The sequence below is a fragment of the Heterodontus francisci genome, chromosome 1 (genome assembly GCF_036365525.1).
Source record: "Heterodontus francisci isolate sHetFra1 chromosome 1, sHetFra1.hap1, whole genome shotgun sequence".
Lineage (NCBI taxonomy): Eukaryota > Metazoa > Chordata > Chondrichthyes > Heterodontiformes > Heterodontidae > Heterodontus > Heterodontus francisci.
In genome coordinates, this window is record NC_090371.1 from 256,650,267 (window position 1) to 256,895,511 (window position 245,245).

The following is a 245,245-nucleotide window of genomic DNA, read 5'->3' on the forward strand; positions in this document are numbered from 1 at the left end:
TAGCAAGTAACACCTGAGAGAGGCACACACAGGGAATAACACCTGAGAGAGGCACACACAGGGAGTAACACCTGGGAGAGGCACACATAGCGAGTAACACCTGAGAGAGGCACACACAGGGAATAACACCTGGGAGAGGCACACACAGGGAATAACACCTGGGAGAGGCACACATAGTGACAGACCTGCACCCACCAGGACTGTACCCCAGTGTTATACAGCTGAGAGAGACACACACAGTGAGTAACACCTGAGGAAGGCACATATGGGGAACAACACCTGAGAGAGGCACACGAAGGGAGTAACACCTGGGAGAGGCATATTCAGTGTGCAACAGGCAGTACAGTGGCGCAGTGGTTAGCACCGCAGCCTCACAGCTCCAGCGACCCGTGTTCAATTCTGGGTACTGCTTGTGTGGAGTTTGCAAGTTCTCCCTGTGTCTGCGTGGGTTTCCTCCGGGTGCTCCGGTTTCCTCCCACATGCCAAAGACTTGCAGGTTGATAGGTAAATTGGCCATTATAAATTGCCCCTAGTATAGGTAGGTGGTAGGGAATATAGGGACAGGTGGGGATTGTGGTAGAAATATGGGATTAGTGTAGGATCAGTATAAATGGGTGGTTGATGGTCGGCACAGACTCGGTGGGCCGAAGGGCCTGTTTCAGTGCTGTATCTCTAAACTAAACTAAACTAAGCAACACCTGGGAGAGGCACACACAGGGAGTAACACCTGAGGGAGGCACCCATAGGGAGTAACACCTGAGGAAGGCACACACAGGGGGTAACATCGGAGAGAGGCACACACAGGGAGTAACAGCTGAGACCCAAACACATAGGGAACAAAACCTCAGAGACAGTGGAAGTAACACCTGAGAAAGCCACAAACAGGGAGTAAAACCTGGGATAGCCACACAGGGAGTAACACCTGAGGGGAGGCACACACAGGGAGTAACACCTGAGGGCGGCATAAACAGGGAGTAACTCCTGAGAGAGGCACTCACAGGGAGTAACACCTCAGAGAGGCACACACAAGGAGTAAAACCTGAGAGAGAAGCACACACAGGGAGTAACAACTGAGAGAGGTACCCACAAGGATTAACACCTGGGAGAGTCACACACAGTGAGCAACACCTGAGGGAGGCACACACAGGGAGTAACAACTGAGGGAAGCACACACAGGGAATAACACCTGAGGGAAGTACTCAAAGTGAGCAACACCTGAGAGAGGCAGAAACAGGGAGTAACACCTGCGGGAGGCACACATAGGGAGTAACACCTGCGGGAGGCACACATTGGGAACAACACCTAACAGAGGCACACACAGGGAGTAACACTTGAGAGAGGCGCACACAGGGAGTAACACCTGAGAAAGGCACACACCGAGAATAACACCTGAGAGAGGCATGCACAGTGTGCAACACCTGACAGAGGCACACACAGGGAGTGACACCTGATAGAGGCACACACAGGGAGTGACACCTGAGAGAGGCACAAACAGGGAGTAACACCTGAGAGAGGCACACATAGGTAGTAACAGCTGAGACCCAAACACATAGAGAACAACACCTGAGAGCCACACACTGGAAGTAACGCCTGAGAGAGATGTGCAAACAGGGAGTACAATCTGAGAGAGGCACACGGAGGGAGTAAAACCTGAGGGAGGCACTCACAGGGAGTAACACCTGAGGAAGGCACACACAGTGAGTAACACCTGAGAGAGGCACAAACAGGGCGTAACACCTGAGAGAGATACACACAGTGAGTAACACCTGAGAGAGATACACACAGGGAGTAACATCTGAGTGAGGTACACACAGTGAGTAACACCTGAGAGAGATACACACAGTGAGTAACGCCTAAGAGAGATACACACGGGGAGTAACACCTGAGAGAGGCACACACAGTGAGCAACACCTGAGAGAGTCACTCACAGGGAGTAACACATGGGCGAGACACACACAGGTAGTAACAGCTGAGACCCAAACACACAATGAACAACCCCTGAGATTCACAGAGGGAGCAATTGCCAATAAATGAGACATAGTGAAAGGAACTCTGCGTGTGTGTGCGCGAGAGAGAAGTTGGTTCCGTGCGAACCACTCAAGAGGAAGGAAGGAAACGGCGGTGAGGGCGGAGACTGATGGGGTTGACAAAAGAGACTTGTGAAACCATGACAATCGTCTAAGCGGAGACGAATCTGGCAGGCAGCGAGCGATCCCGGTGCGCACAACTGAACTGACCAGAAACTAGAGCTGCCGCGGCAGAATGCGATGGAGAAATGGTCAGGAAAATCTAAGAAGAAGTAGAGTGGAAATGAATTAAAAGGGTAAAACTAGGAGAAAATAATTTAAAAAAAGAACTGGGACAGAAGAGACTGCATTGCTGAGAGAGGAAATAGAATAAATGAAGAAGGTGGAATACTGTCTCTATTTGATACTGGAACAGCGGACAGTATTTGAAGAGTGAGGGTAAAAGCCGAGCTATTGCCAAGTGAAAGACAGTGCTTACCTGGATCAGTCCCACAAAGCCTGCTCACTCACACTAGACGATACCCAGCACCAGCTTTGTATGGTTCTGAGATGACATGAAATGAGGGTCAGGAATGGAAGTGTTTTAACAGTGCTCGTCCTGGGTGGATTCCTTTCAATGTCCTGGTTCGCTTCCTGGCTGAATTTGAAAGGTATGTGAGGCAATTCTGCCTGAGCTCTGGAGGTGGTTGAAACTGTATACCACTCCCATCGGTTTTGGAGACTAGTTGATATTCCATGTTTTGGATCTAAGTACAAGCTACTATATTCTGCACGTTTGCTTTGTGCTTTACTGCACGTTTACACTGTAATGGCCAGTCCAATGCAATTCATTGCGCTCGTAGTAAGCCGAAAGACACTGCAAATGCTGGACTTAACTACAAACACAATTGGAATTCCATTCCAAGGGAGAGGGTTTTGACAGTGTTGTTTCTAGGTTGCATTTATATTGCACTCTTTGGGAACTCAAAATGATGAAAAACTGAATGTCGCACATCTCAGAAATGCCTGTCTCCTGGTCTTCAGCGTCATACTGCCATGCTTGTGTTGACTTGACTGAATACATCAGCAATGAGGCAATAAAGTCGCCAAAGATTTGGGTAGATCAGATTGCACAAAGGTTCTGGATGTAACTATTTCTCTCTCTCTCTCTTTCTCTCCTGGCGGGTACTTCCAACATTTTCTGCCTAGCAATTGCAGTTTTTCTTGTTTGTGACTTTCCGTTTATCAGGAGCAGCCACAGTGAACACAGTTAATGATCTCAGTAATTGAGAGAGTGTTACGCCTCAACTTTTTCATGCAAAACTGCTTTTGCATTGGACGCAAATGTGGCAATATGAACACAGCCCAGGAGTGAGGTTAGGAAACTAAGAGTAGTTGAAATTTGAAACTGTCTTCCACAAATGGCAGGTGGTGCTGGGTCAATGTTTAACTTTAAATCTGAGTTTGTTAGCTTGTTAACCAAAAGTGCTAAAGGGAAATGGGGACAAGGCGAGTATTCAGATGGCAGATCAGCCAGATCTCATTGAATGGTAGAACAGACTCGAGGGGCTAAATGATCACTTCCGTCTCTATGTTCCTATGTGAGATTATGTTTAGAACTTGTAACATTTCAAGATTTATTGGGACCACTTTTTTCACAGAAAGTATTTGCAAAAGGAGTTAATTTTAAATGTTGAGTATTAAACAGACGTGTATTCACAAATGTTTAGGTCAAAACAAAAGCACGAAAAATGGTTTATATGCTCATTGTATTTGTTTCTCCCAAAGCCTGTCATCAATAACGACTGTTCTGGTAATCAATAAGCACCTCAAAGCCATTGCATCGGGAAGTCTCTGACCCTGAAGGCTGGGCCGGAATGGTTTGGCAGGTCGGTGTGGTTTTAGGAAAGGAACATAAGAAAACATGAGACAGAAACGCAGGCAGACCGGTTCAGCAAAAGAAGTCAGTTTTTAAACAGAAGCTGCAAGGAGAAGCTATTGCAAATTCCTAAGAATGCGGGAGGGTAGTTATTGTATTTAAGTCAAGCAAGATGACGCACTGATCTTGAGAAATGTAGTGAGTTTGTTATTTTTGTACTATGTAAAACAAATTATATTCATTGAATTAAGTGAGTCCAATAATAAAAGCATAATACTGCGGATGCTGGAAATCTGAAATAAAAACAAAAAATGAACCACTCAGCAGGTCTGGCAGCATCTGTGGAAAGAGAAGCAGAGTTGACGTTTCAGGTCAGTGACCCTTCTTCAGAACTAGCAAATATTAGAAATGTCAAAGGTTATAAGCAAGTGAGCCGGGGGTTGGGCAAGAGATAACAAAGGAGAAGGTGTAGATTGGACAAGGTCACATAGCTGACCAAGAGGTCATGGAGCAAAGGCAAACAATATGTTAATGGTGTGTTGAAAGACAAAGCATTAGTACAGATAGGGTGTTAACGAACTGAAGATTGAGCAGCAGCAAGTACAGACATGAAAAAAAAAACAGTGGGTAAGCAAACTGAACAAACTACAATGAAATGAAATAACCAAAAGAAAAAAAATTGTAAAAAATGTAAAAAAGAAAAAAGAAAATTGTTCCTTTTGATGGGGCAAACGGTCGTGGGTCGCCTTTCTCCAGAGGACACAGATTACTTGTCCCCGGGGGCAACCTCTCCTTCTTCGAAACTGCCGAGCCCATCCTTCTTTCTGCTTCTCATACCTTTTCAAAACTTCGTGACACTCGCTTAGTGTTTCTTTCTATGAGGCAAGTGGCATTAACACAAAAGACAAACAACACGCAACAACGGAACGAATAGACACAGTTAATGTTAAATTCTCAAAGTCAGCTAACCGGCTCACCCCTGTGACTCAGGTCAACGCTCTTTCGTCCTCCCTCCGTTTCACAGCCTCTCTCTTTAGGGCCAGATCCCGGCTCGTGCACTCAGGAGCAACGGTCATGTGCCTGTCGGGTCAATTGGTATTAATTAGTTATTGCCCTAGGCTTTAACGTCCCAGACGGTTGTCCTAACTCCTTTTGTCCCACAGCCTCTTGACTCCACCCGGTGGAGGAACAGCTCGTGCAGACTCAAGTTACGACTACTGCTACACCAAATTAGCCAAATTTTACTGGATTTCGTCTAAAATTCTCTAGACCATTCCTGATCAGATTTCAGCCAATTCCTCCTTGACCCCTAGTCCCCCTCTCCCAGATAACCCTGGCCTTCACGTGGGGCCCAATCGCCCTCTTAATTTCGGCTCAGGCTGGGTGATTGAGACATTAGAGTCGCAGAAAAATTGACTTACCCCTGATCCGGTCGATTAGGTTCTTTTGGATCCCGTGAACTCAGGGATCCTGCTGACTATGCCAACTGTTGGAGAAAATCCAGTTAAAACCCAATGATTCAACAAATTCTCCAGACTCAGACTTTGAGAATAAACAGACTTTATTCATGATATCATGGAGAGCACACCTTACCTAAAAGCGGTCCAGTGTTACTCTCTAGAACAAAGGAAATCCACAACGGATATACAGTTACTCAGCCCATCCCGGCTGGACACAATCCAATCAGAATGGTTATTGATTACATACATTACACATAGTACCAATTAAATCACTGATTCGGCATCATATGGCGACTTGATCAGCTTATGCCGGCCCTGATCATCAATTGATGAGCTCAGGTCCCATCCATTGTCCTGAAGTCTCCCAATTGTCACTTTAAATGGGCCTGCATTCCTGAAGGTGCTGGGCAGTCTGCAGATTCACTGATAAGAGGGGCCCCCCTCTCGTTATCTGTGTTATGCTGTACCAAGCTCCAACTGTGAGCTCACTAAATCTGTCCCACAGTGCCTCGGGCTAAAACTCCATTTTGTATCAATATGTGGCTATACTTTCAACTCATATAAGAGAGAATATGTGTATACGTTCTCACTAGGATTATATTAATCTACTTACAAAATAATAGGTATAGAAGCAAAACTCAGCAAAATTGCTCCCACAAAAATATAACTAAAAATAAAAGTAAAATGGGGGGCTCGTCATGCTCTGAAATTATTGAACTCAATGTTCAGTCCGGCAGGCTGTAATGTGCCTAATCGGAAAATGAGATGCTGTTCCTCGAGCTTGCGTTAATGTTCAGTGGAACACTCCATTCCATTCTCCCAGTTTCTCCGTCTCCGACGCATCTGCTCTGATGATGCCACCTTCCATGACAGTGCTTCTGATATGACCTCCTTTTTCCTCAACCGAGGATTCCCCCCCCCACTGTTGTTGACAGGGCCCTCAACCGTGTCCAGCCCATTTCCCGCACCTCTACCCTCACCCCTTCCCCTCCCTCCCAGAACCGTGACAGGGTTCCCCTTGTTCTCACTTTCCACCCCATCAGCCTCCATATCCAAAGGATCATCCTCCGTCATTTCCGCCACCTCCAGCGTGATGCCACTACCAAACACATCTTCCCCTCCCTTCCCCTGTCAGCATTCCGAAGGGATTGTTCCCTTCGCGACACCCTGGTCCACTCCTCCATTACCCCCACCACCTCATCCCCTTCCCATGGCACCTTCCCCTGCAATCGCAGGAGGTGTAATACCTGCCCATTTACCTCCTCTCTCCTCACTATCCCAGGCCCCAAACACTCCTTTCAGGTGAAGCAGCGATTTACTTGCACTTCTTTCAATGCAGTATACTGTATTCGCTGCTCACAATGTGGTATCCTCTACATTGGGGAGATCAAACACAGACTGGGTGACCGCTTTGTGGAACACCTCCGCTCAGTCCGCAAGCAGGACCCTGAGCATCGGGTTGCTTGCCATTTCAACACTCCCCCCTGTTCTCATGCTCACATCTCTATCCTGGGCTTGCTGCAGTGTTCCACTGAACATCAACGCAAGCTCGAGGAACAGCATCTCATTTTCCGATTAGGCACACCACAGCCTGCCGGACTGAATATTGAGTTCAATAAATACAGAGCATGACGGGCCCCCCATTTTACTTTTATTTTTAGTTCTTTTTTCATTTGACAATTTTTTTTCTTTTGGTTATTTCATTTCATTGTAGTTTGTTCAGTTTGCTTACCCACTGTTTTTTTTTCATGTCTGTACTTGCTGCTGCTCAATCTTCAGTTCGTTAACATCCTATCTGTACTAATGCTTTGTCTTTCAACACACCATTAACATATTGCTTGCCTTTGCTCCATGACCTCTTGGTCAGCTATGTGACCTTGTCCAATCTACACCTTCTCCTTTGTTATCTCTTGCCCCACCCCTGGCTCACTTGCTTATAACCTTTGACATTTCTAATATTTGCTAGTTCCGAAGAAGGGTCACTAACCCGAAACGTTAACTCTGCTTCTCTTTCCACAGATGCTGCCAGACCTGCTGAGTGGTTCCAGCATTTTTTGTTTTTATTTGAGTCCAATAATAACTTGTTCTGTATGTTCAAATGCTGGGAAGTAAAGCAGCTTAACAATTCATATCCAGCTTCATTTCAGTATGCCTTTGAAAACACTGAAGAAATACATATGTGAAATACATGAAAATTTAGTTCACCTCATATGGTGATATTATTATACCTATTGGCTACACTATTGTGTACTTAAATATTGGACAGTCGGAATGCACCCATAACCATAAGACACTTGGACTACTTATGGCATTTACTAGCCCTACTGTACCTAGGAGACTATCAAGGAAAGACCCTAAAATTGTAATAGTGCTTTTGGAGGTGCATTGGACAGCACAGAAATGCACTGAGTTGATGAAGGTGCAAATAAAGTTTTGATTTACTGTGGGTTGGCAGTCTGTCATTATATGAAAATGTAGTGACATTTACAATCACTCTGTGCTACAAGATTGAAAGAGTGCATTTACTGTTTTGTTACGTAGCCCACAGAGAAAACCTACACCTAGATTTTTAGGGGGAATGTTTATCTATACTGTTTACCTATGTGATGTTATTATTAAACGTCTAATTACAAAGTCACAATAGCTTTATTTTTAAGTGCCATATGGTCAGGTATAATTCAGGATTTCGTGCACACAGCATTGCTTAAATGCAGGTAACTTTCAGCTTAACTATAAAATACTTCCCCCCCCGTCCAATAAGAAACATATCAGGCAGATATTCCTCTATTCCACCTGAGTGGTATTCTGGCAGGGCAGAGCACACATCTTTAACAGAACCTGCCTGATTTTCATTCAGTTCATTTCATTGCAATGAAAATCAGGCAGGTTCCATTGCCTGTCAGTGAAGATGAAAATCTACCCCTACGTGTTGAAGTAAAAGTATAGCTTTTTTTAGTTATCAGAGCAATGAACACATCTTGTCCTTACAGCAGATGTTGACCTTTAAAAAGAAAAGTATAATAAAATGTGCAACTTGTGAAGGAAAACAGGCAATCTATGAGGCTCTTGATAATGCTAATTGAAGGCCTGTGAAAAGCACAGAGAAGGGAAATAGTTCAACTTTAGAACAACAATGTCGATATTATTCAAGGCGATATATCCACACACTCAGCTAAGCAAATCTGTGATGGCTTCCTTGATTTAACACAAGTGCAACTCATTCAGGTCACATGTAACTTGGGAACTGAACCTGCAGCAACTAATTATTTGCTTTACTGTTAGGGACGACAACGGGGGGATGGTGCGATGACAAGAGGTGGCAGTTTGGCATTGCATTTTCTCCTGAGTTGAACTGGTAGCAAGGATTGTGTTAAAAGCAAGCCTGTATTTATTTATTTGTGGGAATTTTCTCATTTTTTCTTCTCCTGGGTGCTGTTGCTCCAAGCTAAATTATACCTCCATGAATGTCAGGAGCTGATTGGCCATCCTTCGTGTGTGCTCCCAGCCATTGAGGGTAGTTTTATGAAATTGTGCTCCTGGCATGGAATCTAGCATATTGTGAGCTCACATTGGTAATTTGGGCATGCAGCATCACCACACCCCTCCACCCGTCCCCTCAATAAAATTAAGGGCATGGTCTGTCTTTTAACTGCAAAATGGAATCTTTAATACAAAATAGAATCTAAGTATAATTGGACTTAGTGTAGATGCTCTAGCAGTTCCCTCCCTTGTGAATCTGGGGAAATGCCCACAGTCTCACATACATCACATACTAATTTGTATCCACCTGTCCCAGCAGCCTTCACTTCATTCTTTTAATATTACATATCATGATACTGAAAGTTAGTGTGACATGTTCTGCAACAAGCAAAGTTTTAAAGCCAGTTATACCCCAAATATTACCATACACTAAGAAATCCTCTCCAGGACATCAAAGATCCTCCAGCTCCTCCCTACTCTCTTCCATATGGTGAATAGCTTTAATCAAATGTACCCGTGACACTCACAAGCTGAGTACTTGAGTAATGGTAGTTTGCAGTCAGGAAGCTTAGGCCTGCCGATTTTACTTCTGAATGAGGACTGATGAAACAGTCACCTCGCTGGCAGCCACCTTGAGACAAATGGGTAAAGATGGGTCAGGGCTTCTCAGTGCCAGGTTTAAAAAGTTCTACTAGGAATACTGGAACAGAAGAAGGCCATTCAGCCCTTTGAACCTGTACTGCAATTTAATTTGATCATAGCGGCTCTCTATCTGTATCTTAACTCCAATTACCCACTTTCATTTCATATCTCTGAACACGCTTGCGTAACAAAAATCTATCAATCTCAGTTTTGACATTTTCAATTGTCATGAACTGCCTCAGATTTCTCTATTGGGGCAGCAGATCATTCTACTCTTCAATGGAATTGTGCCTGCTGGTATTCTCTAGTGCTGACCCTGCCAGAGAATGCAGGGTCAGCATCGATTGATGCCTGCACTGGTAAGGCTGTATTTCAGGCATCTGTCTGCCCCAGGAGGTTGCAACAAATAGTGTTTCAGATGGGAGGGAGGGAGTGACGTTGTGCTTAATCCAAAATCCTTGGGAGTGTGAGTAATATCTGGGCTGGCATTTTCCTTAAATGGCTCTCCTTTGCTCCTGCTCCTCCTCCTTCTCTGTGATAATGGCACACAAGGATATGCCTATAGGGAATGTCATACCTGCTTCTGAGAAGTTGGTGAGGGTTGGTAGAGGGGTGAAAATTTCCCAGTGGTCTCTTACTCTGACAAGCAGTGAGATGCAAATTCAGGTCTGCGTTATGAACAAAGAAAAACACTGCAAAAAGTGATCCCAAGCTGATTAAATATCCTGTGATACTTTCCACAATCTTCAGTATCACAAACTGCCAATAGGCGAGCCTTATAATTCTCAGTCCTACGTACTCCGAGTGCTTCGCGAGTTCAAAAGCAGGAAGCTCGAAACTGCAGTGCCTTTGGCCTTTCTTAATACATGCAAACGAGCTCACTTGGGACTTGGCAGGTGCAACACAGGAAGGACCAGAAAACACAAGTGAATTTTGAAGGATCAATTTTGCGACGGAAAAGCAGCATAAATAGCTCCTGTCTCATTTTGCTTTACCCCAATTATACACTGAAATTACGCCAAATTTCTAAGCTATCCTTAACATGCAGGCATTCTCCTTGCAAAAGAAGACATCCTGCTATCTATTTGTGTAAGCATCCATCTTTTGAATCTCGTCATACTTACCTGGCAGGGGAGAGACCATGATCAGTGGGCTTTGATCCTGCAGGTGCTGTTTTTGTGTTTTTTTGAGTTTTTTTGGGGAGGTTTCAGCACAGCTTTGATGTCATTTTGCCCTTTGGGTTTGGAGATTTACTGCAGTTGTTGTTTTCCTGTTGGTTGGGGTTTTAGCACCTGTCCCAGGAAAGCTTGAAGCAAAAAATGGCTGCAACCAACACCAGAGCTCCAGGCCAGGGGGTGCGTAATGCTGTTAGAGTGGCACTGAAAGATAGCGAAGGTGCTGCACCCGTTGACCGTGCCTTCTTCATTAAGAAAATCCTGATTGAATGCTGTGGATTCCAAGCTGCAGACATCTTTTGTCTGCAGGACTTCCCCAGGAGTGCATATTTCAATGTAACGTTCAAGAATATGGCATCCTCATTGGCTACAGGTGAGGTCCCAGAGGACTGGAGAATAGCCAATGTTGTTCCTTTGTTTAAGAAGGGTGGTAAGGATAATCCAGGAAATTATAGGCCGGTGAGCCTTACGTCAGTGGTAGGGAAACTATTAGAGAGGATTCTTCGGGACAGGATTTACTCCCATTTGGAAACAAACAAACTTATTAGCGAGAGACAGCATGGTTTTGTGAAGGGGAGGTCGTGTCTTACTAATTTGATTGAGTTTTTTGAGGAAGTGACGAAGATGATTGATGAGGGAAGGGCGGTGGATGTTGTCTATATGGACTTTAGTAAAGCCTTTGACAAGGTTCCTCATGGCAGACTGGTGCAAAAGGTGAAGTCACACGGGATCAGAGTTGAGCTGGCAAGATGGATACAGAACTGGCTCAGTCACAGAAGACAGAGGGTAACAGTGGATGGGTGTTTTTCTGAATGGAGGGATGTGACTAGTGGTGTTCCGCAGGGATCAGTGCTGGGACCTTTGCTGTTTGTAGTATATATAAATGATTTGCAGGAAAATGTAGCTGGTCTGATTAGTAAGTTTGCGGACGACACAAAGGTTGGTGGAGTTGCGGATAGTGATGAAGATTGTCAGAGGATACAGCAGGATATAGATCGGTTGGAGACTTGGGTGGAGAAATGGCAGATGGAGTTTAATCCGGACAAATGTGAGGTAATGTATTTTGGAAGGTCTAATGCAGGTGGGAAGTATACAGTAAATGGCAGAACCCTTAGGAGTATTGACAGGCAGAGAGATCTGGGCGTACAGGTCCACAGGTCACTGAAAGTGGCAACGCAGGTGGATAAGGTAGTCAAGAAGGCATACGGCATGCTTGCCTTCATCGGTCGGGGCATAGAGTATAAATTGGCAAGTCATGTTGCAGCTGTACAGAACCTTAGTTAGGCCACACTTAGAATATTGCATGCAATTCTGGTCGCCACACTAGCAGAAGGACATGGAGGCTTTGGAGAGGCTACAGAGGAGGTTTACCAGGATGTTGCCTGGTCTGGAGGGCATTAGCTATGAGGAGAGGTTGGAAAAACTCGGATTGTTTTCACTGGAACGACGGAGGTGGAGGGGCGACATGATAGAGGTTTACAAAGTTATGAGCGGCATGGACAGAGTGGATAGTCAGAAGCTTTTTCCCAGGGTGGAAGAGTCAGTTACTAGGGGACATAGGTTTAAGGTGCGAGGGGCAAAGTTTAGAGGGGATGTGTGAGGCAAGTTTTTTACACAGAGGGTGGTGAGTGCCTGGAACTTGCTGCCAGGGGAAGTGGTGGAAGCAGATACGCTAGCGACTTTTAAGAGACATCTTGACAAATATATGAATAGGAAGGGAATAGAGGGATACGGTCCCTGGAAGTGCAGAAGGTGTTAGTTTCGGCAGGCATCAAGATTGGCGCAGGCTTGAAGGGCTGAATGGCCTGTTCCTGTGCTGTACTGTTCTTTGTTCTTTGTTGGGATGCATCAAGTTCCTGAAAGTGTTCGAGAAGGGAAACCAGGTGCCACTGTCAATCTTCATGGCGGAGCCCCTCTTCACACAGCTGTCACAACGCAACCAGGTGGTAAAAATCCACCTCTACTACCCCCATGTTTCTGTCATCGATGTACTCACTTTCCTTGCCAGGTATGTTGAGGTGGCCGACAGCAGCACTGAGGTCAAGGACCCCCTTGGGATTTGGACCAGCAAGTGGCAGGTCAACGTCACCTTGAAGGTCAACGCCAAAGGAGCCATCATCCATCCTCCCTCCAGCTTCGCTATCGGGGGATGTTGAGGCTTCTTGGTCTACATGGGGCAGCCCAGACTTTGTCGGACCTGTGGCAAATCTGGCCATGTGGCGGCCAACTGCAGCACAGTCGTCTGCAAGAACTGCAAGCAGGGAGGCCATCACACAAAAGGACTGTAAGCAGAGTAAGTGCTACAACCTGTGTGGTGGGGCAGGCCACCTCTATAAGACCTGCTCCAAGCGCTGCATCAGTTACGAACAGGCAGCAAGGCCCAAGGAAAGGCTGGAGGAAGGAACGGTGAACGTGCCTCGTGCTGTGAAGGAGACCAGCAACCCTCCCCGCAGTGAGGAAAATACGTCTGAGAAGGAGAGGAAAGGGGAGGCAGCTGCAACCAGTGACTCAACAGCTACCCTGTGCCTGGAAACTCCTCCTCAACACACAGAATCTAATGGAGGAGGAGGGAGCAGTGGGACAATTGGATGAGTGGCAAGTAGTCAAAAGGAAAACCACAAAGAAGAAGCACCAAAAAAAGGAACAGGTCACCACCCAAACCAGTGGCAAGAGGAGGCTACTGTCTGAGTGAAATCCCTCTTATCAGAAGCTGCCTCTATACTCTAAGATGAGGCAAGCCTTTCACATGTCCGAGGCATGCCTATTAACTTCTTTTAACCTTTTAGGAAGATGAACCCTGCTTTTAATTTTTTAATCCATAATTCATAGGAAAATAACATTTTAACCTTATAATCCCTTATTATGGCCAGATTTCTTCATGCCCTTGCTCTTGCTGGGGACACTGTGAAGCATCCATGAGGCAGAGAGTATCGTGGATAGCACGTATAGAGAGGTGGCCACACCACAGTCTCAAACCCCACAGGCAAGAGGGGAATGGATGACCACCAGGCAGAGCAAGAGGACAAGGCAGGCAGTTCAGGAGTCTCCTGTGACTATTCCCCTGCAAAACAGGTATTATGCTTTGGATACTGTTGGGGGGAATGGCCTCTCAGGGGAAAGCAGCAACAGCCCAATTTGTTGCACCACAGTTGGCTCTGCTGCACAGGGGAGGAGTAAAAAGTGTGGGAATGCAATAGTTATAAGGGATTCAATTGTAAGGGGAATATATAGGCGTTTCTGTGGCTGCAAAAGAGACTCCAGGATGGTATGTTGCCTCTGTGGTGTTAGGGTCAAGGATGTCTCAGAGCGGTTACAGGACATTCTGAAGGGGGAGGGTGAACAGCCAGTGGTTGTGGTACACATTGGTACAAACGACATAAGTAAAAAAAAGGATGAGGTCCTAAAAGCAGAATATAGGGAGCTAGGAAGTAAGTTGAAAAGTAGGACCTCAAAGGTAGTGATCTCAGGATTACTACCAGTGCCACGTGCTAGTCTGAGTAGAAATAGCAGGATATATCGGATGAATACGTGGCTGAAGAGATGGTGTGAGGGGGAGGGTTTTAGATTCCTGGGGCATTGGGACCAATTCTGGGCAAGGTGGGACCAGTACAAACTGGTCGGGTTACACCTGGGCAGGACCGGAACTGATGTCCTCGGGGGAATATTTGCTAGAGTGGTTGGGGAGGGTTTAAACTAAAATGGCAGGGGGATGGGAACCTTTGCAAGGAGTCAAATGGTCCTAAAGACAAGAACAGAAGACAGTAAGGGGAATAAGAAAAGTGATAGGCAGAGAAATCAAGGGCCAGAATCAAACAGGGCCACAGAGAAAAATAGTGGGAAGAGGACAAGTAATGTTAAAAAGACAAGCCTTGAGGCTTTGTACCTTAATGCTTGGAGCATTCGCAATAAAGTGGATGAATTAATCACGCAAATAGATGTAAACGGGTATGATATAGTCGGGATTACGGAGACATGACTGCAAGGTGACCAGGGATGGGATATTCAGTATTTAGGAAGGACAGACAAAAAGCAAAAGGCCGTGGAGTTGCATTGCTGGTTAAAGAGGAAAATAACGCAATAGCGAGGAAAGATATTAGCTCTGACGATGGGGAATCTGTATGGGTAGAGCTGAGAAACACTAAGGGACAAGAAACTTTAATGGGGGTTGTATATAGACCCCCAAACTGTAGCGGTGATGTTGGGAAGGGCATTAAACAGGAAATTAGAGATGCATGCGATAAAGGAACATCTGTATTTATGGATGACTTTAATCTGCATATAGATTGGGCAAATCAAATTAGTCACAATACTGTAGAAGAGGAATTTTTGCAGTGTATAAGGGATGGTTTTCTGAACCAATACGTTGAGGAGCCAACGAGAGAACAGGCCATCCTGGACTGGGTATTGTGTAATGAGAGAGGAATAATTGACAATCTAATGGTGCGAGACCCCCTGGGGACGAGTGACCATAATATGATAGAATTCTTCATCAAGGTGGAGAGGCACGTAGTTGATTCTGAGACAAGGGTCCTGAATCTTAGTAAAGGAAACTACGAAAGTATGAGGCGCAAGTTGGCCATGATGGATTGGGAAACGTTACTTAAAGGGATGACGGTGGATAGACAATGGCAAACATTTAAGGAGCGCATGGATGAACTGCAACAATTGTTTATCCCTGTCTGGCGCAAAGGTAAAACGGGAAAGGTAGCCATACCATGGCTTACAAGGGAAATTAGAGATAGCATTAGATCCAAGGAAGAGGCATATAAATTTGTCAGGATAAACAACAGACCTGAGGATTGGCAGCAGTTTAGAATTCAGCAAAGGAGGACCAAGGGATTGATTAAGAAGGGGAAAATAGAGTACGAGAGCAAGCATACGGGGAACATAAAAACTGACTGTAAAAGTTTCTATAGGTATGTGAAGAGAAAAAGATTGGTGAAGACAAATGTAGGTCCCATACAGTAAGAAACAGGGGAATTTATTGTGGGGAATAAAGAAATGGCTGACCAACTAAATGCATACTTTGGTTCTGTCTTCACAAAGGAGGACACAAATATCATACTAGAAATGTTGGGGAACACAGGGCTTAGTGAGAGAGAGGAACTGAAAGAAATCAGTAATAGTAGAGAAATTGTGTTGGAGAAGTTGATGGGATTGAAGGCCGATAAAATCTCAGGGCCTTATGGTATGCATCCCAGAGTACTTAAGGAAGTGGCCCTAGAAATATTGGATGCATTGGTGGTCATCTTCTAAGATTCTATAGACTCTAGAACAGTTCCTACAGATTGGAGGGCAGCTAATGTAACCCCACTATTTAAAAGGGAGGTGGAGAGAAAGCAGGGAATTAGAGACCAGTCAGCCTGACGTCGGTAGTGGGGAAAATTCCAGAGTCCATTATCAAAGATTTTATAGCAGAGCACTTAGAGAACAGTGGTAGAATCGGGCAGAGTCAGCATGGATTTACGAAAGGGAAATCATGCTTGACTAATCTGCTAGAATTCTTCGAGAATGTAACCAGTAGAGTTGATGAGGGAGAGCCAGTGGATGTGGTTTATTTGGACTTTCAGAAGACTTTCGACAAAGTCCCACATAAGAGATTAGCGTGTAAAATTAAACCGCATGGGATTGGGAGTGATGTATTGCGATGGATAGAAAATTGGTTGGCAGACAGGAAACAAAGAGTAGGGATAAATGGGTCTTTTTCCGAATGGCAGGCAGTGACTAGTGGGGTACCGCAAGGATCAGTGCTAGGACCCCAGCTATTCACAATATATATTCATGATTTAGATGAGGGAACTAAATGTAATATCTCCAAATTTGCAGATGACACAAAACTGGGTGGGAGGGTGAGTTGTGAGGAGGATGCAGAGAGGCTTCAGGGTGATTTGGACAAGTTGAGTGAGTGGGCTAATGCATGGCAGATGCAGTATAATGTGGATAAATGTGAGATTATCCACTTTGGTTGCAAAAACAGGAAGGCAGATTATTAGCTGAACGGCTATAAACTGAGAGAGGGGAATATGCAGCGAGACCTGGGTGTTCTCGTACACCGTTTGCTGAAGGTAAGCATGCAGGTGCAACAGGCGGTAAAAAAGGCAAATGGTATGTTGGCCTTCATAGCGAGAGGATTCGAGTACAGGAGCAGGGATGCCTTGCTGCGATTATACAGGGCCTTGGTGAGGCCACACCTGGAATATTGTGTGCAGTTTTGGTCTCCTTATCTGAGAAAGGATGTTCTTGCTATAGAGGGAGTGCAGCGAAGGTTTACCAGACTGATTCCTGGGATGGTGGGACTGATGTACGAGGAGAGATTGAGTCGGTTAGGATTATATTCTCTGGAGTTCAGAAGAGTGAGGGGGGGATCTCATAGAAATCTATAAAATTCTAACAGGACTTGACAGGGTAGATGCAGGAAGGATGTTCCCGATGGTGGGTGAGTCCAGAACCAGAGGTCATAGTCTAAGGATACTGAGTAAACCTTTCAGGACTGAGATGAGGAGAAATTTCTTCACCCAGAGAGTGGTGAGCCTGTGGAATTCGCTAGCACAGAAAGCAGTTGAGGCCAAAATATTGTATATTTTCAAGGAGGAGTTAGATATAGCTCTTGGGTCTAAAGGGATCAAAGGGTATGGGGCGAAAGCCGGAACAGGCTACTGAGTTGGATGATCAGCCATGATCACAATGAATGGCGGAGCAGGCTCATAGGGCCAAATGGCCTACTCCTGCTCCTATTTTCTATGTTCCTATGTTTCTATAATCGGGTGTAGATAGGAGTGTGGAACTCGAGACAGAAACAGATCAGCCTTGATCTTATTAAATGGCGGAGCAGGCTCGACGGGCTGAATGGCCTATTTCTGCTCCTAATTTGTATGGTCATATGGTTAAATTTTGTCAGATTACTTTCCTGTGAAGCATCTTGGGATGTATTACTACTTCGAAGGTGCTATGCAAATGCAAGTTGTTATTGCTGATTTGTTCAGGAAGTTCTCAATCATGGAACATTGCTGGAGCAAGGGAAATGAAATGAAATGGCTGTTGAGGTATAATTTGGCGCAATGGATTTAATGGAGACAAAGGCCACGGTATTATTGACAAACCATTGGATGTTCCAATAAGGGGATTTTAGAGCCATTCTGGATGAATAAACCTAAATGGGCCAAGTGGCCTTTCTTATCTGTAATCACGTGGTCTTGTGAGCTGTAATTAGCTAAGTCAGCACAGACTGGGATTTCAACCTTTGACCGTCCTGATCTGTTCGTCTCAGTACCACACCTTTGCGGAAGCTTCAAAGCAAGTGGCTGTTCAGTTAATCTATATTGTAAACCACATTTGTTCTGGACCACATGCATGTGTGCAGTTTTACCCATTGATCCCAAGCATGTGCTCTGCTGAGATTGGACTGAGGGAAACCAGCAATGTGTAGAGCAGATTTTAAACACAGATTTTCCAATAGTTTCCAACATTCCTGTAGGGAGGAAAACTCAGGTACTAATCACTGCCAAATGAGCCCTGCTGCAAATGGCACAACTGCAGATGCCAAGTGAATGATGGTTGGATTAGGTTTGGTTGCAAGAATGAGGCTCATATATGCTGAACGGTTATTTTGGGAATGTACAGTTTTGTTGCATTTTTGAAACCATACCCCAACACTAATCACTATCTTCAGTAACAGATAGCTAAAGGGAGAGTATTGGAGGGAGGAAAATAAAAATGATTAACCTTTACAATGTTACAATTCATTTAACAATACTGTGGTGATAGTAACTGAACCAATTCAGTTGTTGTGATGCATTAAGACTGACAGTAACAGAGCTTAGAAAATTGCCAATTTTCAAATTGTTTGTCTACAAGTTCACATTTCAATGGAGCACATTGCCAGGAAATGCTGTATCACTTGCATGTGATAATATAGTAATGAAAATAGTGCACAATTGTACTGATTTTTCTCCCCTCGCTAAAAGTAAATAGATTTACAATTACTTATTTTCACTGAGACAGCATCCCTTTAATATATGATTGGACTGTATAAGGTGGGTTTGTCATTGACCTGTACCAGCATGGTGTTAAAAAAGATATGATATAAATCATATGCAGATTTTAGGATTTAGCACTTGTGATACACAGCTTTTCATGATGGGAATGCATATCAGGTATTTCAAATCACGGCTTGCAGGACTTGCCTTCCTATCGTTTGTAATGGGCATAAATTGTCTGAGCTAAGAGTCAGAGCTCTGTGCCCAAACTCCAAAATGTCTCCAGTTGCATACAGCCCTACCTTAGGAATGCTAGATTATAAAATATACCCCATAATGTAAAAGGCAAGGAATGTTCGATGTTTGGGATTTGAGGGGAAAATTGCACAGAGAGATAAAGGGCAGAAAGTATAAAGGGGACCCACTGACACGGGCTGTACTGTACAGGTTGGCCCTAGTGCAATATTATTTTAAATCTATCATCTGTTTCTTAACATTTATATTCTAACCCACTTCCTTTGCAGTTCCAACAGATAATTGCATCATTCGGAACATTCTGACCTACACTTGTCTACAGATATAAACATTACAACTAGATGCCTGATTCAGAGACCCACATTAAATAGAGCTACTGTACTTTAATATTTTGGTTGATTATCAACGGTTTGATATTTACAGATGAGTGATTATAATGTCAAAGCAGACTTTGTACCTGCAGAGCCCACATATGCGGTCATTGTTTTCATACATTTCCTGTGTGGGGAAAGTTTAGTTTCTTCCAAGAATGAAAACCACGATATTCTTAATGCAGGCACAATTGTCATTTGTCTGTGTGCAGTCTGGTTGCTTAATATCAGTTTTTTCTCTGCACAGCAGTTGCATGGAACCAGCAGCCTTCCTACGTATTGTGCAATCCCCATTCTTCATGTGAGTCTAAACAGTAAGTGCTCATGCTGCCCTACAGATCTCCGTGAACTCTACATCCCATTCACCCATTACCCCTATGCTCACTGACCTACCTTGGCTCGTGGCCCACCAATGCCTTAATTTTAAAATTCTCATCCTAGTATTCAAATCCCTCCACGGCCTCACCACTCCTTATCTCTCTAACTTTCTCTATCCCTACAGCCTTCAGAAATTTGCATTCCTCCAACTCTGGTCTCTTTTGCATCCCATATTCCCTTCGCCCACAATTGGCAGTCATGCCTTCAGTCAACTAAGTCCTAGCTCTGGAAATTTCTCCTGAAGCTTCTATGCCTGTCCACCTCGCTCTCCTCCTGAAAGGTGTTCCTTACAATCTACCTCTGTGGTCAAAATGTTAGTCATAGCTTCTCATACCTCATCCTTTAACTCGGTGTCCATTTGCCTGATTATGTTCCTGTAAGTGTCTTGGGACATTTTACTACATTAAAGATACTGGGCTGCATTTTACATTGTTGCCGCCAATGTAAACAATGGCAGTCTGCCCATGTGGACGGTATGTTGGGGAGCCACCACGATATTAAATGCGGCAGTTCATTTAAATGGCTGGGACAGACCCCCTCCCCCGATGATGTGAAGGGGGCGGGTGGTCATAGAGTCATAGAGTTATACAGCACAGAAACAGGCCCTTTGGCCCATTGTGCCTGTGCCTGTGCCGGCCATCAAGCACCTAACTATTCTAATCCCATTTTCCAGCACTTGGCCCGTAATCTTGTATGCTATGACGTTTCGAGTGCTCATCTAAATACTTCTTAAATGTTGTGAGGATTCCTGCCTCTACCACCTCTTCAGGCAGGGCATTCCATATTCCAACCACCCTCTGGGTAAAAATTTTTTCCTCAAATCCCCTCTAAACCTCCTGCCCCTTACCTTAAATCTATGCCCCGATTACTGACCCCTCCACTAAGGGAAAACGTTTCTTCCTATCTAACATATCAATGCCCCTCATAATTTTGTATACCTCAATCATGTCCCCCCTCAGCCTTCTCTGCTTTAAGAAAAATAACACTAGCCTATCCAGTCTCTCTTCATAGCTGAAATGCTGCAGCCCAGGCAACATCCTGGTGAATCTCTTCTGCACCCCCCTCCAGTGCATCACGTCCTTCCTATAGTGTGGTGCCCAAAACTGTACACAGTACTCCAGCTGTGGCCTAACTAGCATTTTATATAGCTCCATCATAACCTTCCTGCTCTTATATTCTGTGCCTCGGCTAATAAAGGCAAGTATCCCATATGCCTTCCTAACCTCCTTATCTACCTGTGCTGCTGCCTTCAGCGATCTATGGACAAGTACACCAAGGTCCCTCTGACCCTCTACTTCCTAGGGTCCTACCATCCATTGTATATTCCCTTGCTTTGTTAGTCCTCCCAAAATGCATCACCTCACACTTCTCAGGATTAAATTCCATTTGCCACTGCTCTGTCCATCTTACCAGCCCATCTATATCGCCCTGTAATCTAAGGCTTTCCTCCTCGCTATTCACGACACCACCAATTTTCATGTCATCTGCGAACTTACTGATCATACCTCCTATATTCACATCTAAATCATTAATGTACACTACAAACAGCACCAATACCTGTGGTACACCACTGGTCACAGGCTTCCACTTGCAAAAACAACCCTCGACCATTACCCTCTGCCTCCTGTCACTAAGCCAATTTTGGATCCAATTTGCCAAATTACCCTGGATCCCATGGGCTCTTACCTTCTTGACCAATCTCCCTTCAGGACCTTATCAAAAGCCTTACTGAGGTCCATGTAGACTACATCAACTGCTTTACCCTCATCTATACATCTAGTCACCGCCTTGAAAAATTCAATCAAGTTAATTAGACATGATCTCCCCCTGACAAAGCCATGCTGACTATCCCTGATTAATCCCTGCCTCTCCAAGTGGAGATTAATCCTGTCCCTCAGAATATTTTCCAATAGTTTCCCAACCACTGATGTTAGACTCACTGGCCTGTGATTACCTGGTTTATCCCTGCTACCCTTCTTGAATAATGGTACCCCATTTTCTATCCTCCAGTCCTCTGGTACCTCTCCTGTGGCCAGAGAGGATTTGAAAATTTGTGTCAGAGCCCCTGCTATCTCCTCCCTTGCCTCACATAACAGCCTGGAATACATCTCATCTGGACTGGGAGATTTATCCACTTTTAAGTCCACTAAAACAGCTAATATTTCCTCCCTTTCAAGGCTAATATGTTCAAGTATATCACAATTCCCCTCCCTGATCTCTACACCTACATTGTCCTTCTCCATAGTGAACACAGATGAAAAGTATGCATTTAAAACCTCACCTATGTTCTCTGGCTCCACACACAGATTGCCACTTTGGTCCCTAATGGGCCCTACTCTTTCCTTGGTTATCATCTTGCCCTTAGTATACTTAAAAAATGCCTTAGGATTTTCCTTTATCTTGCCCGCCAGTGTTTTTTCATGCCCCCCCCTTCACTCTCCTAATTACTTTTTAAGTACCCCCCTACACTTTCTATACTCCTCTAGTGCCTCTACTGTTTTCAGTGCTCTGAATCTGCCATAAGCCTTTTTTTTCCCTTATCCAATCTTCTATATCCCTTGCCATCCAGGGTTCCCTGGACTTGTTGGTCCTACCCTTCACCTCAACGTCCGTCCCCAGCTAACACTGCCTTTGCGCAGGTGCTGATACCATTTTTAAAGGGCTTTGAGTCCTATCATGAGATTTACATATCTAAAGAAAAAGCATTTTAAAAAAGTTTAATTAATTGTTCTTGCCCCCTCCTACCCCCCACAACAGCCATAGATTTAATTCCTTGCCCTCTTCCCCCCAAAATACCTTGTGCACCTGACCTTTCCCCCCCCCAAAGTTCATAAACGTTATTCTTTACCCTTTCCCACCATCCCCTACACCAATGAAATGGCTCTTACACTGCTCTCACCTTCCCACCAGTGTTCTGCCTCGGATCCACGGCTAGGATCCAAAGGCGTGGGAGTGTCGGTCACCAGTACCAATATCGCTCCGGAACAGACGGTGGGAATGAGTCGATAATTTATTCCTTCATTTACAATATTTTACATATGTAAATTTGCTTCCCGTTGCCAAGTGGTACGGGAGCTGCCACTCAGCCTTACCGCTGCCAGCAATATCGGGCTGGGCCTTCCCAGCATCAAAGCCCGTGACGGGCCTCTGCTGGAGGCATTTTCCGCACCCCCCCACCACCGCGCCACGACCCCCAATGTTGGAGGAGGGGGGAGGGGTCTGTAAAAGCCAGGCCACTATATAAATACAAGTTGCTGTTGTTTCTGCTGTCAACCTCACCCAACAGCATCGCATTTTGCCTTCCAGATTGGACAGTGATCGGACTGATGTTTCTCTCTTTAGGCCAGGAGAAGCTGAAACCAAATACTGCACTCCCGTGTCACTTCAGCCAAGGACAGCTCACCCAGCACAGACCTGGAATCAAAGCAGACTTTGCTGCTCTTCATAGCTCTGCTTTGGGCCACATTGACTCAGTGAGCAATTGCGGGCCAGAGTTCCCAAATGTATCCATTTAATTTCGTGATGTAGAGGATGTAAACAACCTTCACCTAAAGAGCCTGGCTGCCTTAAGGGATTAGTCAGTATGGTTTTAGAACCAACAGGTATGCTCAAGATGCTGCTGTAAATCTCGGAGGAGATAACTAAATTAGCCCAGTGGATGCAATATTGCAGAAGATATTTGATAAGTTTTCAAATCTGAGATTTAAAAACAATGAAAGGAAGGACCAGCAGAATAGAGGCAGGTATGGTTGTGTCACTAGCACTTTTTTTAAAAAAAAGAAAAGTACATTAAAAAAAAATCAAGTGTAAGTTTATTTCATGCAACTAGTGGCTGCATAGCCACACTGAGCAGTAGCATCTGGCTGGGCCTGCCAACTGGATAAAACCATTATTTGTAATAATTGGATAGCTCTTTCAAAGAGCTGACACAGGTATGATGGGCTGAATGTCCTATTTCTCTGCCTTATGATTCAATGGCACATGTTTGAGAAATTCTCCAGCGATTCCATCTAATCTTCCACTTCAATTAGTGTTATTTCAGGTTATTAGTCTTTGTGCAAAGCCGATTGTCCAGATTTATATGTACATGTTCTTTATATATCGCAGTGGAGATGGATTTTCAACAGCTAATCACAACAATTAATTCCTTTTACAACAAAAACAAGAAATGCTGGAATCACTCAGCAGGTCTGGCAGCATCTGTGGAAAGAGAAGCAGAGTTAACGTTTCGGGTCAGCGACCCTTCTTCGGAATTAATTCCTTTTGATCTGTCTGGGCTTCTTAGGGGAAGTAGATTTGATGGGGAGCTTTTTCCTGTAAATCCTAAATCCTGTAAAATTTTAGAGGTTTTGGTCAAGATAGATATCTCACATGAAGTATTTCTTTCTGAAAATTCCTCATTATTCACAAGTATGCAGCTACGGATCAGAAACATTGCATATTATGGCCTGATAATTCTGTGGAGATTGTCATAATTCCTTGCTGCAACCCCAGTGGGAGATTGGCGGAAAATGCAGTAACCCCCTGGTCCCCGCAGAGAGAAAGGGTAAAAAGGGCTACTTTCTGCAGGAGATAAGGACAACCCCTGGTCAACATTCGTCCCTCAACCAACATCACAAAAAAAACCACATTATCGGGTCATTTATATCATTGCTGTTTGTGGGACCTTCTTGTGTGCAGGTTGACTGTCATGCTTGGCTTCAAAAACTAGTGACCAGACTAAAAATAATTGGCTATCGGGCATTTCATAGTGTCCTGAGGAGCTGAAAGGCGTTATACAAATGCAAGTTCTTCCTTTTTGCTTTGCATGTTATACTAGTAATCTTATAAAGCTCTTTCAGGTTATAGCAACACAAGATGCTTTGATTTGACCAGTGTGAATAAAAACAGATAAACCATTCTCGGACTGGTCATCCTTGTTGCCTCTGGTTGAGCTATTTGTGAGTAACTTCATTAAGTTACTCATGTAATAGACTAGTTGAAAAACTTAAAAGCAAAATTTTATAATTAAATTGTACAGTGTTACAGCCACATGGTGAGGGATTTGGATAGTTGCCACTGTTCAACTCCCACCTGACCACAGCAAGTATTTTTTGTTATTAGGGTTTAATCCCTTTGTATTTTATTTGTCAAATAAACAGACAGTGACAGTTTTTCTTGTAGATTTAAAACAGAAAATCAATTATTTATTAATCAATACACTTTAACCCAAAATGGTCGCAACCACATCCACTCACACATTCACTCGTGCGCACACACACATACACAAGAGACAAGTAGTGAGGAAAAGGAGTAAGCAGTTGTAAATGTGGGTTGATTGCAGGCCTGAGGTGTTTGTAGGTTTCTCTCTTGGTTGAAAGTTCAGTTGAAGACAGTGGATCACTTCTAATTCACTGCTGTTCAACTATAGATGTAGAATTCTACAGCAGGGAGCATCCCTTCTGCTTGCTGGATTTCTCCCAGCGCCTTAGATGGAAAAGCTGTTTGGTGATGCTTCTTTCCGAGTGTCTCTCTCTATGGCTGCCTTTTAAAAGGTAAAAGCTTGCTACATCTCACCTCTGCTGAGATACAAGGATTTCCCTCCCTATGGTGACCCACAATGGCCCAAGATGTGACTAGTTCACACCTTCTTTGTTTCAGAAGAACCCATTAAATTCAGGAATGTTTCAGGATGGGTTTAGGATTGGTGCAGTTGACACCTTTTAGCTTTGAAGGTACTCCAAGCAGATAGTTTGAATATACAAAAGCCAGGTTTTTTTTTAAACCTTCGGTGGCCATTTTGGAGCACATTGATCACTTTTTAAAAGAAAGGCCCATTTTCTAAAAAGACAACGTCAATTTTTATGACTTATCTTTTTTGGTTTTCTTTCATTGCATTTCTCAAAGTATGACAGTCTTAAAAAAGTGAGAAAATAACATGCTGAAATATGCTGACCACAAGATCTTCGGGCACTCCCCGTGGTTTAGCTGTTAAGTCTGTGAAGAGCGGAGCCATATAGACTTTGGGAGATGACCTCAGAGACATTGAGAGACAAGGAGAAAATCAGCCACAGTTCCCCAAACTAATCACTGGCCAGGGACCTCTCAGACGTGTAAATGTGCGGGCATTTGGTTTGGACAGGATTTAGCTCATCTGCAATGTCCCATTTGGTTGAATAACCCAATAATGTGCACAACATGTTGACTGGCTACTTTGGTAAAGTAGCAAAAGGTCACTGACCCCAGGGAACAAGGAGTTACAGTTTCAAGTGAGGGGCAGAAGAGAAATTGATGGAAAAAGCAAGGAGATTTGCTTCTGTCTGTTGATTTGAAAAACAAATCAAAAGCTGCATCCAATATTTAGTAATAATTGATATACTGTTACGACCAGGTGAGAAAGGGGTCTAGGGGTTCCCTCTCAGCCTTTTCCTGGTTTGACCGTTTAATTTTTAAACCACCGTGTTTTAGCTTCCCCTCAGTGAATCCTTGTTCACTGCTGTCCAATTGTAATGGCAAAGAAATCAACCAGACAGGTTTTCTTAGATTTAAACAGGAAAGGTATAAGTTTATTAACCTTAAAACTCTAATTCGGTTAAAACTACTAAAAATACGTGACATAACCATGCTAGCATGCATACGTGATAAACACACAGATAGAGACAGAAAAGGAGAAAGTTTTGAAGCAATAGCTGGAGTTCATTTACTGTCTTTTGAGTTTAATGTAAAGTCTTTGATTGCCGTTCAATCTTACCGTCACGTTGGGACCCTGTACACTTTCAAAATTATTTCGATGGTTTTCTGTCTTCTTGAAATCCAGTTGCAGTTTCTTCCTTTCATGAGAGAGAGCACGAGAGAGGGGATGCTGTCTTCCTTCAAGTTCAGTTGCAGTCTGACCCAAACTGTTCTGTGAACACAATTCAAACCAAACCTGGGCCAGCAGGCTAGTCACATGACTAGCTCCCCACCTGGATTATTTGTGGATTCTTTCAATCTCAGTAGACATCCACAGTAGGGGGTCTGGAATGCTAGCTTTCCACACCCTCAACGTCTTCCGGTCAAAATCTGTCTGGTTAATTGAACCAGGAAGCAGTTCCATTGTCTTCTCCAGGCAACTATTTCCCAGAATGCAAATGACAGTATGTTTTCAACCACTGCTATGATCTCGTTAAACAAGTCATCTTTTCAGTCCAGCAACAGTTTAAAATTAATGTTCCGAAAGACGAAATTAATATGCCTCATTCTTGGCAGGTGTGGTTTTCCTCACAGTATGGCAAATCACTCATAAAGATATTGTTTTGATAATTCCTAAAATAATTAAAGGACTTATTCACTAATTAAACTATGCATGTGTCCTTGCCACCATCTCCCCCTTCCCCTCCCCTCAAGCAGAGAGACTGTGAGATGATCATTTGCAGCCTGAAAGATGGCACCAGAAGACTGCTGTGCAAACGTACACAATGGCAACTCCAGTGCCCTCTATATCACTTGTAATTAAAATTGCAAATTTTAAAGCCTAGCAGATCTACAGTCCAGAGTCTGAAGTACCATCGGGAAATGTAGCTGCTTATTTAACCCGTCCCATTAAGGTCACTGACCACATGATCCCTGTGGGAATACAGATAACTGGACCTGCATATAGATTGGCTGAAGTTAGTTGGAGGCTGGTAAATTACTCGTAAATTTCAGTCTGCTGCGCAATCACTGCTTTTCATTCTGTTTTGGTGCTTTGAAATTTGATGTTGGAAATGTAGGGCTGAATTTTATGAGGCCTGCGGTGTCAGGGGGCGTGACGGGGTTGGGAGGGGGGGCGGCCTGGAAAATTCTTCCAGGAGAGGCCCACCACGACCTCCAACGCCAAGAAGGCCCCGCCGCATTTTACTGATGGCAGTGAGGCCTTCACTTAAATACTAAAATTAATGAAAAAACATCAAATCAACTTATCTTGACCCGGCAGCTGGGAGGGGCGAGCAGTGAAATCTTCAGGTCAGGAGGGGTATGAGAACAGGGATAACCGCTTCGATTGATTGGGGGGATGGTGGGAAGGGGTTGAGGGTCAAATGGCCTGAAGCTGGGGGAGGGGGGTGGTTAAAGGTCGTTATTTGAAAAATTGGTTTTCCCGGGGTATATGTCCTTTTATTTACTGAGAACTCATGGGCGGGGGGGTGGGGGGTGGTTGGGAGAGGGGATGCAAAGTTTGAATAAAATTTTATTTCAAATATAAGTGCGGTGACACTAAACATTTAAATTTATGTGAAAGGTTGGAAGCATTTAAAAATGACGCTGGCGCCTGCGTGGTGGCGCTGGACGCTGTTGCCGGAGATGCACAGTTGCCCCCTCTACGTCATCGAGGCCACTCTGCCCCCTCCATTTAAATGAGCCCCTGTGTTATTTTGCGATGGTTCATCCGAATCGCTGAAATGAGAGCGCGCCGCCGCAATTTGCAGCGCACTCAAAATTTCGGCCATAATGTTTGGAGTGTTAAGGCTGGTTGCAAGATTTATATAGGATACTAGCAGATCCTCTATTGTGTAACTAATTATGGGTCTGATTCTGTCAACACTTTGCCATCTTCATTCTGGTGGCCGGCAATGCCACGCCTTCGAATCCCCGTTCGGGGAAATGAGATGCGACACCTGTGGGGAGAAGGGGGGACCGTGAATTTCTCTGTGCAGGAGGGGGGAGCAGGGTTACAACACTTCGGATTGGTTGGGGGTTGATGGGAAAGGGGAAAGGACAAAGGTTCTGAACTTTGGAAGGGGAAAGGTCAAATTTTCAGGGTAGATATTCCGGGGGGGAAGTGCTGAATGATGTGTAATGCCTTTGAGAGAGTGCATGGAAAGGTTACTTTATTCATTTTTATAATCTTTAACATAACTGTCTGTTGGAGAAAATCCAGATTGTGCCCAATTGTTGAACAAATTCTCCGGACTCAGACGTTGAGAATCAAACACTTTATTGCATGATATCATGGGGGGGGCACACCTTACCTAAAGGCGGTCCAGTGCTGCTCCCAAAAAGCTACAGATCGCCGTGGACTTATATAGTATAAAAGAGGCAGAGCTAACAGTTTCACAATTAGATAAGCACCCACAAGACTGCCTACGTAACGGTGCACCATGCAGGGTCCGAGGTCAGCAAAACATCAGTTTCAACAATAACAAGCTAGTTCCTTAATTCAATGCCCACTCCAGACACCATATCTGGCCGTAATGTCTGATTGTGGTTAGCTGCTCTGTCTACAATTTATGACCGTTGGTTGTGGTTAGATTAGCTACAAGCTGTGTCCTGCTTTTCTGCTTCTACAAAGTTAAGTAATAATTAGCAAAGCTAAGAAAATTTCTCCAACACTGTCCCTTTAAAATTTAAATGTTCAGTTAGAGCTTTAAGCCCTTTAAAAATAGCACCAGCGACTGCACACCTGCTCCCTCCATGTCATCGGGGGGTGGGGGCGGCTGCCCTGGCCGTGCTAATGAGTCACCACGTTTGGAATTGCAGTGGCTCCACAACGTGGGCTCCATATGTGCGTGCTACAGATTTTTGAGCCCGACACCTATTTCGGCATCGGGCTCTTAAAATGCAGCCCATTGAGTTTTCCACATATGACTATAAATCAATGCCTGCCCCATGATAAAAATCCGAACTACTCCATTCTAAAAAGCCACATCTCTGGAGGTGAAAAATCCAGGCCATCCAGGTGACTGATGGAAGTATTTGCTCCGGCAAAAGTGACATCACTTTCACAATGCATATCCAGAAGTGACAGGACAGGCCTGTAGGATTCACACACATTGCAGACTTGTCCCAAATCCAGGAAATTGTTTATGACATGCATATCACCCTGCAGGCTACTTCAGACAACCCCATTGCTTTCATGAATTGAAAGGGCTTCCATTGTGTGTGCACTAGCGATGCATCATGCAGGTCAGTGCCGGCATTCATAGAAGCTGCTATGGCACTTTTATATTGTGACAATCCTCCACCCGCTTCCTCCAACCCCCTCTACTCTATGCCACGGACTGAATTTCGCTTTGGGGGTGGGAAACAGAAGCTGGGATTGTTTCTGGTTCCCGAACCCCCCCCCCCCCCCGGGGAACAGTCACTCATTGGGACTTTGACTGGGGCGTCACCTTAATTGGCATGGAGAGTGGTTCTCAAAGCAGAAGCCGCCTGCGGTAAGGGGTTCATAACTGAGAGGGTGCTTCAACATGAAGGCGCCCTCTCAGCAACCTTTTTAAAAATTTAATTAAAAAAAAATAGAAAAAGTAGCCAGGCCACCACTGTGGGGTGGGGAGGGGTGGTGGGGGGTGGTGGGTGGCCATCTACAAGGTGACCTTTAGCTGCATCTGCTCCCAGGCAGGAAGGGAGGGCCTGTACGCCTGCCTGGACCGCTGGCCCCCTGGCCTGCTGCTGGGTTCCTCCTCCAGACAGTTCAACTGCTCAATGTTGCATCAGGAAACTGGGATTTTCCAGACGGCCTCTTTTACTTACCATTAACAAGGCTCTTAATGAGTCTAATTGGCTGCCTGCCTCATGGGGGCAGTGAGCCTTGCCAGGCCCCAAACCCATCCCCCCCCAAAATGGCCAGCACTGGAAATGGTGTCAGGAAGCTGGCATGCCGGCTGGCACTAGTATTTCTGGGCCTGGTCCGCCTCCGTTCCTGACCTCGGCGGGGCCCGATAATCCTGCCCCAAGTGAGAGTCTGCTGCTTTGGGCTAAAGGCTATACCCTACAAACTTGGGTACCCATGCCTGAGGAGCCAAACTACACTACAATCAGATCCATGGGACAACTGGAGCCCTCATCAAACAGGTCAGGTTCATTCCTACAATATATCCAGCAATGATTGATCCATTTAATAGTGATGTGCTATATATAGCATAAATTTGCATTGCAACTGCTATAAAACATGGAGCCACCACTGGACAAAGATCAAGAGCATGATGAGGGAGAGGACAGTGAAGACAGAGAATGGAGAGGAAGTGGAAGGGCTCCAACATCAGCTGCAGCCGGAGCTGGTCAACAGCAGCTCACTGTAGAGCACTTTGGCTTAACAGCCCCTGTTTCCCTGCATTTAGTTATACCCAACATTTCTCCCACACTTTCTAACCTCCAATAAGTGACATCTGTCCAATGATCAAAATTGATATTCATGTCAACTAACATTATGGGGGCTCCAGCTACTACAGAACATGGTCAGCACACAAATATTTCAAACTGGATTATAATTTTCATGCCTTATAAAAATGACTTACACAAATTCTCACTATGGTGTGAGCCCCAGCTTAAGTGTCATTTTGCCTGCTTTAGTGCTCCTACAAAGTGCTGTTCCAGTGGCTGCAGCATGGGAGTCAGAAAGCTGCAATGGCACAATCTAGGGTTCTTGAGTTATTTGCGGTGGGTGACCTTTAGGAGCTTGGGTCTAAGATGGCCCAGCAGCAGATTGCAGAGACTCTCTGCTCGGACAATCTAGATTTCTGGTATCAGGGCAAGCATTCATTTATGGGCTGGAGAGGTTGGAGACTTGCTGACATTCTGGGAGAAGGTGACTTTTTCTCTTCCCATTGAGCAAATGCTGCCATCAAGTTGTGGCTCAGCACTCCCATCATTTTGTAGGAAAGCAGATCAATGATCTCACTCTTGAAAATGTCATTTGACTCAGCATCCATAGACTTTTAGGGGAGAAAATTCAAGATTTTTACTAATTTTTGTGTGAAAATGTATTTCCTAATTTTACTCCTAAATGGCCAAAGCATTAATTTTAAAATTATTTCTCCATGCTCTTAATTCCCCTACCAGAGCAACTAGTTTCTCTTTACTAACCCTAATGAATCCCTTATTCATTTTAAAGGGAATCTTACCTTGGAGGTCCTGGCAAGATCATTAAATTTATCTTGCACTGTAGCTAGGTCTTGGGAATAATGTTGGTGGCATTGACATGCACTGTGTTCCTCTCCACTGCTGCTGATCCACTGTCTGAATACTTATTACCCATTGGAGAGGAAGAGGATTTACTTCCTCCTGCTGACCTGCTCTATGTGCACTCTGTGGTTGCTTTGAGAAAATGAAGGTCTTGGATGAAATCATGCTGCCAGCTACCTCAGAATATAACACTAGCCACCACTGAAAAGTGCACCTGCCCATTAAAAGACTGCAGACTGCTTTAAATAGCATCTGTCCTGTTGGATTTCCCACCTGCCCAATTGCTAAGCTGCCAATAAGGAGTGTAATTAGCATTGGCAGCTTGATGATTACATGTTAATGAAACCCAACCACAAAAATGCCTCAAACCTCCCACAGACACCCTTGCTCACTGTCCACCCAATATATGCTTTACACAAAAATTGACCCCTTATATCTCTCTTTACCCTTCTCTGCCTCTGAGCTAGACTCTATCTCTGATTAAGTGTCAAACCTTTGATAATTTAAATCTGAAATTTTTCCTGAAGAAAGCTGTGAAAACGCATTTACCAGTTTATTTTCAAATCATTTGGGAAAAAATATAGGATTTATAAATCCAGGTTGAGGAAATGAATGCTTTTGCTGAGAAATCAGACTGACATACATTGGGAAATTCTACACACTGCAGACATTCTGACTGTCACATCCTGGGAATTGAAAGTGCAAATATTATTGTTTCAGCTGTTCCCTCAGCTGATAAGTGATAACTGTGAGACAACTGGTAACTGCAAACCCAAGTTTTGCGGAAAGGCTGAAGTCTCCAAATAAAAACACCAATAAAGGAAGTAAAAGATAAAAAGAAAACATTATTGTATGTTTAATCATGTTATTGCAAAATACGTAATCCTTAATGTTTTTATTTTAGAAGACATTCAAATCTAATATATTTGACTTTGTGCCAAAAGGGAAACAGCACACAAAAGATTTTGAAAAACCTGGTTAAGTTACTTTTTTCTGATTGTTTCAGATTGCTAAATCATTGTGGTCAAAAATATTTTTTGAGTGGTCTGGCTGGTTCAGTCACTTTTTTGAGTTGATTGAATTTCTTTATTCATAATAGTTACACAGTTCTGCTTTGTTCTTCTTTATAAATTTGAAATTTAAGCCAATCAGCACGTAAGTGTTCTATATAACTGTGCAAATGAGATTGTGAAATAGCTTGCATTGTTGCATAACTAAATATTTATGTAAACAATTATTTGGAGTTCAAATTACAGATAGTACACTATAAATGCTAATAATTATCAGACAAGTCGAGAATTGCTTCAATGCGAAAAAATTTTGTTCAGAAAAGACTTCTTAAATTCATTTTTCAGCTTGTTTCAAATCACTTGGAAAACAACAAACACAAATATTCTTAGAAAGCAAGGCAAGACATGTTTCAAATCTGTCCTGAGGAAGATATATATAAAAGCCCAAACCTTGCTGAAGCAGGGCACCTCATGGCGTCTGCCGTTAGCTAGATTTTTTCCTGCACCCTTCAGCTCAAAAATATTTTTCCCTATAAGTTGCTGGAATTGCAAGCTGATAATGACGTGGCAAGGGCAACAGGGCATCTGGGACCTTAGTGAACAGCAGGACCAACAGTCTATCTCCTTAACCAATGAGATTTAAGACTATAGAAAAAACAGGAATGACGGTGAAGGAGGGTGAATTAGAGTCAAATCAGGTAGAGAGAAAGAAATAAGGTGGCTGTCGCTGGGTTAAAATCATGAAACTCCCTTCCTAACATCACAGTGGGTGTCCCTACCTCACATGGACTGCAGTGGTTCAAGAAGGCAGCTCACCACCACCTTCTCAAGGGCAATTAGGGATGGGCAATAAATGCTGGCCTAGCCAGGAACGCCCACATCCCATAAATGAATTTAAAAAAAGAGGGAAAGAAAGTCTGCATTAAGAGAAAAAAAAAGACAAAGTAAGAACAAAATGTAAATTGTAATTTCTTTAGATCTCTAAGAAGAATTTACTACATGAAGGAATGAGATTTAACAGTTTAAATAGTTCCCTTTCTGAATCAGAGCGATTGATTGATATTACATTAACAATGATCAAATTGATAGAAAGATACTTAGTGTTAAGTACAAACCCTCATTTTCTACAGTGAGTTTAATTCAAGGTTAATGTGCAAATCCAGCATCTTCTTAAAACTAATGGGGAGGTTAATAGTGCGAAGTTAATGGCTATTTGCAGCTCACGGCATATCTTCTTCACCTGAACTTGCAGACTGATTTGTGTATTGGTAACAGATTGTGAACCCGCCACTATTTTTTCAGCAAGATTTGGGCCATTGTCTGTAACTAATAATTATTCATTTCTCAGTGTAAATGAAAGTGAGCATAACTCATCCCTATCACTCACGTCACTCTATCTCTTTCTCTGAGCTAGGCTTTCTTGCTGAGTAAAAAATATGCATTTGATAATTGTTTAAATCTGAAGCTTTACCTGTAAAAAAATACTTTCAAAATTTATGTTCCAGCTTGTTTTCAAATCAAAGCACTGAGGATCATGCCGTTGCATTTTGATAGGTTTCTCACACTGCTTGTACTTGGATTATAGTATTCTGAGAATTGTTGGCACAAATGCATTTGGTAATTCTCTTTAGCTGAGCAATAACTCTTGGAAAATTGCAAATATGACCTCTGAGAGGTTGAGGTCCCCATTGAAGCAGAAATGAAGTCACTCAAAGACATTTATATAGTTACATTTAATCACGCTATTATTTTCATTTTATAAGAAGCCCTACTTTGAACCCATAGTTGGTAAGCAGAAGGAAGACGTAATGGCCAAGAAAATATTCAATAAGTATTTTGACTGATTGAATTGGTTTGCCTCTTCCTATCTTTTCTTAGACCCTCCTGACCGGTCATTCATGGTTGGTTGTTTCCCTCTGAGCAGTTTCTCTGCTATTTTTCTAGCCATTTTGCTCACTTTTGATTCATGCGTTCCCTATCTCCCCAATTCTGATTTGTTGATGTTTTAATTTGAGCCAATGAAGTGTGATGCCAGATTGTGACAGATGGAAGAGTATGCAGAATGATAGGTAAATAGTTTTGCAGCAGTGGGGATTCTATTTCCAGCAATGTTAAATGGAGGCATACATCTCCTTTGTCTTCAACAAAAGTGTGGCAAATCCTTTTTTATTTACAAGCATGCAAATATATGACACAGTGAAATTATCTGTGATAAAATGCATCTTGCAACATTAATGATTTGTGACTCCATCTCCCAAACAAAATCAAAGAGGTGCACAGCACTTATCTTTTATGAAGCCAGTACTGTTTTTGTATTGTTGCAGATCAGTTTACAATGACGACTGTGGGAAGGATTGGGGAAACTTGAGTGATGCTCTTGTCCTTTGTTGGACTGAACAGAAGCAGCTGCTCATTAGATGAGGTCATGGAATGTAGAAAAAAGGCACAGTTTATATGGATTGTGTGATCTACTTAAGGTGCTTTGAATATAGTATAAGTGATTCACCTGCACATTATGCACTGTAAACAACATGTTGCACAATTAATTGTATACTAATCACAAGAAAAACTTGCAGGGAGAAAATATAGTAGATCCCATTGCAGAATACTGAATTGGCTTAGATTACAGAGGTGACGCAACAAGAAAATGTTGGCCATTTTGGTGTGGCGTGGGATGTTCCCACTGTTTAACTCCCTACCTGACCGCAGCAAGGGTATTTGTATTAGAGTTTAGCCCCTTGGTATTTTATTTTTCAAATAACCAGACAACAAGAGGTTTTCTTATAGGTTTTAAAAATAGAAAGTCAATTGTTTATTAATCAATACGTCTTATCCCAAAATTGTCACAACCGCATCGACTCATGCATTCACTCGCACACACATACAAGAAGAAACAGGTAGAGAAGGGAAAGAGGAAGGTGGTTTTTATTGGGGGAGAAAGATTACGATAAACATGTTGAATTCTCTTGAGACTCAGTTCTAGATGGTTGCAGGCCTGAAATGATGGTAAATTTCGCTCTTGATTGAAGGTTCTGTTGAAGATGGTGGGTCACTTCCAGCTCTCTCTGCTATACAATGTAGATGTTGGAATTTTCAGCAGAACCTGTGCTGTCTGGCTTGCTGGAATGCCAACTGTTACAAGTAGTTTCACCTTCAGGGTCAGTCTCTCGCTCTGGCTGTTTTTTAAAGGTAAAACTGTGCCACCTCTCACCTCCTATTAGAAGACAGTCTGGTTTCTTCCCCATGATGGCCCAGGTCATGGCTACTTCACACCTTTGTTTTAGAAGAAGACATTTAATTCTGGAATATTTTTAGGATGGGTGTAAGATGGGTTTCATTAACACCTTTTGGCTTTGAAGATTTGTCCTTTGTCTTTGTCAGATGGTTTGAAGGTTAATCCCCTTTTTCCTTTTGTGCCCATTTTGCGCCATTGTTCACTTTTTAAAATAAAGGTTCATTTTTTTAAAGACAAAGTCTATTTTTCATAACACCTCCCAAAAGGGAAAAAATGAAATTCCTTGTATTTCATTTTTTTGGGATTTAGAAAGAGGGAAAACTGAAACAGTAACACAGTTTAAGGTCACACCCCTTTACACATGCATTTCATTCACTCCTCAGGCTTCCAGCCTATGTTTTTTTCCATCATCCTTCCTTTGGATGAGGTACAGTCAAAATATTGCATTTCTTTTGGTTACGTGTTGTCAAATGGGGTTGTAGTTTCTCTCACACCAGTTTGTACTACTTTAGAAATATTAATCTCTAGGACCATGTGATTGTTGTTGAAGGTTTCTGTTATTGCTTGTAGTATGATTCTGTTTGCACAAGCTTTAAACCCTTGACTAGTGCTTCCACACGGCATTAACCATTCAAGTTTTGAGTTAGTCCATGAATGTTCTATCATTGCACTTCCGATATGCGTGACAATGTCCACAGCTAAAGAACAGGCTATTCGGAATCTGTGTATCATTTCTTTTCAAACCTTTTATTTTTTTCATGACATTAATACAAAAATTATACTTAAATAGAATAATATGATGACAATTAGGCCACAGAAGTGGGGAACACAGTGCTGAATGTTTTATTTCAAACTAACCGAAAATGAAGCTGTATATTATAAATGATATAAGTGAGCAGTGAGGTGTTGTTATGGAATAGCATAAGGGCCTGAAACACTGATTTCTTTAAAGTCAACATAATGTCAGTCATGTAAGTTGGAGAAATATCTGTCAGTAATGGGTTATGTTTGTTTTCATAGATAGTGTTGTACTGTAGTCAATCAAATAATTTCAAGCAAATGCAAAATTATAGATCAGTATTGATATTGTGATGTATAAAAAAATGTCAGTGGCTTCATTGTTAGTGAATGTGGGCAGCTGAGCCATACATATCAACGCCCTGGATAGTAATCAGAAAATGCTGCAAATATTCAGGTCAAACAGCAGCCATGGAGAGAGAAATAGAGTTAACAGTTGAATTTCCCCAGCCCTGTGGAGATGGGGTTGGAGGTGGGGGAGTCGGGAAAATAGGGATGAGCTGTGTCAGGATGGCTCCCTGACGCATTCCCACCTCCAGGGGAATTTCCCAGGAGTAGGCTGGAACAGGGTCGCCTGCTCACTCCACGGAGTCAATTAGGGCAATTAAGGCACAATTTACGGGCCATTTTGTGACAGGGCTCTTAGTTTCCCACCATCGGATTGATCCCCTGCCACGTGCAGAGGCCGGTAATTCATTGGAGGCTGCCTCCCGGCAGCAGGCAAGGGTGACAACAGAACTGGAGGCTCCATGCCGCAATGACAGGACTATGGGGGTAAAAGGCCGCAACCACGTCTGAAACCAATCCTGCAGAAGGGTTTCCCCTCCACCCTGATGGCCCTATCGGCTTTGGACCTCTTTATTTGCTTACATCCTTGCAGGCAACTGAGAGCACCTCCATATTGAGGCCTTTCTGCTTCAGCAGTGCCCAACACTCCCAATGGGGCTGCCGGTTGTCCTGTGCTGCGGGTCCTCTGATTGGGCCTCTAGCCTAGGGAACCTGCTTGCCATCCGAAATAGGATGGCGAGCATGGAGGCAGCCTCCTGGAAGGTTGTGCCAGTAGGCACCCTGGCGACATGGACAGGCTGCAGGCCCCCAACTGGGCGTGATGTTGGAGTCCCAACATCAGCCAAAAAATTCAGCCCAATGTTTCAGGTCGATAACCTTTCATTAGAACTGGAAAATGCTTTTAATCAAGTACAAAGCAAAAGAAAAGGGAACCCTAGCCTTGTAAGATGCTACCTGACCCGCTGAGTGGTTTCCAGCATTTACTGTTTTTATTTCAGATTTCTGGCATCTGCAGTATTTTGCTTTTTCCCCCAGATATAAATCCTGGTTTGTGTTATGTTAGATAGCCTCAGCTAGGTTGGCAGTAAAGGTGCTGCATTTGGCTTCAACAGTCTGGGTTTGAGATGAGAAGTGAATCTATGTGAGAACTGAATCAGGCTTGGCGGTGATGACTAACACACTCATGGGCTGGGATTTTATCTGGGTGACGGAGTCTCAACTACTGGCAAAAGAACCAGCGAGGGTCCCACGTCGCCTCCTCTGGGGAAGGCCCGCCGGATCAAGTGCCAATCAAGCACTTAAGTAGACAGTGGAAGGCCTTCCTTGGGATCAAGGCCCTTGGCGGTGGAAGTCCCGCCTGCTGAGAGCTGCTAGCCTGAGAGGCTGGCAGCTATTTAACTGAGCAGTGCCACTGCAGGGGCAGGAACCAGGCCACAGGTGAGTTAGTGTGGGAGGGGCAACCTGCACAGGTTTGCTTGCTGTGTTCCCTGTTTGGCAACAGGCCCACCCGCCGCTGGGCTAATTCTGGTGGGGGTAGGATGAGTCCCTTAATTGGGCATTAATTGCCCACTTAAGGACCTCAATTGGTGGCGGGGTGGGAAGGCCTGAAATTTGGGTGGAGATGAGAAGGTGGCGGGCCACTCCCCTACCACCATCTCACCCGATTATATGCTCTCCCATCTCCAAACCCTATGCGGGGGACGGCATAAAATTCCCCCCTAGTCCACTGGCACTCACTGTCAAAATACACAAACAGAGGGTAGACGTTCAGAGTCCTGAGGCTGTTTGGAGAGGGAATGGAAGGTTGGAGGGGGCTGGAGAATTGCGTCAATGATTTAGTCAGCGGTGGGAAAACACCAAGATGGCATTGCTGCCCTGACACAACGGCAGTGCAATTTAAATTGTAGTGCAGTTAGTTTTAATACATTAGCATGTAATTGATTGCAATTCTTTGTGGGGCCTTGGAATTAAGTGGACGATGGGCGGCCCTCACGTGCCTTCATATCCCTGGCCATGGAAAGCTGGTAGCACCGTGGTGAGGCCTCAGTGCCACGATGATAGGGAGCCATGACCAGAACTGCACAGGGGAAGTGGGGGGAGGCGGGGCCATTGTCGGTCTACAGTGCTGTGTGCTCAGCAAAGGGTGGTTCTTGGGTGGTCGGCATGGTGGGGGGAGGGGTCTTGGTCTCGGGTGAGAGTGTTAGACGGCCATACTGCTGGGTGAGAGGCTTGGGTGACCATACTATCGGGTGAGAGGGGCTTGGCTATGACTGAGGGCCATTAGCAACACAGCAGAGAGGATTAGCAAAATGAAAGCTGCCAAGGCAAGTTCATCTCTGCTTTGAGTGCTCTGTAGGCCCACTGATCACCTGGCATGGGTCTCATACACACTGTATTTTTGGATCCCTGTGGCATGATCTAACGCCTCAGAGGGAGGGAGGGCCAGGAGGCAGCTGCGTCTGCCTGTGAAGCTCCACAACGAGAGCAATAGCAGCCAACATACCAAGGATTGTCCACCTGCACCAAAGAATGTACCGGACTCGAATCAGATGCCTCCAAATGTCTGAGTGCCACTGTCGGCAACGACTGAGGTTCTGCAGGGAGGCTATCACTGACTTATGTGCCATGCTGCAGGACGAGTTGCGATCTACGGGATTCGGTGGTCATCTATGCTCGTGGGCTTGAAGATCACTGTGGCACTAAAGTTTTATGCGTCTGGATCATTCCAAGGATCCTCTGGGGACATATGCTGCATCTCCCAGGCAGCAGCCCACCATTGCATCAAGGAGGTGGCCAATGCTCTGTGCAAGAGGACCAGCAACTATGTGCGCTACACAACCAACCCTGACAGTCGGGCGGAGCGGGCTCTCAGATTTGTAGCCACCACTGGATTCCCTGGGTGCAAGGTGTGATAGATTGCACCCATGTGGCCATCAAGGCTCTAACAGATCAACCAGCTACCTCCATCAACACGAAGGGCTTCCATTCCATCAAAGTCCAATTGGTCTGTAACCACTGAAAGCGTTTCCTGTAGGTATGTGCCCACTTTCCCAGGAAGCAGCCATGACACCTGCATACTTTGACACTCCATGGTGCCTCAGTTTTTCAGCCTCCCCTGCTCGTATTCGGGGATGGATTCCTGGGCACAAGAGCTAACCATTGAAGACATGGCTACTCACATCTATGAGGAACCCTCGCACTGCAGGAGAGGAGAGGTACAACAATTGCCATGGCTCCACTTGGGCAACCATCAAGCAGGCCATTGTGCTGTTGAAGATGAGATTTCATTGCCTAGATTGATCCAGGGGAGACCTGCAGTATGCCCCAGCAAGGGTTTCGTGTATCGTGGTGGTCTGCTGTGCTGTACACAATTGAGCATTGCAAAGGGAGGGAGGCCTTGCCTGAAAAGGACATGATTGATCGTCACTCCTCAACCGAAAAGGAGGACATGGAGGAGGCTAATGAGCAGACAGAGCAGGATATTGAACCCTTTGAACCCAAGGCCTGGCACAATGAGCGACGGGCCATGGAGCAAGAGACAGTCTCATATTTTCCCACTTCCAGCCACACTGTTGGTCCCTCAGTGCGAAATCAATAAATACTCACCTTAATGTATTCAGTCTGTCCCCTCCTTTCTGCTTATCGTCTGTGTCTAGTCCCCAGCCTAATCACACGTTGTGGCCCATGTGCGATGCTAACTAAAGGTGGGCTGTGCCTTCATTGGCAGCCACTAAGGGGGAAGGGTGAGGTTAACATCTCACAATTAAGGCATGATAGAATGAACACTTTCCACAATGAAAGTTAACTTCCATAATGAAAAAACTTAATAAGACAAAATCAAATGTCAAATGTCAAACACCAGTGAAACCCCAAGTATAGCTAGGTGGTTTCCTTCATACATTTTTGAGTGCTTCTGTGAGGTGTGACCCCTGCACTATCAGCTGGGCGGGAGGCAGGCTGCCTATCAGGCCATCCCTTGGCCTGTGATGACTTCGGCAGCTGTCCTCTGGCTGCCTGAGGCCTGGAGGACCCCGGCTGCCTAAGGGTTTCCTGCACAGATGCAGGACTCTCCTCAGGCATCGCGGCTACTGGAACTGGGCTTACTGGTGGAGGGGCTGAGGAGCTGATGTCCACAATCAGAGCGCCCTGAGTGCTAATGCCAGACCCTCATCCCCTTCTGGGGTTTCCTGTATAGCTGAACCTCCAGTCAGCTCTCGGGGGAGTTAATGGGTGGGCGGCAGGTGGTGGTGAGCTGTGAAAGAAGGTGGCCGACATGCAGCCATGCATCTCTTAGGATGAGGTGATGCATAATCCCCTTTACCAGTGTCTTTGTGATGCCTCCCTCCCCAAGGCCCACTTCCTCCTGTGTAGTCACATGCAATCCCTAAAAAGGTGAGAGGTATGGAGCCTTGGCAAAATGAAAGAGGTCATTGACCCTCTTGAGGCACTGTATCCATGTTTGCGGGGTCACCCCACGGTTGCTGCCCTCTTCTACGATCTCCATCTAGGCTTGTTGGTCAGGCAGGACGACCTCTTCTTGCCATCGCAGGGGAAGAGGACCTCCCGCCTTTCCCTTGCAGCCTGGAGGGGAATCTTGAGTGAGGCATTGCTTAACAGAGAGGCTACTGCAGCATCCTTCGCCAGGGGATGGGGGGTCCAGGAGTTACCCCCAACTACGGCTTCAGCAGAGATCATGAAACAGCAAATAAGTATAAGTCAGCAATGAAAGCACGGCTGGCAGGGCTTTAAATATGGCAGCAGCACCTGCTCCAATCATCTGACGCCGCATTCGACACCTCAAATTAAAGGCCTGCTACCCAACCCGAACCCGACAGGACCCGACGACATGTGTCAGGTTCGGGTCGGGTCGGGCCCCTCTTCCGGATCTGGCTTTCGGGCTTGGGTGGGGCCGGGCCGAGTCTGGGTCGTGCCAGACACACACAGTAAATGCTCTACAGGTAAGTATTAAAAATAAAAAACTTACCTGAGCTGGGAGTCCGGGATGAAATTGAGTCTGCGCAGTGAGCGAGTGACATCACTATGACGTCATCACGCATGCGCTGCAGCTTCGTGGAACTTCCCAGTCGGAAGGTAAGTGAAGGGATGGTCGGGTCGGGATGAGTCGGGGTCGGGCTCAGGTCCGGTCAGGCACGCGGCAAAATTGAAGGGACTCGGGCCGGATCAGGCTCGGGTCCTTTGTGGATCGGTCGGGTTGGATTCTTTTTCCCGCCCTGAGCACGCCTTTACCTCGAATCCCACTCCCGCCTTGTGATTGGATGGGCCCCACGCCTCCATTATTGTAGTTGGCCACTAGCTGCGTGATTGCAGTGCAACAGCCACACGTATGACTAACTGGGACAATGCCCACTTCCGGGTCTGCTGACGGGACACGCAACGGGCTCACTAAATTTAACCTCTTGAATGCAGTGAAGTACTTCAGAGGTAGCAAGCATTCAGCCGAAAATCATGGGCCCATTAGGCTTGCCAACCCTCCAGGAATTAAGAATTAACCTCCTGGACATTGACTTTTCTCCTAGATTGCTCACAGCAAAGAGACATTTAAAATAAAATGGTGTTTTTTTATTCATTTTCTGTGAGCAATTTTGTTTATTAGTTATAGAAGTATTGAAGATGAAAGAAAGAAAAATTACATCTGTATAGCACCTTTCACGACCTCAGGAGTTCCCAAAACACTTTATAGCCAATGAAGTACTGTTGAGGTGTCGTCACTGTTGTAATGTAGAAATGACTGTTTGACTGCGAGTCAAGAATTATTTGATCAGCTAATGAAGAGTTTGTTTCCTTTACAATCGGCTTAGGAAGGCAGTGCGCAGTAAGGATGGGCAAGTTGCTCCAAATAAATATGTGAACAGACTTTCAGGGGAGGCAGTGGCGTAGTGGTAATGTCACTGAGCTAGGTGCTTCAGAGGCCCAGGCTAATGTCCTGGGACATGGGTTCAAATCCCACCATAGCATAATAAGTTCAATTAATTAATAAAAATCTGGAATTAAACACTTGTCTCAGTAATGGTGCCATGAAACTATCATTGATTGTTGTAAGAACCCATCTAGTTCACTAATGTCCTTTAGGAAAGGAAATCTGCTGTCCTTACCTGGTCTGCCTTACATGTGATTCCAGACTGACAACTCTTAACTGCCCTCTGAGATAGCTTAGCAAGCCATTCAGTTGTTAAGGGCAATCAGGGATCCACAACAAGTGTTTCCCATAAAATAATTTTTTAAAAAGCTGTGGCTCAGTTGGTAGCACTCTTGAATCTGAATTCAAGTCCCACTCAGAAGTATGAGTAGATACTCCAGTGCTGCAGTTGTGGAGGTGCTGTATTTCAGCAATGATGCTAAGTTGTCTTCCCTTTGAAGTGGACATAAAAGATCTCATTGCACTATTCTGAAGAAGAGCAGGAGAGTTATTCCTGGCTAATATTTATCCCTTAATCAATATTACAAAAACAGATTATCTGGTCATTATCACATTGCTGTTTGTGGGAGCTTGCTGTACTCAAGTTGGCTGCTGTGTTTCCTACATTACAACAGTAACTGCACTTTAAAGGTACTTTATTGGTACTGCAAGAACTTTGGGATATCCTATTATCGTGAAAGGCGCTATATAAATGCAAGTCTTTTTTTTATATTGCTGGAATTTAAATAAGGCTCAATTGGGAAAATGGTTGTGCTTCCATCGTGCTGATGGTAGTCTCTCCCCACCCGCCTCAGCCTGATGGAAGCTGTCACTTCAAAACCGAGCCCATAAAGTTCCTCACTACAGATTAACAGGTGGACTATTTTTCTGAATTTTTACAACTTCAGCCCTCCAACACAAAAATACTCCTCTCCAAAAATCATAATGGAGAACTGATAAAGAAAAATGAATGTAATTTATTTGAAATGTAGAGTTAGAATATCAACCTTTCTTATTTTTGCAGAAGGTGAGGATGAAGTAACTGCATTCCAACAAGAACTTCTGGAACTCAGTAACAGACTTCGCAAGACTGAGAAAGAAAATTTAAAACACTCCAAGGAACTGCAAATTGTCTTGGATGAGATTAAGCATGTGGTACTTGTGGAGAAAAAGGCAGTGAATAATACATCTAAGAATCTTTCCAACTTTTCAGCTACAACTCCTGGTAAGCAAACATGTGTATTTTCCTTATCCATTTAAATGGTAAATGACATTGATCTGATTCTTCTAAAATTTCTGCACTGCTTGGGAACAGGGTGGAAGAATGATTGTTATTAGGAATGACATAAATTAAACGGAGGGAACTTGTTCTCCAAAAGATTTAAAGGCTTGTGGAATAAATAACCAACTAGGCCACAGATGCAAAGAGTGCAGGTGGCAGTTAAAACAAAAGCAAAATACTGCAGATGCTAGAAATCTGAAATGAAAACAGAATATGATGGTAACACTCAGAAAATCAAACAGCATCAGTTAACTCTGTTTCTCTCTCTCCACAGTGGCTATCTGATCTACTAAGTGTTTTCACCATTTTCTGTTTTTATTTCAAGAGGCAATTTGATTTGCTCCTGGAAAGAAAAGGGAATGACAGATATGGTCAGATGGTTGGGAGGTGATGCTGAAATCTATCAAAAACAGATGGGTTTTTTGACCTAATGGGCTTTTCTAGTCTCTAAAAATAGTTATGCTGTGATGTTTTTGAGAGTGAGATTCATTATTAAAAAGAGAGACTGAGTTTGAGCAGATTTATTGATATACCACCACCTTAAGTAAAATAGCTAAATAACATTAAAGTAAATCTCACTTTTAGCCAAATGTTCTGTCATTCTGTGGTGCTCCCTTGAAAAATTTGTGCTTTTTACCCCAAACAGCAGGAAGGTCCCAAGTTCTATCCCCGGTGTGTGCTAAGTTAACTAATCTAAGCTAGAGCAATAGCAAGGTTATATAGGATATACAGCACAGAAATGGGCCATAATCTGTAGCTCGTGTCCCAATGTGCACCAAGTCCCATTCACCCATTACCCAATGGTTAAGCAATTTCCCAATGTTAAAATGCTCATCCTTGTTTACAAATCCCTCCATGGCCTCGCCCATCCCTATGTCTGTAATCACCTCCAGCCCAACAACCCTTCTCCAATTCCCGCATCTCGTTCATCTCCAATTTTAATTGCTCCACCATAGGTGGCCATGCCCTCAGCTGCCAAGGCCCTAAGTTCTGGAATTTCCTTCCTAAAACCTCTCCACCTCTCTAGTTCTTTGATCCTTTAAGATGCTGTTTAAAACCTACCGCTTTATCAAGCTTTTGGTCATCTGTCCCAATATCCCCTTATGGGGTTCAGTGTCAAATTTTGGTTGATAACGCTCCTGTGAAGCACCTTGGGACATTCTTTTTTGGCCTCCTTGTCTCGAGAGACAATGGGTAAGCGCCTGGAGGTGGTCAGTGGTGTGTGGAGCAGCGCCTGGAGTGGCTATAAAGGCCAATTCTAGAGTGACAGGTTCTTCCACAGGTGCTGCAGAAAAATTTGTTTGTTGGGGCGGTTACAGAGTTGGCTCTCTCCTTGCGCCTCTGTCTTTTTTCCTGCCAACTGCTAAGTCTCTTCGACTCGCCACACTTTAGCCCCGCCTTTATGGCCTTGGGACATATACCACAGGAAAGGCCGTATATAAAAATGTTACCACTTCCTGTGGTAATGAGTTCTACACTCTAACCTTTCTCTGAGTAAAGGTCATTACAGTTGGCATTTCCATTCTAGCTGAAGGAAAATTGTCGACCGAGCTCTTTGCTTCTGTTTGTTATCCAGTGAATCCTGCAGGAAATTGCTTATGTATGAGCATTGGGGAAGGGCAGAATCGGACTTGGCAGTGAAGATTGCTGAATACATCCTGCCTCCTGATACTCAACCCCTAAGCTAACATAAGAATGGTCAGTTAGGCAAAGTACCAAAGACCTCATCACTGCTGGAGACCTATGTCCAACAACAGTCTGTACCCTCAGGAAAATGAGAGAAGTAACATTTATATGGTACCTTTCACAATCTCAGCATGTCCCAAAATGTTTCATAGCTGATTAAGTGTAGTCACAGCCTTAATAGCAGGAATAATATGTGGGGAGATGGTGGTGTAGTGGTAATGTCACTAGACTAGTAACCCAGAGCCCCAGTGCCCTGGGGACATGGGTTCAAATCCCATCATGGCAGATGGAATCTGGAATTAAAAAGCTAGTGATCATGAATCCCTTGTTATAAAAATCCATCTGGTTCGCTAATGCACTTTAGGGAAAGAAATCTTCTGGCCTATATGTCACTATATGTGGTTGACTCTTAAATGGCCTAGCAAGCCATGCAGTTGCATCAAACTGCTGCAAAGCCTAAGAAAAGGAATGAAACCAACAGGACCACGTGGCACTGGAAATGACAGCTGCAAACCCAGCCCTGTCGACTCTGCAAAGTCTTCCTTACTAACGTCTGGGGTCTTGTGCCAAAATTGGGAGAGCTGTTCCACAGACTAATCAGGCAACAGCCTGACATAGTCATACTCACAGAATCATACCTTACAGACAATGTCTCTGACATCACCATCCCTGCCGATGGGACAGGACATACCAACCAGAGGTGGCAACACAGTGGTATGTAGTAGGGAGGCAGTTGCCCTGGGAGTCCTCAACATTGACTCTGGACCCCATAAAGTCTCATGGCATCAGGTCAAACATGGGCAAGGAAACCTCCTGCTGACTACCACCTACCACTATCCTGCCTGCCCTCAGCTGATGAATCAGTGCTTCTCCATGTTGAATGTCACTTGGAGGAAGCAGTGAGGGTAGCAAAGACCACAAAATGTACTCTGTGTTGTGGACTTCAATGTCCATCACCAAGAGTGGCTTGGTAGCACCATTACTGACCGAGCTGGTCAAGTCCTAAAGGACATAGCTGCTAGACTGGATCTGTGGCAGGTGGTGACCTCGTCCTCACCAATCTGCCTGCCGCAGATGCATCTCTCCATGACAGTACTGATAGGAGTGACCACTGCACAGTGTTTGTGGAGATGAAGTCCTGTCTTCACACTAAAGGTACCCACCATTGTATTGTGTGGCACTACCACCGTTATTTCGACAGATCTAGCAACTCGAAACTGGGCATCCATGAGGTGCTGTGGGCCATCAGCAGCAGCAGAATTATATTCAACCACAATCTGTAACCTCATGGCCTGCAATATCCCCCATTCTACCATTACCATCAAGCTGGGGCACCAACCCTGGTTCAATGAAGAGTGCAGGAGGACATGCCTAAAAATGTGGTGTCAGCCTGGTGAAGCTACAACACAGGACAACTTGCACGCCAAGCAGCATGCACTAGACATGGCTAAGCAATCCCACAACCAACGGCTCAGATCTAAACTCTGCAGTCCTGCCACATCCAGTCGTGAATGGTGGTCGACAATTAAACAACTGACAGGAGGAGGACGCTCCACAAACACCCCCATCCTCAACAATGGGGAGCCCAGCACATCAGTGCAAAAGACGAGGATAAAGCATTTGCATCCGTCTTCAGCACAAGTGCTGAATGGATGATCCATCTTGGCCTCCTTCTGAGGTCCCCAGTATCACAGATGCCAGTCTTCAGCCAATCTAATTCACTTCACGTGATATCAAGAAACAGCTGCAGTTACTGGATAATGCAAAGGTTATGAGCCACCTACAAGTCTGCCTCCAAGAAAAGCCTGAGCCAATTGGGCCAACCACAAAGTGCACTTTGACCAGCCAGAGAATTCAAGAATACAACTTCATCCAGAAGACCATAGAATTATCCAACCTCTCAGACTGTATTTTTAAAAATTTATTCTGGATTATTCTAATCCAACCACAAATCTACTTCTCACTCTGTAATCTATTTGTATGTGTGTGTGATTCTCATGTGAGTGTGTGTGTAAATGTGTAGCATATGTTTTTATTATTTTATTTAGATCTGGTTTAGATTGTTAAGTATAATAAACTCACCTCTTTCTTGTTTAAACCCAAGAAAACCTGTGCGATTGGTTCTTTCACAATCACAATAGAGGTAAAAGGTAAAATATTCACTGAGGTGGTAAGCACATCCACTGTTTAAAAAGGAATAAATCCTGTTGCAGTCAAATAAGAGGAAGGACAAGAGGGAAGCCTGTGACCCCCTCCTCATCTGGCCATAACATAAATTTTATAAACATTTTATAAACCATGTTTTAAACTTGGTGTGATGATAACTTTAGGAGTCCGACAGAAACCAGTAATAATAACTTCCATAGTTTTGTTTTGAAAACTTCTACCTGATTATAAAACTCAAATCAGCTTCCATTCGAGTGGATAGGAATGTCGACACACCTATGTTAAACAAATTACCGTAGCTGAGGAATCCCTCAAATTTTGGGGAGGTGGGAGAATTAAGGAAAAGGGGGAAAAAAGTCTTTGAATCAGCCTAATTATCCTGCAGATGTACAAGATTGGGATTTAATTTTCAATTTCATCACTTTAATTGCATTATTAGAATATCGAACCATGGCCTACTGACTTCTACAGATTGGTATAAGGTTTTTTTTAAGAAAAAACTTTTCTCTGAAATTCTCTTCATTTCTGAAGGCACTGATTCTTTTTAGTAGAGTACAGTTCCATGGGAAATGGCTACTCTTCAGTATATGATTCATGAATACAACATTCATAAAATTACCACCTTCTGCATCGTTTAGCATCCACTGAAGGGAGTTCAATACCTGCTGAGTGTGTAGTTGCAGGACTTCCATGCGTGCACCTGTACTGAGAAGAATTAACTGAGCAATTATAGCAAGTGGCATAGTCAAGGGGCACTGCTCACAAGATAAACAACACTCTTTTTATCTGCTCTCCCTGACCTCTCTCTCCCTCTTCCCTGCAGCAGCCATTTCCATTCACTCGCTCACTCTCTGAACCACCCAAAAACAGCAGGGGCAGCTGATCCTTGCGCGCCTGGGCCACGAACCACCTATCAGCGCTCACCCCACCCGGGCAGCCCGCTGTCATAGAAGATTGGTGGGCCACAGGCGTATGTTGGACAACCCTGGCCTAGCCTTATTCCCCAATGATCCCAACCCTTTCTTAATTTTGCTCCAGGTAATTTTAAATGTCTTGCTCCAAGCCTTTATACTTGTGTTTTTAATAACTTATGCTCTAGATTATTTTAAAATACAAGTTTTTGTTTATTGCTACTGTTTTCTGTCTGTTAACCAATCTTCAATCCGTACTCACAGGGCCGCATTTTTAAAGCCTGCTGGGGATGGGAGATGGTGCGAGTGCGATTTGAAGATCGCATTCTTGGAGGTCACCACAGGATCCCACCCAGGCGTCGGCAACATGATTGTACACGGACACTGGTGTTCACGGTAAAAGATTTTGAGGTCCATGATAATTTTAAATGTCTTTCTCCAAGCCTTGAAACTTGTATTTTAAAATAATCTAGAGCATAAGTTATTAAAAACACAAGTATAAAGGCTTGGAGAAAGACATTTAAAATTATCATGGACCTCAAAATCTTTTACCGTGAACACCAGTGTCCGTGTACAATCATGTTGCCGACGCCTGGGTGGGATCCTGTGGTGACCTCCAAGAATGCGATCTTCAAATCGCACTCGCACCATCTCCCATCCCCAGCAGGCTTTAAAAATGCGGCCCTGTGAGTACGGATTGAAGATTGGTTAACAGACAGAAAACAGTAGCAATAAACAAATCATTTTCCTGCTGTCAGGCTATAACTAGTGGTGTACCACAAGGATCAGTGTTTGAGCCTCAGCTATTTACAATTTAAATCAGTGTAAGGCTCTGGAGGAGACTCAGTGTAATATATTCAAGCTTTCTGATGATACAAAGCTAGTTGGAAATGTATGCTGTGAGGACACAAATAGGATGCAAAGGGATATAGACAGGATGTGAACAAGAATGTGACAGCTGGAATATAATGCAGAAAAATATGCAGTTATCCACTTCGGTACGAAAAGTAGAAAAGCAGAATATTTTTTTTAAATTGAGAGACTGGGAAGTGTTAGTATTCAGAGGGAACTGTGTGTTCTTGTACACGATTCACAAAGTTAGCATGCAGGTACCTTGAGGAATCAGGAAAGTAAATAGTATTATTACAAAGAGATTTGGGTATAGAAGTAAAGATGGCTTGCTGCAATTGTACAAGGCTTTGGTGAGGTCACACCTGAAGTACTGTGGTATAGTTATGATGTCCTTACCTAAGGAAGGATATACTTGCCTTTGAGATAATGCAACAAAGGTTCGATAGACTGAGTCCTGGGATAAGAGGATTGTCCTAAGAGGAGAGATTGAGTAGACTCGGCCAGTATTCCTTAAAGTTTGGAAGAATGGGAGAAGATCTCATTGGAACACGTACAATTTGATTAGGGCTGAACAGGATAGATGCTGGGAGGACGTTTCGCCTAGTTCGGGACTCTAGGGGCTGGATTTTCAAAGGGCCTTGGGGTCAGGAACCAGTGTGAGTGCGATTTCAAACTCACATTACCAGAGATTAACTCGAAATCCCAATACCTCTGAGACAGATTGTAATTTTGAAAGGGTTCGCGGAGGGGGAGGGAACGGGAAACCCACTCACCACCAATTAACAGCCCCTTAAACTCCTTAAGAAGCCTATCATGGGCCTGTCCACCGCAGAATTAAATTTTTAATCTTTATGCCAACAAACCCCAACAGTCTGGTGCAGGTTAGTGCACAGCTGTTGGGTTTGCCGCAGGGCCAGATAAAGTTTCCACGCTTCTGATATGTCTTCCTTTTTCCTCAACTGAGGATTCCCCCCCCCACTGTGGTTGACAGGGCCCTGAACCATGTCCAGCCCATTTCCTGAACTTCTACCCTCACCCCTTCCTCCCAGAACCGTGACAGGGTTCCCCTTGTCCTCACTTTCCACCCCATCAGCCTCCATATCCAAAGGATCATCCTCCGCCATTTCCGCCACCGCCAGTGTGATGCCACTACCAAACGCATCTTCCCCTCCCTTCCCCTGTCAGCATTCCAAAGGGATCGTTCCTTCTGCGACACCCTGCTGCACTCCACCATTACCCCCACCACCTCATCCCCTTCCCATGGCACCTTCCCTTGCAATCGCAGCAGGTGTAATACCTGCCCATTTACCTCCTCTCTCCTCACTATCCCAGGCCCCAAACACTCCTTTCAGGTGAAGCAGCGATTTACTTGTACTTCTTTCAATGTAGTATACTGTATTCGCTGCTCACAGTGTGGTCTCCTCTACATTGGGGAGGCCAAACGCTTTGCAGAACACCTCTGCTCAGTCCGAAAGCATGACCCCGAGCCTCCGGTTGCTTGCCATTTTAATACTCCCCTCTGCTCTCATGCTCACATCTCTGTCCTGGGATTGCTGCAGTGTTCCAGTGAACATCAACGCAAGCTCCAGGAACAGCATCTCATTTACCGATTAGGCACACTGCAGCCTGCCGGACTGAACATTGAGTTCAATAATTTCAGAGCATGGCGGGTCCCCCATTTTACTTTTATTTTTAGTTATTTTTAATTTTTTCTTTTTTCTTTTTTTTGTGTTTATTTTATTTTATCTTAGTTTGTTCAGTTTACCTACCCACTGTTTTTTTTATGTTTGTACTTGCGACTGTTCAGTTTTCAGTCCATTAACACCCTATCTGTACTAATGCTTTGTCTTTCAACACACCATTAACATATTGTTTGCCTTTGCTCCATGACCTTCTGGTCGGTTATTCTCTGTGACTTTGTCCTATCTACACCTCCTTTGTTATCTCTTGCCCCACCCCCGCTTTACTTGCTTACTCTTTCACATTTCTAATATTTGCCAGTTCTGAAGAAGGGTCACTGACCTGAAATGTTAACTCTTCTCTATCCACAGATGCTGCCAGACCTGCTGAGTATTTCCAGCATTTCTTGTTTTGACTTGAGACTGTTTTCCAGTGTATCGTCTTGCACCGGTGTTAGCACTGAACCTTTATTTTTCCCTCTGGGCCACTTCCATCCCAGTAAAGAGCCTGGTAAAGAGCTGACTGCTCTCTTCGGCAAGGCAACGACAGCCCCCAACATGGCTCCTGCCTGCCTTTGCCGCTGGTGCCAGACAGGCAGCTCATGCCTCTCCCGCTTCTTGGAGGTGCTCAGCACCATTAATTGGGAGCCCAGGCTGCCTCCTGCCCAATTAGGGTATTTACATTTAAAGATGGTGTTACAAGAACAAAGCAGCTGAGGCATGGGGTCGAGCCCCAGAATTCATCCGGGCATCAGATTCCCAAACCCAATTTGAAAATCCAGCCCCAGAAGTCTCACAGTGGCAGAATAAGGGGTCGGTCATTTATTACTGAGCTGAGAAATTTCTTCAAACAGTTGTGAAACTTTGAAATTCTTTACCCCAGAGGGCTGTGGATGCTCAGTTGTTGAGTCTATTCAAAACAGATTGATACATTTTTGGATACTACTGGATTCAAGGGATCTGGGGATAGTACAGGAAGGTGATGTTGAGGTAGAAGATCAGTCATAATCTTACTTACTGGAAGAGCAGGCTTGAAGGGCTGAATGGCCTACTCCTGTTCCTACTTTTTATACTCTTATAAGGATCTGCACAAGCTACTGAGTGAATTAATTAACTCTTGCTAATTAAGAGGAAGTCAGATAACAAAGTTGTGTACTAAGAATTGCCTATTAATCAATGTCAGTCAGATACACCTCTATGCTGATGATGCTGTGCTAGTCGCTCACATGGAAACTCAGCTTCAAAGACTCATGGACTGTCTCTCCCATGCTTGTAATTCGTTCTCCTTGACTATAAGTGTCAAGAAAATTGTGGTCATGGAACAAGGTGTTGCTTCTCCGCCCCTGATCACACTAAATAGCACCCCACTAGACTTGGGTCCACGGTGACAGACAATCTGTCCCTTGAGGCAGAGCTTGATACACACATAGGGAAAGCAGTTACCACCTTTGGCCAACTTGCGAAATGCGCAAGGGATAATGCTAAGCTGACCCTTAGGACGAAGCTGATGGTTTATAAGGCCTGCGTTCTCAGCACCTTGCTGTATGGCTGTGAAACATGGTTGACTTACAGCTACCAGGAAAAGAAGCTCAATAATTTCCATCTTCACTGTCTGCAACGCATTATGGGTATATCCTGGCAGAACAAAATCACAAATGTGGCAGCCCAAGTGTGTTGGCACTAATTCAGAGGCGGCTTCGGTGGATTGAACACGTCCGCAGGATGGAAGACGGTCGCATACCCAAGGAGCTTCTGCATGGTGACGTAACCGGGGCCAGACAACCAGTGGGACATCCAAAACTCCGCTTCAAGGATGCTCGCCGCGTGACATGAAGGTCCTAAATGTTGACTATTGCACCTGTGAGTCACTAGCTGGTGAAAGAGGGAAATGGCGACACATCCTGTGAACTGGTGTGCACTAGCATGACAACCAGTTGCTACAGCAGCTTGGTAACAGGCGCCAACATCAAAAACAACAACTCACAGCATCACTTGGCAGCTTCACGTGCGGCACTTGTGACAAAACCTGCTCTCAAGGATTGACCTTCACAGCCATCAGCAAAGGCGCACCAAAAGAAGAAACCTGATCTAAATGGATTGTTTGCTGTGTGTCCATCAACTTTCATAGATGGAAGGATGCCAACTCAACCAGTCAACCAATCTTAGTCAGCAGCTCTTAAACTTAAACATTGTAATACAAATAATTAGAAGATTGGATTAATGGCAAAATAAAGGGCTGAATCTTTGGGCCCAACTGACATCAAGAACAGAAGCAGATGAGGCCTGAAAATTGAGGCCGGCCAGTGTGCTGGCTTCCTGATCCCGTTCCTGACTTCAAGATTTTCTGGTTGGCCTCCAGTTTCTGGATGCGACAGGGGGCAGATCAAATGCCTGGAGGCTGGCACCCAGCTGCAGGATAGGGTGCCAACACTCCTGTCAGGCCTGCAGGCCTTCCCTGCCTGCCTGGATGGTGGCACAGCCAAAGGCCGCCTTGTAGAGGGATTCCGTTCCCCGCAGTGGTGACCGAGCTGCTTTTTGGGGTTTTTAATTAAAGTTTTTAATAAGTGGCTGAGAGAGCATCTTCTTGTTGAGGTGCCCTCCTAATTACTTACCTTGTACTGCAGCCAGGTCCATCTCTGAAGCTAAAAGGCCTCTGATTGGCCCTTCAGCTTCAAGAGCCCGCCCACCACCATTAATTGGACAGGGAACCTGTCTCCATGCCAATCAAGGGCTCACCCACGTGAAAATCTTGACTTTAGTCAGTTTCCCAGCAGAAGTGGGTTCGGGACCTGAAAACAAGTCCTGGCTCCTGTTTCCTACCTCGTTGGGGAAAATTCAGTCCAAAGAGTTTGAAAATCAATTTAGTTATGTCACAATAGTTTCAGCACTAACTGATTCTAAATTTACAGTTGAGCCAATATCTGAAATTGCTGCGATTAATAAGGTTAGATTCTTTGGATAGATGGCAAATTAACAAACAGCCAGTCTACTGAATAGATTAAAGTCTATAGGGTCAAAATGAGTTTTGGCAACAAAAGCAAGAGGTTGAGGATGGATAGAAATTTGTCCTCGGGGCTCATTTGTAGAATTGGTGAGGCTGATCACATCTCTACAGGCAGCTTGAGTGACAGGAAACATTGATTTCCTCCTGGCTTCATAAGAAGGTGTTCCTTAAAAATAAATTAAGATATTTAGCTTTGGCTGCTAGCCGTGGGGGTCACTGAAGGATTCTAAGTGGGTCAGGAAGAATCTCATAGGCTGATTTTAACCCTATCTACCTAACCGAAGCTGGGTGGGTGGGCAGTTAAAACAAGCAGGTTGCTTGCATGCTCAGAGCTCCATTCATTTCCGCCATCTCCGATATTAGCCCTGGGTTCCAAAAATAGATGAAGCACTCGCCTAAAGCAGCCCTTATGAATTTCTGCAAATCAGTGTCTTTCACATCAATAGTACCTCAACGGCAATTTAACTGGGAACTGTGTGGGGAAGCTAGTGACTATCTGGTCAGGCTGAAACAAGTTGGCAGCTGGTGGGAGGACAGAAAGGGCTTTCCAGGTAAGTCGAAAAACTTCCTTGTGAGGCCAGAAGAAGCAAAGGGTGGTCGAGGTTTGGAACTCTCTCCCACAAACAGCAGTTGAAGCTAGAACAGTTGTTAATTTTAAATCTGAGATAGATAGATTTTTGTTAAGCAAAGATATTAAGGGATATGGGCCAAAGGCAGGTATATGGAGTTAGGCCGCGGATCAGCCATGATCTCATTGAATGGCGGGACAGGTTCGAGGGGTCCAATGGCCTACTCCTGTTCCTATCTTCCTATGTTCCTATGTCCCTATAAAGAAAGACATGGCCTTCTTTGTCCTGGACTCCATCGTGCCCCCACCTCTATTTTCTTCTCAGTAGACCCACCCAAAACCTATTTACCTCCATTTATCTGGAAGATGGAGGATCTGATCTTCCACAGCCGGCAGCACTGTGCACCCGTTCTGGGCAGGCAGTGGACTGGTGGCATTTTAAAAAGGCCAGAAGTTAAAATCCGCATGGCTTCCTGCTGCCCCTGGCATGCAGAAAATTAACTCCACCCTGAATCTATTGGAATATAAGAATAAGGATTAAAAAGCAGTTGACTGTAAACTGTAAACAAATGTGGGTTATATATACCGAAGGGCCTGTTTCAGTGCTGTATTGCTCTATGACTCCATATAAGACCTGAGTTTGCAATCACAATAAAGTTGGGATGCGCACAGCATAGACAGAAGAGTTTGTAGCGCAGTGGTGGGATGCATTGATTTTTGTGATATAGGGTCCACTCCCTACTTTGAATGGCTACAAGCTTCCCCAAGTAGATTTGTTTGTAGTATATTTGGCTGGGCAGCACAAGTTGCAGTGAAGCAGCAACTCTTAAAGGGCTTCAGCTCACCATTAAAGGGCAAGTTGTGGTGGTAAAAGAAAAGCAGTGGATTTGTACCAACTTGCTCATTTGTACTCAATTGTTGCCAATTTATGGTTAATTTCTTCAAATCTTGGGGAATTTATGACTCAGGAAAGTCGTATGAGCTTCTGTGATCCTAAGTCTATATTTTCCACCACATTGGCTCTGCATCAATTAGACAATAAAACATTATCAGGTAAGCAAAGTCAAAGTACTCAAGTTTCTAGGCAGATAGATAAACACAAGATTCAGGTCAGGCAGGGAGAGTAACACAACTCAGGACAGGTAGAAAGAGTAACTCAACTCAGAACAGGAAGAGAGAGTAACACAACTCAGGACAGGCAGAAAGAGTAACTCAACTCACAACAGAAGGGAGAGTAACCCATCTCAGAACAGGCAGGGAGAGTAACACAATTCAGGACAGGCAGAGAGAGTAACTCAACTCAGGACAAGGGGAAAGAGTAAGACAACTCAGGAGAAGGGGAGCGAGTAACACAACTCAGGACAGGGTGAGAGAGTAGCACAACTCAGGACGGGGGAGAGAGTAACACAACGCAGGACAAGGAGAGAGAGTAACTCAACTCAGAAGACGGGGAGAGAGTAACCCAACTCAAGAAAGAGGCAGAGAGTAACCCAATTCAGGACAGGTAGAGAGAGTAACCGAACTCAGGACAGGCAATTAGTGATGTGATTCATTTAAATGGGCTTCTTTTCAGCTTGTGCATTTTTTAGTGTCTTACGGACTTATCATCTTTAAGTCCAGTTTGGAGTTAGCAGTGATGCAATAGGGATTCACCAAATTCAAGACCAGACACATGGGGTAGAATTTTCACAGGAATTCCCTGAACTCCATTTGTAATTTTGGTAGAAGATCAGCAGCAACCCCGAGAGAAAGTGTAAACAGCTGGAAGATTTACAGACCACCGCCGACTCATGGAAAATTACTGAATAATAACATTAATGCCATGGCTATCTGAAATCTGCAGAAATGTGAGCCAAAATCTTCAGAGATTTTGTCCTAACATCTGCAGGAATCCTTAGAATTGCAGTGGTATTGGGTGTCAAATGAAGCGTGCAAGATTTTTATTCTAATTATCGTCTAAAAAAATTAAGTTCATGTGCTTGGTAAAGCTCAGTATCAGAAGCAGCCTCACGCTGTCCTAAGAGTGTGGCATTTATTGTACAGCAAATCGGTGCAGACTGAGATTGTCCTTTCAACATCAATACCTGTCACTCGGAGCCTAGCCCATTTTTTGCCAGTCTAGAGAGTTACAAGTTCTTCGGCCTATACATATTAATATCAGACTCTTCTGGTACAGACTCTGCAATCTGTCTCTTTCTTTGTCTGGGTATTACATTCAAATACTTTTCCATCTCTCTTTTCATTCTCGATTTGCTTGGGTTGCACACACAGATATCTCAAAGTTTTTATAGCAGTATCCTGCTGAAGGATCTTATCCAGCTGTCACCTTTCAAGATTTTCCTATTTAGCCTTGGAGGAATACTAGGTTAATCTGTATGAAGATGTTGCTGCCAAGTTAAATTTAATCTACAGCTGGTTAACTCCCCCCACACACAAGCCTTTGAGAATCTTGATTTCAGACGAAGTAACTAACAGATTGTGTTTTTTACATACCATATCAATTTGAGACAATGGGGTTTGTTAGTAAATTTTAGTAACATTCTCACATACAGTGTTGGAATGGCCTCATTTATCTGAGCCCAGCAGGTCAGGAGGAAGCTTTCTAACTTGAGTTAGTAGTTTTGATGGGCAGCACAATAAGCCAATCCCCAGCACAGAGAACTGAGAAAGTGGTCAGAGGTTAGGTCTTTGGTCCTCTCTGTAGTATATGGTAAGAGCTAATCATATTGTAATACTGCCCTCTCTGTTGGGAGGAGTGATAAATAAAGGAGGGAGACAACATGACCGATTAACTAAAGTGTCAGGGTGAGTTATTTCCAGTCCAAACATCACAGAAAGATGGCAGCGAGGAAGCGATGGATTTTCTTTTTACATTTCATTTGAATAATCAAGGACTAGAGAATATTGTGACATTTTTTGGAATTCCTGAAGTTGTGGATGTTTGAGCAATTTAGAAAGATTGCTCCATGTGCACATGTAGTGTTCCTGCACAGCTCAGTAAGTCAGCGTACGGTACATAAGGTGGAGGCTAACTCATTTTTTTTTGCACCACAGTAGATATGAACTGTGAGCAGATGCAAATTTAAACTGAGTGGTGTATGTAGTTGCATGGAAAAAAATGACACGAAAAGCTTATTTAGGGTCAATGGGGAAATTCTACTCTGACAAAGAGGACAGGAATAATTATGAACAAAGGCTTAACATTTGGATGAAAGCAAATAAAATAGGCAATGAGGATAAAGTTAATGTCTTCCTCACCATGATGGGGCCAGATGCCTTTGATGTAGTGTCTAACCAGTTTTGGCCAAAATAAATGAGATTCAGGACTCCTATCATGGCACGACTAAGAATGAAATCGCACTGACAATTGCATTCCATCAAGGGAAACAGTTGTCAAGTGAGTCTGTAGCAGATTACATTCTTGAGTTAAAGAAACTCTCCCACCACTGTGGGCATGATGCAAACTTGGATTTCCTAGGAGGCCTGAAGAATAATAAAATCCAGGCCAAGCTATTGAGTAAAGAAAATAAGCTGACACAGAGGGAAACCTGTGATGAGGACACGGGCATGGAAATGGTGGAAGGAAATAGTTGCAAATTGTAAGGGAGTTCTTTTCCCAAGCTAGCAGGTGAGGTCCACTGGATTTCAGCAGGATCCAGGCCATGGCAGCCAAGTCAACTGTCTCAGTCTGTAGTTCAGATGTTACCATTGCCATGGTAGCCACAAACCATCTCAATGTCTCCATTTATAGGCAAAGTGCTATGCCTGTGGGAAAGTCGGTCATATCCAGACGGCATGCAGGAATAGAGGAAACAGTAATGCTCCAGGCAGTGGTCAAGCTCCAGGTCACTGGAGCTTGTATCAAGTATCAAGTCACGGTCAAGCACTAGGTCGAGGCCAAGCATTGGTTTGTGCGGTCAAGCACCAGGTTGAGGTCAGTGTCAATCAAAAGCTAGTTCAGGAGCCTGGAAGTCCTCGAATGCCCATATGATAGATACGGAGACAGAAGTTGATGTTATCGGGCAGGGAGATTAAGAGTTGTACGTTGTCAGAGAGAAACAAAAATGGAAGAGAGAGGAATAGGGCTGAAGATATAATTCCATTGTCCACAGTAGAAATGAAAGTCGAAGATTCACAACTTACTTTTATCATTGTTACAGCTGCAGCAGTGTCGACTATCTCGGAAGGAGAGTACAAGAAATCTCTAAGTCACATTTCCTTACACAAAATTGGTATGAAACTGACTAGTTGTTCCTAATATGGTATCCTAGTGGTAGGTCACATTAGCGCTAAGGTGGAATACAATAATGTGTCCTATTACTTGTTATTGGTAGCAGTTGGAGGGAACAAAGTCTCCCCCTTGGGAAGGAATTGGCTTCAGGAGATATGGTTAAACTGTGCTGAGTTGTTTATAGTAGGGATCAGTAAGAGTGCACGTGACATTGAGTAAAAGCTAAGAGAGCACAAAGAGGTTTTGAGCAAGGAGGACCAAATGATAAAATTAGGCATTGCATTGTGTAAGGCGAGGCCAGTGCCTCACAACCAGTTAGAAGCAGTAAGTGAAGAGTTAAAGAGATTAGAAAGATCAGGGGCAATGAAGCTGGTGAAGAACAGTGAATGAGCTGCATCCATTGTGGTAGTTAAAAAAGCAGACGGGTCCGTTTGGATTTGTGGAGATTACAAACAAACAGTAAATAAGGTGATCGAAAATGATACTTACCCATTGCTACCAGTGAAGATTTGTTTTCGAATTTAGCCAAGGGGAAGGTGTTCAGTAAGTTAAATCTGTCAAATGCATACTTGCAATTAGAATTAACTGACAAGAGGAAGGAATTGCTTACCTTCATACAGGCAAAGGGTTGTACCAATTCGAAAGGTTACAATTTGGGGTGTCTACTGCTTCTGCAGTTTTCCAGAGCATCATGGGTCAGGTACTAAGTGGGATGAGGGGAGTGTTGATTCTTAGATGACATCTTAATTAATAGTAAGACAGAGGAATAGCACATTGTAAGATTTTATTTTATTTTTATTTTATTTAGAGATACAGCACTGAAACAGGCCCTTCAGCCCACCGAGTCTGTGCTGACCATCAACCACCCATTGATACTAATCCTACATTAATCCCATCTTCCCCTACCACCTACCTATACTAGGGGCAATTTATAATGGCCAATTTACCTATCAACCTGCAAGTCTTTGGCTGTGGGAGGAAACCGGAGCACCCGGCGAAAACCCACGCGGTCACAGGGAGAACTAGATTGAGCGAAGTCCTAGATCAAATTCAAGAATATGGCCTCAAAGCAAAAAAGCACATGTGCTTCTTCGTGGTGTCAAGAGTAACATACCTGGGTCATCAAATAGATGGTGACGGTATCCACCCATCACATGAGAAGGTTGAGGGGATTTTGAAAGCAAAGAGGCCAAAGAACAAAGATGTACTTGGAACCTTTATTGGGATTGATGTGTATTATTCTAAGTTCATCCCCGACTTAGCTAACACATTCACCCTACTGTATAAAGTGCTGAAAAATGAAATCTCTTGGGAGTGGTCTGTAGAGTGCCAGAAAGAATCTGAAGAAGTGAAGCAATAGACTGCCCTGCCGCAACCCATTCAATCTCCATGACCTCCTCCTCCATCAGTGTCACCACAGTGATGAATGGCACTCCACCACCAGTTCATTTATGTTCCCTGGCGTTCTGAGTGCACTTTTCCTGCAAGCATAGATATATGCAGTGTCACCCATGTCTCATGGCGCATCTGTGCTGGTCACTCTGAAGCACTGTAAATGTGCAGCACTGAGCTGCTGGGATGGCATGGTGAGGCAACCATTCAGCCTCTAAAATGTAGTATTCACCCATCACTGAGCATGTGGTTCAGGTGAGCATGAACTGTGCACCTCAATGTGGATATTTGTGCCTGGTGTTGCCCCATGTATGGCTCTACCACCTGGTCTCACATTTCATGAGCACCTTTTAATTCATGTTGGGCTTCCAGTTTGTAAATCTAAATGCTCCTTACCTTTTCAAACTGCAGCAGGTCATTAAGTCTCTTCTTGCACTGGATCCAGGTTCTTGCAACTACCCCTAAGCTATTTACTATGTCTGTCACCTCCAGTCATGCCTTTTTGGTGAGGTTTGCGGGCCTTCTCCTCCCATTTGCTGGAAACAGGATATCTTACCTTTCTGTGACTGCAGGAGCTCCTCCAGGGAGGTGTTGCTGAATCGTGGAGTGACCCTTTGTTGTTCTGACACCATTGCTTTGCTACTTTTTTTTGCAGTTGACCCCTTCCTTCTTGCCTTTGTCTTCAACCTGCCTGACTGCCACACATGTGCCTTTAAAATGGCAGCTGTGTGTGAGCTTCTGGGACTAGGACCCACCTGCCACCGTTAATTGATCTTCATCCCTGACTGCAGGCCCTTAATTAGCTGTTGCTGGTAAAATCCAGTAGGAAGTCCAGCTGCCCTTCCATGCATGCCGCTGACCCAATATCGAGCCGTCTGCCTGATTGGTAACATTCAGGCCAACGTGAGCGTAAAATACATTTCGCTGAGAAATAGTAAGAGTGGTAGCAAGCTCTTTCTGGAGTTAGTCCTGGTTAACTGCTAGTCTGTAGTTAATTTCACAAATAAGAGGGGTAAAGTGATATGCTTTGTTATTTTTCATGTTACAAGGAACAATATGAAATCAATTGATTTTCACTCAGAACTAAATTCCATTTACATGCTTCTTGTGTCAACCAAACCAGTCCCCAGCTGACCTTGTCTCACTAAAGTCTTTATCAGTCCATCCTTCCTGAAGATAGGAAGAAATGCATGTGAGACACATGCAAGATTGCAAATATTCAGTTACAGCATGTGCACTGGATCCAAAAAACCAAAACTTTTTGGGGGAAATGAATTCAGATAGGATACTTTTCTCAATGGAAGGATATTTTGGGTTGAAGAGAGGCTTGGGCAACTCACACAGGTGGAGCATGAGATCTCTGTGGCTACAGGCAGGTGGATACCAGCAATGCACCTGTAATGGCCCTTTCAGCCATCTCCCATACTAATGAGATGTCCTCCCACTGAGGTCAGTGCTGGAGGGCAACATTGGGTACAATCCAGGCTTAACTGCCAGAATCTGCAGTGGTTGGGGGTTTGTGGCGGGGGGGTGGGGGGGGGTGGGGGGGGGGGCGTGGGGACGGTGGTGGAATTTCTTTACCACATTGCTCAGATCATCTAAAATGTTGGGTGACACTTCCTGTTGTGATGCACGAGTGACATGGCTGGCATTTACTAGCATGACTACCAGTGTGGTGTTAGAGGACGTAAAAAGGGAGCATTGATGAAGAAACCACAAACAGTGGGGGGAATTTTGTGCTCTCCTCATGAGGGGGGCTTGGAGACAGGGAGAGCATAAAAGTGGGTGGGATGGTGGCAGGGGGTTCCTGCCACCATCCCACCTCCGCCAAAATTTAGTCCGGGGCAGGAAGACGTGATCAGCCTTCCCACCCCACCTCCAAATGAGGCCCTTAACAAGGCCATTAATCCCCAATTAAGGGCCTCATCCCGCCACAGCCACAATTAGCCGTACAGCGGGTGGCCCTGTCGCCGCACGGGAAGCATGTCCCAAAAAACAGTGGGGGTGCTTCCTGGCTCCAGGTGGGGTGGGGAGGGTCCCATTAAAAGGCACTTAGGCCTGAATGAGGGACATGGCATCAGAAAGGGAGGAGCCCACTGTGAGCCACCACTCTGCCATTTCTAGCGACCCCCCCCCCCCCACACCCTCCTTCCCTGCAATCCACCCTGACCTACCTGTGGCCTGGGTCCAGCGCTGCTCAGTGGAAGAGTTGCTGGCCTTTAATTGGCCGGCAACTCTCCAAGAGCAGGACCTCCAGCGATGGGGTCCTTGATCCTGTGGAAGGCCTGCTGCTGTCCACTTAAGTGCCTGATTGGCACTAGATTCGGCAGGCCTTCCAGAAGCAACAGGAGATTCTCAGCGTCACTTTTTCCGACATTGAGTCCCCCATCGCCAGTATAAGATTCCAGCTAGTAGGTCTAAATGAGCTTTTTTGCTCATTCAAAATACTGAGAAGAATCTTTGAAACTATGTTATAGTTTAAGAGGACCATAGACTCTGGTCTTACTAGGAATCGTTGCTATCTAAACCCTGCAGAAAAATAGCCAGCACACAACATCTAAATGTATCTGCAGTCTCATCAAGAAATAAGACTTCTTGGATTCCAGTCAGCCCACAAACAGTTGTTTTGGGTTGTGGACAAAGTTCCAGCAAGTAAATTTGGTGTTGTAGTATAAGCGTCTGAAAGGGTTAATGTTGAGATAGTGTAAGGACTACCTCCCACAATGATGATGTAAGAGATCACATGTGAGAATCTTGGAGGGTGATGCAGCCCATGGTTTCAGAGGAGTCACACAAACCTATGTAACGCTGCATATAGTGAGAATGTAATAAAAGAGTTAAATGGTCAAATTACTGAAGACACAGTAATCTCTCTTAACTAGACTAACCAATTATACTAAGGTGGCAGCAGGCTAACCAAACATACAATATAGTAAACAGCAGTGGTTCATACCATGAAACCTCTAGAAGAATTTGAAGAAATACTTTGACGAAGGCTGACCTGAACAAAGTGCCAAAACTGCCGAACTCGAGATGAGGCTGTGATAAAGCTCCAGAACTGCTCCATGGATGAAGGAGGCATGGCGAGTTGGAGAATTACCATGTACAGGCATTCAGGCTGCACCACAGAGGTGGGTAATCTGTGAGAAAAAAAATTCCGGTCCAGCAATTGTAGGCTTCGAGTCGGAGAACCAAGGATCTGGCGAGCAACCCTTAAAGAGGATAAAAAAATTGTTCCAAATGACATTAGGCAGGGCAGCACCAGGAAACTCAAAAGTCGTTAGCGACAGCAGATCCATTACACATGGTGACTGCGAATGAAAAAAAAAGAGGCTGCAAATATTCAATACTCTAAGTGAAGGGAGTAAAAAGAGTATAGCAAAAATGCTACAAAACTGCATTTAAAGAAAGAAGGAAATAAATATAGAGTCCAGTGGCGAGATTTCACGGGGAGAAACAGTAACCATAGCTGGAGTCAGCGTGAGGCTGAAAAACGCAGGAAACTTCTGATACTGGAGGGAAAATTTTAAAAGAGAAAGTAGACCAAATAGAAAGCCATGGATCTTAAATTCACAATACCAGAGAGGTTTGGACACATGGAAGGACCAAATCAAACTCAAAATTGGTCAATCTGGCAAAAAAGATTTTTGAGATACACAATTTCTTCCAAATTAGACAGCCAGTTTGAAGCAAAGCAAGTTAACACATTGCTGTATTCCAGTGGAGCAGTAGCAGATCATGTTATTGCAAGACAGGCATTAATGATACATGAGACAAATTTGATGAAGTTTTAAAAGCTTTGGATAGCTATTTCAACCTGAAGAGCATTAAGATTTTGGAAAGGGCAAGATTTAACAGGAGGGTCCAGAAATCAGGTGAAACAGTTGATTCTTTTATAAATTACCTTTACAGACTAGCTGAAGGATGTGAATATGGAGACCTAAAAGCATAATCAATATGAGTCCACATTGTTGTAGGTATTGCTGATGATCCCTATCAGATTTATTGCTGTCTAAGGAAAACCTCACCCTAGACAAAGCACTTCAGCCGGTGAGACAAGCAGAGGTCCAGAAGAACAGAGCAATCCTGGGAGGTGAAGAAGACCTTGGTTCAGGAAACCTCCAGCGACCATACAATTCCTTAATCAGAGGCTGTAAAAGAAGCACCAGAAAAGAAGGTACACTGGTGGGGTGGGGGGGTGTGCAAGATACCAAGAAACCCTGCCAGCACTGGGCGCCAAAATGACCCACAGGCGTGAACAGTGTCCTGCAAACAAAACAGAATGCTTCCAATGTAAGAAATCAGGCCATTTTGGGAAGATGTGCCTAAGTAGAATCTCTACTCCCACAAGTTCGAAAGAAAATGTCTTCAAGCGTAGAGTTGTAATAAAATTGAACAATCTCCATCAGGAGAGAAATCAGAAAATTCCTTGGTGAGATCAGTGATCCTAATCAGGCATTTTGGCCTGCAGATATATATATATATATGTATATTAATGGACATATCATCAATTTTAAACTAGACCCTGAAGCAAATATAAAGGTCTTATCAGACAACGAACCATGGTTATCAACAGGCGTGGTTAGATTGCATTAGAGCTGGGCAACCACTTTCCTGCTTGCTATATTTACAAAGGAAGTCACTGAAGTACTTTGCTTTTTTGTGTTGGAATTTTTGCACTCGATAAGGATAAGTAACTTCAGTTCCATTATTGACTTTGTTGATTCCTTCAAACAAAATGTAAGACTGCAGGCTCCCTCAGATTTATTTTTCAAAACTGATTCTTTTCACTGAGTTTTCAAGGCTGATATGCTCTTCCATAACTACCTTTCAAATGAGATGAATGCTATGACAGCAGAAAACAACATCATAATATTCCTCCCCCTACTATACTTTTCAACTTATTTCAAAGGATTTGCAATCCTTTCAGAAACAGTACTTTCCACCTTCTATAGATAAGGAGTTTCATTTTACAGTTCCTTTAATGGTTCAGTGTTGGCTTGCTTTAGTGCACTTACTGTAATAAAGCCATTAAGTAGTCAGGACATAAGTTTGGAAAAACAAATCTGGGAAACTATCTCACTGAGATAGCGTTTGGGAAGAATTCTTGCAAAATAATCTCAGAAAGGAGGCAAGTATTTCTGAAGGACTTTAATAAATTAAAACAATTTTTTCGAAACAACAAATGGCCCACAGTTCCTATCCTCTCTACTTGTGTCCATTTTGCTTCACATTTGATAGCAAAGATGGAGTCTTGGAGAGAAATCACACCATCCTGACTTGGAAATATATCACGGTTCCTTCATTGTCACTAGGCCAAACTCCTGGAACAGCATTCTGGGTGTACCTTCACCACGTTGACTGCAGCAGTTCAAGAAGGCAGCTCACCATCACCTTCTCAAGGGAAATTAGGGATGGGCAACAAATTCTCGCCTTGCAAGTGATGCCCACATCCCAAGAGTGAACTTTTAAAAATCAGCAGCAGTGCACTCAACGACAATATGCTTGGTGAAACTACACTGGCAGCAGAAGCTGTGCAACAATTGACTTGACAATAGGTCATGTGGCAGCAGTACATTCTATTTCAGTAGATTTGGTGGCTGAAGAGTGGGAGGAGTACACTGGGCAGTAACACACTCTGCAATGCTAAACTAAACAATAATGTACCTAGCAGCAGTACTTTTGACAGCAGCAGGCTAAGTAGTACAGTCAGTAATAGTACATGTGTCAGTCGTACTGGACACTGGATGTGCTAAAAATTGATAAAGAGGAGGTGCTAGATAGGCTGGCTGTACTTAAAGTTGATAAGTCACTGTTACATATTTGGTTCTTTATGCTGCCAATGTATAGAGTCTAGCTAGAACCTAGCCAGAGTATCTTCTGTTATAATTATGGGTTTGTTTGTTTGTTTCAATACAACTTTTCTTTGTCTTGTCATCTGATAATCCTTGCTTTGCAATCCTGGAAGTAATTTCTTGGGTAGAATTGGAAGTTGTGTTCGAAGTTGTCTTCCCATTAAGAGTTCTGATGGCGCTAATCCGCACAATATTGGAGTAGTTCTTTATGTCAGTAGTGCTAATTGAAAATCTTGATTTTTCATTAACATAGTTTTAATGGTTCTAACTGCTCGCTCAGCTTCTCCATTTGATTGTGGATACTTAGGAGAGCTTGTTAGGTAAGCAAATCCACATTCTTCTGCAAAGTGTGTGAAATAATCGTTTGCAAATTGTGGTCCATTATCAGATACTATCTGATCAGGTAAATGAAAGGCATGCGAAAATTTCTTGTAAAACTCTGATGACTGCTTCAGTTGTTGTGTACATCTGCCTAGCTTCAATCCATCTTGAGAAATAATCAACTATAATTAGATAGAATCTGCCCTCAAAGAAGAATAAATCCATTGCCAACTGTTCCACGGTCTAGTTGGGAATTGGATCAAAATTAGTGGTTCTCTCTGATTTTGTCTGTGTCCCTGACAATTTTGTTGGACTTGCTTCTTCTCAAGTTCTCTGTCCATGTAGCACTCCTGTAGGAACTTGCTGTATTTCTCTTTCTCTCTCTGGTTATCTTTGAGCAGCATGGCAGGCTATGCTGTGTTGTGCAGGTTCTCTCTGCATTGTGTGGGCTCTCTGGTGGAATCCGGACTCTCTGCAGTACTCAGATCGGAGGTGGCGGGGGGTGGGGGGGGGGGGGTGGTGGGTGGTGGTGAACTCTCCCTCTGTCCTGGCTCCTGGACCTTGTTGTTCAACTTCTTCAACTTTCTTTAAAATATGAAGGTCAACACAAACTCTTCTACGTAAGAGTGAGAACTCCTGATTTCTTAGGACATACAGTGTTTCTAATATCTGCTTTCTCTTATATTGAAGCATTGCTTGTAACTTACCCTTTACTTCAAGTACAACATCTTCTGGGCCATGTAACTGGGTTTCTATTGGTTGCAGAAAGTATGTGGATAGCCACGGCTCTTTATCTGACAGGACCGTCACACTTGCTCCGGTGTTGAGTTTGAAATTAGTGATATGTCCATTGACATGTATGTCTGCTGACCAAAACGCTTGTTTCGGATTGATCTCGCCCAGAAAATATTTTGATTGGTCTGCTGCAGGAGGTTATGTAACTTCATTTACCTCTCTATTCTTAACGACTTTTCCTTTGGAGGTTGAGGTAGTCAAAATTTTATTTTGGCACATCTTGCTGAAATGCTGTATTTTCTGCAATAAAAGCATTCTGCTCTATTGGCGGGACATTGTTCACGCCTGTGAGAAGTTTTGGCACCACATCATTCGCAGGGTTTAAAGGCGTCTTTCGCTTCCCCCCCCTCACCCCCCACCACCACCCCCACCCTCCCACCTTCCTCAGTGAACCTTTTTTCCTGGTGCTTCTTGTTCAGCCCTCTGGTGAAGGAACTGAACTGTTACAAGAGGTTTCCTGTACCACCTCGTTTCCTCACCTCGTAGAATTGGTGCGCCAATTGAAGTAGAAATCACAAGTTTTTAAGATTTCATCAAATGTGGCTGATTTTTCATCAATATGTTGTTTTACTATTATATCATCAGCTGCAGCACCAATTAAATATAATAATGTATTCGCTTGCTCTGTTTTGGACCTGCTATCCAATTTTGATGCAATTCTATATCTGAGGAACCTTTTCCTCCATAGTTCCCAGTTTTGGATCTGATTGGATCCCTCGTGACCTTTGAAGCTCTCTGGCACTCCGAAATTTTGTTCTTTTTTTTTACTTTATAGACTTTTTAGAGTGTTCCCCTTCAAGAAATTCTTTTTTTCCCTGGCGAGCTTACTTTAATGAAGTGAAGCAGGTGCTTGAAAGTGTTCTCTGTTTTATGGGTTCTCTAGGGGTTTTCCTTTGCTTAAGCAGTTCACTGAAATGTTTACACGGCTGCCTATTGGAATTGACAGAGCTATTTGATAGACAGTTCCAGTTGCTTTTTGAGAGTTACAGTTTATTTACTTTCTTCAAGCTTGACCGTTTTAATCATTTTTTTTCAGCTTGGCTGCATTAATGGAAACTGTTTGGGGGTTTTTGTGCTTTGTTCACTATTGGACTTTTTTTCAGTTTGTGTGCTTTTCAGGGTTTTCCCGCTCTCTGCATTAAAATTCAGCCCAAGTGAGGGATTGGGTTTTCTCCTTTTTTTCTCTCTCGCTCACACAGAGCCTTTCGAAAATTAATTTTTAAAGTTCTTCAAAGGCTTTTTTAACCAGGATTTCTCGATCATCGGCATAATGACTCACCCGATCGCTTGCTTTTCAGCCATGCTTCCGTTCTATGGAGCTTTTCTCTGCCTTATAAAGTATGTAGTTTGTTTTTTCTCTTCAGATACTTGTTTTAAAGTTTCTTCTCTTCTGGCTGAAGGATGATTGTTGCTTCAAATTTTCTCTTCTGGGTACAGGACTTTGAACACAGTGCTGCTCACCGTATTATATATTTGGTTCTTTATGCTGCCACTATATAGAGTCTAGCCAGAGAGGTTCTTACACTGTAGTATTTAAACATTAATCTTTATTGTATAATAACTATATACACTCCCACACAAGCCTGTGTGTCTCCTTCAAAAGCCACGCTGTAACTGTTTAGTTTAGTTTAGTTTAGAGATACAGCACTGAAACAGGCCCTTCGGCCCACCGAGTCTGTGCCGACCATCAACCACCCATTTATACTAATCCTACACTAGTCCCATATTCCTACCACATCCCCACCTGTCCCTATATTTCCCTACCACCTACCTATACTAGGGGCAATTTATAATGGCCAATTTACCTACCAACCTGCAAGTCTTTTGGCTTGTGGGAGGAAACCGGAGCACCCGGAGAAAACCCACGCAGACACAGGGAGAACTTGCAAACTCCACACAAGCAGTACCCAGAATTGAACCTGGGTCGCTGGAGCTGTGAGGCTGCAGTGCTAACCACTGCGCCACTGTGCCGCCCAGTGTTCTTGAGTCTCTCCCATATGATCGCTTACCTCATCCTGATGAGCGATAATCTTTACAGTCTCTCAAGATTAACCCTTTGATAGCTGATACTACAGTCACCAGGACCATATGAAATGCATCCAAGATACAGAGAGAAGCAAGGGTGGAAGTTGTGGAGGCACTGGCCATACTCTTCCAAGCCTCTTTGGATACAGGGGTGGTGCCAGTGGACTGGAGAATTGCAAATGTTACACCCTTGTTCAAAAAGGGTGTAATGACAAACCCAGGAACCTCAGACCAGTCAATCTAACCTCGGTAGTGGGAAAGTCTTTAAAAACAATAATTTGGGACAAGGGGAGGCGGTGGTGTAGTGGTATTATCACTGGACTAGTAACCCAGAGACCCAGGGTATTTCTCTGGGGACATGGGCTCGAGTCCCACCACAGCAGAAGGTGAATTTGAATTCAATTAATAAATCTGGAATTAAAAGCTAGTCTAATGGCCATGAAACCATTGTTGATTGTTGTAAAAACCCAACTGGTTCATTAATGGCCTTTAGGGAAGGAAAAAGGAAGGAAATCTGCTGTCCTTACCTGGTCTGGCCTACATGTGACTTCAGACCCAAAGCAATGTGGTTGACTCTTAAATGCCCTCTGAAATGGCCGAGCAAGCCACTCTGTTGTAGCTAACCACTACGAAGTCAATAAAACAGAATGAAAGCAGACAGATCACCCAGCATCAACCTAGGCACCGGGAAAGACAATGGCAAACCCAGCCCTGTCGACCCTGCAAAGTCCTCCTTACTAACATTTGGGGGCTTGTGCCAAAGTTGGGAGAGCTGTCCCACAGACTAGTCAAGCAATAGCCTGATATAGTCATACTCACAGAATCATACCTGAAAGACAATATCCCAGACACTGCCATCACCATCCCCAGGTACGTCCTGTCCCACCGGCAGGACAGACCCAACAGTGGTGGCGAACAGTGGTCTACAGTTGGGAGGGAGTTGCTCTGGGAGCCCTCAACATCACCTCCGGACCCCATGAAGTCTCATGGCATCAGGTCAAACATGGGCAAGGAAACCTCCTGTTGACTAGCACCTTCCGCCCTCCCTCAGCTGATGATTCAATACTCCTCCATGTTGATCACCACTTGGAGGAAGCACTGAGGGTGGTAACGATGCAGAATGTACACTGGATGGGTGAGTTACTTCAATGTTCATCACCAAGAGTGGCTCGGTAACAACACTGCTGGCCGAGTCCTAAAGGACATAGCTGCTAGACTGGGTACGCGGCAGGTGTTGAGGGAACCAACAAGAGGGAAAAACATACTTGATCTCATCCTCACCAATCTGCCTGCGACAGATGCATCTGCCCATGACAGTATTGGTAGGAGTGACCACCGCGCAGTGCATGTGGAGACGAAGTTTCGCCTTCACATTGAGGATACCCTCCATCGTGTTGTGTGGCACGACCATCGTGCTAAATGGGATAGATTTTGAACAGATCTAGCAATGCAAAACTGGGCATCCATGAGGCTCTGTGAACCATCAGCAGCAGCAGAACTGTACTCAACCACAATCTGCAACCTCATGGTCTGGCATATTCCCCACTCTACCGTTACCATCAAGCCGGGAGACCAACCCTGGTTCAATGAAGAGTGCAGGAGGGCAAGCCAGGAGCAGCACCAGGCATACCTAAAAATGAAGTGTCAACCTGGTGAAGCTACAACACAGGACTACTTGAATTCCAAACAGCGTAAGCAGCATGCGATAGACAGAGCTAAGCAATCCCATAACCAACGGATCAGATCTAAGCTCTGCAGTCCTGCCACATCCAGCTGTGAATGGTGATGGACAATTAAGCAACTAATTGGAGGAGGTGGCTCCACAAATATCCCCATCTTCAATGATTAGGGAGCCGAGCACATCAGTGCGAAAGATAAGGCTGAAGCATTTGCAACAATCTTCAGCCAGAAGTGCCGAGTTGATGATCCAGCTCGGCCTCCTCCTGAAGTCCCCAGCATCGCCGATACCAGACTCCAGCCAATTCGATTCACTCCACGTGATAACAAGAAATGACTGAAGGCATTGGATACTGCAAAGGCTATGGGCCCTGACAAAAAATATTCCAACAATAGTACTGAAGACCTGTGCTCCAGAACTTGCCACGCCCCTAGCCAAGCTGTTCCACTGCAGCTACAACACTGGGATCTACCTGGCAAATTGTGGAAAATTGCCCAGGTATGTCCTGTACACAAAAAGCAGGACAAGTCCAACCCAACCAATTACCACCCCATCAGTCTATTCTCAATCATCAGTAAAGTGATGGAAGGTGTCATCGGCAGTGCTATCAAGTGGCACTTGCTTAGCAATAACCTGCTCAGTGATGTTCAGTTTGGATTCCACCTGGGCCACTCAGCTCCTGACCTCATTACAGCCTTGGTTCAAACATGGACAAAAGAGCTGAACTCAAGAGGTGAGGTGAGAGTGACTGCCCTTGACATCAAGGCAGCATTTGACCGAGTATGGCATCAAGGAGCCCTAGCAAAACTGAGGTTATTGGGAATCAGGGGAACAACACTCTGCTGGTTGGAGTCATACCTAGCACAAAGGAAGATGGTTGTGGTTGTTGTAGGTCAATCATCTGAGCTCCAGGACATCACTGCAGGAGTTCTTCAGGGTAGTGTCCTAGGCCCAACCATCTTCAGCTGCTTCATCAATGACCTTCCTTCAATCATAAGGTCAGAAGTCGGGATGTTTGCTGATGATTGCACAATGTTCAGAACCATTCGTGACTCCTCAGATACTGAAGCAGTCCGTGTAGAAATGCAGCAAGACCTGGACAATATCCAGGCTTGGGCTGATAAGTGGCAAGTAACATTCGCGCCACACAGGTGCCAGGCAATGACCATTGGGGGGTGGGGGGGTGGTTGGTGGTGGAATGGAATGCTGGTTTATTCTACATTCAATGTCTGGTGTTCAAAATCTATTTAGGTTAATTGGATCAGGGAGCAGTTTTATTGTCTCTCCAGGCAACTGTCTCTTCGTATGCAAAAATGTTTCCAGCCTCTGCTGTGATTTCTTGAAACAAGTTATCGTATCAGTCCATAAACAGTTTAAAAATTAATGACAAAATTAATATGCCTCATTCTTGGCAGGTGGGGTCTTCATGACAGCTTGAAAAGCCTGCAATTTCCAAGAAAAATCTATGCACCTTGATTTCTTATGTCCTACCCATGGTGGCTCCTATCATCCTGTTAGTTGAGCAATGGTGAAAGGATGAACATCACCCGTGTCAGTTAACGGATCAGTGTCATGCCAAGCTGAATAATGCTATACCGGTCTGGGTGATACCAGGTCACATGCTGATCTATCAAGACAAGTTCACACACACAGCAAACATTTCACTGATTTACACATTTAATTAGAGAATAACAAATCATTGGCCATAACCTTGTCCATCTGACAGGCAGAGCAACTATTTCCTTCACATAATCTATTATCATCGAAATTACTGTCAGTGATATCAGTGGAATACTGCGTAATGGAGTAAATTTTCTGAGCAGTGCATATTTGAAAATCATAGGCACCCATTGCCTGTGGCTAACCATCCATTGATTTCAATGAATGGAAAATTGCCAGCAGCATTTTCCAATACATACCAGCAGTTGGGAGGTACCTCACGGCTGGCCTGACCTTGGAAAATTTAGGCGAAACATCCATAGGACATTCCTCTGTCCCTATTTTAGCACAGGCATTTTCCCAGCCATAATAGTGAACAGAGGAATGTCACATGAGTATTTTTCATGTATGTGTACTAATATAGCCAGCAGAAATTGTTGCATTATCCTTAATCAGAAATTGCTGTATCCGTATTCAAAAATTGCTGTATTAGAAGAGACAACAAAACTTATGACATAAATACATTTATTGTGTTCTTGGCACAAATTAAATACCTGCATGTTGTGATAAAAGCAAAATACTGCGGATGCTGGAAAACTGAAATAAAAACAGCAAGTGCAGGAAATACTCAGCCAGTCTGGCAGCATCTGTGGAGAGAGAAGCAGTTAACATTTCGAGTTGGATATGACTCTCCTTCAGAACTGAAGGAAGGTCGACATTTCTACCTTCGGTCCTGAAGAAAAGTCATATCCGATTCAAAACATTAACTCTGTTTCTCTCTCCACAGAGCGGCTGAGTATTTACAACACTTTCTGTTTTTATATCTATATACTGTGAGTATTTTATGGCCTTTTCCTTTGCAAAGCACGTACTTCTCACACTATGGGTATTTGCTTGTTCTCCCCTTTTGGTAGCCGCAACAATAGAGGAAAGCAGTGGATCAGTGTTGGCCCTAGTCAGGACACTGATGTTGGGCATGTCTTTCTGATGACAGAACTATCTGCACTTACAAGGTTAGAAAAAACATTCTTTATGGTGAAAAGTATTCTTTCCCCAAAACTATGCCTAATTTTAAGTTTTCTTATGTTTGACATGCGGTCCACTGTATATCAGAAGTAAAATCTTTGTGGAACAATGACTTTTAATGTTGCTCAGTTCTTCCAGTATACTATATGTAGATGTGAGAGATGGTGATGTGGTCAGAAAATGGACCTGGACGTGCTAATGCTGGGTTCTAACCAGCCATAGTTTCTGCATAGTTTTGCAGGGGTGAAGCATCCACCTGCCCCTTATAACGTTGGCCTCTGAAGGTTGCAGCTGCTGTGCCTACAGCCTACTCAGGGACCCAGCATATGTTTAGCATTGAGACCACATGTATTGGCTGACCAACTGGCCCACAAGGAGGACCAGATCAGCTTCTCAGTCCCCTTTGTATGGGAACTGTGGAGCCAACTAAATTTTTCTTCTGAGGGGGACCCTACACTTGCCCAGCCTGGAACTCTTCCCTGGACATTCCAGCCTCTTTGGTAGGAGTGCCACAGATGGACTCCTAGTCTATCAAAGCCATGTACATTATGAACTAGTGAACTTTTACAGAGTCAGCAATGGAGGTCAAGGGCAGATATATCTCGGCGCTTATACCAAATGTGCTGTCCCACTGACTTTTGTGAACACGGTGTTCCCAAATCTATGGAATTTCCATATTTTTATTAAAAGCCTAATTTGTATACAACCAGAAGAGGTAATATTAAGAAAGTTAGTGCTGTGTGGGACTAGATCCATAAAAGATTCAAGTGAAATCATTGCATCAGTGTTGGTAATCTGAGTGACAGAGTTAATAAGCTAAGTTGTAGTTTACTTTGGCAAGAGCAAAAAACATGTTAAGTAAGTAAGGTTAATTAAACATAAATTTAAATTCAGTAGAAAATATTTTAAATGAGAAATGCTTCAAGTTGTGTAAAGGATATTTAAAGTTTTTTGAGGATACTTTAAAGTTGACCAGAGCTTTATTTACACAGGAAATGGAAGGTGAATGGGAGGAATGTTTTCCATTTGCTCTAATATTTCATAACAGCTGAGGAATTCACAGAGTTATTGCAAACACTGTTTGCTAATTTAAAAAACTGTAGGAGAAGATAGTGGAATTTGCAAGTTGTGTTCATGTCCTCATGGAAATTGGTGAATTTGGAAGATTCACAGATGCTACTTGGCTGCTATGGGAACTAATAGGAAAGCCAGTTGCACATGATTCCAGAGGAGTATAACAGGAAAGCAACAGTGGAGGAAGAGGCTGACAGAGGAATAGACTATAATTCAGAAAAGTAGGAAGAAAACCCTAGAAAATAACAAAGTCAAATTGGGTTCAAGCACTGGATAACGGAGTACTGTTTATCACTGACACTTCTGGTAGTGGTAGAAAAATGGTAGAGCAACACAATCCCATAGATCTGTCCTAGAGTCCAAGAAGTCATTGACTGCAGCCATGTTGACGTCCAGGCTGGAGTACACAATGCTGTGCCCTTCATGAACTGAAAGATATTTTATTCAATCAATGCCTGGAGAGCTTTATGGCCACCAGCACAGAATCAATTAGTCCAATACCCACATTTAAGGAGCTTGAACAATACTTTTCTTCTAATGCAATCATCAGTGCCATCATTTTTCAAAACAGACAGTGAAGTAGAAGCATGATTCTTGAGACCAAGGCTGTTCTATGTTCTAGCTAATTATATCTTTGCTCCAACTAGGAGCAGAGTTCAGGTGCAATGAAGCTCATGGTACAATAGACTGATTATTAATCATAGCATTGGCATCTTAAAGCACCACCTCACCCAATTACTGTATAACTGCATACTCCATGACTTCATTCTATCATTCAGCCTCACCATGTTGGTGAAGAAACCACATTTGAATGACAGAGGAGGCTCGAGGGGCTAAATGGCCAATTCCTGTTCCTAATATTCCTAGAAGGAAGTCAATGGACACTGGGGAGGTAATCAATTGGAAACAAGCTAATGTGAGGCCCATATTCATAAAAAGTAACAAAATAAACACAGGCAGACATAGAGCTATTAGTTTTCTATATAAAATAATAGAATCAATTATCAGAAGTAAACCTGAGGATCATTTCTATATAAATATCCTAGTTAACGCAGTCTACTTGGATTCAGAATGGAAGGATTCAGCCTGAGCAACCTCCTCAACTTCTTTGAGGAAGTCACAACCCAAATGTAATATGATATACCTTGAATTGTGTTGAAATAGCTAAGGACAAAGCTAGAAGAGATTGTGGGGCCTTAATAGTTAAGGAAAAGAAATTTCACCCAGAGGGTGATTGGGGGTGTGGAACTCACTACCTGAAAAGGTGGCAGAGGCAGAAAATGTCATCAGATTTAAACAATACTTGGATATGCACTTTAAATGCTGTAACCTACAGGGATATGGACCAAGAGCTGGAAAGTGAGACAAGGCTGGATAGCTCTTGTTGGCCTCTTTCAGTGCCATTAATTTTCTATGTTTTCTATGTTAAGGGACCTAACACTTGTTTTAGGGGTCACCAGGGATGCCTGAAAAATGGGCAAATTTCAGTTTGGATATTTTTCATATATTCATGGAGTTCATAGAATCATCGAAACATAGAATCATAGACATTTACAGAATGGATGGAAATCATTCAGTCCATCATGTCCATGCTGTCCAACAAGCAGCCATCCAGCCGATTCCCACTTTCCAGCACCTGGTCTGTAACCTTGTAGGTTATGGCACTTCACGTGCATATCCAACTACTTTTAAAATGTGATAAGGGTTTCTGCCTGAACCCTTTTTCAGGCAGGGAGTTCCAGACCCCCACCCACCTCTGGGTGAAAGATTTCCCCTCAAATCCCCTCTAAACCTTCTACATCTTACCCTAGACTTATGTCCCCGGTAATGGACCGCTCAACCAAGGGGAATAGGGCCTTCCTATCTACTCTATCTAAATCCCTCATAATTTTATACACTTCAATTAGGTTTCCCCCACCCCCCAGCCAAAGAAAACAATCCTCGCCTATCCAATCTTTCCTCATAACTAAAATTCTCCAGTCCAAGCAACATCTTTTTAAAACTCCTCTGTACTCTCTAGTGCAATCACATCTTTCCTGTAATGTTGTGACCAGAACTGTATGCAGTACTCTAGTTGCAGTGTAACTAGTGTTTTATATGGTTCTAGCATTACCTCCCTGCTCTTGTACTCGCTGCCTCAGCCAATACAGGTAGGTATCCCATATGCCATCTTAACCATGTTATCTACTTCTTCTGTTAGCTTCAGGGATCTGTGCATATGGTCTCCAAGGTCCTCTGTTTCCCTACACTTCCCAGTAAGTTATCTTGCCTAATTTCCTTTTTCTAATTTCACCCCTGCACTTTCTATACTCCTCTAGGCTTTCTTGAGCTCTTGGCATTGGACATATGCTCCCTTTTCTGCCTTATCCTACTTGGTATGCTCTTTGACATCTAGAGTGGCTTCAATTTGGGAGTCGCACCTCTTTTTCTTTGTGGAAACGTATTTGTTCGGAATCCTTGCTATCTCTTCTTTGAGTACCTCCCACTGCTCTGGCAGTGATTTATCTTCAAGCCACTTTTGCCAATTCACATCTCAGCTTAGCAAAATTGGCTTGTCCCGAATTTAAAATGTTTTCTCTTGGTCTATCTTTATCCTTTTCCATGACTACCCTAAATCTAATTCAGTGATGATCATGACTATGAAAATATTCTCATACTGATTCCCCTTCCCCCTGCCCAGCTTCATCCCTAAAACTATATCCAGAACTGTCCCTTCTCACATTGGGCTTGTGACAGACTGGCTAAAAAGTTCTCGTGAACACATTTTAAGAATTCTACGCTCTCTTATACCTTTTACACTGATTTTATCCTGGTTAATATTAAGATAGTTGAAATTCCCTACTATTACTGCGCTATTATTTCTGTACTTCTGAGCAATTTGCCTACATATTGACTCTTCCATCTCTCTCTGACTTTTTGGGGGTCTATAGTATACTTCCAGAAGTGTTAAACCATTAACATTTCAGCCTACTTTACTGCAGTCAATTCATTTCACATCCCTTCAAATTTTGCCTCACTAAAATTTGAAAACCCTGGATTGTAACTGTTCCTTCTCCCTCTCAAACCTAATACCAACTTTGATCACATTGTGGTATTATGGTTAATATTGCAAAGAGGTTCTCGCTCGTTATCCGTCACTGAATCTGGTATGGCCTGTTCCTCTGATGATCCTAAAACATATGTTCAGAGAATACTACCCTAAATGCATTACTGAAATTCATTGCACTTTACTACTTGAGCTGTTCTCCCAGTCAGTGAAAATTAAACATCCTAATATGCCAACATTGTTTTTCCCAAATCTCTGTATTTATATAGCCTTCATTATATCACAACTGTCAGAAGTTCTATAGACAACTCCTACCAGTCTTGCATTCTTTGATATTCCTTAATTCCACTGTCAGTTTACTCTTACTGTAAGCCATTCTTTCTACTGCCGTAATTGTGTTTTCTAATTTCCAAGTCCTTCCTACAGTCTGGAATATTTAGCTGTCAATCATGCCTAGTTTGTAGTCAGGTCTCTGTGATTGCTATTACATCATACCCCAAAAACTGAATCTGTGCTTCTGATTCACTTATATAAGTCCACTCCTCCATTACCCCGACACCTTGTCCCCTTCCCATAGCACCTTCCCATGCAATCGCAAGAGGTCCTTTTACCTCCTCTCTCCTCACCATTCAAGGTCCCAAACACTGCTTCCAGGTGAAGCAGTGACTTACTTGTACTTCTTTCAATTTAGTATATGTTATTCTTGCTCACAATGTGGTATCCTCCACATTGGGGAAACTAAACGTAGATTGGGTGATCACTTTACGGAACACCTCCGTTCGGTCTGCAAGCATGACCCCAAGCTTCTTGTTGCTTGCCATTTTAATTCACGACATTGCTCTCATGCCCACATTTTGTCCTTGGCCTGCTGCAGTGTTCCAGTGAAGGTCAACACAAACTCGAGGAACAGCACCTCATCTTCTGATTAGGCACTTTACAGCCCTCTGGACTCAACATTGAGTTGAACGATTTCAAACCATGACTGCCTTTTTAAAATTTTTATATACTTATTTTTAAAAATTTTATTGAACTCTATTTTTTAACCATGTGCCGGTCTTTTTGTTTTTCATGTTTTTGCTTTTGGACAGAGCTGTTCATTATTCTGCCTTTTACACTCTCTCTGGACTAATTGTCTTTTACTACAACTATTAGCACTCCCTTTGCCTTTGTGACATCCCTGTCATTTAATCTCTCCTGCCCTCCACCTTATTATATGCCTTCCCTTTTGTTCTTCTTCCCTCCCTCCGCCTTTTCACTTTCTCAAAGCCTATTACAATTCTAACTTTTGCCAGTTCTGATGAAAGGTCACAGATCTGAAACATTAACTTTGTTTCTCTCTCCAAAGAGGCTGCCAGATCTGCTGAGTATTTCCAGTACTTACTGTTTTCATTTCAGATTTCTAGCATCTGTGGTATTTTGCTTTTATTTTTCTAACTCACTTGTTTTATTTCTATGTTACATGTCCTACAAGAGAAGGGGCGTTACTGGACCTGATCCTAGGGAATGAAGCCGGACAAGTGGTAGAAGTGTCAGTGGGGTAGCATTTTGGGGATAGTGACCATAACTCTGTAAGATTTAAGGGAGTTACAGAAAAGGACAAAGATGGACTGGAAATAAAGGTAATGAATTGGGGGAAGGCCGATTTCAATATGATAAAGCATGATCTGGCCAAAGTGAACTGGGAGCAGCTACTTGTAGGAAAGTCTACATCAGACCAACGGGAGTCATTCAAAGAGGAAATAGTGAGAGTTCAGGGCCAACATGTTCCCGTTAAGTTGAAGGGTAGGACCAACAAGTCCAGGCAACCCTGGACGTCAAGGGATATAGAGGATTGAATAAGGAAAAAAAAGGAGGCTTATGGCAGATTCAGAGAGCTGAAAACAGTGGAGGCATGAGAGGAGTATAGAAAGTGTAGTGGGGTGCTTGAAAAAGTCATTAGGAGAGCGAAGAGGGGACAAGAGAAAACACTGGCGGGCAAGATAAAGGAAAATCCCAAGGCGTTTTATAAGTATATTAAGGGCAAGAGGATAACCAGGGAAAGAGTAGGGCTCATTAGGGACCAAAGTGGCAATCTGTGTGTGGAGCCGAAGGACATAGGTCAGGTTTTAAATGATCACTTTTCATCTGTGTTCACTATGGAGAAGGCGTAGAGATCAGGGAGGGGGTTTATGATATACTTAGTAGCATTGAAAGGGAGGAAGTATTAGCTGTTTTAGCGGGCTTAAGAGTGAATAAATCCCCAAGCCCAGATGAGATGTATCCCAGGCTGTTATGTGAGGCAAGGGAGGAGATAGCAGGGGCTCTGACATAAATTTTCAATTCCTCTCTGGCCACAGGAGATGTACCAGAGGACTGGAGGACAGCAAATGTGGCACCATTATTCAAGAAAAGTAGCAGGGATAAACCAGGTAATTACAGGCCAGTGAGTCTAACATCAGTGGTAGGAAAACTATTGGAAAATATTCTGAGGGACAAGGTTAATCTCCACTTGATTAATCAGAGATAGTCAGCATGGCTTTGTCAGGGGGAGATCATGTCCAATCATAACTCGATTGAATTTTTCGAGGCGGTGACCAGATATGTAGATGAGGACAAAGCAGTTGATGTAGTCTACATTGACTTTAGTAAGGCTTTTGAAAAGGTCCTGCATGGGAGATTGGTTAAGAAGGTAAGAGCCCATGGGATCCAGGGCAATTTAGCAAATTGGATGCAAAATTGGCTTAATGGCAGGAGGCAGACAGTGATGGTCAAGGGTTTTTTTTGTGAGTGGAAGCCTGTGAACAGTGGTGTATCGCAGGGAAGGATGCTGGGACCCTTGCTGTTTGTCGTGTACTTTAATGATTTAGATGTGAATATAGGAGGTATGATCAGTAAGTTCGCAGATTACATGAAAATTGGTGGTGTCATAAATAGTGAAGAGGAAAGCCTTAGATTACAGGATGATATAGATGGGCGGAGCAGTGGCAAATGGAATTTAATCCTGAGAAGTGTGAGGTGATGCATTTTGGGAGGACTAACAAGCAAGGGAATATAGAATGGAAGGTAGGACCCGAGGAAGTACAGAGAGTCAGAGGGACCTTGGTGTACTTGTCCTTAGATCACTGAAGGCAGCAGCACAGGTAGATAAGGTGGTTAGGAAGGCATATGGGATACTTGCCTTTATTAGCCGAGGCATAGAATATAAGAGCAGGGAGGTTATGATGGAGCTGTATAAAACGCTAGTTAGGCCACAGCTGGAGTACTGTGTACAGTTATGGTTGCCACACTATAGGAAGGATGTGATTGCACTGGAGAGAGTGCAGAGGAGATTCACCAAGTGTTGCCTGGGCTGGAGCGTTTCAGCTATGAAGAGAGACTGGAAAGGCTAGGGTTGTTTTCCTTAGAGCAAAGAAAGCTGAGGGGGAACCCGATTGTGGTATACAAAATTATGAGGGACATTGATAGGTTAAATGGGAAGAAACTTTTTCCCTTAGTGGAGGGGTCAATAACCAGGGGGCATAGATTTAAGGTCGGGACAGGACGTTTAGAGGGGATTTGAGGAAATGTTTTATCACCTAGAGGGTGGTTGGAATCTGGAACACACTGCCTGAAGGGGTGGTAGAGGCAAGAACCCTTACAACATTTAAGAAGTATTTAGATGAGCACTTGAAATGCCATAGCATACAAGGCTACGGGCCAAGTGCTGGAAAATGGGATTAGAATAGTTAGGTGCTTGATGACCAGCACAGACTCGATGGGCCAAAGGGCCTGTTTCTGTGCTGTATAACTCTATGACTCTATTTATGCTCGGAAGTTTTATAGATGTAACCACTCTAACTTGCCCAAATTTTCTGGTCTTTATTTTACACTTCCTGAATTACAGTATAGATTTTCCCTTCCCACTCTTAATTTGTTTAAATCATCCACCCCCACCATCCCTCCAGCAGTGCCTGAATTTTCCTTTCACCATAGACATAGGGTTCTCTCTAGTTTAAATGGAGCCTATCCTCTTTGTCTAGCTTTCCCTGACCCCAAATGTGGTCCCAGTGTTCTGGGGACCTAAAACCCTCCCTGATGTATCACCTACCATTCTGGGCTCTGGATCACATTAACAAAGGAAGCTATCCAGCTCTTAACTATAGAATCGCCCACAATCATCCTTTTCCTATACTTACTACCTGAACTGTTTTCCACAAGGATAGCCACTTACTACACAGCACCTTAGTTGCTATGGTCAGCCTCCTCAATGTCACCCTTTTTGTCCATATCACTGGTACTACAGGTATGCCACAGAAACATATCCAGCTCCACAGATAACCCCATTTCTACCACAACTTTACTTTCCTGTCCTGTCTGCCAATGGTTACCAAGGCTCCTCTACTGGCATCTCTACTCCTCGCAACCAGTTGTGTGAGCACCCTCGGAAACACCAGCTCCTGGAAACTTTCTCCCTTCTGAATTATGCTGAGTGTATCCAGCTGTCTCTCGAGGTGTGCAACCTCCTGCTAGAGGAGTGCAGCCTTGGGACACTTCATGCATGTATTCATCCTGGATGGCAAGAGAATCCAGGTCAGATCATATCATGCATAGGGCACATCTCATTCTAAACTCTAAATCCTGCCATAACTTTTCATAAATTTAACCCAGAAGATATTTTAAAGTTATTGTCCATTGAATTCTATTACTTATCCTAATGTATTATCTTTACCTACTGTATGAGCTATTTTATGGCAAAAACGATAAATTAGATCTCAGCTGAATCATTACTTAAACAATATCTAACTTTTTCTGACTGCCACCCCTCCTCACTTGCTGCTGTTCTGAATCTCCCACTCTACTTTTAAACTGTTCCCTCTTCCTCATCTGGCTTCCACCACTCTGGCTCTCAGCTCCAGTCTCTCTCTCACACTTGGGCTCCAATCTCAAATTGGGCACCTCAAACTCCATGAGGCCAGTTCTCTCCCTCTCTGGGGTTGGTCTGCACAGGCCCTGGTCTCTCACTCAGACTTAGTTCCTGCTTCTCAACACTAATGTGTTTTATTTAAAAAGTTCCCATTTAAAAAGCTGCTTTGTTGGTTTGGACTTTTTTATGGAGCCCACTTGTATCCTTCTGGAGGCTAGTACACCTCAGCTGACTTACAATACCAGCCTTTAGTCTTACACCAGGTCTCATATAGGCTGCACTCCTGTCATAACGAAGCCCCAGCCCTCGCTTTTCCCTCTTTGACATGGTTGGTTAGAGGCTACACCCATTGCAAGGCAAAGCACAGTAAGGTTGCCACCTGGTGTATCCAAGTCCTAGTCTTTTTTCAAGCTGTTCTGCCAATATCCAGAGGCATATGGCAAGAGTCTAATAGAATGGTTGAAGAAATACACATTCATTGTTTTTGTTAAGCCAATTTTTTGATTCAATTTGCATAAGTGATTGTACAAAAGACAATTAGTGCATTGTCTAAAATAAAAACAGAAAATGCTGGAAATACTCAGCAGGACAGGCAGCTTCTGTGACCTTTCATCAGAACTGGGAAAAGTTTGAAATGTAATCAGTTTTGAGCAAGTAAAAGTGGGGGGGGGGGGGGGGGGATGGGGAAGAATAAAAGGGAAGGTCTGTGATAGGGTGGAGGGCTGGAGATATTAAATGACATAAGGTTCCCGCTGTTATACCATTCAAACCTCATCCAGACGCATCTTTTGTTTCTTTACTTGCCCCATTATCACTCCCTTTTGCTCTGGACCATGAAACCCTTTGTCATTTAATCTTTCCTGCCCTCCACCCTATCACAGATCTTACCTTTTGTTCTTCTTCCCCCTTTTCATTTGCTCAAAATCCATTACATTTTTAACTTTTCAGTTTTGGTGAAAGGTCACAGACCTGAAATGTAACTCTGTTTTCTCTCCATAGATGCTGCCTGACCTGCTGAGTATTTCCAGCGTTTTCTGTTTTTATTTCAGATTTCCAGCATCCGCAGTGTTTTACTTTTGTAGTACATGGTCTATTTTGCTTCTGCTTTAGCCTTTTCACTGCTGGAATCCAATCGGTAACATTAACAGATCTAACCCGCAGACTGTAATCAAGACACCAAAAGTCTATTTTTTCATTATTTTGTCTTATTAAGTACAGCCTTTCAATAAATTTTAACTCACACCAAAGAAAACATCAGAACCCAAGCCATAGGCCAGCATTTTAGGAGTGCCGCGGCGTTCCTAATGGCGGGACCGGAAGTTGAAACAACTTGTGCTTCCACCGCATTTCCTTGTTTCACATGTGATTTTATATGGAAATGAGCCATGCAGCGATGTGCACAGGAGACATGAGGTATCATGTGGTGGGGGCAGCCTTTTGTTGGTGGAACCTGCATCACTGGCCCAAGCACCATGATTGCCACAGATATAAAATATTCTGTGCTTGCAGCCTCAAGGATTATCAGCCTTCCTTTCATGTAAGCATTTTCAGATTAACCTAAATTGAAGCTTTTACTTAATTCAAAATATTTTCTTCCCTTATTTTGTGAAAGTCGCCACCAACTTCATGTCATTTATTTTCCCTGCAGCAAAGGTGAGTCAGATGTCAGCCAGTACTCTCAATTTGTCCCATAACTCCCCGACATCGACAGCACTCATCCATCCTTTCAGGCCCTTGCTAAGTATCTTAACATTATAATGCTATAATCCATCCACCACCCCTACCGTCAAAAACATGCAGCTTCAGCATCAACAGCAACTATTTGGATGCACGACTCCACCCACCCCTGCTCCTCAAATGCACCCGATCAATCCCACCCTTCCTTCGCTGAGTCTTCTTCTTCTTTGGCCTCCTTGTCTCGAGAGACAATCGGTAAGTGCCTGGAGGTGGTCAGTGGTTTGTGAAGCGAAGCAGCGCCCAGAGTGTCTATAAACTCCAATTCTAGAGTGACAGGCTCTTCCACAGGCGCTGCAGATAAAATTGGTTGTTGGGGCTGTTACACAGTAGGCTCTCGCCTTGCGCTTCTGTCTTTTTTCCTGCCAACTGCTAAGTCTCTTCGACTCGCCACATTTTAGCCCCGCTTTTATGGCTGTCCGCCAGCTCTGGCGATCACTGGCAACTGACTCCCACGACTTGTGATCAATGTCACAGGACTTTATGTCGCATTTGCAGACATCTTTAAAGCGGAGACGTGGACGGCCGGTGGGTCTGATACCAGTGACGAGCTCGCTGTACAATGTGTCTTTAGGGATCCTGCCATCTGCCATGCGGCTCACATGGCCAAGCCATCTCAAGCGCCGCTGACTCAGTAGGGTGTATATGCTGGGGATGTTGGCCGCCTAGAGGACCTCTGTGTTGGAGATATGGTCCTGCCACCTGATGCCAAGGATTCTCCGGAGGCAGCTAAGATGGAATGAATTGAGACGTCGCTCTTGGCTGACATACGTTGTCCAGACCTCACTGCCGTAGAGCAAGATACTGAGGACACAGGCTTGATACATTTGGACTTTTGTGTTCTGTGTCATTGTGCCATTTTCCCACACCCTCTTGGCCAGTCTGGACATAGCAGCGGATGCCTTTCCCATGCGCTTGTTGATTTCTGCATCGAGAGACAGGTGATAGCTGAGCCTAAGTAGGTGAACCCTTGAACCACTTCCAGAGCGTGGTCGCCAATCTTGATGGATGGAGCATTTCTGACATCCTGTCCCATGATGTTCATTTTCTTGAGGCTGATGGTTAGGCCAAATTCGTTGCAGGCAGCCGCAATCCTGTCGATGAGTCTCTGCAGACACTCTTCTGTGTGGGATGTTAATGCAGCATCATCAGCAAAGAGGAGTTCCCTGATGAGGACTTTCTGTACTTTGGTCTTCGCTCTAAGACGGGCAAAGTTGAACAACCTGCCATCTGATCTTGTGTGGAGGAAAATTCCTTCTTCTGAAGACTTGAACGCATGTGAGAGCAGCAGGGAGAAGAAGATCCCAAACAGTGTAGGTGCGAGAACACAGCCCTGTTTCACGCCACTCAGGATAGGAAAGAGGTCTGATGAGGCGCCGCTATGTTGAATTGTGCCTTTCATATTGTCATGGAATGAGGTGATGATACTTAGTAGCTTTGGTGGACATCCAATCTTTTCTAGTAGTCTGAAGAGACCACGTCTGCTGACGAGGTCAAAGGCTTTGGTGAGATCAATGAAAGCAACGTAGAGGGGCATCTGTTGTTCTCGGAATTTCTCCTGTAGCTGGCGAAGGGAGAACAGCATGTCAATGGTGGATCTCTCTGCTCGAAAGCCACACTGTGCCTCAGGGTAGACACGCTCAGCCAGCTTCTGGAGCCTGTTTAAAGCGACTCGAGTGAAGACTTTCCCCACTATGCTGAGCAGGGAGATTCCACGGTAGTTGTTGCAGTCACCACGGTCACCCTTGTTCTTATAGAGGGTGATCAATCCCACCCTTCCCTCCCTGAGTACCCTGACCGAATCCACCATGTAGCCCCCGCCCCCCCACCCCATGCCTTCGCTGCCATCCCCTGAGAAAATTCACCCTTGCTGGTGCCAAGACTGGAGGTAAACATCCAATCCAATGCTGGCTCGTAGGCAAACATCCATTCTAATGCTGGCATTAGGTTTGTGGTCGAGTTAAAGAGAGAACAGCACAGACCTGAGACTCAACTGCACAAATCCGACTGCTGCACGTCACGGTAAAACAATCGTGATCTGGGTGGCACGGGAATAGCATTCGCCATTCACTTAATCTGGCAGGTAGGACTGAATTGTAACTATGCATAGGGTAATGAGTGTTCATGTTATTTAAATGAATGCAAAGCTGCAATCTGCCACTCGCTGCCGACTTAATTTCTCTCAAATATACCATCACCGAGAATCCGTAAAAAACACCTCCCACCTAATTATATCACCCTGCATGCCACCAAATCCGCTCTTGCACAGTCCATAAAATTCCACTCATCATCTCACTTCTTGTCACCACCCCTATTCTTTCCCTGTTTAACTTTGGACTTTTCAAAAGGCAGCCACCCAGATTATATATTACAAATCTTCCTGTGTTTGGCACAGTACTAGAGATTGGACAGTCTAAGTTCCCCTTTGATGTGAGAAATTTATGTTATATTCAGTCTTTGTAATAGCCTCTTGTCTCTGAGTATCAATTATAAAAGAAGCTAATACAAGAAGTACAGAAGTTAACACACAAAGGTGATACTCATAGTAAAGTAAGACAGATGTAACCTGTTAACATCTACAAAGTTTTGAAGTGATCGATCTCGAAGGGCTTGTGGTAATGCGCGAGTGGTCCAGCTCCCCTCCGAGAACATTCTAACATTCTAGTTATACATCTCCCTCATATACATTAAATCACTCCTTACATTATAGAAATTTGAGTCTGCTTTTGTACCACCAAACAGCCTCCTGACACCTCCTACACATTTCAAAATAGGCAGAAACAGTCAACCAACAGTTCCCGTGCAATGATCCAATAAACACAAGATAACCACATTAGATAAAATGTCTTCAAGGACAGTTACACAAACTGCTCACAGTAACAACTTTGAATCTAAAGGGCCTAATCAACCGAAAGGCCTGCAGAAATCGTATTTTTTATTTATTTAGAGATACAGCACTGAAACAGGCCCTTCGGCCCACCGAGTCGGTGCCGACCAACAACCACCCATTTATACTAACCCTACAGTAATCCCATATTCCCTACCACCTACCTACACTAGGGTCAATTTATAATGGCCAATTTACCTATCAACCTGCAAGTCTTTGGCTGTGGGAGGAAACTGGAGCACCCGGCGAAAACCCACGTGGTCACGGGGAGAACTTGCAAACTCCGCACAGGCAGTACCCAGAATCGAACCCAGGTCCCTGGAGTTGTGAGGCTGCGGTGTTAACCACGGCGCCACTTTCTCACAGTTGACACGTTTCATTGCAGCCATGCCAGCTTTAGAGATGCTTTGACTGAGTTGACTTTTCATAAAAAACTTGGGAAAATGCGAGTGTTCATCTATCTGAAGCCATAGACTCAGACCGCTCATCATTGCCAGCTGTAGCGACTCTCTGTTTCTCCAATACTGGATAGGTATGCTTTTGTGTTTGTGATGCTTGGTTTTGAATATGAGCTGTCAGAGTGCCATGGTGCAGCTGCCTGGACAGTTCTGAAGGAGCTTTGCAGTACCCCACTGAGTGGGTTTCCAGACTTGTGCCTGCTTGTCATGGATTTGCACAAAACTATTATTTAACATAACAGAATTCTAGTGTTTGTTACCATTTCAGCGCTACAGATGTTCAATTATTTTGCATTTTTTACCTTTACATTCTGCTAAGTTTCTCAGGAATTGCTATGGAGAAGCCTGCAGTTTTACGTGAACTGCAGTTCCAAGTAGAGAATTATTTGTAGGAATTTGTGTGCTCTGTGTTGCACTAAATGGGAAATTGCAGCAGCAACAAACTATGAAAGAAAGAACTTGTCTTTATATCAAATCTTTCACATCCTCAGGATATGCCAAAGCCCGCCACAGCCAATTATTTTTTTTTAAATTATAGTCACTTATTTCACACAGCAAGATTGCACATACAGGATGTGAGATGAATGGCCAATGTCTATCCAAAATACAGCAACTCAACCAAATAAGCATTCCCTCAGTACTGCATTGAAGTCTCATCTTAGATTATATGCTGATGTTCTGAAGCAGGCTTGAACCCACAAGTTGCTACTAACTGCAGCAAGCTGATACAACTCCTGCAAACTGTTAGAGATCTCAATTTGGAAAATAAGAATGGTTGCATGCAGCACATTCCCTTAACATTGGTTTCTTTGATTTCAGATGCACTGAAGATGAAAGCTTTGAACCTTACCAGAAAGCATAATGTCCAACCACCAAATATCTTCTATTACCTTCCACATCTGATATCTAATGAGGACAGCCTTCAACCAAAAGTAATGATAGGACAGGGGAGGACTGGAGGTAAGAAATAGCCAGGAACATTTAAAATTGCTGCCTAAAATTACCTGATTTAAACATACTGTATAATACTCCCTCTAATGGGAGTCAACCTAAATGGATACCTTAAATGGCTGCATTTAAAAGTTTTACAGTATATTTATGACATCTTCCTCTGGTACTTAAAACTGTTCAGCATTTAAAAGTTGTTTCTTAAGTTTTTTCTTAACTTTTTTTCTCTTCCCTAAACACTGCAGTTATCATTGCTGCTTCCAGCGAGGTCAGGATAGTCAAAACCTTGAATTTTTGTCTGATTGGCAGCACAATTCAAATAAAGAAATCAAAGAAAAAGATTTTTGTCCCAAAGCACTTTACAGCCAATTAAGTACTTTTGAAGTGTAATTACTGCTGTAATATAGGAAACACAACAGCCAATTTGTGCACAGTAAGGTTCCACAAACATCTATGAACAGATAATCTGAATTTTTAATATTTGGTTGAGGAATGAATATTGGCCAGAACAGCAGGGAAAACTCCCCTGCTCCTCTTCAAAATATTGCCATAGCATCTTTTACGTCACCTAAGAGGGCAAGTCATTTAACGTCTCATCCAAAAGATGGTACCTCAACAGTGCAGCAGTGCACCATTACAGTGCAGCAGTGCACCATTGCACTGCACTGAAGTATCAGCCTAGATTTTGTGCTCACAGCTCTGGAGTGGGACTTGGAGTCATAACCTCCTCATCCAGTGGCAAGAGTGCTGCCAGAGTCACACTGCACTGAGCTTGTTTTCCTTAAGGCAAAAAGAAACTGAGGAAAAATCTCTGGGAAATTCCTCTCTGACGTTCAAAGGCCATGATACAAGTTTCATGGTTGGTGGGAAACATATCCTCCATTATCATTGTACATGCCTGCTACGTCAGAAGCTTTCTGCGAAAATAAATACCTCCTAGCATCAAACCTGGTTTATGCTTACTTAACTTATATCTCTCTGGATTCTCATAGCTTATGATCTATGATAATTGCAGTGTTCAATTCCATTCACAACTCCTCAGATATTGAAGCAGTCTATGCCCAAATGCCGCAAGAGCTGGACAACATTCAGGCTTGGGCTGATAAGTGACAAGTAACAATTGTGTCACACAATTTCCAGGCGATGACTATCGAAGACAAGAGAGAATCTAACCACCTCCCCTTGATAGTAATGCCATTGACTACCACTAAATACGCCACCATCAACATTCTGGGGTTTACCATTGAGAGGGTGAGCCACATAAATACTTTGGCTACAAAAACAGGTCAGAGACTGGGAATTCTGCAGCAAGTAATTCAGCTCCTGACTCCCCAAAGCCTGTCCACCATCTACAAGGCACAAGTCAGGAGTGTGATGAACATTCCCCACTTGACTGGATGAGTGCAGCTCCAACACTTAAGAAGCTCGACACCATCGAAAACAAAGCAGGCACTTAATCGGCACCCATCCACCACCTTAAACATTCACTCCCTCCACCATCTGTGCACCATGGCTGCAGTGTGTACCATCTACAAGATGCACTGCAGCAACTCGTCAAAGCTCCTTTGAAAGCACCTTCCAAACCCTCGACCTCTACCACTTAGAAGAACAAGGGCAGCAGGCCCACGGGAACACCATCATCTACAAGTTTCCCTCCAAGTCACACACCTTCCTGACTTGGAAATATTTCACCATTCCTTCATCTTTGCTGGGTCAATATCTTCCCTAACAGCACTGTGGATGTACTATTCCATACATGCTGTAGTGGTTCAAGAAAGCAGCTCACCATCACCTTCTCAAGGGCAAGTAGAGGTGGCCAATAATTTCTGGCCTTGCCAGTGGTGTTTACATCCCATGAACAAACAAAAAAAAGGATGAATCCTTTCATTATTTTAAAGATCTCAGTCCTATCTCCTCAGTCTGTACTTCTCGAGTCAAATTCTCCAGCTCTCTAATTCTATCATGGTAACAAAGGGCCTTTGAATTAGGTATCAGTCAAGTGGCCCTTTTCTAATTCCCTCATGGCACAGTATTCTAAATGAAGCCTCGTACAGAGATAGAATAGTATTTCTTATTTTATATTCAATCATCCTGGTAATATAACCTGATACACAGTGAGGTCAATTTTCACTTCTAACATCTGGTGTTAACGAAGGGTTAAGTGCTTCAAAATGGGGTTGATAACCATGCCGCTCTATTAACATCGATAAAGAGGCCAGCAACATTTTCAAAGGGGTCTACTGCTAGGTGACGATCTTAGGTTGTAGGCCCCTTTTAATATCCAAATGAGGGTTTCCTCAATCACAGTTTTCATTCCCTACTCTTGCACTCACCTTGCTGGAAGCTGGAGAGAGCCGATATTGGGAGGCCTCAATTGAGCCAGCTGCACTGGGACACCCATGTGGCGTCCTGCAAGTAACTGCCTTGAATGTTGATGAGGCTGGTGCTTCAAAATTGTGGCTGTTTCTCCACCGACCAGCTGGGTCTGACGGCAGGCACTGAAAAGTCAATATCGACCCCTGTTTGTACCTGGAGTAGCCTTGAGGAACTTGTCATGGATCTGTAATGATTCATGCGCTCCATAACATCCAGGCCCTTCTTCCACTCAGCACCCTTGATTCTGTAACGTTTACATATGCTTGCCATTGCTCTGACATAAGAAGAAATGCTTGCTTTTATAGAGCACCTTTCTTAGGACATCCCAAAGAGCTTTGCAGTTAATGAAATACTGTTGAAGTGTAGTCACTATTGTAATGCAGGGAAACATAAAAGCCCAAGTGCACAATGTTGCACGTATCTATGTTGATGGACATCTGTCATATTTGAGCCCATTCTTGTATGTGCACCTTAAGAGTGATGTCCCTTTAAAAACTGTATGCTAATGAGCTAAGTACCAGGATATAGTCATGTGACTAGAATCCATAGTCACTCTGCAACTGTAACACCCTAGACAAAGGTTCTGTATATAGTTTGCTCTGTCTTGTATATACTAGTTTAGCTGTTAATAAACCTTTTAGAGATCAAAGAACTGGAATCCACATACCTCATTGTGTTGCTTAAAATAACACGAAGAACACATGACAATTCTTCCATCAAATCTAGTACAAAATGGCAACTTAACTGTTGCTAGTTTATTTATTCATCAGCTTCTTTTTCAATAAATGGAGAACTTGATAGGAAACAAACCAAGTGCATTGATTCAGTACTTCTTCAAAAGACCAGGATTAGATCAAGCATTACTATCATATTTCTTCACATAACATCATGAGTAAATCTTACCTAGAATTTTTCTGCTAATTCTTTGTATCTTAACTTCTAGGAAACCTAAGTAAGCTGCTTGGCTTACCATTTGAAATGATCTATTTCAAGTTTGATAACACTCATGTCACAACAAAGCCAGACATGGAGACAAAAGAAAAAGTATGATAAAGATTTCAGGATTGTCTGATTTGAGCATCGTTAAAAGAGTTGCTGTGAAGCTGCGTTTTTTTAACATCGTTATGTTGACTTAATGAGATGCATTAGCAATGTCCTGGGCATAAGCTCCAGCCTAAGATGGCTGAGAAGAATGTCAAGAGCTATAAAAAACATATTTAATACTTGAGCTGTCTGACTTCCAATGGACCTCAATAACACAGTGACACAAGCTTATCAGAAAAGCAAATATTATCATTTTAGAAACATAGGAACAGGAGAAGGCCATTCAGTCCTTCAAGCCTGTTCTCCCTTTCAATTAAGTCATTAATTGATAAGGCGCCTCAACTCCTTTTACCTGCCTTTTCTCTATATCCTTTGATGCTCTTAACTAATGAAAATCTATTGATCTCAGTCTTTAACATTTTATTAATTCAACGCCCATAGATTTTTAAGAGTGCAAACTTCAGAATTCCACGATTTATTCTGTGAAAAAAATGCTTCCTGATTAGCTTTTATATCGGGTTTAGTGAGATGCATGGGACTCCAGTTTTTGGTACACAAGTTACAGTCAGTCAAGCAAGCCCCGTGCTTCAGACATAAGCTGCACTAACTCCCCAGTATAAAATGGAATTCCAATCTCCTCTAATAGGGAGGGAACAGTCAACCAGGGTTACAGTTCCTCATCGCTGCTTGATGATCCCAGTTGGAAAGAGCATATGAAGCCCTGATTTTAACCTAACCCACCCAATGAGAACAGGATAGGTTTGGGTCTGACATACGTTTTACACCCCGTCTGATTTTACTTTTCATTGAAGTCAATGGGGCATAAAATTGGCCAGGATGTGAAATGGGCGTACGGCCCAAACCTGCTCAGTTCCTGCCAGGCAGTTTAGGTTAAAACTAAGGCATATATGTGGCCTCAGCAGACAAGTAACTGGTCTCTGTCTCAACTCATAATTTGTTGTGAGACAAAAGCCACTTCAGAGTCAGGAGTGAGATGAACTGAGAAAAATCTTTCTTACAAGCCTTCAGCATGCCAAAGTCACTCAAAAAATCGGGGTTACAGCAGAGATATTTATACAATAACTTTATGCAAAATTAATACAACCAGTTACTCATATGCCCATATTTGGTTATCTTACTATTGCTTATACACTTCTTTTCAATACTAGTTTTTTTTTGCAATTTCACCCTCCCCAATTTTAACTTTTACAACAGATGGACAGCTTCTTGATGGAAAGGGTTCAGCTAAAGAAAAACGGCTTCAACTTGTGAACCTTAGAAACCCTATGAACCCTTCCATTTTCCACATCACATTTAATTTATAAACTTTTCCCCCTAATTTCCCCTCCATTTTCTCAGTCAGCACTTGTTGCCTGTAGAACTGTACCCAAGCAGGAATTCAGGAAACCTAGGGAAGAATATACAATTGGTGGCATAATGCCAGGACTTACTGCTCTGTCTAGTGCACAGTTTGATATCCCTGACATTCATCTTTGTTATTATTCATCTTGGTCCATTAAAATCAGTGAGGGGGAAGCAGAGAAAATAACACTAATAAGTGCAGCTTTATGGGACTCTATCCTGACAGGTGAGAAATTGGCAGACCTTTAATCTCCTCACTGTGAGGTGAAGGAAAACAGGAGTTTACCAATTCCCTCATTAGCAGCTGAATACATTGCAAGGTATTTTGACCAGTAGAAATGCTGCCAGAATCAGCTAAAGAACCAGCTAATGTTTTAGGACCATTCTTAAATCAAAGTCATCTGCTTGCTGAATAGAAGACACCAGGAAAAATTTAAAGAATTGTAAAAGAAATGACTGCACAAGGTGGGACAAATAGGAGGAAGAGTAGGAAATGCTCCACTCCACAGACATGTTGCAGGAAAGGTGACACAAGGGCCATAGATTTATGCAGTCACATTTCAAGAGACTGAAGAAGTAATAAGCAACTTCATGCTTCACTGGGAGACTTACCCAATGATAACATATATTGGAAAGACAGGTTGGAGAATGCAAACTGATGGGAGTCAAATTTTCCCTCTGGAAGCACAAAGTTGGAAAGTCACCTCTTAAAACCTATATCGCAGGATATGAGTCACTGACTTAAAACAAACACAGATAAATTTGTAAAACTGCTATGCCTAGAAATTTGCATTTTGGGTGCTTACCCTGTGCGGTAGTGGCCCATAGCTAAGTGATCGACTAAGGGGAGGGGTGCAGGTCTCAGATGCTTTGTGGGCAGGGGGAATGGGATTTCAGGGGCCGGGGGAGTGGGTTTAGCATCATTTGGCAGCAGCCTGTGAGATTAGGGTCTGTGTTGTGATCTTGGGGACAGAGGTCAGGGAGATTGGCAAAGCCTGGAGGTGGGGTCGGGGCTGGGAAGAAGATTGGGGAGTATAGAGGTCAGGGCAGAGGGGAGGGAGATCAGGGGTTGAGGAGCATGGAGTTCAGTGCCAGGCCAGGGGGAGGGAGATCAGGAGTTGGGGAGCATGGAGTTCAGGGCAGGGAAGGGGGAGGGAGATCAGGAGTTGGGGAGCATGGAGGTCAGGGCTCGGGCAGCCTGGGTCAGCAATATCAGGGCTGCAGAGTTCAAGAGCGGGGACAATTGGAGTTGGGGTTTCATATAGGATCAGGAGAAGCACTCCTGCTCCTCCCGGCTCACATTCAGCTAAGTAACGTGCTATTATGTTGCACACATTCTGTAGGGTTACTTTCCCCGAATGTAGCTAGTGCCTCAGTGGCAGATTCCTCAAGAAGGCATTATGTGCCTTATTTGCATATGGAAAGCATCCAATGCCTACTTCAGGTATGGGTAAAGGGCGCCTCTTGTTTGTCCTTACTCAATATCGTGGGTGGCACAATTCTGGTTGGAAGAGTGTGTGAGCTTCCTGCTCACCATTTTGGGAACTTAGGACGCCGCGTAATGCCTCAAAAGTGTCCGTTATGCAGCCCAATTTCTAGGCCTTGGAGTTGTTAATCCTGCTCAGTGTCCATCTCAAAGCAGAACACTGGAGTGGGAGAAGCCTGTAAAAGCGAAAATGGAGGAAATAGTTTACTTGATTTGAAGCTGATTTTCAGGAAGACTAAGTTGGATGATTTGACGCTACTGTTAATTCTTCTATGGGATCTGGTGCCATTTTTGATAATGAACTTCTCTATGATTTAAGTTGCTTTTCTCTTGTAGCTTGCATCTCTCTACGACAGGAACTCTGACATTGCAGCGGATTATGGAAGTGCAGTGAAAAGAAACCAACTGCATGCCATTTATATTCACAGACTTGACATTTTTGAACCCATGGTAAAATGTCAGTCTCCTGATGTTCATTTCATTAAGAAACCCATTGACTAACAGACCCTGTCACTGGCTGTCCAAATGGCTAAAGATTTGCTGCTGTAGTGAAATGAAGGCATGGAATTAACTTCAATGTCAAGAAGACATAGGCGTCCTACTGTGCAATTGCTAGATAACAAAACACTGTAAAACTACATTGTCATAAACACTATACGTCTAAATTGTTTCAAAATCTTGATAAAAAAACAGTAAATGCTGGAAATACACAATAAATCTGTCAGTACCTGTAAAAAGATAAAACAAGATATGGCATTTTGGATTTGTACCCTGCATCGGATTGTAAGGTACTGAGGATCTTTTTTTATCACTTAACAGCTTTCTAATTAGCAATGAACTGGTTATTTAATACATGAAGCTCCTCTCAGTCATTGGTGCATCAGGTAGTGTCTTTCTGTCTCTCCATCTTCCCCACAGTGTCCTCAGTACCTTGCTCTACGGCAGCGAGGCCTGGACAACGTATGCCAGCCAAGAGCGACGTCTCAATTCATTCCATCTTCGCTGCCTTCAGAGAATACTTGGCATCAGGTGGCAGGACTATATCTCCAACACAGAAGTCCTTGAAGCGGCCAACATCCCCAGCTTATACACACTACTGAGTCAGCGGCGCTTGAGATGGCTTGGCCATGTGAGCCGCATGAAAGATGGCAGGATCCCCAAAGACACATTGTACAGCGAGCTCGCCACTGGTATCAGACCCACCGGCCGTCCATGTCTCCGTTATAAAGACGTCTGCAAACGCGACATGAAATCGTGTGACATTGATCACAAGTCGTGGGAGTCAGTTGCCAGCATTCGCCAGAGCTGGCGGGCAGCCATAAAGACAGGGCTAAATTGTGGCGAGTCGAAGAGACTTAGTAGTTGGCAGGAAAAAAGACAGAGGCGCAAGGGGAGAGCCAACTGTGCAACAGCCCCAACAAACAAATTTCTCTGCAGCACCTGTGGAAGAGCCTGTCACTCCAGAATTGGCCTTTATAGCCACTCCAGGCGCTGCTTCACAAACCACTGACCACCTCCAGGCGCGTATCCATTGTCTCTCGAGATAAGGAGGCCCAAAAGATCTTCCCCACTATTTTTCTTTGTTTTTCCAAATGTCGATATATCTTAGTCTTAGTCTGATGAAGGGTATGCACCTGAAAGGTCTTAATTACATAGAATATACGGCACAGAAACAGAACATTTGGGCTAACCAGTCGATGCTGGTGGTCATGCTATCCTATATAATGTCCTCCTACACTTCCACATCTGACCCTATCAGCATGTTGCTCGATTGCCTTCTCCCTCATATGCTTATCTAGCTTCCTCTTAAATGCATCTATAAGCTGTCTTTTCTCTTTACAGACTGCAGATGACATAAACAAGCCTTTTAGTAACTTTGTAAACATAGACATAGTGGGGAAAAGAGAGTAGGGAGTAATTTGGATTTTAGGTGATGGCATGCAATGAGTAATATTGGATCAGCCATCCATTACACATCTCTCCAGATTGGGATGAATGATCCACAATGACAATGAAGATTGGGAGAGGTGCATAACAGGCAGATGCATTGCTGTCACCCATTTTACATAATCATCTAAAGTCAAAATTATCCCTCCCCAAGAGAGAGAGCACCAACAGATATACCAATTACTGAGAGGAATTTAATGTCATCAATGAAAAGTTAATTGATATAAAAGATTGTCACTGTTTTTCAGTATGATGAAGGGTACAGATCTGAAATGTGTTATCCTGTCTTTACATTTTACAGATATTGACTGAGCTGTTGTATATTTCCAGCATTTACTTTTTTATTTCAGGTTCCCAGTCTTTGCACTTTATATTTTTATTTCAAAACATTGATGTTGCTTTTCCTGTGAAATCCATTCAAAAAATGATTAAATGAGTGAGACCTACAAAGTAACTTTCAGTGGTGAGACTGTAATTAAAAAAGAAACGACTTGCATTTATATAGCACCATTCACAACCCCAAGACATCCCAAAGCACTTTACAGCCAATTTAGTACTTTTTGAAGTGTTGTAATGCAAAAGAGATCGCTGGTTTGATTAGTACCAGGTTCCACATTTGTCCTCAGTACCATGATTGAGGAGGGAAAAAGTAAACCAAAGGCATGTGTTATATATCTTCATTACCTATTAGGAAAAGACTGTGTGCAGCAAGGTCCCACAACCAACAATGTGATAACAACCAGATAATCTGTTTCAATGATACTCTGAGGGAGAAATATTAACAAAGTCATCAGGGAGAACTCACCTGCTCTTCTTCAAAAGGTAATCTTATACATCCACCTGAGCAGGCAGATAGGGCCCTCTGATTAATGTCTCTTCCAAAAGACTGCACATCTGACAGTGCAGCATTCCTTCAGTACTACATTGGAGTGTCAGTCTGGATTTTGTGTTCAAGTCACTGGGGTGGGATTTGAACCTTGGTTCCAACTGATCGGTGAAAATGCTCGCACTAAGCCACGGCTGACACTGTATTGGAATGAAGTTGATGTTTCCTTTCATTTGCATCACTACCCATTTCAACTATAATGCCATAAAGTAAATGAGGTAATGCTGTCAATGCAGGCGCAGAAATCTACTTACGGAGCACACAGTGGCCAATAGAAATGCTACTGCAAGAGAGAGATAACCCCTTCCTTTCGTACTGTAAGCAAAATTGTCAATAATACTGAGAAAAAAACTTTTTTTGATGATCCTATGATTTTTCTCCTAGGTTGTTTGCAGCTGTCTCCAGGAGATTAATCTTTACTTGCTGGTTTGGCAAAGTAAAAAATGTATTGGGTTGTATTTCAAAGCTGCTCCTTGAAGTGGTACTGCAATACAAGGAGTACGAGTGTATACTGCACCCAATTATTTGAAGGTAGCCTCAATTACCAAAGCATAAATAGCACCAATGGAATTGGAGGGAGTGATACCCACCTCGAGAAACAGTCACTGCACATTTTTAGAGTCAAAGGAATGTTATTGGGAAAGTGGCTGCTACTAGCAACAGTTCTTGAGATTCGTTTTCCACTTCTAGCCTGTATGGAAAGAAAGATTTGCATTTATACAGTGCCTTTCATAATCTCAAGACATCCCAAAGTGCTTTACACCCAATTAAGTACTTTTGAAGTTCAGTCACGTCAAAATTCAGCAGCCAATTTGTACACAGCAAGGTCCTACAAACAGCAATGTGATAAAGATCAGATATTCTTTTTTTTTAAGTGATGCTGGTTGAGGGATAAATGTTGGCCAGGACACTTGGGAGAGCTCTCCTGCTCTACTTCAAAATGCTGCCATGGAATCTTTTACCTTCAAATGAGAGGGCAGACAAAACCTTGGTTTAACATTGCATCCAAAAGATGGGACCTCTAACAATGCAGCACTCCCTTAATACTGCTTAGTGTGTCAGCCTGGATTGTGTGCTCAAGTCCATGGAATGGATTTGAACCCACAAACTTTTGATTGAGAGATAAGTGTGCTACCACAGAGCCACAGCTGACACCTCTCCTACTGTGAGAGAAAGTCCGTAGCCAGCATAAAAAAAATTGAAATGTGATTTTTGAGCAACTGCATATCCACAAATCTTATGCATACACAGGTGTTTCAGTGCTGCATCTTTTCTGCAATGCATAGAAAGCCAAATTAGCGCCAATGGAACCAACACATGACATGGAACCATTTCTAACAGAACAGTTCTGTAACTTGAGTGGGGCTTTAAAGAGGAGAAGTAATTGGGGGACAGGATGAAGATTCCAGAAAAAGGAATAAAGTACAACTCAAGTGATTCAACAACCTTATCTGATCTATTTATGTACAAGGCCTTGATGCTAAGATTCCCTCATTTATTTCCTTTTGTCAAGCTTACATCATGAATACTGCAGTGGCTTGATGATTCTGAAAGCATGAGTAATGATTTAAAATGGTTCCTTTATAGAATCTGAGATTGTTCTGTCAGTCACAGAAGAATTTCAGCTCTTAAGCTTTGTGATGATTGACTTGTTTTGGCTCCATCATTCAGACCGCAGAAAAATCAGTTTTATAGAACCATTAATCAATTCTAAACACAGTGAACCTTATATTCATGGAGCCTATTTGAACCTTGGAAGCACAAATAAGCTTTAATAGCTTTTATTTTATTTGAGGAAGTTCATTACTACTTCACTATTCACTTTATTGAAACAATGAAAAACCAGACAAGTCCTTAATGGGTCTGTTTCTCTCAATGCCAAGAGTAAAGTTTTCACTTCATGTTACTGCACCCTTGTAAATATTTCTTTTTCTCAATACCAATTCTTAGGGCCTCTCTGAAGGAGTTTGCTAATGTGATTTCAAATTATTAGCAGTTTTATACTATGGATTCACAACCACTGGAAATTGAGTTGAGGCTACCTAAATTCATTTCACACCGTGAGACTTTTCTGACCATCAGAGAGGAACCATTGATCTCAAACAGTCTAGGCTAGATTGAAGCCTGATTGTAGCTCAATCCCTGAAATAATGCAGTCATGGACTACCTGGTCAATCTGGTAGTTGTGATGTTTTAAATACTATAACAAATAAGGGAGGCAATGATCTAATTTCCATCAGTCAGGCAAAGGACCAAGATAGTCTTCTCTTCCTTATTGCTTTAATTTATTTCAGTTTAACTTCTACAATTTTGGTATACCAATATTGGTTTGTATGACCAGTGAAAGCAAGTGTACTGGCTAAAGTGAGACTGAAGAAGAGCAAGTTTAATTTTCTTTTTTATTGGCCTCCGAAAGAGGTCGAGGGAGCCAGAGAATTAACCACCAGCATCAACCCCCACGCCCCCTCCCACCTCCCCATCCTCACCTGGCAAGTAGCAGTGCAATGCAGGGCTTGCTCAGTAGGTGGGCTACCTAATGTACTCCTGATGGCATGAGAATTTGTCAATCCTATGTAACAAGAGAGACCTCCCACTGACCTATGAACTTTGGCAGGGAGGTCTTGGGTGAATGCATCCCAGCATTTACACTAAGATTCAACCATGCCCCCATGTGTTTTTGGATCCTTAATTTCCCTGAGTTTTTATGGTAAGTGAATTTGTTACAAAACCTAAGATATAGAGGAAGTTTAGCAAGGCTCCACTGATCCCTCTCAAATTGACTGCACTGGTCTCTATACCAAATTAGCTGGTTTGCCATCCAGTGAGTTAGACTCAATGGAACAGCAGGTTAGATTATCAGATGCAGAGCTCAGCATGGTCAATTCACAGTGCTCCCAATGTTCCAGTCATTCATTTTAATCACCAGAAATTACAAATCATTGCCCTATGTGCCAGATTTTCTGATTTGTTCTCCCATTGAAAGAACCTGGCAAAATTTATGTCTGTACTAATTTTTTTTCAAGGAAATTTCACCACAAACTTCTTGCAATTCAGCTGAAAGCAATATTTATTCTGAAAATGACACTTGACATGTATTGCTTCTGCATTCTTCTTTGGCCTGGAATCTGCAGAAAGTTCTTTGGAACCTGAATATCTATGGATTTATTTATTTAGCTATCTATCTATTTATCTATCTATTAAAAATATCTGTCTGCAGTGAACAGCATGCCAGTAGTACATACCCATCCATTTCTTCCTTGTTGGTTAAGTTTCTGTGATTCTATCCTTTCTGATTGCTAAATAACAGAAGTAAAAAGGAACAATCATATAATGCAAAAACTTTGTTCTATAAAAAGACTTCTGCACAATCACATTGCAGTAGAAATATTTTACTCCAAGGTACAGCTGCCTTGGCGGTTTTCCCACTATGTATCCCTAAATATAAACTTTACCAGGTATTTAGCACAGAAATAATTCAGTCATTGAGGCAAACTAATGCAAATTAATTCGCTCGTAATCGGAGCTGATCTTCTAGCACTTTCCATATTTTTGTGGGATCTTTTTGGTCCTCGTCAGATAATCCAGAGGTTTTGATTCTGTGTAATCCCTCACTTCCAACTGCTATTAGTATTTTTACAGCCTGTTTTTTTGGTTCTACAATTATTTGGTCTGTGAAGCATAACTTTTCAAATTTCTCTGTTTGAAAAGTTGGAACTCGTATAGGATATCAAAGGCCTTCCAGTTCATGCTGGGAAATTTGGTATCCATATTTCTGCTGTTCTTTTGCTTTAAAAATTCCTTTAATACTTGTTCAATGTCCTGCACTGTTTCCCTTTTAAGAGACTCTCTGTTATTTATACTGGCTGTTTTGATTGACAGGAGCAGGTGTTTGCTGGTGCTGTATGTTTATCTTGCTGCCAGCAATTAAGCCTGTTCTGTTTACATAGCTCTTCAATAGGCAGTTGAATGGATTTTTAAAGAGTTTTTTATGTTCTTCACACTCAAGTGGTTTAATGTTTTTTTTACAGTGGCTTCGTGAATGGAAGCTCTTATTCACGCTGGAGTAGTTTAATGGGTTTTTTAAAACTTTAGTGCAAGTGAAGGCTCTGCAGTGATCTGGTTTTCTTGCGTTTTTTCCAATGGACGTCTCCTGTAATGGCGCCAACCTCGATCAGCTTGGGAAAGGAGTCAGGTCTTCCTTGGTTTTTTTTTTACACGGAGCTTTTGAAAAAATTATCTTTTGAAGGATTTCAAAACTTTTTTTTAAAGCAGTATCCCTCGCCCGTTGGCACAATGATTCGCCTGATTTACTTGCAGCCTGTCATTCTGAGCTCTGTCTTTTACAGCTTGAGGTGAGTTCTTCTTTTGTCACTGTTTGAGCCAGTATGTTTCCTTGAACTTTCTCTCTACTATCTGTAGGAACGGTCATTTTCAGTGCTGTTTTAACCATGATCTTCAACCTCAGACTTGGTCTTCTCACCACAGCTGCCACCATGTAATAAGTTCTTTTATGTTGTCTGATGCAACATAAATGAGATGCGCGGAGTCCAGTTGGTTGAAAATCTCAAACAGGTTTATTACAGCTAACTATTATACAGTACAGAGCTAACTATTTACAGAACCTTACTCTGGATGTTACAGTTGCAGAGTGACTCTGGCTCTGAGTCACATGACTGAATCCTGGTACTTGGCTCATTAGCTTACTAAGATCTGAAAGGGACATCACTCTTAAAGGCAATCATACAACACCATTAACTGTTTCTTTCTCCATAGATGTTGTCTGACTTGCTGACTATTTCCATCATCTTCTGTTTTTATTTCAGATTTCAATCATCTGCAGTATTTTTGCTTTTGTATGAACCTCTGCATGCTCTCTTTGTCCAAAAATTCAAATGGCCTTAAAATACTTCATATGTGCCAATGCAACAATTGACAAATTTGAAGGTAATTAGAGTTCTAGTTGTGATTTACTACTTCTCCCCTTTTTTTCTTATTTTAGTGTTGTTGGTGATGGGTGTACCCACAGTAAAGAGAGAATCGCAAACTTACCTGTTGGACACACTGAACTCCCTTATCGTTGGACTGTCTCCGGAGGAAAAGAAAAATTGCGTAATAGTTGTACTCATTGCAGAGGTCAGTCAAGTTATGAGTATTATTTTACCTGACACAATGTTAGTCTAAAATTGATTTTCAAATAATGCAGTAAACCTTATCATCAATATCCCTGTTTGCATTTTTGTGTTTAATTTGAACATCTGTGAGAACTGTCAAACATATAAAATGTGTTCTCTAAGTTGTAAATTAGTTATTGTTGTTTGTCATGTTGAATGAACAAGCTCCACACAGCACGCTAAAGGGCACTTAACATTGAAGAGACCATCTGTTCCATCACAGTTTATTAGTTAATTGAGTAAATATACAAATACAGAGTGTTATGATCCTGCAGTTTTTTCTTTTCAGGGAAGTATGCAATGTGCCTTTAAGGCTGTAACAGGATCAGTACTGCTTTAAGGCAGCAAGCTCCAGGGACTGAGTCAAAGGATACATTCTCATTGCCATAGGATACAGCCAGCTTCAAATATGCATTCTCGTTGCCGTAGGATACCGCCACTCAGGACCAAGGACATGAGATACAATGTTGCCGATTGACATTCAAAACTAGCTGAAAAACTGGCTTTTGAAAAACAGTTAACAGATACACACACAGCCTGTCTGCCAGCATATACTGAAGGAAAAGAGAGCTCTCTCGATTTATTTAAACTCTATTTATTATACTCTGAGAATTCTGCTATCAAGCCAGATTAATTTCTTTAAAAAAATAACCAATTCCTTTAACTACTGAACTGTAATTGCTGAAATTCATCGCTGAAAAAGAAGAGCATCAATTCAACTGCTGAATTAGATTACGGACTGTTCTACTGTTGAAGAACCTTTTTTTTCCCATCGGACAGCTGTGAGGACTTCGAGCAACCTTGGACTGTTTCACATTGTAAGATTTCACTTTGGTCAATGTCACAGGACTTCATGTCGCGTTTGCAGACGTCTTTAAAGCGGAGACATGGACGGCCGGTGGTTCTGATACCAGTGACGAGCTCGCTGTACAATGCGACCTTGGGGATCCTGCCATCTTCCATGCGGCTCACATGGCCAAGCCATCTCAAGCTCCGCTCGCTCAGTAGGGTGTATATGCTGGGGATGTTGGCCGCCTCGAGGACTACTGCGTTGGAGATACGGTCCTATCACCTGATGCCAAGGATTCTCTGGAGGCAGCGAAGATGGAATGAATTGAGACGTCACTCTTGGCTGACATACGTTGTCCAGGCCTCGCTGCCATAGAGCAAGATACTGAGGATACAGGCTTGAAACACTCGGACTTTTGTGTTCCGTGTCAGTGCGCCATTTTCCCACACTCTCTTGGCCAGTCTGGACATAGCAGTGGACATCCTTCCCATGCGCTTGTTGATTTCTGCATCAAGAGACAGGTTACTGGTGATAGTTGAGCCTAGGTAGGTGAACTCTTGAACCACTTCCAGAGCGTGGGCGCCGATATTGATGGATGGAGCATTTCTGACGTCCTGTCCCATGATGTTCATTTTCTTGAGGCTGATGGTTAGGCCAAATTCGTTGCAGGCAGCTGCGATCCTGTCGATGAGTCTCTGCAGACACGCTTCTGTGTGGGATGTTAATGCAGCATTGTCAGCGAAGAGGAGTTCCCTGATGAGGACTTTCCGTACTTTGGTCTTTGCTCTAAGGCGGGCAAGGTTGAACAACCTGCCATCTGATCTTGTGTGGAGGAAAATTCCTTCTTCTGAAGACTTGAACGCATGTGAGAGCAGCAGTGAGAAGAAGATCCCAAACAGTGTAGGTGAGAGAACACACTCCTGTTTCACGCCACTCAGAATAGGGAAGGGATCTGATGAGGCACTGCTATGTTGAATTGTGCCTTTCATATTGTCATGATACGTAGTAGCTTTGGTGGACATCCGATCTTTGCTAGTAGTCTGGAGAGACCACGTCTGCTGATGAGGTCCAAGGCTTTGGTGAGATCTATGAAAGCAACGTAGTGGGACATCTGTTGTTGACGGCATTTCTCCTGTAGCTGGCGAAGGGAGAACAGCATGCCAATGGTGGATCTCTCTGCTCAAAAGCCGCACTGTGCCTCAGGGTAGACACACTCAGCCAGCTTCTGGAGTCTGTTTAAAACAACATGAGCGAAGACTTTCCCCACTATGCTGAGCAGGGAGATTCCATGGTAGTTGTTGCAGTCACTGCAGTCACCTTTGTTCTTATAGTGGGTGATGATATTGGCATCGCGCATGTCCTGTGGTACTGCTCCCTCATCCCAGCACAGGCAAAGCAGTTCATGGAGTGCTGAGAGTATAGCAGGCTTGGCACTCTTGATTATTTCAGGGGTAATGCCGTCCTTTCCAGGGGTTTTTCCACTGGCTAGAGAATCAATGGCATCATTGAGTTCCGATTTTGTTGGCTGTTCGTCCAGCTCATCCATGATTGCCAGAGACTGGGCTGCACTGAGGGCAGTATCAGTGACAACATTTTCCCTGGAGTACAGTTCTAGGTAGTGCTCCACCCAGTGGTCCATTTGCTTGTGTTGGTCAGTGATCGTTGCCCCTGATTTAGACTTGAGGGGGGCGATCTTCTTGATGGTTGGCCCAAAAGCTCTCTTAATGCCATCATACATTCCTCTGATGTTTCCGGTGTCAGAGGCCAGCTGAATACAACTGCATAGGTGTTGCCAGTAGTCATTTGCACAGCGCCTGGCTGTTCTTTGTGCAGCTCTTCTGGCTACTTTAAGTGCTACGGATGTTAACTCGCTGGGGGCTTTCTTGTAGTTCAACAGTGCAGTGCGTTTAGCGGCTATGACAGGTTCCAGCTCTTGAAAGTGAGATTGAAACCACTCTGCATTCTGCTTCTCACGTTTGCCAAAGGTGGTCATTGCTGAGTCATAGATGGCATCTCTAATGTGGGCCCACTTCCTCTTTGCATCCCCTGCAGGAGTGTTTTGAAGGGCTTTTTCACGTGAATTTAGAAACTTATGTAATAACTGTGGATAATAAATTCTGTTAATGTTGATGCGCGGGCTGCCCTTCTGCTTGGAGTGATGTAGCTTCTTTGGTTTGAGTCTAACTTTGCTGCACACCAGGGAGTAGTCGGTGTCACAGTCCGCACTGTGCAAGCCGCTTGTGATTTGTTTATAGAGGCTTGCCTTGTGACGATGAGGTCCAGCTGGTTCCAACGATGTGATCTTGGGTGTCTCCATGAAACCTGGTGACAGTGTTTAGTATGAAAGAACGAGTTGGTGATGCAGAGATTGTGATAGGTACACAACGCCGGTATAGATGGAGAATAGGGTGAATTAGAGTCAAAATAGGTACAGAAAGAAAAATAAAGAGGAGAGAAAGATTGGAAAGTTTGCTCTCATAATTGGCATTTCAGTTGATCTTCCTGTGAAGTTATGATGATCATTCAGGAAAATCCATGAGAAAATTCTCAGCAATAATGTTTTGCAATGGGGCTATACACACTACTTACCATGCACTCCTGTCCTGTTCAAAACATGCAACAGAACATGCTATCAAACTATATCATTCAGCTTAAAATTAATCATTACATTTATTTGTGCAATATTTAGTTATACATTAGCAGAAGATATGTAGCAGATAATCTGCAAAATGAAAAGTTGTCTTACACTTTTAAACTGTTTCTGCATGGTGCCCGAAATCTTGTTTGGAACCTTTTAACTGAATCTTCCAAGATAATCTGAAACAAAAACAAGAAATGCTGGATTCACTCAGCAGGTCTGGCAGCATCTGTGGAAAGAGAAGCAGAGTTAACGTTTCGGGTCAGTGACCCTTCTTCGAATCTGAAAGGTGCTTCTGTCCACGGAGTCCCATCGCACCACTGCAAGGGACGAACAAGTGCTTCAAGTAAGGAATTGGATGGTAAAATTGATTAATAAGATAATTGCCTGCCTAACTAGGAAGAATGCCTTTGTTTTTTGTGTTGTACTTAATTGTGTTGGAGAGGGCTGGTAGATAAATGGGGATGGGAAGGTGGGTCAGTTTTCAATTCCTGCTAATGTATAATTAAATATTGCACAAATAAATGTAATGATTACTTTTCTTCTTTTTCTCAATTTCCTCCTCTTCCCACCTCTCCAGAAGATGTTGACTCCTTGACAGAAAACAAGTGCACAGGACCTGGGCATGTGCAGTACCTTGCCCAGGTTCAAGCGGTTCAAAAAGGTGGCTCACCACCACCTTCTTTAGGGCAATTAGGGATGGACAACAAATGCTGGCCTTGCCAGCGATGCCCAAATCCCATGAAAGAATAAAGAAAAAGTGGTCATCATTCGCATATGAGGCTTGGCAGTAATAGCGAGCAAGCCATTTGACCATGGATAGGAATGATAGACAACCATAAGCCTGTATTCAGCTAACTTCCACAAATACACACTTCCAGCAGGGATCAACTAACTACACACATAATCCTGTATTTTGTGGTCAGTTGTGAAGAAACTGCGTTTGCCATTTATTATGTTTACAGTTGCCCATAGACTTTTCTTGCGTTATTTGAGCGGTAACTTACTGTCATCAGTAGTCTGACATAGTACAGTGCCCTCTACAGGGGATCTGTGCATATGTAAGCTAAACAAGCAACAGTGTGTCTTTTCAACCAATCAAATTGAAGAATTCTTACTGAGACACGCAGATTCTAAAGCAGGAAATATAAGTTTGAATATTTAATTCAATGTAAAAATCTTGCACAGAAAACAAAATGAAGAGAGGAAAAGATAGGATTAAGAGTGGGGTAGATAAAAGATACAGAAAGAAAAAGTAAAAATAAATGTTATATTTTAATTTTTACTTTTAAAAATCTCTAACAAAAATTTAAATCTGAAGGAATGCAAATCTGAACTTGTAAAAGATAATTTTCAGGGAAGTTGACTGGCAGTAATTGTGAGTTATCACACTGTTAAAACTACACCTGAGTGTGTTAGCCCTGACTATTTCAGGCAGGTTCAGTGAGTATCTATTGGGTAAGTAATACAACTCCACACCCTTACACGTATTGCAATGCCCTTCATGTATTTCAATGTCAAGTCTCTCGGTGAGGTATTGATGTAATGAAACTTGTGGGAGGAGCAGGGCAACTTAGAGAGCAACTTCCAGTATTCTGCACTTTACTCTTCAGGTGCGGTTGCCAGAAGTTGCTGTCCGATTTACTCCTCAATAATGGTGAGCACTGACAGCCTCACTGTTAGTCTTACTGCAAAATCCATGTCATACTAGGCAACAAGCCTGACATTTATGCAAAAGCAAAATACTGCAGATGCTGGAAATTTGAAATAAGAACAAAACATGCTGGAAGGGTTCAGCATGACTGGCGGCATCTGTGGAGAGAGAAACAGAATTAGCGGGCTGAATTTTCCCTGTCCTGTGGGGATGGGTTTGGAGGCAAGACCGGGAGCAGAATAATCATAGTCACAGTATAGTCATAGTCATTTGCAGCATAGAAGGAGGCCATTTGGCCCATCGAGTCCATGCTGGCTCTCCATGAGCAATCCAGTCAGTCCCAACCCCTTGCTCAATCCCCAAAATCTTCATCCTCTGACCGGGCAGCGCTTTCCGCATGGACCTCCTCCAGGTCCACTCGTCTCTGGCCATGAGTGGAGCGGACCGCAACAATGTGGGAAACCACTGAAGGGCCAGACTGGAGGGTGCCCTTCCCTCTCCCCCACAACCACCCCCCCACCCCACCCCACCCCAAAGCCAGTCAAGGCAACAAAATTTCATCTTCATGAGGCCGATGCCTTGCTCAGTGGTGCCCTTGTGCTGAGATGGCGGCAGTAGTATCTCTCGTACCTCAGTTGTGAGTTTTCACGCAGGGGTCAGCAGTCATCTTGCTTGGCCTTGTTGGCCAGCAGCCATCCATGGAGGCTGTGTGTTGGGATGAACAACTGCGGCACCTGCGACTGCCTCAGGGTGAAAATCATGACAGCTGCCAGAAGACCTAGCACACACCTGAAGGAGCTAGAGAATCATGCGTCAGGGTTGAACCCCAACATGATCCCGTTCCAAAGGAGCTTACCAGAGGCGGGGTCTGACTGGAACTGGCTACCCGCTCAGCAGCGGTGGGTAGCTAATTATGGTCAATTAAGTACCCATTTGGGGCAAATTGGTGACACCACTGGGATTTGCTGATAGCAGATGGGTCCCCTGCTGTGGCCAAAGCCCTTCAATTGCCTGGAGGTGGCCTCCCAGCGGCCGACTGGGGGGCTACTGATGTCTCTTCTAAAGCCCCCCAGAATGAGAGGTGATCTCATTGAAACATATTCGATTCTAAAGGGGCTGGATAGGGTAGATACTGAGAGATTATCACAGCTGATTGGGGAATCTAAAACACAGGGGCATAATCTCAGGATAAGGGGCTGATCATTTAAGACTGAGATGAGGAGAAATTGCTTCACTCAAAGGATTGTGAATCTTTGGAATTCTCTGCCCCAGAGGATTGTGGATGCTCCATCGTTGTATACATTAAGGCAGGGATAAACAGATTGTTGGTCTCTCAGGGAATCAAGGGATATGGTGAGCATGTGGAAAAGTGGAGTTGAATCCTAAGATCAGCCATGATCGTTTTGAATGGCAGAACAGGCCTGATGGGCCATGTGGTCTACTTCTGCTCCTATTTCTTGTGCTTGTGTATTCTTGTGTGCACCACCTCAGCATGGGTGGCAGCAGTCTGGGCTGGCTGGCTGAGAGGCAACAGCAAGGACACTGGTGGAGTGGCAGTGGTTGGAGCACAAATACTGTCATCCTGAGACAGGACAACAGGTTTGTGCTCCACAGTGCCACTGCCACTCCCACGAGGCAACACCTCAGCAATCCTAGTAATCTGCTGGAGCACTGATTGCTGGACTTCTGTGAGAGCCTGCAAAACCCTCTGAGCACTGAGATCCGCAGGCACGATGATACCAGTCTGAGCCTGCAAGGCAGCAAGCATGGATTTCATGACCTCAGTCAGAGCTTCCACTGCAGCACTGGGACATTGGGCGACTTCCGCCTGTGCTGCAGAGAGTGGCCTTTAGACACTGCATCATGGTTGGGGCCACATGCTGTCATGCAGTAGACCATCACATGAAAAGGATGGGCCCATGCTCTGCGCAAATCTGACTTCTCTATGCTCCTCGACAGTGAGAGAAGTCTGTATGGCAGTCCTGCCAATGAACCAAGCATCTCAATGTGCATGTTCATCAGTGTTTCCCTGTATACCACCCCATCAAAGTTCTCATTTGAGTCGCCTGTAACAGAACTCGTCTATGACCTAGTTCTCCCATGAGCTGGTACATGAGCCATCCTTTCACCCCAGCCAGGCTGGGGCCTACTCATGCCCAGTGGCTCACCATGAGCATATTTTGACTCTACTCTATTATCATAAATTCACGTAGTGCCAGTATCTGACTGGTGGCTGCGAGTGTCAGATCAAGTGATGCTGCTTCTTCATCACTGGTGTTGGTGTTGCTCTCCCTCTTACTCAGGTTGCTGTGGCTGGACAGGTGGCAGTTCTTGGGTATCTGAAAGCATAAAATCAGAAAGAGAGAGTTGGGGTGAGGGGATAAGGGCACATGAGGGTCCATGGTCACACCATCTGCAGCTTGCACATCATACCATATATAGGATAGGGATGAAGTGGGATTTGAGAATGAGCATAAGGCAATAACATCCCATCATCCTGAATGCTCTTGGTGATGCTGGATGCTATGTGCTCTGTCGCAGCCGATTCCATGATGCATAGTACCATCTCCTCTGTCGGTCTCAGGGGATGAAGGCATGCCTGTCCCCCAGCATTTCAGCTTTGTTGCTTTCTATTGTGGGTAAACTTCTCCTGCATGAGAGAGGCAGAATATCAGTAATTGTGTTGCCCTGTGTTTGGGTGCTATGCCTGCCATAGATGAATAGCTGGAGGTATGTGGAGGCAACGGGAGCTGGGTTTGAGGCTGGTATCATTGGAAGGTGTGTGAAGGAGAGGTGGAGTTTCTGAATGTTAGTTGTGAGTCTTGAGTGCTAGAGACTGCTGATGGATTAGAGCATTGAGCAGTGTGAGAAATTGGTGGTGCAATGGGTATGAGATATCCTTTGAAGGTGCATTCACTTGCCTTGACCGCCTGCCTAGGCCATTAAACTTCTTGCAACACTTCTGCCAGTTCCTTGGGTCCAGACACTGGGAGTTCACTTCCCTGATCATAAGCTTCCATTTCCTTTGGAAGGCAGTTTTTGAGCGCCACCGGCTCCCCACAGAAACATGGTGCCTCTCCTCCAGTTCACCTGCATGACGAAAGCCTCCAGCGCCATATCTCTGAACTGTGGGGCCCCCTCTCTGCTGTGGTGCTCCATTTCCCTTCTCTCTAATTGCAACATTGACGGTCAGCAGCAGTCTCCTTTCATTCCGTGCAGCTTCCCTTTAAGAGGGGAAGACTGCCTTTAAGAGCTGGAGGCTGGAACATCTACTAGCCTCGCACACTGTTAGGCCCCTTGTTGAGCATGCAGTCAGCAGCAGCACAGGACGTGCTCGGCTGCTTGCAGAAGTCATTCAAGTGAGGAAACAGCTCAAAATTTGCAATCTGCCTGCCTCAATAGGAGCGGGCATGAAAACAGGTGTAAACTAAGTTTTAGTCCCTTCCGTTTTTATTTTATATTATATAAGACTGAACACTTCCCAGTCTGCATCACTCAGCTACATTGAGTCATCTGGGAAACTGGTTACTTTTTAGTCAATCAACTCCATTGATTCTACATGGATTTTAGCAAGGCTTTTGACAAGGTCCCACATGGCAGACTGGTTAAAAAAATAAAATCCCATGGGATCCAGGAAAATGCAGCAAGGTGGATACAAAATTGGCTCAGTGGCAGGAAACAAAGGATAATTGTTGACGGCTGTTTTAGCGACTGGAGGGCTGTTTCCGTTGGCATTCCACAGGGCTCAGTACTGAGTCCCCTGCTTTTTGTGGTGTATATTAGCGATTTGGACATAAATGTAGGGGGCATGATCAAGAAGTTTGCAGACGTCAAAAAGATTGGCCGTGTGGTAGATAGCGAGAAGGATAGCTGTAGGCTGCAGGAAGATATTGATGGTCTGGTCAGATGGGAAGAAAAGTGGCAAATGGAATTCAACTTGGAGAAGTGTGAGGTGATGCATTTTGGGAGGTCAAACAAGGCAAAGGAATACACAATTATAGGAAAATACTAAGAAGTGTAGAGGATGTGAAGGACCTTGGAGTGAATATCCACAGATCCCTGAAGGTAGCAGGACAGGTCGATAAGGTGGTTAAGAAGGCATATGGAATCCTTTCCTTTATTAGCTGAGGTATGGAATACAAGAGAAGGGAGGTTATGCTGGAACTGTATAACTCATTGGTTAGGCCACAACTTGAGTACTGTGTGCAGTTCTGGTCACCTCATTACAGAAAGGATGTAATTGCACTGGAGAGGGTACAGAGGAGATTTACGAGGATGTTGCCAGGACTGGAAAATTGCAGCTATGAGGAAAGATTGGATCGGATGGGGTTATTCTCCTTGGAACAGAGAAGGTTGAGGGGAGATCTGATTGAAATGTACAAAATTTTGAGAGGCCTGGAAAGAGTGGAGGTGAAGGGTCTATTCACCTTAGCAGAGAGGTCAGTTACGAGAGAGCATAGATTTAAAGTGATTGGTAGAAAGATTAGTGGGGAGATGAGGAAAAGCTTTTTCACCCAGAGAGTGGTGGGGTTCTGGCACTCACTGCATGAAAGGGTAGTTGAGGCAGAGAACCTCAATTCATTCAAAAGGAGTCTGGATATACACCTCAAGTGCCGTAATCTGCAGGCCTACAGACCAAATGCTGGATGGTGGGATTAGAATGGGTGGATCATTTGTTTGGCCGGCAATACACGATGGGCCAAGTGGCCTCTTTCTGTGCCTTAAACTTTCTATGATTCTATGACCCCAATTTACCAGTTATACATTGAGAATTTTAAAATTCCTGTCCTTGTTATCAAATCTGGCGTCACCCCTCCCTATCTCTGCAATCACCTCCAGCCTTACACCCCTCCGAGATGTCTACAGTCTTCAAATTCTGGCCTTTTGCACATTCCCGATTTTTATTGCTCCGCCATTGGCAGCCCAACCTTCAGCTGTCTAGGTCCTGGAATTTCCTTCCTAAACCTCATTGCCTCTATACCTCTCTCGCTTCCTTTAAAACACTGCTTAAACCCTACCTCTTTGACCACGCTTTTGGTCACCTGTCCTAATATCTCCTTTAGTGGCTCAGTATCAAATTTTATTTGATAAAATTCCTGTGAAACACCTTGGGATGTTTTCCTACTTTAAAGGTACTATATAAATTAAAGTTGTTGTTGCTGTTTCTCTATTTTCATCAAACGTTTAAGCATTATTTATCTGATTCTGTTCATTCCTACAAGGCACTACAACTCTCTTAAAGGGCTGATTTTAAAAACCTGCACTCCTGGTGGGTCACCTCATGGTTTTGTAAAATTAATCCCTTAATGAATTCCAATTGGGTGCTGTTGTGACAATGGAAATGGAACCTGTGTGAGCCTCTAGTGGAGCAATTTATTGAAAAGACAGGCCCAGTTCAAGGATTTACTTTGCTCCTGGTACAGCATTAAATTGGGACTCCTTAAATTCCGCCATAGTCATTCTGAAATCAACTGTCTAGGAAAATCCCAAGACAACAAAGACTACAGCAGCTTCAAAGAGAAACAGGCAGCAGTGTATAATAAAACTAACAATAAACAAAGCACTTAGGGCGATGCATCACTGAAACAGGCCCTTCGGCCCACTGAGTCTGTGCCAACCAACAACCACCCATTTATACTAATCCTACATTAATCCCATATTCCCTACCACATCCCCACCATTCTCCTACCACCTACCTACACTAGGAGCAATTTACAATGGCCAATTTACCTATCAACCTACAAGTCTTTGGCTGTGGGAGGAAACCAGAGCACCCAGCAGAAACCCATGCGATCACAGGGAGAACTTGCAAAGTCCACACAGACAGTACCCAGAACTGAACCTGGGTTGCTGGAGCTAAGAGGCTGCAGTGCTAACCACTGTGCCACTCTCACTTGTAAAAGCTAGAGTTTAATCTGTGCACTATAGTCAAAATTACACAAAACCTTTACAAGGCCAACACCTAACACAACCAGCTAAAAGACTGGCATTAATCCAAAACTACATACAAGAAATACTGAAATAATTTTCACTCCAATGCTGACATTTTGCATAACTTCAACTACAGCTACTAAACCCATTGAAACTCTCAACCAAAGCTGAATTGTTCTCACCACTATACACACTTCTACCATAAATTGCTGCGAGCACAAAATCCTTATTCAAATTTTCTTTGCTGAAGTAATAGAGAGGGTTGATTAGGTTAATGCGGTTGATGTGTACATGTGGAGTTTCAAAAGGTGTTTGATAAAGTACCACATGGTAACTGGTTAGCAAAATTGAAGCCCATGAGATGAAATAGGTAGTGGCAGTGTGGATATCAAATTGGCTATGAATACTGGTAATCTGGTTGTTTTTCAGACTGGAGGGAAGTGTACAGTAATGTCTCCCATGGGTCGCTATTAGAACCACTTTTCTTTTTGGCATATGTTAATAACCTGAACTTGTGTATACAGGGCATGATTGTGAAGTTTGCAGATGACACAAATGAAATAAACAAGTGAGCAGGATAGTAACAGACTTCAAGAGGATATAATCAAGTGAAATGGGCAGAATGATGAAATATGGAAGAAATTTGATGCAGAGGAATGCGGAGTGTTGCATGTTGGAAGGCATAATAATTGTGCAATTTTAAAGGGCGTGCTGGAACAGAGAGGCTTGTGGGTTTGCAGACACAAATCTTTGAAGGTAGCAGGACAAATTGATAATGCTGTTTTAAAAAAAAGCATGCAGAATCCATGGCTTTATAAATAGTTATAGATACAAAAGCAAGGAAGTTATGTTAAACTTGTATAAATCACTGGTTAGGCCTGAACTGGAGTATTGTGTATAATTCCGGGCACCACACTTTAGGAAAGATGTCAAGGCCTTGAAGTGAGTGCAGAGGAGATTTACTAGAATTCTACCAGAGATGAGAGACTTCAGTTATTTGGAGAGACTAGAGAAGCTGGGTTGTTCAGGGGAGATTTACTAGAGGTTTTCAGCATTGTGAGGGATTTTGATAGGGTAAATAGGGAGAAGCTGCTTCCTCTGACTGGAGGGTCAGTAACCAGAGGACACAGATTTAAAGTAATTGGCAAAAGCAGCAGGCAGGATGAATAGAAATTATTTTACATAGCGAGTTGTTATGATCTGCGATGCACTGCGTGAAAGGGTGGTGGAAGCAGATTCAATAGCAACTTTCAAAAAGGAATCAGATAAATATTTAAAGGAGAAAAAAATATCTAGGCTATGGGGAAAGAGCAGGAGAATCGGCCTAATTACATAGCTGTTTCAAAGAGCCAGCACAGGCATGATAAGGCAAATGGCCTCCTTCTGTGCTGTTTCATTCCATGATTCCAAATAATGAAATTGACCCATTTTTTAAAATAAACAGCTTTTGTACATTAAGAATAGTTTCTCAGCTGCTTGCTATTGCTGCACCTCAATATTCTGCATCGAATGACCAACTGCAAAACTTCACAATTTTTTCTTCACTTCACTGCTTGGATGGTGATCTGGCAGGGACCATTATAGAACACACTTGATTTACATTCCACTGAAATCAATCGGATGAGAATTGGGTTGATTCTGTAATGGGTGGGTAATCCTGTCACCCAGATTACCACTCTAACAGTGAATAAAAAAATCTACCCCACAGTTAGTCCTGCTTATGCAGCTGTGTTCCTGATAATATCTGTGCCTGGAACTCTTCCCCTTGTAAGCACAAGTTCAAATGCAAGGTTACCCATTACTTACCGAACCAGGATCGCTGGAACCAGATTTTTTGGATCATCTATTAGGCTACAGGAGATTTGTGACTTGCCATTCTAACTAAAACCACTGTTGTACAGTACAGCACTTTGACCTTTATTGTGTGGCTAGCCAGAACATTCATCATGCTGACCTAAACTGTATTGTCACTTCTATTTATTCAGCAAAATAAGGATTAATGGACCACAGTGGTGGACTAGGACAGTTTCCTTTACCCTTGAGATCTAGGATCTAATCTAGTCTAGATTGATGAGATGAAAGTCTCCGCTTTCTCGTAGTTGTAGATTGGAAATGAGCTCAGCTAGGTCCAAATGGGCCTCAGACCTACAGCACAAAAATACCCGCTGCTGCTGTGGGTCATGAACACTGTTGCAGAAGGAAATACTTGTTAGACACAGGGATGAAGTTAAAATGTCAGGACAGAGCTTTACTCTGCAGGACTAATTCTGCAATCTAGCACTCCCAGTGGAGCACCATGCTTGCAGGGAGCATGGATCAGGGAAGTTGGGCTACAATGCTTTCCTGCTTAGACATGACAGTAAGTCTTGCATCTCAGCATGCTGTACCTTACTAAGGAGTGATTGATACTATTATTGCGTGACAAAAGTACCAAATTTATTCCAGCAGTTATCAAAGATTAAAATGAAAAAAACAGATACTGTGAAATACGGACCGACTAAATATATTTTTCTGCTGTTCTACAGGTGGAAGAAAATTATGTAAATAGTCTGGCGGAAAATTTACAAAATATGTAAGTATGACTTTAACTTGTTGCTAGTGGAATGGTAGTGACATGGTAAATTTACTGCCCCTCTTACTGAGCTCTAATCCCACCATGACACAATAAGGAGGTGCTGAGCAGAGGTCTGGAGGAGAGGAAGATCCCCAGAACCCTCAATCAACTCCTGACAGCCAGTTTACAGTGGTGTTGGCAGAAGCCTTGAAAGCTGGTCACTCATCCATCTGCCTTATTACGGTTAGTGCATGACCCTAAGAGGTCAAGAGAGACTAATAGGAAGGAAAGAGTAGGAAGTACTAAGTCTAAAAATGACAATTTGGCACAAGTGGAAAACCAATTTTAAACATGAGCCAGATGTTGCTACTGGTAAGAAGCCTTGCGCACAGGCCATGTGTATCTGGAAATAATGGACAATGTGCCAGTGATTTACTAATATGTGCAGCAGTTGGTAACACATTCATAAGATTGGCCTTTCAATGTGCAAATCTGAAATAGTGACCATGTTTACACTGATGGGTTATTTTTTTCAGATTTTGCACTTACAGTTGGGAGCCTTGCCCAATGGGAGCCCTATTGTAAATTAGCTTTATGTGCTCATATCAAATTCCTTTCTCTGCTATCTTAGAGTAAGAGTTAATTCCAAACTGAAAATGCATGAGTTAACATCTGGACATAAGGCAGAGAGGAATTTTATATAAGTGCATTTTAAGAATTCTGAATTTCTACTCTTAAATTCGTGATTAGTATAAACCATCTTACATGATTCAGGTTATTCCCAGTTCAGTTCCCAAGTTAATCTTTCATGGATTCTGCTAAACACTTCATGTTAGTTACCACAATTTTTGAAGCATTTACTGGCATAAGAATATTGTGAAGTACATTGCATTTTGTATGACATAAATGGGTTGAAATTACACTGTGGAATACTAGTAACTAAACCTGTTAATGTGTTTTGTGAGAAATTCCTTTTTTGCTATCTTAGTAACAATGGTAACCTATTTAAATAAACTGCTTAATAGTTGTATTAAATGAGCTGTCACTTAATGCATTGGTAGCTAATATCACACAGTGCAATTTCAACCCCTGACAGTCTGAAAATAAATTACATTTGAAAGTTGCCAGTGTAGGAGAAGAAAATCAATAGTGTTCTCTTTTGTAAGTTGGTACTGAAAATGGATAATTCTGGCTTATTGATATGCTGCCCACAGGTACTCCTATGAAATACAGTCAGGACTTCTTGAGATCATCTCTCCTTCAGCTAATTTTTATCCTGACCTCTCAGATCTGAGGGAAACCTTTGGAGACTCCCATCAGAGAGTAAAGTAAGTCTCCCCATGAATTTTGAAGCTACTTGCCATTATATTTTCTAGCAAAAGGAATCCTACAGGTGTTACGATATAATTGAATTAGACATTGGGAGGGATCTCTTTACATCAGGAAGTCTCTAATACACTTTCCACATTGACCATCATTACACCTTAATACAGGATAGATTGTGGGTGTCAGAAGTTTGAGCAAGGTGGAATTTGTGTATGGTGGACTTTAAAGGCAGTGAAATTTGGCTCTTCCAATGCCCTTTTTTTGTACTGCGAGTGCCATTTTACTTCCAAAATGGCATCTGCGGCATGCAGGCATACTTCTGGTGGAAGCCGTGCCAGGCACTGTTTCGGTGAGGAGGTTACCACGTGCGCAGGGAGCTTCTGCAGGACGACTTCTAAGTAGGCAGATCATGACATCCATCAGCATGTAATACTGATTTGATGCCAGCACTGCCATTTTGGAACACAACAATCCAACTAACACTGTCTCTTAAACACGCACAACTGAACACGCCTTCAGCAGCAGAAAGCATCTCCCACAAGCACTATTTAAAGGGATCAACAACTACTTTCAGGTGAGTTACTGATTGATTTGTACTGGCTATTGCTGTGATCGTAGAAGTATTTGGCAGTTTCTAGAATTGTTTAAAGTTGCTGAAGTCTAGAGGCAGTGATATGGCACATGGTGAAGGATTTTGCCCTGACTTCAAGGATTCTTCACAGACTGCTTGCTCCCAAGCATGAGTGGGATATGAGAAGGACAATTCAATTGTTTCTGCCCCGCAGTTGGCCACAGCCTCTGTCATGGCTGTTCCAATGAAGGCAATCATGCAGTCTGGCCTATCACCCACCGGTTAGGTGTAGCTGCCTGCAATTATGCGCCACCTTCCCCTGGCAGAGAGAGTGAAGTGTGTCAGTGAGTATGGTGCAATGTGTTTGGATGATGTAGTTGTCATGGGCAAATAGCTGACAGTGTATGCAAGCTGTGAGATGTGGGTGTAAGGCTTGCAGTAGTGTTAAGTGTGTGAGGATGAGGTGAAGCTATGAGTATGAGGTATAAGTCAGGACTGATAGAGATTGTTGGTAGGTGAGTGAAGGGAGGGTGGTGCAATGTATGGGGCTAGTGGTCCAGTTAGTAGGATATGACATTTGACGATGCATTTACTGACTTTGATCACTCATGTGAACTTCTTGCGGCACTGCATCCAAGTCCTCGGGGCTTGACTCCTGGCATTGACCATCATGGCTATCTGCTCCCACTGCCTTTGCACAGTTTATTTGGAGGGTCTCCTGTGGATAGAGCACATCTCTCCTTCTCTCCACCTCATCCACCAAGGCATCCAGTGCAGCATCACAGAAGATTGGGCCATGCTCTCTGAACTGATGCACCATAATTCAGTGTTGTTCTTGCTCATGCTTTGTTCTACAACCAGTTCCATCACCTGCTCTAGCCAGAATGCACTTCCCCTTTACTTAGTGCAGGCTGGCTTTAAATGTTGTGAGTGTCAAACAAACTTGGGTCCCCTGCTGAGGCATGCAGTCATTCAGCAGCTCATTTACAATGGGCTGAGCACAGCTATCATCCAATTTAGCAGACAGCATAATTTTGTGTGCTGCCTCCATTGGAAGAAAAGGGATAAATTACACATCGAGAAACTCACACCCGTTTTCAGGCCCTGTCCAATTTCACAACTGGAGGGCTAGAAATTACTTAGCCCTGTTTTTTGAGCGGGGGTGGGGTGTGGGGGTTGTGATACACAACCAGTCTGTGCCCATTCAGATTGAGGTGGGCAATGCAAAAACTTCATGTAGCCACATCATCTGAATGATTGTGGCATTTGCCCCAGCAGTTCTCACACTGCTGACTGCTCCTGAATGCTGTCTGCACAACAGAGGGCCCTGCAGCATTGTTTGCAGATTATGTGGTATAGCTGGCCTGCTCTTCTTAAAGGGAAGTTGCATTCAACAATATTTCAGCAATGTATGTTTTTACAAAGTGAACACCAAGGTAGACAGAGGGATCGACAGTGAGGATGGATGGAGTGCTGGAGGTAGTAGTGGTGTAGGTGGGCAGGAGGAGAGATGCCAAGGGTCTGCAGGGAACCAGTACACCCTCAAGGATCACCCTCAGACGAAAGTGGGAGAAGGTGGCTAGGAAGGTCCACTCCCATAATCTAGACCCAAGAATCTGACAGCGGTGCCACAAGAAGTCTAATGACCTCATGTGGGTGGTCAACATCAGCGAATGCATTTTCACATGACATCTCCTACTCACCACACCACGAACCTCTCACATTATTCACTGCACCACATACACATCACTCACCCAAACGGCACTCCCTGGCACTCAGGACTCATGCCTAACATCCAGATACTCCACCTCACCTGCACACACCTACCAATGCTGCCAGCTTCAAACCCATCTCTCGCTCCCCAAATTACGTCCAGCTGTTCAGTAATGGCTGGCACATCACCCAAACACAGTGTCACACCATCTCTGGCATTCTGCCTTCTCCCTTGCAGCAGAAGGTGGCACACAATAGAAGAAAGCAGAGCAGAACTGACAAGGATGCCTGTATCTCCTAAGCCAGGCAGAGGAGGTGTCTCTCAGCATCATGGCTATGACGGGGCCTGTGGTATCCGATGTCACTGAGAACATAGAATATGAGGGCATGCTCCTGCCTTCAGCCCCTTCCCAACTCCCAGCACACCCTCGGAACAGCAGCATAGTGGTAATGATTCCGGATTAGTAATCCAGAGGCCTGGACTATTGCTCTGGAGGCATGAATTCAAATCTCACCATGGCAACTGGGGGAATTTAAATTCAATTAATTAATAAATCTGGAATAAAAAGCTAGTCTCACTAATTATGATCATGGAACTACCGGATTCTCGTAAAATCCCATCTGACTCACTAATGTGCTTCGGGGAAGAAAATCTGCTGTCCTTACCCAGTCTGGCCTACATATGACGCCAGACCCACAGCAATGTGATTGACTCTTAAGTGCTCTCTGAAATGGCCTAGCAAGCCACTCAGTTGTCTCAAATCACTGCAGTAAAGTTGAGTAAGAATAAAACTGGACAGACAACCCGGCATTGACCTAGGCACTAGAAATGACAAAGGCACACCCTGCCCAGTCAACCCCGCAAAGTCCTCTTCACTAACACCGAGGGACTTGTGCCAAAGTTGGGAGAGCTGTCCCACAGACGAGTCAAGCAGCAGCATGACATAGTCATACTCACCAAATCATACCGTACAGCCAATATCCCAAACTCCTCCATTAATATCCCACTATCCATTACCAGAGATGGCAGCACAGTAATATACAGTTAGGAGAGGATGGCCCTGGGAGACCTCAACATTGACTCCGGACCCCATGAAGTCTCATGGCATCGGGTCAAACATGGACAAGGAAACCTCCTGCTGATTACCAGCCACAGCCCTCCCTCAGCTAATGAATCAATACTCCTCCATGTTGAACACCACTTGGAAGAAGCACTGAGGGTAGCAAGGGCACAGAATGTACGCTGGGTGGGGGACTTGTCCATCACCAAAAGTAGTTCGGTATAACCAGTACTGACCAAGCTAGCTGAGTCCTGAAGGACATAATTGTCAGACTGGGTCTGCGGCAGGTGGTAAGAGAACCAACAAGAGGGAAAAATCTACTTGAACTCATCCTCACCAATCTACCTATTGCAGAAGCAGTTGTCCATGAGTGACCACCACACAGTCATTGCGGAGTCAAACTCCCATCTTCACAGTGAGGACACCCTCCATCGTGTTATGTGGCACTACCACCAAGCTAAATGGAATAGATTCAGAACAGATCTAGCAGCTCAAAACTGGGCATCCATGAGGAACTGTAGGCCATCAGCAGCAGCAGAATTATATTCAACTACAATCTGTAAACACATAGCCTGGCATATCACTCAATCATTACCATCAAGCCAGGGGATCAACTCTGGTTCAATGCGGAATTAGGAGAGCATGCCAGGAGCAGCACCAGGCATATCTAAAAATGAGGTGCCAATGTAGTGAAGCTACAACACAGGGCTACCTGCATGCTAAACAGTGGAACCAGCATTTGGGGAGGGCAAACAAAGCAAGGGAATACACAACAAATGGGAGGATATTGAGAGGGACCTTGGAGTGTATGTTCACAGGTCCTTGAAGGTGGCAGGACAGGTAGATAAAGTGATGAAGAAGGCATATGGAATGCTTTCGTTTATTGGCCAAGGTATAGAAAACAAAAGCAGGGATGTAATGCTGGAATTGTATAAAATGCTGGTTAGGCCACAGCTGGAGTATTGCGTACAGTTCTGGTCACCACATTACAGGAAGGACATAATTGCTCTGGAGAGAGTACAGAGAGGTTTACGAGAATGTTGCCAGGGCTTGAAAGTTGCAGCTATGAGGGAAGATTGGATCAGCAAGAGTTGTTCTCCTTAGAACAGAGGGGGCTGAGGAGTGACTTAATTGAGGTGTACAAAATTATGAGGGCCTAGATAGAGTAGACAGGAAGGACCTGTTTCCCGTAGCAGAAACATCAATTACCAGGGGGCACAGATTTAAGATGATTGGTAGAAGGATTAGAGGGGACATGAGGAAAAATCTTTTTACCCAGAGGGTGGTGGGTATCTGGAACTCACTGTCAGGAACAGTGGTGGAGGCAGAAACCCTCAGACCAGGTGCTGGAAGGTAGGATTAGATTGGGTGGCTAGCTTTTTTTTAGCCAGCACATACACTAAGGTTGAATGGCCTCCTTCTGTGCCGTAACATTTCTATGGTTCTATGGTTATAGACAGTGTTGAGTGATCCTACAACCAACGGATGAGATAAAAGGTCTGCAGTCCTGCCACATCCAGTTGTGAATGATGGTGGACAATTAAACAACTAACTGAAAAAGGAGGCTCCACAAACACACCCATCCTCAATGATGGGGAGCACAGCACGTAGTGCAAAAGACAAGGCTAAAGTGTTTGCAACCAGCTTCAGCCAGAAGTGCTGACTGGATGATTCATCTCTGCCTCCTCCTGAGGTCCCCAGCATCACAGATGCCAGTCTTCAGCCAATTCAATTCACTCAATATGATATTTAAAAATGGCTGAACACACTTGATACAGCAAAGACTATGGGAGGCCCTGACAACATCCTGGTTGTAGTACTGAAGACTTGTGTTCCAGAGTTAGCTGCATACTCACTGCTCCAGTACAGCTACAACACTGGCATCTACCCGACAATGTGGAAAATTGCCCAGGTATGTCCTGTTTGCAAAAAGCTGTAGAAATCCAACCCGGCCAATTACTGCCCCATCAGTCTACTTTCATTCATTGGCAAAGTGATGGAAAGTATCATCAAGTGTGCTATCAAGCGGCACTTATTCAGCAATAACCTGCTCACCGATACTCAGTTTGGGTTCAGCCACTCGGCTCCAGGCCTCATTGGAGCCTTGGTCCAAACATGGACAAACAGCTGAATTCCAGAGGTGAGGGATGGACTTTTATGCTCTCACCTGTGGTGGGTTTGGAGCCAGGGAGAGCATAAAATCAGGTGGAATGGTGGCAGAGGTGTACCCTGCTACCATCCTGCATCCACCGAAATGTAGTACGGGGCCAGAAGGCCTGTGAACGGCCTTCCTGCCCCACCACCAATTGAGACCCTTAACTGGGTAATTAACCCCTAATTAAGGGCCTCATCCCGCCGCACCCACAATTACCAGTGTAGCAGGCGGCCCTGTCACCACATGGGAAGCATGGCATGAAAAACAGTGCAGGATGCTTCCCAGCTGCAAGGGTGGGGGGAATCTGCCAACCCCCTGCATCCCCTGCCCCACGAGACCCCTCTCACCCTGATCTACCTGAAACCTGTTTCCAGCACCTCTCCTCACTGTCTGGTTACTGCAACCAAAGAAGCAGCCACCGCCTCCACGCTGGCACTGCAGCTGCAGGCCTCTGATTGGCCAGCAGCTCTGCAAGGCCAGGACTTCCAGCGATGAAGTTCTAAATCTTGCAGCTTCATGCTTGTTTTTTTTCTTGAGTAAACAACACAGATGCTATCTGAAGTTTTGGTGTCCAGATTTGGGGTCTTCATGTTACATCAGCCAGTTGGGCTTCAAAGCAGGGGAAACTACTGCGTGCAGCCTTATCCCGGCAGAACTCTTTGTGGGCTGTGCAGAAAGTGGCCAGTAGTACAGGCTCACAAGTAGAGCAGCGCCATGCTGTGCTTGGCAATTTTTTGCCCTAAGAGTCTGGTAAGGAGAGTATAAGAGAACTCAGCCCGGAAGTGACAAAAGCATAGATGAGGGCTTCTGCAGTACTGGACATGGAGCTGACATGGAAATTTGTAATGTTGCAAAGATGAAGTTAAGTAGATTTGTGAGGTTTGAAGCTGCAAATGGAACACCAAGGTTGGGCACTGTTCTGTTCTTCTTTATTCATTCTCCTCCAGATATAAATAAAATTCTTCCTCAGTCACCCAGCCTTCCTATAGTATAAGAAAGACCATCCTGCAAGCAAGGAATAAAACTGGTGCATTGATCATTTTTTGACCAGTCGTATAATCTTTCCCTGTTCAGATGTTTAAGCAGCTCTACTGCAAATTGTTTCCTCCATTCTTTTTGGCCTGTATTCCTCAGTGGATTTTGCTCTTCTCTCCCACATCACACAAATTTGAATCTACCATTTGTATGTTGTTGTTGTTTTCTCTCCAATGATTAGTATTAGAACTGGCATTAGAATTTGAGAGTCTTCAAGCAAGATTAGTCATGGAGGTTCCTCAGCTGACCACTTCAACACCACCATTGTGTCTTTCACTCTACCCAGCACACCACTATATAACCAAACAGCCAAGAAGTTCTTTACATAAGGAAATAAAAAGCTAGAAAATGTATCATCTGCTTCCATCTAAATTTTAAACATGAAGATGGGATCATGTTGAGTTACTTAAGGGCTGTGGGTAAGTGAGGGAAACTGCTTGTCACCACTTGAACCACTTTATCCCAATGATAATTGCTACACATTACCTATAAGATGCTGTATGATAACCTATCGATCCAGTCTCTTCACAGGAGGTCACACCCAGAGGTCTCAACAGCAAACAAGTCTTTGGTGGGTGACTTTTAGTTCGGAACCTTGAGGCATCTCCACCCACCAAAAATTTTAGTATCACTAAAGTTGCAGTGAAAGCAATTAAGTGACATTAATATAACCTTTTCTTCTCTTTCTTATCCTCTTTTCCCTATTTTTCTCTTTGCTTTTTCTTCTTCCCTTGTCCTCTTCCTTTATGTTTCCTTCTGCCTTCCCAGTCAGACTGGATGTGAGATTAGTGTTTTCTCTTACAGGAACTGACCGCCTCTTCACATTAGTTTTTAAGAGATCACAAAAATTATGACTTTCCTTAAAGGAGATGTTGCCCTCATGGTGTGGCACTAAATCATACTGACTTTGAAGATACCAGATTTGATCCCTGGGCAGGAACAATACAATTGTCCTCAGAACCCCCAGGCTGGGTAGAAAGATCACTAGCCAATGATCCCTTTTAGAAAGTGCATAGAGAGAAATGAGTGAGGACAGAATTTGACTCTGCTGCAAAGTTCTCCCTAGTCCAATCACAGTCTAGATTCACGCAGGATGGTGGCTACTTTGGTGAAATATCTGATGGCTGCCAATACCTGTACATCAGCATGTCATCAGAATGCCCATGGGAGAGGGATATAGACAATGATTCCAAAAACAAAGCAGCTACTATGTTGGATGCCTTTGTTTATGCTATAAATTTTGATTGGCTGAGATAGGTTAGATATCACCTAGCGTAGATTGAGTCAAATCTCACAGATTATCCAAGCATATCTTCTGTGCTCGTGGAAGCATAAGACCAGTGTCATCAAGGACAATTAATGTTTCAGCAAAGAGGAATATGTTTGTTGCTAACGACTGTCTGGAGACATTGGTGGCAAAGTTAAATAAAACCCAACTCCTAACAACTACATAAATCAACCCCAGATGTAACAGGGGAATTTTATGTTATTCCCTGCATCGGGTTTGAAGGTGTGGTGAGAATGTAATCGGGCGGGGTGGTGGTGGGTGGGACCCCACCACCTTCTTGCCTCTACCCAAATTAAGTCCAGGGCGGGAAAGCCTGTGAATAGCTTTACCACCTCCCGCCCCCCTCTCCACACTTCCCACTGCCAATTGAGGCCCTTAAGTGAGCAATTAAGGCTTAATTAAGGGCCTCATCCCGCCGCCGCAGGAATTAGCGGTGGGCGAGTCCCTCGCCACACGGGGAGCACGCCAAGCAAACCCGTGTGGGTTGTTTGCTGGCTCCGGGGTAGGGGTGGGGGTAGTGTGGGGTGTCCCTTGTTAAAAGGCACAGTACCTGAACCAGGGACATGGTATCGGGAAGGGGGGGGCCCAATGGGGAGTGAAACCCCTGCCCTTACTATCGACCCCCCCCCCCTACACCCTCCTTCCCTGCAAAACCCTTTTCACTGAGATTTACCTGTGGCCTGGGTCCAGGGCCTTGGGTGAGTCCAGTACCGGCAGCAGCAATCTCCTCTCCGGTGGCACCGCTCAGTTAAAGAGCTGGCTGAACTCTGATTGGTCGGCAGCTCTCAGCAGGTGGGACCTCTGCTGCAAGAGTCCCTGATCTCGGGGAAAGCCTGCTGCTATCCACTTAAGTGCCTAATTGGCACTTGATCCAGTAGGCCTTCCCCAGAGGAGGCAACATGAGATTCTCGCCGCACGTTTGCTGATGGTCGAGACCCCCATCACCCAGATAAAATCCTGGCCATGGTGTGTGGTGCAGTCAGTTCCCAAATAGATTATACTGTATTTAATACAAATAAATGAAATATTATTTAAACGCTTAAAAAAACAAAATGTCCCAACAAATTTCATAGAATATCTAATTTAATAATTCATAGCACATTTCAGAAATTTAGGAGATGGTTCTGCAGCAGACAATCCGATGCAAGTCATTTTGATTATTTGCTGCCTATTCTGTGAAACAGTGCTCTACCTGGCTATTACTATTCTTTGGAAAGAATTTTAAAGTAGCACACAGTGAAAAGAATTCTGTTTTCTGCTGCCATTAAAATAACTGTCATTAACTCACCCATTGTCAATAGGAAAAGGGAACACTTTAAATATAATAATACAGATTAATACTCGTTCTTAATCTAGTGCAATGTCCCTTAAATACTTAAGAATGTCACACCCATAATCCGATGTTGCTGCCAAGTTCCCTTGGTAAGTGTTAAATCGCTTATCCAAAAATAGTCAGACATACATCAATGTACTGGCATTTGATTAGTTAATAAAACAACATTTGGGAGCAGCTTTCAGAAAATTAGAGAAGGGGTTACATTTCCTTTTCAATTTACTTGGATAAATCAGCATAAATTTGGGCAGATGACAGGAAAATCAGGAGAGAGCCATTCTGCTGGCTCCCTGTCACCTGCTGCCATTTCCAGGATAGCTATATTCCCATTTGCCTGGCCAAATGTGGGCAGTCATATTAAAATGGCTTACACATGACAGAAATACATCATATGACATATTTCCCATCATTTGCACGATAGGAACACTGGGTGCTAGAACTGCCATGCATTCTACAACATGGCTACAAAATGAGAAGATGGGGTTAAAATCTGAATCAACAAGGACATTGAATTCCACTGCCCCATGAGTTCCATATTTTATTGCAAATTAGAGACTCCTCTTCAGATGGTCAGCCTGGTAATACTGCGTGGACCTCCAGGACCTCCTGCAGGATTGCCTCCTTCCTCCTTCTTTAATTTACAGCTGGGTGGATGTCTTGGCCAGTTCTGCTTGCTGATGGCAGAGCACATTTCAGGCATAAATTTAAATATAATCGATCTATGTTCATTGCTACCAACATTGGGAAGTAGCAGTTTCCTGTCAGCAATAAGCCCAACAGAAAATTCTCCTCTCATTTCCATCCCCAGATGTTGAGCAGGAAGCTTTATTATGCATCTGGCCCATGTTCTTCTTGAGCTGGAACTACTTTATTTTGACATGGGTATCTGAAAATTCCGTAGGGATTCCCTTGGTGCACACCCCCTAGAGAAATGGCAGAAGGTATCAAAATGGCTATTTCTCCAGGATTTTTGCTGATCCTCTGCCAATTGTTGGATCATAAGACCAGGAGAACCCTCCATAAATGTTCCTGAGGATGAATAGGGTATTCCATTCCTATCATGGATAGCCCATGCTTTTAAGAGTAAATAAGTCAACAAAATTAAATTGAAAAAGCATTTGTTTTAAAGTTGGACAATTAATTTCAGACTCTTTATCAGTTGATGCACAAACTAAAGAAAAATGCTTGTCCAAGCAGCTAAGTCGATTGTCTATTGGCCTGAGAAGGAATGACATCTCAGAAGTTTGCCCTGATGTGCAAGACCTCTTTTTAGTCTTTTGGAAAATTGCTTTCCAGAATGTGACTTAAGTATTTTCTGAAATGATCCATTAAAAAATAAATGATTAATAATTAATAATTAAAAATGACTTGGTTCTTATTGTAGTTGACCCTGCACACAGGAGAATGGATTATGAATCTGTCTTCCAAGCAGGAGATTCCATAAATTACATTTAAATGAAATGTCCTGTTTTGAGCTGTGCTACTTTAGTGCAGTTGAAACTGTAATTACAGCCTATGAGCAATGTCCTACTTCATTATTTATATTCTGCAAAGACTGCAGAATTTATCAGGAATGGAGGGCTGTTATTAAATTGATAATCTGAATGTTGAAAAAGTTAATTTATTCACTCTTATTCCATGTGAAAGTTTCAAAAATCACCCTTGACTAGTTTTTTATGCGCTGTATTATACATCTATCTAAAATGTTTTGCATCTCTCATGACTGCAGTATTTGAATCAGTGTCCATCAGTTTTCATTTTCTTTTATTCGTTCTGTCTCTGGCATCAGTATTGCAATGGCAGACATGGAGGCCTGAGGTCTACGAAGTGCCCAGTGGACTCAGCACAGCCCATTGCAATGGGGCAGCATGAAGGGCACTGAGAGTCTCTGCATAAAATCTGAAGAGCTTCCTCAAAATAAGACAAAGCAGCAGATCTGTGGGTGCTGAGGTAAACGCCCAATCAAAGACAAATACCTACACATCCCCATTTTACCTGTTCTCGTGCACTTTAGCCTCAAAAAGCGTAAATACTTCATCACCACTGTTGTTCCACTCCCTCTGCCATGAGAAGTGCTGGTGCTCCATAGGTAATGATCAGTGCTTCACTGTGTGCTGACACCCAAATACTGGGTCCCATCCCCCTTTGGCACTACTGCTGAGCCTGCTAGAAAATGAATTAAATCAGTTGACCTCATATTATCATGTGAGATCAGCTCATTCATTTGTAGATGCCTTCTTGTCATTATTCATATTGTATTAAAGGTTTCTGTCAAACTTTGATTTACTCCTTGATAACATTCCACCAAAACATTTAGCATTCAAGCAAAATAAATGTGTTTCAGCATGCAGACACCAGATCAGTTCCTCTGTAGAAGATTCCACAAACATGTACTCACAGTGGGGACTGCACTCAAAGGGAGAGGGAGATCAGAGAATCAAAATTACGGTTTTGTACCCCCATTCTCAGCTTGCACTCCCTTTGAGTTTGGTTTCCCAGCTGGGAGAGTGAGATATATCCATTTATGTCCTGCTCTCTTTGAGTAAAAGTAAGGTAAAGATTCCTCTATTGCAGGCTTACTCCACTAATATTTGTTATATTGTTCTCATAAAGGGGGTCAATGAAGGATGGTCAAAAGCTTTTTCTGGGGAAGTGGGGTGGGTGTATTACTCCTGACATACCATTCTCATAACTGGCCACTTTTCCACTGCAGCCCAAGACCTCTTTGGCTAGCAGTCACCCCAGATGTGTCCCCAGTGGCATGGATGCCTGCCATTCCTATTCAAATAAAGGGCATCCCCAAATTCACAATTATTGTAGGCACCAACGGTGAAGATCCTAGCATGCGCATTCTATCACATGGCCAAGATACAGCCCTTCTACCTGCCACAGATTTTTGACCCTCTGTTGTTTATATTGACTATTTGATTCTGGAGGAATCCAGTTTTATCCTGGTGGATGTACAATGTTTTAAAATCCTTTTCAAATAGTTTTTTCTTTTTCTTTTCCCATTCGCTGGGGAATCTCTGTACAGGTAAATGATCCTAAACCACTTCATTACCCCTAACTTATTATTTTTCTTTGACAGTGTGTCAAAGGAGTTTGATAGAGGTAAGGCAAAGTGGTGGACTTTGGATTTCAGTAAGGCCTTTGATATAGTTCCACTGGAGAGGCTGGTACTGAAAATAAAGAAAATGGGAATCAGCTAAAATATTTTAAAATAGATTAGTAATTGGTTGACCAATAGAACCTACAGGTTAGTGCTGCAGCAATTGTCATTGGTCTGGGAGAATGTTACCAGTGGGGTCTCACAGGGGCCTGTTTAGGGACCTCTTTTGTTTAACGTCTTCATGCATGATCTGGATCTACAAGTCACAAGCACAATGGATAAATTTACAGAAAAAACCAAGCTAAATGAAGGTGGTAGACTAAGGATAAGCTACAGAAGGATTTAAATATACTTGGGAACTGGGCAGACAGCTGGCAGTTGAAAGTCATTGTAGAAAAATGCAAAGTTCTTCACGTAGAGACATGAAATATAGGTAGGGACTATTACTTAAATGGAAAGAAAATAATGTGCATGGAAAATTGAAGAGATCTGAGGGTCAAAGAACAAAGAACAAAGAACAGTACAGCACAGGAACAGGCCATTCGGCCCTTCAAGCCTGCGCCGATCTTGATGCCTGCCTAAACTAACACCTTCTGCACTTCTGGGGCCCATATCCCTCTATTCCCTTCCTATTCATATATTTGTCAAGATGCCTCTTAAATGTAGCTATCGTATCTGCTTCCACCACCTCCCCTGGCAGCAAGTTCCAGGCACTCACCACCCTCTGTGTAAAAAACCTGCCTCGCACATCCCCTCTAAACTTTGCCCCTCGCACCTTAAACCTATGTCCCCTAGTAACTGATTCTTCCACCCTGAGAAAAAGCTTCTGACTATCCACTCTGTCCATGCCGCTCATAACTTTGTAAACCTCTATCATGTCGCCCCTCCACCTCCGTCGTTCCAGTGAAAACAATCCAAGTTTATCCAACCTCTCCTCATAGCTAATGCCCTCCAGACCAGGCAACATCCTGGTAAACCTCCTCTGTAGCCTCTCCAAAGCCTCCATGTCCTTCTGGTAGTGTGGCGACCAGAATTGCACGCAATATTCTAAGTGTGGCCCAACTAAGGTTCTGTACAGCTGCAACATGACTCGCCAATTTTTATACTCTATGCCCCAACCGATGAAGGCAAGCATGCCGTATGCCTTCTTGACTACCTTATCCACCTGCGTTGCCACTTTCAGTGACCTGTGGACCTGTACGCCCAGATCTCTCTGCCTGTCAATACTCCTAAGGGTTCTGCCATTTACTGTATACCTCCCACCTGCATTAGACCTTCCAAAATGCATTACCTCACATTTGTCCGGATTAAACTCCATCTGCCATTTCTCCGCCCAAGTCTCCAACCGATCTATATCCTGCTGTATCCTCTGACAATCCTCATCATTATCCGCAACTCCACCAACCTTTGTGTCGTCCGCAAACTTACTAATCAGACCAGCTACCTTTTCCTCCAAATCATTTATATATACTACAAACAGCAAAGGTCCCAGCACTGATCCCTGCGGAACACCACTAGTCACATCCCTCCATTCAGAAAAACACCCTTCCACTGTTACCCTCTGTCTTCTGTGACTGAGCCAGTTCTGTATCCATCTTGCCAGCTCACCTCTGGTCCCGTGTGACTTCACCTTTTGCACCTGTCTGCCATGCGGGACCTTGTCAAAGGCTTTACTAAAGTCCATATAGACAACATCCACCGCCCTTCCCTCATCAATCATCTTCATCATTTCCTCAAAAAACTCAATTAAATTAGTAAGACACAACCTCCCCTTCACAAAACCATGCTGTCTCTCGCTAATAAGTTCGTTTGTTTCCAAATGGGAGTAAATCCTGTCCCGAAGAACCCTCTCTAATAGTTTCCCTACCACTGACGTAAGGCTCACCGGCCTATAATTTCCTGGATTATCCTTACCACCCTTCTTAAACAAAGGAACAACATTGGCTATTCTCCAGTCCTCTGGGACCTCACCTGTAGCCAATGAGGATGCAAAGATTTCTGTCAAGGCCCCAGCAATTTCTTCCCTTGCCTCCCTCAGTATTCTAGGGTAGATCCCATCAGGCCCTGGGGACTTATCTACCTGTTTGACAATAAATTGAAACTATCGAAATAATGCTCAGTGGCAATAAGTAAAGCAAACCAGATGTTGGGATGTATTAAAAGATCAATATTAAGCTGAAATAATAAGGTACCCCTGATACTTTAAGAATCATTGGTGTGACCACACTAAGAATACTGTGTCTTTTTCTTAGGCAATCCCTCGGGAACGAGGATGACTTTCTTCCACTCCAGGGTTGTGGGTCCTTAGGTGACTGAATAGTCCAATTCTAGATAATGTAGACCATGACAAGCTATTTTACCTTGTCATTTGTGTGGTGGCTCAAAACCCACCATGTAAATGCTACAATCTTCCCGCCAGTGGCCTCTGCTGCTGATCCTGCTAAAGTTAGTGGGGTCAGGAGGATGTTGCCTCTAGGGCAAGTGCCTGTGACACAGGACACATTTTAGTTGCCTGCCATTGTGGAAAGGTCTTGAATTCAAGTGGCGAATGCCAGTAACTGCCCCAGTAGCCCCTTTTGTAAAGGCCTGAGCCCCCAAGTGGGCCCCAATTCTGCAATTCAGATGGTTCTCACACCTAGTTTCTCTTTGCATACTGGATCACGAATACTCTGCCAGACTGGGGATGTGGGAATTCCTAAATGGTACTCACCAAATCTGTCCAAGTTCTTTCCTGTGCCATTGGCCTTGTTTGCGGTGGATAGTGGCTCCATCCCTTTCAAAACTCTGTGGAAACTCCTGAAGTATAGCAGGCCTAACTTAACCCATGTCCCTTCCACAATTTTATTGCCAGTGATCCTAGAAGGACCAGTGATTTGTGGCACTGTGGTACCCTGTTAAATTATTGTCTAGAAAAAGTGGTCAAATTGACTTGATTGAGTTTTGGAACTCTTCTCAAACAAAATAATAGTGGTATAAAAGTTACCTGATTAATTTCCCCAGATAAAATCTTTGTGAATCTATGTGCTGACTATTTCAATGACTTATACATGACCATTTCTGCTTTTAGGTGGAGAACAAAGCAGAATTTGGACTATAGCTTTTTAATGATGTATGCTCAAGCCAAAGGAGCTTTCTATTTACAGGTATAGTAACAGCAGCATTATGTTACATAGTTTTCATAGATAAATCTGGTTCTCTAAAGAAATCAATTCCAAGGCAAGATATCTATTATTGTATGTTCCACTAATAATGGTTAAATAACTAATTAATAGCTAATGGTTTAAAAAAAAAGCCCATGGATCCAGAGAAATATAACAAGGTGGATACAAAATTGGCTCAGTGGCAGGAAACAAAGGGTAATTGTTGACGAGTGTTTTTGCGAAGGGAAAGTAGTTCCACAGGGCTCAGTACTGGGTCCCCTGCTTTTTGTGGTATATATTAATGATTTAGACATAAATATAGGGGGCATGATCAAGAAGTTGGTAGACCACATAAAGATTGGCCATGTGGTTGATAGTGAGGAGGATAGCTGCAGGCTGCAGGAAGATAACGTTGGACTGGTCAGGAGGGCAGCAAAGTGGAAAATGGAATTCAACCTGGAGAGGTGTGAGGTAATGCATTTGGGGAGGTCAAACAAGGCAAAGGAATACACAATTAATGGGAAAATACTGAGAGGTGTAGAGGAAGTGAGGGAACTCGGAGTGAATGTCCACAGATCCCTGAATGTAGCAGGACAGGTCATAAGGTGGTTAAGAAGGCATATGGAATCCTTTCCTTTATTAGCTGAGGTATAGAATATAAGAGCAGGGAGGTTATGCTATAACTGTATAAATTATTGGTTACTGTGTGCAGTTCTGGTCACCTCATTACAGAAAGGATGTAATTGCACTAGAGAGGGTACAGAGGAGATTTACGAAGATGTTGCCAGGACTTGAAAACGCAGCTATGGAGGAAAGATTGGATCCTCCTTGGAACAGAGAAAGCTGAGGGGAGATTTGTTTGAAATGGAGAAAATTGTGAGGTGCCTGGATAGTGTTGATGTGAATGGCCTATTTACTTTAGCAGAGAGGTCAATGACTAGGGGACATAGATTTAAGGTGATTGATAGAAAGATTAGAGGGGAGATGAGGAAAAATGTTTTCATCCAGAGGGTGGTAGGGGTCTGGAACTCACTGCCCGAAAGGGTAGTATTGGCAGAAGTACTCAACTTATTTAAAAGGTGCCTAGATATGCACCTCAAGTGCTGTAACCTGCAGGGCAACGAACCAAATGTTGGAAATTGGGATTAGGTTGGGTGGCTCGTTTTTTGCCCAGTGCAGACACAATGGGCCAAGTGGCCTCTTTCTGTGCTGTAAACTTTCTTTCTATGATTCTAAGTCAACTCATGAGACTTAGACACAAGGATTTAATAAACTCTTCAGACTACTAGCAAAGATCGGATGTCCACCAAAGCTACTAAGCATCATCACCTCGTTCCATGACAATATGAAAGGCACAATTCAGCATAACGGTGCATCATCAGACTCCTTCGCATCCTGAGTGGCGTGAAACAGGGCTGTGTTCTCGCACCTACACTGTTTAGGATCTTCTTCTCCCTGCTGCTCTCTCATGCGTTTAAGTCTTCAGAAGAAGGAATTTTCCTCCACATAAGATCAGATGGCAGGTTGTTCAATCTTGCCCATCTTATAGCGAAGACCAAAGTATGGAAAGTCCTCATCAGGGAACTCCTCTTTGCTGACGATGCTGCATTAACATCCCACACTGAAGAGTGTCTGCAGAGACTCATCGACAGGCTTGTGGCTGTCTGCAACGAATTTGGCCTAACCATCAGTTTCAAGAAAATAAACATCATGGGACAGGACGTCAGAAATGCTCCATCCATCAATATCGACGACCACGCTCTGGAAGTGATTCAAGAGTTCACCTACCTAGGCTCAACCATTACCAGCAACCTGTCTCTCGATGCAGAAATCAACAAGCGCATGGGAAAGGCGTCTGCTGCTATGTCCAGACTGGCCAAGACGGTGTGGGAAAATGGCGCACTGACACGAAACACAAAAGTCTGAGTGTTTCAAGCCTGTGTCCTCAATACTTTGCTCTACTGCAGCAAGGCCTGGACAACGTATGTCAGCCAAGAGCGACGTCTCAACGCATTCCGACTTCGCTGCCTCCGGAGAGTCCTTGGCATCAGGTGGCAGGACCGTATCTCCAACGCAGAAGTCCTCGAGGCAGCCAACATCCCCAGCTTGTATGCCCTACTGAGCCAGCGGCACTTGAGATGGTTTGGCTATGTGAGCTGCATGGAAGATGCAGGATCCCCAAGGACGCATTGTACAGCGAGCACGTCACTGGTATCAGACCCACCGGTCGTCCATGTCTCCGCTTTAAAGACATTTGCAAACGCGACATGAAGTCTTATGACATTGACCACAAGTCGTGGGAGCCAGTTGCCAGCGATCGCCAGAGCTGGAGGACAGCCATAAAGGCAGGACTGAAGAGAGGCGAGTCGAAGAGACTCGGCAGTTGGCAGGAAAAGAGACAGAAGTATAAGGAGAGAGCCAACTATGTAACAGCCCCGACAACCAACTTTACCTGCAGCGCCTGTGAAAGAGTCTGTCACTCTAGAATTGGCCTTTCTAGCCACTCCAAGCGCTGCTCCACAAACCACTGACCACCTCTAGGCACTTACCCATTGTCTCTCGAGACAAGGAGGCCAAAAGGAGGAAACTTTCTTTCTATGATTCTAAGTCAACTCATGAGACTTAGATACAAGGACTTAATAGCTTTCAAATGCAATAACTGCAGCTACTGGAAAATATCAGGTTATAATAACTGCAGTAAAGATCATTAGTTTGAAGTTTCATATGTTCTTTGGTTTGTTTGTTAAAGTTTGTTTGTTTGGTTTAGTTTGCAAAAGCCCAAGGGAAGTGTGCCAGCAACAGAAATCAATTCAAAAAACAAAAAAAGGTTGCATACTTCTTTGTTCTTTACATAATTTTAAAAAAATGATATTTCACCACTTCTCACAAAGGGTGGCACCAATTCTTTCATCAAAGTCAAGTTAAATATGTTGAATATGCATAATTAGTTGTTTGCACTTAATTTATTGAGCGGAGATTGAATTGTCAATTTTTATTCAAGTATTTTCTCAACAAGTAAGCATATTGTCATGCAGTCCCCCCACCTGCCAAGAATGAGGCATATGAATTTTGTCATATGAACATTGATTTTAAACTTGCTGGGAAGAAGGGATGGACTGTTATAAGGGCTGCCAGACACTTAGCTGAAAAACATTTGCATACTAATAGACAGTGCTTGTGGAGACAAAAGGACCATTCCCTGACACATTCAACCCACAATGGATTTTGATCACCAGACATTGAAGGTGTAAGGAACAGCATTCCAGAGACTGCTAAGGTGATACAATCCACAAAAGCCAGGACTCGTTAAACCAGCTGGTCCAGGGCTTTTTCAACTAGACACAGAGAGTTTGTTCTCGGAAAGATTGTTTGCTCCTGGAGTGAAAAGATCTCTACTGTCTGCTCCCATCTCTTTCTCACAAGCCTCTGGATCCACTGAGGACACATGAACCGCAAGAGAGAAAAGTCTCCTACATCGAACAAGATTAAAGAAGAATACTGGGCCCCAAAAGAAAGCAAGACCTACCTACAATCAAGGACTTTGCAGCGAGCTCAAAGAACAGTAACCATAACCATTTTCAGATATTGCCTCAAACTTTTCCACTTTATTTCTTCTGCTCTTTTCTGTCTCTATCTGCATGTCTGCATCGTGTATGCATGCCAGTATGGGTGTGTCATGTATCCGTAGGCGTTAACCGAATTAGAGTTTATGTTTAATAAAGTTCAACTTTTTTTCTTTAAACCTAAGAAAACCTGTTTGGCTAGTTTCGTTGCCTTATAATTGGAAGTTAATGAACAAGGATTCACTAAGGGGAAGCTAAAAAAACGATGTATTTAAAATTAAACCCTGTTACGGTAAAACCAGGTGAAGGCTGAGAGGGAATCCTAGACCCCTTTCTCACCTGGTCATAAGAATATGCTTAGAAGGATAAGCAAATAAGCTTTGATAAAGCAGGGTGGGAGGAGATTCATGTGGAGCATAAACACCAGAACAGACCAGTTGGACCTGTTTCTGTGTTATAAATTATATTTAATTTTACGCAATTTGAGGATACAGTGCAGTAGTATCGTGGTTATGGTACTAGTCTAGTAGTCCACTGCTTAAGAGTTCAAATCCCACAGTAGCAAATTGAATTCAATAAGTCTGGCATGTTGTGGGCCAGCAGCAGGAAAAATGACCAATTGGCTTACTAATATCTTTCAGGGAAGGGAACTTACCATTGCTATCCAGTCTAGCCGACATGTGACTCCAACCTGGTTGTCTCTTCATATGCTCCCAACCCCTTCACTTATATAAAAGACTACCACTATCACCTTCTCAGGACACTTGAGGAGAAAAAAAGTACAAAAAAAATTAAGAAGTAGATTTTCAGCAATTGGACAGCTGATCCGCAACACCAGTTTTAGGATGCCAGGTTGAAAATGTACACCATACTGTAATTTATACCTACTGCTTAAAATAATTTCCATTTATTTCCATAAAAATGAGATGGTTTCCATAACAGGCTGTTACATAACTGGCAACATCCAGGTAACAAGTTGCAAATGTATCCCTACCTGTTGACAATCATTTCTGAATGAATCTATTTTTATCTGTAATGAAAAAGTGAGGAATGTTCATACATTCATTGCCCACATCAAACATAGCTGGGTCAGGTACAGTATGGTGAGGTACAGGCCCTTGTTGAGGAGGAGGCGCATCAGAGAGAGAGTTGGAGCTTCAGGGATGGGCAGGGAATACCAGAAAATTGGGGGCCCACAGGAGAGCCAGTTGCAGGCACAGAAGTCTGGAGAAGATTGTAGAGGGGCACGGCAACAACCTCGGGTGCACAGAAGCTATCCTACGGATATGATCTACTGGCCACATCTCAACTACCTGCAGATTTCCGAGCGGTAGTGTCTCCAAAAACTGCGCCTCTCCAGGGAGGCTGGCAATGATCTATGTGCCATGATGCAGAATGAACTGAGGCCCATGGGACTTGGTGGGCACCCGATACCAGTAGCTCTGAAAGTCACTGTCACCCTGAACTTGTACACCATCAGATCATTCCAGGGTTCCACTGTAGATATGTGCAGAATCTTTCAGTCTGTGGTGCATTGCTGCATCAAGGAAGTCACCAATGCCATGTTCAGGAGGGCCGATGACTCTGTGCGCTTCCGCAACGATCCAAACAGTCAAGCTGAGAGGGCTACAGGGTTGGGGTCATCGCTGGATTCCTCCAGGTGCAGTGTCTCTTCGATTGCACACACTGACCAGCCAGCAGCCCTCATCAACAGGAAGGGATTCCACTACCTTGATGTACAACTGGTCAGTGACCAGCACAAACAGATCTTACAGGTGTGCTCACGATTCCTGGGAAGCAGTCACGATGCCTGCAATACTCAGTCCGAAGTGCCTGACCTTTTCCATGCCCCGCGCGCATTCCGGGATGGATCCTTGGAGACAAGGGCTACCCACTGAGGGCATATCTACTGACACCTGTGAGGAACCCGCGCACATATGCAGAGGAGAGGTACAACATTTGCCACGGGGCAACGCAAGTGACCATCGAGCAGGCTATTGGTCTACTCAAGATGCGATTCAGGTGCCTAGGTCGATCTGGTGGAGCTCTGCAATATGCTGCGGCAAGGGTCTTGTGTATCGTGGTGGTCTGCTGTGCACTGCACAACCTGGCACGACAGATGGGTGAGGCATCGACCAGTGAGGATATTGCTGAGCAGGATGCCTCCTCCAATGATGAGGATATGGAGGAGGATGCTGCCCAAGCAGTGCCAGATGAAAGGCCCCAGGCACAGCAAGAAAGGCACCATCAGATACGTGCAAGGGAGGCACAAGACCCTTCCATACAGTCACGTTTCCTTTGAGCCTCACCATCTTCTGGAACCACAACAATAAAACACCATTTATCAGCCCTGTTGTTGTACCCTTCCTTCTGTGCTGCAACACCAAGGTGTAGTTCACAAAGTGGCAAAGTTAAAGCTTTGAGCACTCAGACCTTGCTCCCTCACCACCAGTCCCTTAGGAGGAAGGTTTGCAAGGAACTCCCAAAATGAATCCACAACATAACGGAAACTTGGTGAGTGGACAACATGGTTTAATTATGCATGACAACCATCACAAAAGTCCCTTTTCTGCAGCATTATCACCCGTGATACTCTAACTGCATCTATGTGTTTTTCTTAACTCATTTGCGGGTGCTCCTACATGGTACTCCCTCCGCACTGTCAGCTGAGGTGGAGGCAGGCTGCTGACCTTGCTGTGGGATGACCTGGGCTGCCATCTTCTGACTGCCTGAGGCTAGCGGGCTCCAGACCACTGAAGGCCTTCTGCACAGGTGCAGGACAAACCTCACTAGGTGGGGATGATGAGGCACTGGCGTCACTGGCAGAGGGGCTTTGGAGCCACTGTCCGCACCAGGAGCGCCTTGAGAGGAACACACAGATGTGGCAGGCAGCTGCTCCTCTCCTATTTTAAGGCACTCTGCTGACTTGAGAGGGTTGTGGACCTGGTGGAGACTCCAGGTGCCTGATCCCCCTCTCGCCTTGCCACTGATGCATCGAACTCATTGACGTCATCAGCCTGAGATTCAGCATGGACATGACCTCCTGCAGTCCTCCGACTGCTAGTGGTTTTGGCTGTCACAGCCTCAGTCAGGTGCCCTGGCACATCTGTGCTGTGCTCATCACCAACGTGAGAGTATCTGTGCTGGGGGTGTGTGTGGGGGAATGTTGTAATGGTGCACCCTCTGAGGCTCCCTCCTCCTCCTCAGAGGTGGCCTGCTGTACCCCAGCCTCTTGAGCGCCTCTCTATACTCGGTCACCTTGATCTGCATGAACAATCATAGCAATAGAAGGATTAGTGTCTGTCCATTGTCATTCATACCACCTTAAATGTACTTCTCCATTGATCCCAAGAGGATCAGATGCACTACATGGTTCTTTGCTACCTGACACCCTTGTGCCCAAGGAGATGCTCACTCACTTTCTTGGATGGGCGCCCCGTTTTGCCATCTGCCATGGCATGGCAGCCTTTTTGCCCTGCCAGTTACATGGCCTCCTCCTCCATCGGTGTAAGGACATGCAGATAAGGAGCTCCACTGCCAGTCTTGGCACTCTCCTTCCTGTTGTGGGCTGTCATCTCCTGCAGACACAATGATGAACAAGGTTAGTCTCCCAGCAGGGAAAAGCCCCAGATCTCTGATCATCAGAGTCCAGTGAGCCATGATGGGGGATGCAGCCACTCTTGAAGGACTATGCAGAGGAATGCACTGACAGACGGGCATCTTTAACTGAGGAGCAGCCATGCCTCAAATCCCACTGGCAACTCCCTAACCCCGTTGTCACAGCTGTGTGGCCCCTCCCTCTCCACCAAACAAATTCTCTTGCTCTGACACAAGCTGGGTGTAAAGGGTTGGAATTGAATGAAACACTTACCTTAGCAGACCAGATCAGGTCAGATGCTGACCTCCTCCGTTATCTCCATCCGGGCTTGCTTGGTCAGGCTGGCTGGTCTCGTCCTCCCATCCCTGGGAAAGAGGACCTCCTGCCTTTCCCTAGCAATCTGGAGCAGAGTCTGGACTGTGGGGCCACCCAGGTTTTTCCTTCTGCCATTCTGCCTGAAGGCTTCCAAGCCAATGCCTGGCACTCCTGAATGAAGGGGCTTACTTGAGGCTCTGAGCGGTCAGGCAAGGGCTCACTTGAGGATACGAGCTGGCAGGTAGGGGCTGTCAACCATTTAAGTTTGACACCTGGAGCTTCTGCGGTGGCACCTGATGCCATATTTGCTGTCTCCGCTGTCGCCTCCGTCCTCTCAGTGGATGGCCCCCACAACTCCCGATACTTAATTGGCTGGCCACTGCTCAATTGTGTTCAGCCGGCCACTGGTTGCCCCAACAGATGCTGCACCCGCTTCCGATCCCAATGTCAGGATCTGCGGCCTAGAAATAAAATTCAGCCCTGTATCTCGCTATGGTCAATAGGGCACTTTCAATGACAGTATGGATGATAGGATCGCTCTACTTTCTCATAGTATTCTTTTGCTTTTGCTTGCTGGAGAATGAAAAGGAGAAAGAACAGTGCTCATTTCTGACCAGAAATGGCCTCTCAGCAATAAACTGCAATAATCTATGCTGTCATCCAGACGAAGTCCTACATTCCTCTTACCATTGTCCTTATCAAGATCCAATGACCTCCCATCCCTGTGCACACCTTCTGATCCATAGACACTATTTTGGCAACTGTGTTTTCAAATAACATGCCTCTGCTTGCTGGAAGTCCCTCATCAGACCTCTTCACCTTGTCACTTCCATCCTGACCTTCAAAAACCTCCTAAGAACCCATCTGTTTGTGCTTTCGATTCCATCCTCTAACTCCTCTTCCTCTTTTTCCCTCACTCATTTGAACTTAGTGTTTCTCTGCTCTGTAAAGCGCTTTCAAATAATTCTCTGGGGTTGACCAACCAATGGAGTATGCCTGCTGGTTGCCCATACCTGCATCGAAGAGGCGACCATGATTTTGAGAACCCCCCGCCCCCCCCCAGTCTCATGTGCATCAGGCCAGCAATCTGCAGGATGCCACCAGATTCAGTGACCAATAACTGGCCTCCCTTGCTGCCAACAAGGTTAGAGCGAGGGAGGTGGGGAGGTGCTGGAGTATGAGTGGCCCAGATTATTTTTGTGGGGGTCAGGGGTGCACTTTTACTCCTCCAGCCCCATAAAATAACATCAAAGGGTAGATCTGCAAGGCTGTTTCCCCCGGCTGGAACTGACCAAACTGTGCACCAGACAAACTCTGTTCAGTTCACATCAAAATGGACCTCAATTTTCATTTTAAAAGGGCCCACTGCCTGAAACAGGCAGGTAATTTGGGTACCCAGTGGTAGGCCCCTTTCAGAATGTTGCCAGCTGCATCATCCCATTTTGACTCTGTAATTCCTCCCCTTCCCCCATTAAGGTCTCTACTAGTAAGCAGCTTTATTGTACATTGCAGTTGTTTACATGCAGACTTGTCAGTAGATAAAACCAAAACATGTCTTCTCACTTAAACCTTGGTGATGACAGATCACTCAACATTTCTTGTATAATGCAATACAGTGAAATAGTTACTCTGTATTCCCTTGGTTGCAAATTCAAATCACAAGTAAGGTAAAGTTCAACTTACAGTCATTGGTATGTTGAACCTGTCAGGTTTTGATCAATAGCTTGCTGAAAAACCCATTAGCATTAGCTAATAATGCTGCTTTGAGATCCCTATGAGTCCCTTTATAACTCCCTTCAAAATTGTAAATGCTTCCTGCAGCAGCAATATTTCTTCCTGTAGTATCACTAATTCATAGATTTAAATAGGGGCAAGCTAAAATATTCTCTGAGGTTGTCTGGGGTGGAGTAGGATGGGAGGGGTAGGTGGAAAGTACTCCCAATCTCTCTGCAGACTGCATTACTGTATTGGATTGGATTCTGTTTTGGGGTTAATGTCAGGTGCTTGATTCCAATTTCAGTTTTTCCTTATCATAAAAAAATACCAAAATACATTTGTGCCCATATATAGCATTGAATCACATATTTCAGAAAGTATTTCACATACAGTGAGTTATTTCAAAGTGCAATGATGATTGTTATATACTCATAACTATGGCTCTCATATTTTGCTGAAGTAACAAAATGAACAGCAATAATGTAGTTTTTGGGCCTTCCTTTTCTATGAAGATTTCTCAACACAGTCCCCACCACTTATAGTTGGTGCTAACTTGATTAGACCACTGTAAGTGTTGGATAGTAAAACCATAATAGATTCATCATAAGTACTACCACTAACAGTCTCCACCATTTATGAAACCTCACATGAAAAAGTCCCCAGGGTAGATTTCACAGCATTCCCTGTTTCTCAGGGATTCAGTGATGGATTCAAGCCTGTCCATCACAGGATGATCAGAACTCGATTCCTGATCCAAATCAGTGTATCATCTTTCAGAAACACTGAGGGATAATGGGAACAGACAAAGAAACAAACAGCTGACTGGATTCCAATTCCAATCCCATGGTTATTCCTTGATCAACTAACCAATTTGAGCAATCTTAGTTGCAGTGTCATCTTCTCTAATATATGTTTATCAAACAGAGACAGAATGAACGAGGCCTGTCAGCACACACCTTTTAAACAGACAGTGACAGTGCCCGAAATAGCCAGCAAGCTTAGCATGTTATAAGCAGTGTCTTTGCAATTGACTCCTATGGTACTGGCAAATGCTTAGTGCCATATGTATTTTACCAAATCATGGATATGGAGATGATTATCAAGATCTGTCAACTTTTAGCAGGATTGGATAAGGCTGGCAAAATTGCAAAATGATCAGCAATGATTTCAAAGGGAAATTGGATGGGCACTTGAAAGAAATAAACTTGCAGGGCTGTGGGGATTGAGCAGGGGAGCGGGGCTGATTGGATTTCTCCGCGAAGAGCCGGCATGAACTCAATGGGCCGAATGCCCTCCTTCTATGCCGTAAATGACTTTATGAATCTTTGACTCTAAATAACATTCACATCACACAAATGCCAATGACCATCTCCAACAAGACAGTCTAACTACCTCCCCTTGATTATAAACCACATTACCATCATTGAATCCTCCACCATCAACATCCTGGGAGCCACCATTGACCGGAAAATGAACTGGACCAGCCACATAAATATTGCGACTGCAGGAGCAGGTCAGAGGATGTGTATTCTGCGGTGAGCAACTCACCTCCTGACTCCCCAAAGCCTTTCCACCACCTCAAGGCACAAGTCAGGAATGTGATGGAATACTCTTCACTTGCCTGGATGAGTGTAGCTCCAACAACACTCAAGAAACTCGACACCATCCAGGATAAAGCAGCCCCCATCCACCACCTTACACATTCACTCCCATCACCACCGGTACACAGTGGCAGCCGTGTGTACCATCTACATGATGCACCACAGAAACTCACCAAGGCTTCTTCAACAGCACCTTTCAAACCCACTACCTCTACCACCTAGAAGGATAAGGGTAGCCTACGCATAGGAACACCACCATCTGCAAATTCCCCTCCAAGTCGCATACCATCCGGATTTGCAAATATATCGCTGTTCCTAATCATTGCTGGGTTAAAATCCTGAAACTCCCATCCTGTGGGAGTATCTTCACCACATGGAATGCAGCTGTTCAAGAAGCTGGCCTACCAACACCTTCACAAGGGCATTTAGGGATGGAAAATAAATGCTGGCTTTACAACGATGCCCACATCCCATGAATTAATAAATTAAAGATTCTTGGAGAAAACATATAATTGCATGTTGTTTTAATGGATATTGTACGATGCTTGGATTTGGCTGTCGGTTCAGGACAGTTCTGGGATCTCAATAAAAAGGAAAGAAAAAGAAACTTTTAAAATGGGATGGGCAGTGAGATAGAATGAGGAAGGGAAACAAGCAAACTGAAGGAAGTTAAAAGTCAAGGAAGGCAAGAAAAACAAGGTGAATAACAGCAAAGGAAGCTGAGAAGTAAGAAGTGTAATGTATAAACACTATAAGCACTATTAAAATCTTGCTACATAAGAGAAACCACAGACAAATAAGTATAAAAATGGTTGCATTATTGTATATTTAGTGTTACGACCAGGTGAGAAAGGGGTCTAGGGGATCCCTCGCAGCCTTTTCCTGGTTTGACTGTAATAGGGTTTAATTTTTCAAACACCGTGTTTTTAGCTTCCCCTCAGTGAATCCTTGTTCACTGCTCTTCAATTGTAATGGCAAAGGAATCAACCAGACATGTTTTCTTAGATCTAAACAAGAAAGGTGTAAGTTTATTAACCTTAAAACTCTAATTCGGTTAAAACTACTAACATATGCGACACGACCACGCTAGCATGCACACGTAATAAATGCATATGCAGATAGAGACAGAAAAGGAGAAAGAATCAAGGGGGAAGGTTTGAAGCAATAGCTGGAGCTCATTTACTGTCTTTTGAGTTTGGTGTAAAGTCTTGGATTGCAGTTAATCTTGCCGTCTCGTTGGGGCCCAGTACACACTTTCAAACTTGTTTCGATGGTTTTTTGTCTTCTTGAAATCCACTTACAGTCTCTGCTTTTCATGACAGAGAGAGCCAGGGATAGACCTTCCTTCTCTTTTGTCTTCAAATTGCAGTCTGACCCAACTGTTCTGTGGACACAAATTAAATCAAACCTGGGCCAGCAGGCCAGTCATTTGACTAACTTTTTTTTTAAAAAACAACCTGTCCGTTGGTTTTGTGGATTCTTTCAATCTTAGCAGACATCCTCAGTAGGGGGCAGGAATGCTGGCTTTCACACTGTCAATGTTTTGTGATCAAAATCCATCTGTTTAATTGAACCCAGGAGCAGTTCCATTGTCTTCTCCAGGCAACTGTCTCGCAGAATGCAAATGAGCAGTATGTTTTCAGCCACTTCTGTGATTTCTTTAAACAAGTTATCTTTTCTGTCCAGCAACAGTTTAAAATTAATGTTCCATATGATGAAATTAATATGCCTCATTCTTGGCAGGTGTGGTTTTCATCACATTAGGATACTTCGATTTTTGTATGCACATTGAAAACCAGCAAGGAAATGAAAGAATGCAAACAAGTGGATTACTGAAAAATTTTGATGGCAAACTGGGAGCTCTGATTTTTTTGAGCATCAGTACTTCAATACAGTGGCCATATAATCCAGAGTATTTTAGTAGTGTGAGCATTGTTGTCATTACTGGACAGTATGGAAATAACTTAAGCTGTTTATTCATTGATCAATCTATTTGTATCTGCCAAGAACAACTGTAGGGATGAGGCTGATGTAAAGCTTTTTAATAGTTTATTTCTGACCTTACTAATATATTAAGGAATGTGCATGGATCAGTAATTCTGTGTTTTCAGAGTAAATGAACATTCTATTTGGAAATTCCATTTCTGGATGATGTCCAGATGAAGTATTTGGCTACACAGCAATATTAAGAAGATAAAGGAAGGGGCAACCTGCCACACTGCAAACTGTTATCATGGAGGATAAAACTAATGAAAAGGAGACGCATAATTGCCAAAAAGCTGTTCTGTCAATTTGCTCGCTCCTGATATTTTTGCATTCATTAAAACTACCTTTCATGTTGTTGAAGATAATCTGGTAGGCAAAAGACCAGGTGGAAGTACGGTCCAAGGCACTGAACACCCTCCTCCTACCCGCACCCCCCCCCCACCCCCCAACCCCCCCAGGATAAATAGTCTCGCTGGATGTCAGAAGCAGAACCAGATTTAACTGATTGGGGAAGCAGGTGAGGAGTGAATTCATTATTTTGCTGATGGCATGAAATTGACCTAGCTGGGAATTGGGGAATGGCAACTTACCTAAATGAAGGCAAGGCAGGAAACCTGCTGACTTGCAGATTGAACCTGAAGGCCAAAAACAAAGCGAAATGGAGGCAGTCCCCCAAAGCCATATTGGCCAACATCAAAATGATTGATAGCGTCATGACCCTGACCCCAACACTGGCTCTGCCACTACTGGATAACTCACTTGCACTGTTGCCACTTGCAATATATTTGCCATCATGATTGGAATAATCTACCAGTCTGCTGGTACAGGCTATAGCAATGCATTTTTGTCAATGCTGGCCTGTATAATCCCAGCCAGACTGATAAAGTTACAAATGCAAAAATGGTATACTAATTAGGCATGCAATTATTCTGTTTTTGCAGGATCTGCCCAGCACAGTAAAATGTCAACTTGACAGCAAAAAAACTTGAGTTATAAATTATAAATTGAATTAATTGAGCCAGCAGGGTTCCCAGCACCAGACCAAAAAGGCAAGGGGAACCCTGCCTTGGCCCTTCGGAGCATCCCCCACCCCTCCGGTGCAATTCGGTGGTGCTTGGGCAATTAACTGCCAGGATCCTACATCCATTTAAGGATGGGGATCCTGCCTCCAAGAGCAGCCAGCTAATTAGAGGGGCAGCAGCTCAGTAGTTTTGGCAGCACCACCGGGAGTTGTGGCCACTGCCGGTACTACATTCCAGGCTCAGCTCTGGAGCCCCAGGCCCAAAATAAGTGAGGCAAGGTCACCGGGGCTAGTCTGGCAGACCCCAGCGATGGGGAATAGGGAGAGTGGGCAGTGAGGGTGGGGGCTGGTGTTACTGGAGGGGTGGCCTCTGCCGCTGGGAGCCCCCCGTGGGCCACAGATTGCCCGGGAAGGAAGCCCCCCACCCCACAAGCCCACAGAGTGGTGGTCCAGGTGACCTCCCTGCGTAGTGGAAGAACCCCTGCCCCTGGTTTAACTCCAGCACCAGTGGGAAGAGGCCCTTAAATGGCTACTGATTGACCACTTCAGGGCTTCAATTGGCGTCTGGGTAGGAGGCCATCTTCAGCCTTTCCTGTCCCCAACTTTATTGCGGTGCACTGGGAAGGTGACGGGCTCTCATCCCCCCCACCTGCCATTGCAATTTAATGGTCCCCATTGCCTCCTAGCCTATCTCCCGGGGGCCCATTAAATTATGCATTTAGCAAGTCTTCAGAATCTCTTCTCATCTACTTTGTTTGGCCTGTTCGAGTAACCACATGCCCAAATACTTCGTATTTTCTTCCTATCCTATAATGTCTGTCTATCAATAGAAGACAAAAGCAGCTTAAAAGCAATTAATGTCTGTCTTACTCTAATCCAAGTGTTGTAGATTTATACATCCTTTCAAGGTCTATTCAGATGGTCACAAGAGTCTACAAGAGCCTGCCAAGAGACTAATAATGTAACCATAATGCAATTACGACATTCAAGAAGTATTTAAATGAGCACTTGAAACGCCATAACACACTAGGCTACGGGCCAAGTGCGGGAAATGGGATTAGTTAGGACGGGTGCTTGAGGCGCGTTGGGCCAAAGAGCCTATTGCTGTGCTGTAAAACTCTATGACTCTATAATAACAGACCATATGATCCTTCTGAGATGCTATTATTCCTTGTGCCCATTAAAGTATCTTCAGTTCCTCCTGATAATTGTAAAGTTCAAAGTGTTTCAGATGGTTCAGTTACAATCTCTATTTGACAGGGCTTTTGGAGAGACAGAGGGAGGAAAAATTTAAAACATCAAATATGACAGCTGCTTTTAGCATCCTTATTCTCATTCATGTAATAAATGCAAACTTATTTATGGAACGTAATGCTTCTATTTGTTACTATTACAGCGAGTCTGAGCTGCCAAATGTTTGCTCTTTCCCTGTGGCATTTGAAGACTTTCCAGTAATCTTCTCTTTTGCCGTTTAACAATTAGCACACTGGCTGCTTTCATCAGGATAAATATGAATAGGCTTCTATCTCAGTAAGAAGTAATTGAGATAATATTAGAAGGAAATAAACTAAAAAGATCAAAAGCAAAATATTAACAGAATTATTTTTAAGTATCGTAGTGAATGCTTTAATTTCAACATGGCTTGGTTCAGAGACTACTAATATGAGTAAAAATGTCTCTCAGGTAGCAAAAAAATGCTTAGTTATAAGGTTGTTCATGGTGAATTGGACAGTGTTATGACCAGGTGATGAAGGGGTCTAGGGGTTCCCTCTCAGCCTTTGCCTGGTTTAACTGTAACAGGGTTTAATTTTTAAAACACCATATTTTTATCTCCCCCTCAGTGACTCCTTGTTCACTATTTCCAATTGCAAGGCCAAGAAATCAACCAGACAGGTTTTCTTAGATTTAAACAAGAAAGGTGGAAGTTTATTAATCTTGAACTCTAATCCGATTAATGACTACGAATACGTGACGTAACCACGCTAGCATGCATACGCGATAACCGCACACGCAGCTAGAGACAGAAAAAGTAGAAAGAACAAAGGGGAAAAGTTTGAGGCAATAGCTGAGTTTTATTTATGGTCCCTTTGAGTTTGATGTAGAGTCGTTGGTTGCCAGTAAAGTCTTGCCATTTTGTTGGGGCCCAGTGCATGCTTTAAAACTTGTTTCGATGGAGGGGTCTTTTCTCTCTTGAGGTTTAATTGACTTCAGTGGATCCAGGGATCAGTGAAAGAGAGAGAAAGAGAGAGAGAGGCTCTCTTCTTCCAAGTTCAGTTGCAATCTCCAGTCTGACCCAAGCTGCAGACCTGGGCCAGCAGGTTAGTCATGTGACTCGCTTTTTTTTAGCAAACTCCTGCGTTTGTGGATTCCAAAGTTCTCAGTGGAGAGGGGTGGGGGGCGGGGTGTAGTGCTGTCTCTTACACCGACAAGATGTGGATCAACATTGCCTAGACCAATCTCTGTTAATTGAATCAGTGGGCAGTTCCCATTGTCTTTTCCTAGACGACTGTCTCTTAGAATGCAAATTTTTTCCAGCCACTGCTGATCTCTTAAACAAGTCACCTCTTCATTCCAGCAACAATTTAAAATTAATGATCAAATGACAAATTGATATGCTTCATTCTTGGCAGGTGGGGGTCTTCATGGCATCAGCTAAACTTTAATTGTGCTAAATGTATCATCTTTGGCATAACAAATTGTTGCAAATGTAGTTTTCTAAATAATTGGTAGAAACAAACTAAGATCAAAGCAGTTGTCAAAATAAATGGGTTAATATTGTCATTAAAATTGCAGAGAATGAAAATGTCATTATGAATACGTAAACATGTTTGTTAATAATACCCCACAATGAGGTAAATGTACATCTTCACCTGATCTTCACCTGATCAGGCACACAAGCTGCCCCCACTGCATAGCATTCCCCGCCCTCAGCCAACCCCCCTTGCCTCACCAGGGCCCGTCCAGTTGTCCCCAGTGAGGCCCCACACACTTGCATTCATTCCGGGGCCAGCATCCCTCTTGCTCTTCTGGCTGGGTGCAGTTCCAATAGTGACCACCATTCCCAGTGGAGCTGCTGGGACCGAGAGCTGCTGGCCCGCTGATTGGCCAGCAGCTCTTAGAGGCGGGATTTCCTGCCTCACAGTGGTGGAAGGCCTGCTCGAGACCATTTAAGGGCCTAGGCCACGTAAAATTATAGCATGGTTCCCGGGCCCGGCGGAAGTGTGGTCACCCATGACTATTTGGCTGGTGGGCGGGGCCTCCAGCCCAACATAAGAATCCGGTCTTCATGTCAGTTTTGATAAGGGTTCAGTTGAAAGCAAGTGTCTGTTTTGTTACATCAGCAAACCTGTGGTAGTGTTGACAACTGCAAGTGTTAATGTGCAGCTACACATTCTGAGGAGGAGTAGAGAGGACAAAGAAACTATTTACTCATCTAATATCCAAAGTGGTGCAAACTATTAGCTATAGTATTTCAGGAGCTTTACAGGCCCCAGGTTTCTGACAACAAATGGGCCAGATACAGTACAATTTGTGCCAATGTGAAACAATTTCAGCTTTGAATTGATGTAAAATGTATAGTACAACTCCAATGCACAGTTAACCACATTGAATTTCAACACCACTTTGACCTTGCACCCTCTGCAATATAACCAGAGGTAGCATGAAGGCAATCTTAAAATGTTCCCAGGTGGCCCAACTGACAGTCTCACAACTTTTAAATTTTATATTTTTCACCTTTTTCATGTTCACAGAGAATTGACCATCCCGCATTTGCTAAATTTAAAATCAAACTATTTGAATGCGAGTGAAGTTTTGCATATTAATGAAAGGATGCACCTGCAAAGCTCTATTTCTCCTGGCCAGAGTGCAATGCTAAGCCAACAGTATAACTCAAGTCTGCGAGTCCCATGTTACTTTAAGCAGATCTGAAATTGATGTCTGTAATATAACTACACCCACATGGGCTGGATTTAGTGGTGTTCGTATCAAGGCTTCTGGCGACAGACTCGGAAGTGGGTGTTGTCACTGTTCGGCACATGTGTGGCCGGCCCACCGCAATCACACGGCAGGTGGCCAATTATATTAATGGAGGTGCAGGGCCCGGCTAATTACGTGATGGGGCACGATTCGAGGCGCCAATGCAGGGTCGTTTGACTCTGGAGCAGGTATTGGCACCATTTTTTAAAGCTCTGCCAGCCCTGTTTTCATTGCTGCTGTAGAGTCATTTGTTGTTTGCTGCAGTGACTACTGGATCCCCCACCCTTCTGTCAAAGAAAGTGCAGGATGGCTCAGGCAAGACACCAGGTGGCCCCATGATTTAGCGATGCCTCCCTGGAGATTCTCTTTCAGGCTGCAAGGGAAAGGCGGAGGTCCTCTTCCCCAGCGATGGCAAGAAGAGGTCCTCCCGCCTGACCAAGCAAGGCTGGATGGAGATCGCAGAGGAGGTAAGCAGCTGTGAGGTCACCCCCCCCCCGCCCACAACCCCCACAACCATCCCCAATCATGGGTCCAGTGCAGGAAGAGAGTCAGTGACATCGTTCAGTCTGCCAAGGTGAGTGCTCCATCCCATTCTCTTTTTTGGGGATTGCATGTGACTACACGGGAGGGTGCGTGACATGGGGAGGGAGGAGCTACAAGGACACTGGCAAAGGGGGTGAGGCATCAACACATCCTGCTAGATGCATGGCAGCATCTCAGCCGCAGGCCACCTTCTTTCACAGATCATCCCCATTACCTACCCTCAGAGCTGACATGGGGATGAACCACATAGGAAAGCCCCGCAGGGGATGAGGGGCTGCCACTAGCACACCTGTCCTGTAGCTCTTCTTGCAAGGTTTGACTATCTCCCTCTTTCCACTGCATGACAATGGGCTCATAACAACAGGGAGACCTTACAGACTGGTGGAGGTATTGCTGATATACAGCCTGTCTCAGCAGCTGAGAGTGAAACACTGGAGTTGGCAGGGACACAGGGCAGACGCTCAATTGCTGATGGTGAGACTGGAGTCTCCACGCAAGGGAGTGAGGATTGTGTTCCAGCGACATCCAACACACTTCTGGAGATCCACATAAGGAATAGATATCATGACAAGATTTGCCATGCCTAACCCCTTTTGTGTTCTCTCATGCAGAACGACATCTGCAGGAGACTCAGTCTAAAGGGGGACAGCAGTCAATCTCTGAGAACAAGCAGTCAGGGGATGCATCATCAGATGACTCTCCTGCACCTTCCACCAGCATAAATACTTTCACCTCGGTGGGTTTGCGCTCAGCTTTAGACAGGGTCACAAGCTGGTGAGAGCAGCGATGCTTTCCCACCATTGACTAAATCCAGAACCGATGTCACAATACCAGATTTACAGGCAGATGTGTCCATCGCTAATCTCTGGCCTCTCAAGCCTCGAATCCTGCTCCAAATGGGCTCATTAAATTCCACCCACATAGGTTTTTCTTTTATTTCTCATCTGTACTGCAGATATCAGTTTTACTTTCTCATTTTTTTCAGATGTAACTATGTGGAAGTCAACCTCTGCTCCTCCCTTTCAAGGCTCACTTGAACCTCCCTGCTGACCAGAGAAGGATGAGGGCCTGGAGAAGATTCCAGGCGCCTCGTCCTTCTCTCGCTTTGCCACCTCTGTGTTGAACTCATCGCCAAGGCGATAGTGTGCAGGTCTGCACGTATTTGTGGGATCTGGCTCTCCATAAGGGTCACCAACCTTTCGATTGAGGAAGCCGTGTACTCACATGCCCGAGACTCCTCTATCGTCCGCTCGTGGCTGCACATGGCCTCTGACATCTCTGCCAGACGTTGCCTTTCCTCTCTCTGCAACTCCAGCATGCCCTGTGCTGTCGATGTCAGAGGCTTGTCATCAGCCTGTGGCTCAGCATGAGCCTGGCCACCGACAGTCTTCCGTCTGTCAGAGGCCTCCGCTGTCTCAGTCTCAGCCAACTGCTTGGGCGCTTGAGCGTTGCTCAACAGGGCACTCCGAGCCTGGACAGTGGCTCCTCAGCCTCCGCCAATGAGCCGAGCTCCGGTAGCTACGACGCCTGAGGAAACCCTGTAGGCCTCAGGGAGCCAGAGGACAGCCGCCGAAGTCATCCCAGGCCAAGGGGCAGCCTGATCGGCAGCCTGCTGCAGCCCAGCTGCTAGCGCAGGGGTCATATTGCGTAGAAGCACACTAAAACATGTAAAACTAAAACCTAGACACTCTTGGGATTTCACAGGTGCTTCCAATTTTCCATTTTTTTTTTGCTTTAAAGTTTATTCGCTTTTGAAGTTAACATTCATTTTGGAAAATGCTCATTTCTTAACGCCTTTATTGTGAGATGCTGACTTCACCCTTCTCCCATAGTGGGCTGCCAGTCTAGCCTCAGCCCTCCTTTGGTAAGCGCCTCTGATGTTCCGATATGCCAGAGCCTGTGGCTGATCTGGGCACTAGGCATGGAACCCTAACAGAAAGGAGGCGACAGACTGGATGCTTTAAGGTAATATTTTATTGCTTTCACTCAGAGACAAGTACGGTGGCTGAAAGCAGGTAAGTATGAGACTGTCCCTTGCCTCCTGGCCCTCCTTGCGTTGGTGGTACTGCATCACATCACTGGGCTCCACAAAGACCAGGTATATGAGACCCATCCCAGGTTATGGTGGCACCAGCTTTTAATGGCCAGGGATCCAAAGCCACGCAAGAGCCACAGGTCATTAACTTAATTCCAGGCCCCCCCCTCACTGAATCGCAATCAATTGCATGCAAATTTGTTAAAACTAACTGTTCGGCAATTCAAATGGCAGTCCTGACACGATAGGGCGATGACGCTGCCTTGGTGCTTTCCCACCATTGACTAAATCCAGAACCGACGTCACATCATCAGATTTCCAGGCGGATATGCCCATCGCTATTCTCCGGCCTCCATTCCCACTCCAAATTCCCACTCCACCCCCTCATTAAATTCCACCCACATAGGTTTTTCTTTTATTCCTCATCTGTACTGCAGATATCAGTTTTACTGTCTCATGTTTTCAGATGTAACTATGAAGGCAAGGTCAATTTTTTTCTATTTGCCTTGCACTTTCTTTTTAAAAACATCTTAGTCCTCACTTAAATATGGGAAACAATTAAACAGTGCAATATATCAGGCAAATAGACAATTCTTTTGTAATTTATCATCTGATATTCTGTGAGGTCCCATGTCATTTTGCTTCAGAAGAAAAAAAGAGGTAGTAAAGGTTAATGAGATTATGTAATATGGCAGTTGTGATTTACAGCCGACAATAATTCAATCTTGGCATCTGAATGACTAACAAAATAACTTTGGTTCTTCCTGTTATGAATCATTTTAACCATTCAGTTGGGTTGCTGCTTTGAATTCAGGGGGTATCTTGAATCATGAAATAGCTCAAATAAAATATACCCTTCAGCTGAATTCTAAGATGAGAATGCAGCCTTAACTGTGACCCCATACAATGCATAAACAAAATACTGCAGATGCTGGAAACCTGAAATATAAATAGAAAATGCTGGAAATACTCAACGGGTCAGCCAGCATGCATGGAGAGAGAAACAGAGCTAACATTCAGGTTGATGAGCTCTCGTTCTGATGAAAAGTCATTGACCAGAACCATTAACTCTGTATCGCTCTCCACAGATGTGGCCTGACCTGCTGCGTAATTTCAGCATTATCTGTTTATATCTATATGGAGGTTTCAAAGTAGCATTTTTGGACTATTGTCAAATATTCAAATTTCCCAATGCTACATCATAACAGTCAGTCCATGATATGTATGCATGGATAACATTATCTAAACTAAATAATCCAACATTGTAACCTCATTGTTACAAGTTTATTGCGTAATAATCTCTGTTGATAACTATGAAACGCTAAGTGTAGTCTTGATTTGAAATAGGGCTAAAGGACAGTTATAATTAGACAAAAGTGCACAATCAATATACAGGGCTGAATTTTACGCCACCCCAGCAGGTCAGATGCTGGCGTGAGGGCGGCGTAAAATTGAGCGGGAAGCTCCAGGAGGCCTACCCATCCTGCTTCCGCCTCCGGTCAAGTTTACGGGGTCGCGCGGGAGGGGGGAAACGGCCTGCCCACCCACCCAAGGCCAATCAAGGCCCTTAAGTGGCCCCCAAACAACCACTCCAGCCTCACCAGGGAAGGGCCGATCCCCCTGGTGAGGCTGGGGTGGCCTTTTGGGGGGAGGGGGGGCGTTTTGGGTCCCGGGGAAGGACCGATCCCCCCAGTGAGGCAACCCCAACTTACCTCATCTCCAAGATCCATTGCGTCGGCTGGGTTGCAGTCCCAGCAGTGGCCATCCCTCCCGGCAGCTCACTAAGGCGGGATCTCCTCCCTCAAGTTGGTGGAAGTCCCGCCTCGGAACAATTAAAGCCGGGGGACCCGTAAAATACGGGACGGATCCCCGAGCTAGGTAGAAGCAAATTCCTGTCCGCCTAAGGTAAAATCCAGCCCACAGTCTCCCTTTTCAAAATCATATATTCCTTATAGTTATATATTTCATTATAAATTCCTATGTTCACATAATGGAAATCACCTATGTTAAGTTTCCCAACTTTAATGCAGCACCTCCACTGGTAGGAGAGTGTAATTACAGTGTGACATATTTACAAGACAATCTCCATTATAAATTTGGATGCAGGAATTTATAATGGAAAGACAACAGGAAGTTAGTGTACACGTAAGATTTTACATCAATATATATATGGCATTGTTCATTTTGAGTCAGACGATTGCTGTTTTATAACAGTAGGAGTGTTTACGCCACGTAGCAGAAGATCAGGATCAGTGATTTACAATGACTGAATAAGTCAATGTCCATTTTCATTAAAATTTGTTCTGGAAGTTTTATTGGAGCTTTACTGACAGAACTTTACAACTGTTTCTATTATTGTGTGTTAATTAATGACTTCATAGTTAAGATGCCCCTTGGTAGCAGAAATCATAATATGATTGAATTTTACATTCAGTTTGAGGGAGAGAAGAGTGGGTCCAAGACTAGTATTTTAAACTTAAATAAGGGCAATTATGAGGGCATAAAAGCAGAGCTAGGTAAAGTGAACTGGCTAATCAGATTAAGGGATAGATCAATAGAGATGCAGTGGCAGACATTTAAAGGGATACTTCAGAACACACAGAATTGACACATATCAATGAGAAAGAAAAATTCCAAGGGTGGGACCTGCCATCCGTGGGTAACTAAAACAGTGAAAGATTGTATCAAACTTAAAGAAAAAGCATATAATTGCACAAAGATGGGAGGCGAGTCAGAAGATTGGACAGAATTTTAAAAACAGCAAAGAATGACTAAAAGATTGATAAGGAAGGTAAAATTATAGTACAAGAGAAAGCTAGCTAGAAATATAAATACAGACAGTAAGAGTTTCTACAGATATTTCAAAAAGAAGAGATAACAAAGTGAGCGTTGATCTTATAAAAAGTGAGACTGGGGAATTAATAATGGATAATAAGGAGATGGCAGATGAATTAAACAGGTATTTTGCATCGGTCTTCACGATTGAGGATAGAAGTAACATCCCAGTATTAGCTGTAAGTCAGGAAATAGAAGGGAGGGAGGAACTCAAGAAAATTAAAATCACCAGGGAAGTGGTACTGAATAAATTGCTGGAGCTGCGGGCTGACAAGTCCCTGGGTCCTGATGGACTTCATCCTAGAGTGTTAAAAGAAGTGGCTAGTGAGATAGTTGATCCATTAGTTTTAATTTTTCAAAATTCCCTAGATTCAGTGAAGGTTCCGTTAGATTAGAAAATAGCGAATGCAACTCATTTATACAAAAAGGGAGGGAGACAGAAAGCAGTAAACTACAGGCTAGTTAGCTTAACATCTGTCTTAGGCAAAATGTTAGAAGCTATTATTAAAGATGTTATAGCAGGGCATTTAGAAAAACTCAAGGTAATCGGGCAGCGTCAACAAGGCTTTGTGAAAGAGAAATCATGTTTAACCAGTTTATTGGAGTTCTTTGAGGGAGTTACATGTGCTGTGGATAAAGGGGAACCGGTGGATGTGTTGTCCTTAGATTTCCAGAAGTCATTTGATAAGGTGCCACATCAAAGGTTATTGCAGAAAATAAAAGCTCATGGTGTAGGGGGTAACATATTGGCATGGATAGAAGATTGGTTACCTAACAGGAAACAGAGAGTATGCATAAATGGGTCATTTTCTGTTGGCAAGATGTAACGAGTGGTGTGCCACAGGGATCTGGGCTGGGGCCTCAACCTTTTACAATTTTTAAAAATGACTTGGACAAAGGTATGGTTGCTAAATTTGCTGACGACACAATGGTAGGTAGGAATGTAAGTTGTGAAGAGGACATAAAGAGGCTACAAAGGGATATAGATAGGTTAAGTGAGTGGGCAAAGACCTGGAAAATGGAGTATAATGTGGGAAAATGTGAAATTGTCCACTTTGGCAGGAAGAATAAAAAATAAACATATCTAAATAGTGAGAGATTGCAGAGTTCTGAGATGCAGAGGGATCTGAGTGTCCAGTGCATGAATCGCAAAAGGTTAGTATGCAGGTATAGCACGTAATTAGGAAAGCTAATAGAATGTTATCGTTTATCACAAGGGGAATCGAATACAAAAGTAGAGAGGTAATGCTTCAGCTATACAGGGCATTGGTGAGACTACATCTGGAGTACTGTGTACAGTACTGGTCTCCTTAATTAAGGAAGGCTGTAAATGCTTTGGAGGCAGTACAGAGAAGGTTTACTAGACGAATACCTGGAATGGGCAGGCTGTCTTATGAGGAAAAGTTGGATAGGCTGGGCTTGTATCCGCTGGAATTTAGAAGAGTAAGAGGTGACCTGATTGAAGCATATAGGATCCTGAGGGGTCTTGACAGGGTGGACGTGGAAAGGATGTTTCCCCATGTGGGACAATCTAGAACTAGGGGTCACTGTTTAAAAATAAGGGGTCGCCCATTTAACACAGAGATGAGGAGAAATATTTTCTCGCAGAAGGTCGTGAGTCTTTGGAATTCTCTTCCTCAAAAGGCAGTGGAAGAGAGTCTTTGAATATTTTTAAGGCAGAAATAGATAAGATTCTTGATAAGCAAGGGGGTGGAAGGTTATCGGGGGTAGGTGGAAATGTGGAGTAATCAGTTCAGCCATGAACTTTTTGAATGGGGAACAGGCTCGAAGGGCGAAGTGGCCTACTCCAGCTCCTAATTCGTATGTATGTTCGTATGTGTTGAAGAAAATCCAGATTGTGCCCAATTGTTGAACAAATTCTCCGGACTCAGATGTTGAGAATCAAACACTTTATTGCATGATATCATGGGGGGGGGGCACACCTTACCTAAAGGCGGTCCAGTGCTACTCCCAAAAGCTACAGATCGCCGTGGACTTATATAGTATAAAAGAGGCAGAGCTAACAGTTTCACAATTAGATAAGCACCCACAAGACTGCCTACGTAATGGTGCACCATGCAGGGTCCGAGGTCAGCGAAACATCAGTTTCAACAATAACTTCCTTAATTCAATGCCCACTCCAGACACCATATCTGGCCTTAACAGCTGATTGTGGTTAGCTGCTCTGTCTACATTTTATGACCGTTGGTTGTGGTAAGATTAGCTACAAGCTGTCTCCTGCTTTTCTGCTTCTACAAAGTTAAGTAATAATTAGCAAAGCTAAGAAAATTTCTCCAACAGTATGCTTGTGTGAAAACTGCAAATGAGGAAATGAGGATCCTTTATATTTTAAAATATTACTTTTCTTATATGTTTTATCTGTTTTTTTATCTCTCCAAGGAGCTGCACGCTGAGTAGATGGGGCAATGTTTTAATTGTGTTGTTCGTGCAGCTCTGTCAGTCTGTCTGCCTCTTGCTCCCTTTATCTCTTATTGTCTCTCTCTGGTTCACCCCGTCTCTCTCTGTCTCTGACCATCTCTCACAGTTATAAGAACATGTAAACATTCTCATTATCAACTACTGATGAAACACAAGTTTAAAAATTCAATTTTTTTGTATTTTCTTGAAAATAAACCCAAATTAAATGAGGAAAGACATGGGGCTAGATTTTACCTTATGTAAAGTCGGTGTAAAAGTAAAAGTCGAAGTAAGAGTCGGTGGCGATCCCGCTTCCGCCTAGCCCGGGGATGCACCCCGCATTTTATGGGTCCCCGGGCTTTAATTGTCCCGAGGCAGGACTTCCACCCGCCTGAGGGAGGAAGTCCCGCCTCAGTGAGCTGCCGGCCAATCAGCCTCCGGGAGCGGTAGCCACTGCTGGGACTGCAGCCCAGCTGACCTGATGGAGCCAGGAGTCCAGGTAAGTTGGGCATGCCTCACCAGGGGGATCGGTTCTTCCCTGGTGAGGCTGGATTGGGTGTTTGGGGGGAGGTTGGCGTATCTTGGGTCCCGGGGATGGGTTGGGAGGCGGGGGCGGCCCTCAATCAGGCACCCTGTGCCCGACTGCCATGCACCCCACCCCCCGGGCCACAGAAAGGCTGGCAGCTATCGCTGGGTGGCCTTTCACGTCCCCAGCACACCTGCTTGCCACAGGTAAAATACCCATGGAGGCAGGCGCGGGCCGTTAAGTGGCCACTTAAGGGCCTTGATTGGCCTTGGGCGGGCAGGCCATTTTCCCCTGCCGCCTGATCGCTGTAAAGTCAACCGGAGGCAGGAGCCGGGCAGGTAGGCCTCCCGGAGCCTCCCATTCAATTTTATGCCGCCGCCACGCCACCATCCGACCCAATGGGGCGGCGTAAAATTCAGCCCATGAGGTGGAAGGGGGGTGGGGGGGCAGAGTTTTATCTCCCTGTGAGTTAAATTCTTTTAAATGGGATCCTGAGCACAACCTGCTTTGATCACACCTATGTCTGGTTTAACTGGCGCAGGTTTGGGGATTGGACCAGTAAATTACTCTTTCAAGGCGGGTCAATAATTATAATATTTAAATAAGCCTGCAGCCTCAGGTCATTGCAACCATGTGGGTTACCCAGAGCTCTAAAAGGTGGCGGGAACTGCCAGAAGTAGCAGTTAAGTGCCATACGAGCACTGTTTGTGGGCCAGGAGGAAAAGGAGTGCTGCCCCCAAGCTCGGTTGTCATGATCTACTTCCCTCCTTCCACTCCCCACCATGATCTGATGCTGCCACCACCTCCCTGTGATCTCCCCCCCACGATCCGTGCCAATCTATGATATGTCCCACTTTATATCTCACGCACACCCACGATTTCTCCCCCTCCTTACGATTCCTCCCACCCTTTCTCCCTTATTTCCTTCTCTCCAATCCCCATCTGTGGTCTTCTGTTGCAGGTCTTCCTGCAGGACAGCCGACAAGCCTCTTAATCTGGCCAACTCCAAGGCGCGAAACAGAGAAAAAAATTCAAATGAGGTCCTGTGATTAAATTTGGCTAGACCTCACCGTTCCCTGCATTTCCAGGTTTCCCAGCCACTAGAAATCATCCCCACACCCTGCCTGCCTCTCCATAAATATCTGGGGCACTGTGTGGGTATCTTTCTGTGTCTGTGTCTGGCAGATCATTAGATAATCAGATTATGGCTGACCTGTGCCTCAACTGCTCAATATTCCTTGATATCCTTGGTTAACAGTAATCAAAATTAGGCCTCAAAATTTCAATTGACACAGCATCCACAGCCTTTTTGGAGAGAGAGTTCCAGATTTCCAATACCCTTTGTATGATAAAGTGTTTCCTGATTTTCCTTCTAAAATTGTCCAGCACTAATTATAAGTTTAAGCCCTCTTGATCTGAATTCCTCACTAGAGGAAATAGGGCTGGATTTTACCATACCTTTGGAGTCAGGCTGGGAGGTGGGAGTGGTGCAAATATGGTGGGGGATCTCGTCAGGAGGGGTGCCTGACACCTTCCCACTGCCATGACATACTTCCAACATTGGGAACCTCAGCAGCTTGGCTGCCCACCAAGTGGCCAGTTGAGGCAATTAAGGGCCACCTCTCGCTCCCGCCAGCATTTTACTGGCATCGGGATGGACCGCCAGCGCGAGGCGAGACAGCCAGGTAAACCCAAGTGGCTTCCCAGCAGTTTCTCGGGGGAGGTAGTGGGGAAGGTTGAGTCCTCCTTAATGACCACTCCATGGCCCGCGGAGGGACCCCCAGGCAGAAATGGGCACCCCTGTGACTAAGGCGCCCCCTCTGGAAAATGCCCCCAGCCCCGATCACTGGAGCTGGCCTGCCTGTCCTGGCTTGCTGAAAAAACTTACCTGGTCTTCAAGGGTGCCTCGTCATGGAGGTGCCCTCTTCCTTGTCCTGCAGTCTCAGTAATGGCCACTGTTAGCAGTGGTGCTGCCGAGGCTGTGGAGCTGCCGGACTCTGAATGGGCTGGCAGCTCTGGGAGGTGGGCTGCCATCGTCAATTGGACAGCAGTCCCAGCGGCAGCTTGGGGATCCTGCCATCTTCCATGCGGCTCACATGGCCAAGCCATCTCAAGCGCTGCTGACTCAGTAGTGTGTATAAGCTGGGGATTTTGGCCGCCTCAAGGACTTCTGTGTTGGAGATGCGGTCCTGCCACCTGATGCCAAGCATTCTCCGGAGGCAGCGAAGATGGAATGAATTGAGACGTCGCTCTTGGCTGACATATGTTGTCCAGGCCTCGCTGCCGTAGAGCAAGGTACTGAGGACGCAGGCTTGATACGCTCGGACTTTTGTGTTCCGTGTCAGTGCGCTATTTTCCCACACTCTCTTGGCCAGTCTGGACATAGCAGTGGAAGCCTTTCCCATGCGCTTGTTGATTTCTGCATCGAGAGACAGGTTACTGGTGATAGTTGAGCCTAGGTAGGTGAACTCTTGAACCACTTCCAGAGCGTGGTCGCCGATATTGATGGATGGAGCATTTCTGACGTCCTGTCCCATGATGTTCGTTTTCTTGAGACTGATGGTTAGGCCAAATTTGTTGCAGGCAGCCGCAAACCTGTCGATGAGACTCTGCAGACACTCTTCAGTGTAAGATGTTAATGCAGCATCGTCAGCAAAGAGGAGTTCCCTGATGAGGACTTTCCGTACTTTGGTCTTCGCTCTTAGGCGGGCAAGGTTGAACAACCTGCCACCTGATCTTGTGTGGAGGAAAATTCCTTCTTCTGAAGACTTGAACGTGTGTGAGAGCATCAGGGAGAAGAAAATCCCAAACAGTGTAGGTGCGAGAAAACAGCCCTGTTTCACGCCACTCAGGATAGGAAAGGGGTCTGATGAGGCGCCGCTATGCTGAATTGTGCCTTTCATATTGTCGTGGAATGAGGTGATGATACTTAGTAGCTTTGGTGGACATCCGATCTTTGCTAGTAGTCTGAAGAGACCACGTCTGCTGACGAAGTCAAAGGCTTTGGTGAGATCAATTTAGGCATGGATGTCAGGTGACTGTCAGGTTGTGCAGACAGGAAGCATAGACGAGTATACGACATCTGCTTAGTTTCCTCCAGTGATGCACAGGATAATCTTTAATGTGTAAAATTTATTTTTGGATTATTTTACTAGTAGTTGACCTATCTATTTTTAACTCTTGTTGGCTTAACACACTAAGGAATGTGTTAAGCACTCCACTATCCAAGCCACTACACATTTACTTTAAGTAAATTGCTAATTGAGATAATGCACTGATGACTTTTTTTTGCCTTTGTAACAGTTGGAGGATGATATTATAGCAACACCCAGTTACTTACCAACTATGATAAACTTTGCACAGCAGCAGCCTTCTGATGATTGGGTGATCTTGGAGTTTTCCCAACTTGGATTTATTGGTAAGTGTTAATAATTAGACTTTTCATATGTAAAAAGAAATTTTCGTTTGGGAACACATTTTCAGCTTATAAGTAACTATATTTTGGAGATGTAAAAATGTATTAACGCCTTTTATTATAAATTGCCTAATGTTGAGTCACGCATGGCATATTATGCAACCTTAACTTTTAGTGGTACTTCAGCAGACAAACATTTCAAATATGAAATGGTGTATCATCATGTAGAGAGCCTTTATGTATTCTTTATTTTAAAATAACTTAATTATCGTCAAGATATAATGCATTCCCATTCACAAATTACTTAAAGGGACATTTCTGAAAAAGCTGAAACATTTTTCAAGCACTGATATTTCTCCCAATTTCTTTTTTTAGCTATTTTCATGCAATATCTTCTCACCTGTCCTGACAGAACTAATGCAGGTGCATGGTTTCACAAGCAGTAGTCACTTCTTAGCATTCTAGCCACTGAGTGATTACTCAACAAGAGTCAAGACAGTGTTTGCAGACTAATGCACACATCACAGCCAAGCTCAATAGCCACACATGCTTTCCAGCAGAGATTATTGAATAGCAATCAGATGTGTGAATTTAGGCTGATTTTACCCTTTGTAATTCAGGCTGCTAAAAGACTGTTTGTAGCACCCTCGCTGTCTTCCCAGTTGAGGTCAGCTGAATCAGCACAGACCTGGGATCAAATCTGGGTTCTTTCCTGGTCTGTAAGGTGCAGGATCATTTTGGGCATTGCATTAACTAACTTGAAGAGTTGAGGGAGCTTTCGCCCTCTGTTCTTGATAATAATGCTTGAGTAAAGGATTAAAAAGAACCTATTTCTATTTTTTTCAGGTCAGGTTTAGTTCGAGATTTGATTGTCAGCTAATCTAGTCCTGATGTTGATTTTGGCCTTTTTTGGTATTAGGGTGAAATTTAGTGAGGGGATTAAGTTCAAAGTAGATCTTCCCCTTCCAGTTTTATACGTTTAGGTTTACTCAAAATTATCTTATTTTTGTTCAAAATGAACTACATGATTTAAATCTAAAGTAAAATCAGGAAAAGCATTCAATGTATTAGCAACTTTTGTTAAGAAACAAAGCAATATTGGCCCTGAATTTTCTCAGACTTACTGCCACTGCATCTCAATAACTCCATTGAAAGTGTGCACTTCTGATGAAGATACACCAGCAGAAAATCTGAGGAAATTCAGGATCATTAACTTTTACTATTTCACACAGTGAAAAAAATTGTCCGTTTATGCTGATTTTTTGTGCTCATTTAAACAAAGGATATCCGTACTGTTGGAGTGGAATATATTTTACAATGTTACACATAGTAGCAGATTGAGTGTAGCTCCATCAGGTCAGGTATAGCACAGCTATAAGACTAAGGCGCCTCCTTAATCTGCCTCTTCAACGCACCTTAGACCCAACCCCAATGTACACACTCTCTACTGCACCATTGTGGCTCTTCTACCTCACGCACCAGCCATTCTTACCTCAGGATGTGATGGCTAATGTATGCTGCGGACCTGCGCCCACTATTTTGAGACTAACCAGGCTCATTGCTTATATAATCAATTATAGCCAGCCAAAAGAGACATTCATGCTACCAGTCTGGGCAGAATTTCAATCTAGGCCTTCAGAGGTGAAGGGGCCTTGAGTTGAATCACGCTGTTCACTGCTATTTTTTTTAAAGGTATATTATCGGTTGTTATTGGCTGTTGATAAATTTTTTAAATACAAAATAAGACAAATTTTAGAAAATTTTTGGAGCCCTGCTCTGTTGCTGAGTGCAGCAAAGGAAGACTTCCATCTGCCAATCACCTTGACCCATCCTAATTGCCTGGGAGGGAGTCACTAGAATAAAGTTGGTAGTGCCCATAGTGCTGTGTGGGCATCCACGCATTGTAACATCTTGCCACTCCAGTGGAATAGCAGATCAAGGCAGTTCAATACAATTTATTTTTTGAAATGTGCAATTATAAGCGTTCATTGCTATTTCCTAATGGTTATCAATGGCTGCTAGGAAACTGACATAAGGCTACCATCACCACACTGGTAAAGTAAAGCACACTTTTGCTAGACCATTGTAAAGGTAAAAATGGTAGGTTTTCTGACCAGCAAATGCCATGCCACCAATCCTTGCTCTTTGAGTGGCATCACAAGGGTGGAGAACAAGCACCAGATCTCCTCAGCCCTCCTCCCAGATAGAATTTCCCCACTTAACAAAAAGGACATAGAAACATAGAAAATAGGAGCAGGAGTAGGCCATTCGGCCTTTCGAGCCTGTTCCGCCATTCATTATGATCATGGCTGATCATCCAACTCAGTAGCCTGTTCCCCGTACCCTTTGATTCCTTTAGACCCAAGAGCTATATCTAACTCCTTTTTGAAAACATACAATGTTTGGGCCTCAACTGCTTTCTGCTGTAGCGAATTCCACAGGCTCACCACTCTCTGGGTGAAGAAATTTCTCTTCATCTCAGTCCTGAAAGGTTTACCCCGTATCCTAGACTATGACCCCTGGTTCTGGACTCCCCCACCATCGGGAACATCCTGCATCTACCCTGTAAAGTCCTGTTAGAATTTTATAGGTTTCTATGAGATCCCCCTTCACTCTTCTGAACTCCAGCGAATATAATTCTAACCGACTCAATCTCTCCTCATATGTCAGTCCCGCCATCCCAGGAATCAGTCTGGCAGTCTTCGCTGCACTCCCTCTATAGCAAGAACATCCTTCCTCAGATAAGGAGACCAAATCTGCACACAATATTCCAGGTGTGGCCTCACCAAGGCCCTGTATAATTGCAGCAAGACATCCCTGCTTCTGCATTCGAATCCTCTCTCTATGAAGGCCAACATACCATTTGCCTTTTTTACCGCCTGTTGCACCTGCATGCTTACCTTCAGCGATTGGTATACGAGAACACCCAAGTCTCGCTGCATATTCCCCTCTCTCAGTTTATAGCCATTCAGATAATAATCTGCCTTCCTGTTTTTTCTACCAAAGTGGATAATCTCACATTTATCCACATTAGACTGCTTTTGCCATGCATTAGCTCACTCACTCATCTTGTCCAAATCACCCTGAAGCCTCTCTGCATCCTCCTCACAACTCACCCTCCCACCCAGTTTTGTGTCATCTGCAAATTTGGAGATATTACATTTAGTTCCCTCATCTAATTCATTAATGTATATTGTGAATAGCTGGGGTCCTCGCATCGATCCCTGTGGTACCCCACTAATCACTGCCTGCCATTCCAAAAAAGACCCATTTATCCTTACTCTTTGTTTCCTGTCCGCCAACCAATTTTCTATCCATCGCAATACACTACCCTCAAAGCCATGCGCTTTAATTTTACATGCTAATCTCTTATGTGGGACTTTGTCGAAAGCCTTCTGAAAGTCCAAATAAAACAAATCCGCTGGCTCCCCCTCATCAACTCTACTAGTTACAAAGCACTAGGATCGAAATTAAGGAACAGGTCCTCGAGGGTCATAATCTCCGGATTACTGCCCGAGCCACGTGCAAATTGGCTTAGGGATAAGAAAATTAGGGAAGTGAACACGTGGCTAAGGGAGTGGTGTGGGAAAGAGGGGTTCCATTTCATGGGGCATTGGCATCAGTTTTGGAACCGGGGGGATCTGTACCGATGGGACGGTCTCCACCTGAACCGATCTGGAACCAGTGTTCTAGCGAAAAGGATAAATAGGGTGGTCTCTAGGACTTTAAACTAGTGAGTCAGGGGGAAGGGAAAGGGAAAACGACAGGGAGTATGATGATAAATAAAAAGGTAAGCAGCAGGTTAACATGTGTGCAGGAGGGTTTAAGTTCAAGGCAGACTATGAAAGAAGCAGAAAGGAAGGATAACTCAGGATATATTATTAGAGATGTTGGAAATCATGAGGGTAAGAAAGCTAGCATAAAGGCACTTTACCTGAATGCTCGTAGCATTCGTAACAAGGTTGATGAGTTAACGGCACAAATCATCGCGAATAAATATGATTTGGTAGCCATTACGGAGACATGGTTACAGGTTGGTCACGACTGGGAGTTAAATATCCAGGGGTACCAGACTATTCGGAAGGACAGACAGGAAGGTAAGGGAGGTGGTGTAGCTCTGATATTCAAGGACGACATCAGGGCGGTGCTGAGAGATGATATAGGTTCTATGGAGAATGAGGTTGAATCCATTTGGGTGGAAATTAGAAACTCTAAGAAGAAAAAGTCATTGATAGGCCTAGCCTATAGGCCACCAAATAATAACATCACATTGGGGCGGGCAATAAACAAAGAAATAACTAATGCCTGTAAAAATGGTACGGCAATTATCATGGGGGATTTTAATCTACATGTAGATTGGTCGAACCAGCTCAGTTAGGGTAGCCTTGAGGAGGAGTTCGTTGAGTGTATCTGTGATAGTTTTCTTGAACAGTATGTAATGGAACCGACGAGGGAGCAAGCTATCCTAGATCTAGTCCAGAACTTTCAAACAAGCACCAAGACGTAGCTTGGCTGGTGGTGAGAAGGGCCCTCCCCGTCAGATCCTTCATGACCACCCGAAGTCTCGCCCCCTCCGCCCAGTGCCCCCGCGTTGGCTGTGGTGGGGAAGAGACGGTCGCCCACCTCCTCCTGGAATGTGCCTTTGCAAAGCAGGTGTGGAAAGAGATGCAGTGGTTTTTGTCAAGGTTCATCCCAAGCAGCTCTGTAACACAGGAGTCTGTGCTCGACGGGCTGTTCCAAGGGACGCACACCAAGACAAACATCAACTGCTGCTGGAGGACTATCAATTCGGTGAAAGACGCCCTTTGGTCTGCCCGAAACTTGCTGGTCTTCCAGCGCAAAGAGTTGTCCACCGCCGAATGTTGCAGACTGGCACATTCCAAGGTCCAGGACTACGTGCTGAGGGACGCACTAAAGCTTGGGGCAGCCGCAGCAAAGGCTCAATGGGGAAAGACCACAGTGTAAGGTTCCCCCACCAAGCTGGACTGAGGGGCTGGATCCATGGGAAACCCCTCGAACTGTATCGTTAATATTCTGAATTGCTGTAAATGTAAAACTGTAATTGACATGACAATTGTGAAACGGAAGGGTTGGGAAGGAACTCATGACAGTATTGAAGGAAACTGATCTCCCTTGCAATGTTTGTATTTTTTGGTGCTGTTTGGAAACTGTCTGGCAATGTAATTTTTACAGATGTTTATGAATAAAGTATATTTTGGAAATTAAAAAAAAAAATCTAGTCCTGTGTAATGAGACAGGAATAATTAATGACCTCATAGTTAGGGATCCTCTTGGAAGGAGTGATCACAGTATGGTTGAATTTAGAATACAGATGGAGAGTGTGAAGATAAAATCCAATACCAGGGTCCTGCGCTTGAACAAGGGGGACTACAATAGAATGAGGGAGGACTTGGCTAAAGTAGATTGGAAACAAAGATTTTATGGTGGGACAGTTGACGAGCAGTGGAGGACTTTCAAAGCAATTTTTCAAAGTGCTCAGCAAAAGTATATTCCAGTGAAAAGGAAGGACTGGAAGAAAAGGGGTAATCTGCCATGGGTGTCTAAGGAAATAAGGGAGGCTATCAAATTGAAAGAGAAGGCATACAAAGTGGCCAAAAACAGCATGAAACTAGAGCATTGGGAAAACTTTAAAGGTCAACAGAAAGCCACAAAAAGAGCTATAAAGAAAAGTAAGATAGAACATGAGAAAAACTAGCACAGAATATAAAGACAGATAGCAAAAGTTTCTATAAATATATAAAACGAAAAAGAGTGGCTAAAGTAAACGTTGGTCCTTTAGAGGATGAGAAGGGGAATTTAATTATGGGATATGATGAAATGGCCGAGGCATTGAACAGGTATTTTGTATCGGTCTTCACAGTGGAGGACACTAATAACATGCCAGTAATTGACAAAGAGACGAACATAGGTGAGGACCTGGAAACAATCATTATTACGGAAGAGGTAGTGTTGGGCAAGCTAATGGAGCTAAGGATTGATAAGGCTCCTGGCCCTGATGGAATGCATCCCAGGGTACTAAAAGAGATGGCGGGAGAAATAGCAGGTGCACTGGCGGTAATTTTCCAAAATTCGCTGGACTCTGGGGTAGTCCCAGCAGATTGGAAAACAGCAGATGTGACGACACTGTTTAAAAAGGGAGGTAGACAAAAGATGGGGAATTATAGACCGGTTAGCTTAACCTCTGTAGTAGGGAAGATGCTTGAGTCTATTATCAAGGAAGAAATAGCAGGGCATCTCGATAGAAATTGTCCCGTTGGGCAGACGCAGCATGGGTTCATGAAGGGCAGGTCATGCTTGACAAATCGTTTGGAATTCTATGAAGACATTACGAGCAAGGTGGACAATGGGGACCCAGTGGATGTGGTGTACCTAGATTTCCAAAAGGCCTTCGACAAGGTGCCGCACAAGAGGCTGCTGCATAAGATAAGGATGCATGGCGTTAGGGGTAAAGTATTAGCATGGATAGAGGATTGGTTGACTAACAGGAAGCAGAGAGTGGGGATAAATGAGTGCTATTCTGGCTGGCAATCAGTCACTAGTGGTGTGCCTCAGGGATCGGTGTTGGGACCGCAATTATTTACAATTTATATAGATGATTTGGAGTTGGGGACCACGTGTAGGGTGTCAAAGTTTGCAGATGACACTAAGATGAGTGGCAGAGCAAAGTGTGCAGATGACTGTGAAACTTTGCAGAGGAACATAGATACATTGAGTGAGTGGGCAAAGGTCTGGCAGATGGAATACAATGTTAATAAATGTGAAGTCATTCATTTCGTTAGGAGTAACATTAAAAAGGATTATTACTAGAATGGTAAAAAGTTGCAGCATGCTGCTATACAGAGGGACCTGGGTGTCCTTGTGCATGAATCGCAGAAGGTTGGTCTGCAGGTGCAACAAGTAATTAGGAAGGCAAATGGAATTTTGTCCTTCATTCCTAAAGGGATTGAGTTTAAAATCAGATAGGTTATGATGCAGTTGTATAAGGTACGGGTGAAGCCGCACCTGGAGTACTGTGTGCAGTTTTGGTCTCCTTACTTGAGAAAGGATTATTACTGGCACTGGAGGGGGTGCAGAGGAGGTTCACTAGGTTGATTCCTGAGTTGAGGGGGTTGGCTTATGAGGAGAGACTGAGTAGATTGAGATTATATTCATTGGAATTCAGAAGAATGAGGGGGATCTTATAGAAACATATAAAATTATGAAGGGAATAGATAAGATACAAGTAGAGAGGATGTTTCCACTGGCAGGTGAAGCTAGGACAAGAGGGCATAGCCTCAAGATTAGAGGGAGCAGATTTAGGACTGAATTGAGAAGGAACTTCTTCACCCAGAGGGTTGTTAATCTATGGAATTCCTTTCCCAGTGAAGTAGTTGACGCTACTTCAGTAAACGTTTTTAAAGCTAAGGTAGACATCTTTTTGAACAATAAAGGAATTAAGGGATACGGTGAGAGAGCGGCTAAGTGGATCTGAGTCCACGAAAAGATCAGCCATGATCTTATTGAATGGCGGAGCAGGCTCGAGGGGCCGGACGGCCTACTCCTGCTCCTAGTTCTTATGTTCTTATGTACTCTGGGATGCATACCATCAGGCCCTGGGGATTTATCGGCCTTCAATCCCACCAATTTTCCCAACACCATTTCTCTACTAGTACTGATTTCTTTCAGTTTCTCTCTCTCACTAAGCCCTGTGTTCCCCAACATTTCTGGTATGATATTTGTGTCCTCCTTTGTGAAGACAGAACCAAAGTATGCATTTAGTTGGTCAGCCATTTCTTTATTCCCCATAATAAATTCCCCTGTTTTTGACTGTAAGAGACCTACATTTGTCTTCACCAATCTTTTTCTCTTCACATACCTATAGAAACTTTTACAGTCAGTTTTTATGTTCCCCGCAAGCTTGCTCTTGTACTCTATTTTCCTCTTCTTAATCAATCCCTTGGTCCTCCTTTGCTGAATTCTAAACTGCTGCCAATCCTCAGGTCTGTTGTTTTTCCTGACAAATTTATATGCCTCATCCTTGGATCTAATGCTATCTCTAATTTCTCTTGTATGCCATGGTTTGGCTACCTTTCCCGTTTTACTTTTGCACCAGACAAGGATAAACAATTGTTTCAGTTCATCCATGCGCTCTTTAAATGTTTGCCTTTACCTATCTACCGTCATCCCTTTAAGTAACGTTTCCCAATCCATCATGGCCAACTCGCACCTCATACCTTCGTAGTTTCCTTTACTAAGATTCAGGACCCTTGTCTCAGAATCAACTTATGTGCCTCTCCATCTTGATGAAGAATTCTATCATATTATGGTCACTCATCCCCAAGGGGTCTCACATCATTAGATTGTCAACTATTCCTGTCTCATTACACAATACCCAGTCTAGGATGGCCTGTTCTCTAGTTGGTTCCTCGACGTATCAGTCCAGAAAACCATCCCGTATACACTCCAAGAATTCCTCCTCTGCGGTATTGTGACTAATTTGATTTGCCCAATCTATATGCAGATTAAAGACACCCATAATTACAGATGTTCATTTATCGCATGCATCTCTAATTTCCTGTTTAATGCCATTCCCAACATCACCACTACAGTCTGGGGGTCTATATACAACCCCCACTAACACTAATGTTTTTTGCCCCTTAGTGTTTCTCAGCTCTACCCATACAGATTCCACATGGTCAGAGCTAATACCTTGCCTCACTATTGCCTTAATTTCCTCTTTAGCTGGCAATGCAACTCCACCGCCTTTTGCTTTTTGTCTGTCCTTCCTAAATACTGAATATCCCTGGATGTTCATTTCCCATCCCTGGTCACCTTGCCGTCATGTCTCCGTAATCCCGACTATATCATACCCGTTTACATCTATTTGCACGATTAATTCATCCACTTTATTGCAAATGCTCCACGTGTTAAGGAACAAATCCTTAAGGCTTGTCTTTTTAACATTACTTGTCCTCTTCCCACTATTTTTCACTGTGACCCTGTTTGATTCTGGCCCTTGATTTCTCTGCCTATCACTTTTCTTATTCCCCTTACTGTCTTTTGTTCTTGTCTTTGATTCCGCCCCCCTCCTCTGACTCCTTGCAAAGTTTCCCATCCCCCTGCCATTTTAGTTTAAACCCTCCCCAAACACTCTAGCAAATACTCCCCCTAGGACATCAGTCCCGCTCCTGCCCAGGTGTAACCCGTCCAGTTTGTACTGATTCCACCTCAGTGACGATTTCAATCTCAAATGCCACTTCTTCGATAGACTTAAGTCTTCTTTATGTTCTTCCAGGCCCAGGGACATCACGGTCAATGTAACTAAAATGGAATTTGATTTATTTTTTATTTGTGTTCTCAGGATGTGAGCAACATTGACAATCATTGGTCTTTCCTACACAAAAACAAGAAATGCTGGAATCACTCAGCAGGTCTGGCAGCATCTGTGGAAAGAGAAGCAGAGTTAACGTTTCGGGTCAGTGACCCTTCTTCGGTCACTGACCCGAAACGTTAACTCTGCTTCTCTTTCCACAGATGCTGCCAGACCTGCTGAGTGATTCCAGCATTTCTTGTTTTTGTTTCAGATTTCCAGCATCCGCAGTATTTTGCTTTTATATTGGTCTTTCCTAGTTGCCCTGATATTTGAGTCCTGTTGGATATTCCGATTTGGAATTAAAAGCACAGTTTGATATAAATCTCTTCTGTTGTTTAAAAACACAAAACATCCAGTGATCAATATTCCTGTGTGTACAAAGTTAAAAAGAAAATCCCTTTACTAATCTTTCATTGGTTTATAATGACAATTTAGTAATTGAATTATTCCTTAACTCTGCGCAAAGAGCAAGTGTGTTTCTGTGTTTGCCATTATTGTAAAAGAAAAGCCATTAATAACATTAGAAAGCCAATCATTATTTTACAGGGTCTCTGTGTTATCATACAAAAGGGCCTTACTGTATTTCAGAACTTGGAGTAGAATTCAGTTTGCAGTAACTATATCAAGTTTCAAACATTTATACAGCCTCAATAGGCTTGCAGCTTTTAAGGAACATGTCATTGCTGACAATCTGAATAGATGAATGCTCATATTTGAGCCATGCTGATTAAGTTTTCTTTGCTATTGAGACATTTTAAATTGTTCTTATTAAGCAGGATGCTGATTCAAAGATCTCAAGAGATGTTTGTAACTCCATCGTATCTGAATGTGAACTAAAGTTGGTCTTTACTATAGACGGTAGAATTATAAAGATATCACTGCCAATCGTGTGAATAATACAGATCAAGGGAATGTCTGCTTTTAAATGTAACATTTTAAAAAATGGGCATCTGTTTACTCGGTAACTTGAGCGCATAGTAGGTCCCTTGTTTTTCACATGTTCTCTCTTTTTCGCATTTATTAATGTACCTGTGCTTTTATAATTGAATATGGGGCCAGATGCCAGTCCACAGAAGACTATATTGACGAGTTGGTGTATTTCAGATGACCTCAGTACTTAAGATTGCCATATCATTTTCACAGTTTACTGTTTCACAATTATCAATATATTTAGTCTAATCTAAATGTGGAAAATTCAGTAAATCACTCTAATTAAATTTGGACGACATTTTGAAAGGCTGCTAAGTATCACAGTGCTGTCTTGTTCACTGAAGAGTAAGAATACCCAGAGGAACCTATACATCATTTGCACAATCAATACAAAGGCATTTAGCAGCACAAAGATATGCCTTGAAGCACAGTTTGCAACTGCAGCCAAGGATTTAGCAAACAGAAGAAACTTTTCCTATTTTTATTTCTCATCATGCATCTGGTTTTATGAAAGTATTGATATTAATTATTTCATCTGTTTTCTTTTGCTGACTTCATTTATGATTATGCCTCAACTGATGTGGGTAGTAGAAACTCCCACTAAAGTATGGAATGTCGAACTAATGTTTTCCCTCTTGTTCACTGTTTGATTTAGGAAAATTGTTCAAGTCTCCTAATCTGACACTAATTGTAGAATTTATCATCATGTTCTACAAAGACAAGCCAATAGACTGGTTACTTGACCACATGCTGTGGGTGAAAGTATGCAATCCTGAGAAAGATGCTGTAAGTTCATTTCTCTTTCATGGTCACTAGCTCAAACACCAGCAATGAAACCTGCAATCATCATCTGTTGCTGTCTCTATTTTAATTAACCACAATTTGAATATTAGAAGCTGCAGGGTACCATTGCTGTATGTTGAGGACAATTGAGATTGATGAAGGATAGCTAACTATTTCACTGTTAATATTTCCACAGTTGGGGAACGGCTGCACAACCAAATTATTTGGTTTGAAAAAAATGTTTTAAAATATGGAATTAATATGTTAAAATCTTTTATGATGAGCTTCTACAGTATCAGTTGTAAGTTACATGTTTGTTGAAAGAATGACCAACTCAGCCTACTTTACTGTCCTTCATTCAGCCAACAAATCTTCAATTTGGATGGAAGTTGCAATCATTTTTGTTTTACACACAGGTTCCTGCCCTTCTCCTCTTAAGGTGCCAGGTTTAAATTCCAGGGATTTCAAAAAATCTTAAGTACCAAACAGAGGAAACCATTCTTTATGTGTAAGCAGGCTATTGGACTGTGGTGAGAAGCACAGCTGAGTCCAATCCTGCCTTCATCCAAAGGACATAATATCATGCCAGCTTCCTGTTATGCACGTCTGACAAGTGAAGCTCCATGCTGAGAGCACATTTCGTAAAATGCTCTTATAATGCCATGCTTCCATCACACACTATACTCCAGACAGGGCCTTACAGAGGATTTTGTGACAAATGAAGGGTTTGGCTGCACAGCATCGATTCTGTTCCGAGTGATGCCATTCTAGTGATCTTGTTTATATACCGTCATCTAAGAATTCAACACAGGACTGCTTGCATGCCAAACAGCAGAAGCAACATGCGATTGACAGAGCGAAGCGATCCCACAACCAAAGGATCATATCTAAGCTCTGCAGTCCTACCACATCCAGTTGTGAATGGTGGTGGACAATTAAACTACTAACAGGAGGAGGAGGCTCCACAAATATTCCCAACCTCAATGATGGGAGAGCCCAGCACATCAGTGCAAAAGAAAAGGCTGCAGCATTTGCAACAATCTTCAGCCAGAAGTGCCAAGTGGATGATACATCTCGGCCTCCTCCTGAGATCACCAGCATCACAGATGCCAGTCTTCAGCCAATCCAATTCACTCCACGTGATATCAAGAAACGTCTAATGGCACTGGATACTGCAAAGACTATGGGCCTTGACAACATTCCTGCAATTGTACTGAAGACTTGTGCTCCAGAACTAGCCGCACCCCTAGTCAAGCTGTTCTAGTACAGCTACAATACTGGCATCTACCCAGCAATGTGTAAAATTACTCAAGTATGCCCTGTACACAAAAAGCAGGACAAATTCAACCCAGCCAATTACCTCCCTATCAGTCTACTCTCGATCATCAGCAAAGTGATGGAAGAGGTTGTCAACAGTGCTATCAAGTGGCACTTGCTCAACAATAACCTGCTCACCGGCGCTTAGTCTGGGTTCTGCCAGGGCCACTCAGCTCCTGACCTCATTACAGCCTTTGTCCAAACGTGGACAAAAGTGCTGAATGCCAGAGGTGAGGTGGGGGTGGCTGCCCTTGACATCAAGGCAGCATTTGACAGAGTAGGGCATCAAGGAGTCCTAGTAAAACTGGAGTCAATGGGAATTGGGAGGAAAACTCGCCATTGGTTGGAGTCATATTTAGCACAAAGGAAGATGGTTGTGGTTGTTGGAAGTCAATCATCTCAGTCCCAGCACATCACTGAGTTCCTCAGGGTAGTGTCCTGGGCCCAAGCATCTTCAGCTGCTTGATCAATGACCTTCCTTCCATCATAAGGTCAGAATTGTGGATGTTTGCTGATGATTACACAATGTTCAGCACCATTTGCGATTCCTCAGATACTAAAGCAGCCCTTGTTCAGATGCAGCAAGACATGACCAACATCCAGGCTTGGACTGATAAATGGCAAGTAACATTCATGCCACACAAGTGCCAGGCAATGACCATCTGAAACAAAAGAGCATCGAACCATCTCCCCTTGATGTTCAATGGCATTACAATCATTGAAACCCCGCTATCAACATGCTAGGGGTTACCATTGACCAGAAACTGAACTGGACCAGCCACATAAATACTGTGGCTATAAGAGCAGGTCAGAGGCTGGAAATTCTGTGATGAGTAACTCACCTCCTGACTTCCCAGTGCCTGTCCACCAAGGCACAAGTCAGGTGTGTGACTCTTCACTTGCCTGGATGGGTGCAGCTCCAACTACACTCAAGAAGCTTGACACCATCCAGGACAAAGCAGCCTGCTTAATTGGCACCCCATCTACCACCTTCAACATTCACTCCCTTCACCACCGATGCACAGTGGCAGCAGTGTGTCACATCCGCAAGATGCACTGCAGCAACTCACCTTGATTCCTTCGGCAGCACGTTTCAAACCTGCGACCTCCACCAGCTAGAGGGACAAGGGAAGCAGACGCAAGGGAACACCACTACCTGTAAGTTCCCCTCCAAGTCACACATCATCGTGACTTGGAACTATATCGCCGTTCCTTCACTGTCATTGGGTCAAAATCCTGGATCTCTCTTCCTAACAGCACTGTTGATGTACCTACACTCCAAGACTAGTGCTTCAAGAAGGCAGCTCACCACCACCTTCTCAAGGGCAATTAGGGATTGGCAATAAATGCTGGCCTAGGCAGCAACGCCTACATCCCATGAACGAATAAAACAAAATTGTCGGATAGCTTATCACATGGCTTTGGTCAACCACCCCATTTGTCGGCAGTAATTAGAATTCCAACTATGGGTGATATTTTACTCCCTGTACAAAGTTTAACAAATAAGTAGATATGAGTAAGCAGTAGAGCAGCACTGGTAGAAAACTACAATAGACTTCCCTTCTGTTTCATTCAGTCTTAATACATGCTGAAATGTGTAGTGAAAATTAGCCCAAGCAAAACAAAATTAAGAAAAAAAAACTTGCATTTATAGAGCACCTTTCAAAACCATCAGACGTCTCAAAGCACTTTATAGCCAATAAAGTAGTTTTGAAGTGTAGTCACTGTTGTAGCAAATGCAACAGCCAATATGTGCACAGCAAGCTCCCACAAATAACAACCTGATAATGATCAGATAATCTGTTTTGTGCTGTTGATTGACGGATAAATATCCCTGGACACCAGAGATAACTCCTCTGCCATGGGATCATTTACATTCACCTGAGAGGGCAGACAGGGCCTCAGTTAAATGTCTCACCCAGAAGACAGCACCACTAGCAGTGCATGCCTTAATTTTTGTGCTCAAATCCTGGAGTAGGACTTGAATCTGGAAGCATCTGACTCAGAGGGTGCTACCAACTGAGCCACAGCTGACACTGTGGGGGAATTTTATGGGCCCTGCAAGAGTGGCTCTAGTGGCGAGTGGGGTGATTTAATTAGGCATGAGTTTTTTTTCAGATTTCCGATGGTGGGTTTTTGTATTGCAATTTAGCAGCGTTTTTGCGGCACCCCAGGGCTCCCCCTGTGTGACGGCAGATTGCAGCTTTGCATTCATTTCCATACCATGAATACTCAATTTGAACTAAGTGTAGAGTAATAAGTCCTACATGCCAGATTAAGTTAGCGGCGAACAGTATTCTCATGCCACTCGGTTCATCTTCATTTAAACGTGGTGTACACCAGTCAGCTTTGTGCAGTTGTGTCTGAGATCAGTGGCTTGAAGCCTTGAACTCATCGGCATAAGGAAGGCCAACATTGGAATGGATGTTTGGCTCCAGGCTTGGCACCAGCAAGGGCAAATCTTCCCAGGCGATGGCAGGGAAGGCATATGGAGGAGCATGGCAGGGACGCTGCCTCATGCCTGACATAATGTGGGCTATGAAGCCAAAAATAGTTATGAGGGGGATGTCGCTGGGGTGAAAACTGAAAATTAAGAAAAAGTACATTCAAAAAACTTGAAGGATTTTCTGTGGCTGCGACCAACAGATAATTGTGAAGACTGATGATCCTTGAGGCTTGCAACACAGTAAGATTTATAGACATGTGGCTCATGGTGCTTCTGAGAGTGATGGTGGTCCCACTTATGAAAGTCTGTCCCCCTGTCACATAATTGCACGCATCTCCCATGTTCGTTGCCGCACCTTTAATTTGCATGTAAAATTGTGTGCAAAATGGGAAAAAGGGCGGAAGTGAAAATGCCAACAACTTCCAGTTCTGCTGTTGGAAACATCGCAGTACTTATAAAATCACAGCCAATGCTATTAATTGTTAAGCTTTTATTAAAGAGCAATCAAGAGAAATCTTTCAGTTTTGTGCAGGTGGGATAATAACAACAATTGATTGCAGTACTGACAGCCATATATGGCTGTTAATTTTACTAAATAAGGACAAAATTTCATTGACGGAGCACTCACAAAAATTGTGATTCCATTCCAAAGCCAAAGTAAGGTACAAACGATAAAGCTTATAAAAACTGCAAATATTTCATAACTGACTATCTGCTGATCCAAAGACATTGGTTATTCCAATTTTTTTAAAGCAAACCCTTGGCATGATATGAGGGTTAATTCCACAATCCTATGAAGAAGCCATAGGTGAAGGGATGTAGCCTGGATTCTTCAAATTGCGCTCTCTGCAAGCACAGCTCCCTCCTGGGAGCAGGAGATTGCAGAATTAGCTCTATTGTATTCAGATAGAATCATCTTCCACACCTGCTTAACTGTCTGCTAAGGCAGGGATAATTTTCATGTTCACCGATGGTCTTTCACCTGGCTGTCCAGATTGCCTGCCCTTTATAGAAAATGGGGGATGGCGGTGATGGAGTCTTTCAAAGATGGGTGATTTGCTCTGCCAGGTTACTGCCTAGGTAGTGGTGCTGAAAATTCCCCCACCTGTATGTCTATAAAAACAAGCATCTTACATATCTTCCAGGAACTTTATAGCCCATTTTGACAGATTTTAAAGAGAGAATAAAAAACTATGCCCAGAAACACAACAATCAATAGAGATCTTGTGCAAGTTGAGATGATCCTGATTATTAACAATAGGTCAGTCCCTTAGTTGTATCTCAGAACACCCATTCTTGTGGTTGTATACCATTTCTATACATTGCATATCTGTATACCATGAGTTACTTAGTCACATGATTAAAATATCTTTAAAAAAAAAGTGCCATTCAACAAGTATTTAATAACACAAGCATGGCATATGTTCACGGTTAATAGGTGAAACCAATGGAGTATTACTCAATTTATTCCATAACTATAGTTCAACATAAACTGGCAATCTGAAAATACAGAACAAGTGTTACAGACTTGGAGGGCTGGATCTTGTTCTCCCGCCGTGCAGAAAATGGTGGCCACCATGTATGGGCCCCACATGCTGCGATGTTGCGTCTGGTGGACACTTTGCACATTAATGGCAGCTGCACCCCCTCCCGCTCCCCAATCACGTGGCAGGGGCGGCCTCGACAATGCCATGAATGGCGTCACCAGTTTTTAAAAGACTGCCAGTCTTGCAAACTTTTTTTTCCAAAAATATACTTTATTCATAAAAATCTGTAAAAAAAAAAACATTGCAAAACAGTTCAAACTTGACATTTTAGAAAGTGTAATAGATCAGATTCCTTCGATAAAGAACGTGAGTTTCCTCACAACTCTTGCCATTCAATTTTACAATGCAATGAATATTTGCATTCCACAGCAAAAACATATCTTGGTGCATACAGCCCAAGGGGCTTTACACGGGTTCCAGCCCTTCGGTATACAATGGCGGGAGGACTTTACACAGTGCCCTTTCCCCATTGAGCCTTAGCGGCGGCTGCTCCAAGTTTTAGTGCATCCCTCGACATGTAGTGCTGGACCTTGGAATGTGCCAGTCTGCAATACTTGGTCGTGGACAACGTTTTGCACTGGAAGACCAGCAGGTTTCGAGCAGACCAAAGAGCATCTTTCGCCGTGTTGATGGTCCTCCAATAGCAGTTGATGTTTATCTCGGTGTGCATCCCTGGGAACAGCCCGTAGAGCACAGACTCCTGTGTTACGGAGCAGCTTGGAATGAACCTCGACAAAAACCACTGCATCTCTTTCCAGACCTGGTTTGCAAAGGCACATTCCAGAAGGAGGTGTACAACAGTTTCTTCCCCACCACAGCTACTTCAAAGGCAGCGTGCGGAGGCTGTGAGACTCCAGTGTGCAGGAAGGATCTGACAGGGAGGGCCCTTCTCACCACCAGCCAAGTTACGTCTTGGTGCTTGTTTGAAAATTCTGGTGATGAGGCACTCTGCCAAATGACTTTGGCAGTCTCCTCGCGGAACCATCCAACCGGATCCACCATCTCCTTTTCCCGAAGGACCTTCCGCGCAGACCACTGCCTGATGGATTGGTGGTCAAGGTGTTTTTCTGCACAAACTTTTTCATGAAGGATAGGTGGTACAGCACGGTCCAACTGAATGGAGCGTTCCGTGGCAATATGACCAGACACATCCTTCACAACACTGGGGACAGATAGAACCTCAGCACGTAGTGACACATAATGTTTGCATACTGGGCTTCTATGCACAGCTTGATGCAGCCACACACAAAAGTGGCCATCAGGTTGAGGGCAACGTTGGGTACGTTTTTCACCCCCTTTATCCAGAGGTTTGAACATTGTGTCCCTGTGGACACAGTCCAGATAAAGCAGAAGATGGCTCTGGTGACCGCCACAGTGCAGGAGTGGGGTATGGGCCAGACTTGTACCACATTCAGTAACAACGTGAGTGCCTCGCACCTGATGACCAGGTTCTTACCCACAATGGAGAGAAAACGCTGCTCCCACCTGCCCAGTTTATGTTTTACCATGGCTACTCGCACCTTCCAGTTTTTGGCACACGCCCCAGCCCCTCCGAACCATATCCCCAGCACCTTCAGGTAGTCTCACCTGCCGGTGAAGGGAACAAAGGATCGATCAGCCCAATTCTCAAAGAACAAGGCCTTACTCTTGCTGCAATTTACTTTGGCACCTGAGGCCAGTTCGAACTGGTCACAGATTCTCATCAGCCTGCGAACGGACGGCGGATCCGAGCAGAAGATGGCGACGTCGTCCATGTACAGAGAAGCTTTGACCTGAGTGCCTGCACTATCTGGGATTGTCACCCCTCTTATGCCTGTATCCTTCCTAATGGACTCAGCAAAAGGTTCAATACAGCAAACAAACAAGACAGGGGAGAGAGAACTTGTCTGATTCCTGATTTGATCAGGAAACTTTCTAATTCCCACCCATTAATTGAGACTGCGCTACTGATGTTTGTGTAGAGCAGCTTGATCCAATTGCGTATTCCCTCCCCAAACCCCATTTTGGACAGTACATTCATCATGTAGGTGTGCGATATCCTGTCAAAAGCCTTCTCCTGGTCCAAGCTGATGAGGAAGGTGTCCATCCCCCTGTCCTGCACATAGGCAATTGTATCCCTGAGTAGCGCGAGGCTATCAGAGATCTTCCTGCCTGGTACAGTACAGGTTTGATCAGGGTAAATCACCAACCCAACTGGCGATGACTTTGGACAGAATTTTGTAGTGTACATTAAGTGGTGAGATGGGCTGCCAGTTTCAGATATCCACCCACTCCCCCTTCCGCTTCTAGATGAGGGTGATAATGCCTTTCCTCATGGATCCAGACATGCTGCCAGTCAGAAGCATACTCTCGTACACATCTAGCAGGTCTGGGCCGATCTAGTCCCACAGAGTCGAATAAAACTCAACCAGTAAGCCTTTGTCAGCTCGTCCAGAGTTAGCAGTTTGTCTAGACTCTCCCGCCTACTGTCATCTAAGACCTCCATGATAGATGATGGGAAGGACTGGGAGGCTATGCTGTCTGTGGGCTTCACGTCGTACAACCCAGCATATGTCAGAGCCTTAGTATGTCAGATTGTGATGACATTAGTGAGCTGCCCTCTTCCTTCAGGCTGCTGATCACAAAGTTCTCTCTGTGTACCTTTTGGAAGATGAAACACAAGCACATCTCATCCTGCTCAATGGAGTGAACTCTGAATCGGAAGATGATCTTGGAGGCTTCTGTGGCCAAGAGCAAGCCTGCTGGCTCTTCACCTCTTGGAAATTATCCATGACCTTGACCCCCATCGACTGCAGCAGGAGCAGATTCTGCATTCTTTTCTGGAGTCGGGACATTTCCCTCTGTCTCTCTCTCTCACCCTCTGAACACTTTTGAGGATGAAGAACCTTTAGATGTTTACCTTGATTGCTTCCCACCAGTGCGCCGGAGACTCAACGAGGGGTTTCACGGTTCTCCAACCTTTGTAATCCCTTTTAAGTTCCTCAATGTTCTCTGGGATCAGCAGTTTTACAATCAGTTTCCATATTCCCCTGCCAACCTGCTGGTCATCCTGTAAGTGACAGTCGGCCAGTAGAAGGCAGTGGTCAGAAAAGAACACCTGCTTGATGTCGGTGCATCTGACTGTGAAAGCAGGGGACACAAACAGGACGTTAATCCTGGAACGAGCAGACCCGTCCGGTCTTGACCAGGTGTATCTATGCTGCGCTCCGTCTGCAGCATTTTTGAATACGTCGTGCAGCTTGGCATCTTCTGCTGTTTCCATTAGGAATCTGGACGTGGCGTTCAGTCTGCTGTCATCACTGCCAGATCGTCTAGCTGCATCAATGATGCAGTTGAAGTCACCGCGTAGAATGACTGACCTGGATATCGCTAGCAGCTGCTGGAGGACAGTCAGCCATTCGCTGTATTGTACCAGGGCGTACACGTTGATTAACTGGAGTGGAGCATTGTTGTACATTATGTCTGCTACAAGGAGGCAACTGCCCACCACCTCCTTAACTTCAGAGATGGTGAAGTTGCCTCCACGCAGCGGAATACCCAGGCCAGAGTAACGGGAATCATTTCCCCCTGACCAGATCGATGGCCCATGGGACCACCGCCTTGACCATTGGCTGTAAGTGCTGGAGTGCTGTATCGCACACCCCTGCAGAAATAGCAGGTCAGCTTTGACTTTGGCCAGGTAATCTAAGGTCAAAACACATCACGTAGTGGACTTAACGCTATGCACATTAATAAAGACATTTCTTAAACCCATTTTAAAGATTTTAGATTTTTCATCCAAATTTCGATACAAGTTTCAGCTCCATGGTATGCTGCTGCATACCTGTGGCATGTTTAAACTGTTCCACAGTCCATGGGCTGAGAAAAGAGATCTGCTCTGCAACAGGAGCATTGTACCGTTTGGGTGATGACGGGGGTGGGGGGTGGGGGGCGGGGTGGTGGTGGGGGCGGGTGTTGTGAACTTGGGAAAGGTTTCCCTGTGCTGAGGTGGCGTTTTGGTCTTCATCGAGGTTATTGTTGCTCCCAGTTTTCCAGAGCTAGGGCGTGGGGGTGCTGGTTGTGTCGCTACTCTCAGAATCCCAGAGCTGGGCGGCCACTGGTTGCATTGCTATTTCTGGTGTCCCAAAGCAGGTGTTCCCTGAGCCCTTCACTAATTCCAGTGTTTTCCAGCCCCAGGCCATTTGTCTCCTCTACCTTCTTGGTGTTTTGCCGCTTCTTTTGTTGGTGGCAGCCCTCCTGCCCTTCCTCATCTAAGGAGGAGCAGCCACTGATGTCTGTGAGAGGCATCAGCCGGTTCTTGCCACCACTTCTCAGGGCGGCTTTCCCTTTCTTTTCTGTCTTCTTCCTTGTAACATTTTGCCACGCTCCTTCTTGTCTGCATTGAGTGCTGCTGGAGGCACAGAGTGTTAAGAAGGGAATTTGGTAATTGAGGGAGTTCGGTAAGGAGGGGAACATAAATTAAGAAGAAAATAAATTTGAGTGCACAGAGTGTAAAATTGAGGTTTGGTGCATGTGGGAGGTCTTCCTTCCTTCCTTCCTTCCTTCGTCTAAATTGCTTGCTAATCGGTTTTCTATTTTGGATATTGGTGAGAGTGATGATTCCTTGGGGTAGTGCAGCCAGAGCAAAGTTCGTGGCACCACGGGTGGCTCAGCTGCACAGGAAAGGAGGAAGAAGAGTGGAAGAGCAATAGCGATAAGGGATTCGATAGTCAGGGGATCAGACAGGTGTTTCTGCGGCAGTAAATGTGACTCCAGGATGGTGTGTTGCCTCTCTGGTTGCCAGGGTCAAAGATGTCATGGAGCGGCTGCAGGACAACCTTCTGGGAGAGAGTGAACAGCCAGAGGTCGTGGTCCACATTGGTACCAAAGACATAGGTAAGAAGAGGGATGAGGTTCTGAAAGCAGATTTTAGGGAGTTAGGAAGGAAATTAAAAAGCAGGACCTCCAAAGCAGTAATCTCAGGATTACTCTCAATGCCACATGCTAGTGATAGCATAGGAATAGAAGGATTGATCGATTGAACACGTGGCTGGAGTATTAGTGAAGGAGGGAGGGCATCAGATTTCTGAGGCATTGGGACCAGTTTTGGGACAGGTGGGACCTGTACAAGATGGACAGGCTACACCTTAACAGGGCCGGAACTAATATCCTCAATGGGAGATTTGCTAGTGCTCTTGGGGAGGATTTAAACTAGCTTGTCAGTTGGATGGGAACCAGAGGGGTAGCTCAAATTGAGAGGAAGTAAAGCTGGTAACAGAAGGTAGAAAAGTAGCAAGTGACATGAGAAGGCAGGCGAAACAAAGGCGAGCATCAACTAGGCTTAGAATGCAGAATGTCAAGAAGACAAGGTTAAGGGCACTCTACCTGAATGCACGCAGCATTCGCAACAAGGTAGATGATTTAAAGGCCCAAAAAGAAGTAAATGGGTATGATCTAATTGCCGTAACAGAAACGTGGCTACAGGGTGACCAAGACTGGGAACTGAATATTCAACAACATTTAGGAAGGACAGGCAAAAAGGAAAAGGAGGTGGTGTTGCGCTGATAATAAGGGATGGGATCAGTACATTAGTATGGGAGGATCTCAGATCGGAAGAACAAAATGTGGAATCTGTTTGGGTGGAGATAAAAAACAGCAAGGGGCAGCAAACATTGGTAGGAATTATTTATAGGCCACCAAACAGTAGTTGTAGTGTGGGGCATGGTATTCATCAGGAGATTAGAGAAGCGTGCGGCATGGGTAATACAGTAATCATGGTCACCTGCCCATTGACTGCCGTGCAACCTTTGTCTGAACTGCAAGCAGGAAGGGCATTTATAAATGTCACATGACTTCAATTTGCATATAGACTGGGTAAACCTAATGAGCACTAATGCTGTGGAGGACAAGTTTCTGGAGTGTGTTAGGAATGGTTTTCTAGAGCAGTATGTTGGGGAACCGACTAGAGAACAGACTATTTTAGCTCTAGTATTATGTAATGAGAAAGGGCGAATTAATAATCTTATTGTAAAAAAACCTTTAGGGATGAGTGACCATAATATGACAGAATTTTAAATCATGTTTAAAAGTGAGGTAGTTCAATCTGAAGCCAGGGTGCTAAATTTGAACAAAGGAAATTATGAAGGTGTGAGCAGCAAATTGGCTGAGGTGGATTGGGAAAATACATTAAAAGGTATGACAGTGCATAGGCAATGGATAGTCTTTAAAGAAATATTACAAAGTTTACAGCAACTATACATTCCTTCAAGACACAAAAACCCCAAAAGCAAAGGCAGTCAACTGTGGATAATGAAGAAAGTTAAGGATTGTATAAGATTAAAAGAAAAGGCCTATAAAGTTGCCAGAAATAGTAGTAAGCCTGATTGGGAGGATTTTGGAAGACAGCAAAGGAGGACGAAGAAACTGATAAGGAAAGGGAGAATAGAATATGAATATAAGCTAGCAAAAATATAAAAACGGACTGTAAAAGCTTCTACGGGTACGTAAAAAGGAAAAGTTTGGCTAAGACAAATGTGGGTCCATTACAGAAAGAGTCAGGAGAATTTATAATGGGGAATAGAGAAATGGCAGAGACATAATGATTACTTTGTGTCTGTCTTCACTGAGGAAGATACAAGAAATCTCCCAGAATTAGAGATCCAAGGGATTAGGGGGAATGAGGAATTGAAGGAAATTTGTAATAGTAAGAAGGATGTATTGGAAAAATTAATGGGGCTGAAGGCTGATAAGTCCCCAGGACCTGATATTCTATATCCCGGAGTGTTGAAAGAGGTAGCTATGGAGATAGTGGATGCATTGGTGATCATCTTCCAAAATTCTATAGATTCTGGAGAGGTTCCTGCAGATTGGTCGCAAATGTCACCCCACTATTTAAGAATAGAGGGGGAGAGAAAACGGGGAATTACAAACCTATTAGCCTTACACCAGTCGTTGGGAAAATGCTAGAATCTATTCTAAAGGATGTGATAAATGGACACTTGGATAATAATGATCTGATTGGGCATAGTCAATATGGATTTATGAATGGGAAATCATGTTTGACGAACCTGTTGAGTTTTTTGAGGATGTTACTAACAGAATTGATAAAGGGGAGTCAGTGGACATGGTATACTTGGATTTTCAGGAGGATTTTGATAAACGCCCCCCACAGGAGGTTGGTTAGCAAAATTAAAGCACATGGGATAGGAGGTAATATACTGGCATGGATTAAGGATTAGTTAACAGGCAGAAAGCAGAGAGTAGGAATAAACGGGTCATTCTCGCGTTGGCAGGCTGTTACAAGTGGGGTACCGCGGCATCAGTTCTTGGGCCCCAGCTGTTGACAGTATATATCAATGATTTGGATGTGGGGACCAAATGTAGTAAGTCCAAGTTCGCAGATGACACAAAACTAGGTGGGAATGTGTGTTGTGAGGAAGATGCAAAATGGCTTCAAGGGGATTTGGGCAGACTTAGTGAGTGGCCAAGAATGTGGCAGATGGAATATAATGTGGAAAATGTGAGGTTATCCACTTTGGTAGGAGGAATAGATGTGCAGATTATTTCTTAAATGGTAAGAGATTAGAAAGTGTAGATGTACAAAGGGACCAGGGTGTCCTTGTCAATAAGTCACTGAAAGCTAACATGCAGGTGCAGCAAGCAATTAGGAAGGCTAATGGTATGTTAGCCTTTATTGCAAGAGGATTTGAGTGCAGGAGTAGTGAAGTTTTGCTTCAATTGTATAGAACCTTGGTTAGACTGCATCTGGAGTACTGTGTGCAGTTTTGGTCCCCTTACCTTAGGAAGGATATTATTGCCATAGAGGGAGTGCAACGAAGGTTCACCAGACTTGTTCCCAGGATGGTGAGACTGCCCTATGAAGAGAGTTTAGGGAAACTGGGCCTGTAAGAGGTGATCTCATTGAAACCTACAAAATACTTAAAGGGATAGACAGGGTAGATGCAGGTAAGATGTTTCCCCTGGCTGGGGAGTCTAGAACCAGGGGACACAATTTCAAAATAAGGGGGAAGCCACTTAGGATAGGGATGAGGAGAAATTTCTTTACTCAGAGGGTTGTGGATCTTTGGAATTCTCTACCTCAGAGGGCTGTGGAAGCTCAGTCATTGAGTATGTTTAAAGCAGAGATTGACAGATTTCTAAATGCAAATGACATAAGGGGATATGAGGATAGTATAGGAAAAATGCATTGAAGTGGAAGTTCAGCCATGATCATATTGAATGGCGGGGCAGGCTCGATAGGCTGAATGGCCTACTCCTGTTCCTATGTTCTGGTGCTGCCTCTCCTTCCATTGAATCTTCTTTCTATGGAGGAGGCGGTGAGGGGGGGGGCGGGGAGGCGGGGGAGGGGGTGCGGTTTGGCCAATTTCTGAAGTGTCCTTCTCATACCCTCTTTCCCATTATCTTGTGCACCAGAGGTCTTGCTGGAAGGTGTGGGGGGCGAATCTCCTTTGCAGCAGGCCTAGTTGTTGCTCCTGCTTTTATGGCCTGCGCATAGGTGGCAGAGCATTTTGGGCTGGCCTTGTAGAGATGGTCACCCTGCCACACCGGTTACAGCACTTGCTTTCTTTGCAGTCCTTTGTCAAATGTCCTTCCTGCTTGCTGTTCTGGCAAAAGTTGCACTGCAGTCAACTGCCAGGTGACCAGTTTTGCCGCAGGTGCGACAGACTTTGAGCTGCCCTGCATACACTAAGTAAACTCGACTGCCACCAATGGCAAAACTGGAAGGAGGGTGGAGGATGGCTCCATTGGCAACCACCTTCAAGGTTACCCTGACCTGCCTTTTGCTTGTTCAGATGCCAAAAGTGTCCTTCACCTCCGTGCTGTTTCCAGACATCTCGACGTACCTGCCAAGGAAGGAAAGCACATCCACCACAGGGATATGGGGGTTGTACGTGTGAATGGTTACCACCCGGTTTCGTTGCATTGGCAGAGTAAACAAAGGTTCCGCAGTGAGGATTGACAACGGCGCCTGGCTTCCTTTCTCCTTGAAGGTGTTCAGGAGTTTGACTCATCCCGCGACATTTTTAAATGTCACAGCGAAGTATCCAGCGCTGGGGAAATCTTGCAGGCAGAAGATGTCTGCAGCCTCAAGTCCATAGCACTCCAACAGGACCCGCTTTACAAAGAAGGTGCGGTTCACGGGGGCTCTTTGGGCTGAGGTCTTCACTGTCATTCTGACGATATTGCACACCCCTTGGCCTGGAACTTGGGTTCTAGCAGCAGCCATAGCTCAAAAGTTGTTGTTGTCACCGCTGCCTTCGATCCACTGATGTCCACGAAAATCTTTGCACTAGACACTTACAATCAGCCCTGGAGCGTATCAAGACTTCTCCCCTGTCAGTCCTGCAAACAGCACAACAAAACGCAGAGTTGACCTCTTCCCAAGCATACAGTACATAGTGCAGAGTTGACCCCTTCCCCCCACTGCAATACAGTACATAGTGCAGAGTTGGCCCCTTCCCCACCTCAGTGGCCCCAGCTTTCCCTGGATGGGAAAGTGAAGACGCATGAGTGCCGCACGTCGCGCTGAAGATCCGGAACTGAAGGTAAGATTGCTGTGGATTACATTTTAATTAATGCAAAAATGTAATTTAAATATGCAAGCTTGGATTGCGTCGCAGAGCAGCAGAGGGGCCGCCACGAAGATCGGACCTGGAAATCCTGGTGTGGGTTTCTTGGCAGGCCACTGCTACTCCGATTCTCCGGCAACCCCCGCCCCCACAAGCGCCACAGTTGGGCTGGGAACAAAATCCAGCCCGGAATTTCTGTTGACAAAGTGCAAAAGTGCATGTATATTGGTGGCCAAACATTAATAGGGCAGCTGGAGCAATCTCGTCCTCTGCAGTACTCAGTGCATCATCCTGTGCTTCTTCAGCAATATCACTACTTCTCCTATAGTGTGTGAGTGCATCAATCCAGGCACCTGCTTTAAGTGGGGGTGCTGACAGTCATTGCTCAGGTATGTAGCTACTGGTTGAATGCTGCTTGCTTTATGAAGAGAGCACCTGCTACTGCATTAACATTACATGCATTACTCTTCCTTTGGATATGTGTGTGGATATGTTGATATGTGCAAACCATAAAATATGTGATTAATATGGTACATGCCACTTGTTCTGCACTCTGGTTCATTCTTCATATTGCCAACATTTTATAAATTCTCCCAACTGAACAAATCCACCCTTGTTTTCTCATATGGAGTGAGTTCCTAATGTCTGGCCGTGCATGACCTATCGCATGAAGTGCCTTCCTGTTGTGTTCCAGTTTTGTTTTTAAATGCCAAACAGTGGGAATTGAGATATGGGACTAGAATTTTCAATTTGCAAGTGCTAATTATGCATCTGGGTACCAGGAAATCTTAATTGTTAAAGATGCCACCACTCAGTCAGATGTCTTTGTAGCCCTGCTTGAAGTACCTTGTATGAATTTCCTGCTGGCATTCAGTGCTATCATATCGTGCATTACATAGAAAATGCAAGAACAGCTTGCATACAAATAAGGGACTTTACATCCAATTCCCTGATTCCAGTGAGGAGTGTCATTCATAGGGAGCGATGCTTGGGAAATCATGGGCCCACAGCATCCAGTTTTCTATCCCTTTAAATTAACAATTGAGGCAGAAGTTCAGGGTGTTTTTAAAGGTGTCCTATCACCCGAAGTGCATTTGTGTAAATCAGTTAAAAGATTCATGAAACATCTTAATATTGATTTGCTTCTTGCAAAGATATTGAACTTCAAACCATATGTAATCCACAAAGAATTACTGCACTCATCCTTTGTGAATAAGGCTGCTGTGATTTTATTGTGATAGCACTGAGGTGAGTAGGGATTTAGGTATGAACAATATGCTTTATGCATATTCTAATAGTTTTATCAAATTGTTCAGCACTCCGATCATCATCTAAAACAGGGTTGTCCAACCTTTTCAGGCGGAGGGCCGCATTACGAATTTTGCTCAGCCCAGGGGGCCGGTGAGCAAAGTTCAAAAGATAAGGACATTAAAAATTTATCTTACTAATAAAAGCAACAACAAATGTGCATTTTTGTGAAGAAGCTTTAAATGAGAAGACTAATTTATTGACTTACTTTCTCGTCACTATATTGAAAACTGATTCAGTGACATACCTGGCATTATTTTTGCTTGCATAAGTAGTCAATCTCTGCCCGCACACTTGATGTAGTGATGCAGAATATTCTGGATAGATGTCCATATTTCAGGAGAGACCTTGATCTCCTCCCCCTCCTCCCCGCACTCTGTGTGTGTGTGTGTGTGTGTGTGTGTGTCTCATTCTCTCTTCCCCACACCAGCTCCCACCCCCCACCCTCTAGGGGTAGGGAACACAGATTGAAAGATTTGTGCAAAAGATGCAGGGAAATATGAGGAAGCACTTTTTTACGCAGCGGCTGGTAATGACCTGGAACCCGCTGCCCACAAGGATTGTGGAAGTGGAGACAATCAATGACATCGAGGAGGTTGGATGGCCACCTGAGAGAAATAGACTTGCAGGACTATGGGGATCGAGCAAGGGAGTGGGACTGACTGCAGCGCTCTGTGGAGAGCTGGGTTGGGCTCGATGGACAGAATGGCCTCCTTCTGTACCGTAAGTAAATGACTTTTTGACTCTGTCTCCCCCCTCTCTGTCCCTCTTCACCCACCCTCTTTCTGTATCTTTCCCTCTCTCTCACCACCCCGTGTCTCCAGTGTTCCCAGCTGCCCACTCTGTGTTCCCCACTTCGTGTTTCCCACTCCCGCTCAGTGTTCCCCGCACTGTTCCCCACTCCCCACTCAGTGTTCCCCGCACTGTGTTCCCCACTCCCCACTCAGTGTTGCTTGCTCAGTGTTTGCCACTCCCCACTCAGTGTTGCCCACGCTCTCTGTCCCCACTGCCTTTCTATCTCCCCCTCTCTGTTCTCCCCTTTCATTCTCTCCCACTCTACTCTCCCCTTTTTGCTCTCTCTCTGTCCCCCTTTTTTCTCTCTCTCTCTGTCCCCCCTCTCTCTGTCCTCTCTCTCTCTCTCTCTGTCTCCCTTTCTCTTCCTCTCTTTGTTCTCCCTCTCTCTGTTCCCCCCCCCCCCCACCCCCCACCGTCTCTCACCCTCTCTCAGTTGCAGAATGCTCAGTGGATGGTTTTAAAAACATCGCGCTGTCAGTTTCACAGGTGTCAGCAGCTGATATCGGGAACAGCCGTTTCCCAACAGTCTCAGGGTTTTCCGGCGGGTTCTGACTGCGGAAAACCCCGAGTCTGTTGGGAAACGCTGTTCTCGAAGTGAAACTGACAGCTTGATGTTTTTAAAATGGCCGCTCTGTAAGAAGAAGACAATGGAAAATTTTCAGCTCCAGTCACAGTGAGGATGAGGAACTGCCCCAGGAACAGTTTACACCAGCGGGCCAATGGAAACCTTTGGCAGGCTATATGTTGGACAACCCTGTTCCAAAAGCATATGAATGCAGCTGTGATATTAGAACATGATGGATGAATATCAGGTGGCAGAAATGTCCATTAGCAGTTTGCTGGATTTGGGGCCTACATTATCCAGTGAAAGGTTGTGTTCTTTTGAACACTGTTACGACTGAGGCGGGAGGAGTGCACTGTTTTTTCTAGTTCCACTTCTCCACAGGTCGCAACATATATTTAAATGTGTACCCTGTTAACGATACGGTCAATCATAGACTCTATTTTTAATCCCAGAATAAAATACACCACCAGGTTACTTTAATAAACAAAATTATCTGTTTATTATCAAAACAAGACTTATCCTGTAACAGAGCAAAGCATTAACAGATTGAAATATGCAAGTTCCCTTTTTAAATTCACCATACACAAACTCACACTGAAAAAAATACAGAAATTCTCTCTCTGCAGAGGTGTGTTACGAAAAAAAAAGACAAAAAAGAATACTTTGGCCAAATATTTACTAATTCTTGAGGGAAAAAAGTTATGGAAAGCTGTCAGTTGTCCCTTTTTAGTCTGGCATCCCAAATACGTGTAGACGGCTGTCACTGGCATCTTTCAGGCGACATTGAGGATCAGTTTGGCAGGCTTTCCGGGAAAAATGTGGCATCAGGAGTTTCTGGAAGGTTTTTCAGGAGAAGTGTAATTTCTTATACTTGATTCGCGGGAATTTGCTCTTTTGGCTGGTTTTCTCCAACTACCTTCAAAACAGTTCACACCCCAACACACTGTCCAAAGTGAAACCTAAAACAATATCTCAAGAGTCAAGCCTCCTGACCCCTACAAATCTTGACCTGTTACTTCTCTGTAAACATCTTCCCCAGGTCACCAAGGTTTCTGTTGTTAATTGCTCAATTACACATGACTTCCAGCAAGGCTGTTTTTAAACATCTCAGTGTCCTTTCAATGAACTGTCAACAACAAAGCAAAGTCTAGCTTCTATGAAATCTTCAGCCTTCCAATGAATCCATCTTCACAATTTAAATATAAGTCCTCAAAATATAAAATATAAAACACATATATATATATATATATATATATATATATATATAAACAAAAAATACAGAAACACTTTTGTAACAACAGATGTGATGGGCTGAATGGCCCCCTTCTGTACCATATATTTTCTATGATTTCTATGACAACACACTTATGGCTGATGTGACCAATCAAAATTAAAAATTAACATGAATATTTCTGCGATTTATTTGTTTTGTAGACCTTAATCATAGAAAATGTTATAAATTCATTTTAGCTGTTACTAGATTACCAAGGTGCATATGAGCATTTTGCCTGCTCTACTAAATTACTGTCAAAGCTATTCTAAAATACAATACTGATATTCGCTGTTAAGGTTAATCAGAATAGCCATAGGATTTCTAATATCTGATAAAAATAATCAAAATAATAGGGGACAAAATATAACTGCACATGAGTGATAGACTGCCTTAGTTCAAGGCTGCAGTGGTCATGTGTTTTATGCATATCAAGTGATGATCCCCAGGTCCCTAATGTAATACATTTAGTACTATAGTCGTCCGATTTCACTTAACCCACTTCAAAGCAACCTGAACCTCTTAGAGAGGCAGTGCATTGTGGCTGCAGATAGGAAGGAAGGTGTTTGAAGAAACAAATGGATATAAAATCTGCACATTGTGCCCCAGCCTTCTAAGATATCACATTAGAGGCCCAGATCTAGGGTGTGGACAGAAGGGAAATCCTGTTCCCCCAGGGTCAGAAATACAATCATGGCTAATCTTCTGCCTCAACTCCACTTTTCTCCCCACTCCCAATATCCCTTGATTCCCTGAGAGATCAGAAATCTGTCTGTCTCAGTCTTGAATGTCCTCAATGATGGAGCATCCACAACCCTTGCTATCTACTGGTTGTTTGTTTGAAGCCTAACCAGCCTGCCATCTGTGAGGGTCAACAGGTATCTATCTGACTCATGAACCAGAAAGCAGTCTATCATACATGGTAACTACAGAAGTAGCATGGATGTCAGTGTGTGTTAAGGGAAACACAAGGGAGAACTCTGTGGATTCTCCTGAAATGTCAGCAGAAACCCTGGAGAAATGGCATAAGTGGCCATTTTTAGCTGCTTACACCATTTCTCTGGGGTTGCACAAATATCCTAGGAGAGAACTCCCATAGAAATTCCCATCACAAGTGCTTTTAATGTTAAGGTTCACTCTGTGCTCACTTTCAGGATGTTTCTCTTATGAATATACATCTAGCTCTTCATCTAGCTCTGATTCTAAATGTTATCTGGCAGAGGTGTAATGGCCAACAGTGCCATATTTTGCTGCAGCCTAAGGGCTGCCAATGAAGAATGCCTGTTGCCATTGTGCACAAATAACCCTAAAGGCCCTGACGGGCAGATGTTCCTGGCCCCCTTTTCAAGGATTCAAAGCTATATAAACCAGACAGCTGTTCAGAGCTCTGTCGCAGCACAGGAGTCAATTGAAATTTAAATTAGGAAAAGTAAAACATATTGCTGATTCATCACTGCCCGTTTTACACTATTGCACAAAGTCAGAATGATCTCTACTCTTATTAATGCTCTTTCCTCATATCCTTTAATATTTTTCCTCTTCAGGTATTTAATTCCCTCCTCAGTGCTGTGATTGGTTCAGCTTTTGTGCCACTTGCGGTAATGCATTTCATATATAAATAAATCTTTTCATGAAAAATAATTCTCCTAACTTCTCTCTTTATGCTTTTAGTATTAATCCCAATTTCTGCCCAGGTGAGCTATTTACCAAACATTGAAAATAATCCATGTGATGCAATATACTTGAAATTTTAACTATATCATTGGCAGTGATTGAGGCTTGCATGTTTTTGAAGAGTGAGTAGACCTATCATCCCCTTCTCAGGCACCATTGCGACATAAACGTTCTTGTGGTTTTAGTTCCCCCTATCACCACTTCTGGGGACAAACTTCAATAACCTTTGCAAGCCCAATAAAGCCAAGCATGCACTTGTTTATTCATGGCAACAATCCCCACCATTCCTTGTCTGTGCTTTTGCATTATGTGTGAGGAAACCATACCTTCCAAGAATGGGGCATATTAATTTTGTCATATGGAACATTAATTTTAAACTCTGACTGGACTGAAAACATGGCTGCACCTGCATTCTAACAGGACAGTGTCTAGCAACATTTGCATTCTAAGAGACAGTTGGCTGGAGAAGATAATGGAACTGCTCCCTGATTCAATTAACCAAATGGACTTTGATCAAAATACATTGAGTGTATGAAGGTCAGCATTCCAGCCCCCTACTGAAGATGTCTACTAAGATTGAAAGAATCCACAAAACCTCGCCGGGCAGGTTTTCCTGAAAGGAACGAGCTAGTTACATGACTGGCCTGCTGGCCCAGGTTTGGTTTGAATTGTGTTCACGGAACAGTTTGGGTCAGACTGCAACTGAACTTGAAGAGAGAGCATCTCCCTCTCTTTGTCCTTCTCTCATGAAAAGAAGAGACTGCAACTGAATTTACAGAAGACAGAAAACCATCGAAACAAGTTTGAAAGAGTGCACTGGGCCCCAACAAGATGGCAAGATTGAACTGCAATCCAAGACTTTACATCAAACTCAAAAGACAGTAAATGAACTCCAGCTATTGCTTCAAACCTTTCCCCTTGATTCTTTCTCCTTTTCTGTCTGTGTGTGTGTGTTTATTGTGTATGCATGCTAGCGTGGTCACGTCATGTATTTTTAGTAGTTTGAACCGAATTAAAGTTTTAAGGTTAATAAATTTACACCTTTCTTGTTTAAATCTAAGAAAACCTGTCTGGTTGATTTCTTTGCCATTACAATTGAAGAGCAGTGAACAAGGATTTACTGAGGGGAAGCTAAAAAACACGGTGTTATACAAAATTAAACCCTGTTACAGTCAAACCAGGAAAAGGCTGGACCCCTAGACCCTTTCTCACCTGGTCGTAACATATGCGTGACCTTGGTCAGCAAAAAATGATGACAGGGTTATTAAATCATATATCATGGCAACAGATTACACTTAGCATATAATTAGTTACATTTCTGATGAAATGTTAACTTTGCCTCTCTCTGTCCACAGATGCTGCCAGACCAGCTGAGTATTTCCAGCACTTTTTGGAACATCTGCAGTATTTTGCTTTTATTACATTTCTACTGTTCTGTTTAAAATCCCTGTCATTTTATTCAATTTTTTCACTTCAATTCTGCATGAACCACACAGGAATGGAAAGATTAGCTGGTTTTCACCAATTTTATCATTACATTGCGATACCATATATCCATGAAGCACTCATGCTTCAGGTTATTGCTGCTTATGAGCTCATTCATTCAAAAATACTGGACCTATTTCTTTTTATATGTCTTTGAGTTGACAGTTTCACACTTTTGCCCCCATAAAGATATACTATATATAGCAACAGGACTCATCTAACCCTACTGACTGACTAACTAAAACATGATAATGTACAGAGTGCACTTCCACTGTAGTCATTTACCTCGGTGGCTTTCTTGATATTGCCAAATGATCTGCACTTCTTGATACACTTCTTACTCAAACATACTCTTCACACATTGTGTTACTTCCTCCCATAACAAAATCAGCAGGCCACAATTGTGTAACCTGCAGACATGATTATTTGCTGCTGATGAGCTGGTAATTAATTGACAGGTATAGATAGAACACAAACTTCCATTATCTCACCTATTCCTTCACTCTCCATGGCCTCTTTCATTACAATTATTAGGGTTATTAAGACAATGCAGATCTAATATTTTAAGAACTGTTTTTTGTTCTGTGCCAAGTATATTGTTGAACTGATTTCACAAATTTGTGTACCTGGCTTGGGATTTCCCCGACTGGGAGTGAATTTAAGAACTGACTCCTGAGCGCTGCTCGTGAGGGAGTGCTAATTAAGAAACCGCAGGCCAACAGTCCCCGATTTTCTGTCCATTTGAATGGATGTTGTCAGCACACAGTTTCCTGGCCAGTGTTCCTGCTAAGCATCAGTACTTGCCAGCAGTGCCCAATCACAAACCCACCTCAATGAGGTGCAAATTACTGAGTGAACACCTGTTTCTGCGCAAAATACCCATGCACTTAACAGGCTGTAAGCAACAACTTTGTAACTGGCAATAACGGTACTGGCAAATGGATATTGCTTTTGGGGCAATTTAAACATGGCATTTTAAGAGGTGGAGATTGTATTAAGAGTTTAAGAGGAAATCTTTCAAACATTTATAGTCTAAGGACACAAAGGCCAGAATTTAACAGTTGTTGGACGGGAGCCGTCCACCGACCAAAAGTCAGTGGCAAGACTGGATTTTATGGTCCCCTGACCCTTAATTGACTTAGGCGGGACTTCCACCGCATTGAGGCAGAAAGTCCCGCCTAATGGAGCTGCCAGCCAATCAGTTGGCCAGCAGCTCTTAGTCCCAGCAGCGCCACCCGGAGCAGTGGCCACTGCTGGGACTACACCCAGCTTCAAGATGAAGAGGAAAGACGGCCCCAGAAAAGAGCTAGGTTTTTGGGGCCATGCCGGAGGTGATCGGTCGGGCCCCGGCGAGGAAGGGAGGTCAATTGGAGCGGCGGGGGATGTGTTGGGCATTGAGTGGTTGAGGCATTGGGAGCGGCCCTCCATTGGGCACAGGGTGCCCGATTAGGAGGGCCCCTTCCAGGCCATCAGAAGGTGCCTACTGTTTCCAGGTGGCTTTTCTCAGGCCTGAGCCACCCGCCTGCCAACTGTAAAATCCCCATAGCGGCAGGCGGAGGCCCTTAGGTGGCGTTAATTGGCCACTTAAGGGTCCTGATTAGCCTGGGTGGGCGAGCCGTTTCTCGCCGCCACTGCCCTGCATGAAATGGCAGCGGAGGCAGGAGCGGGAGGGAAGGGCCCCCCGCGCTTCCCACTCCATTTTATGTACCCCAAACCACACCACCAGCCACCCCCCAACCACCACCAGCCTGCTCTTTGTGGGGAGGGGGACGTAAAATTCCGGCCAAAATGTCCTAGAGAGTGTGTTGCTTATTTCAATTCTGCATTTAAATACTGTACTGAGAAAATAAGCTTATGGGTTCTCAAAGCATCATTACAGCTTATACAATTTCCTATTGTAAACCACATGACTTCATAGAAAATATAAAGTAATTGATCAGAAAAGTAATGGTTTGAAGTTGCGTATTCTAAGGAAGTCTAACATTTGCCACTTACTTTTTCTTTCTTTCAGAAACACTGTGACAGACAAAAAGCTAATTTGCGAATTCGTTACAAACCTTCCCTCTTTCAGCATGTGGGAACTCATTCTTCTTTGGCTGGAAAACTTCAGCCACTAAAGGTAAGCAGCAATGTTGTAGAATATCTTGTTGCGTGTTGACTGCATATGCTGTTGGTAGTTTTTAATATGATGGGACAGTGTTGACAAATGTTCTTGCCAGTTCATAGTAAAGCCGCTTAACTAAAGCACTGGTTCTCTGTCAAAGTCTTTGTCCACTATCTAAAGCCATGCCATGAGTTATTTTCCTCCTGTCACTGCCAACAGATCCAACTCTTGCTTCCCATGTCAGTAAAGTTCAAATCATCATTTATCAATTATCAATTCGATTTGGTTCTGTTTTAGTTTAAAACTCTTCTCTGCAGTCCATTTCAATTTTTTTTCTTGTTTAATTGTATTTTGTAAAAGGACAACGCTTGAGAGAATAGAAGTTTTTTTTAGATCGAATAAGATTACTGCCTCAAGTTTTTTCACAATAGGAAAACTTGATGCTTCTGGACATTATTTTTACTGATATTGTTGATCTATAAATTGATACTGGGGTCATACTGCTCAGAAACCATTGGATTCAGCTGTACACTTTTAAAAATTCTTATTACAGGCTCTGAATCTGATCAATATGTCACCATTGCTCTGAGAATTTGGGGCAAAGTGCACTTTGGTACAGGTGTTGTGTTAGTGCACCTATATGTACTCCTTTACCAATGTAAAATTACTTGTCAAACAGCAACATGTTGAATTTTTCACTGAATTGGGATTTAATGGTACAAAAATGGACAAAGCCATACATTATAATCTGGTGGTTTGGGATTATTGAGTGGGAGTCAATGGAAATGGGGATGGTGGTGGTGGGCAGTGGTAACAGTAGTTTGGAACCACGCTACTATGGTTCCCACATTGATAAATTGTGACAAAACACAAACCTGCAACTACAGAGCCATTAGTCTTACTTCCATTCTATGTAAGATAATGGAATCAATTATCAAGAGCAAATTTGGGGATCACCTGTACAATGATAATCTCGGTGTTGGGAGTCAGAATGGATTCAGAAGGGGAAGATCCTAGCTAAGCAATCTACTTGACTTCTTTTAAGGATGTGACAACCCAAGTGGATTCTGTTAAGCCCTATGTTGTGGTGCAGCCTGACTTCTAAAATTATTTTAATAAAGTTCCACATGAAAGGATACTATTCGAACTCAACACTGTGAGGATTCAGAGGGAAGGACTGAGTGCAATACCTCAAGGCTAGAACCAATACTGTTTCTAATTTAAATAAATCTTCTAGATTAAGAAGTTCATTGCAAATTGGCCAAATTTGCAGACAATACCGAACAAGATGGGACAATGGGGTTGGATGAGGCAATTCAGAAGTTATCAAATGAGCTGAACAAAATATATAAGTAGGTAAAACAATGATAGATGACGTTCAATGCAGACAGGTGTAAAGTGCTACTCACAGGAAAGAAAAATAGGCAAGTTTGCAGATGACTCTTAAGATAGGAGTAAGTTGTGTAGCTGGCATGCAGGAAGTTACAAAGGGGCATAGATTAAGTGAGTTGGGGAAAACAGGTAGATTGAGTTCAGTGTGGACAAGTGCAAAGTCAGTCGCTGGATTCAAGAAAGAAAAATCCAAATATTTTCTTGATGGCAGAGCAAAGGGCTATGCAGAAGCAAAGAGATTTAAGTGTCTAAGTACACAAATTACAAAAAGTATTCAGTCTAATGGAATATTGGCCTTTAATTCAAGGGAGTTGGAACATAAAAATGAGGAAGTGATGCTTCAGCTATACAAAGCCTTGGTTAGACCTCATCTGTTATATTGATCTGTTATTAAATGATGCTGGGTCTTAAAGTGTTAAATTATAAGGTCACGTTGTATTCAATGTTTCCTTTAAAATTTAGTTGTTTTGTGCGGCCTGTTTTATTCATTGCGTGGTCGCTTTACATTTTTTTTGCACAGCCACATACACACATTATTTTATCCCAAAACAAAGCCTGCACAGCACCTATCAAGCGGCTGCCTGGCCACACACCTGTGCAGTTTAGTGGGAGTTTAGAACATTGAGGGGTGATCTAATTGGGGTGTTCAAAATGATAAAGGGATTTCATAGTTTTTCTCTATTTACCCTATTTCTTCTTCCAGAACAAGAGGGGGTAATCTTAAAATTGGAGTTAGGTCAGTTAAGGAGTGAAATGGGAAAGTATTTTTTCATGCAAAGTGCTTTAGAGATCTGGAACTCTTTTTTTCTCCAAAGACTGCAGATGCTAGCTCAATTGAAATTAAAAGACTGAGATATAGATTATTGTTGGGTAAGGATGTCAAGGAATATGAAGTCAATGAAGTTGAGGTACAGATCAGCCATGATCTAATAGAATAGCATGACCTATTTGAAAATTATTACTTTATATTAAATTGAGGGAGCAGAACTAATGATCACAGGTTCAAACTAGTAAAAGATAATTTTAGGACTGATTTCCAGGAAATTCCTCTTCACACAAAGAGTGATCAATGCATGAAATAAACTTCTAGATATATTAGGGTCTGAAGTTCTGTTAATGGATGATAAATACCTGGTAGTTCAAGATAATAGGGTGAACAGGTGTTGGGTGTTAATTAGTTAGTTGTATTAAAGTGTGTATATATAAAGAAGAGCTATCTAGCACTGGTTGGTGGTGTTGTTTGGAGAGCAGAATTGAGCTCTGTGACAAGCAATAAACAATCTACACGAAATCATCCTAGTCTCAGTGCTCACTTCACAAAGAGGCTTGGTGATTTCTCTAATAGTTAGAGTGTTGGAGGTAAAAACCTTGGATATTTTTTTAAAATTGGACGCTACAATGTGGGGTTGGGAGTGTTAAGATCTTTCTGGATGGGATGAATAGCCTTCCTCATCAGCAATTATCTTATAATCTTGAGTTGCAATGCTGACTGCTTATAGGCCAACGTGACACTCAAATACATCTGCTAATATCAGGCTTGAAGAGTTCTCTGGCTTAGAGCTTTGCCCTCAACTGAATCAATTGTTGGACAACATTAGCGTAATAAAGTAATGGATTACATATTTTCTAATCATGTTGAAAAGTACTATTATCTCCAGTTTCATGCCTTTATTCTGATCATTTTGTTTAAAATAAAGGATAAAGATTTTAAGAAGGAGCGATTATACAAAGGACATTTAAATCCTACTGCAGAATTGACAAGTAGCTTGAAAATCTATCAGCAACACCATCTGGACAAAGCCTACCAAGGAGACAATTTCTTCTGGGCATTTACTCCAGCAGCAGGGGACTTCATCAAATTCAGGTTCTTCCAGCCACTGAAAGTAGAAAGGTGGGCATAAAATTGTATTCTGTAAATCTTTTTCATGTATGATAGACCAAGACATCACCTGTATTATTTACTTCAGTCTAGACTGCAAATAGGTTTGGCCAAACCGATCAGTTGACATTTTATCATTTCTTTATACTTTTTCCAGTCTTATGCTATTCATAGTTATCTCAATTTGAGTATTTTTCTTCACCTCAAACTATGGATCATGCTACTTGTAATCTTTACTGGGTTAGAAGGTAACACAGTATTTGAAGTTCTAAAATGTAACTTTTTTAAGCTGGTGATGTGGTGTGTCATATACTGGTGTACCAACATATTGCAGCATAGAGGTGTAGGACATGGGTTCATGCCATGATTCCTCTTATGGTAAGTTGTAATTTTGATCTGGCAAGGGGGACCATCAAGGTGTACAGCACAAAAGAAGCCATTCCAGCCATCACGTCTGTGCAAGCACTTTGTTAGAGCAATCCAACACACATCCCAATGCCCTGCTCCTTTCCTGTAGCCCTGCAACTATCTCTGCTCAAAATGTTTACTCTTCCCTGAAAACATACAGTGGTCTCTGCCACTATTTCTCTTGTAGAGAGGTATTCCATGTTCCAACAGTGGCAAAGAGGTTTGGTGCTCCTTTCCAGAGAGCAAGGTGAAATAGGAAGTAAGTGATTCATGTTTATAAATCTCTGAGCAGCAAGTTACAGATTGGCATTGTCCACGACTTGGGAATAGGTTACCTGTCTGCCTCCTCATTCAGAATGGTCATGATATAGGCAGAATAATTATTTCCTGTTTTGAAAGGCATTTGTTTTTTAATGTGTCTATTTACAAGATAATGACAGTAGAAATGGTCTCAAATACCTGGGCAAGATATTGCAAGTGAATTAATGCATATGGAACAAATAACTAGCATATGACAGGATTTTCAGGAGCAATGGGGAAGATTGGAGGGGGGAAATATTTAAGTGAATCAAGAAAAAAATGTATCATTATCTCAGTAAATCAGTCATACTTTTCCAGCTTTACTGAAAAACATGACATCAGTTAAGAATAAATCGTGCATACATTCAACTATGAAGTCTATAAGGCCAATTTTAACTCCAGTACCCAATGAGAATGGGGTGGGGGGGGGGGGGTTAATGTAAAAGCAATGCACCACAGGGAGGTGAAAGCCTCATTAAAATTCAAAATGTGGAGTTTAATGATGTCAATCAAATTCCAATACCTTTTTAAATGTGCTTGGTGCTGGCTTTGGCAGGGAAATCCTGTGTGAAAGAGTCAAAAAGATAATTTTTTTTTAGCTTTGCCTTGTGATGCAGGAGTGTTTCTCTAGGTCCCACAAGGAAACCTAGAGCCCCAGACTTTCTTCCTCTATCTAGCAACCACCCACCCTATCCCCACCACCATTTATCTGATGGCCTGGGAACATTCTGACGGGCCCCCAGCCGAAGCCTCCTATCACACTGGTCAGCACCTGCCCACCAGCCTCATGTCAACAACAATTTGGACCTGGTGTAATTAAATGAGACTTGGGAGTTGCGCTTCCCCCTGGACCTCAGTTAAGATCAGGACTTACTAATTAATAACTGAGAAATAAGCAGGCATACTATTCATTTTTGGCTAATATGATTACATTATCTTTTTGAATGTTTTCTGGATTAATGCTGCTTTCATTGCTGTGTTTATTGTACCTTTCTGACTACATTTTCAACCTGTTCACAAATAATTAGATAGGAGTAAAGCAATAACGACTGCTGTTAAAAATGAGCTTTATTATGTGTTGAGGCACTAGTTCATAAATGCATATAATTGTTCATCTATAATTCTTCTCTCCACAATTTTAGCAAATGCATTAACTAATTTAAAATTAGTAGGTTTAGCACTCCACTAAAATCATGGAGAGAGGGCATTCTGAGAAATAAGCTAACCATTTGCACGCAAGTATCATGCGGTTTAACACATTATAACACCATGGGCTGGATTTTATAGGGGCCTCGACATCGGGATCTGTGGTGGGGGGAGGGCATGAAGATGGCCCTGGATGAGGGCCGCCATGGACCTCGACGTCGGCAAGGCCCGTCACGATCTTGCAGGCGGCGGCGAAGCCTCGTGGCGGCCCCCACCCCATGCTGCTCGGCGATGGGACCTCAATATTAATAAGTAAATAAATTAACTTACCTGTATTAATGAAGTTCCCATTGCATCCTGATGTGCCGCCGTGATCTTCATCCTGGCGGCCAGCACTGACGCGCCTTCGAATCCCTGTCCGGAGAAACGAGGCGCGACACCTGTGGGGAGGGGGGAGGAGGTAGTTTATCAGTGTGAGAGGGGGGGAGTGGGGTCAAACTTACTTGATTGGTCTAGGGTAAAGTTAAAATTTTCTGACTTTTGCAGGGGGAAGGTCAGGTACAGAAGGTGAGTATTTTGTGGTTGTGGGGGGAGGGGGAGAGGACAATGGATGAAATGTTAATTTATTGGGGAGGTAGGAGAGGGGCTGGGAACATTTATGTAATTATATGTAATAACTTTTGAAGTAATGTCTCTTTAAAAATTTTAAGTAAACGTAAGGGCTGGAAGCCCTTTAAAAATGGCACTGTGCCTGTGCAGTGGTGCTGAGTGCCATTGCCGGGGACAGCTTGCCCGCTCCCTGCACGTCATCGGGGGGGGAAAGGGCGGTGTGCCCCAGCCATGTTCATGAGCCGCCGCATATAAGATCGCGGAGTGAAACCCATGTGTGTGGGCCGTCATCTTTTATGGCGGCAATGTGGAATCCAACCCCATGCATCAGACAGTCCAATTTTAAAGCAACAGTAAAAGTTTGTTCCATATTCTGCCTTGTTCACTATTCTCGCCTGTTTTACCGCACAGGTATCTTTTTAGAAGTGGCAATGCAGAACATCCAGGAGATAAACTTTTTAATACAACAGTGGAGGTTCTACCAGCTGATGTAAGTGGATCTTTTATTAAATATCTCCGTTGAGAAATTTAGCTCCGTAGCACTGACCAACTACAGTTGCTGGAAGCACAGTGTCTTCAGCTGCTTCCAACAAGGCCCGCGTGGCACCCCATGCTGGGAAGAGCATTCGCGCAGGTGTCCGCTGCAAATACTGAGAGCCTCCCAACTGGCACTGTCGTGACGTTAAACAGTTGTACTGGCTGATTTGATGCTCTATTTACAAACTTGGGCCACACCGATCCATTCAGTGTATTCACTTGTCACTCACCAAAGAACATTCGTTCAGCTACAAGGCAGTCCAGCACTAGCTTTATTTAAAGGCCAGGCACCCAACATGTGGGAAGGTAATTTTAGAATAACTTCTGCTATTGCAAAGTCTCTGAAGTATTGTGAAGTGTTTTTTGGAGGTGTTGTGGTGAGTTCCTGGATTTGGCAGGGAATGTTGCTGCATCCTTACAGCAAAGGTAGAAATGACTTGTCCACACAAAGGCTGCAAAGGTATGGGGATTGCAGTTGCAGTGTATCTCTGTCTGCAATACAATAGGGAGATAGAGTAGAGGCTGTGGATTAGGCAAGCTCTGGGCGATAATCTCTGCCAAGTTGAAGCCAGACGCCTCCAAGCTCCATGACAGTGGCAGAAGGCTGTCAGGCCAGCCAATGCATCTAACATTTCAGTGTGTATCATCAGCATTCTCCTGTACCGCCCCCATCTGAGTCCCCTGTAGCAGAACTTCTCTGCGACTTCACCCTCCAGTGAGTTGGCACACGAACTATCCTTTCCCCTGGCATGGCTGAAGCCCACTGATGCCCAATGACTCACCACATGCGGATCTGAACTCTAAATGTAATATCTCCAAATTTGCAGATGACACAAAACTGGGTGGAAGGGTGAGTTGTGAGAAGGATGCAGAGAAGCTTCAGGGTGATTTGGACAGGTTGAGTGAGTGGGCTAATGCATAGCAGATGCAGTATAATGTGGATAAATGTGAGGTTATCCACTTTGGTAGCAAAAACAGGAAAGCAGATTATTATCTGAATGGCTATAAACTGAGAGAGGGGAATATGCACCGAGACCTGGGTGTTCTCATACACCAGTCGCTGAAGGTAAACATGCAGGTCCAACAGGTGGTAAAAAAGGCAAATGGTTTGTTGGCCTTCATAGCGAGAGGATTCGAGTACAGGAGCAGGGATGTCTTGCTGCAATTATACAGGGCCTTGGTGAGACCACACCTGGAATATTGTGTGCAGTTTTGGTCTCCTTATCTGAGGAAGGATGCTCTTGCCATAGAGGGAGTGCAGCGAAGGTTTACCAGACTGATTCCTGGGATGGCGGGACTGACGCATGAGGAGAGATTGAGTCGGTTAGGATTATATTCGCTGGAGTTCAGAAGGGTGAGGGGGGATCTCATAGAAACCCAGAAAATTCTAACAGGACTTGACAGGGTAGATGCAGGAAGGATGGTCCCGATGGTCTCAGAATAGGGGTAAACCTTTCAGGTCTGAAATGAGGAGAAATTTCTTCACCCGGAGAGTGGTGAGCCTGTGGAATTCGCTACCACAGAAAGCAGTTGAGGCCAAAACATTGTATGTTTTCAAGAAGGAGTTAGATATCGCTCTTGGGTCTAAAGGGATCAAAGGGTATGGGGCGAAAGTGGGAACAGGTTACTGAGTTGGATGATCAGCCATGATCATAATGAATGGCGGAGCAGGCTCGAAGGGCCGAATGGCCTACTCCTGCTCCTATTTTCTATGTTTCTATACTAACCTCTAAGATATGTGCAGTCCCAGTATTTGAGGCGGTGGCTGCAAGTGTCAGATCAAGGAACCTCTTCATCAGTTTCAAGAATTAGATTACGAGGAGATATTACATGAACCAGACCTCTATTTGCTGGAATAAAGAAGACTAAGAGTGATTTGATTGAGGTATTTAGGATTTTGAAATGACTTGATAGAGTACATAGAGAAAAACTTTTTCCATTGGGTAGGGGAGTCTAGGACAAGGGGACATAGCATTAAAATCAGAGCCAAGCCCTTCAGGAGAGTAGAGTCATATATGGCACAGAAAGAGGCCATTTAGCCCATAAAGTCTATGCCGGCTCTCCGCAGAGCAATCCAGTCAGTCCCACTCTCTCACTCAATCGCTGTAGGTTGGTAGAAGTGTGGAAGTCTCTCCCACAAAAAAGTAGTTGCTCGCTCAAAATTTCAGATTTAAGATTAATAGATTTTATCCTAGACAAGGATATGAAATGATATGGAGTCAAGGCAGGTGGATGGAATTAAGATGCAGATCAGCCATGATCTCATTGAATGACAGAGCAGGCTCGAGCAGCTGAATAGCCTACTCCTGTTTCTCTATTTCTACCACCTACTTTCCTTAATTCATCAATTGGATTAATTGTTCAATTTATAGGTTATAAGGTGGAAACAGATTTACATCCTCCTGTAAATGAGTTATTGGTAAACAGTGTATCTGACATACTTGGAAATATGAATCTGCAAACCAAGCCTGAGGAATTCACCCAGGTAGAGTCTCTGACTGATATAAGTACACATATACTCACTAGGAATATACCCTGCTTATCTAAGCCCAGAGATCATAGGTAGTGGTTAGCAAAGTCGAGGCTTGGGGACTCTGGGCTGAATTTTGTGTGGCCAGAAGGAGCAGGGGTGGGGGGCTGGAAAATCGGGACGGATGTGCTTGCCCAGAAACCCGATGTCTGTTCCAGATTTTGTCAGCAGTGGGAAAGCTTGAAGGTGGCGGCGCCGCCACCTCAACGCAGCAGGATGGCCATTTAAATTGCTGAACAGCTCGTTTCAATTCATTTGCATGGAGGTAATCGTGATTTTTTATTGGGGTGGGGGGGGAGGATTTAAATTTTGTGAATGCACATGGGAATCAAATGCATTCTAATCCCTGACTGTTTAAAGGTGCTGGCACTGAGGTGAAGCCTCAGTGACGCCCTGGGAAGGAAGTCATGGCAGCATTGGATAAGGGAAGTGGGGGAGCAGAAGCCATTGTCGCTCTGCGGTGCTGGGCTCTCTGCCTGGTTGGGCTATATATCAGGTACAAGGGTCAGGTGGGCATAGTATCGGGCTCTCTGCCTGGTTGGGCACTCTCTCAGGTGCAAGGGTCTGATAGCCCAGCACCTGAGATAAAGACTATCTGCAAGGGTGGGCACTGAAGGGCATTAGCACGTATTCCGAGGGGAGTAGCAAAGTATAAAGTGCCAAGGTACGTTTGTCTCTGCAAGGACAGCACTCTGGAGGACAACTGATCAGCTGGCATGGGTCTCGTACGCTCCATTTTTGTGAAGCCCCTGTGCCATGCAGCAGTGGCTCAGAGGCAGAGAGGGCCCGTGAAGCACTAATAGCAGAGTGGCAGCAGCCAGCCATGCCAAGATGGCCAACACATGCCAGAAAGTGTACCGGACGCGACTCAGCCACCTCAATGTCCATGCGGCAGTGTCAGCGAGGACTGCAGCTCTCCAGGGAACCATCACCGATTTATGCACCATATTGCAGGATGAGCTGCGACCCACTAGCTTCAGTGGACACCCAATGCCCATGACTCTGAAGATCATCGTGGCACTCATATTCTACGCCTTTGGCTCTTTCCAAGGATCCACCGGGGACATGTGTGGGGTCCCCCAGGTAGCAGTCCACCGCTGCATCAAGGAGGTGACCAGTGTCCTGTTCAAGAGGGCTGGCGACTGTGCGTTACCAGACCAACCATAACAGTCGGGCCGATGGGCCATTGGGTTTGCGGCCATCGCTGGATTTCCCCAGCTGCAAGGCATCATCAACTGCTCGCGTGTGGCCATCAGGGCTCTGACAAAGCAGTCAGCAGCCTTCATCAACAGGAAGGGCTTCCATTCAATCAACATTCAACTGGTCTGTGACTATGGAAAACATTTCCTGCAGTTGTCTGCCCACTTCCTGGGAAGCAGCCATGAGGCTTGCGTACTTTGGCAGTCCCAGTTGCCACAGCTTTACAGGCCCCCTACTCATCTTCAGGGATGGGTTCACGGAGACCGGGGCTACCCATTGAAGATATGGTTACTCATGCCTGTGAGGAACCCTTCCATTGCAGCAGAGGGGAGGTACAGAAAGGCAGCAATACAAGCAGGGCTGGCACGCTTTAAAAATGGCACCAGCACCTGCGTGGGAGTCATCTGACGCCACAATCAGCTCCTTGGAGCCTGCAATTGGACAGGCCCTGCGACTCCATTATGTTAACTGGCCAGCCGCTGCGTAATCAGTCAGCTGGCCGCGCACATGACATGCGGTGAGGGCACCTGCTGCCGGGAGCCGCGATGGGATCACAAAATTCAGCCCTCTGCGTGCATGGGCATACTGCTAATACTGAGTATATTACCAGTAGAGTGCTTCCAATCATTCAGGCAACCAGAACCACCTTGCGTGTTAAGAGAATAGACTTGCATAGTTATCAGAATTAGATGGGAAGAATGACAAACCCAGTTGCATAAATCACTCCAGATTTCACCTCCATGCAAGGCTGGCTGGCTAATCAGTAACACATGTAAATTCTGCAAGCCTGTCTGGTTTATATATCAGGGTATTGTGTATTGGGGGAAGCGGAGAGCAAGGGGCCGGAGGTGGGGGGGAGCGGTGAGGCCAGAGCCAGTGGTTTAGGGAAGGCAGCGGCGAGAAGACGGGTGCAGGAGGGACCAGCAAAGAGAAGCACAATGGCAGGAGGGAGCGGGGTACCATTGGGGGGGAATGGAGGCAGCGATGGCAGCCATTGAGGGGATTATTGGGTTGAATTTGTTTTTTGTGATAAATTGAGCAGCGCCATCTTTAATCCTGGCAGCTGGCTGAAATGTCGCAGACAGTGACATTACAGTGGAAGAGGCTGCATTTGCGCATGTGCTAGTACAGCACCACATACAGGTTGCATTGTCAGCAAACACAGCCATCTTCCAATGGAAATTCAATCATAAAATTCCTTTTGTATTTAATAGGATTACTGGAATATTAAATGGATCTGAGGATTACAGTTAGTATCCTATAACTACATAGTAGCATATTACTGGGCGTCCACCCAACTTAATGTAAGGTTAGTTTGCTAGAACGATCTGCCCATGAGCATTTCCTGTGATAAATTGAGCAGTGCCATATTTAATCCTGGCATCTGCCTGAACGTTGCAGACACTGACGTTCCAGTTGAAGAGCCTGCATTTGCGTATGTGCAAGCACTGCGCCACCTAGTGGTTGCGTTGTCAGCAAACAGTCTAGTTAATATTTGGCCAAGTGCCATTTTGAACTTTTACTAGTCAGACAGCAGGTACCAAGAGCTACTTATGAGAACCATAGTAGTACAAGGCATCATCCTCCTGACAATAGTATTGATGCATACCACATCCATCAAACTATCACTTAGAGGTGGTAGTATTGTGATGAAATCTGGAGTGGTTTGTATAACTGGGGTTGGCCATGCAAGCCTATTCTCTAACAGTTAGGGTGGTTCTGGTTGAATGAATGATGGGAAGTTCTCTGTTAGTAACATACTCCGTTTTAGTAGTACGGCCATGCAAACAAAGGGTCCCTAAGGCCATAATTTTGTTCTCGTGGTGGGGTCCCAGCGACAAGCCCAAAAGCTGGGACTGAGCACTTTACAGGGTGGGGGCGGCGGCATAGGCAACTAATTGGTTGCTGTCGGGGCTGCCATCCCTATTAATGATGGCCGCCCGACACCAGGAGCTACCCACGGCTGGCAGTTCAGCAGTACCATCGGGAGTGGTGGCCACTGCTGGAACTGCACCTGGAAGAAGATGATGCCATGGAAGGACGCCACCCTCCCAACCAGGTAAATGGGGTCTGGGGGTGCTGCAGCCAGTCAGGAAGGCCCCAGCGAAGGGTAGGGAGCTGGTGGGTGTTGGTGAGGCTAGGCCGTGCTGTTGCTGAGAGGGTGTCCATTTCCGCTGGGGTTCCCCTCCGTGGGCTACTGTGCCCGAATGGGAAGGCCCCCCGAGCCTATTGGGAGTTCGCCAGGATTTACCTGGCAGAGGGCCCACCCCATGGTAAAATGCCAGCAGTGACAGGAACAGGCCCCAAATTGGCCACTTAAGTGGCTCAATTGGCCTCTGGGTGGGAGGGCTGTCCGCCACTTTCCCAGCCACTGACAAGATGGCAAGGCAGCAGGAGGGTGATACGTACTCTCAGCCTGTCCCCTGAGGGATGATAAAATCCAGCCTAAACCTTCACTTTGCAAACCGGCAACCAGCAGTAGAACTTCAGCAACATCTGTTGGCTTCCCTGCAACTTAATCCTGGTAAACATCAACATCTCGGACATTTAGCCCCCAGAAACAGTCATCCCAAGTCTTAAAGTTTCTTCTTCAATTATACGACAATCATCTGCTTTCAGTAAGCTGGAAGGACCTACGCAAGGCAGCTCCCAAAGTGCCAATTGTCTGGATGCTCTTGACCTGCAAAGGCAAATGTGATATATCGGGATTAGTTATTACCAATTGTTTAACCTGGGTTGCTTATCTGAGAGATTTTAATGAAGAGATATATCCTTTCCAGGTATTTAGTGAATGGTCAATATAGGCTTGCTACAACCATTTCCTCTTTTTTCAACATTGCACCTCACACATTCATCTCTTGAGCCAGAGTGGGAGGATGCAATCCCTTAACATACCTAGGGGTTTTGAACCATGAAAGAATTTGGGCACATGTCTATATGTCACAAGATTAACCTTTTATTTTTTAGTGCCAGTTTCAATGGCTCTTATTTTCATATGCAAATGTAGAATCAGGAATAATTCTTGCCTGTGGTCTTTTACTCTTAGAAGTATAAGCAGATTGTCTACTGCATAAAGTCATGTATAATGAACTTGCATTATTATAAGGCAGAACAACAGATGCATCTAAATTCATCAAATCACTATACAGCAATGATAGAAAATAATACGTCAGTAATTCCAATGAGTTCAATGTCATTATTTCTCCTATTTGGTGAGGTTTGCTAATGTAATTTTTAAAATCTATAATCTAATTTAATTTTAGATCATCTACTCCCTCCTATATTCACTTTCTTACAAAATTTAGATGGAAACATATATACCTACGCACATTGACAACAATAGAACAACTACTGATTTAGTTATTTGTTTATCCATGTGCAATCCGAATTAAACTGGCACTAAAAAATAAATAATAAAAGGTTAATCTTGTGACAAAACTCCTAGGTATGTTATGGGATTGCATCCTCCCACTCTGGCTCGAGAGTCAAGTTGAATGTGTGAGGTGTAATGTTGCAAAAAGAGGAAATGGTTGTAGCAAGCTTTTATAGCAATTTATTACCAAAACCTTCATCCTCAATCATGCTCTCAGGATAACTAGGGCCTATTAGAATGAAACCCTGCATTGTAACTTCCTACGTCTGTTAACTTTACACAGGCAAACTGGAAGTGAAGAGGTGAAAATTAGATAACAAATGGTTGCAACACAAAGATAGCAGTTGTAGCCTCAAAAAGCTGAGCTCTGCCCCACCACCCAGCACAAACTGAAAAGGGATGCAAGATCTACTTAGTACAAGTATTTGTGATGGAAAGATCTGACTCATGATTGCATGATGTACACTGTATTAAACTGTCTGTCCTGGTGATAATCAAGAAATTAGGTGTAACTATGATTGTAACATAGTTTCTTCAGTTTTGTTAAAATGATTCCATTGTAGTGATGAATCCTCCTTTATTATACTTTTTTCAGAAAAGTGAATTTCAGAAGTTTTTGCGCAATATGACAAAATATCCCAGATACAAAGAAACAGAAGATGGCTACTATAGAATAGGTAAAGAGTTACGTAAAATATTTTTCTGTAATCTAATCCAACAATAAAATTATATCATTTGAAAATGTACTTTGAAACAATATCTGAAGTTATTATCTGATTAAAAATTCTGTCTGTCATATCAGCAGACCAACTTCTAACACTTATAACTTGTCCATTTTAATGCAGGCAGAGCTAGATTATTTTAGATGCGTTAATGCTTCTGCTAAAATAATAGACAAGATTGTCGTTATGAACATTTTAAGTATTCATCTACTGTTGGCAACAGCAATTTCTAAGCTTTTGTGTGTAGGGTTTTCTTAGAATTTTGAATGAACTGTTATATTTCTGATCCAGACTTTGAATATTTACTTTGTTCTTATTTTTTTGTTAAGGAAGTTGATATGAGATGGGTGCAATTCTAAGCTGATGTCAGCCTCTGTCGTCTTTAATAATTCCTGCAACTTTGTACTTTACGCACGTATGGGTAGATATTATCTTGTCTGTCTGACAAATCAGGCGGGTTCCACTACCAATGTGGAATGCTCCCTGTCTGATTTTCTTCTTGGCAATGCTTTATGCCCAGATCATGTAGATGGAAATCATTTGTACAAGATTTGTGTTCAATTTACTTAGATTGTCTCACGGCAATCATCAACACAACGGGATCAATTTTCACTTTCAGCAGTAGTGGAACACTGGCGGTAATGGATCAGTCACCCATTATATACATCACCTGTTTCTCCTTTCTGATGAGGTCAATGGAAAACAAACTCAGCCAGGGTGTGTAATAGCTGGTTGATCAGTTACTGCCTGTTTTCCACCAAAACCAAAAGTGAAAATTGCCCTCAACATCTTTTCATGTGCTTCTAGAAAAACTCCTGGAATCAAGTTAATGCGTTTCATAGACAATGAATAAATTGTTAATTATTGACAACTAAATTCAATAGATGTTGGTACAGTTTATCAGTAACAATGGCTTTAAATTAGTTTTCAGAATTCTTTTTAAAATTTTTCAGATACAACTTATCCTGATTACTCCTAGACAAATTGAATAGTGTGATACTGGGTCTTGGAGATCCAAAAGGTTTCAAATTTGTTCCTATCTGATCTCAACTAAAGCAGAAAATCAGGGCATTACAATTGACTTCACTGCCCCTGAATGAGAGAGGGGGAAATTATTTGGAACCCTGAGGCTAATTACAGTCCCGTGATTCTTGCTGCAGAGCTACTAACACTGAAAATGTTAAAATAGTGTGACAATCCTTCTAGAAATGGAAGTTCAGGTTCTGGTTGAATGTACAGGGATCTCGTATCCCATGTTCAGTGCGCTCTTTTAACACCTGAGCTTCCATTTTTCTGAGATTAGCTCTCACCCGTTTCTTGCAATTTCTGTAAAGCAGGTTGTCCAAGCCCCCTCTGTTCATCTGGTTCACTTTTTCCATTGGAACAAACTACAGAGGACCTCAACATTTACACATTTCCTCAGTCCAACCACACACCAATGGTGATGGGGAGACCGATGGGAGAGGCAGTAGCAGTTCAGGAAATTCTCAGGTGCTGCGTTCTAAATGTTGCTGATGCTAGATTTTCCTCAGTGGAGTATAGGCAAGTGACTGCTGTCACCCTAGCTGAGGGATTTTCCAATTGAGAAAATGTCCTCACAATAAAAGCAACTCAAACTGGTAGATAAATAGCAAACCCACAAGTCTTGCTCTAGCCCTATCTTACCGACTTTGCCTAAACCAGCAAATATGGCCCCAACCTCGGTTACAGGTCAAACATTTGCCCTTCCATCTGGACTTATATGAACATATGAATTAGGAGCAGAAGTAGACCTATTGGCCCCTTGAGCCTACTCTGACATTCAATAAGATCATGGCTGATCTGATTGCAACCTCAACTCCACATTTCTGCCTATCCCGATAACCTTCCACCCCCTTGCTTATCAAGAATCTATCTACCTCTGCCTTAAAAATATTTAAGGACTGTGCTTCCACTGCCTTTTGAGGAAGAGAATTCCAAAGACTCATGACCCTCAGAGAAAAAAATTCTCCTCATCTCTGTCTTAAATGGGCGACCCCTTATTTTTAAATAGTGACCCCTAGTTCTAGATTCTCCCACAAAGGGAAACATCCTTTCCACATCCACCCTGTCAAAACCCCTCAGGATCTTATATGTTTCAATCAAGTCAACTGTTACTCTTCTAAACTCCAGTGAAAACAAGCCTAGCCTGTCCAAACTTTCCTTCTAAGATAACCTGCTCATTCCAGGTATTAGTCTAGTAAACCATCTCGGAACTGCTTCCAACGCATTTACATCCTTCCTTAAATAAGGCAATTGATACCGTACACAGTGCTCCAGATGTGGAGTCACCAATGCCCTGTATAGCTGAAGCATAACCTCCCTACATTCAATTCCCCTTGCAAGAAACAATAACATTCTATTTGCTTTCCTGCTTACCTGCGATACCCGTACACTAACCTTTTGCGATTCATGCACTAGGACACCCAGATCCCTCTGCATCTCTGAGCTCTGCAATCTCTCACCATTTAGATAATATACTTTTTTATTCTTCCTGCCAAAATGGACATTTTCACATTTTCCCACATTATACTCCATTTGCCAGATCTTAAGCTATCTATGTCCCTTTGTAAGCTCCTTATGTGCTCTTCACAACTTACTTTCCTAACTATCTGTGTCATCAGCAAATTTAGTAACCATCCCTTTATGCAAGTCATTTATATAAGTTATAAAAGGTTGAGGCCCCAGCACTGATTCCTGTGGCACACCACTCGTTTCATCTTGCCAACCAGAAAATGGCCCATTTATGTATACTCTATTTCCTGTTAGTTAGCCAATTTTCTATCCGAGGCAATATGTTACCCCTTACACCATGAGCTTTTATTTTCCACAATAACCTTTGATGCGGCACTTTATCAAATGCCTTCTGGAAATCTAAGTACAGTACATCCACTGGTTTCCCCTTATCCACAGCACATGTTTCTTCAAAGAACTCCAATCAATTGGTTAAACATGATTGCCCTTTCGCATTACCATGTTGACTCTGCCCCGATTACCTTGAAATTGTTTACATCCCCTACTATATAACATATTTAATAATAGCTTCTAACATTTTCCCTAAGACAGATGTTAAGCTAACTGGCCTGTACTAACTGCTTTCTGTCTCCCTCCCTTTTTGAATAAAGGAGTTACATTGGCTATTTTCCAATCTAATGGAATCTTCCCCAAATCTAGGGAATTTTGGAAAATTAAAACCAACGCATCAACTATCTCACTAGCCACTTCTTTTAGGACCCTAGAATGAAGTCCATCAGGACCCAGAGACTTGTCAGCCCGCAACTCCAACAATTTGCTCAGTGCCACTTCCCTGGTGATTGTAATTTTCTTGTGTTCCTCCCTCCCTTCCATTTTCTGATTTATAGCTAATTCTGGGATGTTACTTGTATTGTCTATGGTGAAGACTGATGCAAAATACCTGTTCAATTCATCTGCCATCTCCGTATTTTCCCTTGATTTCCCCAGACTCACTTTCTATAAGACCAAGGCTCACTTTGTTAACTCTTTTTTAAATATCTCTGACTATCTGTTTTTATATTTCTAGCGAGCTTTCTCTCGTACTCTAATTTTTCCCTTCCTATCAATCATTTAGTAATTCTTCTGGTCTGCTACCCATCTTCGAACAATTATATGCTTTTTCTTTAAGTTTGATACTATCTTTAACTTTTTTAGTTAACCACGGGGTCCTCCCCTTGGAATTTTTCTTTCCCGTTGGAATGTATCTATTCTGTGTATTCTGAAATATCCCCTTAAATGTCTGCCACTGCATCTTTATTGACCTATCCCTTAATCTAATTTGCCAGTTCACTTTAGCTAGCTCTGCTTTCATACTTCATAATTTCCCTTATTTAAGTTTAAAATACTAAACTTGGACCCATTCTTCTGTCCCTCAAACTGAATGTAAAATTCAATCATATGATCGCTGCTACCTAGGGGTGCCTTCACTTTGAGGTCATCAATTAATCCTATCTCATTGCATGATACCAGGTCTAGTATAACCTGCTCTCTAGTTGGCTCCAGAATGTGTTATTCTAAGAAACTATCATGAAAACATTCTATGAACTCCTCATCTGGGCTACCTTGGCCCATCTGATTTTTCCAGTCTATATGCAAATTAAAATTCCCCATGATTATCACCGTACCATTCTGACTCATTAAAACTAACCTGTCTTTCTAATAATTTCCCCTTGAATTTCTAATTGCTACATTCAGTTTATTTTAAGAAAAACTTAATCGTAAATTTCAGACACAAATTAAAGTGAAATGGGACAAAACCTATAGAAAAATGGACTTGAATTTACACAATATATCCATAGGTGAAACAGATCTCCAAGAAACTTCATATTTTAAATTGGGTGGAGTTTGAAATTCATGAAATCACAAGATTATTCAGACAGTGGGATTCTATTACAAAACTCAGGTTGCAAGCCTGTGGGACCAGTATCTCAGCGGAATTGCCAGGATATGCCTGCCCTGGCACTGATTCCATCAAAGCTTGTGGGGTCAGACGGAGGTCCCTTAATTTAAATATACCTGCCGACATCCATGCACTTAAGGATGCATCTTGGGCACCCATCCACTAGCCATGAATCCTGATGCTGAGTCTGGAATGAAAGCAAAATTGCCCGCTGAGGAACCAAACTGCTTTAAAAGAAAAAAAATCTTCTTTCTTCAGAAGCTTGGAAAATAGCCACCAATGTTCTTATAGTGTATGATCGGCCATTGGAACTTGCAACCTGGAATCTCTGCTATCAGCCACAATGCCAACTGCACCACTGGCTTTGTTTAGGGTAGGTGGAAGCTCCATTCCCAACATCAGGACCCAACTGCAATTTGCAGGAAGTCAGCCAGAAGGCTTTAACTTAGGCCTCCGAGTTAAAATAGTGCAGGCCTCATTTCTACAGCAGCTTGTGAATTTCACATGGTCTTTGCTATCCATCTACCTAAAACTCACCTAGACTTAAAATCAGGCCTTTGTTTGAAATAAAAGGATTTCCAGCTGCTCACCCCCATGGTTATTGAGAAAACAGGAGAATGTCAGTGGGATTATATGTGTAAATAGCCGTGTCCCCTTTTATCTGCAGAGCACTGTTTTTTTTTAAAAGGATTGGTACTGCTGGGTCTGAAATGGGGTCGTTTCATGACTTGAAAAGTGAGCTTCAAATAGCCAAACCTATGCCATTTCAACTTCATTTGGTCCAGAACATATTCCTGGTACCTTCAACTACAAATGGGAACATACTAGAATAATTAGAGATGGACATTTCCATATTGGATCATATGTCCTGATGTTCCACTGAAGGAACAGTAAGAAAAAAAAGATGCATTTAAGATGTCAGAACAGTTATATAACAAAAGGAAACATGTTGAATATACTATGGGTATTCTCGATTGTGAAGTCTGCAAGGGTAAAATTCGACTTCACTGGGGCTGTTGAATGGTCGTCGCATATCAGTAGCCAGTTATACATCCCACCCTATTTTTTTCTCCTTTCATTATCAGGTAGGATTTGTAATAGATCCACTACTGATCACTTTGTGTCCATGTTGTAGTTGAATTTTACCCTACATGTCTTCAGTAAAAACTTACATTTTACTCAGTGGCAAGAATTTTAACTTGTTCAAAACCTATCCACTAGCACTGTTAAAATTGGGCCCAACTGTTTTTAATGCTGCAGCATTTAATTTTACTGACAATTCAAATACATTTCTTTCTTTGCTGAATACCAAATTTGTAGTACGTCAGTTTTTAAATTGACAGTTGATTTATCATTCAGGTATGGACTCTAAATGAAATCTTCCAATTTTTTGTCAAAATATGACTTTTTTTAAAGGTGTGGCCTTGTACTCATTCTGAACAGAATACAGAAACTAATGCAGCACAGTGGTGCAGTGGTTAGCACTGCAGCCTCATAGCTCCAGGGACCCGGGTTCGATTCTGGGTACTGCCTGTGCAGAGTTTGCAAGTTCTCCCTGTGACTGCGTGGGTTTTCGCTGGGTGCTCCGGTTTCCTCCCACAGCTAAAGACTTGCAGGTTGATAGGTAAATTGTCCCTAGTGTAGGTAGGTGGTAGGGAATATGGGATTACTGTAGGGTTAGTATAAATGGGTGGTTGTTGGTCGGCACAGACTCGGTGGGCCGAAGGGCCTGTTTCAGTGCTGTATCTCTAAATAAAAAATAAATAGCTTGCTTACAACTGCTAGGATCAGCACAATCTTTCTATCACAGGGCTGGAGATGAAACCAATGTCAATCTATAACTTTACTCAGTGCCATTACAATTTTCCAGTTGGCTATGTTACCAGTTTAGTCTGTGCGTAGTTAAATCTATATTTTTATCTTGTTTTGTATGAATTGTAATCTTGTTTCATTTACATTTTAAGGTGCATTTAAGAATGGAATTGCAGAAGGTGAAGTTGATGCAGCGATTGGAAAAATTGAGGCTATTCGATTATCTATTCTTTCCGAATCTCCAGTTTGGGTTATACTGAGTGAGGTAATATTTCAGAAAGCATACAACATTCTAAATTGTTTCTATATTAATGAGATGGTCTTGACTTCTGAACCACAAGTCTTGTGCAGTTGACAGCATGTCCCCCATGTAATTTGTCGACCTACCTTGTTCCAGCAGCAGTGGACACTAACTTTTTCATTGGCCTCTAGATATGCCATCAGATTTCTCTCCTCCGTCTATAGATCTAGTAGGTGATCAAAGGCAGACTTAATCAGCAGAATGACCAGATGTGAACTAGAACAGTTGTTCAACCTGCCTGTGTTTCATCACCAGGAACCAGCTGAACATAGCCTCATAGTACCTTTATTACATGTTCATGGTGTGTTCTGGACACTACAGGTAGCCCACCTCTGAGTTGGTAGGGAAATTCAGTGCTGCAGCTAAAAGGATTAAGGCATCAAATATGGCTCCATGTGATGTCTGAGACTGGTTCTTCAGGAGATCAGGCCCACAAATTAAAAACTCCAGTTGAGGTGTCGCTATGTTCAATTTGGCAACAAGGACCCAGCTTTCTAGCCCCAAAAGAAGGAGGCCTACAAATGGCAAGATCCAGGCCAATGGAAAGAGTTGGCCTTGGCAGTAATTGCCACTTTGTTCCCATTAAGGAATACTTTCTGAAACCTGGACTGAATTCCATATGATGGCATGAAGAGTGCTTTCACACTCCTTTCATGAAAGAAAAATGGCTCACAGCCAAAGACAAGGAACTACCACCTCAAATTCCCAAGCCTTAGCCACCTCAGAGGTTTGTACAATTGTAGAAGAGGTAGGAGGCTTAGACATTAAGTAAAATATGAATAGGTCCCAATAGGAGCCACAGTGATCTGAACAAATGTGATGGCCTTTATATTGTTTATCAGTGAGGAGGGATATATGCAGAATGACTTGGTTAAGGTGGGGAATGCTTGTATATAGGAGTAACACAATCATATCAATGGTAGCCTTGGTAATTGTGCAGCAGAACTTAATGTTGGAAAGCGACCAAGTTGAGATTATTGTCAAAACAGAATCATGATGACAGGACATATTTGACAGTGAGCTCAGAACTTAGTCAGCTCAAGATCTCTCATGCAGTTGTCCAGCAGCTGACACAACTCTGGTATTGCTTTATGAGGGAAGTGTAGCCTTTTCAAACATCTCTCAGTGAAGCAGCCAAACTAGCTATGCAGACAGGGAGGTGTGGGCAAGGGTTGGAGGCCACTTACTGTGCCAGTAAGCCTGGCAGCTCTGTAATTATTATTCTGATCCTCCTCTTCCTGGTGAAAAGAGTGGACCAGGAGGAGGCCTGATTTCTAGTTGGTACACAATGAAAGCTGAAACAGTCAAGAAAACTGTTAGCAAAAAGATTTTTTTTTATTCTTTCATGGAATGTGGGCATCACTAGCAAGGCTAGTATTTGTTTCCCATGTCAACAGACTGGCTTGCTAGGCCATTTCAGAGGGCAGTTAAGAGTCAACCACATTGCTGTGGGTCTTATGTAGGCCAGACCAAGTAAGGACAGCAGATTTCCTTCCCTAAAGGACATTAGTGAATCAGATAGGTTTTACGACAATCAATGATTGTTTCATGGCACCATTAGTGAGACTACTTTTCAATTCCAGATTTTGTATTAATTAATTGAATTTAAATTCAACCAGCTGCCACGGTGGGATTTGAACCCATGTCTCCAGGGCATTAACCTGGGCATCTGGATAACTAGCTCAGTGACATTACCACTATGCCACCATCTATCCATATTGCCAAATTCAGAAACTTCTAAACATTCAAACTTAATTTGAAAAATTGTTTGTATTAAGGGGAACTTGACATCATAAAGATTTTAGAACAGGATAATTTCTACCTAATGTAAAGTCCTGATTTCTTAATGTGTTTCTAACTAATCCAATGCCAAGTTCTGTTCAGGTTTTTTAAATGTATTTTTCCTTTGCCCCATGTGAAACACCAAGAAGCATTTTACAGCATTAAACGAAGCATAGTTTGCCTAGAAATTCAATACAATGGTAAAATATGTGTGGGGAAAGGAGTGGTAGGATGTCAATCCACACAATTTACATTTAAGAGACATCTTGACAAATACATGAATAGAGGGATATGGGCCCCGGAAGTGCAGAAGGTGTTAGTTTAGACAGGCATCAAGATCGGCACAGGCTTGGAGGGCCGAATGGCCTGTTCCTGTGCTGTACTGTTCTTTGTTCTTTGTTCACACCGATTGATAGGAATATTGGCAGCACGTGAAATCGTGCTATCTCGTTTTAATGATGTGCGCATGCAGCTCATGCCTCCTGCACTGTTCATTTGGCTACATACTTAGCACGAGGAGCCCACACTACTTAAAGGCAGCTAGCATGTTTTAAAGACAGAATCCACCTCCCCTTTAAGAAATGCTGTGATACCCATCATTGAAATGGCTGACGCTGGGAGAGAGGGGGCACCAAGGGTCTCTGATGCTGCACTGGAGGCCTTCGTATAGGAAGTGGAGAGGAGGCGATACATTCTTTATCCCCCAGGAATCATAAAACTCTCTAGGTTGCTGATGAGGGAGTGTGGGAGGAGATTACCAATGAGGCCAGTGCCAGGAACATTGCTCCCAGGTCAGGGATACAATGCTGCAAGAAGTTTAATGATTTGACTAAAATTGTGAGGATAAGAGCAAATATCACCTGCACACCTCAAGTGCATCCTGGTTCACATGCCATTGTGCTGAGTGAGATCAGCACATAGTGTCCAATGAGTTGGGGAGGTCCATAATGGTGAGTGAGTCCTGCACGCAGCAGGTGACTCTCATCTGCAAAATTCTATGGCTTTAAATCCTACCAGCGTGCAAACCTAACGTGAGTGCTACTTCCTACATTAAAGTGGCGGGCTGCGAACTTCCAGTGTGCATGCATCAATCCTGTCATTGAGTCCTTAGGAGGCTACATAGTACTGGAAAAATGTGCACAGCACAGCCCAATTTCTGAGCCAAGTTCTTTAAATTATAAGAGGTGAACAGGATATAGTTTTATGTAATAAAATTTGCAAAATACATAAACTTGATATTTCTGCAATGTTTTCTCAGATATTCATTAAGACAGCTGCATAAATGCAAGAGTGAAATTGTGCTCCCCATCCAAAGTGCAACTGTTTCTTGAGCCTCTTCAATAAAGTTTGCTTGAGTGGAATTCTTCAACAACTGCACCATCTAGTGTGGTAAAATTAAAACAGCAATTGGGTAAAAAGCAAGTGAGACTGCTCATGTAGAAAGACCTGCAGATATGCAAAATTTTAAATTAACTTTGACCAAAACAAGTGAACTGTTTATTTATCTAATAATGACATTGTTTTATCATTCTTTACTGTTACCATGAGACTGACAAAATGCCATTTTAATGAAAGCTTCAGTGTAGTTGGGTTACATTACATTATTGTATGTTTATAAATGCATAATTTTTGCAGAAACAAAAGGTATGCTTGGGTAACTTTTTGTAATTGGCCCTAAGATAAATGATTTGACATTAATTTCATGAAGTCCAGTGTGATAATGATCTCCACTAATCTCAAATTATCTTTTTTAAGGGGGGGTGAGGGTCTCCTTTTACAGATTCCCTTTGTCATTTCCTGCCACAATGTTACTGCCAACTAAGACTGAGATGATTTGGATTGTAGCCCTGAGCAATGGCATTATATGAGCTGACTGAGTTCCTTGCACTTTTTGTTACCTTCAGAATTAAACTCGTGCCCTGTTGCATCAATTTTTTTAATCAACCTGCCAAAGAATTGACAGAAATTGGCCTAAACTACCTGGTCATGTAAATGCTATTCAAGGCTAGAATCCAAACTTTGACTCTATGACAGAAATTGCACATGTTGTTGTTGGAGCAAATAGGTTACTGAAGGTGTTGGCCCTGAGGCTTCTGCCAAAAGAATTTTGGGGCATATTGTTTTAATCTTTCAATGCTGTTAGAGATCTGGCAGTAGCTGGTTGCACTCAAAGCAATGCTGTTCTTAAACCCATTCACTGGTTCTTGTTGTTAAAGCAATTTTAGTTTATAAGTTTTATTCTAAAATTATAATTTGGATTTTATTAATATATTGGATACTATTTTTCAGCGCATTCACTTTTTATTTTCCTTTACAAGGCACTCCCCATCATACCATTATTATATTAAGAGGATGGGAGAGTACTTTGGCTGAATTTTTGTCAACACCAAGTCTTAACTATATGACAGGCATGTGCTTCAAGTGATTCAAGACTTACAGTGTAAATTCCTTCTACACGCATGTTCTGAGATGAGTGTATAACATTTAACAGCCTGTCTAAGGACCAACAAAACTTGCGCAGTTGAGGCTGCAGCCATGTCATCCACAATCACAATCTCCATTACAAGTTAAGTACTCAACCTCTTAAGATGCAAGGCTACCTCAACTTCTTGTTTTTTAAAAATATATCTTTCACAACTATCCACTAGTTTTGTACTGCATTGATTGGTATCCACCCATTACTTGCAGTAGGTGAGAAGTGGCGGTAACAGGGCATTTGTAGCAGGCTTTGCCCCCATTTTCTGGTCTGTTAACAAATGGTTAAATTATGGAAGTAAATGTATATAAAAGAAGCATTCTGGTGCGTCAAAGGCAGTGGTAATGTTGTTGGCAGCACATAGTGCATGAAGTCTTGTGGATATATTTTGCTCTGTGGATTAAGTTAAAGCAAAACTACTAAACTTTAATTGATTCATGTCAGTTTATGAAACAAATGCTTTAGCTTTAGACACAGTGAAAAATGTGTTCCTTAGTCTGGAAGATTTATGATATTGAAGTCAATGCGTGCTGTTGCCAAAGTATAGTAAACCCTCCAACACAACAGTAGCACTTTATCAAAGCTTCAATTGAAATTTAGGGCTGGATTCTCCTGATATCCCACCTGAAGCCAAGCAGGACAGTGGTGGGGAATGATGGAAAATCAGGGTGGTGCAGCCTTCAGACACCTCACCTCTCCATATCCACCCCAGCCCACACCACCCCACCACCTCCCCAACCCCCTACATATCCCTCCACCATCCCTACCAAGACCATCACTGGCCATTCCTTCCCCATTCGCTGAAAGTAGAGTGGCCCAGCTACCCTGTTTATTTCCTAGTATCCACCCGTTACTTGCAGTAGGTGAGAAGTGGTGGTAACAGGGCATTTGTAGCTGGCTTCGCCTCACTTTTTTGTCCCCAGCACTTACATGCTGAAAACCCAGGTCTTGGCCAAGGCCTTCACTGGAACATCCCTTCCAGTCATCAGCGTTTATGCCTCTTTATTGCAACTCCCTCCTCTTCTGGTGCTGCAGCAACAATCCTGCCAAAGCACCAGCAGAATTGGCTTCTTCTGCAGTGGCTGGATCTCTTTGGTAGCAGCAGCAGTCCCACCAGTAATCTATCCCGCATGTCAAATGACCCTGACTCAAGAAAATGGGTCAAGGTTACTGCAGTATTATGTCGGGCAGGAGACACTGGTGGGAGGAGAATCTCGCCCATAATGTTAAATTGGATATTTATCTGTTTACATTTTTAAAGACTTATGCACATTTTTAGCCTTGTTGGTGGATTCCATTTTAAGTTTTGTACTTAGTGGATTATAGATATGTTAATTGAATATTTTTAAAAATGGAAAAATAAAAGCAACCTGATCTGTGTACATTTTTATTGATGCCAATTATTCCTGTCACTTTCATTTGTACTACACACTAAGGACTGCATTTGAGCATGCCATACTTTATCTAGAATGCTTGAAATTTGCATTCACTTGTAAGTCAATGGAAATATTTTAGGGAACCTTTTGAAAATGGCTATGCAATTATTTGACATTTCAGAGAGTCCCAATCTTCTTCACTTGCCCTCCTCCATTGAACATCATGGATAGTGCTGAACTATAATTCTACAAACACCTAGAGCGCTCTTGTATCTGATCTAAAGTGCTGTTCTTCATGGGTAAGCCTGAACAGTGAACTCAGAGGCTACTTCTCTATGAAGGACATCACAGCTGAGCCTTCCCTCACCCAAAGTCCACATACGTACATTTTATAGCAAGAATTACTGGAAAGCGGCCAAAAGCAGGAATTATAGGCAATTTCCCTCTTCCATCCCAGAAACACTGAGGTTAATAATACCAGTCCCACTTGCTGCTCTGGTTAACTTCACAAAGGACTGGGATCAAGCCTGGTACCCTCATAATGTATGCCTCAGTTCCACAGCAGGCAGTGCCTTTATCCACTGAGTCAAAAGAACTATTTGATAGTTCTCAGAAAATATATATTTCAGGTCTAACCATGAAATTATAGGATACATTAATTATATCATTCTTATCGTACTTGTTTTGAAATGGGCACCCCAAAGACACTTTTTTTGTAAAAGCAGCATGTAGTTGATTCATACTGAGCTAAAGTTCCTCATCCTAATTCCCATTCAATGACATTTTTCTGATGATCATGGATGTTGGAATGGGGACAGGATTGAGCGTGCTCAAAATGTCACCTACTGTTAACTGACATTCACTACCAAGGCTCCTGCATGAAGAATAGCCAATTAAGTGTGTTGCTGCAGGGCGAAAGTAGTCTCAGAATCACAACACACCAGGAAACAATGCCTTCAGGAAAGGGTGAAAATTGGCAAACGACTCGCAAAAAAGCATACCACTGCTGCCAGTGAACTAAAAACACAACAGCCATTCTGGTGTAATCCTACTGTAACTGTTGCATGCATAGAACAGCCAGAAACCGGGCAAGAACTCAATTATAAATTTTCCAAGATGATCTTGTGCAAGTGGAGGTTTTGCTTGCTTCCTTCAAGGCCAGCATTGTAAGGGAGGAAGTAGCAGCTGTGAGTGGGAACTCCCGACATCAGACGTTCCCATGCCCTAGAGGCATAGTGTAGAATTGGTATGCCTGAGCAGACTTGGCATATCTCTAGCACTCCTATATGGGACCCTCTGACATTATTCCAATGGTGCACAACTACATGCCCCATCTGGTGGTGTTGGCCACATTTTCTCAGCTTATGGTTATCAATGTCAAAAGTTGGCAAATTTCCTAGGTCGGCACCTCTCTCTTTCGGATGAGGCATTAAACTGAGGCCCCAGCTCTCCTGGCAGGTGGATCTGAAAGATTCCAGGGCATTCTTTTGAAGAAGAGCAGCAGAGTTATCCCCAGTGTCTTGGCCAATATTTAACCCTCAATCAACATCACAACAGATTATTTGCACATTATCACATTGCTGTTTCTGAGAGCTTGCTGTGCACAAATTGTTGCCACCTTTCCTACAACAGTGACTACACTTCAAAAGTTCTTTATTGGCTGTAAAGCACTTTGGAATGTCCTGTGGTTATGAAAGGCGCTATATAAATGTAACTCTTTTTCTTTTCTTACATTGGCAGGATAATTTGGGAACCATCCCCCGATCCTGCAAACTTTGGTGTGGTTAGTGGTGGAGGCACTTACGCCTAGATATTTTGTGGCCATAAATTGAAGATGGTTATTATTTCATAATATTGATGGTGAGAAGCTAGAAACTGTGGATAAGCAGAGATTTAGGGACCAAGTACAGAAATCACTAAAAACTAGTGGACAGGTACAAAACATCATCAAAAATGTAAAGGAGTATTAGCCTTAATTTCAAGGGGGCTGGAATACAAAGTATGGAAGTTATGCTACAGTTATATAAAGCTCTGGTTAGATTGTATTTGGAATACTGTTTTCAGTTCTGAGTATCGCATCTCAGAAAGGATATATTTGCCTTAAAGTTGGTGCAGCGCAGTTTCACCAGAATAATATTGGGGCTAAAAGAGTTAAACGATGAGGACAGGTTAAATGGACTAAGCTTGTATTTCTGAGTATAGAAGAATAAAGGGTGAGCTAATTGAGGTTTTTAAGATAATTATAGGATTCAATAGGGTAGATACAAAGAAACCATTTCCTCTGGTGGCAGAATCCAGAACAAGGAGGGATAAACTTGCAATTAGAACTAGACCATTCAAGGAAGTCAAGGTACACTCCGTCTCAAAAAGCAGTTGGGGCAATTGAAAATTTCAAACCTGAGATTGATAGGTTTCTGTTGGACAAAGGTATTTAAGGGATATGGAACCAAAGCAGGTAAACAGAGCTAAGATACAGATAAGCCATGATCTATTTGAATGACAAAACAGGCTCTAGAGGCTGAATGACCTATTGCTGTTCCTATGTTTATCTTTTTTTAAATATTGTTCTAAGAAGTTGAGCACAGTGTAGTTTAGTTTGTCTTACCTTACAAAACTCAACTTCCTCAGAAGAATATAATGAAGAGAAATTCACTTGTCTTGAGTCTACTGCAATTTCTAAAACATAACCCAGACCTTAAAAAGAAAATGATTTCAAATTCAGAGAACTTAATTTGTGAGTTTATTACTTTTTTTAAAAAAAAGTCTGCCAAGTTGAGTACAGCCAATAACTAAGAAAACTAATGTGTTGTGTTCTGCCACCAAATTTTAAGGTGTTGCTATTGGCTGGGAATTCCCATAACTTCACAGGAAGTGTGGTGGAAAGGGAACAGCTCCATGGAAATTCCCAGCTACATCAATTATGAGAGTTGGGGTTTTATTTAATTTTTAAAAATTCATTCTCAGGATGTGTGCAACACTGGTAAGGCCAGCACTTTTTTCCCCATTCCTAATTGCACTTCAGAAAGTGGCGGTGGGCCTTCTTCCTAAACCACAGGAATCAGTGTAGTGAAGGTGCTCCCACAATGCTGTTAGGCAGGGAGTTCCAGGATTTTGACCCAACAGCCATGGAAGTACGGTGATATATATGTATCCAAATCAAGATTGTGTGACTTGCAGGAAAAATTGGAGCTGATAGTGTTCATGTGCACCTGCTGCCCTTGTCCTAGATAGTTTAGGTTGCGGTTTTGGGAGGTTTTGCCAAAGAAGCCTTGGCAAGTTGCTGCAGTATATCCTGTAGATGCTGCATCTATGATATGTTGGTGGCTGAGGGATGGATGTTGAGGCTAGTGGATTAAGTGCAAATCAGGTGGATTGCTTTGTCCTGAATGGTGTTGAGTTTTTTTGAGTGTTGTTGGAGCTGCAATCATCCAAACAAGTGGAGCGTATTCAATCACACTTCTAACTTGTACCTTTGTAGGTGGTAAAGAGCATTTGGGAGTCAGGAAGTGGGCCACTCACTGAAGAATACCAGGCCTACATTTGCTTTTGTAGTTATGGTATTTATGTGGCTGTCCAGGTAAGATTCTGGTCAATGGTGAGCCCTAGAATGGTGAGGGTAATACTATTGAATGTCAAGGGAAGGTGGTTAGACTCTCGTTAGAGATGGTCATTGTGCCACTTGTGCAATGTGAATGTTGCTTTATCAGTCCAAGATCGGAATGTTGTCCAGGTCTTGCTGCATGCAGGCATGAGCGGTCATTATCTGAGAAGTTGCGAATAGATCTGTACACTGTGGAAACATCAGCAAACAGACCCATATCTTATGGAAGAAAGGTTATTAATGAAGCAGTGGAAGATATTTGGGCCTACAGCAATATTTTGGGGCTGAAGTGATTGGTCTTCAACAATCGTAACGATCTTCCTTTGTACTTTTGTATTACTCCAACTAGGGTTTCTCCCTGATCCCCATTGACTACAGTTTTACTAGGTCTCCTTCCTGCCACACTCAATAGAATACCTTGCCTCTGGAATTCATGTGTTGTGTCCATGTTTGAACCAAGGTTGTCACACGGTCTGGAACTAATTAGTACTGGCGGAACCCAAACTGAGCATTGGTGAGCAGGTTATTCATGTGTAAATGCTGCTTGACAGTACTGTTGGCAACTTCTTCCAACACATGTTCTGATGAAAGGTCACCGACCCAAAACATTAACTCGGCTTCTCTCTCCATAGATGCTGTAAGACCTGATGAGTATTTCCAGCACTTTCTGTTTTTATTTGCAAGGTTTGAGTGGTCTGTCTCCACTAGTTTAATATTCGGGTTTCCAGCTGGTGGATTAAAAAAAATCATCATTCGACACAGCATGTTTTCATGACAGGATGTAATTTTTTATTTATTTTATTTATTTAGAGATACAGCACTGAAACAGGCCCTTCAGCCCATCAAGAACCACCCATTTATATTAACCCTATAGTAATCCCATATTCCCTACCACCTACCTACACTAGGGGCAATTTACAATGGCCAATTTACCTATCACCTGCAAGTCTTTGGCAAAAACCCACGCAGTCACAGGGAGAACTTGCAAAGTCCGCACAGGCAGTACCCAGAATTGAACCCAGGTCCCTAGAGCTGTGAGGCTGCGGTGCTAACCACTGTGCCGCCCCACACCTATCTTCACCAAACCAGCAGAATTGTAGATGACTGCTGACCTGTATTACGGAGGAGGGAAGTAGGGGCAAGGCTGTCCATGGTTGGTTCCTGAACAAGGATATCCAGGATAAGAAAAATATTTTTTCCTTCTTTGGGGCTCTAGGCCACTTGACAGGCCCGGACCCTGCCAGCGTGTGAGCAGGGACACCTTGTGCTGGATTTTTAGATCCCACGAGGGCAGGACGGAGGCAGCTGGGGATGAAAATACCGGTGCCAGCTGGGGTGCCAGTTTCCGGTCACTGTTCCTGGCCCCAGTAAGTTTCACCAGGGCTGAGGGGAGGGCAGTCCCAAGAACCTGTGCAATCTGGAAAGAACAGTAATTAAACTCATTAAAGAGCTCGTTGAGGACTATGTTCAGATTTTGGCAGGGGCGCACAGGCCACATGCTGGGTCTGGGGCAGAGCAAGTGTATGGAGATTGCTACACAGCGGGGAGCCAGTCATGGCCGGCCCAGGGAATTAGGTGGGCCCCATGAAAGGTAGAACGGTACAGAGGGAGGCTTAGCCATTGGAACACAGGTGCTATCAAGTCAGTGCAGGTTGATGGGAGAGTGGTCAGTAGGCGCTTGGGCAGAGCAGTGGTCATTACCTTGCTGTCACCGTGGGGCAAAAACAGGAGGGAGAAAAGCTTCCAAACATAATTGGGAGGCAACCTGAGTACAAGGTAGGAAACAGCTGGAAATGGGAGTGCGACTCTCAGATTTCAGGTCCAGTGGTGATGAGGAGTAATATCCTCCACAGGAAGGGCACAGCCTAGAGCATCAGGACAGTAGAGGAGAGGGATGAGGGGCAAGAAGGACACAGAGGCCATGCCCTCAAGCATAGGATCTACCACCAAAGAGGGAGCTACCTTGAAATGACCAAGAACCAGTGCCACAGAGACTGGAGTTCTCCAGGTAGATGATCACAAAGATTTGTGCTCACGTAGTGGAAGACCTTGCGCTGTTTGCCATTCCCTGCCAGTAACCATCAAAGTTACTGTGGCCTTGAACTTCTTTGCCTCAGACCTCTTCCAAGATTCAGCTGTGGACCTTGATGGTGTCTCACAAACAGCTGCACACCACTGCATCTTGCAGGTCACTGGTGCCATTTATTTTGCTAAAGCTGGACAGTATATTCAATTCCAGATAGATGGTTCCTCACAGGCAGAGAGAGCAGTGGGTTTTGCCTCCATCGTTGGACTCCCCCAGGTGCAGGGCATCATCGATTGCACCCATGTGGCCATCAAGGCACTGACCTAGTGCCCAGTGAGGTTCATTAACAGGAAGGGCAACCACTCCCTCAACGTTCAACTCATCTGTGACCATAAAAGAACTTCCTCCATGTGTGCACGCACTTTCTTGGCAGCTGCCATGACTCCTTCATCTTCTGCCAGTCCATGCAGCCACAGCTCTTCATTCCCCCCCGCACCCCCCCACTGAAAGCTCTGTGGATGGATTTTAGGAGACAAGGGATATCCTTTGAAGAGATCATTACTTACCTCTGTTCGACAATCCAAGACAGAGACACTACAACTAAAGCCAACTGCTCATGAGGATAACCATTGAGCAGGCCATCAAGCTTCTAAAGATACAGTTCCGGCGCCTGGACTGGTAAGCTGGGGCCCTGTAGTACACTCCTGCAAGGGTCTCATGCAAGGTGGTGCTGTGCTCTCCATAACATGGCCTTCCAGGAGGTGTGGACCTTGAAGAGGGTGGAACACTGGATGGCCACAACTCATCCAAGGAAGAGGAGGAGCAGAACGTGGAAGAGAAGGAAGACGCAGAACACAAAGGTGCCCCAGCTGCAAAGAGAAATGGCCAGTCCTGGTGCGGGTCTCGAGTCTCTCAACAGGATGCCATTAACATCAGGGATCATCTGATCCTGGCACGTTTTAGAGGAGCTCCTCTGACCAAGCAGGAATGGCATAGTCTGGAACTCACTTTGAAATGCTTTTGAGAGCACTTCCATTGAAGATGCAGCCTGCAACAGCTCAACCCATACCGCCAATGAAGGATGCACGTCTGCCCAGAGGTTTTATTGTCACCAGTCGTGGACCCTTGCTCACCTTCACCACTTCATCACTCTTTTGATCTACCACCATTAATAAAAGGAGGCTCTCTGGCTTCATGTGTCAATATCTAAATGGTGCTAAAAAAAAAGACTAAAAGTGCACAGTTACATGTGATAGACACCCCAATTATCCCTGCTCTATGCGCTGCTCCCCTAGTAGCATTGGATGAGGTGGAGGTACCCTGCTCACTTGTCTCAACTTGCGGTTGATATGCATGTGTCGGTTGTCCTTGTCATGGGGGGCACCTCCAGAGGCTGCTGCACTCTTGTCACTGAAGGGGCAGCCTCTGTCACTGGGTTCCGCTGAACAGATGCTCCCTCAGTCAGAGGGGCCAAAGAAGCCAATAATGATGATGGCGCCCTGTGAGGGGTGGCATCCTCATCCTCCTCAGTGACTGCCTCAACCTTTGGCTCACGCTCCGGATGGCTTGAGGTGAGCAACAGCTGGAACGCAACTGGCATCCCCTCCAAATATTGCTGTGCCATCAGCACCACTGGCCAGTCAAGACTACATAGCGTTTCATGCATCCTGTGAACCATCAGTGTGGATTTCCTGCATGCACACAAAGTGCTGCCGCATATAACTGTCCATGAGTTTAGCCAATCTCTCATTGGAGGAACTCCTATGTTCAAGTCTATGAGCCATGGTGCTACACATGAGCTGGATGGTGTTATGACGGTGCTTCTATATTTTTTGTTAAAAATTTTTTTATGGAGAGATGTATTTTAGAATTCTGGACATTGGTTTATTTGGGAAACTGAAAAGGATTCCATGGATTTTTTTTTCACTGGGTCATTGAAAGGACACTAAGAGGACTTAGTTTATAAGCAAGCCTTACTGGAAGTCACCTGTCTTCAGATAAGTATCAGCAGATTTTTTTTTACCTGGGGAAGATGTTTATAGAGAAGTGACAGGCCAAGATTTATAGGGGTCAGGAAGCTTGACTTGAGAAATTGTTTTCGGTTTCGTTTTGGACAGTCAGTTGGGGTATGGACAGTGTTTTGAAAGGAGTTTAAAAATCAACCTGCCAAGGACAAAACCCCAGCTTAGCCTTTTCCATCTCTTTGGAAAGCCTGCCAACTTTTCCATCTCTTTGAGAAGCTTTTAGAAGTGAATGTAAAAAAATAGAGAAATTGATGCTGCATTCCTCCTGAGAGGCCTGCCAGAAACCCCTGTTGCCACATTTCTCCTGGAAAGCCTGACTAACTGATCTTCAACATCGTCTGAAAAGAACTGTTCTAGAAAGATCCCAGTGACAGCCATCTACGCATATTTGGGACGCCAAAACAAAAAGGGGAAACTGACATCTTTCTGTCTTCTCTTTTTTCTTCAAGAATTAGCAAGTATTTGGCCAAAATATTCTTTTTCGTCTTTTTTTGTAACAAAGCTCTAAAGAGAACATCTCTATTTTTTGGTTAACCAGTGTGTGTGTGTGTGTGCATGTGTGTGAGGGGCTAAGGTACAAGGGAACTTTCATATTTCAATCTGTATGTTAATACTTTGCTTCATTACTGATTAAGTCTGGTTTTATAATAAACTGGTACTTTTGTTGTTTATTAAAGAAACCTGGTTGGTGTATTCTATTCTGGGATAAAGAGTAGATTCTATGATTGACCATATCAGTAACTGGGCAAAGATTTAAATATATGTTGTGACCTGTGGAGAAGTGGAACTAGAAAAAACAATGTACTCCTTCCACCTCGGTCGTAACATATAATTGGGGGCTCTGTGCGGGATAACCCAACGCCAACGCTGTACAATTGTAAATGGGGCAATAATAATTGAAAAGAGGAAAAGTAAAAAAAAAACAGGTTTCTTGTGTATTACAGTAAAGTTTACACTACCAGAATGTCTGTGTCAGTGCTACAACCTTTCTGGGGAAAGAGGATGTATCCCAGAGTGATTTGAGAAACTTAACCAAGGCTAGGCTAAAGGATTTGGCAGACCTGTTGGCATTTGAGTTAAAACCAGGAGCTAAGAAAGCAGACATATTGTAGTAATAGCACAGCATTTGCAATTAGAAGAAGGAAAACCACATGGTAGTACAGTTGAATTAGCTAAAATTCAGTTGCAGGTGAGGCAGCTTGAACTTGACAAAGAAAAACAAAAAGAAATAGAACTGGAAAAACATAGGCTTAAATTTCAAAGAGAAAGTGAAAGAGAAGGAAGGGAATTCGAATTTAAAAAGATGGAACTAAGAAAAAGGGGTGGTCTTCCTGTGAAAAGTTTGGTAGGGAAAGATCTGACTCCAGCCCAGGACCCAGTGGAGAGCTGTTTAACTTTGTACAAGCCCTCCCGAAATTTGACGAAAGGGATGTAGAGGCATTTTTCATTTCTTTTGAAAAGATAGCCAGAAAGATGAAGTGGCCGAAGGAAAGCTTGACACTGCTTATGCAAAACAGGTTGATGAGCAGAGCTCATGAAGTTTATTCCATGCTTTCTGAGGAGGCCTCTGCAGATGATGAGGTAGCAAAATAAGGCTATTCTCGCTGTTTATGAGTTGGTGCCTGAAGCATACAGGCAGAAATTTCAAACCTCTGGAGACAGCGTGGGCAGACTTATACAGAATTTGAGAGGGTAAAGAAAATTAATTTTGATCGTTGGATGCAGGCACTAAAGGTAGAGTCCATGTATGAGAACCTTAGGGAGCTAATTCTCCTGGAAGAATTTAAAAATTCACTCCCTCTGTGAGTAAGAACCCATACAGAGAACCAGAACGTTTCAACAGCCAGACAAGCAGTGGAAATTGTTGATTATGAGCTTGTTTACCAGACCAAACCCTTAGTCTGTCACCCCCACAAACCCAAGAAGGATAGAAGGTGGGAGGGTGAAAGGAAGGCAAGCAGCCGGGGACAAGAAGGGACAGCTGGGAATGCCCCGGGATCTCCTCCTCAGGTCAAAAGGAAAATGCTGAGGTTGGAAGTGAGGTTCGCCAGTCTAAGTGTTACCATTTGTCACAAGGTGGGACATCTTTGTGCAGAATGCTGTAAGTTGCGGGGTAAACCCATGGAACTTATTGGGGTACACAAAGCCAATGTAGAGAAAGGGGTCCTGACCGAGAGTATGACAGATCAGGCTATAGCTCTGACTGCAGCTGTAAGGCCAAGTATAAAAACCACTATGAATGCAGGGGATCTGAACAAGATACCTGAGAGTGAAAGGGAATTCTTGTCAAAAGGAAAAGTAACTTCTTATCCTCAAATGAGACAGGTAAACCTATAGTTATACTTTGGGATACAGGAGCCACCCAACTCTTTTGCTGGGGAAAAGCATAACTTTTCCACAGAGAGCACATTGAATGCCAAGGTTTTAGTGAATGGTATTAGCGGGGAGTATATACCTGTACCTTTGTATCGGGTGCAGCTAGAGTGTGACCTAATGTCTGGAATGGTAACTGTAGGAGTTGTCCATAGTTTGCCAGTAGACGGAGTTGACCTACTTCTGGGGAATGATTTAGCCGAAATGAAGGTAGTAGCTTCTCCAGTAGTCATGGCGACATAGTTCCAAGTCACGATGCTGTGTGACTTGGAGGGGAACTTGCAGGTGGTGGTGTTCCATGCCGTCATCTGCCTTCTATGTGATAGAGGTTGCAGCTTTGTAAGGAGCTGTCAAAGCAGCCTTGGTGAGTTGCTGCCGTGCATCTTGTAGATGGTACATACTGCTGCAACTGTGCATCATTGGTAGCGGGAGTGAATGTTGAGGTGGTGGATGGGGTGCCAATTAAGTGGGCTACTTTGCTTGGATGGTGTCAAACTTCTTGAGTGTTGTTGGAGCTGCACCCATCTAGGCAAGTGGAGAGTATTCCATCGCAATCCTGACTCATGCTTTGCAAATGATGGAGAGGCCTTGGGAAGTCAGGAGGTGAGTTACTCACCGCAGAATTCCTAGCCTCTGACCTGCTCTTGTAGCCACAGTATTTATGTGGCTGATCCAGTTCAGTTTCTGGTCAATGGTAACCCCCAGGATGTTAATAGTCGGGGATTTAGCGATGGTAATGTCATCGAATGTCAAGGGGAGATGGTTTGGGCTGAATTTTATGGTCCCACCGCCGAGAGCGGCTGCAGGTGCAGAAGATGACAGACGCTCCAATGGCTGCCGTGATTATATGGCAGGCAGCTGCCCCACCCCCCCCCCCCCATTCACCTGGTGGGTAGCATTGGTGACTCCTTTCATGGCATCACCTGATGCCAGAGGAGGTGCTGGCACCATTTTTAAAAGGCTGCTAGCCGTGCAAACAGTTCAAAATAATGCAGAGTTGATGCCTTCCCACCCACCCTCCCCACCCCCATACACTAAATAATGCACAGTTGACCCTGCCTCAGCATATCCACAAAATATTGCATAGTTGCCCCTCCCCCCTTATTCTTACATGCATTGCGGAGTTGGCCCTCCCCCCCCCCCCACTTATACTTACATACAATGCAGAGTTGACCCCTTTCCCCCCCCCTTATCCTTACACACAACGCACAGTTGACCTCTTTCCACCACCCCCCCCCCCAATATATACTCAGAATGCAACGAAGACCCCTTCCCCTCCTCGGTGGCGCCAGATTCTCCCGAAGGGGAAAATGAAGGCGCATGGGTGTTGCACGTCGCGCTTAAGATTGGGAACGGATGAGAAGATTGTGGTGGATGACATGCTGATGTATGCAGATAGGTGTTTTAAATATATAAACCAGGGTCCCATTGCAGAGCAGCAGAGGGACCGCCACAGAGTTTCCAGACACCAGGAAGATTGGGCCCGGCGATCCTGGCGTCGGGTTCCATGACGGCCGCTGCTGCTCTGATTCTCTGATCACCCGCCCCCGCCATGAACTCCGATGTCGGGCTGAGAACGAAATCCAGCCCTTAGATTCTCTCGTTTGAGATGGTCATTGCCTGGCACTTGTGTGGTGCAAATGTTACTTACCACTTATCAACCCAAGCCTGAATGTTGTCCAGGACTTGCTGCATCTGGACATGGGCTGCTTCAGTATCTGAGGAGTCACAAATAGTGTGGAACATTGTGCAATCATCAGCAAACATCCCCACTTCTGACCTTATGATGGAGGGAAAGTCATTGATGAAACAGCTGAAGATGGTTGGGCCTAGGTCACTACCCTGAGCAACTCCTGCAGTGATGTCCTGGGACTGAGATGATTGATCTCCAACAACCACAACCATCTTCCTTTGTGCTATGTATGACTCCAACCAACGAAGAGTTTTCCCTCTGATTCCCATTGACTCGTTTTGCTAGGGCTCCTTGATGCCATATTCAGTCAAATGCTGCCTTGATGTTACCTCACCTCTGGAGTTCAGCTCTTTTTTCTATGTTTGGACGTGAAAGAGACTCCAGGATGGTATGTGGCCTCCCTGGTGCCAGGGTCAAGGATGTCTCTGAACGGACAGGGGGCATTCTGAAGGGGGAGGGTGAACAGCCAGAGGTTGTGGTACACATTGGTACCAACGACATAGGCAGGAAGAGTGTTGAGGTCCTGCAGGGGGAGTTTAGGGAGTTAGGTAGAAAGTTAAAAGACAGGTCCTCTAGGGTTGTAATCTCGGGATTACTCCCTGTGCCACGTGCCAGTGAGGCTAGAAATAGGAAGATAGTGCAGCTAAACACGTGGCTGAACAGCTGCTGTTGAAGGGAGGGTTTCAGATATCTGGACCATTGGGATCTCTTCAGGGACAGATAGAACCTGTACAAGAAGGATGGGTTGCATCTAAACTGGAGGGGCACAAATATCCTGGCTGCGAGGTTTGCTAGCGTCACTCGGGAGGGTTTAAACTAGTGTGGCAGGGGGGTGGGAACCAGAGTAGTAGGATAGCAAGTGAAATAAATGAGGGGGACATAGTAAATAAGGCCAGTAAGACTAAGAGGAAGAGCAGGCAAGGAGATGTTGCTGAGCACAGCGGGACTGGTGGTCTGAAGTGCATTTGTTTCAATGCGAGAAGTATAACAGGTAAGGCAGATGAACTTAGAGCTTGGATTAGTACTTGTAATTATGATGTTGTTGCTATTACAGAGACTTGGTTGAGGGAAGGGCAGGATTGGCAGCTAAATGTTCCTGGATTTAGAAGCTTCAGGCAGGATAGAGGGGGATGTAAAAGGGGTGGGGGAGTTGCATTACTGGTTAAGGAGAATATCACAGCTGTGCTGCGGGATGACACCTCGGAGGGGTCATGCAGTGAGGCAATATGGGTGGAGCTCAGGAATAGGAAGGGTGCAGTCATGATGTTGGGGGTTTACTACAGATCTCCCAACAGCCAGCGGGAGGTAGAGGAGCAGATATGTGGACGGATTTTGGAAAGATGTAAAGGTAACAGGGTTGTGGTGGTGGGTGATTTTAACTTCCCCTATATTGACTGGGACTCACTTAGTGCTAGGGGCTTGGATGGGGCAGAATTTGTAAGGAGCATCCAGGAGGGCTTCTTGAAACAATATGTAGATAATCCAACTAGGGATGGGGCCATACTGGACCTGGTATTGGGGAATGAGCCTGGCCAAGTGGTCGAAGTCTCAGTAGGGGAGCATTTCGGGAACAGTGACCATAATTCCGTAAGTTTTAAGGTACTTGTGGATAAGGATAAGAGTAGTCCTCGGGTGAAGGTGCTAAATTGGGGGAAGGCTAATTATAACAATATTAGGCAGGAACTGAAGAATTTAGATTGGGGGCGGCTGTTTGAGGGTAAATCAACATCTGACATGTGGGAGTCTTTCAAACGTCAGTTGATTAGAATCCAGGACCGGCATGTTCCTGTGAGGAAGAAGGATAAGTTTGGCAAGTTTCGGGAACCTTGGATAACACGGGATATTGTGAGCCTAGTCAAAAAGAAAAAGGAAGCATTCGTAAGGGCTGGAAGGCTAGGAACAGACGAATCCCTTGAGGAATATAAAGACAGTAGGAAGGAACTTAAGCAAGGAGTCAGGAAGGTTAAAAGGGGTCATGAAAAGTAATTGGCAAACAGGATTAAGGAAAATCCCAAGGCTTTTTATATGTATATAAAGAGCAAGAGGGTAACTAGGGAAAGGGTTGGCCCACTCAAGGACAGAGAAAGCAATCTATGTGTGGAGCCAGAGGAAATGGGCGAGGTACTAAATGAGTACTTTTGCATCAGTGTTCACCAAACAGAAGGACTTGGTGGATGATGAGCCTAGGGAAGGGAGTGTAGATAGTCTCAGTCATCTCATTATCAAAAAGGAGGTGGTGTTGGGTGTCTTGCAAAGCATTAAGGTAGATAAGTCCCCAGGGCCTGATGGGATCTACCCCAGAATACTGAGGGAGGCAAGGGAAGAAATTTCTGGGGCCTTGACAGAAATCTTTGCATCCTCATTGGCTACAGGTGAGGTCCCAGAGGACTGGAGAATAGCCAATGTTGTTCCTTTGTTTAAGAAGGGTAGCAAGGATAATCCAGGAAATTATAGGCCGGTGAGCCTTACGTCAGTGGTAGGGAAATTATTAGAGAGGATTCTTCGGGACAGGTTTTACTTCCATTTGGAAACAAACAAACTTATTAGCGAGAGGCAGCATGGTTTTGTGAAGGGGAGATCATGTCTCACTAATTTGATTGAGTTTTTTGAAGAAGTGACGAAGATGATTGATGAAGGAAGGGCAGTGGATGTTATCTCTATGGACTTCAGTAAAGCCTTTGACAAGGTCCCTCATGGCAGACTGGTACAAAAGGTGAAGTCACACGGGATCAGAGGTGAGCTGGCAAGTTGGATACAGAACTGGCTCTGTCACAGAAGACAGAGGGTAGCAGTGGATGGGTATTTTTCTGAATAGAGGGATGTGACTAGTGGTGTTCCGCAGGGATCAGTGCTGGGACCTTTGCTGTTTGTAGTATATATAAATGATTTGGAGGAAAATGTAGCTGGTCTGATTAGTAAGTTTGCAGACGACAAAAAGGTTGGAGGAGTTGCGGATAGTGATGAGCATTGTCAGAGGATACAGCAGGATATAGATCAGTTGGAGACTTGGGCGGAGAAATGGCAGATGGAGTTTAATCCGGACAAATGTGAGGTAATGCATTTTGGAAGGTCTAATGCAGGTGGGAGGTATACAGTAAATGGCAGAACCCTTAGGAGTATTGACAGGCAGAGAGATCTGGGCGTACAGGTCCACAGGTCACTGAAAGTGGCAACGCAGGTGGATAAGGTAGTCAAGAAGGCATACGGCATGCTTGCCTTCATAGGTCGGGGCATCGAGTATAAAAATTGGCAAGTCCTGTTGCAGCTGTACAGAACCTTAGTTAGGCCACACTTAGAATATTGCGTGCAATTCTGGTCGCCACGCTACCAGAAGGATGTAGAGGCTTTGGAGAGGGTACAGAGGAGGTTTACCAGGATGTTGCCTGGTCTGGAGGGCATTCGCTATGAGGAGAGGTTGGATAAACTCTGATTGTTTTCACTGGAACGACGGAGGTGGAGGGGCGACATGATAGAGGTTTACAAAGTTATGAGCAGCATGGACAGAGTGGATAGTCAGAAGCTTTTTCCCAGGGTGGAAGAGTCAGTTACTAGGGGACATAGGTTTAAGGTGAGAGGGGCAAAGTTTAGAGGGGATGTGCGAGGCAATTTCTTTACACAGAGGGTGGTGAGTGCCTGGAACTTGCTGCCGGGGGAGGTGGTGGAAGCAGGTACGATAGCGACATTTACGAGGCATCTTGACAAATACATGAATAGGATGGGAATAGAGGGATACAGTCCCCGGAAATGCAGAAGGTTTTAGTTTAGGCAGGCATCATGATTGGCGCAGGCTTGGAGGGCCGAATGGCCTGTTCCTGTGCTGTACAGTTCTTTGTTTGGACTAAGGTTGTAATGAGGTCAGGAGCTGAGTGGGACTGGCGGAACCAAAACTGAGCGTCAGTGAGCAGGTTATTGCTGAGCAACTGCCATTGGATAGCATTGTCAACTGTCCCTTCCATCACTTTGCTGATGATCGAGAGTAGACTGATAGGGTGGCAATTTGTGGGTTAGATTTGTCCTGCTTTTTGTGCACAGGACATACCTGGGTAATTTTCCATATTGCCGTGTAGATGCCAGAATTGTAGCTGTACTGGAACAGCTTGGCCCAGGGCGTGGCTAGCTCTGGAGCACAAGTCCTCAGTAATATTGCCGGAATGTTGTCAGGGCCCGTAGTCTTTGCAGTATCCAGTGCCTTCAGCAAATCTTTTTGTAACCAGACTAGCATTTTTTGACGAACCTTCTCAAAAACCAGAGGTATATGCACATTAAACACTTAAGTTGTTTTTTGCATCTTTGATAGCAATTGTTAAGGCTAATCAAGTGCTATAGCACTGGTATGTCTAGTTTGATGGACTTCAATTTATTTTCTTTTTTTTAAGTGATTTTATGTAAGTTGTGTTCTTTTAATGTTTTATTGTGAATATGTGTCCAACATTAAAAAATAAAAATAAAATGGAAAAATAGTGTTATAGACTTGTGGTAAGGGTGTGGGTGGTTCCCACTGTTAACCTCCCAACAGACTGCAATTGTGTTCTGTTTAAAATAATGAGTTGGTCCCTGAATGTTTTTTAGGGTCAAATATATGCACAAATTGCAGGTTTTCTTGTAGTTTAAACAAAAGATAACTATTTTTACACGATTCCTGAAATGGTTGCAACCTCACTCAAATGCACATTCACTCACCCACACATACACAATAAATAGATAGAGAAAAGGGTAGGTTGTAGTTCAAAGTGAGGTAGGTGGAAACAATTGGAGTTTAATCTAAAATGCTGTCTTACCTGATGAAAATGTTTTTCTTTGAAGTTAATGTTACTAATGATTTCTACTGTTTTCAATGCTTAAGGATAAAATTTGGCAAGTTAAAAAAACTGTGGGGAAAATGTTTAAAATGGAGTTTGGATCTTTTTCAATTGGGAAAGCTTTTCTTAAAAAAAATGACATGAAGTGACGCAATTGAGTGCATCTGGGAATGTTTTGCTCTGCCTTCTTGCAAACAAGCAGTGAAGTTAGCCCCTTTTGCTGACAATTCTTTTTCTTTGTTCAATCCACCAGATAACTTTTGAATTGGTGAATCTAAATATATTTATTGGGAATTATTAAAATGTTAAGTTTCTAAATTGACAGATATGACAGATAGACAGGGCCACAATGGATTCTTGTCTTTTTTTTCATTTAAACAGGTGACAATGATTTTCAGGTCTGCATGAATACTGATGATGCAACAAGAGATCTAGCAGTTTTAAGAATTTAAGAACTTCTCTGCAGACATTAAATGGCATAACATGATGATGATCTGGTCTAAGGCTTTGCCTTTTAAAGACTCGGCCTTAACCAATTCAGGGCCATTTCTTATCTTTCGTGATAAAGTTCTCAAGGAGGATTGATATGGACATTACCTCCAAACAAATTGCAAGCACTTCTGTGTCTGATGTAAAAACACAATGTAAAATCATTAAGCCTGGCCATCATCAATTCTAATATCAGAAATGATAAGATAAATTGATATGAGTTGCTGCTTCAAGCACCTGAGAAGGGAAAATTTAAGGGGATAATCAAATTTTCATAAGAAGAAACTGGTGGAAAGCAGTCTAGGTGGTTTCCAAGTATAAAGGAAAAAAATTTCTTTTGGAGTGAAGTAAAATTGAACACTGAGAAAATCTGTCATTCCAATAACACTGCCATTTGAATTTGTAATAATTTTGAAATGATAAGATGCCAGGCATAATACAATGGGTTATTTTTGGGAAATAGGAGTCCATGCATGGGAAGTCAGGGATCCTGAGTCTCTAAGTTGGCTTGGGCGGGCAGATGGATCAATAACAGCTGTTCAAATAGAAGGCAATGATTGGGTTAAATCAGTCTCCTTAGGCTTTATTGTGTAAAGAAGGTATAAGAAGGGATTCCCGAAGCACAGAAATTGCAGAGGTCTTTTTTGTTACATCGACTGATGCAACGGTGCCTGGGGCATGACAAGGGAGTACTTACATGGAGATCGCACTACTAGCCAGAGCATAATGGAAATGCTGTTGCTCTTTGATACTACTGCTCAGACATTAGCATGTGTCAAGTCTTGCTTATACTGAATAAAATATAGCCACTATCACCAAAAATGGTTATCACTTTGAATCATTTCAGAACTTGAGAGTGAAGGGGTTAAAGTGTTAATTGACTCTCTTACCCCAAATTCCAAAATCCTCCTCCCCTGTCAACTCCATTATCATGTACCCTCCTCCCCTGCCCACTCCCTTTTATGTACTGTCCTCCCCGCCCACTCGATTATGTACCCCCTCCCTTGCCCACTCCCTGTTATGTAACGCCCATCACTGCCCATTCCCTGTTAAGTTACATGATCGCTATGTGAGCCACACACAAATTGGTGTATCGTCAAACAAATTAGAATTGAATGTGTGGCTCGAGGAATGGTGTGAGACAGGAGTTTGATGCATGGGACACTGAATGAGGCCATGCAACTCCTCCCCTGCCCACTCCCTATTATGTACTCCCATCCCCTGCCCACTCTTGTCATTTACTCTCCACCCCGCCCACTCAGTCATGTGCTCTCCTTCATTGCCCAATCCTGCCATTTGCTCTCCGCCCCTGTCCACTCCATGTCATGTACTCCTCCGCTGCCCATTCCGTCATTTACCCTCCTCCCCTGCAAACTCCATTACCTACCCCACTCCCTGTTATGTACTATCCTCCCATTCGCACTCCCTGTTATCTTAAATTATTACTATCTGAGCCACACACAAATTGGCACAGGGTCAAACAGATCATAGATTTGAATGCATGGCTCAAAGAGTTGTTTGGGAGATGGGGTTCCAATTTATGGGACATCAAATGAGAGCATGTAGCCTCCTCATCTGCCCATTGCCTATCATGTACGATCCTCCCCGTCTACTCCCTGCCATGTGCCCTCTTCCCTGTGCACACCCGTCCATTCACCCTCCTCCCATACCCACTCCCTGCAATGTACCCTCCTCCCCTGTCCATGCTGTCATGTACCCTCCTCCCCGCCTACTCCCTGCCGTGTACCCTCCTCCCCAGGCCATTACATCATGTACCCTCCTCTCCTGCCCACTCTATTACCTACCCCACTCTCCTGCCCACTCCCTTCTATGTTACATTATTACTAGCTGAACCACAGTCAAATTGGCATAGGGTCAAACTAATTAGAGAGTTGAATGTGTGGCTCGAAGAGTGATGCGGAAGACAGAGGTTTCAATTCATGGGGTACTGGCACCAACACTAAGGAAAGAGGGACCTGTTCCGTTGAGACGGGCTCCATTTAAACCAGACTGGGACCTGTGTCCTGGCGAATAGAATTATTAGGGCTGTGGATAGACCTTTAAACTAAAAAGGGAGACGGTGGGTGGGGGGTGGGGGTGGAGGTGTTGAGGTAAGTGAAAATGTATAAATCTTAAAAGAAAGGTCAAGGCCATACAGCAGCAATATGGGCTAAGGTAAGCAAAGTGTGGCAGGAAGAGACAGAGAGTGTAACAGTGTTATGACCAAGTGAAGATGGTGGGGGGGAGGGGGTGATCACAGACTCCCCTTTTGCCCTTCCTCTTATTTGACCGCAACAGGGTTTATTCCTTTTAAACAGTGGTTGTGCTTACCAGCTCTGCGGGTATTTTACCTTTTCCTTTAGTGTGATTGTGAAAGAACCAATCAGATAGGTTTTCTCGAGTTTAAACAAGAGATAAGTTTATTATACTTAATACTCTAGCCCCGATTTAAAAAATAATAAAAATATGCTACACATTCACGCACACATTCACATGAGAATCACACACACACAAATAGATTACAGAGGGAACAATAGATTTGGTGGTTGGATTAAACTTCAGTATAAATGGAACTTAAATACACAGTCTGTGAAATGGATGATCCGGTAGTCCTTGGCTGGTCAAAGTGCACTTTGTGGTTGGCCTGTTTTTCTCAGGGTTTTCTTGAAGGCAGACTGGTAGGTGGCTCACTTCCCCTGGTCTCTGGCTGTAGCTTGGAGAGTCCACAGTCATAGACAGTTTTCAAACTTGATATTTTCTGGAGAGAGAGAGGGGGAGAAAGGGAGGCATACAGCTTTCTCTGCTGCTGCACACTCAGTTACTCCTTATCTTCTGTGATTGTAACAAAACTCCTAAGTTTTTTCAGAGATGGTTCTCTCAATCCCCTATGTTTTTAATGAAGTCCAAAGTCCAAAACCCAAGACCTCTCTTAGGTGGGGTTGTCGGCATTTACTCCCTGGAGGGACGTCTCCACTTATGAATGCCTCAAGATAGTCCCACTAACAGGGATGATCTGCATAATCTACTCAGTTAACCAAAGCATTGTTCTGGCTGGGCTTCTTGTTAGATGTTTGTCTTCAGTTCAATGTCCTGGCATTTCAGATACAAATTGCAGTGTCCATCTTGTCTGCTGGTTTTTAAAAGTTAACTGTAGGATTTTTTCCATTAAAAGTCTAATGTAAGTTTTCAACCGATGAAATTAATATTTCTCATTTGGCCTATCGTGTTTTCCTGACAAACGGCAATACTGCATCAATGAATAAGGTCAGATCAGGGAAATATGGTAAACAGTTACAATTAAAAGTGCTTTATCTGAATGCATGAAGCATTTTTAACAAGCAGACAAATTATTTGCACAGAAGTAAATGAGTTTGATCTAATAGACATTACAGAGACGTGGTTGCATCTTGGCCATGCTTGAGAACTAAATATTCCATGGGTATTGATGTTTTAAAAAGACAGACAAAATGGAAAAGGAGGATGGGTAGCCCTGATAATAAAGGATGACTTAAGGACATTAGCGAGGAAGGATCTTGGCTCGAGCATGAGGAAGTTGAATCAGCATGGGTGGAGATAAGAAATAACAAGTGGTAGAAAACACTGGTGGGAGTAGTTCATAGGCTCATTAATAGTAGTTATACTGTTGGACACAGTATCAATCAAGAAATAAGATTGTAACAAAGGTAAGACAATAATCGAGGAAATCTTTAATCTTCATATAGATTGGCAAAAGTAGTTTGGCAGATGAGTTC

General features: G+C 43.8%; 1 protein-coding gene across 2 annotated transcripts; it reads left to right on the top strand.

The window, feature by feature from the left end:
• Positions 1-2,174: 2,174 nt before the first annotated feature.
• LOC137375873 (alpha-1,3-mannosyl-glycoprotein 4-beta-N-acetylglucosaminyltransferase B-like) lies at positions 2,175-224,492 on the top strand. Of its 2 annotated transcripts, XM_068043473.1 has the most exons (15): positions 2,175-2,677; positions 43,793-43,993; positions 88,799-88,939; positions 103,028-103,161; positions 116,738-116,784; positions 117,981-118,094; positions 133,425-133,500; positions 162,936-163,050; positions 174,006-174,136; positions 198,121-198,228; positions 201,303-201,496; positions 204,359-204,437; positions 212,183-212,264; positions 218,706-218,818; positions 221,895-224,492. In XM_068043473.1, the coding sequence occupies exons 1-15, from the start codon at positions 2,587-2,589 to the stop codon at positions 221,916-221,918; spliced, it is 1,650 nt and encodes a 549-aa protein (XP_067899574.1). In that variant the 5' UTR covers positions 2,175-2,586; the 3' UTR covers positions 221,919-224,492. The 2 variants fall into 2 exon arrangements, with proteins under 2 accessions (XP_067899574.1, XP_067899585.1); XM_068043484.1 differs by lacking the exons at positions 204,359-204,437; positions 221,895-224,492 and having other exon boundaries at positions 218,706-218,791.
• The last annotated feature ends 20,753 nt before the right edge of the window (positions 224,493-245,245 follow it).

Excerpts from the sequence above, each read along its gene's own strand:
- LOC137375873 (XM_068043473.1), top strand. The coding sequence starts at position 2,587 with ATGAGGGTCAGGAATGGAAGTGTTTTAACAGTGCTCGTCCTGGGTGGA. Across the intron at positions 103,162-116,737 it reads TAGTTGTACTCATTGCAGAG|GTGGAAGAAAATTATGTAAA; the intron begins GTCAGTCAAGTT and ends GCTGTTCTACAG. Across the intron at positions 212,265-218,705 it reads AGATGGCTACTATAGAATAG|GTGCATTTAAGAATGGAATT; the intron begins GTAAAGAGTTAC and ends TTACATTTTAAG.